This window comes from Nerophis ophidion, linkage group LG03 (assembly GCF_033978795.1).
Source record: "Nerophis ophidion isolate RoL-2023_Sa linkage group LG03, RoL_Noph_v1.0, whole genome shotgun sequence".
In the NCBI taxonomy this organism is placed as follows: Eukaryota; Metazoa; Chordata; class Actinopteri; order Syngnathiformes; family Syngnathidae; genus Nerophis; species Nerophis ophidion.
In genome coordinates this window covers 30,774,804-31,063,161 of record NC_084613.1, presented here as the reverse complement: position 1 = coordinate 31,063,161, position 288,358 = coordinate 30,774,804, and the positions used below count along the sequence as shown (strand labels likewise).

The window sequence follows — 288,358 nt, the reverse complement described above, 5'->3', positions numbered from 1 at the left end:
GGGCGTGGTTGGAGCGGGGCCGTGGTTAAGAGGGGAGGAGTATATTTACAGCTAGAATTCACTGAAAGTCAAGTATTTCTTATATATATATATATATATATACTCTTCAGCATCTACATGCTGCCGCTAGGTGACATCATACGCAAATACGGTATTAGCTTTCACTGTTATGCTGATGACACCCAACTCTACATGCCCCTAAAGCTGACCAACACGCCGGATTGTAGTCAGTTGGAGGCGTGTCTTAATGAAATTAAACAATGGATGTCCGCTAACTTTTTGCAACTCAACGCCAAAAAAACGGAAATGCTGATTATCGGTCCTGCTAGACACCGAACTCTATTTAATAATACAACTCTAACATTTGACAACCAAACAATTAAACAAGGCGACACGGTAAAGAATCTGGGTATTATCTTCGACCCAACTCTCTCCTTTGAGTCACACATTAAAAGCGTTACTAAAACGGCCTTCTTTCATCTCCGTAATATCGCTAAAATTCGCTCCATTCTGTCCACTAAAGACGCTGAGATCATTATCCATGCGTTTGTTACGTCTCGCCTCGACTACTGTAACGTATTATTTTCGGGTCTCCCCATGTCTAGCATTAAAAGATTACAGTTGGTACAAAATGCGGCTGCTAGACTTTTGACAAGAACAAGAAAGTTTGATCATATTACGCCTGTACTGGCTCACCTGCACTGGCTTCCTGTGCACTTAAGATGTGACTTTAAGGTTTTACTACTTACGTATAAAATACTACACGGTCTAGCTCCATCCTATCTTGCCGATTGTATTGTACCATATGTCCCGGCAAGAAATCTGCGTTCAAAGGACTCCGGCTTGTTAGTGATTCCCAAAGCCCAAAAAAAGTCTGCGGGCTATAGAGCGTTTTCCGTTCGGGCTCCAGTACTCTGGAATGCCCTCCCGGTAACAGTTCGAGATGCCACCTCAGTAGAAGCATTTAAGTCTCACCTTAAAACTCATTTGTATACTCTAGCCTTTAAATAGACTCCCTTTTTAGACCAGTTGATCTGCCGTTTCTTTTCTTTTTCTTCTATGTCCCACTCTCCCTTGTGGAGGGGGTCCGGTCCGATCCGGTGGCCATGTACTGCTTGCCTGTGTATCGGCTGGGGACATCTCTGCGATGCTGATCCGCCTCCGCTTGGGATGGTTTCCTGCTGGCTCCGCTGTGAACGGGACTCTCGCTGCTGTGTTGGATCCGCTTTGGACTGGACTCTCGCGACTGTGTTGGATCCATTGTGGATTCAACTTTCGCAGTATCATGTTAGACCCGCTCGACATCCATTGCTTTCCTCCTCTCTAAGGTTCTCATAGTCATCATTGTCACCGACGTCCCACTGGGTCATTATTGTCACCGATATCCCACTGGGTGTGAGTTTTCCTTGCCCTTATGTGGGCCTACCGAGGATGTCGTGGTGGTTTGTGCAGCCCTTTGAGACACTAGTGATTTAGGGCTATATAAGTAAACATTGATTGATTGATTGATATATATATATATATATATTTATGACATACTTGACTTAGAGTTCATCAAGTAATGTATTTCATACAAATATACATTTATATATAAGAAATACTTGACTTTCAGTGAATTCTAGCCATATATATATATATATATATATATATATATATATATATATACATATATATATTTATATATTTATAAGATAAATACTTGAACGTGCATTTATTTACACATATACACACACTCATCTACTCATTGTTGAGTTAAGGGTTGAATTGTCCATCCTTGTTCTTGTGTCTGTCACTATTTTTCTAACCATGCTGAACACCCTCTCTGATGATGCATGGCTGTGTGGCACGCACAACAGTGCTTTCATCAAATGCACTAGAGTCTGGAATCTTCCATCTCTCCCTAGCATGTCCCAAAACCGGTCAATCTTTGCTTCCTGAGGAAGATCTTCTCTGCCAAGCACTTGGTAGTCTACTACTTCTTCCCGGATGCTATCCAGGTCCAATCGCAGCTGCGGCTTGGAACTTACAAATGTATTTTACTCGTCGTCGGCGTCGCCATGGCTGTATCTTCCTCGTTCTTCTGCTTCGTCTCCTTGTTATTGTGTGCAATTGTGCACTGCACTCTCTAAAAGCAGTAGATGTTATTGTCACATATGCATGTACAGTAGATGGCAGTATTGTCCTGTTTAAGAGTGTCACAACATTGCTGTTCACGGCAGATGAACTGCTTTACGGTAGACGAAAACGGGACTGCTGTTGTTGTGTGTTGTTACTGCTCTGGGAGGACGTCAATGAAACTGCCTAACAATAAACCCACATAAGAAACCAAGAACTCGCCCTCAATCATTCTACAGTATAACATCATTGGGCAGGCACGCTGTTTATATTGTGCGAAAGCGGACGTGAAAACAGGCTGTCGACACGTCCCTCAGGTCCGCATGGAGCTGAAGGGGGCCACGCCCCCTCCAGCTCCATGCGGACCTGAGGGACGTGAATCTCCCGCCTGAATTTCGGGAGCTTTTCGGGAGAAAATATGGCCCGGGTGGTATTCGGGAGAGGCGTTGAATTTCAGGAGTCTCCCGGAAAATCCGTGAGGGTTGGCAAGTATGCATCAATTGTTCAGCTTGCAGCTTCTCAAGTACCTTTGAAATCACAGGCACAATTAAAACTGGTGGATAATTGCATGACTCATCTGCTGCACCAGACTTAAAATTTGGTGTCACAACAGCTGTTTTAAAACTTTGTGTGAATTCACCATTTTTAGTTGATAGATTTAGTGTATATGGGTTTTGGTAATATTGTAACATGCTTTTGTGTCACTCTTAAATTAATATTTAAAGAGGTCCATCCATCCATCTTCTTCCGCTTATCCGAGGTCGGGTCGCGGGGGCAGCAGCCTAAGCAGGGAAGCCCAGACTTCCCTCTCCCCAGCCACTTCGTCCAGCTCCTCCCGGGGGATACCGAGGTGTTCCCAGGCCAGCCTGGAGACATAGTCTTCCCAACGTGTCCTGGTTCTTCCCCGTGGCCTCCTACTGGTGGGACGTGCCCGAAACTCCACCCTAGGGAGGCGCTCGGGTGGCTTCCTAACCAGATGCTCGAACCACCTCATCTGGCTCCTCTCGATGTGGAGGAGCATATGTGTCTATCTTAAATATATTTTTTGCTTTTGAATTCTTCAGATGGCAAATAATTTCATATATCTCGTATTGATGAGCCAGTGATATGTGAAATGTTGAGGGTGAATCTGTATCGTAGCATTGTAGCGGTCTTGGGATAAAACTGGCTGCAAGGAACAGAATTAATAAAATATGAATTCAATTAATTTGCAATTTCTAACCATTCCATTAACATTTACTTTAAATATACAATTTCCTGAAGTAGATTTGCGATTGGTTAATGTATTGGTATGTTTTCAAAAGAGTGAACTATTTCCTTGAGACTCAGCAAACATCTGCATGAAGTAAAAAGACTGAGACTTTTTCAGTTCACTAACCACTGTATTTCTTAGTCCATTAACAAACAGTATATCTGTTTCTAACTTTGTCTGGTTCAAACACTGATGCCATGTATTAAACAGACAAGAAGCAAGGAATTAAACAAACACAGAATTCAATTTAGCTCACTGAGAAGAAACGTCTGGGCTGTACTCTTCGTACAGTCTTCCACCACACTCTGACGAAAGATTGTACGCCTCTTCTTTTATTTGGACTTTCCCTGATTACATGGCAACAAGTGTTTCTAAAGGAAGGGGGTCGTAAACAGCCATCGCCTTTGGTTACAAAATGGTTCAAAGAAAAGGTGCCCTGGAAGGGGGCCAGGTCCTGTTTCCTCGGGAAACTTGATCCTTGTTGATCTCGGGTCAAGACAAAATCTTCCTGTGGATTACAATACATCAAGGAAACCGACACCTTCATGTCGCTTCCCATCCTACACAGTGGAGTTTTACAAGCCTTTTGATTGGTAAGCTCAAAGACAGCTTTTGTCTGCTCGCCGGGAACTCATTGAAACACAAAGTGTTGTGATAACTTAGATACAATTATTCTGACAAACTTAGTTTTTAAAGATATTTTCAGTGCCAAGTCCCGCTTTTTCATAAGTTGAATAATGGCATTGTTTATCCAAGGCAAGCAATGTTTTTTCGAATGTTTTTCATAGAGTACAGGTGAATTTCTGAATAGCATTTGAAAACATTTCAGTTAATTCATCCCAGCATTGATCTACATTTTCATTCTGAATTACATCATCCCATTTAATGTTTTTCAATTCATTTTCAAAGTGGGGAAGTTTATGCCTTGGAATTGCCCTTTTTTTCTTTATTAACATTGGAATTAGAAAAGAAATCCGCAAACCGTTTCTTCGTCATTTTTCTTGTCAATATGGTCATATTGCGATCTGACAAACCTGTCACAAAGTTATATGTTTTAGTGACACGTTCTGGTTTGTTTGCAAAGATCAAATCTAATAATGTTTGGTTACTCCAAGTAATTCTGGTTGGATTTTTCATAAATTGACAAAGTTTATGTTTTGATACTTTATGTTTTAATTTATCTTTTTTTTATTTTTGACCATCCAATTAAAATTAAAATCTCCCAATGAAATAGTTTCATTTTTTAGGTAAAATTGTTTCAGCAATCATCAAAATCACGATAAAAGGATGTATCATGAGAGAGTGGATTATGTAAAACCATAATGTTAAATTTCATTGTGGATGATAGAACAACATTTAAAACAAGACATTCAATCCCGAATGTATCAGCTTCAATAGTAGAGCATTTGAATCCCTCCCTGACATAAATGAGAACTCCACCTCCTTTTCCATTTTGACCATCTTTTCTGTGACATGTGTAACCAGGAACATTGATTATTGAAAAGGACTGAAGAGGCAGTAAACAAGTTTAGGAATGACTTATTTGAAGCAGACTGGAATGAGGTGTATGTGGGGGAGGCAAATGCTGCATATGAGACTTTTCTTAATATATATTTATCATTGTATGAAAAGCATTGTCCGAATGTATGGAAACAAGGAGACAGCTACAATAAAAGGCCTTGGATTGTAAAGAGACTACAGAATGCTTGTAAAAGGAAAAACAAACTTTATAGAGACTTCATAAAAGTAACAAAGGATGCTGAAATGAAATATAAGGTTACACAAACAAATTGATAACAACAATAAGACAAGCTAAGAAAGAATATTATAATAATTTAGTAGAAAAAAAAACAACAATATCAAAGGAACTTGGAATATTCTGAACAAGGTAATAGGAAAAAATTGGGTCCTACAAACCCACCAAGCCATTTTCTCAAAGAGAGAAAAAAAATGATAAAAAACATAAATAAAGTGGCAAATTAATTCAATTCTTATTTTGTGAATGTTGGACCCAAATTGACAGAGAGTATTGGAGAACATAAAGATATACAAAGTGGATGGAGAGGGGGAAGCAAAGTGTTACAGTCCATGGTTCTCGGAGATGTTACTGAAAATTAAATTGTATCGGTGGTAACAAAACTGAAAAATAAGGCATCAACAGACAGTGATGTTATAGACATACTTGTGAAAACGACTATTGACTGTATCATCAAACCTCTTTGTTATGTTTTTAATCTCTCTTTTCAAACAGGGACCTTTCCAAATAGAATGAAGGTAGCAAAGGTAATTCCATTCCTTAAAACGGGAGATAAACATAGATTTAGTTATTACAGACCAGTGTCACTGCTGTTACAATTTTCAAAAATATCCATCCATTCATCCATTTTCTACCGCTTATTCCCTTTGGGGTTGCGGGGGGCGCTGGTGCCTATCTCAGCTATAATCGAGCAGAATGCGGGTACACCCTGGACAAGTCACCACCTCATCGCAGGGACAACACAGATAGACGGACAACATTCACACTCACATTCACACACTAGGGCCAATTTAGTGTTGCCAATCAACCTATCCCCAGGTGCATGATTTTTGGAAGTGGTAGGAAGCCGGATTACCCGGAGGGAACCCACGCAGTCACGAGGAGAACATGCGAACACACAGAAAGATCCAGAGCCCGGGACTGAACCCTGACTACTCAGGACCTTTGTATTGTGAGGCAGACGCACTAACCCCTTTCCCACCGTGAAGCCCATTATTTATTTAAAGGCCTACTGAAATGAGATTTTCTTATTTAAACAGGGATAGCAGGTCCATTCTATGTGTCTTACTTGATCATTTCGCGATATTGCCATATTTTTGCGGAACGATTTAGTAGAGAACATCCACGATAAAGTTTGCAACTGGAGAAAAGCCCTGCCTCTACTGGAAGTAGCAGACGATGTCACACGTGTGGGGGCTCCTCTTATACTCACATCGATTTTAATGGGAGCCTCCAACAAAAACAGCTATTCAGACCGAGAAAACGACAATTTCCCCATTAATTTGAGCGAGGATGAAATATTTGTGTTTGAGGATATTGATAGGGACGGACTAGAAAAACAAGTTAAAAAAACAAAACTCGATTGCAATCGCGTTGCATTGAGACGGATTCATATGTTTTTGGAGACATTTACTAGGATAATTCTGGGAAATCCCTCATCCTTCTATTGTGTTGCTAGTGTTTTAGTGAGTTTAACTGTACCTGACAGTCGTAAATGTACGTCCACGGCCGGGCGAGGACGCGCAGTGTCTCGGGGAAGTCGACGGCAGCTGTACGGGAGACAGAAGCTCAGCTGATATCCGGTAAGTGGCGACTTTTTAACCTCAATTTTCTCACCGAAACCTGCTGGTTGACATGTAGTCAGGATCCATGTCCGCTATGATCCATACTTAAGTTTCACCTCCGTGAATTTTAAACAAGGCATCACCGTGTGTTTGTGTGGCTAAAAGCTAAATCTTCCCAACTCTGTCTTTCTACTTTGACTTCTCCAATATTAATTGAACAAATTGCAAAAGATTCAGCAACACAGATGTCCAAAATACTGTGTAATTATGTTGTTAAAGCAGACAACTTTTAGCCGTGTGTGTGTGCAGCGCTCATACTTTCTAAAAACCTGTGACGTCACGCATACACGTCATCATTACGCGACGTTTTCAAGAAAAAAGTCCCGGGAAATTTAAAATTGCAATTTAGTAAACTAAAAAGGCCGTATTGGCATGTGTTGCAATGTTAATATTTCATCATTGATATATAAACTATCAGACTGCGTGGTGGGTAGTAGTGGGTTTCAGTAGGCCTTTAATTATTTTCAAAAATAATTTAAAATATATTTGTACAAAGAAATTGATTGTTTTATTGAAAACATGCTGTTGAGTGAGAGCCAGTCTGGATTCCGAACCAATAGATCCCCTGCTTCAGCTGTAATGAATATAATGGCAACTAATAATAAGAAATACACCATAGGGGTGTTTATCGATCTTAAAAAAGCATTTGACATGTGGTGTGAGAGGAGTAGTTTTAGACTGGCTAAAAAGATATTTAGATAATAGACAAGAGTTGATTTTGTGGGTAATACATCTGAACAAAATAAAATTGATTGTGGAATTCCACAAGGTTCGGTTTTGGGACCAAAATTATTTATTTTATATATTAATGATATATGTAAGGTATCAAAGTTATTGAATTTTGTTTTATTTTCGGACGACAACAACTTTTATAGTTCGGGACTGGACTTAAAAGCGTTATCAAACATTATTGAACAGGAAATGATTAAACTTAAGAGATGGTTTGATGTCAATAAATCATCACCGCCCGATTGTAGCTGATATAGGATCCGGCGGCCCCCCGCGACCCTGAAGGGAATAAGCAGTAGTAAATGGATGGATGGATGGATAAATGTAAAAAAAAAAAAGTTTATGATTTTTTGTAAGCGGAAAAGGGAAGAAACGATTAACCTGCCAATAGATGGAATTGATATTGAAAGGGTTTCTGAACTTAAATTTTTAGGAGTGATACTGGATGACGGTCCGACATGGAAATCTCATATTGCACATGTACGGAAAAAGATGTCTAAGAGTATTTTTATATTAAAAAAGGTAAAATGTGTTAGATTATAGGGAAATGCGTATATTATAGCGTGCACTTATATTGCCATATATCAGCTACTGTGTGGAAGTGTGGGGGAACACTTATAACAGTGGTTCTCAACCTTTTTTCAGTGATGAACCCACTGTGAACATTTTTTTTTAATTCAAGTACCCCCTAATCAGAGCAAAGCATTTTTGGTTGAAAAAAAGAGATAAAGAAGTAAATTACAGCACTATGTCATCAGTTTCACATTTTTTTAATTGTATAATAGTGCAAAATGTTGCTAATTTGTAGTGGTCTTTCTTGAACTATTTGGGAAAAAAGATATAAAAATATCTAAAAACGTGTTGAAAAATAAACAAGTGATTCAATTATGAATAAAGATTTCTACACATAGAAGTAATCATCAACTTATAGTTGTAATTGAGATCCATCTGGATTCATGAACTTAATTCTAAACATTTCTTCACAAAAAAAGAAATCTTTAACATAAATATTTATGGAACATGTCCACAAAAAATCTAGCTGTCAACAGTGACTATTGTATTTTTTTTCTTCATAGTTTATGAACTTACATTCATATTTTGTTGAAGTATTATTCAATAAATATATTTATAAAGGATTGTTGAATTGTTGCTATTTTTAGAATATTTCTAAAAAATTTCACTTACCCTTTGGCATACCTTCAAGTACCCCCAGGGGTACCCGTACACCCATTTGAGAACCACTGACTTATAAGACTAACATTAAAGCATTGTATAAACTACAGAAAAAATCCATAAGGATTATTCATAAAGCAAATTATGTAGAACAGTGGTTCTCAAATAGGGGTACGTGTACCCCTGGGGGTACTTGAAGGTATACCAAGGGGTACGCAAGATTTTTTTTTAATATTCTAAAAATAGCAACAATTCAAAAATTCCTTTATAAATGTATTTATTGAATAATATTTCAACAAAATATGAATGTAAGTTCATAAACTGTGAAAAGAAATGCAACAATGCAATATTCAGTGTTGACAGCTAGATTTTTTGTGGACATGTTCCATAAATATTGATGTTAAAAATTTATTTTTTTGTGAAGAAATGTTTAGAATTAAGTTCATGAATCCAGATGGATCTCTATTACAATCCCCAAAGAGGGCACTTTTAGTTGATGATTACTTCTATGTGTAGAAATCTTTATTTATAATTAAATTACTAGTTTATTTTTCAACAAGTTTTCAGTTATTTTCATATCTTTTTTTCCAAATAGTTCAAGAAAGACCACTACAAATGAGCAATATTTTGCACTGTTATACAATTTAATAAATCAGAAACTGATGACATAGTGCTGTATTTTACTTTCTTATCTCTTTTTTTGAACCAAAAATGCTTTGCTCGGTTTAGGGGGTACTTCACTGAAAAAAGGTTGAGAACCACTGATGTAGAACACACTAACATATTATTTATTAATTCTGGTATATTGAAACTACAGGAGCATTTTCCAATTAAAAAAATATATAAAGACAGAACAATAAGATCATATGGACGGCCATAAGTATCTAAATTTTGCTTTATAATTTATTCTTTTACTTATTTTTTGTCTGGTTTTGTATTTCTTTTGTATCATCCTGTGAGGAGTATATTATTTTTCGTTTGGTTTGTAATTCATGAAGTTTTGCACTTGTTTTTTCTTCTTTTTTTTCCATTATATTTGGATTTATTTGTTTGGTTTGTATGCTTGTGAATCTGGGCTATCCATTAAGTAAGACTACTTACTATGTTGAAGGGAGCAGGAAATATAAGCTTTTCTTCATCCTGTTCCTTCTTAGTCATAGGTGTGTAAATATGTTAAGTTGCTAAAGTTTTATTGTCTATTGATCAAAAATGCACATCAATGAAGGAGATAAAAAAAATTAAAAAATGAATGAATCATGCTGGTTGGGATATTATCATGTAACCAAGTTTCCCTCATTGCTAGAAAGTCCAAATTTGAGTTGCTCCGTAGCTGGTTAAATTCATTAAAGGCCTACTGAAACCCACTATTACCCACCACGCAGTCTGATAGTTTATATATCAATGATGAAATATTAACATTGCAACACATGCCAATACGGCCTTTTTAGTTTCCTAAATTGCAATTTTAAATTTCCCGGGAGTTTCGTCTTAAAAACGTTGTTTAATGATGACGTGTACGCAAGACGTCACAGGTTTTTAGGAAGTATGAGCACTACGCACACACACAGCTAAATGTCGTCTGCTTTAACAGCATAATTACAGTTTTTTGGCGATCTGTGTTGCTGAATCTTTTGCAATTTGTTCAATTAATATTGGAGAAGTTACAGTAGAAAGACAGAGTTGGGAAGATTTAGCCTTTAGCCACACAAACACACGGTGATTCCTTGTTTTAAATTCCTGGAAGTGAAAATCTGTCGTGTTTCACGTTTGAAACACGACAGAATGTCAACCAGCAGGTTTCAGTGAGAAATTTGTGGTTAAAAAGTCAGTTCTTACCGGAGAAAAGCTGAGCTTGTGCCGTCCATAGCTGCCGTCGACTCCCCTGAGACACTGCGCGTCAAGACATCCGTGGACACACCCTTCCGACTATCAGGTACTATTTAACTCACAAAAACACTAGCGACACAATAGAAAGATAAGGGATTTCCCAGAATTATCCTAGTAAATGTGTCTAAAAACATCGTAATCCGTCCCAATGCAATCGCATTTTTTTTTTTTTTCTAATCCGTCGCTATCAATATCCTCAAGCACGAATCTTTCAACCTCGCTCAAATTAATGGGGAAGTTGTCGTTATCTCGGTCCGAATAGCACTTTTTGTTGGAGGCTCCCATTATAAACAATGTGAATATATGAGGAGCGCCCACACTTGCGACGTCATCGTCTGCGACTTCCGGTAGAGGCAGCTGGGCTTTTGTCTTAGCACCGAAAGTTGCAAACTTTATCGTGGATGTTCTCTACTAAATCCTTTCAGCAAAAATATGGCAATATCGCGAAATGATCAAGTATGACACATAGAATGGACCTTTTATCCCCGTTTAAATAAGAAAATCTCATTTCAGTAGGCCTTTAAACTTTGACATAAGACTTTGAATGTTAAGATGGCCTCCAAATATGCCTTTTGGCTTGGCCTTTAAGTCCCATATCACCTTTGAATGATTTATAGTCTGAAAATATTTCAGTTATTTTTGCTTGTTGGTTGCATATTTTGCACTTGTTAACTTTGCTGAATGTTCATGGCATCGGATTCAGCTTCTTTGTAAAATTCTCCATCTTGCCCAGGGGCATTGGAAGTCCTCATCAGGGCAATGCCAAAAGTATCCACAAGATGGTGCTGTTGAAGATCCTTAATATGCAACTCAGCGAAATGTTTGTAGATATTTTTCATGGGACCTGGGTTTAAGTTGTACATCACCGCTCAAAAGTAAAAGGAGAAGGAATGTCCACACATATCCCTTCTTCCTATTCATATGTACTTTAGAACTAGTGCCGAAATCACGGTTGTTGTATCCATTTGTCTAGTGGTTATTCATCTTCTGCGCTAAAGACTTAAGCTCCATTCTGGCCTCTGAAAATCCATCCATCCATTTTCTACCGCTTATTCCCTTTTGGGGTCGCTGGCGCCTATCTCAGCTACAATCCTCGGGAAAAATTGTTGCACAGCAGCAAAATGAACACTTTGCTTCTTACAATCTCTGTGAACTCGATCAGTCCGGTTTCAGCGACAAATCACTTTACGGAGACAGCCCTGGCCAAAATGACTAATGATCTATTGCTAACTGTGGATGCTGATGCATCATCCATGTTGCTGCTACTTGATCTTAGCGCTCCTTTCCATACCGTCGATCATAATATTCAATTAGAGCGTATCAAAACACGTACTGGTATGTCAGACTTATCCTTTTCTTGGTTTAACTCCTATCTTACTGACAGGATTCAGCCGGTCTCCCATAGCATAGTGACCTCGGAGTATGTTAAGGTAATGTGTGGAGTTCCACAAGGTTTGGTTCTTGGCCCTGCACTTTCTAACATTTAGCTGATGAAGTATACAGTGGGGTAAAAAAGTATTTAGTCAGCCACCGATTGTGCAAGTTCTCCCACTTAAAATGATGACAGAGGTCTGTAATTTTCATCATAGGTAGACTTCAACAGTGAGACAGAATGTGAAAAAAAATCCAGGAATTCAGATCGTAGGAATTTTAAATAATTATTTGTAAATTGTGGTGGAAAATAAGTATTTGGTCAACCATTCAAAGCTCTCACTGATGGAAGGAGGTTTTGGCTCAAAATCTCACGATACATGGCCCCATTCATTCTTTCCTTAACATGGATCAATCGTCATGTCCCCTTAGCAGGAAAACAACCACAGAGCATGCTGTTTCCACCCCCATGCTTCACAGTAGGGTTGGTGTTCTTGGGATGCAACTCAGTATTCTTCTTCCTCCAAACACAACGAGTTGAGTTTATACCAAAAAGTTCTATTTTGGTTTCATCTGACCACATGACATTCTACCAATTATCTGCTATATCATCCATGTATCCATTTTGGATGTAGAGCTTCAGTGGTTCAACAGTCCAGGGTCTCCGCTGTTGTATTTTACGCTTCATAATGCGCCACACATTTTCGATGGGAGACAGGTCTGGACTGCAGGCGGGCCAGGAAAATACCGCCACTCTTTTTTTATGAAGCCATGCTGAATGTGGCTTGGCATTGTATTGCTGAAATAAGCAGGGGCGTCCATGAAAAAGACGGCGTTTAGAGCTTAGATGGCAGCATTTGTTGTTCCAAAACCCTTTATGTACTGTTCAGCATTAATGGTGCCTTCACAGATGTGTAAGTTACCCATGCCTTGGGAACTAATGCACCCCCATTCTATCACAGATGCTGGCTTTTAAACTTTGCGTCAATAACAGTCTGGATGGTTCGCTTCCCCTTTGGTCCGGATGACACGATGTTGAATATTTCCAAAAACAATTTGAAATGTGGACTCGTCAGACCACAGAACACTTTTCCACTTTGCATCAGTCCATCTAAGATGATCTCAGGCACAGAGAAGCCGGCGCCGTTTCTGGATGGTGTTGATAAATGGCTTTCGCTTTGCATAGTAGCGCTTTAACTTGCACTTACAGTTGTAGCGACAAACTGTATTTAGTAACAGTAGTTTTTTGAAGTATTCCTGAGCCCATGTGGTGATATCCTTTAGTATTTGATGTCGGTTTTTGATACAGTGCCGTCAGAGGTTTCGGAGGTTTTGGTCATTCAATGTTGGTTTCCGGCTATGCCGCATACGTGGAGTGATTTCTCTGGACTCTCTGAAACTTTTGAGGATATTATGGACCGTAGATGTTGAAATCCCTAAATTTCTTGCAATTGCACTTAAACTGTTTGACTATTTGCTCACGCAGTTGTGGACAAAGGGGTGTACCTCGCCCCATCCTTTCTTGTGAAAGACTGAGCATTTTTTAGGTAGCTGTTTTTATACCCAATCATGGCACCCACCTGTTCCCAATTAGCCTGCACACCTGTGGGATGTTCCAAATAAGTGTTTGATGAGTATTCCTCCATTTCATCAGTATTTTTTGCCACCTTTCCCAACTTCTTTGTCACGTGTTGCTGACATCAAATTCTAAAGTTAATGATTTGCAAAAAAAAAATGTTTATCAGTTTGATCATTAAATATATTGTCTTTGTAGCATATTCAACTGAATATGGGTTGAAAATGATTTGCAAATCATTGTATTCCGTTTATATTTACATCTAACACAATTTCCCAACTCATATGGAAACAGGGTTTGTACATTCACTGTAAAAACATACATACACACAGTCTGTACATACACACATACTGTTCATAATTTACTGTACAAACCTACCTATACATTCACTGTATGTACATACATACACACATTATGTGCATACATATTCACTGTACAAACATACATATACACATACTGTACATATACATTCACTGTACAAACATACTGTACATATACAAGCACATATGCATACTTACAATCACACATTTAATCACGTTGAATCAAATATATTTTAAGGTTGTTCTCCTAGGGTAAACTGGGTAACACACGGCACAGTGACAAAATTGTATCCTATTTTTACTATAACAATGTACAAGGTTAATACAGTTTGCTTCTCTTTCTTCTCCATTTATCTGCTTTCTTTTTTATTTCATGTTATCATTAAATACATGTATTGTTGCATTTGAACAATTGTATTGTTGATAATAGAGGTAATTATAAATATTCACTATCAATAGTACTATTTCTATTGGCATTAGTGTTGCTCTATTTCTGGTGCAATAATGGTCATTGTCATTTCCGTGTTATTTACTTCAATAACTGCTTCTTTGCTATGACTTTTACCATCATATTTGTACATATACTATTTGCTGATGCTGTTCTGTTGTTGTATGTCGGTCTTATCCACCTCTTCCTTTTTTTCCTCTTTCTTTCCCCTCCTGCTCCGGTCCGGCTGCGCCAAACATTAATATAAATCAATTTAATAAAGTCAAATACAAATAAGGCAAGGTTTATGGGCGGAATAGAGGGCCTTCGGTTGGCTCCACTGTAAGCAGACTTTTACATTCATTTACAAGGAAGAATGCATTAAAAATGTCATCCGTCTTCATGTCTTTTAGAATGATTGTGAACGATAGGCAAATTTCCTAAAATAAAAAGCGCAGTTCCCTTTTAAAGACATTTTTAATGTTTAATCCCAAGTTGACTACATTTACCTTGGCATTTATTTACATACATGTGAAGCATCTGAATAGTTATAAATATGTTGTCAGCAAGTTTTGAGCTGAGGTATTTTTTAACAAGTTTTTATGCACAATATTATGCTAGATCCACTGCGGTCCCCTCCAAGGTTTCTCATTGTCATCCCATTGGGTTGAGTTTTTCCTTGCCCCAATGTGAGATCTGAACCGGGTATGTTGTTGTGGCTTGTGCAGCCCTTTGAGAAACTCGTGATTTAGGGTTATATAAGTAAACTTTGATTGATTTCACTAATAACCAGTCAGCTCTTCCTGAACATCTTCATCCAAAGTGATTTTTCACAAGGATGAACAGATATGGGTTTTACCGTCTGTCATTTAAAGTTTTTGAGTCATTTTCCTACACAGTGTTCTAGTTGGAGAAATGTTTGCCTGTTGCTCTCCCACCTTTGCTGCACACCAGTCTAATGAAAGGTGCAGTGTTTTAAGCATGGCTGTGGAAGCACCACTGGTTACAGCTGATTACTGACACCTGCTTGCTTGTGCTAAAATACGTGCACGCAGCGCATGCCATCACGTGCAAGATGCTGTGCCGGATTCCAAAAACCAGCAGCCAGACCCCACAAGCAAGTCACCGCAACAACTGTACCTGTGAATTGAAACCGGTACTTGCTCACATGGTAGTAATTGTTCATTTGGTGAATAATAACATGGTGAATAATAACATCTAAAAAACAGTGAGCTGATAATAACTCTGTTGTCCAGTTGTTTTCTTATTTATGTGGTTGTTTTGGGGGCAAGCAAGTTTTCCATCTAGTTTAGATGGTGGAAAGCAAAAGACTACAGCGTCTTAGGGGTGGACTTCCCCCGGGACACTGGGTGCCTGCTGGACATGGGTATGGATACACTTAACTATCCCGGGGGGTTCTCCGGTCCCCTAACTTCCAGCCCCCCGCCCGCTTCCCCACACCACTCCTGACTACTACAGTCCATGGGCTGGCACTCCCCCCTCGCTTTAGCCAATGAGGGGGGAGTCAGATGTGTTTGCTACGCGGAGGTGCCAGCCCATGGACTCCAGCCAGCAGCTGTCTCCTATGGCCCTACCAGGAGGGGTGTGGAGAGAGGAGTACAGAGGCTTGGAGAAGCAGCAGTACAAGCAGGTGATACAGCTTTTGATGGAATTCCATGACAGTTTTGCAATGAACGAGTGAGGTGGGAAGAACCCACTTGGCAGAGCATGTAATAGACACTGGCCCTCAAGTGTCAAGCGGTCTGGAACTGCACTCAGAGAAATGCCGTTTCATGCGGTTTTAAGTAACCTTCTAAGAGCATGAGAAAATGGACAGGGCCCTGTAAAATACCAGATCCAGTTTCCCCCTCGGGGAAGAAGTTGGCCCTTCACAGGGACAGACTGGCTCCTACCGGGGGCAACGGGCATTTCTCCCCCTCGGATTGACAGGTGACCTCTACCCTGTCCACCCAGCCCCCTCCCAGTTCCCTGCTTACATCCCAAGGGGAACCGATTTTGCCACCACCTTTGTCCCCCGGCCCCTCCAGCACTTTCCCAGCCCCGTTGACTTAAAGGTAACGGACAAGGCGGCGGACAAGGCTGGAGGCTGCTTGCAAGACTTTGTTTGCTGTCATTAAGCTAAAAAGAAAAAAAGGGGGTGTTTGTGACCCTATTGTGTGCTGTAAAAGTTTGCACTGATTTAATTTACATGTTACTGTGATGTTACCAAGTTGTCGAGGGTGAGGACTTTTTGTAAGAGGGAGGTGGTGTAGCGGCTGGCTACAGGGTCCTAGCCAATGGCTTTGGCTGGGGGGTGGGACTTTTGGGGAGGGACGGGAAGTGACATGTTATTGTGGGAAGAAATGCGTCTGAGTATTGTTGAGAATAGAGAAGAGACACAAATTGGTGCACGTTGTATGTTTGTGTTGCAATAAATTGTGCAATAAATACAAGACAAAAAGAGAAGTTGTGTGAGCCTACTTTCCTGCTGTGCCACACTGTTATGCTTTCCACCACACATCTGTAGATGCTCCTAAGGATGAAGCTCTTTAGTCCAACACACCACAGCTTGCTGAGGAGGTAGAGACGCTGGTGTGCCATCTTGAGCAGAGAGGAAGTGTTGTGGCTCAAGATGAGGTCCCTGGATAGATGAACCCCAAGATACCTGAAGCTGGAGACCACTTCCAGAGATTAAGCCACTGTACTTCATTCAAAAGTTAAACTTAAGTATTAAGTTTTAAATGTATGATAGAACCCTTTAATGCTTTTACCTTTATGAAACTATGAGACACTTTCAAAGTAGAAATGCTGCTTTGGTTACATGTGCTCTTCAACAATCCTCAACAATTTGTTGGCGGAATTCAAAAGTCCCAACAAACCTGAAAACCCTCAACAAAAAATACAACAAGCATACATATTCAGAGTTATTTTATTTCATTGACGCAAAAATGTCAAAATTGTAACTTGAAATGTGAAGAACAGTCGACATTGTGTCGGTTACAGTATTTAAAGCACTGAAATGTATTAGTGTGGTTGATTATTGATTGGAAAGGAAAATCACGATTGTTACAAAAATACAAGCTCTAAGTTTGAAATGTAGCTAAATAGAACTATTCACATTGTGACAAACATGTAGGCACTAAACACTTCTTTAGAAAGTGTGGAAATAGCAGACCAAAACATTAATTTTGGAATCCTAACCAGGACATTTACAGGACAGCATGTTAACAAGCGGGAAAATACAGTGGAACACATTTAAAGCGACATTCCTCGGACTGCCTTCAACATAAGTGATTGTTGACTGAACCAGAAACTATCCATCCATCTCCTACCACTTGTCCCTCACGGGGATACGGGCGTGCTGGAGCCTATCCCAGCTGCACTCGGGCAGAATGTGGGGTACACTGTTGCTTGTTAATTTACTTGTGACTTTACCCAGAGACATATGTGACATCAAGGATTTGTTGACTTCTTTTCCTGTGTTTGTGCAAAATTCAAATGGGTGCATAGGGATTTAAACCGATATAGTACTCAATGCCAAGTTTCAGTACTTATTGTGAGTGTTCATGTGTAAATACATGTAATATAGAAAATTACAACATTAATAGGGACAGTCCGCTATGACCATGTCTGTTTGCCCACCAAGTGCTTGAGTTTGTGCAGTCTGCAACCCCATGTGCCTCACAATACGAATGTCCTGATTAGTCCTGAGTTCAATCCTGGGCTTGGGATCTTTCTCTGTGGAGTTTGCACATTCTCGCCATGACTCCGTGGGTTCCCTCCGGGTACTACGGTTTCCTCCCACCGCCAAAGATATGCACCTGGGGATAGGTTGATTGGCAACACTAAATTGGCCCTAGTGTGTGAATGTGAGTGTGAATGTTGTCTGTGTTGGCCCTGCAATGAGGTGATGACTTGTTCAAGGTGTACACCGCCTTCCGCCCGAATGCAGCTGAGATGGGCTCCAGCGCCTCCCGCAACCCCAGGGTGGACAAGCGGTGGTAAATGGATGGATGGATGGATGGGTGTATATATATATATATATATATATATATATATATATATATATATATATATATATATATATATATACACACACACTACAGTTTGGACACACCTCATTTAATGTTTTTTCTTTATTTTCATGACTATTCACATTGGATATTATCACTGAAGGCATCAAAACTATGAATGAACACGTGGAGTTATGTATTTAACACAAATGGTGAAATAACTGAAAACATGTTTTATATTCTAATTTCTTCAAAATAGCCAACCTTTGCACTGATTACTGCTTTGCACACTCTGGGCATTCGCTCAATGAGCTTCAAGAGGTAGTCACCTGAAATGGTTTTCACTTCACAGGTGTGCTGATTAGCTTTATCAATGGGGTTGGGACCATTAGTTGTGTTGTGAATGAGAAAGTGTGTCCAAACTTTTGGCCTATACTGTATATGTATACATACTGTTTATACATGTATACTGTACATATGTGTACGTATACGTACATATACATACATACATTTGCATTTTGTCCCTCCTAGCTTAGGCTTACCATAAGCACACAGCTCGAAGGGACGTGACGTTTACCTGTATAGTCCAAATTCAAAGTTTTGAAGGTAAGTGACAGTTTTTGTCGCCTCACATATCTTTCTTCCTTTGATTATATTGGTTTTCACATGACCACAAATCTGATGAAGTTCACAATGCCGACATAAACTGAGCCAATTTTTTCCAAAATTTGACCATTTTACGTTTTATGTCGACATAAGCCAGTATGTCGAGGTCTGCTGTTTTAGCACTAAGTAGGACATGAGTTGTTCCACTTGTTGACTTAAACAGCCTTCCGTGTATTTGTGCTTTCAGCCGTGTCAGAAGACAAGGCAGACATTGACAAGGTGACACAAACATGTTAGTGTTGTTAAGCAAACAGGATAAGCATCATCTTGCAAGATTTCATGATGAACTACATGGATAATATCAAAAACAATGGCGGCAAATGCATCATGAGCATGATTCATTTTTAACTTTCTTGGCACATACATTGCGAAAAGCAAACCAAACTATCTCACACACACACACACACACACACACACACACACACACACACACACACACACACACACACACACACACACACACACACACACACACTATGTATCTCATGTCACGATGCCACACACTAAGGAACTTATAAGATATAGCAATTTCAAAGTGTCCCAGATGAAGCAACATAAAGATTGATTAGCAAGTGATGCTTATGTAACTTAATAGTACCAATAAATATCTTAGGGAATGTTCAGGTTTATGTAAGGCAGGGGTGTCCAAAGTGCAGCCTGGGGGCCATTTTCAGGCCCAAAATTAAAGATTGTATTACTAATGAGATATAACACTCATTTTTGATTATGTTATAAATATTGGACTGTTTTTAGCATTTTTAATGTACAAAAAGTATCAAACTAGAAACATAGGGGGCTTGGCAGTTTGATTTCCAGTCTTCTCAATCTAATTGTATGACGTGACAGAAATATGAATATAAAAGTTATAGATTAGAACATTAAGGCTGTGGATGCCAGGTGCTGGCGTTCATTGAGTAGTTTGGATGTTTCTCATTTGAACCAGTGCTTATTATCTCATGGTGGAAGAGGCTCTGAAGTAGGAGAGAAACTTGAAGCACAGGCTCACCACAAAGTACCAGATGTTTCGAGCCATCTGAGAGCGGGCGATGAAAACGCGCCAAATGAGCACTAGCAGGGTGGTGTTGAAAGTATAACGGATGTTCCTGAGCCTACAAAAGGAGAAAAATATTGATTTTTTATTTGAAGAGTGCAGTTAAGTTCAGTTTTAGTTTATTTTGAACATGCATACAATACAATTACAATGTAATGCATCACATATTTCCTGTTTCATTACAGCAATGTCAGAAACGGAGTAAGATGAAGCAGAGCTTCCTACCCCTAATCATATCATAGCAATTTTATCCCATGTTTTTGTTCTATGTTTATAACAAAACAATGAATGAATACATTAATACACAATAAGTAAACAAATAGTGAATACATACATTAATATTAGACATACACACATATACACAATAATTAAAGTTTTAATAAATACATACATAATTTATGGTTCACCCAAGAGATTGAGATTATTTATTTTCATGTATTTTGCTATTTTATGTTGTATATTTTTTACATGAGATTTCCTGTTCATTTTATCTATTATTATACCCAAAAATGTGTTTTCTTCTACTCTTTCACTATCTACTCTATCTATTTGGATTTGTGTTTGACTTTCTCTTTTATGGTTACCGAAAAGCATTATTTTTGTTTTACTGAGGTTCAAAGATAGTCTGTCAAGCCATATTTTTAATTTATTTATTTCTTCTGTTATTTGTAGTAACTTCTGTGGGAACAAAAAGTTGTGTCAACTGCAAAAAATACTACATTTAAGTCCTTTGTAAATTTACAAAGATTGAACAATTTTGGCCCCAGTATTGATCCCTGGGGTACATACGCCACACGATATATTCAGCTTTGTAGACATTGGTTATCCTATCTTCAATTATTATTGTTTCCTGTTGTTTAAGTAGATTCTTGTCCAGTTCAAGAACAACCCTCTGATGCTAAGTGTCTCTGAAATGAGAGTACAAAAGGAGGGAAAGTGCTTACCTGTTGAGGTGCTTGCGTGCAGCAGGCAGACCTGACAGTTCTTCATTAAGCACGTACTTTTTGGTGCCCATGCAGTAACTTTCCATGTACTCTGCCCAGTGTAGCTGACGCACATCAAAATTAAATACCTGCAGCCGTGACATTAAGAAATATCAACAAAAAAAATAGCCTTCTCAGATACTGTATTTACACATGGTGCATACATCTCATTATTGAAAAAGATTGGAGAATGTGTTGAATTTTCCTGAAAAATTTACATGAAACATAATGAGCGAAATAAGTATTGTGACCACACAAACCATTTGAGTCCATGTAATACACAAATATCTCGATTTACGCATGCCTCACTCTACAAGCTTTTTGATTCACAAACCCTGTTCAATAACCATTTTAGTTCATAAATCAAGGTTCCACTGTAAATACTGCCCCTTTAAGAAAGTACCCCTAATCTCAGCTCATGTGTATAAAATAAACCTGTCACACGTTCAAACCTTTACATTACAATGGGAAAGACCAAAGAAATGTCAAAGATTGTAGACCAGCACAATACTGGAATGAACTAAAAGTTTGACGATCAACCAAGTTGATTGTCAAACTTGTCCGCCCCACCCAACAATGAGTTACAAGAACATTGTGATTTGTACACATGAGAACAACATGGACATATTTGTTATCAAGTGAATTGTACACTACTACAAGTATTACTATTACTACTATAAAAAACAACAAGTATACTACTGCACCTATAAGAAATTAGAAATACACAACAAATACTAAAACAAACTTCAAGTTGACTACTGCAAGTACTACAACTACAAGGAACTACAACAACAATTTCAAGAAACAACAATTACACTACTACATGTATTACTACTACAATAAAAATACTATTTAAATTTGTACTACTACAGAAAATTACAATAAAATATTACTAATACAAGAAAGTACCATACACTACTAAAAGTTCTACAACTACAATACACAACAAGTACAACAACTACAAGAAACAACAAAGACACAATTAGAAATGCAACTAACTAAAATGCACTACTACAACTACAAGAACATTACTACAATTTGGATATTACCAGTATTACAAATTAGAAACTACAAGTACAACAACTACTAGAAACAATGTGCTAATACAAGAGATACCTATTGTGCTATCTTTTTTTATAATAAAGCAAATAATTTGAATCAAGCTTTGGGGGCATATACTTTGAAAAATTAACGGTAGTGGGATTACTTTCCCATGTTGTTTTCTTGAAACTTGTGCTAATTACAGATTTAATTTGTATATATTCTAGGAATTTGTTGGGATTTTTTGTATATTGTGTCATTACATCTTTATAAGAGATCAAACTGTTTCCATTGAGGAGATCTCATACCATGTTGGAAAGTCCAATGATTTCTTGTTATTATTGCAAATGGCCATAAATTAGTATGGCGTGAGCGTAGACTCAGTTATTTTCAAAAATTCCCACCAAGCTTTGAAGTAGCGCGTACATTAATACTTTCAAAGCAGTTGTGTTTTTAAAGAATTTGGCTAATACAGGGCAAGTTAGAAATTGGGATCTCCTGGCTGAGTGGTTGTTAAATATTTAACCATAAATTATCTAATAAATTGGGAGTTATCCATTTTAATGTGTGTTGTAGTTTATTTGCAAGGAAGTAATGGGGAAAATTTGGGAATTTTATACCCCCATATTCCTTGGGTTTTTGACATGTTTTAAGGCTGATTCGTGCTGGTTTATTTTTCTAAAGAAACTGATTGATGTGTGTGTCTAGTGATTTAAACCAAATTTGAGAAGATTTAATGGAAATCACTGAAAAAAAGATAATTAACCCTCGGTAAGACCCTCATTTCTGTGGTAGAAACTATTCCCATAAGTGAGTTGTGCAGTGTCTTCCAACGTGCCAGATCATCCTCAATTGATTTTAAGATTGGGTGATTCAGATCTGTCAAGGTATAAGAAATATTGATATCCAGGTATTTAATGTTCCCTATAGGCAGTGGAATCGATGAGGTGCTCTGAAAGTCAAAATTAAAAGTTAACACTAGATTTGGGCCAGTTGATGGAATAATCTTAAATAGAACTGCCTTCATCATTGAGTGATATTGTGTCTTAAAGAGAAGAATGTGGATTTTATAGGAAAAGTAATACATCATCAGCATAAAGGTTTGCAGTATGGGTGTTTTTAATATTTGCATGCTGGTGAATTGCATTTGCAACAGGTTAAATAAATATAGCAAACAGTGACGGAGAAAGTGGACAACCTTGCCTAGTACCCCTCATAAAATGAAACCTTGGAGATATTTCTCTCTTAGTTCTAAATGAGGCTGTGGGAAAACTATATAGAACCTCGATCCATGCTATAAATGAGTCTCCGAATCTAAATTTATGTGGAGTACCTGGAGAAAATTCCTATTGACTCTATCAAACGCTTTTTCAGCATCTAATGAAACAACATCGGTTTTTGATTATGAATAACAGAATAGTTTATCAGATTGAGTGAACGGTGAACATTGTTGGACTATTGTCTCCCTTTGATAAAACCTGTTTGATCAGGATGCACTATATATGGAGGGACTTTTTCTAGTCTTTGAGCTAATACTTTGCAGGTAATTTTAAGATCCACATTAATCAGGGAGATTGGCCGGTCACTGGATGGAAGTGTGGGGTCTTTATCAGGTTTAGCAAGAGAATGATTATAGCAGATTTCATATTTGGAGGAAGGAATGAGTTTTCTTTAAACTCAAGCCATTTTTTGTAAATTATGGAGCAAGCAGCAACCAGAATGTTTTGTAGAACTCCACAGGAACCCATCAGGCCCTTGTGCTTCATTGTTTGGCATCATGAATTTCCGTTACTGAAATAGTGATAGCTAAATTTGATACCTACCTTGTATTTAATTTAGGTAAGTTTGTATTATTAAGAAATGTCTCAATATCTGAAAGAGATGGGTTGATCTGGGGTGTATATAAGGTTCTGTAAAAGTCTCAAAAAATATTTAGAGTTCATTTCCTCAGGAATGTGTGTAATGTTCCCAGCTGAATCCTTAATGGATGGTATAGAGCTTTTTTATTTATTTAGTTTAGGTTGGTTAGCCAAATATTTGCTTAGTTTATTGTCATGCTCAAACTTTTCCAGCCGTAACCTCTACAGCAGAGTAATTCATGTATACTACAAGTACAATAATCGACGGACCTCTGTACTGTCCATACATTTATAAAAAGGACTACCAGTATTTGGAAAACAACATGGGATTAAATACACATCAGTGTATTCTTCTCATGACTCTTACCTTCTTATCGTCGGAGCTCATGTTTCCCATTAACATGGTGACATTGTCTGTGTTCCACACCCAGGAATGACTGGTGAAATATTCCAGCACCATCATGGCTTTGTGGAGTCGAGTGATCGTCTTCATCATCCTTGGATGGGCGAGAGGATGAAGTGAGGCAAAAGCGGATAGAGTATGGATGTTTTTGTGGCACAAACACAGAGGAGGAGGTTGGGGTGCAACAGCCAAAAAAAGCGTGATGAGCAGGGAACAAGTGAAAGTTTTCATTTTATTCTTGGATTGATGACAATGATTGTAATGCTTAAATGAAATGATCATGGAAATGGAAATCAAAAAGTAGCATCATGTAAAACCAAGGTGTTAGAAAATAAATCATTTTGTAAGGAAACCAGAACGATGTCCAAGCCTTCAAAGTGACCAACATCCAGGGCTGGCCCTTGGCATACACACTTTATGTGGTTGTTTAGTGCCACAACCATCAGGCAGGGCCACATGACGGTGTCGGTTACTTCAGTAGCTGTACCTTGTTGATACATGGTTGTCGTGCTCTGTAGTTGTTTTCTTGTTCTACTTCAGTTCTTCTAAAATAGTTGGGCAGGGCCCCCTAGGGGGGCGTGGTGCAATGCCAAGAGGGGCGCATGTGACCTCGGGGAACATGCTTTTTTTTGGTGTACCAGAATATGATCAAGCATACGTAGCACTTGGCTTCACTGTAACCATGGTGGGAGATGAGAAAAGGCTGGTGTGTTGTTTTCTTTAATTTTAATAAGCTTACAATGTTATGCAGAGTCAATGTGATCTATACCGTATTTTATAGTATAAGTCGCTCGGGAGTATAAATCGCACCTGCCGAAAATGCATAATAAAGAAGGGGGAAAAAAACATAAAAAAGTCGCACTGGAGTATAAGTCACATTTTTTGGGCAAATTTATTTGATAAAACCCGAAACCAAGAATAGACATAGAAAGGCAATTTAAAATAAATAAAGAATAGTGAACAACAGGATGAATAAGTGTACGTTATATGATCCATAAATAACCAACTGAGAAGGTGCCTGGTTTGTTGACGTAACATATTATGGTAAGAGCCATTCAAATAAATATAACATATAGAACATGCTATACGTTTACCAAACAATCTGTCACTCCTAATTGCTAAATCCGATGAAATCTTATACGTCCAGTCTCTTACGTTAATGAGGTAAATAATATTATTTGATATTTTACGGTAATGTGTTAATAATTTCACACATAAGTTGCTCCTGAGTATAAGTCGCACTCCCGGGCCAAAATATGAAAAAAACTGTGACTTATTGTCCGAAAAATACGGTAGATAACAATGTTATGGACAAATTGTACTATTTATAGTCACAGTGGAGAGGTACCACCAATCCATAGTGTAGTCACACTAGGCCAATCATAATGTGCCTGAGCCCACTTCACATTTAAAGTCCTGCACATTTGGATCATGGGAACGCTCTGATCCCTGCTTAGGTTCGGTGATCCTCCCCCATTTTGGCCTGATTACATGCACATATCTGGTGATGCATCAAACGATACAGAAGCATTGACACATTTTGAAAGACAAGGAGTGATACACTCATCCCTCGCCATATTGCGCTTCAAAGTGTGCATCTTAACTCTATCACAAATTTTTTATTCAAACATATTATTGGTTTAAATGAAGGGTTTCCAAGCAAATAATTGGTTAGATGGACTAAAAATATCAACACTTAAGTATATTGGCCACTAAATGAGCTCTAACCAAGCCGAGCACACTGTTCAGGATCGTGCCACTGATTGGCTCAGCCTTAGGCAGTTTTAGTATTACTATATTGGATTAATTCACTCTCGCATGGGGCGCTAAATGATCTAGAGCCGGCCCTGCATCACTACATGCAGCCAATGTAGCCGAGCCATACACTGACTGTAATGTGATCTCCCTTGCAGGTTCTTGATAGTATCATCCAAAAGTCAGACCTACAACACGCCCGCTTACCTGTGACTAAATGTATGTGTGTAACGACGATGTGCCATATAATTAATGCTCCTCTCACAAGTACAGCTGCCATCTTGCAGAAATTTAATAATCAGAGCAACTGATCTAATTCACAAAGTCAGAAACAAATGCAGCAGAGAAGAAATCTGATGGGACAAATCAACATGTAATGTGATTGATCAGTGTGGACTACTTGAACCCAAGTCCATCACGGCAAAAATTAGCTTGTGTATATACATTTGTTCTGCTCAGGGTCGCTGGAGCCTATCCCAGCTAACTTGAGCATCAACTGACAGCGGTCAGTCACAGGCTGCACCATGGAACTTGACATTTCCTTATTGATTTGGATCATTTCCAATTAATATAGCTGAAAAGACTCAGAGTCCATCTGTCAGTTGTGATGAGGAACATGCGCCGGCCAACATGTGAAAAACAATGTGTGATGAAGGACGTGTGGTGTCGAACATGTGATGAGGAACATGTGATGAACAACACAGAGGCAAAGGTATTGCAGTGGAACTTTGATTTATGAACCCCTCCATTTTGCAAACGTTTTGGTTTAGGAACTATAAGAGCCAGGACATTTCAAATTATCGTTGTTTTAGCTTGTTGTTTAAGACAGTCGATTTGTCACATCTTTGTAATGTTTGTTTGATATAAAGTACTGAATAGCACTTTAAATTGTGTTGAAAGTGTACAAACCTTGCTTTAAATAGGCATTTTTGCTGAGGCTGCAACCCATTATTCACATTTCAGTTCAGTTCAAGTCAATTCAGTTTATGTCGAACATGCATAGAATACAATTACAAAGTAATGTATCACACATTTCCAGTTGTTTCATTACAGCACGTCCGAAAAGGAGTAGGAGGAAGCAGATCTTATTTAATCCCACCTCCTTTCATATGATAACGGTTTTATACAATGTCTTTGTTCTCTATTTGTACCAAAACAGTAAAAAATAAATAAAACGTAAATAAATATACGATAAGTAAGTAAACAACTATTAAATACATCAATATTGTCTTTTTATTTATGTTCTAGATATTTATGATAATTGTTCGTCTTTGTACTTTGTGAACACTTGTAGTTGGGACACACTCTTAAACCTAATCATATTAGTGCTTTGTTTGATTTTGTTGCTTATACCCTCTATAATTTAATTCCATATACAGTTTTGCTAAAGGTCTTATGTGTTGTATGTGCATACACGTTTTAAATTAGATTTTCCTCTAAGGTTATATTTCTCCTCTTTTGTTGAGAAGAAATGTTGTACATTCTTGGGTAGCAGGTTATAGTTTGCTTTGTACCTAATTTTAGATGTTTGCAAATTCACCAAATCGTAGAATTTCAATATTTTGTATTCAATAAATAAAGGGTTTGTATGTTCTCTATATCCAACATTATGTATTATTCTAATGTATCTTTTTTGTAACCTGGTTAGAGAATTTGTAGTTGTTACTCATATTTCTAAACAATAACTCAGATATGGTAAGACTAGTGAGCAGTAGAAAATATGGAATGCTACTTCCGTCGACAGCAGCAGCAGAGAGCACAATTTGTGTTTGCTATCACAAATCATGGCAGATGTTTTCAAAACCAATGACAACTACTTTGGAGCAAAGCCTTATCTTTTTGAGCTTTTATATTCGGTGGATGAGCTACATGTTTTAGAGGCTGAGAGGGCAAGAAGAGAGTGTGAAACATCTGATGAGTAGATGGGGACCGAGGGAGTCAAGACCGGTGCGACTTGGTCACGGTGCAAATGTAGTTCTTGGAGCCGCATAACCAAAATCAACTGGGAAAAAAAAAAGCCATCTGGACCAAACGGCAAATGTCCAACTTGTAAGTCACTATTTATCATGATACATGCAGTACGTCATGCTTGTTAGTAAAACTACATACACTGTCGAGCTAGCTATGTACAAACAAAACATGAAATAATACTTTACAGATAAAGTAACAGGATTGTTCATGTTTTTCCAATCAGTATGGATTGGTGTCCTATTGCATTGTGTTGTTCTTTACAAAATCAAAAGCAATTCAGCTGCTGACGCAGAAGCTAGTTTACGAATAATGCTGTAGCATGCCGCCGCAAGGAGAGGTCTTGGTGCACTATAATAACAGTACTTCATTGTTTGCTCTTGCAAAAACTATGTCGCTAAAGCTTGATTATGATACAGGTTATGGAACATAAATTAAGTGTTGTTGGCGTTTTTTGATGCATTTTAGAGCGATTTAAAGACATAATTAATTGCTCCCATTAGCTGCATTGCAAGCCACCTAGAACGGGCAGATTATTACAAATTGGAATGCCAAAAATCTCTAACATATGTGTTTTTGTCTCTAATAAGGATTGTGGACGATAGGAAGAAATCCCCCAAAAAGTACAGTTCCTCTTTATTTAAACTCCTGTTGGAGATTTTTTAAATCAATTTTTTGCTGGCTTTAAAATTGCAACAATGTCAGTCGTATGGTGGTTTGGCTGACTCCGCTGTCCTTTTGCTGGAGTGATCGGCAAGTGCTGAAGTGAGTCAGCAACCGGGCGTGACGTCACCGCAACCCAGGTACTCAAACATGGCACCGTTGAATTGTACGTGAATCCGTGCCTGGTAGGACCGGCGGGATACGGTCGGTGCCAACAAAGTAGCTATTTTAGTACCCATCCCTACATATAACTTTTCATAATTTACGGGCGGTGCAGCCACAGCAGCGCCAGTAGCAAAATTATCTCTCGGTAGTGGCCTGATGTTTCGTTGGCAGTTTTGGGATGTTTTTAAGAAATATGTGTAAGTGAAATACATGCATCTCCATTATCTACATTGTTAGCCATCTCGTGCTAGCCGTTTGTCACTCTCTAGAACGCATAGAAAAGGGAAACACATGTTATTGTCTCACATATAGATAGAGGATAATAGGCAAATTACAAAAAAGGCGCAGACTTACAAAAGTCATTGTGTTCATTAAGTTTTGGCAGAATGTTTTTTGTTCTGCTTTGTCTTTAGTTCAACACAAAGTGTACCAATAATGGCATTGAGTGGGTTAAATTTGAAGCCTGCAACATATGAAAGGTAGAAATACCTGACAAATAAGCAGCGGAGTACAGCTGACTACATATGTGAGGTGCGTTAAGTGAGAGCCCGGGTTGGACCACATGGACAAAGACAACCTTACTGAGGCTTTTGGCCCGAGAGAGCAGTCATATACCAGAGCTGGCTGGCAGTGTGTGGCTGACAGTTGTCCAGTACTTATTAGTAAAGGGGATGGAGCGCAAATTGACATTGGGCCTGCTCTAAGGGATTGGTCTTGAGAATTGTGTTTACATAGTTTTCTGTAGGACAATAAAAGACACAAAGAGGAGACAGATAAACAGTATGTGATCCCTCCCCTACCACTTATTAAGTGTGTCATGCCATAAACACTGCTAGCCTGTTAAAGCATCATGCCATAAATATTTTAAGACGAGGTGATTTCAAATAAAAAACAGATGGGATCCAGACATGTGAATGTAAATGTTTCAACAAATTAGCAGCTAAGCAAGGGGGTTAAAAAGCATGTCTGCCTGGGTTGGGTTTACTAAAGGCATCTTCAATTAAGCCTCTTTACTTTACTGATTCAGGCCAAACAGATGTTTTGAAAGCTAGACGAGAAAGCAGTTATTGCAAGTAGCACAAGAAAATGAATGCAGAAGCGACAGGAGTTAAGTAGCAGAGGAGGCGGCCGGTAAGCCCAGCACGGCGATGCTTTTGCAAGGTTACCTGGGTTCTTGTCCAATGAGCCTGAGGTACATGTCATACAGAAAAGCTGGAGCTTTGTGGCTCACAGCAATCCAGTACTGATTGATTAGGTGATTGGTCGTGAGATTAACATTGGGCCGACGGAATGCCTGTTCGAGAGGGTTCCTCTTGAAAGTAGATATTACATGGTATTCTAAAAAACAAAAAAACAATAATCAACAAGCTGTGTAACATTTGTTGTTACCTTTTGAGATATTCACATGTGACATACAAGATTTTCAAATTTCTACTTAAATCAATCAATTCACTGATAAACATGAGCAAAATGCCTCAATATAATTGAGGTAAATTAGGGTCAAAAGTTTTGCACTAAAAAAACATGAACTTTGTCACAGGAAAATCAAGTTGTGATGTTGAATTTTGAAAAATACATCAGTGCATTTAAAATGAAATTAAATTTAAATAAAATTTCCGGTTTAACGTTATGATAGGCTTTTATTATCAACAAAATTAGGTTAAGATACACTCTTGTAATTCCTTTGAACAACTTATTTATGTTTTTCACTTTCATAGATATTGATATTTGAGCATCCGTTTTTTTTTCAGATTTAAACCTTTTTTCCAAAATCAGACTTCTGACCTAAATTTCGCGTTGGGCGCAGTTCATTAACTGAGAGGGGCGTAGCGTCATGACAGACATCTTGGCAAAAATAATAGGGGACAAACCCAATCCTTTTTGCTGCCACGTTACCTTCAGGGAATACAGGAAAACATCAATTCAACTTAAAACGTTATGTAGGCTGGAGCACAGGTCCCTAACCACCAGAACCGCTGCCACATGTATTTTATTGTAAAAATAATATTTTTTGCATATTTATGTAGTTTTGCTACATTGTGCTTCACTAAACGTTCACTTTTCCAATTTATTTAGCCGTCATTAAAAACACCAGAGTTGTCTACGATGAGGCCATGTAAAACACTATTATAGGCAACTTTTGGCTTCTTTGGTAACATGTAGTTACATATTTGTGTCTGTGAGAATCCCCCAGCTTCCCACATTAAAAAAAAATACTGCGCTAGATATGGTCCCCCCACACTGTGCTTCCTGGTTATCACATACGAGCGGGGAGACAGAGCGTGGGAATAATTGACAACACTTTTGTTATCAACCTCAATCAGAGTAAACCAGGTGCTAATAGTAACAAGGTAACACTAAATGTGTTCATGTTGTCACCATTAAAATGAACCATAAAGAATCGTTTGACCCCCATGAGATAATTATGTATTGAAGGGACGACTTTCTAACTGGTGGACACTGGACATTATCCTGACTTTTTATGTAAAATTCGGTACACTTTGTTATTAGATCATATTTGTTTGTATTTTATAGCTTTGCATTTTATTTACAAACACTTTAGAGAAAGAAATCAAACCTAATATTGGCATCAAAGTAGGAATATACTGTACGTCATCAACCGGATTTGTATAATCTACCTGAACTGTACAATTCAGAGGAAACACAGAACTCACAGGTCTACAGGAGCCTAAAGTTGATGAACTTCTGGTAAAAAGGGCTTATTTTCAGTCCTCCACAATCTTTGTCTCCGTGTGTGTAGGCGGGAGAGCGAGTTTACACACACAGCTGCAAGGACAGAGAACCTCGCTCGAAGCAACTTGCTAGTGAGAAGCACTGCAAGTTAACACACATTTGGAGGAAAATTATTAAGTTGTAAAGACAAAAGTCTTGTGTGAGAATAATTTGGTTTCAAACAAGTAGGGACAAACAAGCAAATATGCCCAGTTCATTGGAAAAACCACCCCGCCTAGTTTTTCCAACTGGGGGAAATATTGCGCTTTAAAGAAGAACTGCACTTTTTGGGGGGAATTGTGTGTATCGTTCATGATCCTTATGAGAGACAAAATGACATAAAGGTTGTTTTTTTAATTTGTAATAATTGTCTCGTTTTAGGTGGCTAGTAATGCAGGTAATGGGAGCAATCCGTTCTGCCTTTAAATCACTTTGAAAATGCATCATCTAAAAACTACCAACAATACTTCATTTAAGTTCCGTAACCTGTATAATAACCAAGCTGTAGCAACATTGTTATTGTACGAGCGACCACTGAGGGAACTCTTTTTCTGGCGTATTAACACATTCGCCCAAAAGGTAAGCTAGCAATTGCATAAACAGCTGAATGGCTTTTGAGTTTGTAAAACAATGCAATGTGATCTGTCCAGACTGTAAAACATGAAAAATCATATTACAGTATCTAAAAAGTATTAGCCCACATCACAGGTTTTACACGGCTAGCTTGACAGTGTATGTACTGTAGATTTAAGGTAATGTGCTGCATGTGTCATGAACAATATTATAGTGACTTACTCTATGCACAGTTTTGTGTTTGGTCAAGCTGGCCAGGGACTTTTCCAGTTGATTTGGGTAAGCACTGCATTTATTTAGGCATAACTGGGCTCCAAGATCCACGTTTAGAGCGTCAAGTCATGCCGACCTCACTCTCTCAGCTTTTGCGTCTGCTCCATTGTTTGACACTCTTTTTGTGCTCGCTTCTATAATCAGCAGTTCATCCTGCGTATATTCAGGTTCAGGTTGAAAAACATAAGGTTGTAAATACTCATTTGTCAAAAAAAAGTCATCATTGTTGTCTATTACCAAGTCTGCCATGATAAAAACACACAAAAGCCTTTGTTTGCGGAAGTAGGAACACACATTTGTTGTCGAAAGTCAGTAGTGCGCTGGTATGGAAACTGATTTGAATTTGACCGTCCAGTGTGTAGTTTAGGTATTGCTTAAAATGATCCAATCACTGTAAATATTGTACATACATATCCAAACATATTTGATGTTCAAACTGATAAACTTATTTTTTTGTGCAAATAATCATTAACTTTAGAATTTGATGCCAGCAACACGTGACAAAGAAGTTGGGAAAAGTGGCAATAAATACTGATAAAGATGAGGAATGCTAATCAAACACCTATTTGGAACATCCCACAGGTGTACAGACCAATTGGGAACAGGTGGGTGCTATGATTGGGTATCAAAACAGCTTCCCAAAAAATGCTCAGTCTTTCACAAGAAAGGATGGGGTGAGGTACACCCCTTTGTCCACAACTGCGTGAGCAAATAGTCAAACAGTTTAAGAACAACGTTTCTCAAAGTGCAATTGCAAGAAAATTAGGGATTTCAACATATCATCATCAAAAGGTTCAGAGAATTAGGACAAATCATTCCATGTAAGCGGCACGGCTGAAAACCAACATTGAATGACCATGACCTTCAATCCCTCAGACAGCACTGTATCAAAAAACAACATCAATGTCTAAAAGATATCACCACTTGGGCTCAGGAACACTTCAGAAAACCACTGTCACTAAATACAGTTTGTCGCTACATCTGTAGGTGAAAGTTAAAGCTCTACTATGCAAAGCGAAAGCCATTTATCAACAACATCCAGAAACGCCGCCGGCTTCTATGGGCCTGAGATCATCTTAGATGGACTGATGCAAAGTGGAAAAGTGTTCTGGGGTCTGACGAGTCCACATTTCAAATTGTTTTTGGAAATATTCGACATCGTGTCATCCGGACCAAAAGAGAAGCGAACCATCCAGACTCTTATCGACGCAAAGTTCAATAGCCAGCATCTGTGATGGTATGGGGGTGCATGAGTACCCAAGGCATGGGTAACTTATACATCTGTGAAGGCACCATTAATGCTGAAAGGTACATACAGGTTTTGGAACAACATATGCGGCCATCTAAGCGTTGTCTTTTTCATGGACTCCCCTGCTTATTTCAGCAAGACAATGCCAAGCCACATTCAGCACGAGTTAAAACAGCGTGGCTTTGTAAAAAAAAGAGCGCAGGTACTTTCCTGGCCCGCCTACAGTCCAGACCTGCCTCCCATCGAAAATGTGTGGCGCATTATGAAGCGTAAAATACGACAGCGGAGACCCTGGACAGTTGAACGACTGAAGCTCTACATAAAACAAGAATGGGAAATAATTTCACTTTCAAAGCTTCAACAATTAGTTTGCTCAGTTCCCAAACGTTTATTGAGTGTTATTAAAAGAAAAGGTGATGTAACACAGTGGTGAACATGCCCTTTCCCAACTACTTTGGCACATGTTGCAGCCATGAAATTCAAAGTTAATTATTATCTGCAAATAAAAAATAAAGTTTATGAATTTGAACATCAAATATCTTGTCTTTGTAGTGCATTCAATTGAATATGGGTTGAAAAGGATTTGCCAATCATTGCATTATCTAACACAATTTCCCCACTAATATGGAAACGGGGTTTGTGTATATATATTTATTTTAAACGTTTATAGAGGGAGGGTCTTCAAGTTGTTTGAGAGGGCTTTGGAGGCTACACCTGTGACACCCGTTAGCCCCATCTTGCAAGTGTTTAACATCATTAAAATAAAAATAATTAAAAAAGTTTGTTCTTGTCTCTCATAATAAATGTGAATGATTGGCAAAATAAAAAAATATTAAAAAGTAAAAATTCCCTTTAAGATGTGCAATATTTATTAAGGCACAATTTTATTTTCATTGTTTGTTAACTTAAGGAATATTAGTTTTTAATTATAAGTTAAGTTATTAATTATAAGTTATTAACCTTCCATTTACAATGGTAAAAAAAATTATAATTTGTGGGACAATGTATCATCCAGCAAAATGTACTATAGGCCAGCGCCTAGACCCATGTACGACCAATACTACCTCTCTAACTATTTGGTATTGGATTGATACCCACATTTGTAGCATTTCCCAAAACTAATGTAGAGTACTGAAACATCAAAAGAAAAAGTTCTTATTTCACTTTAACAAAAGTGTAGATAGAAACATGTTATAACAGAAAGTAACCAGATATTAACAGTAAAATAATAAATAAAATCGTTATAGTTTTGAAAAATAACAACTGAAAATGACAATTTATAACGGCATAAGGCAGCAGCCAAATCAGGAGCATTTGTAAACTGTTTCGAAAATGTCTCTATTATCATTTATTCATCTTGTAATATATATCATTGTTGCAAGTGGCAGCGATATATGTAACACGATATAGATTTTAGGTCACCTCGCCCATCCTTAACTATAAGTGGATCAAATATGACTAAAATAGAAGAAATAAATAAAGTTTGTTCAGAGGAGTTAACAGAGTGAATTATAGTTATATCCAACCTGAAATTTTCAATATGTTTATGTATTGGGATGCCGTCAAGCTGAAGAAAGAGTCCTATGGGGTTCTTTTGGCTCACAGGTACCGACAAGTCAAGCGGTGTGCGGCTTCAGCGGTCGCGGAGGCAAAAACTCGGACATGGGAGGAGTTCAGGGAAGCCATGGAAAACAATTCTGGACCACCATTCGCCGCATCGGGAGGGGGAAGCAGTGCACTGTCAACACTGTGTATGGTGAGGATGGTGTTCTGCTGACTTAGACTGCAGATGTTGTGGATCGGTGGAGGGAATACTTCGGAGACCTCCTCAATCCCACCAACACGTCTTCCTATGAGGAAGCGGTGCCTGGGGAATCTGTGGTGGGCTCTCCGTTTTCTGGGGCTGAGGTTGCTGAGGTAGTTAAAAAGCTCCTCGGTGGCAAGGCCCCGGGGGTGGATGAGAGACGCCCGGAGTTCCTTAAGGCTCTGGATGCTGTGGGGCTGTCTTGGTTGACAAGACTCTGCAACATAGCGTGGATATCAGGGGCGGTACCTCTGGATTGGCAGACCGGGGTGGTGGTTCCTCTCTTTAAGAAGGGGAACCGGAGGGTGTGTTCCAACTATTGTGAGATCACACTCCTCACCGGTAAGGTTTATTCAGGTGTACTGGAGAGGAGGCTACGCCGGATAGTCGAACCTCGGATTCAGGAGGAACAGTGTGTTTTTTGTCCTGGTCGTGGAACTGTGGACCAGCTCTATCCTCTCGGCAGGGTCCTTGAGGATGCATGGGAGTTTGCCCAACCAGTCTACATGTGCTTTGTGGACTTGGAGAAAGCATTCGACCATGTCCCCTCAGGAAGTCCTGTGGGGAGTGCTCAGAGAGTATGGGGTATCGGACTGTTTGATTGTTGCGATCCGCTCCCTGTACAATCAGTGTCAGAGCTTGGTCCGCATTGTCGGCAGTAAAATGGACACGTTTCCAGTGAGGGTTGGACTCCGTCAAGGCTGCACTTTGTCACCGACTCTGTTCATAACTTTTATGGACAAAGTTTCTAGGCACAGTTAGGGCGTTGAGGGGATCCGGTTTGGTGGCTGCAGGATTAGGTCTTTCCTTTTTGCAGATGATGTGGTCCTGATGGCTTCATCTGGCCAGGATCTCCAGCTCTCACTGGATCGGTTCGCAGCAGAGTGTGAAGCGACTGGGATGAGATTCAGCACCTCCAAGTCCGAGTCCATGGTTCTCGCTCGGAAAGGGGTGGAGTGCCATCTCCGGGTTGGGGAGGAGACCCTGCTCCAAGTGGAGGAGTTCAAGTACCTAGGAGTCTTGTTCACGAGTGAGGGAAGAGTGGATCGTGAGATCGACAGGCGGATCGGTGCGGCGTCTTCAGTAATGTGGACGCCGTATCGATCCGTTGTGGTGAAGAAAGAGCTGAGCCGGAAGGCAAAGCTCTCAATTTACCGGTCGATCTACGTTCCCATCCTATCCTATGGTCATGAGCTTTGGGTTATGACTGAAAGAACAAGATCACGGGTACAAGTGGCCGAAATGAGTTTCCTCCCCCGGGTGGCGGGGCTCTCCCTTCGAGAGATAGGGTGCCACCCGAACGCCTCCCTAGGGAGTAGTTTAGGGCACGTCCAACCGGTAGGAGGCCACGGGGAAGACCGAGGACACATTGGGAAGACTATGTCTCCCGGCTGGCCTGGGAACGCCTCGGGATCCCCCGGGAAGAGCTGGACGAAGTGGCTGTGGAGAGGAAAGTCTGGGCTTGCCTGCTTAGGCTGCTGCCCCGACGACCCGACCTCGGATAAGCGGAAGTAGATGGATGGATGGATGGATTTTGATGCAGTCCTAGCTTCTAGTGGGATAGGGTGGTACATAATGAGGTGATGTAACAATGATGGCCATGGCGCTTTATCAATGCAATGAAAAGAAAAACAAAGGTTTACGACTGCAAACAAAGTTTCCTCTGCCAAATTTTTGTAGCAGGCAAAACTGTGCGCAACTGGCAGTGCAAATAAAGTGTGTGTGTGAGTGTGTGTGTGTTTGTAATGGGGGTGGATCAGTTCTTCCACCATCCTTTGAACAACATTTGGTGGTGTGTGCATGCAATTTGTGTGCATGCACATTTGTTGCATTTAGCAAAAACACTTTTTTGCTTGGCAAATTGCAGTAACATGCCTCTACATCAGAGGTCTCCAAACATTTTAACTTGGAGGCCATATTGGGCTAAAATACTGTAATATAGATTCGTAAATCAATGTAAGGAAATAATCAAAACACATTTAATATCTAAGTCACTACACTAATTTCAGAACTGTAAAAATGAAGTTACAGTTTATGTAGTTACAATTCCAAGCTGCACTCAGGCGGAAGGCTTATTCCTACAATTTTCAAATGTTGATGCAACCTGCAGGTTCCAGCAAGTTGAAACAAGGTGTTTAACTGGTTATGTCCTGGCCACAGTAAGTGAAAACTCTGTCTTGTAAGCACACTTTCAGCGCTGACAAAAAAGGGAAAAAAAGTGGGTTCCGTTGTAGATGCACTTTGGACTGTGTCTAAAATGCCCATGAATAAGTTGTAGGTGTCTTCTGGGTGAAAACATATCAAATGCCACAAGTAAATGAAGAATTGTCTCTGTGGTGATGCCCCGTACATACAGCACATGCAAAATCGTCTTTTAAATAAGGCTGTCTGCACCACTTTAGAATTATACAGTGTTAGATCACACGCAGCATGCTCACTAATAGTACACACAATTTTAGAAATTGCACACGCTGTTTAGCGCATGGTTAATAAATCAGGCATGCTTGAAAAGTTTGGAAAGTGATTGATTGACTGATTGAAACTTTTATTAGTAGATTGTACAGTACAGTACATATTCCGTACGATTGACCAATAAATGTTAACACCCTAATAAGTTTTTCAACTTGTTTAAGTCGGGGTCCATGTAAATTCATTCATAGTGTTAGTCCAGCTTAAACATTCATTCATGTTCCACCACATTTACCTCGGCACGTTAAGAGCATTTAACAGTTGAGAGCGGTCTATCCCGCTAAATTTTGTTGGTAAATGAGGGACAATGAGAGATTGTCATCACACTTCAACATATGTCATGTAAATGCTACCTATTTGCTAGGTCAGCATTGCGTATACAAAAAAAAGTTTGTAATTGTCATACCCTGGATTAATGAAGAAAAAAAATAAATGAATACATGTAAACTAGAAATGTTTATATACTACATTACCCAGAAGGCTAAGCGCTGTAGAAAGGAATAGAAGGTAAGTCAAAGCTACACGGAAAGACGACAATTTTGTAGTTTGAGCAATAAGGAGTTGGTATACTGTTACTGCTTTGTCTACACAAGAAGCAAACCAAGCAAACGCATTTTTGATTAGACGTGCGCGTTTGAGTTAACCAAAAATGGTGGCTGACCACACAGGTCAAGGCACTTTTGAAGGCCCAAAATTCTGTTTTCCACTCGGAGGACAGACAGCAATTCAGCAAGCCTCGACCTCAGGAGAAGCATCAAGGCTGCGAAAGTGGTGTATTAGAGGAAAGTGGAGGCGCACCTGGACAACAAAGACTCACGGCAGGTGTGGCAATTACAGCAATTACAGCAACATTACAGTGTCACGCTACAAAAGTAACTCATCGGCAGAAAACAACACGGAAGACTCACTAGCGAGGGAACTCAATCACTTCTTTGCCCGTTTTGAGTCACCCAGACCAGCCACACCCCAGATGCCCCTCCAAGCCTCTAGTCCTTAACTGCTCGTCCTCCAAGAACACCAGGTGAGTTGGACACGTTAATCATTGGTACTTTAACTTTAACGTTAAGCAGCTGGGCCAGATAGCATATTGGGAAAGGTGCTCTGTGACGACGCTGACCAGCTGGCAGGAGTACTGACAGGGATACTGTATTAAATTCATCCCTGGCACTCGCCAAAGTCCTTCCCTGTGTTAGAACACCCACTGTCATCGCCGTACCCAAGAGAACAGCCATAAACGACTTAAATGACTACAGACCAGTGGCACTGACGTCAGTGGTTAGGAAGTGTTTTGAAAGGCTTGTTCTCGGATATATGAAAGCCTGCGTCCTCTACATCAAAGATTATGGGGATGTAGACTTTCATATGTCCAAGAACAAGCCTTCCAGGTCAAACCGATCCACGGAGGACGCCATCGCAGCTGCTCTACACTCAGCTGATGGAGAATCTGGAACTCCCAGATACTTATGTCAGGATGTTGTTCTTCGAGCATTCCTGGGTCTACTCCCCCCTACCCTCCTCATCTGTTCCTGGCAAAAAAAAACTGTCTTACTAACAGACCTCAGGTTGTTAAGGTGGGTCAACTATGCTCCTCCAACTTGTCACTCAGCACTGGCTCCCATCAGGGTTGAGTATTGAGCACCCTACTGAACGCCCTGTATACCCATTCATCCCTCGAACACCATCAAATTCCCCAACAACACCACAGAAGTGGGCCTGATCACTGGGGTTGATTAAACAGCCAACAGAGAGGAATTACAGGTACTAGCAGGGTGGCATGCTAGGAACAACATAAGGCTGAACACCACAAAGACCAAGGAGATGGTAATTGATTTTAGGAGCCAGAGAGGGGAACATTCTCCACTTGTGGCAAGTGGAGAATTTAGGTTCCTGGGATTTTCCATCTCGGAGAACCTCACATGGACTGTCAACACTTCAGCACAGGTCAAAAAGATAGAGCACTTTATTTATGTGCTGAGGAACCAACTTAAGGAGAAACTGCAGGTATTTTTTTATTGGGCCACTACAGAGTCAGTGCTCATGTACTTTGTAATTGTGAGGTTTGCTGACTGCTTTGCTGCAGACGGGAAGGCCCTGCAGAGGGTGCCCAGGACAGCGGAGAAGATTCATAAGAGGTTTATTAGGTCTTCAAAAAATGATGCAATTTGTTATTTTTATAGCCAGACCTGTGAGTTGATTTCTGTACCTGACTGTTTCGACTACAACTGTTGCTTTCCTCAGAGGTGGTCACGGTCCAGTCATAAACACACAGGTCTGGCTATAAGAATAATTAATTGCAGTGGAGAAGATTATCGGCTGCCCTCTGCCCTCCCTATTGGACATAGTTCGATTTCGATGCCTCGACGGAGCTTTTTGTACCGGTATTTAGGTTTTTATTTTTAACATTTTATTTGTTGCTTGCATACTAGTTCAACTGCACCTATTCAACACAGTAGCCACATTTATTATTGTCATACTCTCATGCTGGATACCAATAAAGTGTTCTATATTCTTTTATTCTAGTTAGAAGCAAATTCAAATGGCGAAAATTATGTTGATTAGCCAACATGTGCGGGAAGTTGCAGGCATTGAACAAAGTTGCGAGGCTTTAAATAATTTGCTGCAATTTCTGGAGGGACTGAAACAAACATTCACAAAGGAGAAGTGTGTCTTTGTTCAATAGTAAATAAACACTATATGGATGATTTTTTTTTTATTAACTTGGAGATTGTATTGCTGTGAACCTTGACTTTTGACCAATACTCAGTATTACAATTCCTACGTTTTCATCAAATCACTTTTATTGTTAGCAATTACCATAGAATTTGTGGGAAGTCTTTAGGAATTCTTCGAACATCGATTAACACATGCATACAGCAAACATTCGTATGACCTTTTCCAAACAAAATAAATTACAAATTCTAAGATATAACATATCTGTAGCTCATTTCAAGTATGCATATATTTTAGTACTGTAATGAGTTACTTAGCTTAGCTATTGCAGTTGCTTAAAAGGGAACTGCAATTTTTTTTTTTAGAATTTTGCCCATCATTCAAAATCCTTATATAAGAAAAGAATACATGTTTTTCTTTATTTCATGCATTCCAAATAGTAAATAAATGCAATCAAAAGTCAGCTTACAACGAAGCCTATGAGAGTCGCTCTATTCTGCCGATAAAACCCTTAAAAAACATCCAAAGAACTCTATTATGATTTTATATAAATGCTGTAAATATATGTAATGTAGTAATAGGCACATTTATAATAACATGTAACATTGACATATTTTGCTCATTTAAAGCATACGCGGCACATTCATTTAAAAAAAATCTCTACACAACGTTCACTATTTTTCTTCAACATCATCACTGATTACTACTCACTGCAGACTTGATTACAGCCAACACACATAATAAAACAGTTTACTGTGCAATGTCTACTTTTACTGGGCTACCAACTGATAAAATCTTGTTACATTCCTATTTAGAGGAAAAATGACTCCTAATTCTTGCGAAGAGAAAAGCGGTGGAAACCAAGCCTCGTTTCATGTCTTTCTCACTCTACCTGGGTCTAATTTGGCTGTCAACGTGTACCAACTTGTCCGATTACATCCTCATCCAACTAATATCAAGGTGAGAGGCATGATTTATAATCTAGAAGAAACTTTTACGAGCACCGAGGCGAGGAAACAGCTCACCAGCCGATAACATCAACAAAGCCAAACAAGCTAGTGATCACAGTGCTGCTATAAAAAGTGTGACTGCGTTAGCGCTTATAATAACAATACCACCAATACTTGGTTAATATTTAAGTCACAATATGTAAATTAAGTATTGATGGCGGTTTGTGGATGGTAATTTATTGGATTTTATGGGCGGATTAGAGGACCTCCCATTGGCTCCATTATAAGCAGACTTTTATTTACGTTTATTTATGAGTTAGAATGCGTTAAAAAAAAATACATCCGTCTTGTCTTTCATAATGATTGTGAACGATAGACAAAATAAAAAAAAAAAAGGGCAGTTCCCCTTAAAAGAAAAACAGCACTTTATGAGAATATTACCCATCATCCAGAATCCCTATATGAGACAAAAACATACGTCTTTCCCTTTTTTGTGAGATCTAAATAATAAAAATCTTGTCAGTTCGAGGTGGCTAACAAGGCAGGTAATGGGAATACTAGACTCAAGAACTCCTTTGTCCCACACGCCATTAGACTGTACAACTCCTCTCTGGGACGGGGGGTGGGGGGTATTAGGATGACAGGGGATGCAAAACATTAACAGTGCAATACGTTTTCATAACATGGTCACTACTGCCTACTTTGTCTTGTTATATTCTTATTTTACTGTTATATTTTTATTCCCATTGTTGCTTTTTAGTTTTTATTCTTATTGTAATATTTCTCTATTTTGTTTCCATTTAAACCCCAATTATTTACTTTTTACTTTTATTTAAATTGATCTCAACTCTGTACACTGCTGCTGGAATTTTATTTTCCTGAAGGAACTCTCCTGAAGGAATCAATAAAGTACTATCTATCTATCTATCTATCTATTCCACCTATAGCACATTCTAAAAGCCATCAAAAAACCTCTATCAGAGTTTTATAAACATGCTGGAAATATGTACAGTATGTAATATAGTAAGAAACACATTCATGATATCGTGTGATATTTAAGGAATTTTATCATTTTAAGCAATACCGTAACTTATTTCCTGGGCACACTGATTTAAGAGAGCAATTACCGCTACTTCTGTCAACAACATAGAGAACACTCCCTGTGTTTGCCACCAATAATGGTAGATATCATGACAATGATATCATGAAGCATTATTTCATTTTTTTCCAAAAAACATAAAACAGTGAATGGTTGCCCTGCGATGCCTGCTGATGGGATGTTTTGATTTTCAGCACTGGGGAGCTGCAAAATTTAGAATAATCCTCAGTCCCCAGATAAAAAATGCTTCCTAGCGATGTTGCGATTGTCTTATGTTACGTTCCATTTTTTGAGAGCCATATAGTATCAAACTGGTAGCGTGTAGATTTCCATAATCGGCCAACTTCTCATCTTGGTGCCACAACCTTCTACTATACAGATGCAAAGAATTATTTATAATCTAGAATTACCTACTACAAACTGAAAGACAAAGCAGCTCAAGCTAGCTTCCAGCTAGTAGCTTACGACAGAGTAGTCGGAAGAGCAGTGTAGTATGAGCAAGGCGATGCCACTATGCCAGAAAAGCAGTTCCTCTGTATTAACTCTTACAATAACAATGTCACTATAGCTTGTATAATATGCAGGTCAGAGCATGTACTGTAAATGATAGAAATTAGATAAAAATAAGTGTATTCTTGTCTCACATAGGGATTGCATGTGACGGCCAAAACAAAGTGCAGCTTTCATTAAATAAACAATTCGGATTCTGGGGTAGGCAATATCTCATCTTTCTTCAACAAAGACTAGCTAAAGAAAAAGCTAAACGGGAACTACATGAATCAGATAAAGAAAAGACACCAGGTGAGGCATGTGATCAGGTGACATGCAGAATAGTTTACCCAACAAGAACTAGAACCCCCTGTTTTAGTAGGCTGTTTAGTAGGGGTGTCCAAAATTGTTTTCCGAATTAATCGTGATTTGTATTTGTAACGATTCTTTATTTAAAAAAAAAAAAAAAAAAAGATTTACAAAAAATAAGTTTGCATGTTCTCCCCGTGACTGTGTGGATTCCCTTGGGGTACTCCGGCTTCCTCCCACCTCCAAAGACATGCACCTGGGGATAGGTTGATTGGCAACACTAAATTGGCCCTCGTTTGTGAATGTGAGTGTGAATATTGCCTGTCTATCTGTGTTGGCCCTGCGATGAGGTGGCGACTTGTCCCGGGTGTACCCCGCCTTCTGCCCGAATGCAGCTAAGATTGGCTAAAGCACCCCTAGCAACCTCAAAAGGGACAGGCGGTAGAAAATGGATGGACGGATGGAGAAAAATAAATTAAAATGTTTTTTTCATTTTTTAATCTGTCTTCTCCGGCCAATCAAGGCAAATTATATTGTTATGTAGATGATTAACTTTGGAAAGCGTATTTGTATTTGACTATATTAAATGTTTAGATAGAATTGTTTTAAACAATTTAAAGTTTTCTTTTACATAAACATTTATAAGAGGGGTTTATGTAGTTTATAAAATAATGTAGTTAATCGAAGAACCGGCACCCAATGTTATTATGCAGATATTGATTTTGAATCGAGAATCATTCTGAATCGAGAATCGACCTTGAATTGAATAGTTACCCACAAGAATCAAATCGAATCGTGTGGTGCCAAAAGAGCTCTGTTTCGGTTACAATAGGAAGACATACCAACTTGTCCCCAGTGAAAAGGGTTGATGCCACCGGTTGTGCAGTTGTAAACAAGGATGGATTTGGGCCTACAACAAAGACAGCAGCTTTTAATCGCAGCAATGAGAAGGTGAATTTATAGAGCTAATATACGTTAAATATTTGATATGTGATCACACATGGTTAGCTTTCCGACCTGTTACTTCTCTGTAATCCAGAGTACCAGGCAGCAGCTAGCGTGGCATTGATGACCACATCTACAGGCACCAGATCAGCTACAGCATCATTAGATGCTCTCATTGTGCGGAGGATCCCTTTGCCAGCCTATGATGGAAAAAAGGGAACACAGTAAAATGCAGGCTGTGTGATAGAATGTCACATTCTCTTACTTAAAAACTGAAGTACTGAAGTGCAACTTGATTTAGTTTAGGTTTAAAAGGCATGCACATGCAGTACAAAGTCAATAACAAAACAAGGGAACACAGTAAAATGCAGGCTGTGTGATAGAATGTCACATTCTCTTACTTAAAAACTGAAGTACTGAAGTGCAACTTGATTTAGTTTAGGTTTAAAGGCATGCACATGCAGTACAAAGTCAATAACAAAACTAAGAATATAACCTTAAGAGGCATTTAATTTGCAAGAATGCAGATGTTATATTATCCTCAAATCCTTCTTTAAGCTGCAGATACTACTTTAGCAAGTAACATTGTACTGCAAAAATCTGTTTGACAAGACGGTATAGTTTTGGTTGTAAAGAGCAATATAATCAACACAGTGAGACTGAGTAAGAGTATCAAACTTACACCTTTCAAGTTAGGAGACGTCACCTCTATGTTATCTATATGTGTATATACAGTACATATACATATATATATATATATATATATATATATATATATATATATGTGTATATATATACATACATATATATACATATATATCTATGTATATATGTATATATATATGTATATGTATACATGTATATATATATATATATATATACATATATATATACATATATATATATATATATATATACATATATATACACATATATATATACATATATATATATACATATATATACATGTATACATATACATATATATATACATATATACATAGATATATATGTATATATATGTATGTATATATATACACATATATATATATACATATACTGTATGTCTTGATTGGATTATCCAGAGAATAGTACTCGATACCGTGGTAGAGCGTAATATGTAGGTGTGGGAAAAATCACAAGACTACTTCATCTCTACAGAACTGTTTCATGAGGGGTTCCCTCAATCATCAGATTTTAAAATCTCCTGATGATTGAGGGAACCCCTCATGAAACAGTTCTGTAGAGATGAAGTAGTCTTGTGATTTTTCCCACACCTACATATATATATACATACATATATATATATATATATATATATATACACATATATATATACATATACATACATATATATATATATATATATATATATATATATATATGAATGGTAAATAAACAAATACAATGATTTGCAAACCCTTTTCAACTTCTATTCAATTGAATAGACTGCAAAGACAAGATACTTAATGTTCGAACTGAGAAACTTAAGATGATGTACAGCATGAGTTTACTGTATATCCTAAAATCACAAAGCCAAACAGAATTACAGGACACTGTGCCACGCTTATTGATATTTTTACCAATGATTTTGATAAGAACACTACAAGTGCTCTCCTTTTAACAGAGGTAAGTGATCATCTGCCAGTTTTTACAATATATGATGGAAACTACAAGAAGAACATAGAAAACAAAAGGAGATTTCGAAAACTGTTCACAGAGAAGAGGATGATTGTTTTCAAAATTGAGCTACAAAAGCAAGATTAGGACAATGTGTACAATGAAAAAGAGGTTGATGAAGCATATGAACATTTCTTAAAAAAGTTCATAATACTTTATGACAAACATTGTCCATGAAAACAACTCAGTAGTAAGCAGAGAAAGAATAATCAACCATGGATGACAAAATGATTAAAAAATGCTTGTAAGAAGAATACACTATATAGAATAATTGATAGCACAAAATACTACAGAGGCAGAAATTAAGTACAAAAAGTATAAAAACAAGTTAACAGACTACGATCATGTACAAAATAATATTACAGTGAATTATTGGACAAGAACAAAAATAATATGAGAGCAACATGGGGCATCCTCAATAGCATTATTAAAAATGGCACTAAGAGGGATTACCCCAATACTTCATAGACGGAAATAAAAATAATTACTCAGTGGCCTAATGGTTAGAGTGTCCACCCTGCGATCGGTAGGTTGAGTTCAAACCCCGGCTGAGTCATACCAAAGACTATAAAAATGGGACCCATTACCTCCCTGCTTGGCACTCAGCATCAAGGGTTGGAATTAGGGGTTAAATCACCCAAAATTATTCCCAGGCGTGGCACCACTGCTGCCCACTGCTCCCCTCACCTCCCAGGGGTGAACAAAGGGATGGGTCAAATGCAGAGGACAAATTTCACCACACCCAGTGTACGTGTGACAATCATTGATACTTCAACTTCAATAGCATAATTAAAAAACTAAATTTTGATTCCTTTGTATGTCTTTACATCTAAAGAAATCGACAAATAAAGCTGACTTGACTTGACTTGAAAAATGGCACTAAAAGGGATTACCCCAATACTTCATAGACGGAAATAAAAATATTGAAAACATAAAGGAAGTTGTTGACAGCTTCAATAATTACTTTGTAAATATTGGACCAAAATTGAAAGAAAGAATTCCAGACCCAGTTTCAATTGAGGACTATAATGATACCATAGAGCGAAATCCCAACTCCATGTTCCTCAGTAATGTGACAAAGGAGAAAATAGTTATAATTGTAAAAAAAAATGCAAATCTAAGACTTCAACTAATTGTAACGGATTTGATATGGAAACGATAAAAAAGGCTATTGAAGAGATCTCAGGACCATTAATGTATTGTATATTAGTAACGTATCATTTCAAACAGGTAAATTTCCAGACAAAATGAAAATGGCTAGAGTTGCACCAATTTATAAGACTGGAGACAATTATCAATTTACAAATTATAGACCTGTCTCTTTACCTCCACATTTTTTTAAAATCATTGAAAAACTGTTCAACTACAGATTAGAGAGTTTCACAAATAAAAATAGAATAATCGTAGAGAACCAATATGGATACAGAGCTATTGTTTCAACTTCAATGGCTTTAATTGAAATTACCAATACAATAGATAGTAAAAAATGTGCGGCAGCAGTGTTTATGGATCTAACTAAAGCATTTGACACAACTAATCACAATATTTTAATCAAAAAACTATAACGATATGGCATCAGAGGGTTAGTCTTAAACTGGATAAGAAGTTATCTAATGAACAGGAACAATATGTGAAGCTCGGCGAACACACTTCTACAACACTAAATATATCTTGTGGTATACCTCAGGGATCAATACTAGGACCTAAATTATTCAATCTTTATATAAATGACATTTGTAAAGTTACAAAATATTTAAAGTTAGTATTATTTGCGGATGATACAACAGCGTTTTGTTCAGGAGAGAACATAAGACGCTAATACGAATAAAAACAGAAGAAATTAACAGATTAAAAAGATGGTTTGACAAAAATAGACTATCGTTGAATCTCAGTAAAACTAAAATAATGCTATTTGGTGACAGTAGAAGAGAAAGTCAAATACAAATACAAATAGACGGAATAGTAATTGAAAGAGTAAATGAAACCAAATATCTAGGTATAATGATTGATGATAAATTGAACTGGAAATCTCATGTAAAAAATATACAACATAAAGTAGCAAGAAACACATCAATAATGAATCAAGCAAAACATGTTGTAGACCAAAAATCACTTCATATTCTCTACTGCTCGCTAGTGTTACGATATCTGAGTTACTGTGTAGAAATATGGGGAAATAATTACAGGAGTACACTTCATTCACTAACTGTGTTACAAAAAAAGATCAGTTAGAAAAACACACAATTGCATATAGAGACCATACAAATCCTATATTTATTGAATCAAAAATACTGAAATTCCACAACATAGTGAATTTGCTAACAGCTAAAATTATACACAAAGCAAACTATAACCTGCAACTCAAGAATATACAACAATTCTTCTCAAAAAAAGAGGAGAAATATAATCTTAGAGAAAAATGTAATTTAAAACATTTGTACGCATGTATAACACTTAAGACCTTCAGTATATCTGTATATGGAATTAAATTATGGAATGGATTAAGCAAAGCAAACAATGTACTAATATGATCCACTTCAAGAAGCGCTTCAAACTTAGTGTTTACAAAGTACAAAGGAGATTCGAGATAAACATTCTGAATGTATTTTATCCATTCATTCTCAAAATAATCTTACTTATCTCACCAATTATTATTTATTTATTTTTATTGTGAGTACTTACGGAATATATTGTGAATAAATTGAGAACAGGAAGTGAACAAAAGTTTTAGCAACTGTGTTTCAAAAGAAAAGGGGTAGGATTAAACAAGCTCTGCTTCTTCCTATTCTTTTTCGAACATGTTGAAAAGAGAAACTGGAAATTGTGATGTGTCATGTAGTATGCTTGCATGTTCCAAATAAACTCAAACTTCCATTTTTTTTTCTTGCATATAATCATTTACTTTGAATTTAATGGCAGCAACATATTGCAAAAGAGTTGGCACGGGGGCATTTTACCACCGTTACATGGCCTTTCCTTTTAACAACAAACAGTAAACGTTTGGGAACTGAGGAGACAAATTTTTTAAGCTTTTTTTAGGTGGAATTCTTTCCCATTCTTGTTTGATGTACAGTTTAAGTTGTTCAACAGTATGGGGGTGTCCGTTGTGATATTTTAGGCTTCATAATCCGCCACACATTTTCAAAGGGAGACATGTCTGGACTACAGGCAGGCCAGTCTAGTAGTACCCACACTCTTTTACTATGAAGCCACGCTGTTGTAACACGCGGCTAAGCATTGTCTTGCTAATATAAGCAGCGTCGTCCATGATAACGTTGCTTGGATGGCAACATGTTGCTCCAAAACCTGTATGTACGTTTATGCATTAATGGTGCCTTCACAGATGTGTCAGTTACCCATGCATTGGGCACTAATACACCCCAATACCATCACAGATGCTGGCTTTTGAACTTTACGCCTGTAACAATCCCGGATGGTTCTTCTCCTCTTTGTACCAGAGGATACAATGCCCAAAGTTTCCAAAAACAATTTGAAATATTGACTCGTCAGACCATAGAACACTTTTCCTCTTTGCATCAGTCCATCTTAGATGAGCCAGCGAAGCTGGCGGCGTTTCTGGGTGTTGTTGATAAATGGCTTTCTCTTTGCATAGTAGTTTTAACTTGCACTTACAGCTGTAGCGACAAACTGCAGTTACTGAGAGTGGTTTTCTGAAGTGTTCCTGAGACCATGTGGTGATATGTGATCAGTGTTTGATGAGCATCCCTCAACTTTCTTAGTCTTATATTTTCTCACTTGTGCCAGCTTTTGTGAAACATATTGCAGGCATCAACTTCCAAATGGGCTAATATTTGCTTAGAATAACAAAGTTTACCAGTTCAAACATTAAGTATTTTGTCTTTGCAGTTTATTCAATTGAATATACGTTGAAAAGGATTTGCTAATCAGTGTATTCTGTTTTTATTTACAATTTACACAAAGTGCCAACTTCACTGCTTTTAGGTTTTTTAATACATTTGTTCATAAACCCAGTTTTGATTAATTTAATACATGGACAGCTCTCAGTATGAAACTATATTTCTTACAATACTTACTGCAATGAATATTCCACTGGGTCCATTGAAATTATCAATCCAACCCTGAAACAGTAGTCAAAAGAAAGTATGAGTGATGATTTCAGTAACTTAAAAAAGGACACTAATCGAAACACAAACTCACTGGGAAAGGTTCTTTCCAGCTGGCCCCAACAATGGAGGGTCTGACAATGGCAACATTGAGGTCCCCAGCTTCCTGTTGCACCAGATACTCTGCTAATGCTTTTGTGAAGGTGTACGTGTTGGGACGTTGCCCTATCAGTTTGGGAGTCAGTGTGGACACAAGCTCATCATCCATCCAACTGGGGACAAAAGCAATACATGAGAAAATTTACATGCACCTGGAAGAGGTAAAATCATCTGCCAAATACAGTATATCATAACTGTGTAGTATGTTTTATACTTCATGAGGCATCTTAGTACGGATTTATTCAGAATTGAAATAACAAACAGAAGTGATGGTTTTAATCTGTCCTGATCTGACACCAAATGAGTTTGAGCTGCAGATTTGAAGGGGAAGAACTGCTTTATAAACTAGCAGACTGGACAGATTTGAAAAGAACAAAAATAATGTCACAGGGTGCAAGGCTGCTTGCACAAAACACACCACCTAGGAGGTTAAACATTAAGACACTACAATACCATTGAAAGTAAGTCGAATGGAAAATCCCTAAAACAACACAAAGGAGAAGGTTCATTGTACTTCTGACTGTCTGAATAATCTCAACTAGGGATATAACAATATGAAAATGTTTTATCACAGTTGCTGTGACAAAAATATTGCTTAATATTACCACAGTGTTGTTGAAGGTGCTCAAAAATATGTATATACATTGAAATCTTTTAACCAAATCTTAAATCAATAAATAAACAACATACACAATACATATCTTCATATTTACAATTCCTATGTTTTTATGCAACTTCAGATTACAGTATGACGTTAGAAATGGGGAACAATTTATGTGCCTTGTATTCTTGCTAGCATTTACGCTTGCTTCTCCAGAAAATAAGCAGCATCACAAGTCTTTGAGTTTAGCGAATTGTAGTCAACAATCCTGGTTTTACGGTAATATTACGATAAAGAATGGTAATACAGTTGTACCTCAAATTTATCAAACAATTCGAACAAAAAACTATTTTCAATAAATGAAATCAACACACTACATATTTAAAATGCTTAAAAAACAACAACATTTTAGAGAATACTGTTAAAAAACGTTTAAAATATAATGTAGTACGAACAACTACAGTAGTTTTATGACATACATAATGTAATAATATTGTTCAGCATTTACCTTTGGGACCGAACTAATACAGACCAGATAGGGCTACATACAGTACAAGCTCATTTTTGTCGGTTGTCCCCGGGAAAAGGCAGAGTGAAAGCAGGTTAAAAATGCATTGACGGTAGTGATTCAACTCTAAAGATTTACCGTCAAAATCTATACGATAGCTGTCAACATACAGCATTTCAACCAATGGCGGAAATGCTTTTACCTCAAATTAGGCTCTTTGAGGTACCACGGTACAGTTGTACCACAATTCACAAGTAATTTTAGATTAGAGCTGTGTGTTGGTTTTGTGCGGGCATTATATAAGTTACAAGCCTCCCTGACGCCGGTTCAAGGAGTATTTGTTCGTCATTATCTTCCTCTTTATGCTCTACTTACCTTGTACAAAACTCTCTTTGAACCACATCTAAACTACTGTAATATCATCTGGTGTAACATCTTCCCTACCTACCTTCACAAATTACAATCCATCCAAAAGAAAATTATACGGGCCCTGTCATGGTCCAAGTTTAATGCCCCCACTCGTCATCTATTTCATAAATATCATCTCTTAAGACTGACAGAGTTCAATATTTATCAAAATGCTTGTTTAACCTATCAAGTCATTTACAGGCTGAATCTTAGGCTCTGTAGTTTGGTTCTTATCTACCATCACCAGCATGCCCACAACACTCGTAACTTAGATCTGATAACAGGTAAACATCGTTTACTGGCTTGTACCGCTCACAGTGTCGTATGCAGGGGACCAAAGATTTGGAACCAGCTTAATGAGAGCCTCAAGATGCTGTATCCATTCTCCAACTTCAAAAAGAAACTGAAAAATTACCTATTAACCACATATCTTTAATGCCTCATGTGGGGCAGACTACTGTTGGGTTTTGCATGGTTGAATGAATGTATGTATGTATGTGTATGCTTGCTTTAGTACTATTACCTTGTGTTTATCATAAAGCGTTGTTGTTGTTTGGGTTTTGTTTTTTGTTGTTGTGCTTGCTACTATATTTGATCTTTCCATGTATATATTGTCCTTTGGACCCCCTGTCAAAAGCTTCTCCTAGCTTATTTGGGGGACCCTTTTACGTACCAACATCTTTAAATGATGATATTCACCACTATTGTAAATGGTATATGGTATTGTGAACAAACTTGTAAACTTGTCCACAGCTTATAGCCAAAGATTGACAGAGTCCTGCCCCCCTACCACCAGAATTGAGAAAGTTAATGCGAATGACAAGAAGTGGACAACTAAATCAGTAAAACAAACCATTAAAACATCCAACCTACCAATTAGCTACGAGTCAGCTCATCCACAAAACCATCAGTCTGCTTCACTCACGCAGGAGCCAGCCTCCGTGGCATAGGGCCACAAATGAGAAACTACTTGTGCTGTTTGACGTGTTTAAGTTTGTTCTGTCTCCTGACTCAACAAACTGGACGGTCAAGCATTATCTTTGGTACAAAGACAGACATACTGAATCGCCTATTGGACACTTTGACCTGTGGTCCGTCACTCAACTCAACTCTTCCGTGTGTAATATAACCAAAAATTACACTTTCAACGGTTACATGACAGAGAAGCAGTCTGTAGAAGATATCTACAAAAGTCTCCTTCTCAAAGTAAATGATGAACAATATAATTGCATAAAAAAACTGTAGTTGTTCGTACTACTTTCTGTTGCATGGTTTTTAAAAAATGTGTCTTATCTAAAAGTTAGTTTTTATTTTTTAAAGATATATTACATGTTAAAACGATGATGTTGTGGAGGGATGGAAGGATTAAATTTAATTCAATTAATTTCAATGGACGTAGATGCTTTGAGATAGGAGTGTTTTGAGTTACAAACACTTTCGCTGAGAGAATTGAGCTCGTATGTTGAGGTACCACTGTGCTAAAAATCGGGAGCTTTATCGCAGTTTATCCTTAACATGAATCATTGCATACCTAATATCAACAAAATCTACAAACACATTCCACAACATTTGACTAGTCCAACCTAAGAGTAGAGACTAGCAGCCTTCATGGAGCCATCCTGCAACGACGGCCATACAAAATATATCACTCGCTATGGTTCTATGCACTAAATTAGTCTGTATAGTTTGTTTTTTTCTATTTTCAAAGTCCCAAGTTTCCATGCTTACCCTGTAACGCATTTATTAGTAATACGCCACATGCTTCCCATACACTGGGGGGGCGCTTATTTCATTTTAGCACGGATAAATGGGTTGCACTTTGGTTTGACCTATGACGTCACACCAGGCATTGCGGAACCTTACAACTGGTTTTCACTGATGTCCGCGGTAATATTGGCACAGATTGCAAATATTACAATATTAAATAGAAGACAGAATCAAGAAATTATCTTGGATTGCTACCAACATGACGCTACTACCAAGAATGTATTGGGCCAGACGCGGGTTAGATACAATGAAAAAGCGGTCGAAGAGTTTTTTCGAAGGAATTCTTGGATGGAGAATCATGGAAATAAAACTTCTGAATGTTTCTGAGTTCATTCAAAATGCTCTGTGTTTTGATGGAAGAAGTTTTTAATCCTAGGGGAAAGACCATTCTTGCTCAGACCAATACTGTTCCAGATAAGGGTTGCTATTTTTTTGGACTATCTTGCCGGTTGTGCAGAAAGTTAATGAGTTTGCAGTCCACAAACTCCGAACTTTGTATTTTGTTCGGGAGTCCGAATTTAGCCGGCATTTTACATTTCTTTAGCTACCTTTTTAAATAAATCTCTGTTTCTTTTTTTCTACCATCGATTGATTTCAAAATGTTATGTTCTTTTAATTTGTGAAGCAAATAAACAGTCTCCTGCTTATTACAATTGTTGCTGATGTTTTTATTGAATGGTATTTGCTTCCAGAATGTTTCCCGCGCGTTGAGACCAGCGCATGCGAAATAAGACGGGTCCTACCCGGCCACACACACCCCCTTGAGACATCCTGTTTCCAATCGCGTAATCCAGGTGTGTTTCAAAAACAGAAAACAATTGGATTGAAGTGTTTCCATGGGTTGTTGTAGACTTACTTAGAGCCAAACTATTTGATAAATTGGACTAATTTAGTGCATGAACACAGACTGACTGATTTACCAAATGACACCCATTATTCAATTTGCAAGCTGAACACTTTAAAAACATGTTCCAACATTAAAATTCCAAATCTATTTACTTCAGCGTGTCAATGAGTTTGACATAGTCTACAGTTGGAGTATAGATGACTTCCTCAATCAGCTCTCGGTCACAGTTGGCATAAGCCGTGGACACATGGATGAAGACTTCCAGATGCTTCATCTTGTGGGCCAGAGATAGCATCTTCTGGGTGGCCAACACATTCAACTGCATTGCATCTCTGAGAGCAAAGAAAAATTATCATTTGAATTAAAGTGTGACATACATATATTATTATATATCATATATATATATATGATTATTGTTTTCTGCAAAAATACAATAAACAATTTACCTTAGTTTTTACTGACAAAAAGTGTGATACAAAATTAACTATTTAGAAACCTAACAGACCATTGACAGGTGATTAAAGAGATAATGTCACTTATAATCAATACCTCACTATAGAAAAGTCACCTAACTAGGATTAACTACTAATCAAAAGGCTCTGTCTTCTATGCACAGTAGAAAGGCAGAAAGAACATTTGTAGTGATGCATATCTGTGTGTACTACAAACAACTTTGACCCGAATCATTCATGATGCAAAGCTTGTTGATGCAAAGTTTGTTGAGCAAAAATCTATACATGTATGCACTCAGAAACCGATCCTTCAAATTCATCTCAATCTAATGATGTATTGGGTGTGCGAGCGTGTATGTATATATATACACTACATCCATCCATCCATTTTCTACCGCTTATTCCCCTTTGGGATCGCGGGGGGCATTTACATGCACATAAATATATGTACAAATACATATCCATAAAGTCGTGGTCAAAAGTTTACATACACTTGTAAAAAACATAATGTCATTACTGTCTTGAGTTTCCAATAATTTCTACAACTCTTATTTTTTTGTGACAGAGTGATTATAGCACATTCTTGGTTGTCACAAAAAACATTCATGAAGTTTGGTTCTTTTATGAATTTATTATGGGTCAACTGAAAATGTGACCAAATCTGCTGGGTCAAAGTATACATACAGCAATGTTAATATTTGGTTACATGTCCCTTAGTAAGTTTAATTGCAATAAGGCACTTTTGGTAGCCATCCACAAGCTTCTGGTTGAATTTTTGACCACTCCTCTTGACAAAACTGGTGTAGTTCAGCTAAATTTGTAGGTTTTCTGACATGGACTTCTTTCTTCAGCAATGTCCACATGTTTAAGTCAGGACTTTGGGAAAGCCATTCTAAAACATTAATTCAAACCTGATTTAGCCTTTACTTTACCACTTTTGACATGTGTTTGGGGTTCATGGTCCAAATATTAACAGTGCTGTATGTATACTTTTGACCCAGCTGATTTTCAGTAGACCCAAAACGAATTCACAAAAGAACCAAATTTCATGAATGTTTTTTTGACCAACAACTGTGTGCTCCAATCACTCTATCACAAAAAAATAAAGAGTTGTAGAAATTATTGGAAACTCAAGACAGTCATTAAATTATGTTCTTTACAAGTGTATGTAAACTTTTGACCACGACTATATATATATATATATATATATATATATATATATATATATATATATATATATATATATATATAAAACGTTGTTAGATTTTAACAGTAAATGAACGAGTACATTAAAGGGGAACATTATCACAATTTCAAAAGGGTTAAAAACAATAAAAATCAGTTCCCAGTGGCTTGTTTTATTTTTCGAAGTTTTTTTCAAAATTTTACACCTCCCAGAATATCCCTAAAAAAAGCTTTAAAGTTCTTGATTTTCGCTATTTGCGATGCGACTGTCCATTTCCCTGTGACGTCATACAGTGCTGCCAATACAAACAACATGGTGGTTACCACAGCAAGATATAGCGACATTAGCTCGGATTCAGACTCAGATTTCAGCGGCTTAAGCAATTCAACAGATTACGCATGTAACAGATGGTCGGAGTATGGAGGCAGATTGCGAAAACAAAATTGAAGAAGAAACTGAAGCTATTGAGCGAATAGCTATTGACGCCATTTGGCCATAGCATGTGTGTACCTAATGAAGTGGCCCATAGCATGGCTGTCTTATTAGCATCGCCGGTAAAATGTGCGGACCAAACGATCAGGACTTTTGCATCTTGTGACACTGGAGCAACTTAAATCCGTCGATTGGTAAAGTGTTTGTTTCGCATTAAATGTGGTGATCTAGTTTCAAATGCACATACAGCTAGCGTAAATAGCATATTATCATCAATTAGCATAGCATGTTAGAATCGATTAGCTGGCAGTCATGCCGCGACCAAATATGTCTGATTAGCACATAAGACAACAACATCAACAAAACTCACCTTTGTGATTTCATTAACTTAATCGTTGCAAATGCATCTGCAGGTTATCCATACATCTCTGTGCCATGTCCGTCTTAGCATCGCCGGTAAAATGTGCAGACACTCTGGCACATTCAATGGGGGTCTGGCGGAAGATTTCTTGCCAGTGGTGCAACTTAAATCCCTCCGTTAGTGTTGTGACACCCTCCGACAACACACCGACAAGGCATGATGTCTCCAAGGTTCCAAAAATTAGTCAAAAAAACAGAAAATAACAGAGCTGAGACCCGGTGTTTGTAATGTGAAAATGAAAATGGCGGGTGTATTACCTCGGTGACGTCACGTTCTGACGTCATCGCTACAAGACCGATAAACAGAAAGGCGTTTAATTTGCCAAGATTCACCCATTTAGAATTCGGAAATCGGTTAAAAAATACATGGTCTTTTTTCTGCAACATCAAGGTATATATTGACGCTTGCATAGGTTTGGTGATAATGTTCCCCTTTATTAACTCATTTTCTACCACTTATCCTTAATACTTTTGACAAAATAATAGAATGATAAATGACACAGTATGTTGTTGAATATTTCAGCAGACTAATTAGGAGCCTTTGTTTGTTAACTTACTACTAAAAGACAAGTTGTCTGGTATGTTCACTATTTTATTTAAGGACTTAACTGCAATAAGAAACATGTTTAATGTACCCTAAGATTTTTTGTTAAAATAAAACACGCACACACGCACACACGTAACGATAAAAATATTTTGGTACCGGTACTAAAATAATTTCGATACTTTTCTAAATAAAGGGGACCGGAAAAATTTGCATTATTGGCTTTATTATGTCGAAATACAATTTGGTACCAGTACCAAAATATTGGTATCGGGACCACCCGAATACATATATAGCTAGCTAGTACAAGTAACATGAGGTTACAAGGAACATAAGGTGAATATCCCCACAAATAGGAGCAAAACACTTACTTGAGCGGTTCATTGAAGCGAATGGTGGCGGCACAGTGGAAGACAATGTGAATGCTTTCAGCCAGTAAGATCTGCTTATCCTTCCTCAGATCCAGTTCAGGCTTTGTCAGGTCACAGCTGATTGCAATGATCTTCTCTGCAAAGCAAGGCTGTTCTTCTTGTAACCTACCAAACAACTAAGAGAAGACATCAAAATTCAAATCCTCATTTTCACAGGTATTCTCTATTTGACCACATCAAAAGGCTGATAAGTGAAAATCACTATGTTTCCTTGCAAACAATATTCTGGTTTCCATTAAATATAATCAATATGGCAAAAATCTTTTTTTTGTATGTGACATACATGCACCTACCCTTCTTACTTTGTATGTAATCACCTTCTCAACTCACCTTTTGTTTTGTTTAAAAGTTCAGTAGGGAGAGGGTTTTGAGCTTGGACGTTAGGGTTGGGAGACATGAAGGATTGTTTAATGCATCGCAATTGGGACATAGACAATTCTTAATTAATGAACAAAAGTCCAAATCTTGATTATTTAAAAATGTTACATAAAGCAATATAGTTGGTTCTAAAATGTGGAATTGGCGCAAAAATAGAGAGAAAAATACAGGCAGGAGAGGAGAAGCCATGCTAACCGCTAAGTTAGCTTGAATGTGAAGTTGTGCATCAACAAAAAAATATGTTTTTGTACTCTTTAACAGAAGTGGATGCCAAACCTCCCATTAAAGAAAGAAAAACTTTGGTCACTGAAATCACCTAAAACTAGGGGTCCATAGGTACGCATTACAACTATAAACTGTTCACGACATCGAGGTTTTAATTAGTGTGATTACATAACCACAAGAGGCTGAGGGAATTTATTTCTCTGCCGTCACCGGCATTTGAGTAGACATGTTTGACAATCAGAATTGTTGAGCCTCGCGTTTATTCGTCTCTCGTTTCAAACGGGGCGGAAAACTTCTCACTCTGTGCATCGCTATCAGCACCTGAATTAACTGAACACATTGGGCCCTCTTTTTAGTCATCCACAATCTTTGTCTCATTGGGCGGAATGCAATTCTGCCAGCTTTACACACAAGAGAAGCACAGACAGGTAGCCTCGCTACTCCTCAGGGAGAAAAAAATGTATTACAAAACCAAATGTCTCATTTTGGGAATATTTCAGCTTCAAATGGAATGGGCAATGAGCCCATCAAAACGGGCTAACGAACGAGAATGCCATGATCACGTGATGGCAACAAAAAGCGTCAGACCTAATTTTTCCAACTAGGAAAATTGTACTTTCAGATATATTTAAGTTACATTTTTGCTTACAGAAATGAGAGTCAATTTAATTTTTTGTTTGTTTATTTATTTAGTATAACAAAGTTATTTACCTTCCAATTACACTAAAATGACAAACACTTATACAGTAATGAGTAATTTTCAATGGTTACTTGCCTTATATACTACATACATACACACACGTATAAATATATACAGCAATATATATATATATATATATATATATAGAAATATATACATACACGTATACACATACATATATATGTATATACAGTCAAGAAAATTAGTATTTGAACACCCTGCTATTTTGCAAGGTCTCCCACTTAGAAATCATGGAGGGGTCTGAAATTTTCACGGTAAGTGCATGTCCACTTTATGAGAGATAACCTAAAAAGAAAAATCCAGAAATCAAAATCTATGATGTTTTAACAATTTTTTTGTGTGATAAAGCTGAAAATAAGTATTCAAACACCAACATTAATATTTGGTAGAGTAGCCTTTGTTTGCAATTACAGAGGCCAAACGTTTCCTATAGTTCTTCACAAGGTTTGCATAGACTGCAGGAAGGATTTTGGCCCATTACTCCACACAGATCTTCTCTAGATCAGTTAAGTTTCTGGGCTGTCGCTGAGTAACACAGACTTACAGCTCCCTCCAAAGATTTTCAATTGGATTTAAGTCTGGAGATTGGCTAGGCCACTCCAGAACCTAGATATGGTTCTTACAAAGCCACTTCTTGGTTTTCCTAGCTGTGTGCTTTGGGTCATTGTCATGTTGGAAGATCCAGCTACAACTCATCTTCAATGATCTGACTGAGGGAAGGAGGTTTTTGGCCAAAATCTCACAATACATGGCTGCAGTCATCCTTTCCTTAATTAATACAGTCGTCCTGTCCCATGAGCAGAAACAAACCCCCAAAGCATGAAGCTACCACCTCCATGCTTCACAGTAGGGATGGTGTTCTTGGGATGGTACGCATCATTCTTCTTCCTGCAAATACGCATAGTGGAATTACAACCAAAAAGGTCAATTTTGGTCTCATCTGTCCACAAAACTTTCTACCATGACTCCTCTGGATCATCCAAATGGTCATTGGCAAACTTAAGACGGGTCTTAACATGTGCTGGTTTAAGCAGGGGAACCTTCCGTGCCATGCATGATTTCAAACCATGACGTCTTAGTGTATTACCAACAGTGACCATGGAAACAGTGGTCCCTGCTCTTTTCAGGTCATTGACCAAGTCCTGCCGTGTAGTCCTGGGCTGGTTCCACACCTTTGTTAGCATCATTGAGACCCCAGGAGGTGATATCTTGCATGGGGCTCCACTCCCATTGAGATTGGCTGTCATGTTTAGCTTCTTCCATTTTCTAATGATTGCTTCAATAGTGGACCTTTTTTCACCAAGCTGCTTAGCAATTTGTCCAGAGTCCTTTCCATCTTTGTGGAGTTGTACAATTTTGTCTCTGGTGTCTTTGGACAGCTCTTTGCTCTTAGCCATGCTGAATGTTTGGGTCTTACTGATTGTATGGGGTGGACAGGTGTCTTTATGCAGCTAACGACCTCACACAAGTGCATCTGATTCAGGATGATACAGTGGAGTGGAGGAGGACTTTTAAATGCGGACTAACAGGTCTTTGAGGGTCAGAATTCTAAGTGATAGACAGGTGTTCAAATACTTATTTTCAGGTGTATCATACAAATAAATTGTTAAAAAGTCATAGATTGTGATTTCTGGATTTTTCTTTTTAAGTTATCTCTCATACAGTGGACATGCACCTACCGTGAACATTTCAGACCCCTCCATGATTTCGAAGTGGGAGAACTTGCAAAATAGCAGGGTGTTCAAATACTTATTTTCTTGACTGTATATATATATATATATATATATATATATATATATATTCTCCAGAAAACACAGAGTGAGATGTTTACCTCTTGTGCGAAACACAAATGCATAAAATGACTTAACACATTAAAATGACTAGTAAAACATTTATAACACAACAACCAACTTCTAAAACATTAAAAACGACTCCAAAACACATAAAATGACTCCGAAGAGATGCACAGTGACAGCTAAAACGTAAATTACTCCTAAAACACATAAAGACTCCTAAAACACGTAAAAAACCCATAAAACACGTAAAAAATACTCCTAAAAACACGTAAAAAGACTCCTAAAACAATTTAAAAACAGAATGAGGTGTTTGCATCCTTTGCAAGCACATACACATGGTGGCCTTGTAGGTGAACAGTGAACGTGAATGGAAGACTTGAAGGATAAAATAATTTACGGCTGCGCATCATCAGTAGTGTTCCTCTGGGTCACTGGGTGTTTCGGCTTTTAACACTATATATCCTCTCCAGAGGCGGCCAGCTACAGGATGATCAGACCAGAGCTTGCGACCCAAGTCCAATTAGCCATGAGAGTCACCTTGTTGGCAGACATATCAGGGGACTATGCATGGCAGGGGCGTCCGTAAGGGGTGTAACGGTACACAAAAATTTCGGTTCGGTACGTACCTTGGTTTAGAGGTCACGGTTCGGTTCATTTTTGGTACAGTAAGAAAACAACAAAATATAAATTTTTTGGTTATTTACCAAATTTGTAAACAATGGCTTTATCCTTTTAACATTGGGAACACTATAATAATTCTGCCCACGTTAATCCACATTAAAATGCCTCAAATTGTTGCTTAGATTAAATAAAATGGCAAAATGTTTCTTCTACATATAAAAAGTGCAACATTGAACAGTTTCAAGTCAACTCATCATGCTTAATTTATCACAGCATTTGGGAAGCCTGTAGTTGATTTTTATTATGTAAATGTTATATTTTTATCAACATGTGACAGCAGGGACCATGCCATTCAAAACTAGGTTGCTACATTACTAATGATTGATGTAACTATAGCTGAAAAAAATAGTACAATAGCAATAGGAGAGACTATTCATCCCTGAACATCATGGAGTTCATGTAGGCTTAATGATGCAGTTACATTACTATATCAACTATCACAGAGAGAAACTCTTCATTAAACATAATATCCTTTTTTGCTGCTTCAACGCAGCTCAATAAACACTGTCCGTAACACACACGCACACGCACGCACACACACACAGCACAATGAGCTAACAAGCACACCGCAAAATGAGCTAAGATTACGCTAAAAACTAGAGGTGTAACGGTACACAAAAATTTCGGTTCGGTACGTACCTCGGTTCAGAGGTCACGGTTCGGTTCATTTTCGGTACAGTAAGAAAACAACAAAATATAAATTTTGGGGGTATTTATTTAACAAAATTGCTAAATCTTCCACCAAAAATATTTTCCTTAGTGAAAAATTTGATGTGAAGTAATCGGAAACTTGGATAGGTCAATAATTCATAATAAAATTGATTTTGATTCAGTATTATGTTTTGAGCAAAATAAAAAATAAAAAAAAACAGCTTTGTTTTACAAGTCAACGTTGCAACTTTTTCTAAATTACATTTAGCCTTTAAGCTTTTGTATTTCACTTTTATTTGTTTATGTTTATTTTAATAGTATTTTTAGAATGTGTTGTGGGCTTTTAAAACATTAGCTGTGGGCCGCAAATGGCCTCCGGGGCACACTTTTGACACCAATGCTATAGATAATAAAAAATCAAATCTGAAATCTATGGGTAAAAAGCAGTCTGGCGACGCATGCGCATTTATCATAACTCTCTCGCTCTCTCTCTCTCTCTCTCTCTCTCTCTCTCTCTCTCCCCCTCCCTCACGAATGTTGCCTGCGCACACATTTTTTTTTTTTTTTTAACACCTTCTTAACCCTGAACGTACTTTGAAAATACACGCAATCCTAACTTAAAATGTCGGACATTTGAGGCATTTAAGAAACTCCACCTGTACAGCCCCGCAAAAGCGGACATGACCGGTGAAAAGAGGAGGTATGGTCAGTTTATTGTAGCCCACGGTCGCTGCTAGCATGCCGTGTGTTGTTGTTTTTTTTGATTGATTGAAACTTTTATTAGTAGATTGCACAGTGCAGTACATATTCCGTACAGTTGACCACTAAATGGTAACACCCGAATAAGATTTTCAACTTGTTTATAAGTCGGGGTCCACGTTATTCAATTCATGGTGCCTCGGTGTACATTGTTTACACAACGTGCGGTGCGCTACTTAATATGTCCGTGTGGAACTCGTTCGATACGCCTCCGAACCGAACCGAAGCCCCCGTATCGAAATGGTTCAATACAAATACACGTACCGTTACACCCCTACTAAAAACTAATTAGCCTTCACCTCAAGCCAGGACTGCAAGTGAGCTGAGCTGCAGTTTGTTTCCAGAATACCGCTATGGTTGTAACCAATCAGATGGTTGTGTGGGTGGGACAATGCTGGGTGTTGTGTAGTAGACTGAGGCAGAAAGCAGAGCAGCTTATTAAGACTTTAGCTTAGGCGGCTTCTTCATATATTGGTGTGGAAACTAGTTCGGTACACCTCCGCACGGAACCGAAAACCCTGTACCGAAACGGGTCAATACAAATACACGTACCGTTACAGTCCTAAATATATGTATGTATGTATATATATATATATATATATATATATATATATATATATATATATATATATTTATATTAGGGCTGCGAATCTTTGGGTGTCCCACGATTCGATTCAATATCGATTTTTGGGGTCACGATTCGATAATATATCGATTTTTTTTTATTCGATTCGATTTGATTCTCGATTCGAAAACGATATTTTTACGATTCAAAACGATTCTGTATTCATTCAACACATAGGATTTCAGCAGGATCTACCCGTCTGCTGATATGCAAGCAGAGTAGTAGATGTTTAAAAAAAAAAAACTTTTTTAATTGTAAAGGACAATGTTTTATCAACTGATTGCAATAATGTAAATTCGTTTTAACTATTAAACGAACCAAAAATATGATTTATTTTATCTTTGTGAAAATATTGGACACTGTGTTGTCAAGCTTATGAGATGCGATGCAAGTGTAAGCCACTATTGTTCTTTTTTTTTATATATAAATGTCTAATGATAATCTCAATGAGGGATTTTTAATCACTGCTATGCTGAAATTTTAACTAATATTGATAATGTTGTTGATAATATACATTTTTGTTTCACTACTTTTGGTTTGTTCTGTGTCGTGTTTGTGTCTCCTATCAATTGCTCTGTTTTGCAGTTCTGAGTGTTGCTGGGTCAGGTTTGGTTTTGGAATTGGATTGCATTGTTATGGTAGTGCTCTGTAGTGGTTTGTTGGATTGATAAAAAAAAATAAAAATCGATTTTTTTAAAAATGAGAATCGATTCTGAATCGCACAACGTATTCGAATCGATTTTTTCACACACCCCTAAAGTATATATATATATATATATATATATATATATATATATATATATATATATATATATATATATATATATATACATATATACATATATACACACAAGGTCCTGCAGTCCTGGGTTCAAATCCAGGCTCTGGATCTTTCTGTGTGGAGTTTGCATGTTCTCCCTCTGAATGCGTGGGTTCCCTCCGGGTACTCCGGCTTCCTCCCACTTCCAAAGACAGGCACCTGGGGATAGGTTATGGCAACAATAAATGGGCCCTAGTGTGTGAATGTGAGTGTGAATGTTGTCTGTCTATCTGTGTTGGCCCTGCGATGAGGTGGCGACTTGTCCAGGGTGTACCCCGCCTTCCGCCCGATTGTAGCTGAGATAGGCGCCAGCGCCCCCCGCGACCCCGAAAGGGAATAAGCGGTAGAAAATGGATGGATGGATGGATATATATACACACATACATATACATACATATATACACATATATATATATATATATATATATATTAGGGGTGGGCAAATTAATGCGTTAATTACGCGTTAACTCATTAATCTATTAACGCCGACAATTATTTTATCGCACATTTGCGTATGTTGTTTACATGCTTTTATTTTTTTAACGCCTTTTCTTAAAAAGATGGCATCTCCCGGATGTACTTCGGCGTCGAGGGGCTTTTGCTAGAGATGGAACATTTGGCAAAAATACCGGACAATTCTGCAAATTTCATGGCTGGCTTACAGCGTGGTCACTCCGGGATCACTTACGACCGCCAGACAATTCTGGATGTGGATAGATCGGGCCGTTTTGGACTGAATGAGGCGTGCTTGCTAGACCGGCTAGCTAGCATGGGAATACTTTGCCGGCTACATCCAGCGGCCTGTGAAGCAGCGGAGTATATGTGTTGTCTGTCTATTCATCAATAATGCAGACCAGGAGTGTTGGATGAGTTCTTAACGTTTGCTTTCAGAGCGTGCATATCACAACATACAAGATGCCGTCATGGCGACAGAACCTATACCGGGCTACCGCGCATGCTCGTCACTCCTGTTGCATGCTGGGTAGGGTAGTTCTTTTTTTCCCTGGCTCATAACATCACAAATAGTACCATGTATATGTGTTCAGTTTATCAAAGCACCAAGCAAACAATCGGAAAATTCCCATCATATCAATTCCTAGATATGGTCATAATTATTTTAAGTGCACTACGCAGAATAAACACAACATTATAAATATTGCTACTACGGATAATTTGATCAAAAATTCCCTAAAACAGCCCACTACCTATAATATAGGTTTTTTAAACATAAGACCCTGATAAAAAAAAAAATTCTGCTGTTACCTCAGAAATTGCCTGTTCAGATGTTATGATTGTGGCTCAGAGATTTGTAAGTAGATTATATTTATTTTCCATAACAAACAGGATAACTTAAATACCCTGGCAGTGGCAATAAGCTTAAATGTTTGTATTTACATTTTTTGAGTTGATTTTCATAAAATATGCTATTTAACTGCTACTGTTTACCAAGTACTGATTTAAATTGTGTTTGCACAACAAATGTTTTGGCGATTTTGTTCATGTGGGAGAATATTCCAATAAAGGTGCATTACACACTACTTTTGAATTCATTATTGGGCTTTGCGTATACAATGCAGTTAATCGTGATTAATCGGAGAAATAGTGCGATTAACTTCGATTAAAATGTTTAATCGTTGCCCAGCCCTAACATATATATATATATATATGTTTATATATATATATATATATGTGTGTGTATATATATATATATATATATATACACATATATACATATGTATATACACATATATACATATATGTGTATATAAGGGGGACATGACAAAAAAATGTATTTTAATTAGATTCGGGCGGGTGGCGGTTGAACCATCCGGAAATATTTGATATACATGGTTCTGGGATCGGTGTCCTTTGCCATTCAAAGAGCCATATAAGACCCGTGTGACAAAGCGAAGAAGACAATAGGAGACGCTAATATTCTCTAGAATGACTGCCAGCAGTCACCCAGATAATAAGTATTAGGGCGTGCTATGAAGCCATTGACTTTGTTGCCTTCTACAGCATGTACGATCTGCTTGTTAGTCCAGCGTCATGTTGTGTGTGGCTTCCGCAGCAACACGCACACGACTGCAATGCATACTGGGTGACACAGAGTACACTAATGGTTGTGATATAAACAATTGTAACACTCTTAGTAATATGCGCCACGCTGTGAAGCCACACATAACAAGATTGACAAACACATTTCGGGAGACCATCCTCTCAGTAACACAACATAAATGCAACACAGCAAATACCCAGAATCCTTTGTATCCATGATACTTCCTGACTATTTAGGTAAGGTGGGCGGGGTTGGGGTCGCGGGGTTATAAAATATATTCAGGAAGTGTCACGGATACAAAGGATTCTGGGTATTTGTTGTGTTGCGTTTATGTTGTGTTACTGTGAGGATGTTCTCCTGAAATGTGTTTGTCAATCTTGTTTGGTGTGGCTTCACAGCGTGGCGCATATTAGTAAGTGTTAAAGTTGTTTATAACACAACCATCAGTGTACTCTGTATCACCCAGTATGCCTTTCAATCTTGTACGTGTGATTGCGGAAGCTGCACACAACATGTTGCCGGACTAACAATCGGTTTGTACATGTCAAAGGCAATGGCTTCACAGCACGCCCATATTCTTGTCATCAGGATGAACGCCAATTGGATATTTGTGAGAACGTTAGCGGCTCCAATTGTCTTCATTACTCTGTGAAACGGGTTTAAATAGCTCTGTGAGTGGTAAAGTTGGCCAACCTCTGATGTATTTCAGCAGGCGGGTGGCGGGCGGTTGCGGTTCTGATAAAATGTTGGTTCGGGTGGACGGCGGGTGGATGACGACTTTGGTGATGCGGTTGCGGATGATATAATTGCCTATCCGCGCATCTCTGATATACACATACAGTATATATATATATATATATATATATATATATATATATATTAGGGGTGTAACGGTACACGATAATTTCGGTTCGGTACGTACCTCGGTTTAGAGGTCACAGTTTGGTTGATTTTCGGTACAGAAAGAAAACAACAAAATGTAAATTTTTGTGGTAATTATTTACCAAATTTGTAAACAATGGCTTGATCCTTTTAACATTGGGAACACTATAATAATTCTGCCAACGTTAATCCACATTAAACTGCCTCAAGTTGTTGCTTAGATGAAATAAAATGACACAACTTTTCTTCTACATATAAAAAGTGTAACATTAAACAGTTTCAAGTCAACTCATCATGCTTAATTTATTACAGCATTGGGGAAGCCTGTAGTTATTTTTTATTATGTAAATGTTATATTTTTATCAACATGTGATAGCATGGACCCTGCCACTCAAAACTAGGCTGCTACATTACTAATGATTAATGTAACTATAGCTGAAAATTCATCCCTGACCACCATGGAGTTTATGTAGGCTTTATGATGCACTTAAATTATTTTATACACTATCAGAGACAGAAACTCTTAATTTAATATAATGTCCTTTTTTGCTGCTTTAACACACCTCAATCAACACACACACACACACACACACACACACACACACACACACACACACACACACACACACACACACACACACACACACACACAGCAAAATGAGTTAACGTTTCGCTAAAAGCTAACCAGCCCTCACCTAAAGCCAGGACTGCGAGTGAGCTGAGCTGCAGTTTGTTTCTAGAAGCTCCACAGGCTCATAGTGATGTTTAGAAAGTATTTGACTTGGAATATAATTTGGGGAGAGTGAGTTGCTCCCCTGCTAAAGACCTATCTGCTCGACATCGACACTGAAGCCCTGACGACATGCGTTCTGAATACGCATTGCTGATTGGCTTTGTATGTAACCAATCAGATGGTTGTGTGAGCGGGACAATGCAGGGTGCTGTGTACAGACAGAGAGGCAGAACGGAGCGGAGCAGCTTGTTAAGACTTTAGCATAGGCGGCTACTTCATATGTCCGTGTTGAACTCGTTCGGTATTCCTCCGCACCGAACCGAAACCCCCGTACCGAAACGATTCAATACAAATAAGTCCGGTTATTTCTTCAGTTAAAGAGCGTGATGTAGACAAACACTATGAGTCAGTCTATATAGAGCCCAAAATTTTTCTAAGTCAATTACTGTGTATTGTTCTAATGTTTGGAACCTTGACACAGGAAAATGTTTATTGACAATCAAGTAATATGTCTTCCTTTAAACATTATTTTTGCAGTTTTATGCATTTAATGTATCAAATAAAAAACTGAGGAAAAATTGCAATTGCGTTTTTTTCTCCAAATCCCGCAACCCTACTGTGGATCGCGTTTTTTTGCAGTTCCTTTTGCACAATGTGTGTGTTTGTGTATGTGTGTGTGTACCTGCATACACATTAATGTGAAGGACAGGAAGACAGAAGTGAGGAAGCCATGCTGCTCGTGGAAGTACGTTTTTTGATGATGTATATACAGTCGTGGTTAAAAGTATACAAACACTTGTGAAGAACATAATGTCATGGCTGTCTTGAGTTTCCAATAATTTTTAAAACCCTTATTTTTTTGGGATCGAGTGATTGGAGCACATACTTGTTGGTCACAAGAAACATTCATGAAGTTTGTTTTTTTATGAATTTAATATGGGTCTACTGAAAATGTGACCAAATCTGTTGGGTCATGAGTATACATACAGCAACATACATGATCAATTTTGGTGATGTAGAAAAGTTACAATCAAATCAAATTAGCTCCATGGCATTGCCTCTTAACTTCATGTGAGTGATTATGATCGACGACACCTGTTGACTTCTCTGAACCCGTTTATAGGGCTCATGTGATGCAGTCATTAGATTGTTACAAAAGCGACAATGGGCAAGTCAAAGAAACTCAGTACGGATCTGAAAAAACAAATCATTGACTTGAACAAGTCAGGAAAGTCACTTAGAGCCATTTCAAAACAGCTTAAGGTCCCAAAAGCAACTGTGCAGACAATTGTTCGTAAATATAAAGTACATAGCACAGTTTTGTCACTGCCACGATCAGAAAGAAAACGGAAGCTATCACCTGCTGCTGAGAGAAAATTGGTCAGGATGATCAAGAGTCCTGACCAAAGAATTGGAAGCTGCTGGAACACAGGTGTCAGTGTCCATAGTCAAGGGTGTTTTGCATTGCCATCGACTGAGAGGATACCATGCAAGAAGGAAGCCCTTGCTCCAGGAGTGACACCTTAAGGCTTGGCTAAATGTTGCTGCTGATTACATGGACAAAGATAAGACCATTTGGAGGTAAATTCTGAAGGTAGATTAAACATAAATTGAGCTGTTTGGCCACAATACCCATCAATATGTTTGGAGGAGAAAAGGTGAAGCGTTTAATCCCAAGAACACCAATCCTACCGTCAAGCATGGTGTTAGTAGTATTATGCTCTGGGCCTGTTTTGCTGCCAATGGAACTGGTGCTTTACAGAGAGTAAATGGGACAGTGAAAAAGGAGGATTACCTCCAAATTCTTGAGGACAACCTAAAATCATCAGCCCGGAGGTTGGGTCTTGGGCTCAGTTGGTTGTTCCAACAGGACAATGACCCCCAAACTCACGTCAAAAGTGGTAAAGGAATGGCTAGATCATGCTGGAATTAAGGTTTTAGAATGGCCTTCCCAAAGTCATGAACATGTGGACAATGCAGAAGAAACAAGTCCATGTCAGAAAACCAACACATTTAGATAAACTGCACCAATTTTGTCAAGAGGAGTGGTCAAAAAAATCGACCAGAAGCTTGCCAGAAGCTTGTCGATGGCCACCAAAAGCGCCGTATTGCAGTGAAACTTGCCAGGGGACATGCAACCAAATATTAACATTGCTGTATATATACTTTTAAACCCAGCAGATTTGGTCAAATGTTCAGTAGACCCATAATAAATTCATAAAAGAACCAAACTTCATGAATGTTTTGTGTGACAACCAAGTATGTGCTCCCATCACTCGATCACAAAAAATAAGAGTTGTAGAAATTATTGGACACTCAAAACAGCCATGACATTATGTGCTGTACAAGTGTATGTCAACTTTTGACCACAACTGTATATTTTGGGCATGGAAACAGTAGTGTTTAACTATAATCTTTATGGCTGTTCCGATCTTGCAGCTGCCAATTAAGATCATATACGAGTGATATTGGCAGATACATGTAAATGTTTTACGGTGAGTGCAATTTGACAGCGTGACAATATCAACGAATTACTGGTGAATTAAAATAATTCCTTAAAATCTTTTATTACACACACATTTACACATAATAACTAAACCTAAGTAAAAATTATTATTTATATTTTAAATCATGAAATGTTTTCCTTTGAAAGACCAATGTGTAAACATTGACCTTGTCCTCCAGTGATAATAAACTTGTAACAAATAGCATTTATAGGCCTCAATGTAGGATTATTAAATTAGGGGAGCGGCGCCACACTGTGTATGGACACAAAGAGTTAGCTGGTAGCTGGGGGACCACAAACAAATAAAGTTTCAGCCAGAGAGGATCGGTTTTTGTAATTGGCACTGAAAGGCATTCATCGGCATCATACTTTTTTACGGGACTCGGCCGATACAGATCTGTAGCCGATCGGCACATCCTTAGTTAACATGACCATTAGGATAATGATTTCCTTGGACTAGTTCAGGTTTCAAAACGGTTTTCCGACACAAACAGAAATGGAACAAACCTTGATGAATACAATTGACTTTACCTGCAGTAATATGTATACAACGCTGCAATTTGATTGTGTTATTCTTCCAACTATAGTGTCTTCAGGGGGTAATAGTGCTATTCAACCCGTACCTTATTTATTTACTCTTACCTTGCTACTGATCATGTCAGTAACACGGGCCTGAGGATTCTGTCCTGCTTTGGACCTGACCATCACATAGACCGCATTAACTCCTGGGCATGACCTTAGCAGTTTCTCCAGCAAGACCTTCAGTAGTAAAAAAAAGGAAAGAGTTATTGTTATTGTCTGCTGAAGAGGGTCCAGGAGCACAGGGACCCAAAAGTTGTGCTAGCAATCCACAAAATGTTGTATAAGTCCTAGCAACAACAGTGATTAAAGGTTTATATGCAAACTTTTGGCTACAAGTATTGTGTATTTAAAGTACAATTACTGAGTGTGTCGTTATAGTGATGCTTGTTTTTGTCTTTTTCTCAGTTTTTAGCTGCAGCCCCAACAATGATCTGGATGCCACAGTCGCCGTTGCTCACCGCTGCACAGGAAGTTAACTCTCTAGTCAATGACAGCTGTGTGGTTGCTCCCTTTCAAGAATACACTGCCCCTAGTTTTTTGGCTAACATCTTTAAATCACACACAAAATAGCATAAATAATAACAATAATAATAATTAAGCCTTCGGTCTTGGGTTCTAGCGTGAAATACCTAATTAGTGGCTTTAGTTATGTTTTGCACTTGTGATATTTTTACTTAGGGGCAAACATGTGGGTTCCAGTGTGAGACTATTTGAGAAGCTCTTATTTCAACGGTGCATCTTAAAAAAAATTATCCAATGAAACTAGTGGGCTAAAGCTAATGAGAGCTGCAATCTAAATATATCGCAAACTAGCAGGAATCAAACATACTTTAATCTTTTTGTAGAGTGGAATGTTATAAAATAGTTTAATCAAGTAAACAAACAGAATAATGGTAGTTATGAAAAACAATAACCTATGTAACCACTGAATATTTAAATATGATATGGATGTGCTGTTGTGCTCCTGGTCAAATTGTTTATTGAACTTGTGCGGTCTCACGGGCCAAATTAAATAGGCCGGCAGGCTGCATTTGGCCTGCAGGCCTTAGTTTGGACACCACTGAGTTAGCGAGACCAATTACTGTTATTTTATGTCCTGGTGAGATTCAGATTTTTAATGGATTAAGCCATTACATTTATTTCATGAGGCCTCAGAATATTTTTGACTTTACTGCTCCACCTTACAGAGCTCTTTATAAGGCCAACATTGTTCCACTGTTGTCCAGAATTCAGGGAGATTTTGATCGCTGGTCTTTACCTAATTTATCCACAGTGGCTCATGCCAACTCTGTTCAAATGAATGTACTTCCGCGATTTTCCTATTTTTTTCAGTGTGTCCAATTTTTCTCCCTCAGTCCTTCTTTCGTAAATTAGGTAGTCATTTTTCAGATTTGATTTGGAATAAAAAGATTCTCAGGTTACATAAACAATATTTGCAGAGACCCAAATTGCTGAATTAGCGCTACTAAACTTTAGATTTTACCACTGGGCCACCAACATTAGAAATCTTAAATATTGTTTGCGATATGAAGCATTGATCCCCCTCTGTTATGGCTGGTTATGGAGGCGAACTCAATTAAACTAGTATCTCCTAAGGTCCTGGTTCACTCTCCTATCCACTCTTCCACTTAAATGAAAAATCTAATCGTGAAAACCTCATTCAGAATTTGGGTTCAGTTTAATCTCTATTTTGGCTTACAGACTATTTCTAGTTACACCCATCACTGCTAACCATGCCATCCCTCCCTCTCTTGTCAATAGTGCATTTTTAAGATCAAGCCTGGGTATCAGCAGCATTAAAGATTTATACGTTGACAACATTTTTGCCACTTTCCAACAACTTTGTGATAAATTGACATTCCCTAATCAACATTTTTTGGATATCTACCGATCTGCAGCTTTGTTTGTAAAACTTTTCCTTAGTTTCCAGATTTACGACTGATACAGTTTTAGATATGTTTCTGACACCGCTTCCAACCATACAAGTATCAATAACACATATTTACAACCAATTTTTTCTTTCACGCCCTGAGTCTCTAGATTCAATTAGGTCACTGGGACGTACCCTGTCTGGGGAGAGATGGATAGATTTAACACTCGTTGTGTTAAATTGAGTTGAGTGGTATTTTTTTTGGCTACACGTGGTAGCCTCAATAATTCATAAAGTCAAGTCATGAAGTCAAGCTCATGATGCAGTAAGTTAAACTAAACTTAACTAAGCGGACACATTTGTTACTGGAAACTTTCTAAAACGCTTTTGCCTTGGAGACATTGTATGTGTAAGTAATTTGCAAGTAATTATTCGATACTTGTTTATATTGACGACTGTGTTATTTTAGACTGCTATAGTGTTCAATGAAGGACACTTATTAGATATGTCTCGCTTGTGTGCTATTTTGTGCTTAGCTGTTGTGTAGCTGTTAGCTACTAGTAGCCAATAGCATACCATGTTTATCTTTTGTAATTAACTAAAATATAAGAAAACACCTACACTGTGTACTTATTGGAGGACATTTAGATGTTAAGTGTCTGTCCAACTTTGCACAGGTAAACACACTGCAAAACTGCTTGTATCAAAACAATAATATCGGAAGGTTTAGATGCAATAAAATATAATCCCACTTTTTTTTGCTGATATCTAGCATTTATGTACACATTTTACAGTAAAGAATTCTTGAAGTTTTTGATATCCATTATCATTATTGAATTATTTGTGTACCATTAAGAGTTGAGTTTGTTCGCCTTTTCGCTATTCGAACAAAGTTCACATTCATTCTTAACCATTGTTTGTAAATGTAAATTTCAAATCACCCGGATAATAATGCACACGCTGTATGTGCCATGGCCTGAAAAAGCAGCTATCCATCCAACCATTTTCTACCGCTTGTGCAGCTGAAAAAGCATATTGCGTGTAAAATACAATCATTGCCTGGTAGCACACATTGGTTGAGTTTCACCTCGTGACTAATGGTAACAGCTGTACCTTTCCCATGAAGCCAGTTGCTCCAGTGATCAGCACATTTTTCCCTGCATAGTATTCTGGTATGTTCATCATGTCTGTTTGGGTTTGGTTGACTCCTCAACACCACTTCTCCTGTACAATTTGGATAAAAAACAACAAATGATTATATTGTGCACTACATACTGTAATCTTCTTGAGCTATATCTCTTCACCTGCTTGGATAAACATTTCCTGATGAAGTGAATTATATTTATATAGCCATTCTTCTCTAGAGACTCAAAGCACTTTACATAGTGAAACCCCTGACCTACATATTTAAACTACATTTAAACCAGTGTGGGTGGCACTGGGAGCAGGTGGGTTAAGTGTCTTGCCAAAGGACAAAACGGCAGTGAAGGACGCCGAAAGGGGGGATTGAATATGGAACCCTCAAGTTGCTGGCACGGCCGCTCTAACAACCGAGCCACGGCGCCCCTAATGTTTGAATTCTGCTTAATCACTGAAACTTTTTAAAGCAGTCAAGTTCATCAATAGCAGTTCAACAATGTTGTCTGTTAGATTGAAAAACCCTTGAATATTGATTGATTTAAACTTTTATTAGTAGATTGCACAGTACAGTACATATTCTGTACAATTGACCACTAAAGGGTAACGCCAGAATACGTTTTTCAACTTGTTTAAGTCGGGGTCCACATTAATCAATTCATTTTAATATATAAATGACAACTGCCCAAGAACTCGCTGGGGCTAAAATCTTACATTTCCAGCTCAAAATAACTATAGCCAGTTATGCATTAAAAAAGTCAATCACTCCTGTTATTGATAAAGAACATGTTTTACATAGGCTCTCAATAATACGCTCTGTATGTTAGGGGTAGAACAGTTTTCGGTTAAGTTGTAGAGTACTTAAAATCCCAGTATACCATACATTCCAGTAGTAAAACATTATCATGTATAACTTGTGGTACAAAAATATCTTTAAAAACTTTAGAATGGATTAAAGCTCTGAGCCTTGAATTAGATAGATAGATAGATAGATAGATAGATAGATAGATAGATAGATAGATAGATATCTGATAGATAGATAGATAGATAGATAGATAGATAGATAGATAGATAGATAGATAGATAGATAGTACTTTATTTATTCCGTCAGGAGAGTTCCTTCAGGAAAATTACAATTTTCAGCACAATCCCATTCAAGATCAGACAAACATTACAGGGAGACAGAACAGGATCGCTGACGGGTCTGCCGGCTTCCAGCGCCCCTTACAAAAAAGATGACATACAGGTAAACAGGGGGGGGTATACAAAAAAAATAGAAGATTAAAATAAAAGAAGAAAAAAAATCGGTCTTAGCCTAGGCCCTGGAGTGGGGGTGCAGACTGAGGCCAAGGGAAAAAAACAACAACTCATAGAACACGTATCAAAGAACACAGAGGACATTAAAGCAGCAGATACAACCAGACACTTCTACATACAGCTATGAATAAAAAATAAAATAAACATATACACTGTGGTGGCCTCTGTGGTGTTCCACGCCATCATCTGCTGGGGAGGAGGGAGCATGGCCAGAGACAGAAGTAGACCCAGCAAAGCAACCAAGACAGCCGACTCCACTCTCGGCCAATGTCCAGTCCGCATGGATGAGCGAGGATACGTCCAAGGTGACTGAGGTGTCCGACACCTGCTCACCCAGTCAAGACACCGCCATGCCTCTCCGTCCCAGCGCTCAGTGCTAGCTCCACAGTCCTGTCCCCTCATCCGCATCTCCTCCAGTACATCCAAACAGACTCTGGTGTAGCAGAGACCCAGCAGCTGGTCTCCATGGCCAAAAGGCTCCCGGGAGGCAGATCCAGAAGTCCACAAAAAAAGCACCACCCCTTGTCACACAGTCCCAGAGGGTCCCGGACCAGAAGGCAAAAAAATATAATAACACATGAAAACAAGAGGGAAACACAAAAGGATGACACAAGAGCACAGAGCTCCTGCCTACAGCAGCCATTACAGCAGCGCCATCTTGGAAAAAAAAATTTGTGTAAGTCCCGGAGAAATAGCACCCAACCCTAACGCTACGTGTCGCACGGTGCTTGGACACAGTTGCAGTTTTGGCCGCCGTTGTCATAGCTAACACTAAATCACTTTACCGCTCACATGGCTATATACGTAGCTTTTTCACTTGTCGAACCAAAATGAAAACAAATAGTTGCACAGAACATTTTTGGTAGCACAGAAAACAAATAGCAATACAAAATGTCTTAAATATCACAATTTCATTGTTAAAACTCAATGCACGCATGTGCACTCAGACATAAACGTAATGCGATCATAAGGCCTACTGTAATGCTCAACTAAACAGAGCATATCCCTACTCTGTGTTATTACTGTCGCTAAAACAATACATTTTTGCCCATAAATGCAAATATCCATTGACGTAACTTAATATCTCCACCATGCCTTGATTTAAAATTTTCGGGACTGATGGGGATCCATCCAGCACGTAGGAACAGTAGTTTTTGCATACAAGGATCCCAACTTGAGGTGTTTTGAAATAAGAACAGTGGAAAAGCCTTGAAAACAATTTAAGAAAAGTCAAACAATCTCCAATTTTCTTTAAAAAACATTTAGCTTTGTTCAATTCTTCAGCTAAGAAAAACACAAAAGAACAAAATGTGAAATAAAGTGCCCTGGCTTAAGAAGTCATGTTTAAACGTCAGCAGCAACATGAAAATAATTTACCTTTAACAATGGTGTTTTTTAGGTAAACATTATTAAAGGAAATACACACAAATATCTTAGCGAGGAACACCAACCTGCTAACCCGACTCTCGTTTGATCTTTGTCGTTTGCTGAGCTCCACACATTGATCTGGGAGTTCTCAATAGATGTATTTCAGAAATTATTGTAAATGATTGGATAAACCACTTGTATGTCATCTTGAATGACGTGCTACTTCAACCACTCACATCGTAATCAACCCGTGACGCTGATGAGTGCGGCGTTTGGAAATCCAAACCCGGTTGGAAGAAGAGCCAAAACATCCTTGCCATCTTTTAAATAATCAATATTCAATCTATGTCGCAAAACAGTTGCAATAGCAGAATCAATGTCAGCACACGACTCCTCGCTCCGTGCCGCCATTGTTGTTTGAATCAAACAGTCAGTTTGGTGCTACGTTGCATCTATGAAATCGCGCCAGGCGATCCTGTTTGGTTCATTATTTTTTGCTAACTGGAAAGAGTTTGCAATGCCTTGGAGCCCAGATCCTTGTGTGGAGCTCAGTGAACTACAAGGGTCTGGCGAGAGTTGGTTTACCAACCTGCCAACTGCTTCATGAGGCTGTGTTCTGAAAATTACTTTTAAAAAAGCTAGCAGCAGCAGTTTGTCGGCAGCTTTTTTTCATCTTTTACTGGTTTGTGTTACCTCTTCTTAATAAATAGATTGAATGTACTTTCACGGCTGTATGTTCTTGTCAACAAATGGGTATTGTTTGGATGCAAGTTTGTCACTTCAATCATTGAGTTTCATTCTCTCTGACCCTCATAGTTACTAGTGCGCAGTGCAGTTTGTGTCAAGTGGTGGTAGAATACAAATTTTTGTCTTTTACTGACCAGTTCCTTTAACTAAGATTAAGTTTCATCCGTGTTTGAACACTGAGTCTGTGAGCTAAGAGGAGCAACCCCACTACCCTTTGTGAATGGTGCAGGATGGGTGAGGGGTCAGATGGGTGTGGGGGGGGGATAGACACACACCTCTCAGCGCGAGTTATCAATCATTTGTCAGTTTGGTTATGCTTTATATGTATTTCCAACATGCTATACAATTGGGCAAATAGTTTGTTTATTTTTATCAAATATGGATGGTTTTATTATTAAAAGCGTTGAAATCCCTTTTCACCCATGTGAAAGTTTGTTTCGTTTTTTAATCACACAGCCTATTTTTAGGCGCATTTGCTAGTAAATCTGTCACACTGTACAGCACTGTAAACACCAGTAGTCTCCAAATTACTGATAAAAGAAATATCAGACACAGAAAATCATCTAAAAAACTGTAAAATTCTCCACATCAACATAACCAACGGAATAAAAATTAAAAAATGATATGGCATGCTATTTCATTTTAAATTCGTTGGTTCACTAATTTTTCTGTAGAGCAAAAAGGTATTCATCCTTAGACAATTCATTCAATCATCATGCGGAAGCCAAGCGTCCTGGCCAACCGAGGCCACATTCACTTGTAATTCACTTCTAGAGGGCGTTTTATTTCCGTGGGCGAGACAAAGCCAACAATTTATCCAATGACCGTCTAGTTTGGCTCCAGTGGAACAAACCACCTTATGCTCCAAATGAATGAGACGAGAGTTGCGTCAGCTGTTGCTGATAGAGACACGAAAGCATGTGGGAAAAGAAAAGGTGGGGGACTCATCATATATGTTAACAACTGCTGGTGTAACTCAGGACACATCTCTGTGAAGAAAGTCTTGTGTTGCCAAGACCTGGAGCTACTAGCTGTTAGCCTCCGGCCATAGTATCTGCCGAGGGAGTTCAGTCACGTGATCTCCCTCTGTGTTTACATTCCCCCGAGGGCAGAAGCTGCCAATGCATGTGAGATGATCCACGTCATCACATCAAGGCTACAGACAAAACATCCTGAGGCTTTTTTCATCATTTCTGGGGACTTCAATCATGCTACTTTGGACTCAACGTTAGCTGCTTTTTACCAGGCTGTGGATTGTCCCACGAGAAACAACAGGACAATTGACCTACTGTATTCTAATTTCAGGGATGCATACAAGGTCACACCCCTCCCCCCACTAGGGAAGTCTGACCACAATCGTGTTCATTTGCGGCCAAAATACACCCCCATGGTCCAAAGACAGCCTGTTAACACTTACTTTGTGAGAAAGTGGTCCCCTGAATTGGAAGATGCCCTCAGAGACTGCTACAACACCACAGACTGGGACGTGCTGCTTCCACAGGGTGAGGACATTGATGGGCTGACTCACTGTCTCACAGATTACCTCAACTTCTGCGTGGACGTGGTCTGCCCTGCTAAGACTGTTCGGTGCTACCCTAATAACAAACCCTGGGTAACACAAGAAGTTAAAGCTGTCCTCAACAATAAGAAAGCTACCTTCAGGAGTGGAGACAGGGAGGCGATGAAAGCAGCACAGCGGGAGGTGAAACAACGCGTGAGGGAGGCTAAGGACAGCTACAGGAAGAAGCTGGAGCAGAAGCTGCAGCAGAACAACATGAGGGAGGTCTGGGAAGGTGTGAAAACCATCACAGGCCACAAGACAAAGACCAGAGCTGTTGTGGGGACAATAGAGAGGGCCAATGAGATGAATAACTTCTTCAACCGGTTCAACCAGCCATGTCCTCTCCACCCCCCACTCCCCATCACAGCCACCACCACTTCAGCTCCCCTCAACGGACCTCCCCCCGAGCCATGGCAGCACCCCCACACCCCCCCACACACCACCACCTCTACGCAGACAGTCATCTCTGCGGACCAGGTCAGAGGTCAACTGAGGAAGCTACAGGCAAGGAAAGCAGCAGGCCCAGATAAGCTGTGCCCCCGACTCCTGAAGACCTGTGCTGCAGACCTGGGTGAACCACTTCAAAGGATCTTCAACCTCAGCCTGCAGCTGGGAAGAGTGCCCACCCTCTGGAAGACATCATGCATCGTTCCAGTTCCCAAAAAGAACTGCCCCAGTGAGCTGAACGACTACAGACCAGTGGCGCTCACCTCTCATCTAATGAAGACATTGGAGCGGCTCTTTCTCAGCCTCCTCAGACCACAGGTGCACCATGCCCAGGACAGCCTGCAGTTTGCGTACAAGGCAGGCGTTGGTGTGGAGGATGCTATCCTTTACCTGCGGAACCGAGCCCACTCACACCTGGATAAGGGAAATGGCACTGTGGGGATCCTGTTCCTGGACTTCTCGAGTGCCTTTAATACCATCCAGCCCCGCCTCCTCCAGGACAAAATGTACAAAATGCGAGTATACCCCTGCCTGGTTGCCTGGATTTCAAACTACCTCACCGACAGGCCACAGTACGTCAGACTGAAGGACATAACATCTGACACTGTGATCAGCAGCACCGGAGCACCGCAGGGAACGGTGCTGGCCCCTCTTCTCTTCACCCTGTACACCGCTGACTTCTGCTACAACTCAGAGCTGTGTCACATCCAGAAGTACGCGGATGACAGCCACCGTCGGATGCATCAGGGACGGCAGAGAGGAGGAGTTTTGGAACCTGGTGAGGGACTTTGTTGTCTGGTGCCACACAAACCTCTTGCAGCTCAATCTGTCAAAGACCAAGGAGCTGGTCATTGAATTTGGGAGGTCGAGTCCACGGTCACAACCTACTGTGATCGAGGGAGTTGAGGTACAGACCGTGGACTCATTCAAGTACCTTAGGAGTTTGGGTGGACAATAAGCTGGACTGGACTGTTAACACGGACCACCAGTACAAGAAAGGACAGAGCAGGCTGTACTTCCTCAGGAGACAGCACTCCTTCAACATTTGTAGAAAACTCTCCGGGAGAGGGGTTAGTGCGTCTGCCTCACAATACGAAGTTCCTGCAGTCCTGGGTTCAAATCCAGGCTCGGGATCTTTCTGTGTGGAGTTTGCATGTTCTCCCCGTGAATGCGTGGGTTCCCTCCGGGTACTCCGGCTTCCTCCCACTTCCAAAAACATGCACCTGGGGATAGGTTAATTGGCAACACTAAATTGGCCCTAGTGTGTGAATGTGAGTGTGAATGTTGTCTGTCTATCTGTGTTGGCCCTGCGATGAGGTGGCGACTTGTCCAGGGTGTACCCTGCCTTCCGCCCGATTGTAGCTGAGATAGGCGCCAGCGCCCCCCGCGACCCCGAAAGGGAATAAGCGGTAGAAAATGGATGGATGGATGGATCTTGTGGATGTACTACCAGTCTGTGGTTGCCAGTGTTCTGTTCTACATGGTAGTGTGCTGGGGGGGCAGTACATCTCAGAAGAACAGCTACAGACTTGAGAAACTGATCAGGCGGGCCGGTTCTACAATCGGAATGAAAATGGACTTACTGGTGACGGTGGCAGAGAAGAGGACTGTTGACAAACTAGTGAGCATCCTGGATGATGCCAGTCACCCTCTGCATAGCGTTATCAGCAGCCAGAGGAGCCTGTTCAGTGCTAGACTGCTTCATCCCAAGTGCAGGACTAATAGAATCAAAAACTCCTTTCTCCCACACGCCATTAGACTGTACAACTCCTCTCTGGGGCGGGGGGCGAAGGTATAAGGATGACAGGGGATGCAAAACAATAACAGTGCAATACGTTTTCATAACATGGTCGCTACTGCCTACTTTCTCTTGTTAATTTCTTATTTTACTGTTATATTTGTATTCCCATTGTTGCTTTTATTTTTTATTCTTATTGTAATATTTCTCTATTTTGTTTCCATTTAAACCCCCATTATTTACTTTTTACTTTTTTTAAATTGATCTCAACTCTGTACACTGCTGCAGGAATTTTAATTTTCCTGAACGAACTCTCCTGAAGGAATCAATAAAGTACTATCTATCTATCTATCTATCTAGTGTTGCTGATTCTGAACAAAAGTTGAACACATTCTAGCGCGTATTTAGTCAATGAGATGAATGTAAAAACACGAGTACATATTTGGCTGCTTTTATTTTTTATATATTTTTTAAGGGAAGCTGTCTTTGTAGTCTTAGAGCAATCGCCCGCCACCGTGCCATACCCGCAGCAAGTCTCCAAGGTAAATGGCCCCTGGCATGTTAGAACAAAGCGGGGCATGTTAGAACAAGGCGGGTTAGGAAAGTCGGCAAGTCAGATTGGCTCTAAAGGCTGGGTCTAAAGCCGCCCCACCCTGAGCAAAGGTGCGGGTGAAGTGACCACGCAGGCGGTGCCTCAGTCTTACTGCCGAGGCTCCAGACAATCACGTGCGTCTTTCTGACAGTCTATCAACGTTTTTCAGTGGCTGAATTTTCAGTGCCTCACTAGTTAAATTAGCCATGTATTTCCATTCATACAATGTTAAATTTGTTTTCATGTAAAATATCCAGATTTTTAGGCGTTATTTAAAAGGTGTGGCGGCTTTAATATTGCCGTGGCTCTGTGCCAGGATCAATTAAGTACCTGTCGAGGAAACCCTGTGCATATGTTTAATGTAAAGCCTATAAATTGTTTTTTTTGACAGTTAAAATCAAGTTATCACGCTCCCCTGCGCTAGCACATGCACAAAAACACCCACCAAACAGCCCATCTCAGGGCTTCACTAACATGATGGATAGTACTTTATTTATTCCTTCAGGAGAGTTCCTTAAGGAAAATTAACATTTTCAGCACAATCCCATTCAAGATCAGACAAACATTACAGGGAGACAGAACAGGATCGCTGACGGGTCTGCCGACTTCCGGCGCCCCTTACAAAAAAGGTGAAATACAGGCAAACAAGAGGGGGGAATGAGAGAAAAAAAATTAAAGATGAAATTAAAAGAAAAGAAAATTTAAAAAAATCGGTCTAAGCCTGGGCCTCTGGAGAGGGGGTCCAGACTGCGGCCAAGGGAAAAAAAAACAACTCATAGCCATAGTACACATCCCTCTTACATGTGAGTAAGAGAGAAACATCAAACAGCACAGATAAAGGACATGAAAGACAATAAAGCTGGGAGACAACAAAGAGAGCCGACTCCACTCTCAGCCGCTAACAAACTCTCGGCCAATGTCCAGTCCGCATAAAAGTGTATTGCCGCACACATGGAGAAGGCAAATGAAGCTTCACCACAGACATCTGGAGCTCAGACCATTGTCCGCTGTCGAGCCTTACTGCGCACTGGGTGGACACTGACTTCAAACTGCAGAGTGCAGTGTTACATGCACGAGAATTCAGGGGATTGCACACAGCTGATGCAACCACGCACGCCATGGAGGAGATGCTGCATGACTGGAAGATTGAGAAAAATAAGGTCCATGTTGATTTAAGAGACAATGCTGCCAACGTGAAAAAGGCAACGGATCAGCTAGGTGTATCAATCTTAGGATGTTTTGCTCACATTCTTCAGCTTGTAGTCCATGAAGGGGTCTTGTCACAGCAAGCTGTAAGTGATGCACTAGCCAACGGAGGAAAAATAGTGGGCCACTTCAAACATTCCCCCAAGGCTTACTCAAGCCTTGAAGACCTGCAAATAGAACTGAATGTCACACCAAAACGTCTCCAGAAGGATGTCCAGAAACGATGGAGCAGAACAAAGTTCATGATTGACAGTCTCATTCATCAAAAACGGTCACTGCATGCCTACTCATCTGAAGAAAACTACACTCTGCCAGCCACTCTAACAGCAAACCAGTGGGGGCTGTTAGAGAAGACCTCAAAGGTTCTCACCCCTTTTGAAAAGCTAACAACTCTAGTCAGTACCGCGTCTGCTACCACAGCCAATGTCATCCCCTATGTCCATGCACTGGTACAGTTTCTCAGTAAGGAGAGTGAAGATGATTATGGGATCATAACTATGAAAGCCACCCTGTGACATTGTTATCACCAGGAAGGATGAGATCACCTACCTAGGTTCCATTCTAGAGGCTAATCTTTCCTGTGATAAAATGGCAACCAAGGTGATCAAAAAGGTCAACCAAAGAACGAGATTCCTCTACAGAATCTCCTCTCTGGTCAACAAATACACCTTGAGGATTCTAGCGGGAACTCTCATTCAACCCTTCTTTGATTACGCTTGCACCTCCTGGTACCCCAGCACCTCCAAAACCCTCAAATCTAGACTCCAAACATCCCAGAAAAAGCTAATCCGGTTACTTTTAGACCTCCACCCCAGATCACACCTCAATCCAACCCACTTCTCCAAAGTGGGCTGGCTCAGGGTGGAGGACAGAGTAAAACAACTTGCACTGAGCCTAGTCTATAAAATCCGCTACATCTCCTTGATACCGAAGTACATGTCAAACTATTTCCTTAACGTAAATGACCGCCATAAGCACAACACCAGGGGGAGCTCCACAAACCACGTTAAACCCAGATTTCGATCTAACAAAGGTCTTAACTCATTCTCTTTCTATGCCACATCAATGTGGAATGCACTCCCAACAGGTATAAAAGTAAGTGCATCTCTATATTCCTTCAAAACCGCTCTAAAACAACACCTCCAGGCAACTTCAACACTTTACTAATACCCTCCTCCATTCAAATCCCATCTCCCCGGATTATAAACAACTCAAATGTACTTCTAATGTATATACTTGTTCTTATGCTATCTGAACTCACTATGTTCTCTGCTGGCTGTACATATCCTACTGTAAGACCTACACTGTTTCAATGTCCACATTTCTCTGTTGATGCAATTGTTGATGACTGAAGTTCTGATATCAACCAAAGCTCCCCACCCACCCCCCGGATTGTAAATAATGTAAATAATTCAATGTACATACTATGATGATTAACTTGTGTGATGACTGTATTATGTTGATAGTATATATTTGTACCATGAATTGATTAACGTGGACCCCGACTTAAACAAGTTGAAAAACTTATTCGGGTGTTACCATTTAGTGGTCAATTGTACGGAATATGTACTGTACTGTGCAATCTACTAATAAAAGTATCAATCAATCAATCAATCAATCTGGATGCAGTCCACAGACGTTTCAGGCATGTGGAATCGGAGCCCCTCTACACCGTGGCAACCGTGCTGGATCCACGTTATAAAGACAAGTAAGGAAATTTGAGTTAAATTCTTGCATTTATTTAGCCTAATCTGATGTATATGAGAAAAACTGTACTGTTTACAGTGAGTTGGTTGTAGCCTATGTGACTGTGTTTTGACTGCATAAAATAAGATTACGGGTTATATTACTAAAATATGCATGTTACATTATTTTGTATATTTTATATTTATGCCAGGTACTTTAGAAACCAAGAAAACCTGGGACATGCAAAAGCAGCGTTAAAGGCAGCGGTATGTAAAGTAGAAGAGGAGCTGAAGACCAGTGGACAAGACTCCACGGATGGCAGGTGCAAGCAGCAGCCTTGGCAGCATCTTTGACGAAATACTGGAGGAGAGCAGCACAGCAGCAGGTCCGTCTGACCAGATCACCACAGGGGCAATCTGTGAAATGGAGAGCTACTTCTGTGAGGCTCCGATTGAACGGAAGAGCAACCCTTTACACTACTGGAGCCTAAACCAAGCTCGACCCCCCAACATGGCAGCAACAGCAGCTAAATTCCTCTGTGCTCCCTGCACGAGTGTGGAGAGTGAAAGGCTCTTCAGCACAGTGTCAATTATCATTGAGGAGCACAGGAGCAGGTTGACAGCACAGCATGCCGAAATGCTTATCTTCTTAAAAAAAATCTCCACATTAGGCTTGGACTGCAGAAAGTGGAGGAGGAGGAGTAGTAAGGGTAGTCAGCACTGACTGATTCTTATTTGTTTTATGCTCTTATTAGAGTGATATGTTTATTGTGTTTACACTATTCTTCAGTGAAGATTAAGAGTAATTAATACATTGTTTTGGGCGCAGTCAGTCAGTCAAACTGGAGCTGTGAACTCTTAAAGGGGAACATTATCACCAGACCAATGTAAGCGTCAATATATACCTTGATGGTGCAGAAAAAAAGACCATATATTTTTTTAACCGATTTCCAAACTCTAAATGGGTGAAATTTGGCGAATTAAACGCCTTTCTGTTTATCGCTCTGGAGGCGATGACGTCAGAATGTGACGTTGCCGAGGTAACACAGCCGCCATTTTCATTTTCAACACATTGTAAACATTGGGTCTCAGCTCTGTTATTTTCAATTTTTTTTGACTATTTTTTGGAACCTTGGAGACATCATGCCTCGTCGGTGTGTTGTCGGGGGGTGTAACAACACTAAGAGGGAGGGATTCAAGTTGCACCATTGGCCCGAAGATGCGAAAGTGTCTGCCGCCAGACCCCCATTGAATGTACCAAAGTGTCTCCACATTTTACCGGCGATGACAGACATGGCACGTAGATGTATGGATAACCTGCAGATGCATTTGCAACAATAAAGTAAACTAAATCACAAAGGTGAGTTTGTTGATGTTGACTTATGTGCTAATCAGATATATTTGGTCGCGGCGTGACTGCTAGCTAATCGGTGCTAACATGCTCCGCTAATCGATGCTAACATGCTATTTACCGGCGGTGCTAAAGCAGACATGGCACAGATATGTATGGATAACCTGCAAATGCATTTGCAACGATAGTCAACAAAATCACAAAGGTGAGTTTTGTTGATGTTGACTGCCAGCTAATCGATGCTAACATGCTACGCTAATCGATACTAACATGCTAATTACCGGCGGTGCTAAAGCAGACATGGCACAGAGATGTATGGATAACCTGCAGATGCATTTGCAACTATATTACATTTCCTTCCACCCACATTTAATGCGAAAAAAACACTTACCAATCGACGGATTTAAGTTGCTCCAGTGTCACAAGATGCGAAAGTCCTGATCGTTTGGTCCGCACATTTTACCGGCGATGCTAACGCAGCTATTCGGCCATGCTATGGCTATGAATAGCGTCAATAGCTAATCGCTCAATAGCTTCAGTTTCTTCTTCAATACTTTCATACGCCAACCATCTGTTTCAATACATACGTAATCTGTTGAATCGCTTAAGATGCTGAAATCCGAGTCTGAATCCGAGCTAATGTCACTATATCTTGCTGTGGTATTCCCATTGTTTGTTTACATTGGCAGCACTGTATGACGTCACAGGGAAATGGCTAGTGGTTTCGAAGATAACGAAAATAAGGCACTTTAAAGCTTTATTTAGGGATATTCCGAGACCGGTAAAATTTAGAAAAAAACAACAAGCCACTGGTAACTCATTTTTATTTTTTTTTAACCCTTTTGAAATTGTGATAATGTTCCCCTTTAACTTAGAGCAGTTGGACAGTGGACAATATTGTGTTGTTTTTGTTGTTTTTTTGTCCCTGCCCACAGTTGTTTCCAACATATGCTGACAGTAAGAAAAACAACTGAAGTGAACTTGAATTGTTTGCACTTTAAAACTTTTTTTTTTTAATTGGATTTATTTAGGTTATTTTTAAGGGTCTTCTGATTTATTTTTAATTTATTCTGTTCAATTGTATAATTATGTTGGTATTAGTGGTTATTTTGTACTTTAAATATAACATTTTGTTTTTATTGGATTTGTTGAGGTAACACTCATATGTTGAAGGTTAAAATGTATGTAACCAATTGGTTAATAATAAATGGGTCAGTTTTTCCTATACTTACTCTTGCTGACTATTGTTTTCTGTTTTAACACTACATCAGTAACAGTAACATCACTTTATCAAGCCTTTTCTAACATTCCACACAACAAAATAAGGAATAAATATATGTATGATTTGTGCCTATATCGTATTGATATCGGTATCGGCCAATACTCAAGGCTACAATATCGGAATCATATCGGAAGACAAAAATTTGTATCGGGACATCCCTAATTTGGAGTGCAGATGCATTACTCCAGTGACGTTAATCTTTGGAAATAGCCGAAGGAACTCGGAGCTGAATATTCAAAATGGTTGACTTAATCTGTAACATTTTGTGATTTTTAAACAGTGTTTTAGCGGATTGTAAATACAATTGGATATGGTTTAATGGATACAATGAAACATTGTTAAGCTATGTGCATATGTATGTGTATATATACATGTATATGTGTGTGCGTATATATATATATATATATATATATATATATATATATATATATATATATATAGGTCACAGTGTGTATTTTAATTATGTTTTAAACGTTATATTTTAGTCTGTCCTTTGCCTGTATTTTTTTGTGGTGTACAATCCTTTGTTTTTCAACAGTGGTTGTTTTTAAAGGGCTTCATAAATAAAGTTGGTATGGTATGGTAAGCATATGAGGTCAACTTGTTTTTAATGAAACAACACATGTACTGATAATGTGTTACTGCTATAGTAAAGTCCTTAAACAGAAGTAGAGTCTCTGAACACAGTACATTTTCTATAATAAAATCAGAAGAAGATGCTAGATTTTAAAAACAACTAGCAACACTGAAAAAAATCCCAACAAAGTCCATTGTACAAAAATCAGCAACAATTAAGAATATGGCAAAACGCTAAAAAATGTTAAGACTGAATAATAACAGATTTGTTTTAAATCTATGTATACATTTTTTTAACCTTTTTACAGATACGTGTGGACTGCATGATGACACTAGCAAGCAACCCCAAAACTTTGTTTTATTGAGAATATAGAATATTAAACACAGCATTCAAAAATCTTTCACAATGTTTTAGAGCGACTCTGGTATCTACGCACCGCTTGATACTTTGTCAGCACATTACGGCTACCGTAGTTGTACATCAACATACGGGTATTATTATGGTGTGTATAAGGACCCAAAAATGGCATCTTTTAGGAGATATTATCTGGCACTTTGTTTGAAAACTACGGTAACATCCAGTCATTCTTCTTCTCTGGCTGCCTTAGTCCAGGTGAGAGGAATTACCGTGTAGGCAACAAGGAGCTGCTTGCCATTGTTCTGGCTCTTCAAGAGTAGAGGCACTAGCTGGAGGGCGCTGCCGTACCATTCATTGTTATCACCGACCACAAAAACTTGGCCAACATCCACTCGGCCCTAAGATTAACTTCCCATCAAAAGTAAAAAGTTTTTTGCTTTGATCATTAAATTACGATAATGGTGTGCCAGGGCATACATGCATAGGACAAATTTAATTGATTATTCGCGCCTGTATGTAGATCTTCAGTCGTTTAAAAAGCTCCACATTTACACTTTCATGGCAAATAATGCCAACAAACTTAGAATTTTGCAAGTTAGTTTCAATGTCATTTAAAACAGTGGCACTCAATGCCTCTAGCATTTCATCTCTTGCTTTGTGATGGCCATAAACTGTGTGTGCTGCTTTAAGAATGGCAATATGTGGGGTGAGTGACGTGTGTGAGTGGGCAAGTTAGGAAAGATAGCGTAAGCATGAACAGATGTCAGGTTGGTTTTGTGGAAAACATAAATAAAGAGTTGTAACAAATTATAAAATATGTTACAACTTCCATCCATCAAGTTTTTACCGATTATTCCATTAGAGGTGGGGGGCGCTGGAGCCTATGTCAGCTGTAATTGGGCAGAAGGCGGTGTACACCCTCGACAAGTGGCCACCTCATTGGAGGGCCAACACAGATAGACAGACAACATTCACACTTACCCAATCAACCTATCCACAGATGCATGTCTTGTATGTGTTTAAAAGTCAACAGCTGCATCATAGACATCATGGTAATATTAGATCCACTGTGACCTTTGATGGGGTTCATTGTAGAGCATACAGTTGGGACAGACATGCAGCGAGATGATCCTAATACATTTTTACACGCAGCAAGATAATCATGGTGCATTCTACCCTCAATATTTGATCGGACATTTAGCTAATCAGTAGCAGAAAGTGGTGTACTGAGAATAGCTGTTCCTTGCCATGTTTTACAGTCTGCTAATCAACACATTCAAATCTGCTTAGACAAAACAAGAATAAATCACTGAGATTTGTCAGGCTATGGTGCTAAAGAAGTGAATTAAGTCATTGTGTACATTGCTTGGTTTTTCAGCTATGTGACCACGGGTTTAACTTTGTGGGCATAGCATAGGGCTACTGTTTTTTTACCTTTAGCTATGAGTCAAATATACAAGGCAGATATCGTGAAAAAAATATGTGATTGAGGCAAAATGGATCCATCCAATCTTAAGGATAAATACTTTTCACAAGATTTAACATTACCAAAGTGGACTTTTCAAATGATCGGGTCGACCACAATTACAAAAGTATGAAGTAAATCATTGATGTACATTAATTAATATTAATGATGAAAGACAATTTTGGATTATTTTGCGCATCGGGATAGGCTCCAGCGCCCCCCTTGACCCCGAAGGGAATAAGCGGTAGAAAATGGATGGATGGATGGCATTTTAAATCAAACCTTTGCCTCTGGTTTATCATTAATTGCTCTCTATCTGTTTTTCCTGTATGTATTTAAGCACCATGTTTGCCACAGAACTTTCCTCCAGGTGTTATTTTTGTCCATGTGATGTCAGATGAAACAAAAATTGAGCTGTTTAGCCAGAATACCCAGCAATATATTTGGAGGAGAAAAAGTGAAGCCTTTAATCCAGGGGTAGGGAACCTATGGCTCTAGAGCCAGATGTGTCTCCTTTAATGACTGCATCTGGCTCTCAGATAAATCTTAGCTGATATTGCTTAACACGATAAGTAATGAATAATTCCACTGGTAATCGCAGTGTTAAAAATAACGTTCAAATTATAAAACATTCTAATGTATTTTAATTCCACCATCCATTTTCTATCGCACCTGTTGAAGAAGTATTATATTTATTATTGGTTAGCTTTAGAATAACAATGTTATTAAAAAGAATAAGATACTTATTATACTCTAAAAATGTTGGTCTTAATAATGCATGTTGTAAGTGTTAAAAAAATATTATATGGCGCTCACGGAAATACATTTTTAAATATTTGGCTTTCATGGCTCTCTCAGCCAAAAAGGTTCCCGACCCCTGCTTTAATCCCAGGAACACCAACCTACCGTCAAGCATGGTGGTGGTAGTATTATGCTCTGGCCCTGTTTTGCTGCCAATGGAACTGGTGCTTTACAGAGAGTAAATGGGACAATGAAATAGGAGGATTTCCTCCAAATTCTTCAGGACAACCTAAAAACATCAGCCCGGAGGTTGGGTCTTGGGCGCAGTTGGTTGTTCCAACAGGACAAATACCCCAAACACATGTCAAAAGTGGTAAAGGAATGGCTAAAACAGGCTAGAATTAAGGTTTGAGAATGGTCTTCCCAAAGTCCTGACTTAAATGTGTGGACAATGCTGAAAAAACAATCCAGTTAGCTGAACTGCACCAATTTTATCAAGAGAAGTGGTCAAAAAATCCACCAGAAGCTTGTGGATGGATACAAAAGCGCCTTATTGCAGTGAAACTTGCCAAGGGACATGTAACCAAATATTAACATTGCTGTATGTATACTTTTTACCATATATCCATCCATCCATTTTCTACCGCTTATTCCCTTTTGGGGTCACGGGGGACGCTGGCGCCTATCTCAGCTACAATCGGGCCATATATATAAAAGTCGGTCCATCCATTTCCTACCGTTTTTTATTCACGCGCACGCACGCACGCACACACAGTTTGTGTGGTTTGGATTTGATGTCAGTTTTTCACATGGTCCCAAACCCAGCGTTCGTGCCTGAAAGGTGATTGGCGGAGAATGAGGGAGTCCTGTTGTGTGTCCAGGGAAGCGCAGACTCACGAAACAAAAGTGTTTTCACAGGAGGTAAAACCTGTAGGAATTGTGCTGTTTGTAATCATAAGATTAGTAATAAAAGTTAAAAATAGCGTCTAAGACTTTGAGATTTCTTCAGGCAGCCACAAAATATTATTTTACTTTAATTTTTGTCAAGTAAAAAAAAAAATTCTTATTTTCAAGGTGTGGCGGTAATCAAAATGCTGTGGCAACGCTCCATATTCAATTACATTAGGGGAAACCCTGCACTAGATAGCAGTAGTGTATAAGCTATTGAACGCTATACAGAGTAGTTTGGGAAGTTATTCATTAAATTGACACATTGGAAGTGTCGGCAAAGTATGCATTAAAACCAACAAAACTAAAGACAAGTTATTGCTCTTGAGTTTATCTAACAAGATATCACAGTTTCTCTTCTCAATTGTCAGTCACAGCAGTGAATCCACAGCAGGACAGAAAGACGGTGCAACCACACTAGTGTTATGAGAGTAGCGTATGTGTGTGCTTCTTTATGAATGGCAATGTGTCAGGTGAGTAACGTCAGTAAGCGAATATTTTATCGAATATTTTATCGAACGCAATTTTATATTGATTGTCTATAGCAATATGTATTGATATCGTAATGTCGGCCCAGCCCTACCAGTAACTATTATTAATTACTTTTTTGAAGTTATTTTTAGAACACTGGTAGTAACAGTAATGTGATCCTATTTGGGATCCTCTGTAAGTCCAGAACATGTGAAGTCAAACCATGAAGGTATGCACGCATGCTAACATCCTCTGCGGTTGTCATTTGTAAAACAAGAAAATATAGTTTTAAATTATATCCGTCAGTAGACTTGATATGAAAACGCAAAAAATTACAACATGGCTGACTGGTGGGAGATGCAGTCGAAGGGGTCTTGGCCCGTAGGAGGGCTGCCACATGTAATTTAAGTCCGCCCACAAAACGGCAAGCTCTAATGAGGCAATCAGAAAGCAGTTTGAAGAAGGTCTGTAAAACAAAATCCATGCAACATTTGACCAAAGCACCAACATTAAATGTTATGTAGACCAGTGGTCCCCAACCACCGGGGATTGGTACTGGGACGCAGAATATTTTTTTATTATTATTATTATTTTTTTTTTTTTTTGATTAAATTAACATACAAAAAACAAGATACACTTACAATTAGTGCACCAACCCAAAAAAACTCACTTTTCATGACAAAAACCTCCCTTTTTCATGACAAAAAAAAACAAAAAAAAGAAAGACCACGGCCCACACAGAAAGTGACATCAGAAAGAATGCACCACAGCCAAACTCGGCGGCAACCACTAGAAAGATGGAGGCGAGTCATCCAGACATGCACGTGTTTCTCCTTCTTGTACATGTACAGGCGCTTGTGGAAATCACACATCAATACCTTAAAGGCCTACTGAATGAAACCCAATACTACCGACCACGCAGTCTGATAGTTTATATATCAATGATGAAATATTAACGTTGCAACACATGCCAATATGGCCGGTTTAGTTTACTAAATTGCAATTTGAAATTTTCCGTGGCGTTTCTTGTTGAAAACGTCACGGAATGATGACGTGTGCGCGTGACGTCACGGACTGTCACGAAATATTAGCGCAGCACTATTTGCAGCTAAAAGTCGTCTCTTTTCATCGCGCAATTAACAGTATTCTGGACATCTGTGTTGCTGAATCTTTTGCAATTTGTTCAATTAATAATGGAGTAGTCAAAGTAGAAAGATGAAGTGTGGAAGCTTTGGCCTTTAGCCACACAAACACACGGTGATTCCTTGTTTAAGCTTTACTATGGATCGGAGCGGTCAAGCGAACATGGATCACGACTACATGTCAACTGGCAGGTTTCGGTGAGAAAATTGTGTTAAAAAGTAGCCTCTTACCGGAGATCTGTGGAGTTTGCGCCGTCCTTGTATCTGCCCTCGACTTCCCTCAGACACTGGCCTCAAGACACCCGTGGACACACCCCTCCGACTATCAGGTACTATTTAATCTCACTAAAACACTAGCAACACAATAGAAAGATAAGGGATTTCCCAGAATTATCCTAGTAAATGTGTCTAAAAACATCTGAATCCGTCCCAATGAAAACGCATTTTCTTTTTTCTTTTTTTTTTTCTAGTCCTTCGCTATCAATATCATCATCCACGTATCTTTTATCCTCGCTCAAATTAATGGGGAAATTGTCGTTTTCTCGGTCCGAATATCTCTTGCTGCTAGAGGCTCCCACTAAAAACAATGTGAGGACGTGAGGAGCCTTCACCCTTGTGACGTCATCGTCTGCGACTTTTGGTAGAGACAAGGCTTTTTTATCAGCACCAAAAGTTGCGGAATTTATCGTCGATGTTCTCTACTAAATCCTTTCAGCAAAAATATGGCAATATTACGAAATGATCAAGTATGACACATAGAATGGACCTGCTATCCCCGTTTGAATAAGAAAATCTCATTTCAGTAGGCCTTTAAGAGAAGGAAACCGGCGATTGCAGCTATTTGGGATACAACACATCTCTGACGGCAACATAGCAATGTTGAGCGACCGTTTTGGATAAGCCCTGGAAGAACGGCAGCCTGGTGAGATATGTGTGTCACCAAATGTGTTGTGTCAGAGGAACGGCAAGAGAACTTTCAGGTCCAGGTCAGCTGTGATTCTAGTTTGTGAAAAACTTTGTACATTTGTCAAGGGAGAGACAACGAAAATGCGGGCTCCCGTGGACAAGGGAAGACCACGAAAAATAGCAAATGCATTTTGACTGGCAAAGCAGACTGTCAGTTATTGTCTGCAATGCATGTCGATGTCAAGCAATTACTCAATGTCTAGTTTTGTTCTCCATAACTATTGTGAAGCCATGAAGTGGTTGCGGCCGTCAAGTACAACCGCCAATTTCAGCCTACAAGCACAGTGTCTTGTTGTTGTAAAATGTTCTTTATCACATTGTTTACTTTCACACGCCCATTAAAGATAGGATTCATGTATGATGGCATAGGTGTGTTTCACTACGATAGTCTAAAGAGCTGCTGATGACAAGCCAAGCAAGGTTTACCGTTAAAAGAAATGTGGCAATAGTTTACATTGAAACATATTGCATGATCTCGCAATACTTTTTGCAAGATCTCGCAATACTTTTTGCGAGATCTAGAAAAAGTATATTTTCCTATGTCAGCGAACTGGAAGTAAAACCGACACAGCTAGTGTGAACCGGAAGTGAAACAGACAAAGCGATGGAAAAGCCTACCATAATCCGTGGGAGAAGTTTATGGATTTCTATTTTCGTTTTGGCCTAACATATAAAGACATCAAATCGTACTATGGTGCCAAAGCAGAGCATAGATGATGGGTAGGCTACCGCATGCTCCCGCTAATCCATTGCTGTGTGTCTGTTTCACTTTTGGTCCACCATCACTGTGTCTGTTTTACTCCCGGTTCACTGACATAGGAAAACAACTTTTTGCGCAAAAGTACTCAGGGTTTCCCGCAGCGCTTTGTTGTTAATGCGGCTGCCTTAACAACAAAGCGCCACCGCCTACACTAAAGTCTTAACAAGCTGCTCTGTTTAGTTCTGACTCTTCCTCTGTCAGTATGTCTTTACAGCCCCCAGCATTTTCTCACCCACGGAACCATCTGATTGGTTACACGCAAAGCGGTAACAGCTAGTGGTGCAACGGATCAACATTGATCCGTTATCCTTTCAGATAAATATCTTCGGTTCGGCACACACGTGATCAGCGGTTTGATTTTTGAAAAAAAAAAAGTTGTTACCACGTTCAGTCCACACACAGTTTAGTCATGGCGAGCGGAGTAACGGAGGAGCTTGAACGCCCCGCGCCATTTAATTTGTGTGTTTATAGGTGCAGACTCGTTTGTGCAAAACAAGGGTTTTAAACACATGCTGAAAGTGCTTAAGCCACGTTAAGACATCTAGTCACTAACCCACTTCAGCAATAAAATTGTGCCAGATCTTTTTGAGCAGGAGAATAAAAAAGTTAAGGATGAACTATCCCGAGCATCATCTGCTGCGCTCACGACAGAAAGGTGGACGTCCAGGAGAACTATGTGACGATAAGCGCTCAGTTCATCACAGCAGACTGGGAGATGAGAAGACACGCCCCCTCTACGAGAGTCACCTTGCGCAGGTGCTGACACAAGCAGTGGAGGAATGGAAGATAAAGAGGCCCAGTATTAAGATCCCAGTCACAAATGATAATACCAAAAATAAAATAAATGCAGTGAATGAGGCAGGACTGGGACCACATATAGCCAATAGGATGGAGCATTTCCTTGGGAGGATCAGGAAGGTGGTTTCCTACTTCCACCCAAGCACAACAGCTGCTCAAAGCAAGAAATGCTAAAGCTGCCAACTCATAAGCTCATACATGATGTCTCAAAAAGGTGGAACTCCACTTATATGTTGGAGCAGCAGGCAGCTATTTAGTCTGCAATGACCCACAAGACCCTGAAGAAAAATGTCAGACATCATCATCCTCCTGTCTGATGATGACGTGAGAGTGGCAGAGGAGGTTCTCCTGGTGCTTAAACCCCTCAAAACTGTTACATTTCTACTGAGCACTGAAACTTCACCATCTGTGTCAATGATCCTGCCACTAAAAACAAGGATTCTACAATCCATGGCTCCAAGTGTGGAAGACAGCAGCATCACTCCAGATGTCAGGCTTTATGTCACTACCTATGTTTCAAGGAAGATGATGTGCCTTATGTTGCACATTAAGTTGTTTTTTCATTAATGGTCATTGGGTACCAGTTTAAAGGAGTGGTGTGGTGATCCGCTCCACACAGTGCAATAACAGTCAGCGCATTTAATGAATCTTACCTCACTAAATACCACTGATTTTCATGCGTTTTTTTGTCATACGTGTAGCTATGATAAAGGACACATGTTTTATTATTCATAGATTGCTTAACAGTAATAGAATATTCTCATATGCTAAAAGTGACCTGACGTCAGACATCAAAACTGGGAAAATAATCCCAGAGAAGGGGGAAAAAAACGGTCAGCTATTTTAAAATTCAAGAAACAATATGATTAGGTTATATATACATTCATATATCGTACATAAACAATGTACGAATACATTAGATATGTATATATCTTACGGACCTGTAGACTGTATCTCTGTTGCTGCAGGAGCAGAGAGTTTATTCTGTCTTGACATTACATTCTTCCCTAAAATGATCATGTTTACAGTAGGGCTGGGTGATATATTGATATACGCGATATATCGCGGGTTTGTCCTGTGCGATATGGAAAATGTCTATATCATGATATTAGAGTATATGTTCTCATGCAGTTGCTTTTAGCTGTGGGCATTAACCTGCTTGCTCTTCCCACTCCTTCTTGTGTCTCCTTCTCAAAGACAGTAAGCGCAACCTTCTTACACACGTCACATACTGTCACGTAATACGTCACATACCATCAAAATGCCAATGCAAACATTTCCAGATCAACACCGTATGAAATAAACAGTCAACAACAAAAGGAGATAATGTCCGCAGTAAACTACCACATTGCAAAGGACATATACTATTTGATTTCCTATTATGCAGCTCATTTTTAATTGACAGTTATTAAAATATCTTGTGTGACATCATGCACAAAAGTGCACTTTATTTGTTTTAAACTACTGTAGTGGCGTTCTGTACAAAAAGTGCACTTTAATTTAGTGTTTTGGTATGTCATCTTAGTGACATCATGCACAAAAGTGCACTAATAGCTTGTTTTGAAATGTCTGAAAATATTGCATTTTCAGTTTTGGAAATGACATGAATGTTTGTGCCACTGCTTAATAACTGTTTAATAAGTACAGTTTTGGTCAATTGACTTAGTTGTGATTTCCTTCTCTAAATGAAAGTTTAAAATGAGTATATATTAATGCAGTATGAACAACAATGTTTAAAGTAGACAGATAGAATCATCATATTGCTGTGATTATATGTATCAAGTGTTCATTCAACGTTAAGGCAAAATATCGAGCTATATACCGTGTATCGCGATATGGCCTAAAAATATTGAGATATTAAAAAAAGGCCATATCGCCCAGACCTAGATTACAGTGATTGTTTTATATGTATATTTTATGTATGTCGCTTTGGATAAAAGCGTCTGCCAAATACTTAAACATAAACATATATAAACACCTAAAAGTCCTTATTTCAGCTAAAACCACCAATCTATCTCACTGGATTCAGAATAAAACTAAATTCCGTCTTACCCAACAATGTTAGTATTTGAATATTGTTACTTGAAGACTTATTCCTGGTTACAATTATACTGTTAAGAAAGCTTTGTCTTATACTTTGCCTAAAATGAGAATGAATCATAATCAGTGGCGGCTGGTGATATTTTTTTTTAGGTGGATCTGAAAGTTTGTAAACCAAACCCCTGTAGAGGGGGTCATCCTCCCCCAGAAAATTTCTTTGTGATTTTCACATACAAATTAAGCATTCTGACAAAATAATGGAGACAAAATAGAACATTTCATAGGTTTGCAGAGAACTATATACAATATGCACACTGAAGGCATGATGCCACCCGAGGTTTCAACTTTACGTTATTCAATTATGACATTTATAAATTTAATTAATTTCATTGACAAGCAATTCTATTAAGGTCATACTCTTGTTTGCTAGCGGCTATGATTTTTAGTGCTATTGAAGATCTTTGCTCCTTCTCAACTCTGTGGTTATATTTTTTCACAAAATACAACCAATAGTATGTTAATGTTAAATCTTACTCGTGAAAAGTAATCCCCCTATTCATATTTTCAACAGTGCGCTCATTTAAGCAGGAAAACGCTGAACACCATATTTGCTTTCTACCTGTCAACTGTCAGTGTAGGCTGCTTGCTGGCTCCTCATCACCACTTCAAGATGGCGGCCGAATTTTTCGCATCACAGCAGCCAATGCTGCATCTACTTATTAGATGTATATAGAGTCAGTGCTCCTTCGGTGGACTGAGCAGAAAGGTAAGCAAAAGGTAGCGGACTCTCCCCAAATTATAATAAAGACTTCCAAGTCAACTACTAGTAACATCACTATGAGCCCGTTGACATTCTAGAGACATAAGCGTTGGCTCAGCTCGCTCACAGTCCTTGAGGTGAAGGCTAATTAGCTTTTAGCGTAATGTTAGGTCACTGTGCGGTGTGTGTGTGCGCAAGTGTGCGTGCGTGCGTGAAAGCGTGTGCGTGTGTGTGTGCATGTGTGTGTGTGTGTGTTGAAGCAGCAAAAAAGGACATTATGTTAAATGAAGAGTTTCCTGAAGCTGTCTTTAATAGTTGATATAGTAATGTAACTGCATCATAAAGCCTATATGAACTCCATGGTGTTCAGGAATGAATAGTCTCTCCTATTGCTATTGTACTATTTTTTTCAGCTATAGTTACATTAATCATTAGTAATGTAGCAGCATAGTTTTGAATGGCAGGGTCCCTGCTATCACATGTTGATAAAAATCTAACATTTACATAATAAAAATCAACTACAGGCTTCCTAAATGCTGTAATAAATTAATCATGATGAGTTGAGCATATGTCAGCATGTGGCCCCACTTTTAACTATTTTGTTCAACTCTTATTGCAAACGCCTACTTACAGTAAGTCATTAATTTGACTTTGTAAGTCATCATTTTAGTATCTCAGGTAACTAGGACTGTTTTGTTTTTACTTTACGGAAAAAATATCGAGATATATATCGTATATCGCCATTCAGCAAATGGAGCGGAAAACAACCAAAGTTGTAGGCATCTTCAAGGTGTAAATCTCGCGCCAGGCCGTACCCATATCCGCAGCAGGTCTCCAAGGTGAACAGCCTCTGGCATGGTAGAATAAGACTCCACCACAGTCTGGAGTCTATTGCTCCCCCCAGGCTGTGGTGGCAGCGACGAGGCGGAGACAGTCCGAGTTACACTGATCCTTACACCCACCCACCTCCTTCTCCGGTCCCTTCCCCTTAGAGCAAGGGTGCCCACACTTCTTCTGCAGGCGAGCTACTTTTCAATTGACCAAGTCGAGGGGATCTACGTCATTCATTCATTTATATGTTTTTATTTATGAAACTTATGTTTTTGTTAACATATGAAAGGTTTTTAATGATAATGCAATAATGTTTAACTCATATAGAGTAATTTTTTTCATGAAGACAAGAATATAAGTTGGAGTATTACCTGATTCGGATGACTTGCATTGATTGGACAGAAGTGCGGATAACGTCAGCATTTTCAAATGGAGGAGAACAAAAGTCCTCCTTTCTGTCCAATACCACATGAAAGTGGTTGGTTTTTGGCATCTTATTTGTCCAGCTTCCATACTCGTTTTTATACACTTTACAAGAAATCCATTAGCTCCATAGCTTGCTAGCTTGTGCATTCCAGCTGTCTGAGACTCTTATTTTGTTAGCACAGGCAAGAGGAAGCACCGCTTTTATTGCTAAGATAGGAACTGGTGCAGTCGGTCTTCAGAGTTTTGACAGCAGGTACGGCGCGAATGTGTTGAAATAAAAAGTGTTTCTCTGCTTCCGGTCTATCACTTTTTCTTAATAATGAGCTCGCAGCAGCCAGTGTCATCTCAGAAGACCCTCAGGTGTCGTGAATGTCAATAAAGTGACAAAAGTGACGTCTTGGTGAAGACTGATGATTGCTAATTTTTAGGTCTATTTTTTTTAAATGCCTGGCTGGCGATCGACTGACACATCCTCCGCGATCGACCGGTAGCTCGCGATCGACGTAATGGGCACCACTGCCTAAGAGAGTCACCACCTTAACTAACAAATTTTCTGGGGGAAACGCTGGTATTGTGAGATCTCGCAAAACATCCATTTTGATGTGACATTTTTTTGCGTATGCGTCTTAGGTCGCGTTTTTACCATGAATTGATTAACGTAGACCTCGACTTAAAGAGGTTGAAAAACCTATTCGGGTGTTACCATTTAGTCGTCAATTGTACAAAATATGTACTGTACTGCGCAATCTACTAATAAAAGTTTCAATCAATCAATCAATGCGCCGGCGGACGGAGGGGGAGAGGGAGAGGGGGTCCTAAAGGCCTACTGAAATGAGATTTTCTTATTTAAACGGGGATAGCAGGTCCATTCTATGTGTCATACTTGATCATTTCACGATATTGCCATATTTTTGCTGAAAGGATTTAGTGGAGAACATCCACGATAAAGTTTGAAACTTTTGCTTGTTAATAGAAAAGCCCTGCCACTACCGGAAGTCGCAGACGATGACGTCACATGTTGATGGCTCCTCACATCTTCACATTGTTTTTAATGGGAGCTTCCAACAGAAAGTGCTATTCAAAACCGAGAAAACGACAATTTCCCCATTAATTTGAGCGAGGATGAAAGATTTGTGTTTGAGGATATTGAAAGCTACGGACTAGAAAAAAAAAAAAAGAAAAAAAAAGTTCCATCCATTTTCTACCGCTTATTCCCTTTTGGGGTTGCGGGGGGCACTGGCGCCTATCTCAGCTACAATCGGGCGGAAGGCGGGGTACACCCTGGACAAGTTGCCACCTCATCGCAGGGCCAACGCAGATAGACAGACAAAAAAAACAAGTTAAAAAAAAATACGCGATTGCATTGGGACGGATTCAGATGTTTTTGGACACATTTACTAGGATAATTCAGGGAAATCCTTTATCTTTCTATTGTGTTGCTAGTGTTTTAGTGAGTTAAACAGTACCTGATAGTCGGAGGTGTGTGTCCACGGGTGTGTTGACGCGCAGTGTCTCAGGGAAGTCGACGGCAGCTTAATGGGTGGCACAAGCTCAGCTGATCTCCGGTAAGAAGCAACTTTTTACCACAATTTTCTCACCGAAACCTGCTGGTTGACATTCGGTCGAGATCCATGTTCACTGTGATCCATAGTAAAATTTCACCTCCGTGAATTTTGAACAAGGAATCACCGTGAGTTTGTGTAGCTAAAGGCTAAAGCTTCCCAACTCCATCTTTCTACAATATTAATTGAACAAATTGCAAAGGATTCAGCAACACAGATCTCCAAAATACTGTGTAATTATGCGGTTAAAGCAGACGACTTTTAGCTCTGTGTGTGCGCAGCGCTCATATTTCCTAACAGTCCGTGACGTCAAGCGTGCACGTCATCATTACGCGGCGTTTTCAAGAATAAACTCCCGGGAAATTAAAAATTGCTATTTAGTAAACTAAAAAGGCCGTATTGGCATGTGTTGCAATGTTGATATTTCATCATTGATATATAAACTACCAGACTGCGTGGTGGGTAGTAGTGGGTTTTAGTAGGCCTTTAAATAAGTTGAAAAACTTATTCAGGTGTTACCATTTAGTGGTCAATTGTACGGAATATGTACTGTACTGCGCAATCTACTAATAAAAGTTTCAATCAATCAATCAATCAATCAATGCGCCGGTGGACGGAGGTGGAGAGGGGGTCTTAAACGGTGGCATTGTAATGTGTGAACACGGATAAGGTTATGTGGGATTTACCCTGGATAACCTTAGTGTAGAAGGGGCCTATATTGTGAAACCTTAATTGATGTGTCAAAATAGACATAAACTTGGACTTCAAGGTTGTTACATTGCAACAAAGACCAGCCAGACGGCCATTTTCAACCATCATGTACAAAATATAAGGAATTGTTGTAATAATGAGATATATTATCGGATGTTACACTATTATGCTTTGTCAGCGACAACACAAAACTAAGAAGTTTATGTTATGTTCTGATAGTTTATTGTATTGACCTACTGGCTTGCTTTTACCACCTTTAAGTACAAAATGTGTCAATTATGTATTTGTCGCTGGACATGCATAAGTTAGGCTAATAAAAACAATGAGTCATCAAAAATATGCATTGAACAAACATAATAAAAATTATACAATACAAATATCACAGACACCATGTTGTGTGAGATTAATGTGAGTAAATTAGCCGCCATTACTATCGTGCGATATCGCTGTGCTGATAAGGAATACAACCGCAGTGATAGTCAATATCGTCCTTATCACATTGTTACTTTTCCACAATGGACGTATCTCAGGAAAACAATCAGATAAAAGGATTTCATCCACACTTCTACACTACATATGAAACAAATACATATATGGAACGCAGATTTTTTTTTAAATCTTTTAGCCGCTGATTCGTAACAACGCAGATGAGGTTATATAACAAAAGCTTAACAGTCTTGCAAGTAATGTAAGTTGAAGAGCATTAAAATGTTTGTTTTAATGTTTGAGCATCTCCTTCCGCCCGAAGAGAAGTTGTCGCTGAGAAAACAGCAGGCGTCGAACATTTGCCGTTTTAGCAACACACAGCCGTCAAAGTGAAGCTTGCACGTACCTGCAGACGAAGGCTGCTGTGTAAAAGAAGTTTAAAAAGGTGTAAAAATGACTATATATAAATTGTGTAAGAGAGGATGCCGCAGAAAAAGTACACAGTGGACACTCACGAGGAAGAGGCTCGTTGGGCGGGTCACGTGGTGACGTCACAAGAACGGCGTGCCTCCGCAGCAGAGATAGGAGCAGCGAGAAGACGTCTCACTATCGGCAATGTGTACTGGACCGTGCCATTTTGCTACGGTGGCCGATAGCGGAGGGACGCATAATAAAACAATTTTCATTAAGACAGTTTCCAACAGTGACATGCAGTGAACTAAACACCTGGTGAGCTATATATATATATATTTTTTTTTTATTTACTTAAAGGCCTACTGAAATGAGATTTTCTTATTGAAACGGGGATAGCAGGTCCATTATATGTGTCATACTTGATCATTTCGCGATATTGCCATATTTTTGCTGAAACGATTTAGTAGAGAACATCCACGATAAAGTTCGCAGCTGGAGAAAAGCCCTGCCTCTACCGGAAGTCGCAGACGATGACGTCACATGTTGAGGGCTCTGTCACGCCAAATTTCTTCTCCCTACAAAAACCTCCCCCCCCCCCCCATTTACTTCCGGGGTCATGATTAATACAGACATTTTGTTAACGCTATATTATAAAAATATAACGCTATATTATAAAAATATAACGCTATATTATAAAAATACAGACGTTTTGTTAACGCTATATTATAAAAAAAATTAAAAAACAATTTACAAACACAAGCTATGGAATGATATAAGAGGAAACGTGACCCCGGAAGTAAATGCGTCATCCCATAGCTTGTTTGTAAATTTTTTTTTAAAAATTTTCTATAATATAGTGTTAACAAAACGTCTGTATTTTTATAATATAGCGTTTATTTTTATAATATAGCGTTAACAAAACGTCTATATTAATCATGACCACGGAAGTAAATGGGGGGGGTTTGAAGGGGGGAAGAAATTTGGCGTGACAGTTCCATATATTCACATTGGTTTTAATGGGAGCCTCCAACAAAAACAGCTATTCAGACCGAGAAAACGACAATTTCCCTATTAATTTGAGCGAGGATGAAATATTTGTGTTTGAGGATATTGATAGAGACGGACTAGAAAAAAAAATAAATAAATAAATAAAAAAATGCGATTGCAATTGCGTTGCATTGAGACAGATTCATATGTTTTTAGAGACATTTACTAGGATAATTCTGGGAAATCCCTTATTCTTCTATTGTGTTGCTAGTGTTTTAGTGAGTTTAATTGTACCTGATAGTCGGAAGTGTACGTCCACGGCCGGGTGTTGATGCGCAGTGTCTCGGGGAAGTCGGCGGCAGCTGTATGGACGGCACAAGCTCAGCTAATATCCGGTAAGTGGCGACTTTTTACCACAATTTTCTCACCGAAACCTGCTGGTTTACATGTAGTCGGGATCCATGTCCGCTGTGATCCATACTAAAGTTTCACCTCCATGATTTTTAAACAAGGAATCACCGTGTGTTTGTGTGGCTAAAGTCTAAAGCTTCCCAACTCCGTCTTTCTACTTTGACTTCTCCAATATTAATTGAACAAATTGCAAAAGATTCAGCAACACAGATGTCCAAAATACTGTGTAACTATGCGGTTAAAGCAGACGACTTTTAGCTGTGTTTGTGCGCAGCGCTTATATTCATGACAGCCCGTGACGTCAAGCGTACACGTCATCATTACGCGACGTTTTCAAGAAAAAAGTCCCGGGAAATTTAAAATTGCAATTTAGTAAACTAAAAAGGCCGTATTGGCATGTGTTGCAATGTTAATATGTCATCATTGATATATAAACTATCAGACTGCGTGGTGGGTAGTAGTGGGTTTCAGTTGGCCTTTAAATTCATATGTGCAGCTAGTCATTTTTGATATAGGTTGCACATTAGAATTACAGAAAAAAAAGGGAGTTATTTGCTTTCATAAAAACGTTATCATAATGATATTATGATATGATAAATGTGTCCAAAAATCTATTTGATAAAGTTGTTATTAAATACTTTTTGGTCCCATTTGCTTTTAAAGGAGAACATTATCACCAGACCTATGTAAGCGTCAATATATACCTTGATGTTGCAGAAAAAAGACCATATATTTTTTTAACCGATTTCCAAACTCTAAATGGGTGAATATTGGCGAATTAAACGCCTTTCTGTTTATCCCTCTCTGAGCGACGACGTCAGAACGCGACGTCACATCGGTACTCAACGCCATTTTTCCCTACCACATCACACGCATCGAGTCAAATCAGCTGTTATTTTCCGTTTTTTCGACTATTTTCCGGTACCTTGGAGACATCATGCCTTGTCGGTGTGTTGTCGGAGAGTGTAACAACACGATCAGGGACGGATTCAAGTTGATTTACGTAGAATGCGCATCAATTAGCACGGCATGCTAATCGATGCTAACATGCTATTTAGGCTAGCTGTGTACATATTGCAGCATTATGCCTCATTTGTAGCTATATTTACATCTAGCCTTTCCCTCCACCCACATTTAATGCCAAACAAACACTTAGCAATCGACGGATTTAAGTTGCTCCAGTGTCAAGAGATGTGAAAGTCCCTCGTTTGGTTTTTACCGGCGATGCTACGACAGAGATGGCACAGAGATGACAAGAATGTCTGGATATCCTGCGACACTCAAAGCAGATGCATTCCAAACGATAAAGTCAAAGAAATCACAAAGGTGAGTTTTGTTGATGTTATTGACTTATGTGCTAATCAGACATATTTGGTCGCGGTATGACTGCCAGCTAATCGATGCTAACATGCTATTTAGGCTACTTGTATGCACATATGAAACTATATTTACATCCAGCGTTTCCTTCCACCCACATTTAATGCGAAACAAACACTTACCAATCGACGGATTTAAGTTGATCCAGTGTCAATGCGAAAGTCCTGATCGGTTGGTCTGCACATTTTACCGGCGATGCTAAGGCAGACATGCATGGCCGAATAGCGTCAATAGCTATTCACTCAATAGCTTCAGTTTCTTCTTCAATTTCGTTTTCGCTATCTGCCTCCATACTCCAGCCATCTGTTTCAATACATGCGTAATCTGTTGAATCGCTTAAACCCCTGAAATCCGAGTCTGAATCCGAGCTAATGTCGCTATATCTTGCTGTGCTATTCGCAATTTTTTGTACTGGAATCGCTATGTGACGTCACAGGAAAATGGACAGTGGCTTAAGCAAATAGCAAAAATCAAGCACTTTAAAGCTTTTTTTATGGATATTCCGGTACGGGTAAAATTTTGAAAAAAACTTCAAAAAATAAAATAAGCCACTGGGAACTGATTTTTTTTTGGGTTTTAACCCTTCTGAAATTGCGATAATTTTTCCCTTTACCAAAATAAATCAAGTATTGTGAGTGTATCTTACCTTTCTGCATTTGTATCTGAAGCAGCAATAGCTAACCTCCATGAAAACGTAATTTGTATGATCGCATTCATTTTGTCGTAAAGTCCAGTTTAGAGAAGTATTTCATCTTGGATACAGTAATCCTCCATATTGGCAAAAACATTAATTTAATTCAATTTCATTCCAAGAAATTAAACAATATTTTTGCATCTGACAAAAAACACCCACAAACGCTGGCTTATTCTAATAAATATGCCATGTTTGTTATAATTACAATAAAAAAAAAATAAAATAAAAAAATTGCTGGCTTCCGCTGGAGAGACCTGTGTCTGCTAGCTTGAGCGCCCCCACTTCTCCCAGTGTGGCGAGTCACAATATTGCTGAGGCATTAAACTGCAAGTTGACAATATATCGCCCCCTACTTTGAGGCAGAGGTACGTGCTGCTTCAAGACCTGCCTTTTCCACGTGGCAACGAGCATGCGCGCCCTCGCACGCACGCCCAATACACACTGTGTGTAGCCATGGAGGCACCGCCTGTGTCTGCCTCACTTCTCATCTGCTGCATTGTTTTGATCAGGAAACATGGAATTTCCGCGATTTTATCCATGAAAATTATCAAAATATACAGGAACCACACCAAAATCACATAGAAAGCATAAACCAAAAGAGAAATATTAAAACGTATTTTATTTTATTACTTCGTTTTGGAACATCTCATGGTTAAGCCACCTGGTTGCAGGTGAGGCACTGCCTCACTTGCCTCCCCTGACAGCACGTCACTGGTTTTCAATGAAGATCAATTGTAGTCTTTTGACAAAATTGTATTTTAGCTTTCGTCTAGTTTTCGTCGACCAAAATATCAAGTATTAAAGGTAACTCCTCTTTGAAGTTTATTTCAAAGCACCTTTGCTTTTAAACTACCTTAAAACCTCTTAAGGCCCAAGCTGTTTGTTTACATGCTTTTTTTTTTATTTCTCTTTGCTATTTGGGCTTATTGGACTACCACACAGGGTAATGCGCCAAGGTTGGCCTTAGGCTAAATGCCAAGAAAACTGAGGTCATGACCTACAACATTCCACCAGAACATCAACCTCTGATAAAAGCAGGAGGCACTGTGCTGAAAGAAGTTGAGGACTTCAAATACCTGAGCGCATGGGTCAACTCAACTGAGCAAGATCTAAAAGTGAGGAAGGCACCTGCATGGAGGGCCCTGAACGGCATGACCAGTGTATTGAACTCCAACCTCCCCCGCCAAATCAAACTCAGCTTCTTCTCTTCGACAGTTGAGTCTGTTCTCCTCTATGGCAGCGAATGCTGGACCATGAAGCCAACCCAGGAGAAGTCGCTGGATGGATGTTACACCAGGATGCTGCGTGCAGTGCTTAACATCAACAAGAGTGCACACGTAACCAACAGAATCCTCTACAAGGGAATACCAAGGGTGAGCGAGAAGATTGCTGTAAGGAGAATGAGACTACCAGGACACAAGGAAATGCCAGCCAGCAAATTGGTGCTGTGGGAACCAACACATGGGCATCGGTAAAGAGAACGTTCCACCCTAACATACGTGGACATACTCAAGAAGAATGCAGGAGCTCAGAGTACCAAGGAACTGGCCAAGTGTATGGAGAATCGGGATGACTGGAAGCAACGATGGAAGGCTCGTCTGAGGACGACCGAGAGCAGGGGTCGGCAACCCAACATGTTGAAAGAGCCAAATTGGACCGACAATAACAAAAACAAATCTGTCTGGAACCGAAAATGTTAAAAGCCTCATATAAGTGTTATAATGAAGGCAAGTGTTTCAGAGGGTTAGATAACTCCTGGAAGTTACTGGCTTAAAACTGCTAAAAGTATAGATTTGTGTGTGCCCAAGTTAGAGGAAAGGACAGGCTGTCTCCTTCTAATGAATTCATCACAATCTTTGCAAGCTGGGTAACATTTGCTGTGGTCTGGAACAACATGGTAATGTTTGCTGTGGTCTGGAACAACACGGCATACAATCAGAACTGCAGGCAATATTACGTACAGATAATAAGACATGCAAACATCAATTAAATTGTATTTATTTTTTATCATGTTCTGTTTGTGTTGTGTTGTGTTTGCTCGGGTCTCATTTTTAACCTGCCCATTGTACAGCAATTTGGCTACCCCTGTGGTAAATTTTAAATGTGCTGTATAAATAAAGTTGATTTGATTTGATTAAATACACAGAGGACATAAGTAAAGGAAATTAAATGAACTCAAATATACCTACAAACGAGGCATAATGATGGAATATTTACATACAGCTAGCCTAAATAGCATGTTAGCATCGATTAGCTTGCAGTCATGAATTGACAAAATATGCCTGGTATTAGCACTCCAGCAAATCAATAAAATCAACAAAGCTCACCTGCGTGCATTCACGCACAGTTTAAAATGTTTGGTGGACAAAATGAGACAAAGAAGGAGTGGCATAAAACACGTCTTTCTGTGGCAGCATCGGAAAAAGTTGTACTTGTGAACAAACTACGATGAGTTCAAGGATCGCTGAAATAAGTAGGACAAAACGGTGCTTGCCAAATACTCCCATCAATGTATAACATAAACAGTGGGATTTCTAACAATTAGGAAGGTTTGTGTCATGTTTGTTCTCCTACATAAAAATATATTAAAACAAAAAAAATTGTTCAATTTCACACATCTCTCTAAGATGTCCAGGGAGCCACTAAGGCTATCCTCACTCAGGTCCGGCTGGAAATCAGGAGAAATTCGGGAGAATGGTTGTCCCGGGATATTTTCGGGAGAGGCACTGAAATTCGGGAGGTTTGTCAAGAATGTGTGTGAGGCACCCAGAGTGTCTACCGTGTAGTTAAAATGAGGAGGTCAGCCATTTCCGCCGACCTCCAGTCACTATTGATGTGTGTACTGTAGCGTGAAGACAGACTAAAAATGCGATTAAAATTGGGGGAGATCAAGGCCATGGTGGCTCCCTACTATTCCGAGCCCCACAAACCTTAAGTGTCTAACCTGCAGTTAAAATTGAGAGATGGACGACCTGGGGACAAGTCAGGAGTACTAGAGCCCCATGGAGGCATCCTAATCCCCGCGCCATGACTCCCCACAGGACAATCCCTTGAAGTCTTATATTTGTGTGGGTGTGCTATAAGTAGGAGGAGCAGGAGCAGGACCACACCAGCAACCCCACGCAAAAAACTGCACAGCCCCTGTGCTCAACGCGAACACTGCATCTAAGAACCCACACAGCAATGCGCCCACACGAGTCCTGGCCAGGGAACAAAGCCTCTCAACGGCGAAAGAAGTCAACGCCTCTAGCCCACACGTCAGCTATCAAGGCAGTCAACCAAACACCCCGCCGCCACAGCCGCAGACCACGTCGGGGACTTCCAACCAAGGACAAACAGCACGACGTTGCCCCGGGTAAGGAAGGAAATTAACTGCGATTGTAGCAGGCTCCACTCCACCAACCCCTTTTGAAAAACAAAAGTATTATTATGCTCCTCGACATAAAACTGTAAAATGTTAGCTGTTTTATAAATATACAATAAACTAATAACCAAATGTCAGAATAGTATTTTCGACTTATAACTGAAATTACAATTTTTTTCCCTTAACTCCCAGAGATAAATAAACATATTTATTCTGCAACACATCACTGATAAAAGAGTAAACTTAGTATTTTCCCAAGATTGTGAAGTGTATTTAAAAACACATTTGATAACACTACTTCACAATTAGTCCAATAACACAATAGTCACTTACAATTAACACCAGCTAATTGATTCATTTTGCGTTAAAAAAAGCCAACACTTTGTCACTTTGGGGTGGTGTGGCTCGTTTGGTAGAGCAGCCATGCCATCAACTTGAGGGTTCTGGGTTAGAGCCCTGTTTCTGCCATTCTAGTCACTGCTGTTGTGTCCTTGGGTAAGACACTTCACCCACGCTAGTTTAAATGGAACTTAGATAAAGCGCTATATAAATACAATTTACGTCACATGTTCCAGTTGTGGCACAAATGCTGCATTTTCCTTCTTTTTTTTTTTAAAAATCCATGGATAAAGATCTTTGCTGGGCCATCTCGTACTTCCCTCTTTTGTTCCCAACTCTGCACACGTAGACGTCGTAGCCGGCGTCCTCCTCCTCCTCCATCACTCTGTCCTGCCGCCTCACCACTCGCTCTCCCAGGCTGTATTGAGCCCGCATTGCGGTGACCGCCTTCACGCTGGGCCAGCTCTTCTTCCGCAGACTGCTGCTGGAGTCCCGCAGAGGAGGCAAAGATCTTTGGAGCTCCAAAGATCCGCGACCCTGACCGCCTTTGATGGAGTTGAGCGAGGCCTGAGAGCCGCAGTGATGTTCACGAATACAGCGCGAGGCCGACGAGGACCTTCTGAGAGCCTGCAGAGACTGGAGCTCCTCTGAGAGCTCTCCAAGGTCCCCCGACAGTTTCTAAAAGAAATAAAGATCCATAGGAGTGGAAAAAATGTTTGTTAAAATTGCTGCCTTTTGGTGGGAAAGACAACAGGAAGCTATGTCAAGGATGTTGATAACAACTTTTACACTTGATATCCTTAATGTGGACACATTTTGGGTGCATTTTGAGGTGTATTAAATGTATTTAAAAGTTTAATTTTTTATTTCTCTTTTTTTTTTTTGGTGTTCAATTTGTCAAAATACTACAGGTCCAAATATTGATATTCTCTCAACTCAATTTATCCAAAAACCAACATGCCACAGAGCAACAACATCGTCATTCCCAGTGTGGAGAGTTCTGGGTATTGTTTTTTTTTTTTTCATTAATCCGAAGACAAAACAATCACATTTTTAAGTATACAGGTACAAGAAACGCGATGGCGAGAATTCCATTCAATTGTTATTTTTGTAAATGTTATGTAACATTGTATTTACAACAAAAAAAATCTCTTTATTTTCACGATTGTTACACATTAAAAAAAAAAAAATGGTGACCAGGATGTCTAAAGTAGTTCCAAAAATTTTAAGAATTGTCTAATGAAATTAGTGTGATTAATGATTTTCAAAATGCCATGAAGAATATAGCAAATATTTGTCCCTAAGCTCATTTAACACAATTCTCTAATCTTGAGTTACACCTTTGGTCATTTCTAGCTAAAGTATATCAAAAACATTGTCACTTCCACTTTTACTCATGTTAAATTGGTACCTTTCTATCTGTGCAGAAGTCATAACCGATGTGAGTTTCCCAACACTACGAAATACATATTTAAAGCATGAATCTTATCCTAAGTAGGGATGTACAGTATATAACCACGACATTATCGATACCAATATCGACATTCCTTATCAACACCAATATTACTCTCTACTTTTATTGGTACTACCGTATTTTTCGGATTATAAATCACAGTTTTTTTCATAGTTTGGTCGGGGGTGCGACATATACTCTGGAGCGACTTATGTGTGAAATTATTAACACATTATCGTAAAAATATTAAATATCATTTATCTCATTCGCGGAAGAGACGGAGAAAATTTCAGCAATCGTAACACACATCAGCAACACACTTCAACCAACAAGAATTTGGCGGGAGAGGGTAATGGCAGAAGTGCATTGTGGGTCATGGGATGCTAACTGCTATATGCTACTGCTGTAACTATTAAGATGGATCATTTCAACGTTGGCGGTAACTTATAAAAACTGAGAAGGGCTGAACAGAAATGGCACCGAAAAGGAAATCATGTACTGCAGATTACAAGCTGGACGTAGTGAAATATGCAGCAGAAAACGACAAGAAGAAGTGACGCATACCTTTGGAGTTGGCAGAGTTGTTGAGAAGCGACATCGAGGAAGAAGATTTCATCGGATTTATCGATTAAATTCCCTTTATTTCGAAAATTCTCGAAAAAATTGTTGCAGAGCAGCTAAATGAACACTTATGTGAAACCTTTCAATCCGGTTTCAGGGCAAATCACTCTACTGAGACAGCCCTCGCAAAAATGACTTATGATCTATTGCTAACGATGGATTCTGATGTGTCATCTATGTTGCTGCTCCTCGATCTTAGCGGTGCTTTCGATACCGTCGATCATAATATTTTATTAGAGCGTATCAAAACACGAATTGGTATGTCAGACTTAGCCCTGTCTTGGTTTAACTCTTATCTTACTGACAGGGTGCAGTGCTTCTCTCATAACAGTATGACCTCGGACTATGTTAAGGTAACGTGTGGAGTTCCCCAGGGTTCGGTCCTTGGCCCTGCACTCTTCAGCATCTACATGCTGCCGCTGAGTGACGTCATACGCAAATACGGTATTAGCTTTCACTGTTATGCTGATGACACCCAACTCTACATGCCCCTAAAGCTGACCATCACGCCGGCTGTAGTCAGTTGGAAGCGTGTCTTAATGAAATTAAACAATGGATGTCCACTAATTTTTTGCAACCTAACGCCAAAAATACGGAAATGCTGATTATCGGTCCTGCTAGCCACCGACCTCTATTTAATAATACAACTTTAACATTTGACAACCAAATAATAAAACAAGGTGACTCGGTAAAGAATCTGGGTATTATCTTCGACCCAACTCTCTCGTTTGAGTCACACATTAAAAGCGTTACTAAAACGGCCTTCTTTCATCTGCGTAATATCGCTAAAATTCGCACCATTTTGTCCACTAAAGACGCCGAGATCATTATCCATGCGTTTGTTACGTCTCGTCTTGATTACTGTAATGTATTATTTTCGGGTCTCCCCATGTCTAGCATTAAAAGATTACAGTTGGTACAAAATGCGGCTGCTAGACTTTTGACAAGAACAAGAAAGTTTGATCACATTACGCCTACACTGGCGCACCTGCACTGGCTTCCTGTGCACTTAAGATGTGACTTTAAGGTTTTACTACTTACGTATAAAATACTACACAGTTTAGCTCCATCCTATCTTGCTGATTGTATTGTACCATATGTCCCGTCAAGAAATCTGCGTTCATAAGACTTATTAGTGATTCCTAAAGCCCCAAAAAAGTCTGCGGGCTATAGAGCGTTTTCCGTTCGGGCTCCAGTACTCTGGAATGCCCTCCCGGTAACAGTTCGAGATGCTACCTCAGAAGCATTTAAGTCTCACCTTAAAACTCATCTGTATACTCTAGCCTTTAAATAGACCTCCTTTTTAGACCAGTTGATCTGCCACTTCTTTTCTTTTTTCTCCTATGTCCCCCCATCCCTTGTGGAGGGGGTCCGGTCCGATGAACATGGATGAAGTACTGGCTGTCCAGAGTCGAGACCCAGGATGGACCGCTCGTCGGGACCCAGGATGGACCGCTCGCCTGTGTATCGATTGGGGACATCTCTACACTGCTGATCCGCCTCCGCTTGGGATGGTTTCCTGTGGACGGGACTCTCGCTGCTGTCTTGGATCCGAATTGAACTGAACTCTCGCGGCTGTGTTGGAGCCACTACGGATTTAACTTTCACAGTATCATGTTAGACCCGCTCGACATCCATTGCTTTCGGTCCCCTAGAGGGGGGGTTGCCTACATCTGAGGTCCTCTCCAAGGTTTCTCATAGTCAGCATTGTCACTGGCGTCCCACTGGATGTGAATTCTCCCTGCCCACTGGGTGTGAGTTTTCCTTGCCCTTTTGTGGGTTCTTCCGAGGATGTCGTAGTCGTAATGGTTTGTACAGTCCTTTGAGACTTTTGTGATTTAGGGCTATATAAATAAACATTGATTGATTGATTGATTGATTGATTGATTAGGAGTGACAGATTGTTTGGTAAACGTATAGCATGTTCTATATGTTATAGTAACTTGAATGACTCTTACCATAATATGTTACGTTAACATACCAAGCACCTTCTCTGTTGGTTATTTATGCGTCATATAACGTACATTTATTCAGCCTGTTGTTCACTATTCTTTATTTATTTTAAATTGCCTTTCAAATGTCTATTCTTGGTGTTGGATTTTATTAAATAAATTTCCCCTCAAAATGCGACTTGTACTCCAATGCGACGTATATGTTTTTTTCCTTCTTTATTATGCATTTTCGGCCTGTGCGACGTATTCTCCGGAGCGATTTATAATTCGAAAAATACGGTATATGGAATTGGTGTAAATAAAAATGTGAAAAAAAAATGTTTCATTACCATTTTATTAGCACAAGAGGTTGTACTCCAGCAACATTATGTAACATCTCACAGCAGCTTTTATTAACACCTGTTTTTTAAGTCTTATCAAGTCAACTATGTTTGCAATGCAGTTGTGTCGTCATCTTGTGAAGACGGATGTGTTTCTAATATTTAGGTATGACATTCATGTGCAGAACACAGACATTTTTACATGATATATCAAATATAAATCAATAAAATCAACAAGTATCAATAAAATCAACAAGTATGTTAGGTGGGTGTATTATATCACTTCAATTGTTCACTTTTTTGAATAGATGAATATTGGCCTGTGGATTACTGGATGGTAGGAAGTGGTGTAGCGGCAGTTGTCAAAAAAAAAAGCATGTTCACTTCAAACAGACCCTGAAATAGTTTTGGGTTACAAACTTTTGTCTTGTGTTACTTCCTTATTTGTCAATATTCCAAACTAATGATCCAAACTCAGTGAAAAGGACTATGACACCTCTGGACTATCGTAATGTTGAGCGACATCCAGCGACTAGAGGAGGGATAAGACAAGAGAGACCACATCCATCCAACCATTTTCTACCGCTTATTCCCTCTTGGGGTCGCGGGGGGCGCTGGCGCCTATCTCAGCTACAATCGGGCGGAAGGCGGCGTACACCCTGGACAAGTCGCCACCTCATCGCAGGGCCAACACAGATAGACAGACAACATTCACACTCACATTCACACACTAGGGCCAATTTAGTGTTGCCAATCAACCTATCCCCAGGTGCATGTCTTTGGAAGTGGGAGGAAGCCGGAGTACCCGGAGTGAACCCACGCATTCACGGGGAGAACATGCAAAATCCACACAGAAAGATCCCGAGACTGAGATCGAACCCAGGACCACAGTAAACAGTAAAACTGCTTACGGGTAAACCTGTTATAAGCCCCGCCCACAGGCACCCCCTCCTCTGGCTAAAACACTGCCCTACACAAAAACAATAAAATTGTACAAAAATATGAATCTTGGCATTGAAAACGTGCACCAAAAATATTGTATTTTTTCAATGTTTGTATTTATTTGTTGCCAAAACTTGTTTCGTTGCCAATATAACTTTTTCTACACTGTCAATTTTTGGGGGGATACCAAATCTTACTAGCAGTGTTCTGGCTCCATAATATTAATATTATTACAATAATATTCCCCGTGGTTTTTTTATGCGTAACAGTGGCACCCAAAGTGAGCGTGCCTAATAAACTGACCTTTTCTCTGAGAGTGAGGAGCTCATAATGTGGAGGTTCCAGCACCTCCTGGAAGTCTCTGCGGTGGAACAAGTTATTCTTACGCACCAACACCTGACAAATAAAACATGAGTCACATGAGCGTTTTTGTTGCATGAAAAGGACAAGCGGAAGGAAATGGATGGAAAGCCGATTGTGTCTCCAGGAGCACCTTTTTGCGCGGCTGCTTGATTTGCACCAGGATGGAGATGATGAGCAGCAGCAGCACCACTCCAGTGGACACGCAGATGACAGTGCCATGAGTCTTTGTGATGTGGTGGAAAATACCTTTTTGCTTCTTCTCTAGATCAGTAGCACAAAAGACCATGTGAACGTATTTAAATTGAACATAGGGCTCAAAAGGCCACATGCTTTGGACACACCTTCTCATTCAATGCCTTTTCTTTATGTTCATGACTATTTACAGTATACTCAGGGGTCTCAAACTCAATTTACCAGGGGGCCACTGGACGCAGAGTCTGGATGAGGCTGGGCCGCGAGAAAATATTTCTTAAAAAAATGTTGCCTACTCCTCATCATGTCTAGTTGTATAATGACGTTTCAAATTGTATTCCTTGTGCACCGTCGGGGTGCCCCTGTGCTCAACAAAGAAATATTGCATCTCCCACTTTTCCGGGAATTGTCTTTGCACATCACGAACCTTTCTCTTCACTGCAGGCTTTGAAAAAGACATGTTTGGGGTTGTGGAATATATTTGCATTAAAGTTAAGGTTAAAGTACCAATGATTGTCACACATACTGTACTAGATGTGGCGAAATTATTCTCTGCATTTGACCCATTACCGTTGATCACCTCCTGGGAGGTGAGGGGAGCAGTGGGCAGCAGCGCTGCCACGCCCAGGAATCATTCATGGTGATTAAACCCCCAATTCCAACCCTTGATGCTGAGTGCCAAGCAGGGAGGTAATGGGTCCCATTTTTATAGTATTTGGTATGACTCGGCCGGGATTTGAACTCACAACCTACCGATCTCAGGGCGGACACTCTAACCACTAGGCCACTGAGTAGGTTTTAAGCAGGTATTAAGCCGACGCACAGAGAATAATGTTGTTTCTGCAATGTGTGTCGTTCCGCTTTTCCTCCCTACAGCAACACGGCGGTCGGCGGATAATAAGTACCGGGATAGCGTGGGCAAAAAAGTGACGACTCCCAGAGTGTTATCCGGCGTCATATAGAAATATATGTAGTGTTCATCGTGTGAGGCAATTCAAATTGAACAATAGAAAAAACAAACAACGGTTTGAATTGGTCCAGGTTGTTACTGACGGACAGGTGTGGCGGTGTGACTGCAGCCAGGCACATAAGAAAACCCTCGTCTCCATGGCAACGTCTCTGTTGCTTTCACTCATTTGCCGCTTTTCCACAGGGGTAGGCAACCCAGAACGTTGAAAGAGCCATTTTGGACCCAAATAACACAACGCTGTCAAGCGCCACTTAAATATAAATCGCGGGCCGCACTAACATTAAACTTTCATATCACGGTGGGGGCCGCAAAATAAGGTTCTTTTGGGATAAAGGCTTTGTTTAAAAAGGGTAAGCCAGCGAGAAACTGGATTAAAATAGATAAGGAGTGTCAAACTGGTTTTATTTTTATTTGGCCTGTGTGATGAGTTTGCCAAGTATAAAAATTAGCTGTTTTTTTTTTCTTTCTGGATGTCACAATGGCAATTATGTGAGGCAAGCAAACGGTTTATACTTGGGCCGAGGACAAAGTCCATGCTCATTGTGTTTTCCTCAGAATTTTCAACAAACTTGAAATGTTTTGTCCAGGGAATTATTTGTGATGTGTACGTTTTCATAATTTGCTTGTTCTATTTTTGGCCAAAGTAAAAAAAAAAAAAACAACCTGGAGTTAAAGTTAAAGTACCACTGATAGTCACACACACACTAGGTGTGGTGAAATGATCCTCTGCATTCCACCCATCCCCTTGTTCCACCCCCTGGGAGGTGAGGGGAGCAGTAAGCAGGAGCTGTGGCCGCTCTCGAGAATCATTTTGGTGATTTAACCCCCAATTCCAACCCTTGATGCTGATTGTCTTTATTTTTATGTTATCATGCCATGATTTACCATTACAGCCCCATAATTGCCAACCTTGCGACCTCCGAATTCGGGAGATTGGTGGGGGTTGAGGTGGGCGGGGTTTGGTGATAGCATGGGTGTATATTTTAGCGTCCCGTAAGAGTTAATGCTGCAAGGGGTTCTGGGTGTTTATTCTGTTGTGTTTATGTTGTGATACAGTGCGAATGTTCTCCCGAAATGTGTTTAGCATTCTTGTTTGGTGTGGGTTCACAGTGTGGCGCATATTTGTAACAGTGTTAAAGTTGTTTATACGGCCACCCTCAGTGTGACCTGTATGGCTGTTGACCAAGTATGCTTGCATTCACTTATGTGTGTCTGTAAAAGCCGCATATATCTTGTGACTGGGTCGACACGCTCTTTGTATGGAGGACAAGCGGACGTGAAGACAGGTTGTAGAGGACGCTAAGGGCAGTGCTTTTAAGGCACGCCCCCACCCGGGAGAAATTCTGTAGAATGTTTGCCCCGGGAGATTTTCGGGAGGGGCACTGAAATTCATGAGTCTCCCGGAAACCTCGGGAGGCTTGGCAAGTATGTACAGCCCATTTGGGAATAGATTTTCCTCCATGTGGCCCCTGAGCTAAAACTAGTTTGACACCCGTGAAATGAAAAAAAAAAAAAAAACTAGACAAGGGACCGTACGGAGACAAACTGTAACCTAGTCCAAAAGTCCCCTACCTGAAAAAAAGAATAAAAAACTCTGGAATTGATTTTTATGAGATATGAGCATGTTCAATGGACGAGAAATAGTAAAAGGGCCACCAAATGTGTCTATATTTATGTAGTCCATGCAGTCGGTTGTAATGCCCGAGAAGAATTTCAGAATGCAAAGTTGTTTAAATTGTGCCTAATCTCAGCTTTCATGTGTCTGAGATGATCAAGGTCCTCTTTTATAAGCAGGGTTTTCTAAAAAAAAAAAAAAAAACAAGCCCATTGTTACTTTTAAATACTCTGATCACTGCGCTACATCTCCGAAAATAACACTAATTTATTTTTGTGCATACCCTTGGCTAAAAGTATTTTTGACTGTACGTTGTTTGTAGCTTTGCCGCTGCGACTTAACAGCTAACAATTGTCAGGTGTAAGAGCATAAAACATGTACGTGAAAACACCAACATGTACCATGAATTGATTAACATGGACCCCGACTTAAACAAGTTGAAAAACATATTAGGGTGTTACCATTTAGTGCTCAATTGTACGGAATATGTACCGTGCTGTGCAATCTACTAATAAAAGTTTTAATCAATCAATCAATTAATCAAAGGGGATGGCGTGAAATGTTTGTCGATTTCTTCGGCTGATATATTACAGGCATCAGTTTCTTTGCTCACTAACCGACTTCCTTGGCTTCGCTGTCGCACTGAAAATGAGGCCAAATCTCACTAATACCTGTTTTCCCCCCCTGAATTATTCATTGTGGCAGTAATACATCATTCTCACACTCGATTACCCCATCACATGATGCTTTGCGGGCGGCCATTTTGAGAGGCAAGCTTTCATTGTTTACTCGCTTCGCTGCATTCCACTGCACAAAACCGGTTCTAATATCAGTAATCTTACAAAACCAACGCAAATGCCCAGTAAAACACCAAAGAAGCGGTACAGAGATGGTATGGATAAACAAACGAGACAAAGATACGCCAGCAAGACAGAATGCATTGGTATCTATCCATACGAAGTTTGTAAAACTAAAATGACTGCTGACCACAAATGCCTTCCTGCTATAACATACATAGACATTCTAAATTATCTGGTTTGTTCCAAAAGTGCTTATACTATGGAAGAGTTAAAGGCTTTCAAATCACTCGAGGCTTCATCATCATCATTTATTTTTATTCCTTTCGTGAAAATGCATATTTACAAGCCACGTACAATTGACACTGTCATTGTTTTTTTTGTTTTTCTTTCTTATACATTTCCATGATCAGAAACAACCAGTTCGTGAATGGTTGGGTGAAAGATGTGTACAGCATGAGGAAAAATGGGAAAGTTTTGGTGACAGGCAGGGTATGTAAATCTGTACCGTATTTATTTTAACTAGTAAAAAAGGCAATTTATACTCATTACTGTATTTCAAATTCTTTCCTAGTACTGTGTATACAGTTACTAAGTAACAATACATCTAGGGCCTAATTCAATTTTCTTCCATGAACAATTGGCATGATGTCGTTTTAACTAATGGCTTTACAAAAATGTAGCTTAAACATTTCGAAGCTTTACTTTAGTTTGTGTATGAATGTCTAAGTTTGATTTAGTTCGTCCTGGCACATGCATATGATATTGATAATGTTAACCATGTTTAGTTATAATTAGTACTGTGTATTAGCCTAAATGCTAAACAAGGTAAGCCTGAAGGTAACCTTGTTTATTAATGAACATGTTACTAACCTGACAGGCGGATCGGTGCGGCGTCTTCAGTAATGCGGACGTTGTACCGGTCCGTTGTGGTGAAGAAGGAGCTGAGCCGGAAGGCAAAGCTCTCAATTTACCGGTCGATCTACGTTCCCATCCTCACCTATGGTCATGAGCTTTGGGTCATGACCGAAAGGATAAGATCACGGGTACAAGCGGCCGAAATGAGTTTCCTCCGCCGTGTGGCGGGTCTCTCCCTTAGAGATAGGGTAAGAAGCTCTGTCATCCGGGAAGAACTCAAAGTAAAGCCGCTGCTCCTTCAAATCGAGAGGAGCCAGATGAGGTGGTTCGGGCATCTGGTCAGGATGCCACCCGAACGCCTCCCTAGGGAGGTGTTTAGGGCACGTCCAACCGGTAGGAGGCCACGGGGAAGACCCAGGACACGTTGGGAAGACTATGTCTCCCGGCTGGCCTGGGAACGCCTCGGGATCCCCCGGGAAGAGCTAGACGAAGTGGCTGGGGAGAGGGAAGTCTGGGTTTCCCTGCTTACCTGCTTAGGCTGTTGCCCCCACGACCCGACCTCGGATAAGCGGAAGATGATGATGGATGGATGTTACTAACCATAACATTTAAAACGAAACTACCATATTGTGTGCTTTTGGCTGTGAATAGAAACTATTGAAAATCAAACTGCGTGACGATTGTTTGCCTTTCAAAATGGCGCACGACCCTTCGTGACCCGGATGAATGACATCACATGAAAAGGGTGTATTGAGGTTCGCGACATATATTTAATTTTGTCTTGTGGATGGGTGGGACAAGTTGGGAGTGTATCCAATCACAGCTCTATAATTAGTGAAAGAGGGGCGGAGTTATGTATGAAGCCAATTAAATGCTTTTCCTATTCAGATGAACATGTTTTAACATTGTTCCACATAGTAATATGTGTACAACTGGGATAAACTCATTGGATTTTTACTCCCATGATGCCATCAGCAGGCAAGTCATCGATCGTGACATCACAACTGTAAGTTCAATCCAGTATTCCATTATTTTGCAGGAATCAATTTATGGCAGAGGGCCCCGTGTTAAAATGTAATGGCCCCCCTTAAATATTTTTCTGTAGTCGGGTCTGAGACCCATGATGCATTGCGTCTCCACGGTAAGCCCTATTAAGCGTAAACAAAGTCCCACCTTTGCAGTTGCTTTCGTCCCAGGGAAAGACACAGTTTTGTACTCCGTTGCACACCAGAGAGTTGTTGATGCACATGTTGCTGTGGCAGAAGAAGGCACTGCCCATGCAAGGAGCTGCAACACATGAGATATGCAGTGTTGCCACTAGAGGGTACTGTTACACGTCGCAATAACAGGGCAATGTTTAAAAAAAGAGGAGCTTACGGTCTGCGAAAGACGTGAAGAGCATCCGAAAGCGGCTGAGGCGGCTGGTCTCGTCCGCCCACATCCTCACCACGCCCACGCCCGTGTCCAGCATGATGTCATTGGCCACGGTGCTACAAAACTTGGCCTGTGGCCAACAAAATGATGGAGTTTTCTCTCAGTTGAGATACAATGTAAGACCTGAATGCATTCTTTAAAAAAAATGACATTAACGACAAAATAGAGGAAAACACAAATAAGCCATGTGAGCTCAAGAAAATCTTCAACAACCAGCTTCCTGTCTGCAGCCAGAAACTTAACACCAAACTCACCAACATCAACATCAAGGAGGGTGACTCCCTCATTACAGAAAAAATGGAGGTAGGAAGCAGACTTAACACCTTTTTCACCAGCATAGCCATAACTCTACTTAACAAGCTGTCCCAACACTCTGGTCGTTTTGGTTTAGAACACATTAAAGGCCTACTGAAACCCACTACTGCCCACCACGTAGTCTGATAGTTTATATATCAATGATGAAATATTAACATCGCAACACATACCAATACGGCCGGTTTAGTTTACTAAATTACAATTTTAAATTTCCCGTGGAGTTTCTTGTTGAAAACGTCGCGGAATGATGACGTGTATGATGACGCGTATGATGATGCGTGCGCGTGATGTCTCGAGTTGGAGGGGACATATTAGCACGGCACCATTAGCGGCTAAAAGTCGTCTCTTCTCATCGCGCAATTACACAGTATTTTGGACATATGTGTGCTGAATCTTTTGAAATTTGTTCAATTAATAATGGAGAAGTCAAAGTAGAAAGATGGAGGTGGGGAGCTTTAGCCTTCAGCCACACAAACACACGGTGTTTCCTTGTTTAAAATTCCCGTAGGTGAAGCTTTACTATAGATCCAAGCGGTCAAGCGAACATGGATCCCGACCACTAGTCAACCGGCAGGTTTCGGTGAGAAAATTGTGATAAAAAAGTAGCCTCCTACCGGAGATCATATGTCGTGCTGCTGCTGCCGTGACTAATTCCCTCAGAGACTGGCGTCAAGACACCCGTATGACACACACTGGCAACACAATAAATTGACAAGGGATTTCCGAGAATTATCCTAGTAAATGTGTCTAAAAACATCTGAATCGCTCACAATGCAATCGCCTTTTTTTTTTAACTTTAGTTTTTATTTTTATTTTTTTCTAGTCCTTCGCAATCAATATCTTCAGCCACAAATCTTTCATCCTTGCTCAAGTTAATTTGGAAATTGTCGTTTTCTCGGTCCGAATAGCTCTTTTTGTTGGACGCTCCCATTATAAACAATGTGAAGATGCGAGGAGCCCTCACACGGGTGACGTCATCGTCTGCGACTTCCGGTATAGGCAAGGCTTTTTTATTAGCGACCAAAAGTTGCAAACTGTATCGTCGATGTTCTCTACTAAATCCTTTCAGCAAAAATATGGCAATATCGCGAAATGATCAAGTATGACACATAGAATGGACCTGCTATCCCCGTTTGAATAAGAAAATCTAATTTCAGTAGGCCTTTAAAGCCTACTACAGAAAGCTAGGAGTATCCAACAACGATTTCAAAATTAGAAATGGTCTCAGCTGACGAGGTGCTTAAAAAATTGAGCACGCTCCACCTAAACAAGGCCATCGGCCTTGACAATATCCCCTCCAGATTCCCCAGGGACTCTGCCAACACCATTGCCCCAATCATCACACACATAATAAACCTCTCAATTGAACAAGGCCAAGTACCAAAAGATTTCAAGATAGCAAGAGTAACTCCGCTTTTTTAAAAAAGGAAGCAAATTTGAACCTGGTAACTACCGACCTGTTTCCATTGTTTGTGAACAGGTCGATAGATACCTTGCCACTAAAAAACTCATGTACTAATTCCAATCCAGCTTCAGAACTAACCACTCCACTGACATATGCCTTCTCTATCTGACCGACCACATCAAACATTAAGTGTACGCGGGCATATACTGCGGCATGGTCGTGCTGGACCTTCAGAAAGCCTTTGACACCGTTTACCACGCTACACTGTTGGATACGCTCAGAGCAATCGGATTTGATAAACCGCAACGAGCTGGATGCAATCTTACTTGGAGGGGAGGAAACAGGTGTTAGAGGTGACCGGCACCTCTACCCCCTCTCAGTATGCTGTGGAGTCCCCCAAGGCAGTATATTAGGACATTTTACTGTTTTTAATATATGTAAACAACATGTCATCAGCATCCGGCAAGGACAAATCACAGGTGGAAAAAATCCTCAGTGCTGAACTCTGTAGAATTTGCACCTGGCTCGCTAACAATAAGCTATCCATACACTTAGGTAAAATGGAATCCATCCTATTTGGGTCCCAAATCAACCTTAAGGAAGTCAGTGACTTCACTATTAAAGTGGGTGACATTGTTATCACCAGAAAAGACGAGGTCACCTACGTAGGTTCCATTCTAGAGGCTAATCTTTCCTGCGATAAAATGGCAACCAAGGTAATCAAAAAGGTCAACCAACGAACAAGATTTCTCTACAGAATCTCCTCTCTGTTCAACAAAAGCACCATGAAGATTTTAGCGGGAACTCTCATTCAACCTTTTTTCGATTACGCATGCGCCACCTGGTACCCCAGCACCTCCAAAACCCTAAAATCTAAACTCCAAACATCCCAGAACAAGCTAGTCAGGTTACTTCTAGACCTCCAACCCAGATCACACCTCACTCCGATCCACTTCTCCAAAGTGGGCTGGCTCAGGGTGGAGGACAGAGTGAAACAACTTGCACTGAGTCTATAAAGTAGCACTAGTCTATAAAATCCGCTACACCTCCCTGATACCGAAGTACATGTCAAACTACTTCCATAACGCAAATGACCGCCATAACCACAACACTAGGGGGAGCTCCACAAACCACGTTAAACCCAGATTCCGATCCAACAAATGTCTTAACTCATTCTCCTTCTATGCCACATAAATATGAAATGCACTCCCAATAGGTGTAAAAGAAAGTGCATCTCTATCCTCCTTCAAAACCGCACTAAAAGAACACCTCCAGGCAACTTCAACCCTAGACTAACACCCTCCACCCTCCACATCCCACCTCCCCGGAATGTAAATACTCAAAATGTAAATAATCGAATGTATATAATTGTTCTTATGCTTTCTGAACTCACTATGTTCACTGCTCGCTGTACATATCCTACGAAGTCAGACCTACACTGAGTCAATGTCCCTTTCTCAGATGATGCAATTGTTGATGACTGAAGCGCTGACATCAACCAACCCCCCCCCCCCCCCCCCCTCTCCCGGATTGTAAATAATGTAAATAATTCAATGTATATACACTGATGATTAACTTGTGTGATGACTGTATCATGCTGACAGTATATATTTATACCATGAATTGATTTACGTGGACCACGACTTAAACCAGTTGAAAAACGTATTCAGGTGGTCAATTTTACGGAATATGTACTGTACTGTGCAATCTACAAATAAAAGTTTGAAATCAATCAATCAAAGGAATTATTACCTTCAGATCCTCGATGGCATTGCTGCCATCATAAACAGCCACAAAGTTCTTCTTGCATTCATTGGAGTTCTCCATCTGGTATTCTAAGAACCGCAGGTAAATCTGCAAAAAACAATATGAAGTTGCAGGAATGTAGGTCTGCTCAGATGTAATAAATGAAGATTATGGATGGACTGTACAGCCTGCAATCTAAGGTCCAGTGGCGATTGCTCTAAGACTGCAAGGGAAGCTCAGCTTCCCCTAAAATGTACAAAAATAAGTGATTAAATATATAGCATTGTGTGTACATGTTATTGACTAAATACAATGCACTCTTTTGTTCAGAATCAGCTTCTTATCACTGGTAACGACACGAATTTCCTCTCTCTCATTCCCGCAGCTTCACTGTGCTTTAAACAGTATAGGCGCTCGCCGACCTCAGAGTTAGATGAGGAAGCCAAACAAGACGAGTCATTGGATAAATGCTGGGCTTTGTTCCGCCCATCGGACTCTCAGCATCTCTGGGAGTCTTTGGGGCAGTGGTGTTTGCAGCGAAACAAGACGAGTCGGATAAATGCTGGGCTTTGTCCCGTCCATCGGACGCTCAGCGTCTCTGGGGTCTATGGGGCTGTGAGCTAGCCTCGGCTGGCCCGGACGCTCAACTTCTGCATGATGATTGGATGATCTGTCTAAGGCCGATTCCCTTTTTGATTAACAGCGAAATGCGCAAATCAGCGATCTTGTGCTGTAAACTTCTGTGGAAGCTTCTGCTGAACCCCTCCTCCGTCTCAAAGCACTCACAGGCGGACACATTTCGCACTAGCCTCGCTCCAGTCCCTATTGAACAACAAAACATACATTTGTAATGCACACAAATGCAAACAAGTGTACAGACTATTGACATTAGCGGCAACAATTGGAGCTACATCTGCAGGTGTAGAGAGGAGCTTCTTCTGTTTAAAGTGGCTCAAGTCTTACACCCACAACACCATGGGCCAAGGCTGTTCAAGCAGCCCAGCTCTGCTGGCCATTGAGAGGACACTTGTCAAATCCCTGGAAAGGAGGCCTTCTTGGTACGACAGGGTCACAGATCACTTTCTTAAAAAGGAACAGAGGGTAAAATTTACAGATAAATAAACCAAATACATTTTATGATTTAAGCTAAAAATTGAGCTTCCCTTCCTTGAGAGACCAGCATCTGCCACTGCTTAGGTCTGATGTGTCCATATTTGCCAACCTTGAGACCTCTAAATTCGGGAAATGGGGGGTTGGGGGAGGGGCGGGGGGGGGGGGGGGAGTGGTTAGGGTAAGCGGGATTTTGTGGTACCGGGGGGTGTATATTGTAGCGTCCTAGAAGAGGTAGTGCTGCAGGGGGTTCTATTGTGTTTATGTTGTGTTACGGTGCAGATGTTTTCCTGAAATGTGTTTGTCATTCTTGTTTGGTGTGGGTTCACAGTGTGGCGCATATTTGTAACAGTGTTAAAGTTATTTAAAAGGCCACCCTCAAGGTGACCTGTATGGCTGTTGATCAAGTATGCCTTGCATTTACTTATGTGTGTGTAAAAGCTGCATATATTATGCTGTTGGATGGAGGAAAAGCGGAGGTTAAAGGCAGTGGCTTTAGGGAACGCCCCCAATATTGTTGTCCGGGTGGAAATCGTTAGAAATTCGAGAGAATGGTTGCCCCGGGAGGTTTTTGAGAGGGGCACTGAAAATTGGCAGTCTCCCGGGGAAATCGGGAAGGTTGGCAAGTATGTATTTGTATGTATTTGTCTTTGCCTCCTCGTGGAACGTTTTCAGAACATTTGGTGCAAATGGAATGTGAAAAGTCTTCTGTGAGAGAGTCGAGCCATGATTGTTGACACTGAGCTCAGTGGAAGTTTACCACAAGCAGGAAAAAAGGAGTGCTTGATTTGCTCATTTTACCATGAATTGATTAACGTGGACCCCGACTTAAACAAGTTGAAAAACTTATTCGGGTGTTACCATTTAGTGGTCAATTGTACGGAATATGTACTGTACTGTGCAATCTACTAATAAAAGTATCAATCAATCAATCAACCAATCAATCAATCAATCAATCAATCAATCAATCAACTCACCCTCACCCAGCCACATCCAAGCATTTTTTGTAATCAGTTATCGCAGCTATTTTTATTGTTATTGGCTTTATCAGTGGGCCGTCATCATTTCTCATATTTTCACCCCTAAAAACAACTGAGACTACTGTCCTGTTCATGGGTGGCCTTGTGACTTTGTAACGTAGCTGTTACGTTGGGAACACATGGTGATACACGGATTGTTCTTCCAAGCGATGCAGCAGGAACTCCGGAGACAAGGGTACAGGTAGGAAATGATTTATTTCTATAAATCATTCAAAAGAAATACAGAAAACAAACAAAACAAGCGTGGCTATAGCACAGGAAAACAAAGCATCTGCACAAGAAAAGGCAAAGCTTAGTTCAGGAATCCAGAGTAACACACGTAACCGTTTGCAAGAGAGCAAACAAAAACATCGGACTGAGTGAGGCGACAAGGAGGACTAAATACAGGTGAGCGTCCCGAACACGAATCAGAGGCAGGTGAAAACATTCAGCACCCATGACAACCAAGAAACACAAAGCAGGGGTGCTGAAACAGAACTTAAACCAGAAATGAATTAAAACCTAAAAAAAATGCAAACAAACTATAATCCGGGCAAGGGATCATAACAGTAGCCTTCTTTCTCCAGAAATAAGATGACGCTTCATGTATAGATTCGGGTTCATCATTGATCTCAAACACAATTACATCCTGATACATCACATACTTCCAGTGTCTCATTACTACATGTTCGAAACGGAGTGGGAAGAAGCAGAGTTTGTTTAAATTTACCCCATTTCCATTTCCATTTCTAACATATTTATTTACTTCCTTTTCTCAATTTGTGCATAATTTAAATCCAAAAATAGTGCATCAAAAAGTTATCCATAAATAGTTAAATATATTTAAGGTCACTGTAGTTTACTAATGAAGCCTTAGCTTGACGCTCCTCTACTTTCTCCTGCTCCCCGCTTGCTGCGGCAACAACAAACAAAACTCCAAATGCTCCTCTTTATATTGTATTGTTTACTTGTGAACTTAATTAGTCAAAAACGTCAAACAATAACGATGTGGGGAAAATGAATGGCAAAATGAAGCGAGCAGGAAAAAGTAAGAAAAAGAAAGAGTAAGGTAAAAAAAACTGTGTGGTTCGATTCCATATACCTGACTGCCATAACCATAATACATTGTGTCCAAACCTAATTACCACACAGATCCTTCCGCCATAAATGCAATTAAACAGTTACATATTCTTCACTGTATTAAAGCAGTATAAAATAGTACCTTATCAAATTATTCACACAAATGTAATGATTACAAATAAAGTGTACCTTTTAATTATTATAAGCGTGCAATATATACATTTTCGTATTATTCAACTGAAGTAAATAGTCCCCTCTTGGCTGAATAAACATAAAGCACTTTCCATAAAATGTATAATAACTTGAACAGCATTTATGCTCCTACAGTCACATGCAGAGATGTATATTATGATCTCATATTTTAACAAAGTATACATTGTTTTTTAGGATACTAATTCTTTGTGCTTTGCATATACTTTGAGTTTGAAAAGTTGACTAAATTGGAACATATTAGTACTTTGTTTGACTTATTTGTTAAATCCATTCCATTATTTAATTCCACATACTAAAGATTTTAAGTGTTGTACGTGCATACAAATGTTTGAAGTTACGTTTTTTACCTAATGTTATATTTCTCCTCATTTGTTGAGAATAATTTTTGTACATTCTTAGCAGGTGATAGTTTGTTTCCTTTCCTTCTGCTTGGTGAGAAGTGGAAAGGAATTCTTATAGCTTGACACCAAGATCCATACAGCGTTTTGTGTATTTATTAGAAAACATTACTTTGTATTTCATAGGGCAGTAAGGATAACGTTGCGTATGCGGAGCTTATTTTAAGCATATTACAAAGTGTATATTAAAGTATGTATTAAAGAGCATTTTAAAGCGCATATTAAAGCGTGTATTCAAGTGTCCAACAAAAGTATGACAATTCAATCCTGTCCTCTCTCCTATTTCCTCCTTTGCCCAGGTGAATGCTCGTCTTATAAATACTTCCTGTATATGGATTGACAAAGCCATTTCCATGCCCAAGTGTCCAGCACCTCCTTTCAACTCTGCACAAACACCCCCCAACACACAGGTCCCCAAAACCTGCACATCATTTTAGCACCAAGTCATTGAATTTCAATATTTGTGATTCAATAAAAAAAAGTGTTAGTATGTTCTCTGTATCTAACCTTATGTATTTTTCTAATTGCTCTTTTTTGTGACGCCGTAAGTGAATAAAGCGTACTATTGTATTTATTTCCCCATATTTCTACACAGTAACTCAGATGTGGTAACACTAGTGAGCAGTAAAGGATATGAAGTGTTTTTTTTGTTCAGAACATTTCTTGCTATCCTCATTTTATTCTTGCCACCTAACGTTGTGTATTTTTTATGAGATTTCAAATTCATTTTGTCATCCACTATTACACCCAAAATGTGTAATTATTTTACTAATATCTACTTTGTCTATTCGTGTTTCTGTTTGACTTTCTCTTCTACTGTTACTGAATATCATTATTTTAGTTTTACTGATAATCAAAGATAGTCTGTTTTTGTTAAACCATCTTTTCTCATTGATAACGTTTGTATTAGCTTCTGTGTGTTCTCTCCTGAACAAAATGGTAAATGGGTTGTACTTGTATAACGCTTTTATACCTTTTTTTTTAAGGGACTCAAAGCGCTTTCACACTATTCTCCACATTCACCCATTCACACACACATTCACAGACTGATGGCGGGAGCTGCCATGTAATACGCTAACTAGGACCCATCAGGAGCAAGGGTGAAGTGACTTGCTCAAGGACACAACGGACGTGACTAGAATGGTAGAAGGTGGGGATTGAACCAGGAACCCTCAGATTGCTGACACGGCCGCTCTCCCAACTTCGCCACGCCGTCCCCCAAAATGCAGTTGTATCATCTGCAAATAATACTAACTTGAAGTCCTTTGTAACTTTACAAATGTTGTTTGTATAGAGATGAAACCATAAGCAGAGGTGTGTTCTCCTAGCTTCTCAGGCCAGCAAGATGGACAGCACCGCCAACGGTTATATCAGGAAGTGGCTGGGCCTCCCCCGCTGTTTCTCGGACACAGGTCTTTTTGGCAAGAACATTCTGCAACTTCCTCTAAAGTCCATCAATCTGGGTTACAGGCAGGAGAAGACTCGCCTTGTACTGGAGATGAGGGAATCAAGAGACGAAGCTGTGAAGAGTGCAGCGGTGACTGTCCGCACTGGACAAAAGTGGAGGGCCCAGGTAGAAGTGGACCAAGCTGTCTCGAGGCTGAAATATAAGGAGATCCTGGGAAGAGTCCAAGACAGCCGGGCAGGACTGGGATGGGGGAAACCAGTCCAGTTCTGGTCCAAAGCCACGAGACAGCAGAGGAAGGCCATGGTGGTGGAAGAGGTCACACAAGTGGCACAAGACCAGTATCGGGTCAAGGCCGTATCACAGGGAAAACAGGGGGCATGGACTCGCTGGGAGGATACCATTCAAAGAGTCATAACCTGGGCCGACATCTGGCGAACTCCTCAATCTCGGCTAAGCTTCCTTGTGAGGGCAGCGTATGACACCCTGCCATGCCCTCGAAACCTCGCCCAGTGGTTCGGAAGCGATAGCAAGTGCTCCCTGTGCAGCAAAGACAATGCAGGACTCAAGCACATCCTTTCAGGTTGCAACGTCGCGCTGACGCAGGGGCGCTTCCGGTGGCGACACAATCAGGTGCTGAGGAAGTTGGCAGAGCTGTTAGAGAGATGCAGAGTCGGGGCAAACAACGCCACAGATCCCCATTGGCCAAACATCACTTTTATCAAACCAGGTGAGGTAGGACAGAAGACAGAGAAGGGAAGATCATCACTTCTGCTTACCCCTGGTAAGGGCTGGGAGATGCGCGTAGACCTGGACAAGCAGCTAGTCTTCCCAACTGAGGTAATACAGACAACGCTAAGACCAGACGTTGTGATGTGGTCCTCAGCTGCTAAGAAAGTCCTCATCATTGAACTAACCATGCCATGGGAGGAGGGAATACCAGTAGCACATGAGTTCAAAAGGTCAAAGTACAGCAACCTAGCAGAGGACTGCAAGGGGGGAGGCTGGTCTGCGTCCATTCACCCCGTGGAGATTGGATGCAGGGGCTTCGTAGGAGGTTCTACAACCCGGCTCCTGCGTGCGGCGGGGATGACCGGTTCCAGCCTGAGGCAGGCCATCAAGGAGTTGGCAGAGGAGGCAGAGAAGGCAAGTTTCTGGATGTGGTTAAGAAGGAGGGACAACACTTGGGGCTCAACACCCCAGTGAGGTCAGTTGCAGGGAGTGGCGCGGGGAGACGTCCCCGCGTAGCCACTGCCCCCCCACCGCGAGGTGTCCTGGCTTGGGGGAGAAACATCAGTGAACGGTGGCACCAGCTGACGACCCTGCAGCTGACCTCGAAGTGCACTGGAGGAGGTGCGACAGGCAGAGATGCCTAGCAGTTAGGTCTGTACATATTAATTGCATATTGCTTCTTGTTGGTCAAGTAGCTTGTTACCCAGTTCAAGACCAACCCTCTGATACCATAATGTTCTAATTTTATTATTAAAATTTGGTGAACTTTTGTTAGATCCATACACGCTGCAGCTGCACATTGCTTACCATCTATTGCATTTGTAATCTCCCTAGTCATTTTGATTAATGCCATTGGGGTTGAGATGTTGCTCTGTATCTGTATTCCGCTTTTATTCATGAATTTGTCCAATCTGTTGTCTAATAGTTTTGTGAATTATTTTAGGAACTTGCGGAAGTTGGTAAACAGGGCAAACGTTTATAAACTGGTGTTTGTCTCCATTCTTATAAATCTGTACAGCTTTTGTCTCGGAATGTACCTGTCACACCGCGGTGAGGGATGTCTTGTCTTGGGTTTTTCTGTCTTATGGTTTGCATGTTTTAAATTGAAAAGTAATTCTCCTCTCGTTTCAGGTCACTTGCCCTTCCTTTTGTGTCATCAGTCTGACATCATCCCTGTTCTCTAATTGTTTCCAGCTGTTCCCTATTACCTTCATGTGTTTTATAAGCTCACTCCTATGGGGCGGCATAGCTCGGTTGGTAGAGCGGCCGTGCTAGCAACTTGAGGGTTGCAGGTTCGATTCCCGCTTCCGCCATCCTAGTCACTGCCGTTGTGTCCTTGGGCAAGACACTTTAGCCACCTGCTCCCAGTGCCACCCACACTGGTTTAAATGTAACTTAGATATTGGGTTTCACTATGTAAAGCGCTTTGAGTCTCTAGAGAAAAGTGCTATATAAATATAATTCACTTCACTTAATTCACTTCACTCCTTCCTTTGTTCTGTGCCACATTGTCTTGTTTATTCGTGCTCTCTAGCATCCATGTCCTTGTCCATGCCTTGCCTTGTCTCGTGTTTATGTCCCTTGAGCCTGAACCCCTTTGTGAATATTTTGAGTTTTCCTTTCTTCCTCCTCAGCAGAGTGATTTTGATTATTCCGTTATTCGGCCGCAGTGGTAAGTTTCAGTTAAAACATTTTCATTCATTCCTCAACTTTTTGAGTGACTATTTTTGTTAAAACTTTATTAGATTAGGTAGTGTAGAAATTTTCATAGATGTTGTTTTGGTCCTCTGTTGGAGCGTTTTTTGTTAAATACTTTTTATAGCATATACGGCGTCAATTATAGTTCGTCTTTACTTTTGTGTTTTCTCCGTTTGGAGTGATTTTCGGTTGTTCTTTCTTTTTCTGGAACCTTTTCGCCGAGTAGTTTTTTTGTGATTATAGATATTGTTATTTCTTGACTTTGGAGGTAAAAGGAAGTTGTCAAAATAAAAGCCTGTCTAAAGTCCCAACTCTACATCTGAGTCCAATCCTTTTACCAAGCGTGACAGTACCTCTTTGAAACCATAGGTTGCTGATTCAGGTTAAAGGTTTCTTTGTTTCCATATCAAATTCAGTTACAATCAGTTGAGGTCTTGGGTTTACGAATATTCACAATTTTGATAATTTCCTCCTTAGGAGTTGGGATTTCTGTCATTAGTATCATTGAAGTTCTCAATTGGCATGAGATTGGTAATCCGACCTTTCTTCCAGATTTGGTCCAATATTCACAAAGTCGTTTTTCAATTTTTCAACAGTAATTTGTAAGCTTAAGCCACAGTGCTCAATACATATACGTTTGTACACAAAGATAGATAGATAGATGGATAGTGCTTTATTGATTCCTTCAGGAGAGTTTCCTCAGGAAAATGTACACTGGGGTGTGCCAAAGTAATTTGGGGTAGCAGCTTGAGAAAAATATAGAGAAATGATGTAGGCCTGCTAAGCTTTGAGTTAAGTGCAAACTGTATTCTAAAAAATAATAAAATTGGCCCCAGAAAATCAGCGTGTCACTGAAAATGAGAGGCCCATAATTTAGGTATAAGTGAAATTAAGTCCTACTTTTGTAATTTTTTTGGAAATATGAGTTGATTTTTATTCAAATGTATCTATTTCTGCTCAATAATTTGACTTTGAATAAAGCAACAAACGATGTAACGTGTGAGATACCTTGTTTTTTGAGAGAGTGCGTATGGTCCAGATGCAGTCCACAGCCTGGTCTGGCTTCACCTTATACTCTTCTTCAACCTGACTGGACCGGATCATGCCGTCAGCCCCCGTCAACTCAAACTGACAATCTGAAGAAGGGAATTGCTAAGTCATCAGGTTTGGATGTAAAAAGTAGCTGCGTTCTTTCACTACCTGGGATTGGGTTTAAGAGTCCTCCCACATGCAGATGGAACTCTGGGTCTTTGGATGGAGATGTTTACGTGTGATTTCACCATCATTGCAAACAATTAAGGCTACCAGAGGAACAAATGTCATCACCTGCCGTGAAGCTGTAGCGGACTTGGAAGCCGATGCCCTCCAGCTCCTCGTCACTGAAGAAGCGGATCCACATGAAGCGGCCGCTGGACAGGACCAGTCCCGGAGAGGGGGCACCACAGAAGCGATTGATGAGCGGCGAGAAGCTGAAGGGGCCGTCACGCACCTCGATGTGGTCGAAACGACACTCAAAGGACGCCTCGATGTAGAAGGCCTTGTCGAACAACAGCTCGATCCTCTGCCTGGGAAGGGCTGGGGGGAGGTAGCGTTAGTGCCAGCGAGATGAATGAAAAAACATCTTCGTCCTTGTACTGCGGTACCTCAAGCTAAGAGTAATTTACCCCGACTGTCAGGCTTTAAGTTGTGAGCATAATTTAAGTTATGATGTTACCCGTCGCCGGTTAAGGTAGTGACTATGCACAAATCCACAATCTTGCCCTCAAACCTTCAGATCTGTGAAAGTTAGGGCAAAGGAGAAGAAGCGGATGCCCGAATCAGAAAAAAACAACCATTAAAAACATGCGAGCGACACAGCGAGTCGGGCCCAGCCGCGGCACTCAAAGCCTTAGCCAATCTCAACGGCATGCAGCTAACAACAGACATGTATGCATGAAAATATAGAGAAGCTGCCCAGTTTTAATACGTTCTGTCTCTAAATTGGACAATCAAAATTTTGGTACACAGACACAGCTCGCGGTCAACTTTGAACTGTAACTTAAAGGCCTACTGAAACCCACTACTACCCACCACGCAGTTTGATAGTTTATATATCAATGATGAAATATTAACATTGCAACACATGCCAATATGGCCTTTTTAGTTAACTAAATTGTAATTTTAAATTTCCTGGGAGTTTCGTCTTGAAAACATTGTGTAATGATGACGTGTACGCAAGACGTCTTTAGGAAGTGTGAGCGCTACGCACACACACAGCTAAATGTCGTCTGCTTTAACGGCATAATTACACAGTATATTGAAGAACTGTGTTGCTGAATCTTTTGCAATTTGTTCAATTAATATTGGAGAAATCAAAGTAGCAAGATGGAGTTGGGAAGCTTTAGCCTTTAGCCACACAAACACACGGTGATTCCTTGTTTAAAATTCCTGGAGGTGAAAATTTACTATGGATCACAGCGCGGTCAAGCGAACATGAAACAGGACGGAATGTCAACCAGCATGTTTCGGTGAGAAAATTGTGGATAAAAAGTCGCTTCTTACCGGAGAAAAGCTGAGCTTGTGTCGTCCATAGCTGCCGTCGACTCCCCTGAGACACTGCGCGTCAACACACCCGTGGACGTACACCTCCGACTATCAGGTACTATTTAACTCACTGAAACACTAACAACAGAATAGAAAGATAAGGGATTTCCCAGAATTATCCTACTAAATGTGTCTAAAAACATCGGAATCCGTCCCAATGCAAACGCATTTTTAATTTTTTTGTTTTTTTTTCTAGTCCGTCGCTATCAATATCCTCAAACACGAATCTTTCATCCTTGCTCAAATTAATGGGGAAATTGTCGTTTTCTCGGTCCGAATAGCACTTTTTGTTGGAGGCTCCCATTATAAACAATGTGAATATGTGAGGAGCCCCCACACTTGCGACGTCATCGTCTGCGACTTCTGGTAGAGGCAGGGCTTTTGTCTTAGCACCGAAAGTTGCGAACTTTATCGTGGATGTTCTCTACTAAATCCTTTCGCGAAATGATCAAGTATGACACATAGAATGGACCTGCTATCCCCGTTTGAATAAGAAAATCTCATTTCAGTAGGCCTTTAAAGGCGTCTATGTGCATAATAATTCCTATTGTTACAAGTTCAGAAGAAACACCTAAAGAAGTCTGCTCCCCAAATGAAATGCTGAGCATTAATACATTATTTCATAAAACTACTGTAGTTGTCCGTTTGTCTTTTATTGTATTGTTTTTCCTACAATATTTCTTATCCTAAAATTGTGTTTTTCTTTACAAAAGGTATGTTTCGTATCAACATTGTTAAATAAATATCCTCGCTCATCCATGCGGACTGGACACTGGCCGAGAGTTGGTGGGCGGCCGAGTGTCTTGGTTTCTTTGTTGGGTCTGCTCCTGTTTCTGGCCATTCTCACCCCACCCCGGGAACACTGCAGAAGCCACCACAGTGTATATGTTTTTTTGTTCTTTGTTGTTGTTGTTCTCGTTTTACTTTTGTAGCTGTGTGTAGAAATGACTGATTGCATCAGCTCCGCTCTTTGTGTTCTTTGATGTTTGATGTTTCCCTCTTACTAAGGCTTAGCTATGGCTATGAGGTTCCTTGGCCTCAGTCTGGACCCCCTCTCCAGGGGCGCAGCGTTAGACTGACTTTTTTCTCTTCCCTCCCCCACCCAATGCAAACGCAATGCATTTACCAGTTTCTCACCTTTTTGTAAGGGTCGCTGGAAGTTGGCGGAACCGTTAGCGATCGTTTTCTGTCTCCCTGTAATGTTTGTCTGATCTTGAATGGGAATGTGCTGAAAATCGTAATTTCCCCCCGGGGATTATTAAAGTATTTCTAATACTGACCCCAAAAGGGACAAGCGGTAGAAAATTGGATGGATAGATGGATTCTGATTCTGAAAAGTGGGGGTTTTTTAGGAGGGCCAAGCATGGATCCCATTGATTTCAATTCATTTTAATGGGCGAGTTACAAGCTCGTCGTGGAACCAATTGAGCTTGTAAGTTGAGGTACTTTTATGAACGTAAGACATTGTAAAAAACATTTGTTTCAAAGATCAATCAATGGCACACATCCTTGGAAAGAGTAATGCCGCAATGAGGTTGTCATAGCAATCTGGCATCGCCTCTTTCAGTGGTGTTACAAAATTAGACACTTTCAGTGGTTCCTAAACATTCCTTTATGCTTGTAACCATTACATATGAACTGCCACAAAAATATTTGGTGCTTCCTTTTAAAAATTATTTATGTTTATACACGTTTATGCAGAGGCTCTTACTTTGTAACGTTTTATTTTGAAAGTATCACTTTAGTTTTCACATTACTTATGTTACGATTGGTACCTTTCTGTCTGTGCAGAAGTCATTACCAATCTGAGTTTTCCAACAATGTGAAATACACATTTGAAGCCTGAATGTATTATCCTAAGTAGGGACATCTATTGCTACGACATTATCGATACCAATATCGATATTACTTCTCAATACCTGTATTCATTGATACTCTTATCGGTACTATATATAATTTGTATTAATAAAGTTGTGGAAAAAAATCATTTATTTTTAGCACAAGAGGTTGTTGTTATCTTTTATTGATGCCTGCTTTTTAAGTCTTAAACAAGTCAGCTATGTTTGCAGTGCAGTTGTTATGTCATCATCTTGTGAAGACCACACAGATCCCTCACTGTGTTTCTATTCATCACTCAGTTATAAATAATATATGTGTTGCATTCATGTGCAACACATAAAGTATTATGACAACCATATAATACTAATCAATACAATCAATTAGCATGTTAGGTGGGAGTGCATTCAAGCAAGGTGTGTTTTAATGGAGTGACATCAGACGGCGACTAGAGACCTGTCAGCCGATGCAACTCATTGGATAATTATATTACTTCAATGTTTCTTTTTTTGTTGTTGAGTGAATTAATTTTGGCCTGTGGATTATTGGATCACTAGGAGGACGGTTGATGAATCGTAGTGGAGGCAGCAGTGACTTGTGTGTAAACTGATACTTATGAGCAGACATATTGTTATTAGAAGACATATTGTTGTGTTACATATTTTCTGTGGGCTTGCTTTCTTATTTGTCGTTATTCCAAGCTGATAATCAGATTTTACTTGTGTCTTTTGCTATGCACAGCAGCAGCACCTGAAGTGAATGTGACAGCCTGTCATAATTCCGACGATCAGATGGATTAAAAAATACTGATAGCCGTCTTATTTTTCCAGAATCTTAACGGTCTTCCCGGACCGACCCAATTAGACCATTACCAAAAAATACCTGTACTAAGTGCACATCCCTAATACAAAATGTGTGTGCCATTTTATTGATCAAAACATCAAACTCCACTAAACTGCATTTATTTAAAAAGCACCTGTAATATATTGGGTTGGAGTCAATAACGTCTCTTTACTGTGGGCAACAGAAAAGACTCACTCACTTGCTGGCAGGTGCCCAACACCACGTAAATCGTTGGCCAATCAAAAAGCAACCCCATTATGCTATAGCCAACATTCACCAGGAGATGGCAACAGACAACATAGATCACTCTATTACATTCCTTCCCTTTTCAAAGGTAAAAGTTACAAAAAAAAAACAACCCAACCAAAAAATGCAGCAGGCTAATTTAAAAAACTGTACTTAAGCCATATTCTTTTTCTTTAGGACTGAACACTTAACCCTCATTTGTGAACAATAACATACATATTATACAAACAGTATTGTACACCTAACACAGCTTTTTATATTGTCTTTAGAGATTCAGTTTGTTTGGTGGTGCTCGAACCCTTTCTGGATACCTGCGGATCACTGGTGGGGTTTTTGTTGTGGGTGATCTGAGTTCTGATGGCAACTCAGCAGGACTTGAATCTGGTTCCGTGATGAGACTAGTTTGTGTCTGACTCACTAATGGTCCTGATGATGGAACTGAAACAGCACTGTCCAGTTGTACTGAAGGCACATTTTCCGCTACTGGTGGAGACAAAATAACTGGCAGTCTCTCCATGTTTTCTCGCTATGGTTACATGTGATCCGCATGCCCTGTGCGCTGTGTCTGTCCCTCTTGGATCAGGTAAGTGACAGTTCCCAGTCTTTTCAGTATTTTTGCCTGAATCCATTTTCCCACTCCACCCCTGAAATTTCTGATGCGAACCACCTCTCCTTCCAGGAAAAAGCAAACAGAGGAAGCCCCTTTTGTCATGATGAAGCTTCTGCGCTGCTTGTTTTCCTTCAATCCGGCATGAGAAAACTGAAACGAGTTCTCAACTGGCGTTTCAGGAATAACTCAGCTGGAGTACTTCCCGTCACTGTGTGGGGTTTGCTGCGGTAATGGAGAAGGAAATTTGCAAGTCTGTGACTGAGTGGCAAGGAAGATTTGCTGTCTGCTTCCAGCACATTATTCCTCAGAGCCCGTTTCAGGATTTGTACTGATCTCTCTGCTGCTCCATTTGATGCTGGGTGGTAGGCTGGTACAGCAGTGTGTTTTACTCCATTACTCTCCAGGAACTGAGTAAACTCTTTTGCCACCAGCTGTGGGCCATTGTCTGAAACTAGCTCTTCTGGCAGTCCATATGATGCAAAAAGACCGCGCAGCACTTTAATGGTGTTGTGAGAAGTGGTGTGGGACATGGGGAAAACCTTTTAACCACTTTGAATGGCGATTAATGACAACCAAAAAATACTGTTTATCTTTCTCTGCAAAATCGATGTGAATTCTTTGCCACACTCTTTCTGGCCACCGCCAAGGATGTAACGGTGCCACAGCTGGCATTTTCTGTACTGCTTGGCAGACTGAGCACTTGTTCACCAGTTCTTGAATTTCACCATCACAGCCTGGCCACCAAAGGTAACTGCGGGCAAGAGCCTTCATACGGCAGATACCTGGATGTTCATGATGGAGATCCTCCAGTAATATCTGTCGATAACCTGGGGGTATGATGACTTGCTGTCCCCAGATAATGCAGCCTTGATTTGCTGACAACTCCTGTCTGCGTACAAAGTAAGGCCTCAATGCTACATCTTGCACATAATTTGGCCAGCCACTTAATGTGTTGTTCCAGACCTTACTAAGTACAGGATCTTTAAGAGTAGCACTCTCAATGTCTTTTACACACACAGGAAGTTCCTACAAGTGTGAAAAATAGAAGATACTTCCCTCCTCTGCTGTGTTGTTCATCCCTACTCGGGTAGGCGTGACAAAGCATCCGCATTAGCATGATCAGCTAACTTCTTATACTCAATCTCATAATTGTAGGCCATGAGAATAAGTGCCCAGCGTTACATTCTTAATGCTGCCAACGTTGGAACTGCTGATTTTGGCCCCAGAATGGCCAACAGTGGCTTATGATCAGTGATAAGTGTGAATTTCCCTCCGTAAAGATATTTAAGAAATTTCTTTACTCCAAAAATGATAGCAAGTGCCTCCTTTTCAATTTGGGCGTACTTCCTTTCTGGTTCCGTGAGTGTCCTTGAGGCAAATGCAACAGGTCACTCTTCTCCATTTTCTGTTACATGTGAATTTACAGCCCCAACTCCATAAGGCGAAGCATCACATGCGATTCGCAGTTGCAGGCGGGTAGTGTAGTGTACCAGCACCTTATTCTGCAGTAGAAGTTGCTTTGCGTTTTCAAATGCTTTTGCACATTCACCAGTCCAAACCCACTTTGAGTCCTTTTTAAAGGGGAACATTATCACAATTTCAAAAGGGTTAAAAACAATAAAAATCAGTTCCCAGTGGCTTGTTGTATTTTTTAAAACATTTTTCAAAATATTACCATTCTCGGAATATCCCTAAAAAAAGCTTTAAAGTGCTTGATTTTCGCTATTTGCGATGCAACTATCCATTTCCCTGTGACGTCATATAGTGCTGCCAATGTAAACAAACAATTGCGAATACCACAGCAAGATATAGCGACATTAGCTCGGATTCTGACTCGGATTTGAGCGGCGTAAACGATTCAACAGATTACGCATGTATTGAAACGGATGGTTGGGAGTATGAAAGTATTGAAGAAGAAACTGAAGCTATTGAGCGAATAGCTATTGACGCTATTCATAGCCATAGCATGGCCAAATAGCTGCGTTAGCATCGCCGTTAAAATGTGCGGACCAAACGATTAGGACTTTCGCATCTGGCGACACTGGAGCAACTTAAATCTGTCGATTGGTAAGTGTTTTTTTCGCATTAAATGTGGGTGGAAGGAAACGTAATATAGTTGCAAATGCATCTGTAGGTTATCCATACATCTCTGTGCCATGTCTGCTTTAGCACCGCCGGTAAATAGCATGTTAAAATGGATTAGCATAGCATGTTAGCATTGATTAGCTGGCAGTCAACATCAACAAAACTCACCTTTGTGATTTTGTTGACTTTATCGCAGCAAATGCATCTGCAGGTTATCCATATATCTCTATGTCATGTCTGCTTTAGCACCGCCGGTAAATAGCATGTTAGCGTCGATTAGCGTAGCATGTTAGCTTCGATTAGCTGGCAGTCACGCTGCGACCAAATATGTCTGATTAGCACATAAGTCAACATCAACAAAACTCACCTTTGTGATTTCGTTGACTTTATCGTTGCAAATGCATCTGCAGGTTATCCATACATCTCTGTGCCATGTCTGTCATTGCTGGTAAAATGTGGAGACACTCCCGCACATTCAATGGGGGTCTGGTGGCAGACACTTTCGCATCTTCAAGCCAGTGGTGCAACTTGAATCCCTCCCTGTTAGTGTTGTTACACTCTCCGACAACACACCGACGAGCATGTCTTCAAGGTTCCAAAAAATAGTCAAAAAAACGTAAAATAACCGAGCTGAGACCCAATGTTTACAATGTGTTGAAAATTAAAATGCCGGCTGTATTACCTCGGCGATGACACATTTTGACGTCATCGCCTCCAGAGCGATAAACAGAAAGGCGTTTAATTCGCCAAAATTCACCCATTTAGAGTTCAGAGATCGGTTAAAAAAATATATGGTCTTTTTTCTGCACCATCAAGGTATGTATTGACGCTTACATAGGTCTGGTGATAATGTTCCCCTTTAAGTAGGCTGTGCACAGGCTGGAGCACAGTAGAGGGGTTTTGCAGGAATCTGCTGTAATAGTTCAGAAGGCCCAAGAAAGTCACCTTTTCTTCTGTGGGATGTAACACAGTCTTATCAATGCGATGTCCCAGATACTCGACACTGCTCTGGAAAAACTGACATTTTGATAGCTTCACACTGATGCCATGCTTTTCCAACCGTGTGAGAATATTATCCAGTCATGTCAAATGCTCCTCCTCCGAGGAAGCAGTAATGAGAATGTTGTCCAAAAACATGTCACATGGTTCATCCCTTGCAGAATCTGGTCCATAACAGACTGAAATATTGCAGGAGCCCTCGAAACTCCATAACTGAGGCGATGATACTTGTACAGACCCTTGTATGTGTTTATGGTCGGATACTTTTCTGACTCTTCATCCAACTGTAGTGGTTGGTAGGCATGTGAAAGATCCAGTTTAATGAAAGATGTTCCTCCTGCTAATGTAGCGAATAGATCTTCAGTATTCGGTAGTGGATATGTCTGCTCTTCAGTGCATTGATTAACACTGACTTTGTAGTCACCACAAATCCTGATAGTTTTGTCGACCTTAGGTACTGTGACTATTGGAGCTGCCCACTCACTTTTGTCAATCTTTGAAATCACTTTTTCACCCTCCAACCTCTCCAGCTCTCTGTCTACAACTTCCTTTAGTGCATAAGGAACTGGGTGAGCCTTGCAGAAAATTGGTGTGGTATCAGGCTTGGTGCGGATTTTAGCTTTGAACCCTGTGATACAGCTTTGGCCCTCTGAGAACACTGCCTGGCGTCTCTGTGTCACCTCTTGTACTCCTGTGTTACCATGCCTCCTTGTCTGCACCTTTTGTATTGTGAAAATATGTTTCCAGTTCAGCCGTAGCTTTTTTAGCCAGTTGCGGCTAATCAGTGCAGGTCTGCTTCCCTGTACAATGACCAGTGGAAGTGTCACTTGCTGGTCCTCGTACTGTACTGGCAACATGATGTACCCTCGAACAGCAATACTTTGGCCTAAGTATGATTTCAACTTCAACTTGAAAACTGGTTTCAAGGGAAATTGAGTGAGGTTTGCCTGGTAAAAGTTGTCAGAAACCACTGACACTGCTGAACCCGTGTCCAGTAACATTGTGGTGCTCTTGTTTCCCAGTACAATATCCACTGTATAACCTTTTTCACAGTTTGAGGTGGAGTCAACTGCGTACAATCCAAAAAGTTCTGCCTCATCACCACTTATAGAAGCACTCCCTTCAGTTTCAACATACTGAGTTGAAGATTGGCCTTTAGTCTTCCTGCATGCACGGGAAATGTGTACAATTTTGGAGCAAGCATGACACTTCATTTTTAAATCTGCAGTCATGTGCTGAGTGCTTTCCACCACATCTGTAGCATGTTTGCTGCCCCCCTGTGTCTCTTTTGCCTCCATTGTGTTCCTTTGCTTTGTTATTATTTTTTCCATCTGAACTGTCCATTCCTCCCATTCTCAGAAAAATGAGTAACACTTGACAGGGCATTTACATGGTGAGGTCCGCTGTGTCCAGAGAACTCCATTGTATTTTTGGAAGCAAGCTCCATAGAGACTGCAATTTCACAGGCACGGGGAAACGTCAGGTCCTTTTCAGACAACAGCCTGCGTTGCACTGCGTCAGAACGTAATCCACTCACAAAACGATCTCTCATGGCATCGTCCAAATATTGTCTAAAATTGCAGGTGGCTGACAAATGCCTCAAAGCCACAATGTAATCAGAAAAGCCTCCTTCTCTTTCTGATTACGTTTCTGAAAGCGAAAACGCTCCGCTATCACAACAGGTGCGGGCTTGTAATGTCCACATAGCGCCCTCTTCAGTACATCATATCCTAAAGTTCTTGGCAATGCCGGAGACGTGAGGTTTTTCAGCAGCTTATAAGTGTCTGCTCCAATAACAGAAAGGAAAACACACACCTTCTTGTCCCCTTCAATCTCGTTAGCCAGCATCCACTGCTCCAAACGCTCCAGATATGAATCAAAATCCTCCTTTGAATCGTTGTATTCATCGATGCGACCCACTGTCAGAGCCATGTTAGCATCCGGTGCTACTGCTAATCTGACACGTGCCCAGTTCCTCCACAAACTAGGCTACTCGTCAGCTTTACCTACGACCAGTGCAAAGCCCTCCAATAAAGTCCCCTCACGCAGTGGGCTTCTTTTTAAATCCTCGTCGCCATTTGTAATATATTCGGTTGGACTCAATAACCAGGCGAGGTGATAAAGTTACGTCTCCTACTTTTGGCTCCAGAACAGACTCACTCACTTGCCGTCAGGTGCGCAACACCACGTAAATCGTTGGCCAATCAAAAAGCAACCCCATAACGCTATAGCCAACATTCACCGGGAGATGGCAACAGACAACATAGATAACTCTATTACAGCACCTGACTGCTAAACGATTTAGCTATGATTGCTAACCTGCACAGGCTGGTTTAAATTATTGGTAGAGTGGAAAAACAAGTTGACTTTATATGCTTATTTGTTTTTCATTGTATCCATTAAACCAATGCGGTGCCCGCGGGCATTTTTTTTCTTTCTCCTATGTCCCCCCCTCCCTTGTGGAGGGGGTCCGGTCCGATGACCATGGATGAAGTACTGACTGTCCAGAGTCGAGACCCAGGATGGACCGCTCGTCGGGACCCAGGATGGACCGCTCGCCTGTATCGGTTGGGGACATCTCTACGCTGCTGATCCGCTTGAGATGGTTTCCTGTGGACGGGACTCTCACTGCTGTCTTGGAGCCACTATGGATTGAACTTTCACAGTATCATGTTAGACCCGCTCGACATCCATTGCTTTCGGTCCCCTAGAGGGGGGGGGTTGCCCACATCTGAGGTCCTCTCCAAGGTTTCTCATAGTCAGCATTGTCACTGGCGTCCCACTGAATGTGAATTCTCCCTGCCCACTGGGTGTGAGTTTTCCTTGCCCTTTTGTGGGTTCTTCCGAGGATGTTGTAGTCGTAATGATTTGTGCAGTCCTTTGAGACATTTGTGATTTGGGGCTATATAAATAAACATTGATTGATGATTGATTGATTTGTTTATTAAATGTAAATTGAGCAAATTGGCTATTTCTGGCAATTTATTTAAGTGTGTATCAACTGGTAGCTCTTCGCATCAATCAGTACCCAAGAAATAGCTCTTGGTTTCAAAAATGTTGGTGACCCCTGCATTAAACCATATCTGATTGTATTTACAATCCGCAAAGTATGTGAAAACACCGTGTAAACGTCACAAAATGCCACAAATCCATTTTGAATACTGTGCTCTGAATACCTTCGGCTACTTTCGGAGATTGACATCACAGTAGTAACACTTCTGCACTCTGACATTGTTATCAGATCAGTCTTACTGGAAATATACACACATCAGAAATAGCTGTGCTGATTATCATTCACAATTCTTTTGTAAGGCAAGAACACATATGCTCGGCTTTTTTTATGCATTCAAAATGGTAAATAAATAGCCAACAATTGAGTCAACAGATCGAGGTTCCTCCATTGCGCTCATTATTTTCGCTCTAAAAATATCCAGAAACCACAAACAATACTCCATTTCCATGTCATGACCTGAAAATTAACCAAATATGAGTGATATGGTGGGGCGGCATAGCTCCGTTGGTAGAGTGGCCGTGCCAGCAACTTGAGTTCCAGGTTCGATCCCCGCTTCCGCCATCCTAGTCACTGCTGTTGTGCCCTTGGGCAAGACACTTTACCCACCTGCTCCCAGTGCCACTCACACTGGTTTAAATGTAACTTAGATATTGGGTTTTACTATGTAAAGCGCTTTGAGTCACTAGAGAAAAGCGCTATATAAATATAATTCACTTCACTTGATATTGTTGTTATAAGCGCCAATGCAAATAGACCATTTTAGCAATGCATTGTTAGCAGTGAGCTAATGCTAGCTTACACTGCTATTATTGACACACTATAAACCTGTGGCTTCTTCTGTTGGTCTCAAACTTGCTAAAAGTAAATTCTAGATTATAATTTATGAAGCTCTCACCTGCTAGTAGACAAATGTGTCCATGGTATAACAGGCTGGTCGACTTTGTCATCTCCTAAGATGGCGAAATACATAGAGCCCACAAGACGCTTCCTGCAGGGAACTTTTTTATAACCCTTAGTGAAGATTGCGATTGAATCTTTATCCGAATGAAATTACATAAGCGTCCTGTCGGTCGGCATCCCAGCGAGAGTGGAAATATTACAGTAAGAGTTTGTTTTATGATGGTTAGTTTGTATGTTTAGCACCTCGCAATGCTGCTAGTGTCACAATGAAACTGTATCCGTCAAGCGGCTTCTAAAACTTATTGCTCATCCTCTTTGTGTTCGGGTTAAAAAATATAAGGTCCTGGATCATAACTGCTTGATTAGTTAAGGTACCAATGAGTGTCACACACACACTAGGTGTAGTGAAATGTGTCCTCTGCATTTGACCCATCCCCTTGATCACCCCCTGGGAAGTGGTTGGCTACCGCGCCCGGGAATCATTTATGGGGATTTAACCCCCAATTCCAACCCTTTATGCTGAGTGCCAAACAGGGACGCAATGGGTCCCATTTTTTTTTTTACAGTCTTTGGTATGACTCGGCTGGGGTTTGAACTCACAACCTACCTATCTCAGGGCGGACACTCTAACCACTACGCCACTGAGTAAGGTAGCATTGTTGTTGATGGGCAAGGTATATTTGGGTCCTAGCACGACGTCACGCGATCACATGACTAGCTTCCTCATCACCTCTCAAAATGGCTTGGGAATTTCCGTGAGACTGATACTATTTATTCGCAAACTTTGGAAGTCTTTTGGTATCACAAGGCAGACATATATCATCATATTTTCAATATGGAGGCAACTTGTTTTTCCACTGTACCGGTACTTTAAGACGACATACGCAATTATATAAACTGCCAATGTTTGTGTCAAAGTGAAATGCAGACATTGAGTCTATTTAATTAGATGACACAGTAATAAAATATTGTACTTGTGTATTTCAGATACCAAGCTAAGTCACACACACCCTATAGTCAAAAATGAAAATTGATGAGTTCATCTGAAGACATTGCACTCTCTGTTCAGAAGCCAAGAGTGCTCAATACCGTTAAAGGGGAACATTATCACCAGACCTATGTAAGCGTCAATATACACCTTGATGGTGCAGAAAAAATACCTTTTTTTTTTTAATCGATTCCCGAAATCTAAATGGGTGAATTTTGGCGAATTAAACACCTTTCTATTTATCGCTCTCGGAGGGATAACGTCAGATCATGACGTCACCTAGGTAATAAAGCCGCCATTTTTTCAAACACATTACAAACACCGCGTCTCAGCTCGGTTATTTTCCGTTTTTTCGACTATTTTCTGGATCCTTGGAGACATCATGCCTCGTCGGTGTGTTGTCGAAGGGTGTAACAACACTAAAAGGGAGGGATATAAGTTGCACCACTGGCCCAAAGATGCGAAAGTGGCAAGAAATTGGACGAAATTTGTTCAAAATACGAGGATGTGGGGAAAGCCGACGAAATGTTCAGTTGTTTGTTCCGCACACTTTACCGACGAAAGCTATGCTACTACAGAGATGGCAAGATTGTGTGGATATCCTGCGACACTCAAAGCAGATGCATTTCCAACGATAAAGTCAAAGAAATCTGCCGCCAGACCCACATTGAATGTGCCGGAGTGTCTGCACATTTTAGGCAGACATGGCACAGAGATGTATGGATAACCTGCAGATGCATTTCCAACGATAAAGTCAAGTAAATCACAAAGGTGAGTTTTGTTGATGTTATTGACTTATGTGCTAATCAGACATATTTGGTTGCGGCATGACTGCCAGCTAATCGATGCTAACATGCCATTTAGGCTAGCTGCATGTCCATTTGAAACTATATTTACATCCAGCGTTTCCCTCCACCCACATTTAATACCAAACAAACACTTACCAATCGATGGATTTAAGTTGATCCAGTGTCACAAGATGCAAAACTTCCGATCGTTGGTCTGCACATTTTACCAGCGATGCAAAGGCAAACATGGCAGAATAGCGTCAATAGCTATTCGCTCAATAGCTTCAGTTTCTGCTTCAATTTTGTTTTTGCTATCTGCCTCCATACGCCAACTATCCGTTTCAAAACATGCGTAATCTGTTGAATCGCTTAAGTCGCTGAAATCTGAGTCTGAATCCGAGCTAATGTCGCTATATCTTGCTGTGCTATCCGTACTGGCATCACTGGATGACGTCACAGGAAAATGGACGATGGCTTCACAGATAGCAAAAATTAGGCACTTTAAAGCTTTTTTTAGGGATATTCCGGGATGGGTAAAATTTTGAAAAAAAACTAAAAAACTAAAATAAGCCACTGGGAACTGATTTTTATTGGTTTTAACCCTTCTGAAATTGTGATAATGTTCCCCTTTAAAGTAATGCCTTACTACTAACAATGAAATGCAATTGGCATTTACCTTCCAGCACATAAAGACACTCCTTGTTGGGAGGGTACGTGTTTGGGTAGTTGGGAGAGCTGAAAGTGCCGCCATCTGCGTGCCGTATCCAATTTCCACAGTGACGGGAACGTGGCGGCCTCTGTGAAGGCGAAGCTTTCACCACTTTGGACACCGCACCTTGCTCTGCACAGCACAAAGCACAACATACAATACAGACGATATGCGATATGAATGACATCAATAGAGTTGATACACGTTGTATTGTAATAATGCATGTTGACGACACATTCGGGCCGAGTCCCACAAATTTGACAGCAACAAGCGAGCGAACGCATTTGGGATGCATTCCCGTCACGTAAATGATCAGTATATGATGCCTTCCGCCCGAATGCAGCTGAGATAGGCTCCAGCACCCCCCGCGACCCCGAACGGGACAAGCGGTAGAAAAGAGATGGATGGTCAGTAGGCCTATTTTATCCATGAATTCAAATTTTTTTGTTGCAGACGATTTTGTAAATTTTAAAATCAATAATTTTTACTCATGCTCCGGCATATTTTTTTGCCCCCTTGGGCTCCCATAGTCCTCACCCGCCCCTTTAGTTCCTTAGCGGAGATCCACAAGGCTAACGTGTCATGTCTGTTGATCATCTTTTTGTTTGGCTATGTGCTGTTTATTTTTTGGACTCTTTTTAGTTCCTGGTTGTGCAACCTTGGTTGTTTTGTTTCCATGACTACTTATTGGTTTCACCTGTCTCACGTTTTGCACTCGTGCACCTGTCACTAATCAGGTCGGTATTATTTAAGCTTGCAGTTGCCAGGCAGTCCGCCTGGCGACATTACCTCCTGGACACCCATGCTCTCTGATATCCTTACTACTCATGCCATTGTCATGCTGCCCTAGTTTTCTTGCTGCTTGTTTCTTGCCACGTGAGTTTTGTGTATTCTTGTCACAGTAAGTGTTTATTTGTTTCATGTCCATAGTTTTTTGCCCAAGAGCTAGTTTTTGTTTCATTAGTGGAGTTTGTTCTCCGCCTTTGTGTGCGCCTTTAGTTTTTTACCTTTTGTTAGAGTTAAAATAAAATCATGTATTTACCTCCAAGCCATGTCCAATCCAATTGACTTGCATCTCGGGAAAACAAACGCCCCAAAGTACACGCACTGACATAACGAGAGCGAGATGTTTGTTCCACTGCGTTGCCAGTGGTTTGGATTTGCGGCAACGGACATAGAACAAATGCTGCAAAGTTTCTTTCAAAAAGGCGGCAGCACAACAATCTTATTTCAGCATAGGAAACAGCATTGAGCCGAGTGGGGGAAATGCAACTCTTTACAAAGCGAACAGGACTGCAACATGAACTCCGCATAAGAAGCAGCTTACTGTGGGACAAAGTCGCATGTCCAGCATGAAGAAGAATGCACAAACCGATCACTAAATAAGTCGATCTGCACGTCCCAACCAGACAGCTCGGATGCGCTGCTGCAAAACTCTTGTGGAATTATAACAAATTGAATGATCATTGTGTGAAAGCTCCAAAGGATTTACACATAGCATTGGTGGTATAGTGGTTAGCATAGCTGCCTTCCAAGCAGTTGACCTGGGTTCGATTCCCAGCCAATGCATGGTTTGTGTTATTTTACCATGAATTGATTAACGTGGACCCCAACTTAAACAAGTTGAAAAACTAATTCGTGTGTTACCATTTAGTGGTCAATTGTACGGAATATGTACTGAACTGTGCAATCTACTAATAAAAGTATCAATCAATCAAACAAAAACGGTTTTCCTCACCAACATTCATCTATTTATTATTATTCCTCTACTTCTTCTTCTCCAGATTTTGGCGTGCTCTACCTTCAAACCGTTACAACTTCAAACTGTTAAGCCTATTCGAGAATCGCGGGCATTCCCTTGACAAATTCCAAAAATTCCCACATTTACCAGAATACCAGGTTTTCCGGTACATTTTTTCCATTCAAAATTAATTGGCCGTTTTTCAAACTTTCACCATTTCCACATTTTTCAACCTATTCAAACCATTCCACCTTCAACAAATTCCACCATTCTGGAGATTCAATCTATTTTTTTTCCAAGTTCAAAAAGATTCCAGGATTTTCCAGAATTCCTGCATTACCAAAGCCCTATCTCCACCCTTTTTTCCGGCGACTATTCCTTCCACATTTTTCTACACATTTCAACCATTCCATCGTCAAAACATTTATCCTAATCAGAACAAAAAACTAAGTTGTTTTTTAAACTGGAAGAATTCGCGAAATTCCAGGAATTCCGTAATACCATTTCTCAATTCAACATGTTACTACTTCAACATTTCTCGACCCATTTGAAAAATTTCAACACCAACCATTTCAACTCCAACCATCCATCCATTTTCTACCACTTTTCATTTTTGGGGTCATGGGGTCGTCGCTGGAGCCTATCTCGGTTGCATTCGGGTGGAAGGCGGGGTACACCCTGTACAAGTTACCAACTTATCGCAGGGCCACCATTTCAACTCATTGATACCATTCAAGTTTGTTTTTTTTAATCGCGCTTTTCCTGAAATTCCCAATTTTTTCAGGAAAAACAAATTCCCGGACTTCCCATAATTCTTTGTTGTTTTTTAATTTTCCCCATTCAAATTGAATTGGCTATTTTTCAAACTTCCGCAATTCCCACATTCTTCAACCGATTCAAACCATTCCACCTTCAACAGATTCAATTCATCCTGGACATTGAAATACCATTTTCTACAGTGAAAACATTTCCAGGAATACCCGTTTTTTGGTAACCTATTTCCAACTTTCTTAAGTTCAACTACTCCGTTCATATTTTTCAACCCATTTCAACCATTACACCGTCAAAACACACCTCATATTTGGGACATAAACTAAGTTGGTTAAGGAACCTCAAAAATTTGCGATTTTGCAGAAATTCCAGGAATTACTCAATTAAAAACTGTTACTAATTCAACATTTCTTGACCCATTTAATCAATTCCAACACCAACTGTCACGTCTATGGGATCATGTTTTGTTTTTGTCATGTTTGGTTTTATTTTTTTGACAATCAGTTCCTGTTCCTGCACTTCCTTGTTTGTCTAATTACCAGAGCAACCCATTAGTTTTCACCTTGTCCTTATGTCACGCCCCTGTCCTCATGTCTCACACCTGTTTGCACTTATCATAGCTAATATTTAAACCTGTAGTTGCCAGGTGGTCAGCCTGCGATTTTACACATACTTCCTTCATGCCATGCTGTTTAATCCCTCCTGCCCATGTCACGTAAGTTTTTGATATTTTTTAGTTCTGCCTTTGTGCTTTGTTTGTTTTCATAGTTTAGTTTTGTACCGCCATTGTGCGAGCCTTTTGTTTGCCTTTTTTTGCAGTTTGTTAGAGTATAAATAAAAATGTACCTTCATTCACGCCTTGCTCGTACTAATTTTCCTTCGCGTCGGAAAAACAAACCATCCCATAGTCCAAGTCTTGACACCAACAAATTCAGCTCATTCAAAAATCCTGCTTTTCTCAAAATTCCCAAATTTCCAGGAAGTTCCCATTGAAATGAATGGGACATTTTTCTATGTTGCACAATTCCCACACTTTTGAACCTGCTCAAACCATTCCAACATCAACACAAGCCACTCATCCTGGACATTCAAACTAACACTTTCCCAAGTTCCAAACCAAATTCTGGTTACCCTGGAAATTCTAACTTTTCCAAATTCAAACCATTCCAACATTCAAACTATTTCAGCGTTTAAACGTTTTGAACATTCAAACCATTTCTCCTTTTACCTTACATTCCATTAGCATTTCAGTTCAGCGTCAGCTTCTCAACATTCAAACTATTCTTACATTCATACTACATTCTGTCAGCATTTCAGTTCAACTTCAGCATTGGAGCATTCACACACAATGTCATCAGAAATTGCCTATTCTAGTAATAGTTTAATATTGCAATGAAGTGTACATTGTCTTATAAATAAATAAATGGGTTGTACTCAGGGGCGTCACTAGACCTAATACTGTACTGGGGCACACCTGGGGCACAAATAATTCATGTGAGCGTGCAAAGCGTGCAAGCAAAAACATTTTTAGCACTTATTTATCATACAAAATACATAAATAGTGCTTTTAACTATGAAATCATATCAGATTATGTTGTATGGATCTTTGATTAACCACCTGAAATTAACTAATGCATTTGACCTACTTGTGCACTTTTTTACTCCAGACTTCTGAACTGCTACTGGTAAAATCAAAAAGCTAGAGCAATCATTCTTTTTGAAATATATTTTGCAGTAATCATCTGCAAATTTAACATCTACAAAAGTAAAACAAAAAATAAAGCACCCCTACATCTCTGGGTTCTTTTATATTATTTAATTTCCATTTCTGGCAATGTGGCTAATGCTATTTCAGATACACAAAACTGTAAAATATACACAAAACAATAAAGCCACAGTAGTAGAATAAATGAACAACTGTTGTGTGTCTGTTCAGGGAATCATTTTCTGGGAAGTAAACTGGAACGTCTCGTTTTCATTTTTCAAAGTGGTCAATCACTCTGGACAGACATGGAAATATTACAGTAACTGTTATACAGTTGACCAGTGATTTCCAACTGGTGGGTCGTGACACAAAAGTGGATTGTGTGTCATTTTCAGTCAGATGTGTGCATGGAAAAAAAAAAAGTTTAGGGAAAAAAAAATCAAATTGTGGCAGCAAAACCAGATTATTTCAGCCTTTTTTCTAGTGACTATTAGTGAGTATTGTAGCGTTGGACGGGATTCTTTAAAAGTCTCTACTCAAAGACATCAAGAAATGCTGACACGTTGTACGATCATTACCAGCTTTAATGATCATGTTAATTTTGAACACACACACACAAGTGAAAGCAATGCGTACTTAGTCAACAGCCCCACAGGTCACACTTATGGTGGCCGCATAAACAACACCAAAACTGTCACAAACATGCACCCCACTGTGAATCACACCAAACAAGAACAACAAATGCATTTCGGGAGAACATCAGCACCGCAAAGCAACAGAAACACAACAACACAAATACCCAGAACCCCTTGCGACACCAACTCTTCCGGGACGCTACACAGCCCCCACCTAGCTGGGTTCGTTGTCCCCAACAGCCCATGCGTTCATCACAAAGTCCCGTAGGTGCTGAGGTAACTGGCGTCGTCGACGCCCCCCTGTTGGCGGCTGGCTGCCACCAGTGTCTGCAGGTAAGTCAGAAGGGGGGGTTATTTCAGCATCCTCATTCCTCCCTGGGGGTATCTCCCTCTCCGGCAGGGTACTTGAGTCCAAGTGCCCCCGGCTCTGGTCCAATGACTGGTATGGGGCCAAGCGGTCCCGGTGCAGCACCACCAGCCGGTTCCGAGGTGCCAGTCGTATCCGACAGACCACGTCGGACAACCTCTGGAGGACCTTGCAGGGTCCCACCCAGTGGCTAGTGAGCTTTGGGGAGAGTCCTTTCTTTCTCACCGGGTTGTAGACCCAGACATGTGCGCCGGGTTCAAAGGCCTGGCCTCGACTGCGGAGGTCATATGCTCGCTTCTGTTGGACCCCAGCCTCCATTAGACTGGTCCGGGCAAACTCGTGGGCCTCCCGCAGCCGCTCCACAAGGTGGTAGTAGTAGTCCAGGCCCGGTGCTCCGGTCACTTCTGGTTCTGGGGCTGGGCCAAAAACCAAATCAACAGGCGTACGCAATTCGTGACCAAACATTAATGATGCAGGGGTGCAGCGTGTTGACTCCTGCACCGCTGTCCTGTAGGCCCAAAGAATGAGTGGGAGGTGTAAGTCACAGTCTCTCTGCCGCTTGTCAGTGAGAATGGCAAGTTGTGTGGCCAAAGTCCTATTAAAACGCTCCACCAACCCGTCGCTCTGGGGATGCAGCGGTGTGGTGCGAGTCTTTTTCACACCCAGGCGACGGCACACCTCCTGGAATACCTGGGACTCGAAGTTCCGTCCCTGGTCGCTGTGCAGCTCCCCTGGAGCTCCGAATCGGCAGAACATCTCCGAAACCAATCTCTCTGCAGTTGTCGCAGCGCTCTGGTCGGGTACCGCATACGCTTCGGGCCACTTTGTGAAATAGTCCATGGCCACTAAGATGTAGCGGTTTCCGCTATCAGTGACCGGGAACGGGCCGAGAATGTCCACACCCACTCGTTCCATAGGGGCCCCCACCTGGAACTGCTGTAAGGGAGCATGGGAGCGGCGCGTGGGACCTTTCTTTGCGGTGCATGCATCACAGCGATGGACATGCATCTCTACGTCACGGCGACAGCCTGGCCAGTAAAAACGCTGCCTCAGTCGGAGCAAGGTCTTGGTCACTCCAAAATGGCCAGTCCCTGGGAAGCCATGCATCACTTCGAGGACCTGAGGCCGCAGCACACGGGGTACCACGAGTTGGAGGGCAGCATGTTGTCCTGTCGGGGCTTCCCAGCGACGATACAGCAGGTCGCGAGACAACAGGAGGCTGTCCCACTGGGAGTACAGTGCTTTGGTCTCAGTGTCCAAGTGCACCACTGTGGCCCATTCCGGCCGCCGCTGTGCCCCCACCCAGCTGCGAGCTCTCTCAAGCACTGGGTCTTGCCTTTGATGGTCGATCAATTGTTGGGGGGTGAAACAGTCCAGGCCGACCGTGATGTCATGTTGCCTGACTGCAGCTACTGACGGGTCTGGCATGCACCGCTCCTCCGCCCGCCGGCAGAAACGACACGCCTCCTCACAGGGACGTCTGGACAACGCGTCAGCGTTGCCATGCAGGCGGCCTAGTCGATGAGAAATCGTGAAGTCATATTCCTGCAAGATCTCAACCCACCTGGCAAGCTGCCCCTCGGGTTCCTTGAAGTTCAGCAACCAGGTGAGGGAGGCGTGATCAGTCCGCAACACAAACCTTTGACCATAAAGGTAGGGACGGAAATGGCGAAGGCCAAGGACAATGGCCAACAATTCCCGACGAGTGACGCAGTAGTTCCGCTCTGGCTTGCTCAACCCCCGACTGTAAAAGGCCACCACCTGCTCGCCGTGATTCCCTTCCTGTGACAGCACAACCCCCACACCGACATCACTGGCATCTGTATCAACCACGAAAGGTCGGCTGGGGTCTGGGTAGGCCAACACCGGGGCTCGGACCAAGGCCTCTCGCAGCTGTGTAAAGGCCTCAGTGCAGCTGTCAGTCCATTCAAATAACTGTCCCTTGTGTGTGAGCTGGTGCAAAGGGCCAGCGATGGTTGCAAAGTCCTTGATGAATCTCCGGTAATAGGAGGCCAGTCCTAGGAAACTCCGCAGCTCTTTAACATCTCTTGGCGTTGGCCAGTCACGGACAGTAGCAACCTTGGCTGGATCAGTGGCAACACCTTGCCCACTAACGACATGCCCCAGGAAGGAAACTTCACGCCGAAGCAAATGGCACTTTTTGGGGTTCAATTGCAGCCCAGCCTGATGAATGGCTTGGAGCACATGCTGGAGGTTCTGTAGAGCCCCCTTAAATCCTGCAGCATGCACCAGGAGGTCATCCAGGTATACCACACAGCGATCACGGGGGATGGATGCCAGCACTCTCTCCATCAACCGCTCAAAAGTGGCGGGTGCGTTGCAAAGCCCAAATGGCATCACCTTGAACTGCCAGAGTCCTTGACCTATCGTGAATGCTGTCTTTGGTCGAGCTTCGGCAGCCAACTCCACCTGCCAATAGCCGCTGCGGAGATCCAGGGAGCTGAACCAGGAGGAGCCAGTTATGTAGTCCAACGCATCATCTATGCGCGGCAACGGGTAGGAATCCTTGCGGGTTACATCGTTGAGCCGTCTGTAGTCGACACAGAACCGCCACGAGCCGTCCTTCTTCTTGACCAGAACTGCGGGTGCTGCCCATGGACTACTGGAGGGCTCGATGACCCCCGCATGGCGCATCTCCTCAATTTTCTCCTGGGCAGCCACTCATTTGGCAAGGGGCAGACGGCGTGGGTGAAGCCGGATTGGTCGTGCGTCTCCTGTGTCGATGTCGTGGAGTACGAGACTGGTGTGCGTGCAGTCTTCATCTTTCGCTGCAAAAATGTCCTGGAAGGCATTTAGTAAGCTTTTCAGTCGGTCCTGTTGATTGGTATCCAGGCCTTGACTGCTTCGCTCTAACAGTTCTGCAATAGCTTGCTGAGTCTCTTTAGTAGGCGGCCTATTAGTAGAAGGGTTAGGCTGAGACTTCTCCTGGTCCACCATGAAGGCCGTAGCAGGGGATTCGGTCCTGTTGATTGGTATCCAGGCCTTGACTGCTTCGCTCTAACAGTTCTGCAATAGCTTGCTGAGTCTCTTTAGTAGGCGGCCTATTAGTAGAAGGGTTAGGCTGAGACTTCTCCTGGTCCACCATGAAGGCCGTAGCAGGGGATGGCTCTGTGGGGGCTGTCACTCTGCAGGCGCCGGGCTCATCAGTCCCCTGAAGGGCAATTGTTTTCTCACCAAGATGAAGCATGGCCCTAGATACATCGACCACGGCTCCCCACATCTCCAACAGGTCAAGTCCAACAATGCAGGGGTCCTGAATGTCAGCCAGCCAGAATGGGTGTCGTCTCTCTTGGTCCGCCACCTTAATGCACACTGTCCCTTGGCCCAGCATGGCGGCCTTGCTTCCTGTGACTGTTGTAATTTGGGTGTTGGTGATTGTCCAGCCTGGTGGCAAGCTGTGCTGCAAGTGGGGAAGGACACCCGGCCGGATGATGGAGATAGTGGACCCCGTGTCAACCAGCGCTCTGCAGACCGTTCCATCAAGCTCACATTCCAGGTATAGCCCCCGGGCCCTGCCCAGGCGGCCCAGGCGTTGTGCGTCACCCTCGGGTACAGTAGAAACCATCCCGGGTGTCAGTTCCCCGACACTGACACCCCTCTCTAGTTTGACGACACCTCCGCAGCAACATCAATGGGGGAAGGGGCTGGACAGTGACTGGCAATGTGGCCAGGGACACCGCAGCGGTAACAGTTCACTTCGGTCTGCCTCCTCCGGGAGGAGCGTAGCCGTGGCGTTGCAGTCACTTGGTCGGCTCCCTCTCGTTCTGTCTCGTGATATCCAGCCTGGCGGACTCGCGGAACATCACGGCGGCCATCTGGACACAGGACGTGCTCCACACGTTCGGCTTCAGTCAATGCGGCAGAGAGAGAGTGTTTAGCAAACAGTCTGAGGTGTTCTCGAAGTCGTTCAGGCTGTAGACCACGGACAAAAGCTTGCACGGTGAGCTCTTCTTGTAATACTTCTGGAAACGCTGGGTGGCCCCTTCGCACCAGACGGCGAAGGTCCGCAGCATAAGCTCCGAGACTTTCTCCCAAAAGGCGTCGCCGCTTGTACAGCTGCTCTCGTACTTCGTCTGCATGGATTGGTCGCCCGTAACGTCGTTGAAGAGCTTCGCGCATGGCATGCCAATCAGCCAATTCCTCCTCTTGTAAATCGACCAAACACTGTAGGGCTGGGCCTTCCAGGGACAGCGCCACATGCCCTGCGGTTGCCACATCAGACCAGCCATTTAAACGTGCTGCTAGCTGGACCTGAAGGAGGAAGGATTCAATAGAGCCTTCTCTACTATAGTGAGGAAGCTTTGGTGTGGCGATGCTTGGCCTGTAGTCATCTCGCAGGGAATTTGTGTCCACCATCAGCACAGGAGAGGCACTTCTTCGCCTGGCACTCCTTCCCACACGAGGCGCACTTCCTCCATCCGGTTACACTTCCACTCTCGTCCCATCAGATTGAGCTTCCATTCTTCCTCCAAGTAGATGGGCCTCCAGTCCACCAGCGCGGCGCAAGTGCCTCTCCCTTGCTTGGCGCTGAGGTAGTGGAGCCTCCAATCCACCAGGGCGGCGCTTGTTCCTTCCCTCTTCCTTGTGATGAGGTAGTTGATCTTCATTCGGAAGTGCATTCTCCAGGCATTTGATGAGATCCTCAAGTTTCTCTGAGAAAGCCATCCCACTTCTGACACCAATGTAGCATTGGACGATTTTCTTTAAAAGTCTCTACTCAAAGACATCAAGAAATGCTGACACGTTGTACGATCGTTACCAGCTTTAATGATCATGTTAATTTTGAACACACACACACAAGTGAAAGCAATGTGTACTTAGTCAACAGCCCCACAGGTCACACTTATGGTGGCCGCATAAACAACACCAAAACTGTCACAAACATGCACCCCACTGTGAATCACACCAAACAAGAACAACAAATGCATTTCGGGAGAACATCAGCACCGCAAAGCAACAGAAACACAACAACACAAATACCCAGAACCCCTTGCGACACCAACTCTTCCGGGACGCTACAATATTTTAGCAAAAGGCAAACCGACTAACAAGTTGGAGGAGGACTCAGGACAGACATGGAAATATATTTTAAAAACATCTAAATGGGGCAACAAAACCCAATATTTTTAGCCATCTTTCTGAAAACAAATACAGAAATGTTACTATTTGTTCTGGAAACAAAACCAGATGCTTTAGCTGTAGCTATTTTTCTGGTGACAAAACAAGATTATTTTAGTCAAAGTCGCACCGATTAACAAGACAAGTCTTCTGTGCTATTTTTCTGTGAAATAAACCTGAATGATTTAAAAATTGGCTCACGACTTGATGATATGGAAAAATGTTTTTCTTCCTGAAGATAAACCATTTGAGAAGCACTCAACTCACACATGCTTACCCCAAATCATCATTTATGCAGAACCAGCAGACAATAACCAAGATTATGTTTCATGTTCATTGGAAATTCCCCCGACAGTTCGTACAGCAAATGAATATGTTTGTCTTGATACAAGGAATAACGTTAGCTAACTTAGCATCAACTTAAGAGAATGCTGTTGCCTAGCTAGCTAGGACTTCACTTACATCTCTCATTCCTCGCTTCTTCTTCATTGCTGCGTGCGAATAACTTTCTGATATCCATCTATGAGTTACAGTTTGAGTCAAATCAAAATCAAAATAATGTAATTAACAAATTGTTGTTGGCTAACGTTACGTACCTCGGCAGTGATTCGCATCCTCTCTCTCTCTCTCTCTCTCTCTCTCTCTCCCTCTCTCTCTTTCTCTCTCAACCGAAGTCTCGATCCACACGTGAATAAATTACCATATTAATTAGCCATGTGCTCATTGTTAGTGGAGTGAATACAGTAGCAATCAATTACCATACTAAGTAGTATGTGCGTTGTTGTCTATGTTATGTGGACTTAAAACTCTGAAGCGTTTTTTTTTTTATTGGGGAAATTTTTACTGGGGGACTGCAGATCAACAGTGGGTCTGGCGACGCCCCTGGTTGTACTTGTATAGCGCTTTTCTACCTTTAGGGTACTCAAAGTGCTTTGACACTACTTCCACATTTACCCATTCACACACACATTCACACACTGGTGGAGGGAGCTGCCATGCAAGGCGCTAACCAGCACCCATCAGGAGCAAGGGTGAAGTGTCTTGCTCAGGACCCAAAGGACGTGACAAGGTTGGGACTAGGTGGGGATTAAACCAGGGACCCTCGGGTTGCGCACGGCCACTCTCACACTGCGCCACATCAGTTCACATTAGCAAGGACCACTGATCTACTAAACGTTGTGTTAAGTGAAGCTGTACTGCACTTTTTGGGGAATTTGGCCTACCTGTAACACAGACAAGAAGACAGGAGGTTGTGTGTTTAGTTTTTTTTGCATTCTAACATGTAAAAATTGTCTCGTTCTTGGTGGCTGTCAATGTGGATAGTGGTTGCAATGCAAATGCATTCAAAACCCGTCAAGAATACTTCATTTATGTTCTGTAACCTGTATAATAATCAAGCTGTAGCAACATTGTTATTGTAAGAGCGAACACTGAGGAACTATTTTTCTATCGTAATAACACAGCGGCATGCTTCGGTATTCGCCGTACAAGTACCATGATAAACATTCTGAATTAATTTCATCCATCCATTCTTTCATTCTCAAAATAATCTTAGTTATCTCATCATATGAAATGTGACTTACTTCACCAATTATGGTTAATTTATTTATTTTTATTGTGATTACTTATGGAGTAATCATTGTATTTTGGTTTCATCTGACCACATGACATTCTCCCAATCCTCTGCTGTATCATCCATGTATCCATTTTGGTATAAACTCAACTCGTCGTGTTTGGAGGAAGAAGAATACTGAGTTGCATCCCAAGAACACCACACCTACTGTGAAACATGCGGGTGGAAACATCATGCTTTGGGGCTGTTTTTCTGCTAAGGGGACATGACGATTGATTCGTGTTAAGGAAAGAATGAATGGGGCCATGTATCGTGAGAGTTTGAGCCAAAACCTCCTTCCATCAGTGAGAGCTTTGAATGGTTGACCAAATACTTATTTTCCACCATAATTTACAAATAAATTCTTTGAAATTCCTACAATGTGAATTCCTGGATTTTTTTTCACATTCTGTCTCTCACAGTTGAAGTGTACCTTTGATGAAAATTACAGACCTCTGTCATCATTTTAAGTGGGAGAACTTGCACAATCGGTGGCTGACTAAATACTTTTTGCCCCACTGTAGAACCATGTTACAATAAAAAGTAACCACCTATTACCAGTAGATTAATAGGTAGATAAAAAATAGTTTTGACACAATAATACAACCAAAAATGATCCAATATGTTAACGCAAACGTCAGCGGCCAAATTAGGAGCCTTTGTAACACAATTTGAAATACTTCTATTGTAATTTATACAACACCGAGCTTCTTCCCCAATGATGGCCTGCCGCCACAGCAAAATAAAAGCCGCCACACCTTAAAATGTTTTTTTTAACATAAAAACAAATTAAAGTATTAAAATTGTATGAATAGACATATATTCCCTATTATTTGCGCACTATTGACGAGTGCTGCAGTGAAAATTTGGCCGCCAAATAAAGACTGCACTGGCAAAACAGGTTGGGGATGTGTGATGATTAAATAAGCTCTGCTTCTTCCTATTCCTTTTCGAACATGTTGAATAGTAGAAACTGGAAATTGTGATGTATCATTTTGTATTAATTCATGTTCAAAATTGTCGGGACATAGACATGGATTTGGTTTACTCCTTCAACGCAGAGGGATTACAGGACGAGCCAGGCGAGAATTCAGGTACATAATGTTTTAATAATACTCAAAATTCAAAAAGGCAAAACAAAAAGCACGCTCGATGGCGGATAATATTCTATGCTAAAACTTATAACAAAAACAGCACAATGGCAATACAATCTACAAAACAAACAAAAGATACTATCAAAAACATAATTACAAACAAAAACTTACTGTGACAAAAACGGGGGGCATAAACAGCAAGGTGCGTGGCAGGGGATCAATGGCATGGAGCAATGAGCAGCAAAGGTCATAGAATACAATGAAAGTTAATGTTCCCAGACTGATGGACAGAAAGAAAATGACTTAAGTAGTGGCTGTGATAATTAGGAACAGGTGCGGGACTGAGGGCAGGGCGTGACTAGAAGGGCAAGGTGAAAATCAATGAGTTGTCATGGTAACAAAAACAAACCAGGAAGTGAAAAAACGGAACACGAGTCCAGAAAACAAAACAAAACATGATCAAACATAAAACCAGATTTACAGGCGTGACAAAAATAAACTCAAACTCATCTCAACTCAACAATATCCTAATACATTTCTTAAATCATAAGCAGAACCTGAAAATTGATCCTGGAACACGCGGGGAGCAAATGCAGAGATTTTAAAACTGGTGCAATGTGAGTGTGTGTGTGTGTATATATATATATATATATATATATATATATATATATATATATATATATATATATATATATATATATATATATATATATTAGGGGTGTGGGAAAAAATAGATTCGAATTTGAATCGCGATTCTCACGTTGTGCGATTCAGAATCGATTCTCATTTTTTAAAAATAAATTTTTTTATATATATATACCGGTGTATATATATATATATATATATATATATATATATATATGTCTTGATTGGATTATCCGGAGAATAGTGCTCGATACCGTGGTAGAGCGCAATATGTAGGTGTGGGAAAGAATCACAAGACTACTTCATCTCTACAGATCTGTTTCATGAGGGTTTCCCTCAATCCCTCAATTGAGGGAACCCCTCATGAAACAGATCTGTAGAGATGAAGTAGTCTTGTGATTTTTTCCCACACCTACATATATATATATATATATATATATATATATATTTTTTTTTTTTTTTTTTTTTTAATCAATCCAACAATACCATAACAATGCAATCCAATTCCAAAACCAAACCTGACCCAGCAACACTCAGAACTGCAGTAAACAGAGATAATGAGAGGAGACACAAACACGACACAGAACAAACCAGAAGTAGTGAAAAAAAAATTTATATTATCAACAACAGTATCAATATTAGTTATAATTTCAGCATAGCAGTGATTAAAAATCCCTCATTGACATTATCATTAGACATTTATAAAAATGAAAAAAAAGAACAATAGTGTCACAGTGGCTTACACTTGCATTGCATCTCATAAGCTTGACAACACACTCCGTCCAATATTTTCACAGAGATAAAATAAGTAATATTTTTGGTTTGTTTAATAGTTAAAACAAATTTACATTATTGCAATCAGTTGATAAAATATTTTCCTTTACAATTATGAAAGCTTTTTACAAAAATCTACTACTCTGCTTGCATGTCAGCACACTGGAGTAGATCCTGCTGAAATCCTATATATTGAATGAATAGAGGATCCTTTCAAATCGGGAAAAAATCGTTTTTGAATCGAGAATTGTGTTGAATTGAAAAAAAATCGATTTTGAATCAAATCGTGACCCCAAGAATAGATATTGAATCGAATCGTGGGACACCAAAAGATTCGCAGCCCTAATATATATATATATATATATATATATATATATATATATATATATATATATATATATCTCGATGGGCTTCAAGGGGTGGTCACCTGAAATGTTTTCCACCTCACAGGCGTGCTTCAAGCTCATCGAGAGAATGCCAAGAGTGTGCGGAAAAGTAATCAGAGCAAAGAGGGCCTATTTTGAAGAAACTAGAATACAAAACATCTTTTCAGTTATTTCACCTTTTTTTTCTCAAGTACATAACTCCACATGTGTTCATTCATAGTTTTGATGCCTTCAGAGACAATCTACAATGTAGAATGAAAATAGAGAAAACACATTGAATGAGAAGGTGTGTTCAAACCTTTGGCCTGTACTGTACATATATATATATATATATATATATATATATATATATATATATATATATATTTTTTTTTTTTTTTATATATATCTTCACAGGTTTTGTTAGTATTTAATGCTGTATTCCTACTCATGGTTCCTACTATTTTAAAGGTTTTATTATTTTTACTTTCCAGTGTTCCCCAGAGGGAGCCATCTGCATCAAGGGTTATCGGCCATGCTGTGGGGGCACTTTGTGTAAACGTCTTGGTGGCCACGGTCCGATGGTCTCCTCGTGATAGTGTTTACTCACATGTCTGCTCTGTAATCTGCCAATACATTAATTTGTTTATATATGTGCGAATACGTGTTTGTTTGGTATTGTGCGCGTGTGTGAGTTGATGTGGGTCACAGGGGTATTGTTTTCAAGTTTGTAAACTACCGTATTTTCTTGAATTGCTGCAGGGCATATAGTATGCACCTGCCTTGAATTACTGCCTGGTCAAACTCGCTTCCCAAAATAATTAACGCATGCTTAGTATTACCGCCTGGTCAAACTCGTGACTTCACGAGTGACACTTCCCCTGTCACCATTTTCAAAATGGAGAAGGCTGATTTCATTACCGGTAATTTGAAATCGCATAAAGGGAAGAAGATTAAGAGCTATTCAATAGGATTTAAGGTCCAAGCTTACATCACACTCAATTTTTTTACTGCATACCTTTGGTAAATGCAGGAGTGAGAAGAGGTTTTAAAATAATTAGCGCATGCTTACTTTTACAGTATGCCTTTGGTAAGCGCAGGAGTGAAAAGAGGTTTTAAATTAATTAGCGCCCCGGCGGCAATTCAAGGAAATACGGTACTTTGTGTTGCATTCATTTTATGTATGAAAATAGCTTCATAGATGAGTTTAATTTGATTTCAAGAGGCTGCAATAAACAATATCCATCCATCCATCCATTTTCTACCGCTTATTCCCTTTTGGGGTCGCGGGGGGCGCTGGCGCCTATCTCAGCTACAATCGGGCGGAAGGCGGGGTACACCTTGGACAAGTCGCCACCTCATCGCAGGCAATAAAAAATATATGGTAGTATAGATTTCAGGCTGTATATCGCCCATTCCTAAACTGATGTGATATGTCGCAGAGCTCATTAAGGTTTTACTTTACATTTAAGACCAAAATACCAGTTTTGTATTGCGTATGGAGACATGTAATAAAAATGTAAAAAAGAACGTAACATGTGTGATGTTTTGTCTCCCTTTTCAACAAAGCAAGGGGAGACACCAATCATACCTGCAGTCTTTTGAGCCCGAGCAAATCCCTCCTCAATGAAAAGGAGAAGTATCCAGACTGTAAAGAAAAGTGACAGACAGCGAGCGTCAAAGAAAGAGTCAGACAGAGATTAGTGGGATTTGAGTGTCTATAACGTGTCGTTTCTGGCCCTGAATGTATACTGTATGCCAGGCTGGGATCCGGAAGGAGGGATAAACACACAACACTTCTGCCATCTGCTTGATGAAATTTCACTCCCACTTCCTCCCACCCCCGCCACCATATAGGAGCATCAGTGTGTCACAAAATTATGCAAAGACAGCAAAAACATCAAGCATGTTGGAGTCAAGCCATCACTTGTGTGCATTACGTTAAAAAAAATGACCCAAATAGAGCAGTGGAGCCTGAAGGGCGCTGAAGTATGTCGTAAATTTTCCCCAAAGTGGTGTGTGCGTGTGTGCTACCTCACAAAATACATTACAACTTTTCAAGAACGTCGCTGTGATGTTGTTCCCTGTCAACATGTGTCGACTCCAAATCTATTCGAAAAGGGAATGAATGGTCTTCCACATTTTATACAGTCTGTGGTCAAAGCCTGCACTCTCTAAACAGATTCAATGCAAGTCTGTGCGTAAATCAAACACCGGTGGCATCGCAGAACTGCACAGAACACTAATAATAATGCAAATAACAATGAGAGCTGTTTAGAGTATTTTTGAATTCTGTTGACCTAATATAGTTCCAAAATACTGGTACTGAGGCAAACTACAGCCACAACTAATGAATGTCCCTACAATCGAAAATGGCATTACATTATTATCTTATATTCCAGTTCTTTATTGAAGTCTATGTATGTTTAGCTGACCTTGTGGTCTGGTACTCTATTAAAAGAACATTTCATGAATTAGTAGGAAACTGAAGAGACAAAAGTGACACCACATTGCAATCATACAGATCATTAATAACACTACTTCCCATACATTTGCTTATGAAATTAACAAAGAAATAACTCTGAGAAAAAGACCATCAAGCTGCTTAAGTACTGTAATTTATTACGTAATAGGTAATGTTTTGTTAAGTTGGAAGTAATTAGCTTATTTTTAGCAAAATGATCAAATTAAATGGGGCACGTGCATTCTAATTAGCACATCAAATGATGTAGATTATACCTGGAAACTGATGCAAAAACATGAACTAAAAAAAACACAACAACAATAGCGTTGTACTTACCTACGTTCATCATCATCATTAATGGGCGCTGATTGAGGAAGACAACTTTCATCCCAGTTCTTTTCGTGTTGAAACCAACGAAGGAGAGATCATCACTCACGCTGTCATGGAGGAGACATAAACAAATGGTGACGGTGAAGAAGTAGTCGGAGAAGGGATGGAGATCAGGAGGAGGAGGGTGGATTTAAGACTGGACCTAAGTGACGTTGGGGGGGGAGCTAAGTGCACATCACCACTTTTTAAACTATATCACTGCTTAGTCGTTCACAATGTAATTACGGTTGTGTATGACCCAAAGTGTCTGATAAATTGAACATATGAAGATAATGCACCCATAAAATATAGTATCAACAAACAAATAATTGATCTAAAGGCATTATGAATAAAAACACACAGAAATAATACTAATGCTCACACACATGTATTTACAATATTATACTTGCATAATGCTAAAGTGCCAAATATTTGCAATGACAATGTGTTAGTTTGGTGCCTTCTTTTTTTTTTTTAAATCCGATTGACATATATATATATATATATATATATATATATATATATATATATATATATATATATATATATATATATATAAAATGTCACATACTATGATTAACATGATTTTACTTCAATAATGTACAATTGCCTTCACAATGACCTTTCCATGTAAATCACACACTTTAAATGTTTATTTATTGTTTTAAAGTTAATGCACTTTAAACCCTTAGGTCCAAAAATAGTGCATCTCATATAAGGTATTAAAAAGGTCTAAAGATATAATAATTTGTTTACTTCACCGCATTAAATATTTTATAAAACATATAGACCATAAATATAGTTATTTGTTTGTTTTCATGCCCTTTTGTCAAAAGACACTTTATTTTTCAATGGAAAAAGAACAAATGAGGTGCAAAGTGGATTAACAGGATGGTGGTTAGGAGTTGTGGGCGTTACGTTTAACAGAAGTGGAAGGAGACGACACCACGAGGAAGATCAGATGTACAGGTTTTTTGCAACCTTTGATGAGTGTGTGGAATGTGTATGCTACTCAATGTGTTTGGTGCAGGGCAATGTGTAAATTAAACAGTAATATTACCAAGAGTTGTTGTGAGTGCGTGTTGGATGGATCCTTCGTCAGTCCAGAAGGGCGAGCAAAGAGGGTATCCGTGGGCAAGCAAGCGGTCGGGGGCTGGAGAGAAGCAACGAGGTCCGTGTCCAAGCGAGGATCGAGGATCGGGGAACGCAGTCCAAAGTCCGGAGGGAGGTTGAGATACACAAGTCTAACACACACGGAACAGGGAGGGTACTGTGGGAAGAATCAATCAATCAATGTTTACTTATATAGCCCTAAATCACTAGTGTCTCAAAGGGCTGCACAAACCCCAACACAAACCACTACGACATCCTCGGTAGGCCCACATAAGGGCAAGGAAAACTCACACCCTGTGGGACGTCGGTGACAATGATGACTATGAGAACCTTGGAGAGGACGAAAGCAATAGATGTCGAGCGGATCTAACATGATACTGTGAAAGTTCAATCTATAATGGATCCAACACAGCCGCGAGAGTTCAGTCCAAAGCGGATCCAACACAGCAGCGAGAGTCCCGTTCACAGTGGAGCCAGCAGGAAAAAATCCTAAGCGAAGGCGGATCAATAGCGCAGGGATGTCCCAATCCGATACACAGGCAAGCGGTACATGGCCACCGGATCGGACCGGACCCCCTCTACAAGGGAGAGTGGGACATAGGAGAAAAAGAAAATAAACGGCAGATCAACTGGTCTAAAAAGGGAGTCTATTTAAAGGTTAGAGTATACAAATTAGTTTTAAGGTGAGACTTAAATGCTTCTACTGAGGTGGCATCTCGAACTGTTACCGGGAGGGCATTCCAGAGTACTGGAGCCCGAATGGAAAACGCTCTATAGCCCGCAGACTTTTTTTGGGCTTTGGGACCTCATGGTAAACTACCGACCGGTGTCTCACCTTCCTTTTATTTAAAAAATGCTAGAAAAAATTGTTGCGGAGCAGTTAAATGAACACTTAGTGTCTAACAATCTATGTGAAACCTTTTAATCCGGTTTCAGGGCAAATCACTCTACGGAGACAGCCCTCGCAAAAATGCCTAATGATCTATTGCTAACGATGGACTCTGATGCGTCATCTATGTTGCTGCTCCTCGATCTTAGCGCTGCTTTCGATACCGTCGATCATAATATTTTATTAGAACTAATCAAAACACGAATTGGTATGTCGGACTTAGCCCTGTCTTTGTTTAACTCTTATCTTACTGACAGGATGCAGTGCGTCTCCCATAACAGTATGACCTCGGACTATATTAAGGTAATGTGTGGAGTTCCCCAGGGTTCGGTCCTTGGCCCTGCACTCTTCAGCATCTACATGCTGCCGCTAGGTGATATCATACGCAAATACGGTGTTAGCTTTCACTGTTATGCTGATGACACCCAACTCTACATGCCCCTAAAGCTGACCATCACGCCGGACTGTAGTCAGCTGGAGGCGTGTCTTAATGAAATTAAACAATGGATGTCCGCTAACTTTTTGCAACTCAACGCCAAAAAAACGGAAATGCTGATTATCGGTCCTGCTAGACACCGACCTCTATTTAATAATACAACTTTAACATTTGACAACCAAACAATTAAACAAGGCGACTCGGTAAAGAATCTGGGTATTATCTTCGACCCAACTCTCTCCTTTGAGTCACACATTAAAAGCGTTACTAAAACGGCTTTCTTTCATCACCGTAATATCGCTAAAATTCGCTCCCTTTTTTCCACTAACGACGCTGAGATCATTATCCATGCGTTTGTTACGTCTCGCCTCGATTATTTTAACGTATTATTTTCGGGTCTCCCCATGTCTAGCATTAAAAGATTACAGTTGGTACAAATTGCGGCTGCTAGACTTTTGACAAGAACAAGAAAGTTTGATCACATTACGCCTATACTGGCTCACCTGCACTGGCTTCCTGTGCACTTAAGATGTGAGAAGCGGGAAAACAAGGAGGACAGGAAGAGCAAGTACACGGGGGAAGCCAAAGACGGAATGGTTACTGCGAAGAGTTAACGACGTTCCGGCGTAGGCTCCGAGGGTCCACTGGTCTTTATGCTGTTGTCTTGATTAGACTAGGTGTGCTGATTACAGATTTCCTGCAGCTTTGTTGTTGCGTGGGCGTGACGCACCCAGCGCGAGCATGGGCGTGTCCTGGCATGCTGCCAGCCTTGGAGTTGGAAGAACTGGCTGCTGATGAAGTGCTGGCTGTCCAAAAATGGGACCCGGGGTGGACCGCTCGCCTGTGCATCGGTTGGGGATGTCTCTGCGCTGCTGACCTGTCTCTGCTCAGGATGGTCTCCTGCTGGCCCTACTATGGACTGGACTCTCATTATCATGTTGGATCCACTATGGACTGGACTCTCACAATATTATGTTAGATCCACTCGAGGTCCATTGCACCGGTCGCCCTCGGGGGTGCCCCACATCTGCGGTCCTCTCCAAGGTTTCTCATTGTCATCCCATTGGGTTGAGTTTTTCTTTGCCCTGATGTGGGATCTCAAACCGAGGATGTCGTGTCGTGTGCAGCCCTTTGAGACACTTGTGATTTAGGGCTATACAAATATACATTGATTGATTGATTGATGGATCAAAAGCAGGTTCGAGACCGCGTAGTGAGAGTGGGGTTTTGTCACACCAGAAAACCTGATTTTCCTTTACTTTAAGGGTAGATTTTTTTGGTATGAAAGGGAAGAACAATATAATGTGTCAGGATTTCAGATAATTATGTTATTATGTGATAATCTGAGTCAATTGGTCCAAATGAGTCTAAACAATTTACGATTGTAGGCATCTAGATTTGTGTTTGGTATAGTTCTCCTATGTTTAAGTCTGTTTCTGTTTCAGCTCTCTTTCCATTGTTTACATTTCGGTTGCTAGGTGCGCTGATCATACACACCTGTTTCTGTTTAGTGATTAGTGACCTCAACTGCTGCCGCCACTAATCACGCTATTTATATACCGATGTCACCCTGCCTTAGGTTGCAGGTTCATTGTTTACCTTATGCCACAGTTTTTGCTTTTCTTGTTAGCCTCACACTATTGCTTATGTTGTGTTCTTTTTGTATACAGTGAAATCATGATTTACGAACGCCTCTATTTGCGACCTTTTCGGTTTACGAACGTTTACATCAAGCCAAGTCTCTGTCTGCGGACTATGTCTCAGCATATGATTGATTCATTTTGCATGGTGCTTGAAGCCATTGGGGGCTAACACACGCGGGCAGGGCCATTTCGAAGAGGCAAGGCCTCCAATGTCACATCCTGTTTACATCCTGTACACAACAGTATGGTCATTTTGTAAAGCTTACAGTTCAGCAGCACTTCTGATGACTTTATGTCCACAATTGTTGTACCTTGCACAGCTGTGTTAACCTGTCCTAGTGATCCCTTTGTGTGATCAGAAAAGCTTTATATGTGTCCAAACTCTCACAGCCTTGCTGTATAGCTTTGGATTGCTAGACAACCGCTGAGTTAGCATCTTAACTAGTTAGCCCCTGGCTTGTGGCACCTTCAGTTCTAGGATTTTATTGTTTATATTATTGTTATTGTTCCGGAGCAAGTCTTTAATTGTGATAAGACCAAAAAAGATGCCACAGCAAACTTTTATTACAGCGAAGGAGAAGGCACTGCCGAGACACAAGCCGATGAAGGATCTCCTCACACTACTAGTTTGTGCCGATGTGAGAGGCGACACTGCTTGTTTGTCACTACAAAACTCCCAGAGTGTTCAACAATTCCTCAAATATAAACATATACATAAGGTGAAATAATTTTCTTTTTTTTGTTTTTTAGTTTTTGAGCGCACAAACAAGACGTGTGTGTGTGTGTGTGTGTGTGTGTGTGTGTGTGTGTGTGTGTGTGTGTGTGTGTGTGTGTGTGTGTGTGTGAGTGTGTGTGTGTGTGTGTGTGTGTGTGTGTGTGTGTGTGTGTGTGTGTGTGTGTGTGTGTGTGTGTGTGCATGTGTGTGTGTGTTAGGGGTGTGGGAAAAAATCGATTCGAATTTGAATTGCGATTCTCACGTTGTGTGATTCAGAATCGATTCTCGTTTTTAAAAAAATCAATGTTTTGTTTTGTTTTGCTTTTTTTATCAATCCAACAAAACAATACACAGCAATACCATAACAATGCAATCTAATTCCAAAACGATACCTGACCCTGCAACACTCAGAACTGCAGTAAACAGAGATATTGAGAGAAAACACAAACACGACACAGAACAAACCAAAAGTTGTGGAACAAAAATGAATATTGTCAACAACAGTATCAATATTAGTTATAATTTCAGCCTATCAGTGATTAAAAATCCGTCATTGACATTATCATTAGACATTTATAAAAAATTAAAAAAAGAACAATAGTGTCACAGTGGTTTACCCTCTCATCGCATCTCATAAGCTGTGGCAATAAATAATGATAAAGTTGAGGAATGCTCATCAAACACTTATTTGGAATATCCCCCAGGTGTGCATGCTAATTGGGAACAGGTGGGTGCCATGATTGGGTATAAAAACAGCTTCCCAAAAAAATGCTGAGTCTTTCACAAGAAAGGATGGGGCGAGGTACACCACTTTATCCACAACTGTGTGAGCAAATAGTCAAACAGTTTAAGCACAACGTTTTTCAAAGTGCAATTGCAAAAAATGTAGGGATTTCAACATCTACGGTCCATAAAATCATCAAAAGGTTCAGAGAATCTGGAATAATCACTCCACGTAAGCGGCATGGCCGGAAACCAACATTGAATGACCGTGACCTTCGATCCCTCAGACGGCACTGTATCAAAATCTGACATCAATCTCTAAAGGATATCACCACATGGGCTCAGGAACACTTCAAAAAACCACTGTTACTAAATACGGTTGGTCGCTACATCTGTAAGTGCAAGTTAAAGCTCTACTATGCAAAGCGAAAGCCATTTATCAACAACATCCAGAAACGCCGCCGGCTTCTCTAGGCCTGAGATTATCTAAGATGGACTGATGCAAAGTGGAAAAGTGTTCTATAGTCTGACGAGTCCACATTTCAAATTCTTTTTGGAAACATTCGACATCATGTCATCTGGACCAAAGGGGAAGTCAATCCATCAATCCATTTTTATTTGTATAGCCCTAAATCACCAGTGTCTCAAAGGGCTGCACAAACCACAACGACATCCTCAGTAGAGCCCACATAAGGGCAAGGAAAACTCACCCTAGTGGGACGTCGGTAACAGTGACAATGATGACTATGAGAAACCTTGGAAAGGACCACATATGTGGGCAACCCCCCTCCCCTTATAGGGGACCGAAAGTAATTGATGTTGAGCGGGTCTAACATGATATTGTGAAAGTCCAATTCATAGTGGATCTAACATAACCGTGAGAGTCCAATCCAAAGTGGATCCAATATAATAACGAGAGTCCCGTCCATAGTGGAGCCAACAGGAAACCATCCCAAGCTGAGGCGGATCAGCAGCGCAGAGATGTCCCCAGCCGACGCGGATTAGCAGCGCAGAGATGTCCCCAGCCGACGCGGATTAGCAGCGCAGAGATGTCCCCAGCCGACACACAGGCAAGCGGTCCATCCTGGGTCCCGACTCTGGACGAGTGGTCCAGAGGGGTCCGAACTGTGGACAACCGGTACTTCATCCATGGCCACCGGACCGGACCCCCTCCACAAGGGAGAGGGGAACAGAGGAGAAAAAGAAAAGAAACGGCAGATCAACTGGTCCAAAAAGGGGGTCTATTTAAAGGCTAGAGTATACAAATTAGTTTTAAGATGAGACTTAAATGCTTCTACTGAGGTAGCATCTCGAACTGTTACCGGGAGGGCATTCCAGAGTACTGGAGCGCGAATGGAAAACGCTCCATAGCCCGCAGATTTTTTTTGGGCTCTGGGAATCACTAATAAGCCAGAGTCCTTTGAACGCAGATTTCTTGCCGGGACATATGGTACAATACAATCGGCAAGATAGGCTGGAGGTAGACCGTGTAGTATTTTATACGTAAGTAGTAAAACCTTAAAGTCACATCTTAAGTGCACAGGAAGCCAGTGCAGGTGAGCCAGTATAGGCGTAATATGATCAAACTTTCTTGTTCTTGCCAAAAGTCTAGCTGCCGCATTTTGTACCAACTTTAATCTTTTAATGCTAGACATGGGGAGACCCGAAAATAATACGTCCCAGTAATCCAGCCAAGATGTAACAAGCGCATGGATAATGATCTCAGCGTCGTTAGTGGAAAAAAGGGAGCGAATTTTAGCGATATTACGGTGATGAAAGAAGGCCGTTTTAGTAACGCTTTTTATGTGTGAGTCAAACGAGAGAGTTGGGTCGAAGATAATACCCAGATTCTTTACAGAGTCGCCGTGTTTAATTGTTTGGTTGTCAAATGTTAAAGTTGTATTATTAAATAGAGGTCGGTGTCTAGCAGGACCGATAATCAGCATTTCCGTTTTTTTGGCGTTGAGTTGCAAAAAGTTAGCGGACATTCATTGTTTAATTTCATTAAGACACGCCTCCAGCTGACTACAATCCGGCTTGTTGGTCAGCTTTAGGGGCATGTAGAGTTGGGTGAGTTGGGTGTCATCAGCATAACAGTGAAAGCTAACACCGTATTTGCGTATGACGTCACCTAGAGGCATCATATAGATGCTGAAGAGTGCAGGGCCAAGGACTGAACCCTGGGGAACTCCACACGTTACCTTAACATAGTCCGAGGTCACGTTGTTATGGGGGACGCACTGCATCCTGTCAGTAAGATAAGAGTTAAACCAAGACAGGGCTAAGTCTGACATACCAATTCGTGTTTTGATACGCTCTGATAAAATATTACGATCGACGGTATCAAAAGCAGCGCAAAGATCGAGGAGCAGCAACATAGATGACGCATCAGAATCCATCGTTAGCAATAGATCATTAGTCATTTTTGCGAGGGCTATCTCTGTATAGTGATTTGCCCTGAAACCGGATTGAAAGGTTTCACATAGATTGTTAGACGCTAAGTGTTCATTTAGCTGCTCTGCAACAATTTTTTCTAGGCTTTTCGAAATAAAGGGAAGGTGAGACACCGGTCGGTAGTTTACTATAAGGTCAGGATTGAGGTTAGATCTTTTAAGGAGAGGATGAATAACCGCTTTTTTGAATGCTAGGGGAACAGTGCCAGAGTAAAGTGATACGTTTATAATATATAGCACTGATGGACCTAATAATACAAAGAGCTCCTTGATAAGTTTCCCAGGAAGTGGGTCAAGTAAACATGTTGTTTATTTTATTCCATTTACACGTAACAATTATTCTAATGTTATTTAATTAAAACGAGAGAAACTATTTTGGAGGGCAGTATCCGCCGTATATACAGTCGTATCTGTGTTAATAGAAAACCAGTTATAGCTGGGCAGAATTGTCTTTAATCTCCTTGCTAATGAGTTCAATTTTCTTATTAAAGAAATTCATAAAGTAATCTGCCGAGTGGGTGGAGCTAATGGAAGGAGTACCTTGTTGGGTTAGCGATGCTACTGTACTAAACAAAAATTTAGGGTCGTTTTTATTAAGGCGGATGAGATTTGAGTAGTATTTAGCTTTAGCTAAGGTAAGCATGTGTTTATAAGTTATTAAACTATCACTCCATGCTTGATGGTGCACCTCAAGTTTAGTTGTGCGCCATTTTTGTTCCAGCTTTCTACATAATAATTTATGAGCTCTAGTTTCTTCTGTAAACCATGGGTTATGCCTTTTTGGAGCCTTTTTTACCTTCAGCGGTGCAATACTATCAATGGTTTCGCGCAGGGCGTGGTTAAAGTTGTTGGTGAGGTTATCGATACAGCCCACATAATTTGGGAATGGTGCCATTACCGAGGGCAGTAGGCCAGCAAGAGTAGTCGTTGTGGCAGCATTAATGTTGCGGCTGCTATAGCAGTTATTATTATTAGCTTGCCGAATATGAGTCTGAACTTCAAATTTTATAAGGTAATGATTGGACATTACTTTAGTATACGGGAGTATCATAACTTTGGAAACGGTGATAGCCCTGCCGAGCAATAGGTCTATCGTATTACCGTTGCGTTGTGTGGGTTCATTTATTATTTGTGTAAGACCACAGCTATCAATTATAGTCTGGAGCGCCACGCATGGTGGGTACGATGGGGTATTCATATGGATATTAAAGTCCCCCATTATAATTATATTATCGGCGTGTGTCACTAGATCAGCAACGAATTCTGAGAATTCACTGATAAAGTCCGAATAGGGCCCTGGGGGCGGTAGATAACAGCCAGGTATAGAGGCAGTGGTGTGACAGACCTCATAGTACGCAGCCCAAACGATTTGTATTTATCATTTAGGTTAGGACGAAGGTTAAAGTTTTCGTTGTATATTAGTGCAACCCCTCCGCCCCTTTTAAAGGGACGGGCAATATGCGTATTCGTATAGTTAGGACAAGATGCCTCATTTAGCCCAAAAAAGTCGTCTGGTTTAAGCCAGGTTTCGCCGACGTTAAGATTGTTGTCTCTAATGACCTCATGAACTAATAACGTTTTGGGAGACAATGATCTAATGTTTAAAAAGCCCATATTATAGGTAGTGGGCTGTTGTAAGGAGTTTTTAATCAAATTATCCGTAGTAGCAATATTAACAATGTTGCGTTTATTATGCGTAGTGCACTTAAAATAATTACGACCATATCTAGGAATTGATATGACGGGAATTTTCAGATTGTTTGCTTGGTGCTGCGATAAACTGAACACATCATAATTTGCCCCCTCAGTAGAACGCATGTCCGACTCTGACACAGTCATAGCAGAAAAAACTTGTTCTAACTTAACTGACTCCTCACCCAGACTAGCAGGCTCGCGTCTTCCATTTAAATCCAGCTTCAGGTCGTCCAGTTTGATGGAAGGAAGCGGCGTTCTGTGGGGATTAGGGTTTCTGCTTTCGATCACACCGCTTACGTGTCTTCCGTTGACGGTCTCCGCTGGTACTATTCTCCGCTGCATCAAAGGCCGCTGGATGTAGCCGGCGAAGTATTCCCATGCTCGCGGGGTGGTCTAACATACACGCATCTGTCAGTCCAAAATGGCCCGATCTATGAACCATCCAGACTGTTATCGAAGCAAAGTTCAAAAGCCAGCATCTGTGATGGTAAGGGGGTGCATTAGTGCCCAAGGCATGGGTAACTTACACATTTGTGAAGGCACCATTAATGCTGAAAGGTACATACAGGTTTTGGAACGACATATGCTGCCATCTAAGCGCCGTCTTTTTCATGGACGCCCATGCTTATTTCAGCAAGACAATGCCAAGCCACATTCAGCACGTGTTACAACAGCCAGGCTTCGTAAAAAAAGAGTGCGGGTACTTTCCTGGCCTGCCTGCAGTCCAGACCTGTCTCCCATCGAAATTGTGTGGCGCATTATGAAGCGTAAAATACGACAGCGGAGACCCCGGACTGTTGAACGACTGAAGCTCTACATAAAACAAGAATGGGAAAGAATTCCACTTTCAAAGCTTAAACAATTAGTTTCCTCAGTTCCCAAACATTTATTGAGTGTTGCTAAAAGAAAAGGTGATGTAACACAGTGGTGAACATGCCCTTTCCCTACTACTTTGGCACGTGTTGCTGCCATGAAATTCTAAGTTAATTATTATTTGCAAAATAAAATAAGGTTTATGAGTTTGTCTGTCTATCTGTGTTGGCCCTGCGATGAGGTGGCGACTTGTCCAGGGTGTACCCCGCCTTCCACCCGATTGTAGCTGAGATAGGCGCCAGCACCCCCCGCAACCCCAAAAGGGAATAAGCGGTACAAAATGGATGGATGGATGGAGTTTGAACATCAAATATCTTGTCTTTGTAGTGCATTCAATTGAATATGGGTTGAAAAGGATTTGCAAATCATTGTATTTTGTTTATATTTACATCTAACACAATTTCCCAACTCATTTGGAAACGGGGTTTGTATCAAGATAAAAAAAATTACATCAAAATCAAATTACAGTATGTTATTTATGTAGTTTGAGCTTTTTCCTTGACTGATGTATTGACATGTGGTTTATTTTATACATATGTAGCATCATCTACAAAGATACAAAGAATTGCTATTGCGACATCCAGTGGACACATTCAGAACAGCTGTTTCATTCATTAAAAAATGTCAGGTTCATTTTTATACTCAGCAAACTCATCTTGCGGGTCGGATAAAACCTGTTCACGGGCCTGATCCAGCACTCGGGCCGTACATTTGACACCCCTGATGTAAATAGTCATGAAAACAAAGAAAACGCATTGAATGAGATGGTCTGTCCAAACTTTTGGTCGTTACTGTATATATTCATACATACATACACACACACACACAAATATATATATATATATATTTTTTTTTTTTTCAAATATATGTATATTTTTTTTTTTTTTTTTTTTTAATTCATGCTGACATTGATTCTTATGGAGAACTGTGCTTCACTATACAAACTTTCCAGTTGGCAAACCATGTTAAAGAACCAATTCAGTTTGTAAATCGAGGTTCCACTGTATTTTCCCTAAGCTAAGTGTTGCCTTGGGCTTCCCGTGTGCCTCCCAGCGGCACGTCTCTTTTTGTGTTTTTTGCCTTATTGGGAAGGAAAAGACTCCTACCTGCAAGCTGCTTCCGGGGCTACTCGTCTTTCACATCCTGGGAACACGACAGGCGCTCAAACCCAGGAACGCGACACTTCTGTCAATGGAGGACATTTTGGAATGAGAAACAAGAAAAATGTTGGCTTCAATACTTACTTTTTTTTTTTGGTAACTTCATTTTTTGATACAGCTGTTGCATTCGCTCTTACTAAGAATTTAGAGGTCGGTAATGGTGCCTGATTATTTAAGTCGCAGAGACTTGTGAGTTTCTATGAACGACAGCTGTTTCACTCCAGCTGCCACAGTGGATGATCCACTCTTCTTTTTTTTCTTTTTTTTTTTCTTTTAACTGGACTAGAATGTAAAAGCATCTTAAAAAAACACCTCGCCAAGAAGCATTAAAATCTGCAGCACAGTTGTCATGGTTACCCTGCCTCATGTGATGTCATCAGGTGCCTGGAAAGCAGGAAGGCTTGGTGGATTGAGGGATCAAAGGAAAAAGCAATCATTCTTCTTGCTGCCTCACTTCCTGCGTGGTGTTATTGTCACCTAAAGAGACAGGAAATATGAGTTTTGTTTTGTTTGAACCTCCACAATTTTAGAAAGCTTCTGTTTTTAAAGCTTACAATGTTATTCTAAAATTCTTAAATTAGGCTCCAGCAAAAAGGGACCTTTGCTCATGCAGGTCAAAAGGGCTGGTGCTTCAGCAGTGGTTGTTACTATCTACTTCAATCATTATTATTTTTTTAAATACTAAATACTGCTATCATATATGTTTATATAGTGTCTGCTGATACCATGTAGTTCTGTTGTATTTGTAAGAAAAAAAGGCCGATACCGCTAAAAAAAATAAAATGCCAATACCGATGAATGTGAAAATGCCAAATTTCAGTGGCGATAATTGGCCTAGCCGATAGTGGGTCAATCTCTAGTCATTTAATGTTCGCTTCATGAATGGAAATTGAAAAACGACTGGATTATTTGCATATCATCTTACATAAACAAAAAGCATTTTTTTCCCTTTTTTTTAGTGTCAAAGAGCAAGAATAAAAACATTTTTAGGTTGATTGGCAACACTAAATTGGCCCTAGTGTGTGAATGTTGTCTATCTGTGTTGGCCCTGCAATGAGGTGGCGACTTGTCCAGGGTGTACGCCGCCTTCCGCCCGAATGCAGCTGAGATAGGCGCCAGCCGCCCCCGCGACCCCAAAAGGGAATAAGCGGTAGAAAATGGATGGATGGATGGATGGATTCATTTTCATTTTATATACTGTAAATCCTTGGTAAACAGAAATGGGAAAAATAGACCAAAACAGATGTTTCAAAGTAAAAGCGGGCATAACCTCGACGCAGCTAAATAGAGTCTTTGGAGCCCCACACAGAAATGACATGAACAGAAATCTCTACACACGTGTCAGTGGAGGCAAAAAAGGATTGGATCACACTTGATACAACCTATAGTACAGTATTTTTTTTAAAGGCATGTCCACAGTCGTGTCTTAAAATTGTTACTTACGGTTTTGTTTTTACGTTTCTGAATATGTGGGTAAAGATATTACTGTATATATTATCCTCGGTCCTTGTACCTTCCGTTTATTCTATTTCCAATTCTGCAAAAAGAAAAAAAAAATAGGACAGTTTTTTTATTATACATGGCAGATTTTAAAACAAACAAAAAAGGGTTGATTTTTATTAAAATGTTGCCATAAAATTCGATTTTGTGCTGTTTTCCTTTTATGGATTGTTTTTTTTCCAGATAAACACAAAATTCAAAAATATGTTCATCCAAAATGCAAAAATGCGTGGTTATCTGTGTGATGACGAATTAAATCAGAAGCAGTCTTTTAGATTTTTCTTCGCGTTTAGCATGTTTTTACCATAACGATAACATCTTTGTTCAGCAGAAGTCCTATTGTTGTTTTTAAAAAAGTATCATTCAATAGCTGTCCGACTTTTGTTTCAGAAATTAAAATAGAAAAAATGGCCCACAATGTGTTTTTTGATTTGCATTTTGTCACACCACGGTAAGGGATCTCTTGTTTTGTTTTTTTCTGTCTTGTGAATTGCATGTTTTAGTTTGAAAAGTAACTCTCCTCTCGTTTCAGGTAACTTGCCCTTTCTTTTGTGTCATCAGTCTGACGTCATCCCTGATCCCTGATTGTTTCCACCTGTGCCCCCATTACCCTCATGTGTCTTATAAGCCCCCGCTCCCCTTTGCTCTGTGCCAGATTGTCTTGTTTGTTCGTGCCTCTCTAGCATCCTGTCCAAGCCTTGCCTCGTCCCTTGTTTGAATATCTTGATCCTGAATTCCCTTGTTGCTATTTTGAGTCGTCTTTTTCTCCTCCTCAGCAGAGTGATTTTGGTTATTTAGTTTTGCAGCCGAAGTGGTGAGTTTTAAATCTTTTCTCACAATTCTTCCTTTTCTTCAATTTTTTTGAGTGATACCTTTTGTTAACCTTTTTTTTTAGATAAGAGACAGTGTAGAAGTTATAGAGACATTTTTTCTCCCTCCTTTTGGAATGTTTTTTTTTGTTTATGATAAATTTCATAGATTATATCCTGCGCCAAGTATAGTTCGTTATTGTTTTTGTGTTTCCTCCTTTCTGGGTGATTTTCAGTTTTTCCTTTTTGTGGAACCTTTTTTCACCCACTAGTCAGGTTATAGCATATGTTGATTTGCCCTGACTCTGGAGGTGAAAAGAAACTTTAAAAAATAAAAGCCTGCTGGATTGTTCTCTACTCTGCACCTGAGTCCCATTTTTGACCAAGTCTGACACATTTAAGAATTTGAAATAGAATGAACGGAAGGACTCCTGCTGAACAAAGATGTTACCCATCCATCCATCCATCCATTTTCTACCGCTTATTCCCTTTTTGGGGTCGCGGGGGGCGCTGGCGCCTATCTCAGCTACAATCGGGCGGAAGGCGGGGTACACCCTGGACAAGACGCAACCTTATCGTGTTACTGTTATGCTAAAAACATGCTAAACGTGAATGAAAAGCTAAAATACTGTTTCCGGTTCAATTTGTCATCACACAAATGTATGCATTTTGGATGAACATATACTAAATGGTCCCTTGTGTGTGAAAGTGAGTGTGAAGTTTATCTGTGTTGGCCCTGCGATGAGGTGGCGACTTTTCCAGGGTGTACCTCGCCTTCCGCCCGAATGCAGCTGAGATAGGCTCCAGCGACCCCGAAATGGACAAGCGGTAGGGAATGGATGGATGGCGATGGATAGTACTTTGATTCCTTCAGGAAAATTAAACTAAATTATAAAAATATATTTAATGTTTGTGTTTATCGGGAAAAATAAAAATCCATAAAAGAAAAACAGCACAAAATCCAATTTTATGGAGATATTGTTATGAGAATCAACCGTTTTTTGTTTGGTTTAAAATCAGCCATATATAATAAAAATCAAAAAAGGCCCTAATTTTGTTTCTTGATTTGCCTTTCAGAATTAGAAATAGAATGAACACAAGGTACACGAACCAATGCACTGACCAATTAGCCTACTTAGTTTTTCTTCCTGGTCACATGTTTGCAGCCACTTGTTGCTAGGCAGAGTTCAATTGGCTCAATCTCATCTCCACCATTGGCGATTTAAAAAGAAAAAAAAAAAAACATGTCAGTCTAGTGTTTTGGAAAATAAAATGAGGACAGTGTATTAAGTACTATGATACACCGCTTATTAGTGGAATTACTGCTCTGTATTAAATATAAATAAATGTAGCATTATTCTAAGTTGAGTAACTATGTGTTGCTGTTAAAAAGAGCAAAGTCTATACAAGGTAAAGGTTAGGCCAAAGCAGCTGATCACATGCTACATGGAGGTTAAAAGGTCTCAAGGAGCTGTTCAATTTTGACCTGAATGACTCCCCTTTGAATCCATGCCAAAGTGAAACAGATTGTTCAATCAGCCTGCGAGGGAAAGTTATTAGGACGCCACCAACACCAGAAGGAAATCCCTGCAGGCTTTTGGCCGATTCGTGCTGAAGAGGCTTTATTATTCTTATTCATCTGGACATTTTTTTTTTTCAAATTAGACAGCCGCTTATTTTTATGCACTAAATCCTATGTATGGAGAGAAGACATCAACCTAGCTTCCCATGTGCCCCTTGCACATCTGAATATGGCGGATCGAACCTTGGTAAAAAATAGGATGCAATCACATCGCTAAAGTAATAAGAAGATGGAACACTACCAGGAGATGATCAAACAAAGTGATTCTTTTTCACATTTAAATTTACCTGATATGGCTTTATTCTCTGGAAAGATCATGGAATTTTGTGACTTTCAAGTTGGAAAGACCAGTAACTAAAATACCTCAATTATAAACAGTAGAGTAAATAAGAAATACAAATGACAACAAATTCACATAGGTATTGCAGCGAAACAGAAAAAAGAGAATGTGCAAAAAACGATTTGTTTTTGTGGAAATAATGATACTCATAATAAAGTTATTGTTTTTTGTGGGTGCGATGCGGCAATAGCGTTGAACGAGCGTGTCAGACTGTGTGTTTGTGTCTGGACGCTAAATGACTTACAAGATGTTACTTGCAAAATATCACTGCTCAGAACTTGTTGCAATCAGTAAGTGCCGAAATGATCGTATTATTACAGCCGCTTTCCTTGGCATTATGTTGGATTTCGGCACTCATCCCTAATTGTCACTTTTTTCTTACAATATTGCAATTTTTGAGGGCTTATAGTATTTCCATGTACAGTGGGGCAAAAACGTATTTAGTCAGCCACCGATTGTGCAAGTTCTCCCACTTAAAATGATGACAGAGGTCTGTAATTTTCATCATAGGTACACTTCAACTGTGAGAGACAGAATGTGAAAAAAAATCCAGAAATTCACATTGTAGGAATTTTTAAGAATTTATTTGTAAATTATGGTGGAAAATAAGTATTTGGTCAACCATTCAAAGCTCTTACTGATAGAAGGAGGTTTTGGCTCAAAATCTCACGATACATGGCCCCATTCATTCTATTTTGGTTTCACCTGACCACATGACATTCTCCCAATCCTCTGCTGTATCATCCAGGTATCCATTTTGGTATAAACTCAACTCGTCGTGTTTGGAGGAAGAAGAATACTGAGTTTCATCCCAAGAACACCATACCTACTGTGAAGCATGGGGGTAGAAACATCATGCTTTGGGGCTGTTTTTCTGCTAAGGGGACATGACGATTGATCCGTGTTAAGGAAAGAATGAATAGGGCCATGTATCGTGAGATTTTTAGCCAAAACCTCCTTCCATCAGTGAGCGCTTTGAATGGTTGACCAAATACTTATTTTCCACCATAATTTACAAATAAATTCTTTAAAATTCCTACAATGTGAATTCCTGGATTTTTTTTCACATTCTGTCTCTCACAGTTAAAGTGTACCTATGATGAAAATTACAGACCTCTGTCATCATTTTAAGTGGGAATACTTGCACAATCGGTGGCTGACTGAATACTTTTTTGCCCCACTGTATGTCCAGGGTGAACCTCGCCTACCGCCCAAATGTAGCTGAGATGGGTTTCAGCGACCCCGAAAGGGACAAGCGGTAGAAAACGGATGTATGGATTTTTTTTTTGGGGGGGGGGGATTTAGACTCGTACTTCTTTTATTGTCCTCCAAATTTGAACTTTTCTTGCCCTGATGTGGGATCTGAGCCCAGGATGTTGTTGTTGCTTGTGCAGCCCTTTGAGACACTCATGATTTAGGGCTATATATCAAATCGAATCTAATCCACTTTATTTATATAGCACATTTAAACAAAAATAATGTTTCCAAAGTGCTGCACAGCCATGTTAAAAACAATATTAAAAACGATAATATACTCCACCAATGACTGAATAAAAACAAAACATAAATAAATATAAAACCAATGTAAAAACAATATAAAAATAAATACGATTAAAACAATTTTAAAGGGTAAAAGCAATTAAAACAGTAAAATATAAATCGAAATGTATTAAAAAAACAAAACACAGAGGACAACAGAGGACAGAGGACCACACAACTCACGTAGTGTTAAAAGCTAAAGAATAAAAGTGGGTCTCAAGACGAGACTTAAAACACTCCACTGTGGAAGCAGTTTGAACATGGAGGGGCAGAGTGTTCCAGAGCTTAGGGCCGACCACAGAGAAGGCCCTGTCTCCCCTGGTCTTAAGTCTGGTCTTGGGCACCACGAGCTGGAACTGGCTCTCGGACCTCCGAGTGCACGCAGGAAAGTAAATTTGGATGAGGTCCAAGATATACTGAGGTGCCAGTCCATGTAAAGATTTAAAAACAAACAACAATGTTTTAAAATCAATTCTAAAATGAACAGGGAGCCAGTGCAAACTCTGAAGAATTGGGGTTATATGCTGGTGTTTCCTGGCCCCTGTTAAAAGTCGTGCTGCCGCGTTCTGGACTAACTGCAACCGGGAGAGAGTTTTTTGGCCAATGCCAGCATAAAATGCATTGCAGTAGTCCAGGCGACTTGAAATAAAAGCATGCACGACTTGTTCAAAAAGGTTAAAAGAAAAAAACGGTTTTACCTTTACTAAAAGACGAAGATGATAAAAACACGATTTTAAAACGCCATTGACTTGTTTGTCAAGTTTAAAATCGCTGTCTATAGTGACGCCAAGGCTGGTGACTTTGGGAGGCACATCATTATTTCGCAATGGTCCCAATTCAGTGAGGGCCAGACCAAAAACTAAAATTTCCGTTTTTCCCTCATTCATTATTAAAAAATTCTGGGCTAACCAAGCCTTGACGTCACATAGACAGTTGAGAAGGGGTATTAGGGGGCCGTGGCCTTTTGAAATTGGCATATAAATTTGACAGTCATCTGCATAAAAGTGATAGAACACCACTCCATGTTTCCTAAAAATCTCTCCAAGAGGGAAATATATATAAGGAAAAGAGAATGGGGCCTAAAATAGATCCCTGGGGGACACCACAGTAAAGCGGGGCAGAAGAAGACAAGAATATAAGTAAACATTGATTGATTGATTGATTGATTGAACTTTGCAGTAAAGATAAAAACGAAATTTCAATGCATTAGCTGGTGGTTGTGCAGGATACAAGAGCAATATGGTGCAGAGTTGTTGCATTTACAAAATAAGGTGCAGATATAAGTAGATTACTGTACAGATAAATATATTGCACTTTTCCATATGCATCCACATTTACAGCTTTATGTTATATTGTCTTTATATTCCAGCGAGTTAATCCGTTTTGGGGGGGAATTGAGGGGATTATTATGATGCGTTCAAGAGTCACAATTAGTGCACATTTACTGTCTTAATCTTCAAAATTAATAACATTTTCTCATAATATTGCATTCCTAAATATTAAAGACACCTCCTCTGGATGTTTACTCAATTTTTCTGTCATCATCCCCGAAATGCCTTACATAAGAGTGGGCTTAACAGTCCCACGAGTCCCATAAGAGTAAACAAATAGATGAAGACATATGTCATGTCATGGAGCTGCAGCAGGAAGATGCTAAAATTCAGTCTGACCCAAATAGAGACTGATGAGGGAAAGAATACTTTGAAGTCAACAATGGTCCTGCATATCGTAGAGAGTCACATACTAGTATGTGTGTCACTTCCAGCCTACAAACTAGTTTTTAAGGCTTTTCTCTCTTCTCTGCGTTAAATCTATAAAATCAGATCATGTCAATCCAATAGAAAATTGTATTTCCTGTAGTGTGAGAAATATGGCTGATACACTGGAAATAACCCCAGAGAATTACATTTGGTGCTTTGACTAAAGCCAAATGGGAAATGACTTCCTCCTTTCCTCGGATGTCAAGACTTTTCTAGATTTTTTGTTTATTGCTTCACCAGGAAGCAAAACTGCAAATGTTCCCCCCACAAGAGTTTCTCCTGGGAGACTCCTCCTTTGATTTGAAAACCCTATTTCTGTCTGCCTAGCACCATATGGCCAATCACCAGTGTTTGCGGGCCAGATGTCCAAGGGTAGAGACCCTTAATCAAAAGCGGACTTAAGCCCGAGAAGACAACCATGAAGATTAGTTTGCTTGTTGCCGGTTTTGCAAAAAGCTGGCAATGGAGCACCTGGAAGCAGTCGATGTTTAAATGAAGTGAAAACTATCCTTGTCAGACCCTTTCGGTTCAAGCCTCTGGTTCAACTAAGGTCACACGTACAGACTATGGAAATGTGCATTTTGGAGATTATACCAATAAGAACTCAAACTACTGTACCAACGTCACTAGATTTAGACTTTTTTTCTATCATGTTTGACCCACAAATTGAAAACTAGGGAGGAAAGGAGGGGGGATTGGGGGTGGGGGAGGGGTGAGGGGAGGGGGGGAGTGACAAGCTTTTCCATAGTGGAATAAACAGAAATCTTCTTAGTCTCGCAGAGCCTGATCTGTAGATGTGGCAGCAAGCCTGGAGGAGGATGAGCAGTCCTGCAACGCTTTCAATTTAGGTTCTTTAAAGTTCTGCAACAGTTGTGTATCATTCAAAATATATTTGGAGCATAAAGACACTAATTATTATTAGTCTTATGTAAAATTTGTTAATCATTCACGGGTGTTTGATGTCAAAAAGAGGTTGTAAGACAGGGATATTCAACTAAATTTTTTCGTGGGCCACATTTCCAGAAAGCTAAGGACCGGGGCGCTTTACTATTAGTCATATTTTGATATATTCTGAAATAAAAAAGTTTTTGGAACTAAGCTCGTGGGCCACCAGTTGAATAGCATAAATGATGAAAAAGAGGATCTAAAATGGAACATTCAGGAACACCACTATTATATTAAAGAAGTACAAACATTACAAACTGCCAAAAAAAAAGATGACTTATTAAAGGGCTGCCTTGAGGAATGCCTCAGTTAAGTAAATCACAGGTTTGGACACCAGTGTTCTCTATGTTTATGAATTTCCTCTTTCATCAGGTCATTGTCATCTCAGAGCGTTCAAATATCGCAACTGGACTGTTTTGTCTTATCCTCTCATCCGAGTAGGCTTCATCAGTTCATGCTCATAGACTTAGATTGGTCAGACCTAATCTTAAACTTAGATTGGTCAGATGGAGATCTAATCTTAGATTTAGATTGGTCAGATCTAGTCTTGGACTTAGATTAGACAGTTTTAATCTTAGACTTAGATTGGTCAGCTCTAGTCTTAGACTTAGATTGGTCAGATATAGTCGTAGACTTAGTTTGGTCACCTCTAGTCTTAGACTTAACTTGGTCAGCTCTAGTCTTAGACTTAAATTGGTCAGATCGAGTCTTAGACTTAGATTGGTTAGATCGGGTCTGAACTGACCTACTGATGAAGCCTACTGAGGTATTGTCACCAGTCGCTAGACTAGATCCGACCAATCTTAGTCTATGAACATGAACTGATGAAGCCTACTCCGTTGAGAGGCAAAACGTCTTCTAAGACCAACCAAACAGTCCAGTTGCAATTGATTGAATGCTTTGAGATGTCAGTGTTCTATATGTTTGCTAGCAAGGTTAAAATATCTAGGCAAGGGTGTTACACTTGTGTGGCATTGTGATGCCGGAGATCGTCTTTTCACGGTGCAGAGGGATGTCAGGAAGCGGCTTGCAGGTGAGAATAAATTATTTATTCTTATCGCATATCAAAATGTGCTGCACGGTGCCCACGGCACGGGATACAAAATGGTAGCCAAAAGATGCTAATGTCAAAAATGCAGACTTAGAGCGTAACCAAGAGCGTAACTGTTGCACGAGGGCAAACAAGACCAACAGGCCGAGTGAGGCCAGCGCATAAACTAAATAGCTCTCTGATCAGTGCCCGGACAACAGGTGTGCGTCCCGAACACCAACCAGAGGCAGGTGACCACAATCTGCCGTCATGGCAACTGAGAGACACAAGTGGACTGAAAAAACATAAACAGACTATGATCAGGGCGGGGGATCATAACAAAGGGTCTTCCAATATATTTACAGTGGTCCAAGTTCCTTTGTGCTACAGCATTATTAGGCATTTTCTGCAAAAATGTTTTGTAAATTAACTCAGGGGCCGACATGGTGTCAGACTCGGGCCCCCAGTTGAATAGCCCTGGTGTAAGGTCAGGTGACGTCATTTACGGCGACACCAACTTGGTTATTAGAATCTTTTCAACATTGGTTACACCCACCTTGAGAGCATTATAGAGAAAGGACTCAGTTGGTTCTTACCCAGCCTTTTTTTTTTTAAATTCCCTCACTCTTTTAATTTAGTCCAATACACAAAGCTGGTCTTTGCAATCAAGGCACAAGTAAGCACTTGTATGTAGCAAGGGGCTTTGGCGGCGTAATTAAAAGGCCTGAATGAGAGCCGGCGGGGCTTTGGGTACAAAGTCACAGTTTGAAATTCAAATTTAACATCTGCTATTGATAGGACAGAGAAGACAAATTAAAAACACCCAAAAAACCTTATATATACATATATATATATACACTGTATGTATATATATATATACTGTATATATATATATATATACGTATATATATACTGTATATATATATATAAATATATATACAGTATGTATATATATATATATATATATATATATATATATATATATATATACAGTATATATATATACGTATATATATATATATATATATATACATACACACACATATACTCATAAGTGTGTCGGCTTGAATAGCATTAATGGGCATTAAAATGTAAACATCTAATAAAAATTACCACATACAAAACAGCTTTTGGTGAATTTGGATTCTCGACTGTCAATAAAAGCAAAATAATGTGCACATGGAAGTAAAACTTTCAGTCAATTTTAAAAGTAACGGAGGGCCATGTGTGTGAGAGATGTGTGACTTAGGCTGTTCAGACTTTCCTAGTTTCTCAGTATTAATTGCAACACGCACGCAGCGATTGCAACACCCAGATTAAACCCAGCAACAACCAACTCTGGTTATATTGTGTTTGTGAATGTGTCGTCTCTAAAAAAATAAAAAATACAAATAAAAATCAGTTTGAGAAACCGAAATTAAGCTACATTCATAATTAGGCCAAACGATATCAAAACAAATGGATATTCTAATTATTGGTGGAAAGCTGAATATTTTTACTTCATTTTTTAATGTCTGCACCACCATAATGAAAGAGGCTAATGTATCATTTTTCTGCTTTGCAGTATTTGTCCGCTAAAGGGCGCTAAGGAGCTCTGAAGTCCAGTCAACCCCAATCACGTGACTTACTTTTGTTCCGTCATATCCGCCGTAAAAACATGGATTATTGTTGACAAAACGGAACAAATTTTTTAACACAAAAACAGTAACCGAAGCACTAAAAACAACAAATAAAGCCACGGAATCACCATAGGAGACCAAATGTCGGACAAACGCCGGGCTTTGCCGCCGTGGATGTCAAAAGAGGACGCGGGGTTGAAAGAGAAGCAGCCTCGAGAGAACACCAAGAAGAAAGCCGCACGGTAGCTTTGAGTTAGACTATTCTGCTTATCTGCTTGTTTATTTTTGGAGTATTAATTAGAACATTATTTTTTTTCCAGGGCTATTTTATACTGTATGAACGAAAAAGAGATGGTGGAAGCTGCTGTCGCATATCTGGGACACCAGAATGTGATTCTCCGGTCTGGCCAGCAGGTGACGTAGTTTTTCCTTTTCTGTGTTTTGTTGCCTGAAGTTGTGGCTTTGTTTATATTGAGTTAAACCGGTGATGACAAAATCTGGCCATTTACGGCCTGCAGCTAATGTATTAACGACCTGCGGCACATTAAAAAATACTATTAAAGATACTTTTAAATAATATGATAAAAGAGAATACAGGTGAAATGAAACAAGAAAATGTTGCAATATTGACTTATAACACAAAGCTGTTATGCAGGCAGTTTTTTCTTTAAAGCTTATCAGTACTCAAAATATTATCGATTAAAAAACAATGTTATTATGAATAATTCACATATTTAAGGCCCAATTACTTCATTTTTAAATATTTTTGGGGGGAAAATATTGCATACCGTGTGCGTTTGCCATAAAGAAAAGTTTCCTTTGACAAAACGAAAAAAAACGTCCATCCATCTTCTTCCGCTTATCCGAGGTCGGATGACGGGGGCAACAGCCTAAGCAGGGAAGCCCAGACTTCCCTCTCCCCAGCCACTTCGTCCAGCTCATCCCTGGGGATCCCGAGGCGTTCCCAGGCCAGCCGGGGGACATAGTCTTCCCAGCGTGTCCTGGGTCTTCCCCGTGCCCTCCTCCTACCAGTCGGACATGCCCGAAACACCTCCCCAGGGAGGCGTTCAGGTGGCATCCTGACCAGATGCCAGAACCACCTCATCTGCCTCCTCTTGATGAGAAATAAACAAAAAAACTTGAAAAATAATAAAGAGTTATAATCACTGTATGGATGTAAAGTTGATCTAAAGATTTAGGGGTTTGAAGTAAATCAATTAAAAATAGTGTATGTTATAACGTATTTATGTTTAACACTTTTATGAGTAAGATCCTTTTGGATTCCTAAACATCTTAATGGGATTTTTTAAATTGTCGTTGCCCAAAAAATAATATTTTATAATATTAATTCTAAAAATACTATTAAAAAATTTTCAAAAATTGTAATAAAAGGACATACAGGTGAAATTTAACGATAAAAAGTTGCAATGTTGACTTATAAGACAGAGCTGCCATGCAGGCAGTTTTTTTTCTTTAAAACTGTTATTACTTGAAAAATGATAATGAATCAAAATCAATATTGTCATAAACTGACTTATTTATAATCAAATATTCCACTTGGATATTTTTGGGAAGGGAAATGTTGCATTTTTTGTGTTTTTATATGAACAGATAGACCTGAAGTTAATGTAGAGATTAAAGCATTGAGTGAAAAAATTTACAAAAATCAATACGACCTATTTATAAAACTTTTATGACTGAGAACATTTCAGTCCCCAGGACCAAACTTTAGGGGACCCCTAAAGTTTTAAAATATCTATATATTGTATGGGTTTTGAAAATTAAATAAATGGCCCCTGTTTGCTTTAATCTTTCAGTGTGCAGCCCTCAGAGAAAACATTTTTGAACACCATAAAATTAAAGTGTGTCTATTTTGTCAAAACAGTAAATGTATTAGATATATTGTTTTTTATGAATGAAAATAGAAATGTAATCATAATGGGCTGAAATATGTTACCGTATATGCAAATTAAATGTAAAATACAATAAAGACATTAAACAATGTGGATATTATGGTGGTTGTGGTTTGCTAGTTACTATCTGCACCTCTCAGTATGATGCACACACAACCTCAAAAATAAAAAGTATATAATAATAATTCATTCATTTACTACCGCTTGTTTGTGAATAACACTTCACTGGCCGTGCCACACAGGTTGAAAGTAAAATGGAGGATGCAGCTGGTAAGAGGTACAGGAAAACGGCTTCTTCGTTAAAGAGAGACAAGCCAGCCACAGAAGCAATAGAGGAGGCATGTGAGAATGTGTCCTACGTGTCGGAGACAGACCTGGACATAAGCGAGATGGACACATTGCCGTATGCCACCGATAACCAGGAGCAGAAGGCGGATTGTGAGGATCTGGTGTCACCAGCTGCAGTCGCTTGTCTCAGGAAGGACAGCCTGCAGATAGAAAAGAAACATTTAACCAACAGCCAAGACAAGGACGATGCCATGCGTCTTGTGCGAGAAATATTTTTCAGTAGATAATGGACTCAGACATAATAGTAAAGTTTTTACAGCAGAGTATGTATTGCTTTCTTACAAACAAAAAACAACTTTCGCTGTCCGGCCATTGTAAATCTTGTTTTTTTTCTCATGTTTTACAAGCATCAACATGCAGCCCACATACATACACAAACTGTGAAACTTCATGGCCATATATGCCTGTTTGCTGCGGTTACACAGTTAGAGGCTGGTAACTTTCCAACATTATCCCGCCCTCTCCCTGCTCCAACTAAGCAAAATACGCCCTACATAATACACATGTGCATAGGAAAATGACGTTATGCTACAAATGCAGTATGATTGAAAACATTAATGACTTTATTGGAATATAACAACCTTTGCATCAGTTTTAAATCATTTTTGTCAAAAAATGAAAAAAGTTTTGAACTCATGCTTTTCACCAAAAGAAAATCCAAGGGCCACTGCTAACACTGCTGGTGTACGCGGATGGAGAAAAAACATGTCCAAAACTATCCATCCATTTCTACCGCTTATTCCCTTTTGGGGTGGCGGGGGGCGCTGGTGCATATCTCAGCTACAATCGGGCGGAAGTGGGGTACACCCTGGACAAGTCGCCACCTCATTGCAGGGCCAACACAGATAGACAGACAAAACTAAGTCAAATTTAAACAAAAATTTAGTTATTTTATCAAGAGAGCAACTTACAATATGTTCTTCCCATTCAAGTTAAAAAAAAAACATTTGCCCACCCAGTTGGACTGGTCCTGTACCGACAGCCGATAATTGCCCAAATGTGCCTAAATCAGGGGTGCCCATTACGTCAATCGTCAGCTAGGCATTAAAAAATAGACCTAAAAAATAAATAAAGAAATCTTCAGTATGACGTCACTTTCGTCTCAATTGACATTCAGGGAACCTAAGCGTCTTGTCTATTATTAAAAAAAAATGACCGACAGGAAGGCGAGAAACACTTCATTTCAACAGACTCGCGTACCATACCTGCTGTCAAAACTCTATAAAGACCGTCCGCCCAGTTCCTGTCTTCACAATGAAAGCGCTGCTTCATCCGGCCTGCGCTAACAAAATAAAAGAGACTCAATGCAAGTCATCAGAATCAGGTAATACACCAACTTATATTCTTGTCTTCATGAAATAAAATAATCTTTGTGTATTACACATGCTTGTATTATCATTAAACACCTTTAACTCGTTAACAAAAATGTATTTGCTAAATAAATAAATATAAAATATATATATATATGAGGTAGATCCCCTCCACTTGGTCAATTGAAAAGTAGCTCGTTTTCAGAAAAAGTGTGGGCCAACCTGGCCCAAATGAAACAAAAATCACAAATAATGAGAACACACTTAAACTAGATCCATATGAAATTAAGTTCATCAATGCAAAACAATCCAAACACGAAATAAGTAAATAGCTCCAACACTTTTCATTCTCAAATATACACGAGCGTGTGAACACCAGTCATCTTATTTCTTACAAATTTTCATTTATAATTCTTAAAAAAAATAAAAATACAAATCTATTCTTTCAAACCACTATTCTTGCTGATGGTGGTGTTCTTATTCATTTATGTTTTGTTTAAACATGTTTATTGTTGAGGCGGTGACATACAGCAGCTTTAAAGCACATATCTCCAGTCTCACTGGTGTTGACCAGGGGTCTCAAACTCAATTGTCCTGGGGGCCACTGGGTGCAGAGTCTGGGTGAGGCTGCGCCGCAAGAAAAGATTTCTTCAAAACATTTTTGCATACACCTCAGCATGTCTAGTAGTATAATGACATTTCAAATTGTATCCCTTGTGCACGCAACTTTGGGCAAATAGGACTCATTATGGTGCCCCTGTGCTCAACAAAGAAATATTGCATCTCCCACTTTTCCTGGAATTGTCTTTGCTCATCACTAATCTTTCTCTTCACTGCAGGCTTTGAAAAAGACATGTCTGGGGTCGTGGAATATATTTTTTAATTAGCCAACGCATGGAGAATGTTATTTCCGTAATGTGTGTCGTTCCGCTTTTCCTCCCTACCGCAACATGGCGGTCTTCGGATAATACCGGGATAGCGAGCGCAATAAAGTCACGGCTCCAGGAGTGTTATCCGGCGTCATATATGTAGTGTTCATCGTGTGAGGCAATGCAAATTAAACAATAAAAAAACAAATAATGGTTTGAATTGGTCTAGGTTATCGGGGATGGTTATTACTGACGGACAGGTGTCCCGATGTGACTGCAACCAGGCACGTAACTCCTGGTCTCCATGGCAACGTCTCTGTCGCTTTCACTCATTTGCCGCTTTTCCACTAATGCAGGGGTAGGCAACCCAGAACGTTGAAAGAGCCCTTTTGGAGCCAAATAACACAACACTGTCAAGCGGCATTCATATAAAACTTGTGGGCCGCGCTAACATTAAACTTTCATATTAAGGTGGGGGCCGCAAAATAGCGTCTCGTAGGCCGCGTGTTTGAGACCCCCTGTGTTGACGATGTAGAGCTAAGACAAGGCTATTAAGGCCTACTTCGCTAGTAGTAGTAGTACTGAAATGCTGTAGCTGAACATTAATGGAGGATCTTTTTTTTCTCTTACTCTCACTTTTACTTTGTTAGATATTTTGGATGTTGCCAGACGTCGTCGTCACATCAACACCTGTAAAAGCTGAGTGACTGACTAAACTATCTAGTAGATACAACCATGGCACTACTACAACACACCCGAAACCGTTATCAATACTATTTATTACTTACCCATCCATTTAATCCACTATATGACCCTCCCTAGTGTGCCTTTGATTGGCTCGCCAGTTTCTGACCATGTCTGTGACCTAAACCGCTCTGGCTGCATTGCCCTCTGCTGGTTGTTCAGGGGAGTTTGTAACTCCACATTTATTTGTGCATCTGGTTTGTGGGAGGAATGTCTCATCGACACAAAAACGAAAAAGTGATCCATCCATTTTCTACCGCTTGTCCCTTTTGGGGTCACTGGGGGTGCTGGAGCCTATCTCAGCTGCATTCGGGCAGAAGGCGGTGTACACCATTGACAAGTCACCACCTCATTGCAGGGCCAACATAGATAGACAGACAACATTCACACTCATATTCACACACTAGGGCCAATTTAGTGTTGCCAATCAACCTATCCCCAGGTGCATGTCTTTGGAGGTGGGAGGAAGCCGGAGTATCCAGAGGGAACCCACGCAGTCACGGGGAGAACATGCAAACTCCACACAGAAAGATCCCGAGCCCGGGATTGAACTCAGGACGACTCAGGACCTTTGTATTGTGAGGCACATGCACTAACCCCAGTTCCACCGATCCACATATGCAAATTCAATACAAATACAAATACAAAATCAAGCATATTTATATTCAAATCTCAAAAATACAATGAGAAATACATGTTTATTTATACAAATTGTTGATGTATTTGTATGTCACATTTTTATATTCATACATTTTATTTGTATCTGTTTTCAAATCTCAATATATCTACAAATACGTATTTAATTATTTATTTTTATATCACATTTGTATTTGTATATTTATTAATATATGCATTTGTATTAAAATCCTATTGAGATATATCCGTCCATTTTCTACCGCTTATTCCCTTTTGGGGTCGCGGGGGCGGCTGGCGCCTATCTCAGCTGCATTCGGGCGGAAGGCGGCGTACACCCTGGACAAGTCGCCACCTCATTGCAGGGCCAACACAGATAGACAACATTCACACACTAGGGCCAATTTAGTGTTGCCAATCAACCTATCCCCAGGTGCATGTCTTTGGAGGTGGGAGGAAGCCGGAGTACCCGGAAGGAACCCACGCATTCACGTATATATATAGTATGATACACAGTAGAGACCCTTTCCGGCAGTATCTGTGAACATGGTAGCATCGGCATATGCAAAGACCGAGTTGCCTTGAACGCAGCACTCGGTCGTTAAAAAAAGTCAGCTGATCTGTGTTTACCTTCTGCTTGATTAACTTCAATAACAGCATACTGACTTAAGATAATATCAAAAACAAATATTTACAAAAAAATCTTTCAACTTGGGCAAATACTGAAGCAGATCCAACAGGACTTCAGTCCTCGGGAGCGCGCGCGTCTGCAGCAATGAGCCAGGCGCGCCACCGAGGAGGGTGCGCTCTTCTTTTTCGGGACGGACGCGCGCGACACAGAGTTCGTGCCTTCATCTCCATCGTCGGGGCTGCCAGCGTCCTTCAAGGTGGGTCACACACGACGCCGACTGGCTCCCTTTATGTGACATGACGTCATGTCACCACGTTGCAGGGCTATTTTTTTTTTAAAATAGATGTGAAGTGAACAAACTTTTTTTTTTAAAGTTTGAAGAAGGGGCGGGGCCGTGCGAACAAAGCTCTTTGTTCGTTTGTCTTTTTATGAACGCACTTGTAATGTCTTTCATCAATTACTGATAACCTGTTATGTTATGATACATGTTTTGTTGAGTTATAGAGGAGGGATGCATGCAAAGATACGGCACGCCAAGCAAAAAAGGTGTGGTTATTAATTGTGTAGGGACATAATAATTCAGGACTTTGGAAATACTTTTTGCAAGGGTATGTATGCGTTTGATGGCCTATCTATTAATTACTAGTATTATTTATGAACTATTAAGTTTTGACAAGAACTCCTGTAGGTGATGATGCATGATAATATCTATTTTAAGAAGGGGAATAGGAGGGTGTGTTCCAAATAGGGCTGGGCGATATTGTCTTTTTTTAATATTGCGATATTTTTAGGCCATATCGCAATATACGATATACATTACGATATTTTCCCTTAGCCTTGAATGAACACTTGATGCATATAATCACAGCAGTATGATGATTCTATTTGTCTACATTGAAACATTCTTCTTCATACTGCATTAATGTATGCTACTTTTAAACTTTCATGCAGAGAGGGAAATCACAACTAAGTCAATTGACCAAAACTGTATTTATTAAAGTTATTAAGCAATGGCACAAACATTCAAGTCATTTCTAAAACATAAATTGCAAGATTGTCAGAGACATTTTAAGTGTCAAATAAAAATGAGCTGTATAATAGGAAATCAAATTGTATTCGTACTTTACTATGTGTTACTAAGGTTATGAAATTCTCTTCATTCTCTAGCGAGTGACTTTTCAAATGATGCTACATATTAGCAGTAATGCTACTTTTTATAGCAACGCTTTTTCCCCCCACATTTGACAAATTACGGTTGTCTGTTCGACATATTCCCACTTGAAGCCGAACCATCGACAGACGATGGAAACCCTGCTGTTTTTATTGGGAATTGAGTCTTCATTTGTTACCAGAGCCGCACCATCGTTCTCTCGTGCTGCTATGTTAGCAGCTAATGTTAGCCACGCTGCTACTTCTCTTCCGGTGTGAGAGCGTATACGTGACGTGAGATTTTTGTGACGTATGTAAGAATGTGCGCCAGCTTGTCTGTGAGGAGACACAGGAAAGAGCGAGAAGAGCCTGAAGTGTACACCCGCAGCTAAAAGTCCTGCGTGAGAACGTTTACTCGAATATTACGATATATTCATTTTCTATATATCGTACAGAGACAAACCCACGATATATCGTATATATCGATATATTGCCCAGCCCTAGTTCCAACTATCGTGGGATCACACTCCTCAGCCTTCCCGGTAAGTTTTATTCAGGTGTACTGGAGAGGAGGCTACGCTGGATAGTCGAACATCGGATTCAGAAGGAACAGTGTGGTTTTCGTCCTGGTTGTGGAACTGTGGACCAGCTCTATCATCTCGGCAGGGTCCTTGAGGGTGCATGGGAGTTTGCCCAACCAGTCTACATGTGCTTTGTGGACTTGGAGAAGGTATTCGACCGTGTCCCTCGGGAAGTCCTGTGGGGAGTGCTCAGAGAGTATGGGGTATTGGACTGTCTGATTGTGGCGGTCCGCTCCCTGTACGATCAGTGTCAGAGCTTGGTCCGCATTGCTGGTAGTAAGTCGGACATGTTTCCAGTGAGGTTTGGACCCCGCCAAGGCTGCCCTTTTGTCACCGATTCTGTTTATAACTTTTACGGACAGAATTTCTAGGCGCAGTCAAGGCGTTGAGGGGTTCCGGTTTGGTGGCCGCAGGATTAGGTCTCTGCTTTTTGCAGATGATGTGGTCCTGATGACTTCATCTGGCCGGGGTCTTCAGCTCTCACTGGATTGGTTCGCAGCCGAGTGTGAAGCGACTGGGATGAGAATCAGCACCTCCAAGTCTGAGTCCATGGTTCTCGTCCGGAAAAGGGTGCAGTGCCATCTCCGGGTTGGGGAGCAGACCCTGCCCCAAGTGGCGGAATTCAAGTACCTAGGAGTCTTGTTCACGAGTGAAGGAAGAGTGGATCGCGAGATCTACAGGCAGATCGGTGCGGCGTCTTCAGTAATGCGGACGTTGTGGTAAAGAAAGAGCTGAGCCGGAAGGCAAAGCTCTTAATTTACCGGTCGATCTACGTTCCCATCCTCACCTATGGTCATGAGCTTTGGGTTATGACCAAAAAGACAAGATCACGGGTACAAGCGGCCAAAATGAGTTTCCTCCGCCGGGTGGCGGCTCTCTCCCTTAGAGATAGGGTGAGAAGCTCTGCCATCCGGGAAGAGCTCAAAGTTTAGCCGCTGCTCCTCCACAGAGAGGAGCCAGATGAGGTGGTTAGGGCATCTGGTCAGGATGCCACACGAACGCCTCCCTAGGGAGGTGTTCAGGGCATGTCCAACCGGCAGAGGGCCGCGAGGAAGACCCAGGACCCGTTGGGAAGACTATGTCTCCCGGCTGGCCTGGGAACACCTCTGGATCCCCCGGAAAGAGCTGGACGAAGTGGCTGGGGAGAGGGAAGTCTGGGCTTTCCTGCTTAGGCTGCTGCCCCAGTGACACAACCTCGGATAAGCGGAAGATGATGGATGGATGGATATTAATTTAATGTGTAAAAGTGAAGCTTTGCAATGTGTTTGAAAGGTATAGGAACGCTCATTTCCTTTCTTCACATTTGTTTTTCCATTTCTGGATGGAAATGATTATTAGTTGTGGCTGACAGCCTACCAATTAATGCTCATGGCATCCAATGTTGTGCACGGGGCAGTTAAAAATAAAAGAGATGTTTCAGGAAATAATTGCAGAGCAATTCAGACGCGCCACGCTCCACTTAGTTATGGTTCAAAGCCGAGCTACAGTTTTGGAAAGACAGTGGCTCTTGGTGAGGCCAGTAAAAAGTGAACTAGAACATTTTGATGGGCCTGCTACCTGTGTCGTTGGAAGCCGCCGTGCTTTTAAGATGTTAAAGATTTTGAAATAAAAATAAACTTTGATTTGAGATGCTGCCGAGTGTCTGAATGTGATAGTTTTAGGTGTAACTGTACAAAATGAGTTATGCAGCTAACCTAAAACGTTAGCATGCTTACATTAAAATGCTAATGTTTAGCATGTGCGCACACATTAGCATGATAACAGTTAGCATCAGAGATGTCCGTTAATATCGGCATGCCGATATTATCGGCCGATAAATGCTTTAAAATGTAATATCGCAAATTATCGGTATCGGTTTCAAAAAGTAAAATTAATGACTTTAAAATGCCGCTGTACATATCCGATAAAACAAGGAAGTAGGTCTGGTATACTCTAGACTGAAGCTGTGTGCCTTCCTTGTTGTTTGTAGTTGTTGTTTTGAGACATGTTTAAAAATATATATATATATTGCACTTTGTGAAAGTCAAAGTATAGTATTTCCCATGGTTGTAATGGGTATCAGGATTATCTCAGGGATAGCATGTCCCAAATTCCAAGCTGTTTTAAGGCATGTAAAAAAAAAAAATGCACTTTGTGACTTCAATAATAAATATGGCAACTGGAGTTGAAGTTGTTCTCTTATTTTGGAAAGCCTTGTTTTTCATTGATTGATTGAAACTTTTATTCGTAGATTTTACAGTACAGTACATATTCCGTACAATTGACCACTAAATGCTAACACCCGAATAAGTTTTTCAACTTGTTTAAGTCGGGGTCCACGTTAATCAATTCATGGTAAAATTACATTGTTTAATGCATCCAGCGGGGCATCACAACAAAATTAGTAATAATGTGTTAATTCCACGACTGTATATATCGGTGTCGGTTGATATCGGAATCTGTAATTAAGAGTTGGACAATATCGGAATATCGGCAAAAAAGCCATTATCGGACATCTCTAGTTAGCATGTTTCGTATATCCCCAAGTTATTACTCAAAGGTGTATGGCTGCGAATATAGAGAAAAAGCTGTAAAATTAAATGAAAAACTTAACGTGCTTAATTTATCTTGCCGGCATGCTAACAGTTAACAAATGTCACATATGAAGTTATATGACTACGGTGTAAATGGTTGCAAATCCAAAACAAAAAGTTAGCATGCTAATGTTAGCATGTTAGCTTGTAAAAGGTGAATAAGTTAGTAGTCCTTAATTATATTATACACACAGGCAGGGCACAGATCACTTCAATAAAGGCTATACGACCAAGAACACCACATTAAACGACGGCAATGATCTTATATGTTTTGCATTCACACATGCTGGCTGTCGATCGACCTGCAGTCAAAAAAAAAGACAACAGTCACTTACTTTATCCAAATCCACTTGGGGAAGAAAGGACAGGGAGCGGTAGGAGCACACATCTGACAATCTGAAAATTAAGAATAGTACAAAGGGTATACTTAAACGTTGCAGAACGAGAGTCTTTGTATACTTCCACTGTAATTAACTTAACATTTCAGCTGTGATGTTAGAAGATTTTAGTTGGAGCCTTATTGTAATTACGTGTAAAACCACAACAGCATAGTTTTAACTTTATTGTAATTAACTCTTAACACCACAACTGAAGTTACAGTTGCAAATGTATTTTAGTTACCTGCAAAATTGCAACTGTAAAGTTACAGCATGTGCAGTACAGGCCAAAAGTTTGGACACACTTCTCATTCAATGCGTTTTCTTTATCCATCCATTTTCTACCGCTTATTCCCTTTTGGGGTCGCGGGGGGCGCTGGCGCCTATCTCAGCTACAATCGGGCGGAAGGCGGGGTACACCCTGGACAAGTCGCCACCTCATCGCAGGGCCAACACAGATAGACAACATTCACACTCACATTCACGCACTAGGGCCAATTTAGTGTTGCCGATCAACCTATCCCCAGGTGCATGTCTTTGGAAGTGGGAGGAAGCCGGAGTACCCGGAGGGAACCCACGCATTCACGGGGAGAACATGCAAACTCCACACAGAAATATCCCGAGCCTGGATTTGAACCCAGGATTGCAGGACCTTCGTATTGTGAGGCAGACGCACTAACCCCTCTGCCACCGTGAAGCCTGCGTTTTCTTTATTTTCATGACTATTTACGTTGTAGATTGTCACTGAAGGCATCAAAACCATGAATGAACACATCTGGCGTTATGTACGTACCTAACAAAAAAAGGGGAAATAACTGAAAACATGAGATAGGCTCCAGCACCCCGCGACCCAAAAAGGGACAAGCGGTAGAAAATGGATAGATGCATGTTTTATATTCTACTTTCTTCAAAATAGCCACCCTTTGCTCTGATTATTGCTTTGCACACTCAAGAGGTAGTCACCGGAAATTGTTTTTCACTGCACAGGTGTGATTGAAGCTCATCGAGAGATTGCCAAGAGTGTGCAAAGTAGTAATCAGAGCAAAGGGTGGCTATTGTGAAGAAACTAGAATATAAAACATGTTTTCAGTTATTTTAACTTTTTTTGGTTAAGTACATAACTCCACATGTGTTGATTCATAGTTTTGATGCCTTCAGTGACAATCTACAATGTAAATAGTCATGAAAATAAAGAAAACCCATTGAATGAAGAGAAGGTGTGTCCAAAACTTTGGCCTGTACTGTTGCTCCAATTTGATTGCAATTAACTGTAAAATCACAACTGAAATTACAGTTGTAACTTTACTATCATTAACTGTAAAATTACAACTGAAATTACAGTTGTAACTTTACTATCATTAACTGTAAAATCACAACTGGGAATTTACAGCATACCCAGCAGGCACAAGACATTGATATAAAGTTGATTTCCATACTGTTTATGTTTTTATAAACTGACTTCTTCTAAACAACTTTGCAAAGTAGTTGTGTTTGTAAATTCAGACAACGTTGATGTCTAACGTTGGATCCACGTTATTTGTTGGGAAGTGACCAAATTTCAATGGTCAAATCAACGTCACACAACTTGACATTGAATAAATGTCATTAAAAAGCATGTTGTTTCAACATTTTATTTGTGTTGTAGAATATTGGTGGGAAAATGACAAGAATTCGATGGGCAAATCAATGTGAGAAGCCAACACTGATTAAACATTGTCAAAAAGCATGTTGTTCCAATATTAAGTTTGAGTTGCTCAACGTCAGGATCTAATTCAACAAGTTCTCAACTTTGTTTTAATGTCTTGTGCCTGCTGGGTACAATTGCAACTTTATTTTGCTGTAAAATCACAACTGAAGTTAGTTGTAACTTAATTATCATGAACTGTGAAATCACAACTGTGAGGTCACAGCATATACCTCTAATTTCATTGTAATTATCTGTAAAATCACAAATGTCAGGTTTCAGTTGAATCCTTATTATCATTGACTGTAAACATTGCAATTAACTGTAAATTCACACGGTAAAGTTACATCATATAGTTGCAACTTTACTGCAATTACCTAATATCATAACTGAATTTACAATATATCAGTTGCAATTTTACTAATTGACTGTCAAGTCCCAACTGTGTAGTTACATCATTTTGTTGCAACTTTATTGTCATTAACTGTAAAAAACAGAAATCACAACTGTGAAGTTACGTCATATAGTTGCAACATTATTGCAACTACCTAACATCATAACTGAATTTACAACATATAGTTGCAATGTTACTAATTGACTGTCAAGTTCCAACTGTAAAGTTACATCATTTTGTTGGAACTTTATTGTCATTAACTGTAAAAAATCACAACTGTGAAGTTACAACATAACTTTGTTGTAATCAACTGTGTTATCACAACTGTGAAGTAACGTTATAGTTGTAACAAATAGTTGTATAGTCGTAACAAACTCTACAATTACATTTGTGAAGTTAGGGCATATATTTGGAAATGTATTGTTATAAACTGTAAAGTCACGGTGGCAGAGGGGTTAGTGCGTCTGCCTCACAATACGAAGTTCCTGCAGTCCTGGGTTCAAATCCAGCCTCGGGATCTTTCTGTGTGGAGTTTGCATGTTCTCCCCGTGAATGCGTGGGTTCCCTCCGGGTACTCCGGCTTCCTCCCACTTCCAAAGACATGCACCTGGGGATAGGTTGATTGGCAACACTAAATTGGCCCTAGTGTGTGAATGTGAGTGTGAATGTTGTCTGTCTATCTTTGTTGGCCCTGCGATGAGGTGGCGACTTGTCCAGGGTGTACCCTGCCTTCCGCCCGATTGTAGCTGAGATAGGCGCCAGCGCCCCCCGTGACCCCAAAAGGGAATAAGCGGTAGAAAATGGATGGATGGAGACTGAGGGCAGTGACAAAAAGGTGGAGATTGTGGACCTATGGCACAGGCAAATGAATATAACAGATAAATGAGTTAGCTGGTTTTGACGATGTAAAAATGTCAAAAGTGGATAAAGTCTTATGGAGCCGAGTAGGCACTGTGCAGTGGAAATATGGCAAGTTGCTGTATTTGTACTGATTGGTCTGAAGATGCCCTGAATTAGCCTTTCCTTTTCTGTTCTCGTCTCCCCAGGTGCATCATGGGAAACAAAATAATCCGGAAGCGAGAGTCTCCAGTCGGCAGTGCTGCTAGCCCAGAGCAGAGACCGACAAAGGACCAAACAGTGGCTCCTGATGGCACACCGGCTCAGAAGACGGTGGCAAGGGAGAATCTGGACGTGGTGGTAGGGGAGGAAGTAGCAAAGGTGTCATGTCTGCCCGGTGAACAGTGCGTGTCCAAGCTTGAAACCGCCCCAGAAGCTGATCCCAAACCCAATCCGGAGGCGTGTGCAGTTGAGCCCGCGCCAGAGCCGACACCGGCCGTAGACACAGAGAATGGCCTATCATACATGTCTTCAGCCCCTTCAGTTGAGATGAGTACGCCTGACGGCACCTCGCAACCTTACCAGACTCCCACAGAGGTCCTGTTGAGCGAGAGAGCTGGGGACGACGCAGCAGCGGCTCTTCAGAGTTGTTCTTTTGATCCGGAAACACCTGAAGAGGAACCAGAACCGGCTGAAAAGCCAGCAGAAGTGGAGGCTGCTGGAGATACGAAGCAAAGGGAGGAAAGCGTCAACGAATCCCTGAAAGAGTTGAACCTAAATGCAGGAATTGAGTCAGACCTTCTGGACGACACAAGCACCAACACAGCTCAGGTCATGTGACCCTTCTGCCTTTACAAGAATCCTTCAGAATGTTGTCACGCCAAAAGTAAATAGTGATGCTGATGTTGGATGGTGCATAGTTGGACAGAAGACATTTTTACTTACAGCAAATTCAGTCCATTTCTAATGATTGTACAAAAAGGGGGAGGCGTAAACCACTACAGATGGACAATGTAACCAAGTCTTCCATGAATACACTTCTGAAAAGTCTTCCAATTAAAATAAAGTTATTAAATACTCACTATGAGACTAGAGTGCGTGTGGATGACTTCGGCGTGCACGGTGGAGCGTGAGGAGCGCACATGTGGAAATGAAATTCCAGCGCAGATTGTTTAAGAGGCAGTGCCTTCTCACAGTCACAGGGGATGGGGTGGGGGGCAGGGAGCGAGTGGGCCACATTCTTTCCAGAGAAAGGAGGGTTTTTAGGGGAGCTGTGGGTCAAAAGTCCTAAAGTTTGATTGCTTCTCCAACCATTTTGACAAATTAGTGAAAGGCCCGCCGAAGTATTAGCGGTCACCACCGTCTTAGATTGACAGAAAAGGCTGACATCACTTTTTTTGTTCCACGTGTCCACCCAAGAAAACCGGCGCCTATATCCCCAGTAACACCCGCAGCTAACAACGTCGCCCAGTCTCCACAGACCGGGAAGAGACTTAATTGTGGAAAGCTCATTCCATCCAGCATAAATTTTAAAACTGAGCTGTGTTCTTTGGAGATGCTGACCAAGAACTCACAAGCTGTGTGATTAATGCTTTCCAAGTTGTGATTCCTGCCATAGCAGAGTTCCATAAACAACCTCTGGACTTTTGCCCTTAATGTCCTGTTGATTTCCTGTAGCTTGTCTGTGGCCAAAGAGAAAACATCACGCACATCGACAAAACATGTAAATGCACTTTCATTTCAGTACCATACGCATAACGGTATACAGCGGTGCCTCCATTTAGAACTGTTTTTAAATAAGAGCTGTCTGTTTGCCAGCAAAACATTTTGTTACAATCATCCCTGCCATTAACGAGCGTAGAACATTTCACGGTAAAAACCCTGGAAGAGCCGACCCAAACAAGCCTTATTCATTAACAGTAGCTAATAGCTAGAGATCGACATTACTTGGTTTTCCGACGACAGGAAGGAAGTGGATGTGAACGACAGTACCAAGCAGAACTGGATGATAAACATTTACACTGTAATTGACACAAAAAAAATCCAGCAAACTTGGGAATGCAATCTGAGCCTATCACTGCCAGTTTGCACCATACTGACGCATAATGAGTAAAGCTAGACAAGATCATTGACATAACATCCAAACGGATGGATTAAGCAAAGAAGTCAAACAATGTTCTAACTTGATGTAGTTTAAGAGGTTGTTCAAACAAAAGTGTTTACAATGTACAAATCCCAAAACCAGTGAAGTTGGCACATTGTGTAGAAGGTAAATAAAAACAGAATACAATGATTTTAAAATCCTTTTCAACCTATATTCAATTGAAGAGACTGCAAAGACAAGATACTTAACGTTCAAACTGGAAAGCTGTTATTTTTTGCAAATATTAGTTCATTTGGAATTTGATGCCTGCAACATGTTTCAAAAAAGCTGGCACAAGTGGCAACAAAGACTGAAAAAGTTGATAAATGCTCATCAGCACTCACAGGTGAATAGACTTAACTGGGAACAGGTGGGTGCCATGATTGGGTATAAAAGCAGCTTCCATGAAATGCTCAGTCATTCACAAACAAAGATGGGGCGAGGGTCACCACTTTGTGAACAAAAGCGTGAGCAAATTGTTGAACAGTTTAAGAACATTTCACAACAAGCTATTGCAAGTAATTTAGGGATTTCACCATATACGGTTGGTAATATCATCAAAAGGTTCAGAGACTGCTCGTAACCGATAATATTACGGCCCTTCGATCCCTCAGGCGGTACTGCATCAAAAAGCGACATCAGTGTGTAAAGGATATCACCACATGGGCTCAGGAACACTTCCGAAAACCACTGTCAGTAACTAAAGTTTGTCGCTACATCCGTAAGTTAAAATTCTATGCAAAGCATAAGCCATTTATCAACAACACCCAGAAACACTGCCTGATTCGCCGGGAATTATGCAAAGTGGAAAAGTGTTCAAAGAGGAAAAGAACCATCCGGATTATTAAAGGCGCAAAGTTCAAAAGCCAGTATCTGTGATGGTATTGGGGTGTATTAGTGCCCAAGGCATGGGTAACCTACACATCTTTGAAGGTACCATTAATGCTGAAAGGTACATACAGGTTTTGGAGCAACATATGTTGCCATCCAAGCAACATTATCATGGACGCTCCTGCTTACTTCAGCAAGACAATGCCAAGCCACATATTACAAAAGCGTGGCTTCATATAGCAAAAGAGTGCGGGTACTAGACTGTTCTGCCTGTAGTCCAGGCCTGTCTCCCAATGAAAATTGTGTGGCGCAATATGAAACCTACAATACCACAACAGAGACCCCAGGCTGTTGAACAACTTAAGCTGTACATCAAGCAAGAATGGGAAAGAATTCCACCTGAAAAGCATCAAAAATTGGTCTCCTCAGTTCCCAAACGTTTACTGAGTGTTGTTAAAAGGAAAGGCCATGTAACAAAGTGGTAAAAATGCCCCTGTGCCAACTTCTTTGCAATGTGTTGCTGCCATTAGGTTCTAAGTTAAAGATTATTTGCAAAAAAAAAAATCTGTTTCTCAGTTCAAACATTAAATATCTTGTTTTTGCAGTCTATTCAATTGAATATAAATTGAAAAGGATTTGCAAATCATTATAGTCTGTTTTTATTTATGAATTACTCAATATGCCAACTTCACTGGTTTTGGGTTTTGTATAAGGAAAAAGAACAATTAGATTTTTTGAAAATAAGATATGATTAATCTCTTTATTGTGAATTGTAACTGAATCAACTGTTTATGAACTGTTTTATTTAAAAAACATTGATATAACCATGCTACAAATTGAAAACAATAAGTGAACATATATGTGCAAGAAACTATTATTAAGTAGAAAAGGGGTAGAATTAAATAAGCTCTGCTTCTTTCTACTCCTTCTCAAGCATGTTGTAAAGAGAAACGGAAAACGTGATCTATCATGTTAAAAATGCATTCATGTTTGAAATCAATTCAAACCAACCAAACGGCGGACATTTAACCATGAAAATACAGTAAAGCTGCTGATGGTGTGTTTGACGGAGGAGCAGCTCGAAGGAGATACCGTCAAAGTCCACTCTCCAAGGTAAATATTGTACATTACTTTATAAAACTACTGTAGTTGTTAGTAGCACAATCTACTGTTTTGTTTTTCATACAATATATCTTATCTAAATGTATAAGTAAATAAATTACTAGTTTATAAAACGACTGTAGTTGTTGTTAGCCCATTCCACTGTTTTAATATTCATACAATAAATCCTATTTATAAGTCAAATATTTGATTTTAATTCATTTCAATAAGAGACATTGATTTGTTGTTTTGAGTAAAGAGACACCTCACAACAAATTAAGCTCACAAATTGAGGAACTAATGTATATTGTAAGGAATTAAATGTGTATATATACTTTAGAGCAGTGGTTCTCAAACTTTTTTCAGTGATGTACCCCCTGTGAACATTTTTTTAAATCAAGTACCCCATAATCAGAGAAAAGCATTTTTGGTTGAAAAAAAGAGAAGTAAAATACAGCACTATGTCATCAGTTTCTGATTTACTTAATTGTATAACACTGCAAAATATTGCTCATTTATTGTGGTCTTGCTTGAACTATTTGGAAAAAAAATCTTTAAAAATAACTAAAAACTTGTTGAAAAATAAACAAGTGTTTCAATTATAAATAAAGATTTCTACACATAGAAATAATCATCAACTTAAAGTGCCCACTTTGGGGATTGTAATAGAGATCCATCTGGATTCATGAAATTAATTCTAAACATTTCTTCACGAAAAAAGAAATCTTTAACATCAATATTTATGGAACATGTCCACATCAATAGCTGTCTCTGATTGATTGATTGATTGATACTTTTATTAGTAGATTGCACAGTTCAGTACATATTCCGTACAATTGACCACTAAATGGTAACACCCCAATAAGTTTTTCAACTTGTTTAAGTCAGGGTCCACGTTAATCAATTCATGGTATGTCAACACTGAATATTGCATTGCTGTATTTCTTTTCACAGTTACTGAACTTACATTCATATTTTGTTGAAGTTTTATTCAATAAATAGATAAAGGATTTTTTAATTGTTGCTATTTTAGAATATTTTTTAAAAATCCCACGTACCCCTTGCCATAACTTCAAGTAACCCCAGGGGTACGCGTACCCCCATTTGAGAGCCACTGCTTTAGAGTAATCTGTGTACAACTAGTATAGCAGTAGAGATTTCATGCCATCCATTTCCCACCCCTTGTCCCTTTCGGGGTCGCGGGTGGGAGGGTTGTGGGCATGCAGGGGAGGCCTGCACTCAGGCGGAAAGCGGGGTACACTTTGGACAACAGACAACATTCACGCTCACATTCACACATTACGGACCATTTAGTGTTGTCAATTAAGTATGTTAACACACATCTAGTATTCTATGAGTGATTGTCAGTGGGTAGCAAGCTGTACACTGACTGATTGATTGAGACTTTTATCAGTAGATTGCACAGTACAGTACATATTCCATACAATTGGCTACTAAATGGTAACACCCGAATAAGTTGTTCAACTTGTTTAAGTCGGGGTCCACGTCAATCAATTCATGGTAAATGGACTACTCTAAAGAACGATATGTTCAAGTTTCACTTATTAGCATTGTCTCTTGAACTTACTGTAATACAAATGGTAGCTGAAATGTGACAGGTACATACATTTTGGTATTACACTGCGGTTTTGTTTGCGCAAAAAAATGACTAAAGTGACACCGCATTTATTTGTACGCCATCATACAAGTGAAGTAAATTATATAATTTTTGTCTGGAGACTCAAGGCATTTCATATTGTGAAACTGCATCTCCATCTTTTTAGCTACATTTAAACCATTGTGGAAGGCACTGGGAGCAGGTGGATAAAGTGTCATGCCCAAAGACACAACGGCAATGGCGGAAGCTGAAACTGAACCTGGAACCCCAAGTTGCTGGCACGACCCACCACTGTACCACCTAAGCCACGTCGCCCCATACAACACTACATTGCTTGTAACAAATTGGTCCGTTTGCCCCAGTATCATTCCGCACACTGCAGTGCCTGAAAAATCCTATGTGTTGGTCGAGAATAAACAGCCATTTATTCAGTGATTCTTTAATCGTGTATGTGTTTTTTGTTCACAAAACGCACACGGAACGATGAACAAGTCGGTCTTTTTTTCTTTGTGCTCTCTGTGCTGAGTTTTGGGCTTCTGTACAGTTTTGCTGCTTTTTTTGTTTTGAACTCGACTACAAAATAAGCCACCATGGGGCCATAAAATTTGTGTGCCAGCAGTTTGATAAAGAAGGTGAGAAACACTAATGAATCCAAAAAAGAACTTGCAGCAAAGTACGAAGCTGGCTTCCGTGTGAATCTCTATACCTTCCATGTCTACGGTCATCACCAACAAGAGACTTCGATAAAGGTAAAAGTAAGGATGTATACCAAGTACCGGTATTTTTTGGTTCTGGTTACTAATTCGGTCGGTTAAGATTCTGGGCAAATGTCAAATCTGTATTTTTTAATCCAGCTAACTGTCGTAATTGTGACACACTGTTACATTCACTTCAGGTGTTGCTGCTATGCATAAAATAAGACAAAGGTAGAATCTGATAAAATCAGCTTGGAACAATCACATATAAGGAAGCAACACCACACAAAAGTTTGTAACACAACAATATTTCCTTTTCAAAAGTCCCCCAAAGTCACGCACGCTAATAAGAGTTGGTGTAAGTTTGACGTGAACGTGCTTTACTCACGACCGCAGCTACCGTCCTACTACCAATCCAATAATCAGCAGGCCAATATTATTCACTGAAAAAGTGGAAAACTGAAGTGATATATCGTATTTTCCGTACCAGAGGGCGGACAGGATTATAAGACGCACTGCCGATGAATGGTCTATTTTCAATTTTTTTTCATATATAAGGCACACTGGATTATAGGGCGTATTAAAGGAGTTTTTTTTTTTTTCTAAATTGAAAACACTTCCTTGTGGTGTACACAACATGTAATGGTGGTTCTTTGGTTAAAATGTTGCATAGACGATGTTTTACAGATCATCTTCAAGCCGCTTTCTGACAGTCGCTTCCGGATGCGCCGTTTTGTGGGCGGTCTCATTTACGTGACTCACCTTCATCAGCGTCTTTTCTCCGTCATCTTTGTTGAACGAGTGTAGCGTGCAAGGACGGGAGTGAAAAAAGTGTCAAAAGATGGAGCTAACTTTTAATGACATTCAGACTTTACTTAAATCAAAACCGGAGCAGCATCTCCTCATCCGGAAACAACAACAAGGTCTGTCCAGTGAAAAAACATCCAACTGGAACTCTAATAATTAAAGTGTCATGATTTGTGGGTTTTTACGCAGCTTGCTGCGAGATTTGTTCTCCCATGATGCAAAACGGACATGGCTTGAAGGTAAAAACAGGATTTAATCTTGACTATAACTCAACGGAATACAAAACAAAAAGCGCTCACAAGGCAAAGGCACAAACTTGGCGCAGGGAACCAAAGCTAAGATTTAGCATAAACTATGAACATAAAACAAACAACACTTCCTGCTCTTTTCAAGCCACAGTTAGTGTTGTTTGTTTACCTTCAAGCCATGTCCGGTCTAGTCCCTTTGTATCCCGGGAGAACAAATCTCGCAGCAAGCTGCGTAAAAATCCACAGATCATGACATATATAAAGTTCCTTGGGTGAATGATGTAAACTCACTACAAAAGTATGTTTTAGCGCTTTCATGGCGAGTTTACTGACAGATATAAGTACGGTAAGAACCTTACACTACATTATATTAGAAATGGCAACTGGGAGGATGAATGTCCCATAACAAGAAGATAGAGAAGAAGAAGAATCTTATCTACTATGGAGTCCCACGGACTACAAAGGCGCAAAATTTTTGAGGATTTATGTAGATCCCAAATTCAGATCAGCACTTACCAGAAGGTAAGAAAAGTTGCTTTTGCATAATATTGCGAAACAAAACGGCAGATAATATGTCTTACCTTATACACACACCATAATAATACTTGTATGTTTAATGCGCCGACAATCCATCAAGCGGTGCGGCTTAATAGCTTACCAAAGTCAGACTGAAACATTTTGATAAGATTTTTGAAAGCGGTGTCTAATGTTCTATATTTTCAATGCAACATATAAAATGTAGGCGTTGTTTACTTTAGTCATATTGCCATCATATTGCAGTCTACATGTATCTCTTATGTTTGACTGCCATCTACTGGTCACACTTATCACTACACTATGTACATAATAAAATTGCTTCCAGGTCGGTAAGTAAAACCATAATTATTCTGTATATCAGGCGCACCAGGTTATAAGGCTCACTGTCGAGTTTTGAGGAAAAAAAGGATTTTAAGTGTGCCTTATAGTCCGGAAATTACGGTAGTAATCAGGCCCTGCAATGAGGTGGTGACTTGCCTAGGGTGTACCCTGCCTTTCGCTCAAGTGCAACTGGAATAGGCAAATTTTTTTCACATCATTATATACATCAATTACATATAGTATTGATAAGGGATACCAATGAATATCGGTATCGAAAAGGAATATCAATGATGGTATTGGTTTTGATAAAATCCCAACACTATACATCCCTTTGTAAAAGTGATGTTAAATGATTTTTCCGTTGTTCTTAAGTATTTTGTAGTGTTTTTTTTTGCATGGAACAATATAATATTTATATTGGACATGTGTTTTGTGTTCATATTTGTGGTTGTATGAAATATCCATGTTTCTACCACTTGTCCATTTCAGGGTCACGGAGAAACTGAAGCCTATCCCTGCTGTCCTCGGCTGGAAGGAAGAGTACGCCCTGGACAATTCGCCACCTCTTTGAAGGGCTAATATAAACAGACAGACGACCATTTACACTAACATTAACACACTACGGCCAATTAGATCAACTGAATTTGCATTATTAAAAACATTGTCGTTTTTGTACTTTTGGCCTTCGTCTGATGTTTTGGAACAGACCACTAACTGTATTAGCAAAAGTCATATTATCAGATCTAACCAAAATGTGGTATTGTTCGTCCTCGAAACATTTAGGGAAATAAATAAACTGCATTAATACTGCATATCACATCACATTAATAAATGTGTGTACCTATGACTATTAGGTTTTGAACTTGACAATATGAGGTAGACAAAGCTCACATAATATGTGTTTTAATAATATTGAAAAAAAAACACTCTCAACAATGACTGCACATGAATAAAAGGTGCTGCAGAACATGTTTTTATCCAACAAAAAAAGTACTAAAACCTGTAGAAAAACAATTCTTATACATTACAGAACATGATATTTGGTCCAGGATTGCAGAGCCAGCAACATCCAATGGCTTCACTTTTCTAAAGGCAGAAAAAAATAAAGAAAAGAGTCAGCTGCTTATCTATTCATGCAGTCATTCTAAAATATTTGCATAATCAAATACTTGCATATATTATGTGGTTAGATTGTTACAAGTTACCAAGACTTGACCATGGTGTGTTCAAGGACACACGGACGTGTTCATAGTATAACATTGATAACCCTATATGGATGGTGCTTTACTAGTATAACTACATGTAAAACATTTTTTATGACATGTGCTTGAGTTTTACAGTCCTGCTTGAGTTGATTGGAAAAAAGGGAGGCTTTCATGGAGCAGCAAGTGGACGAACGGGAACTGGTTTGATGGGAACTGATATTTAAAATCTCCTTAAACTTGTTTTGCCTACTGGATGAGCTGCAGCATGGCCGTCGTGATCTCATCAAGTACACAACGTACTCAATTGCTCTCTCCCCCCTTTTGTAGGTAAGAAAGTAAGAAACTGTCGTGCATTGATCATTTGGCTACTCAGTGAAAACATATGCAGAAGGCAAGTAAATGCACCCATTAAAGTGACATCAGCTGTAGGAATAAGATGCAAAGTGATGGTGTGAGAAGAATAAAGCAGGCGATAGAAAAGGAAACAAATGGGAAAAAACATTGTTGCTTGGCAGAGAAGTGTAGAACGTAGGGTACACCCAACTAATCGGAAAATACAAGTAACAATAAATCTCAGCATGACTAAGCACGGAAAAGGAAGGATTTATCAAGCATGATTTGTGGTTTGAATCAGCACAACTGGTACAGTAAGTGGTGTTTAAGCAAAAATAAACACCTACTATATACACAATATGAGACAAGATGGCAGTGAAACAGAACTTTGCAGCTCTGAACCAGCCCTGGCCTGCATTGTGACAACACTGGCTGCAATTCAAACATTCTTTCTTGCTATTTCGTTTTTAGTTTGTCTGTTCCCAGCAAATACACACACACACGTGCATGCACGCACACACACACACACACACACACACACACACACCCACACACACACACACACACACACACACACACACACACACACACACACAGTATGCAATGGGAATATGCACGTACTGTCCACCCAGAGGCATTTTAAGGAAAGCCAAGCTTAGACATGGGAGTGGAGTGGATTTGGAAATGTTGAATGCTCATCAAGTTGTACAATACTATATGGTTCTATCATTTTGGTAGGCAAGTGTACATTGGATGCACTGGAGTATTATTGTGTCTGGCAAATCACACCTTTTAAGGAAATCTGGGAGATTGTAACATATTTTCATTTTCATCACAAATAAATACATTTAAAGAATAAACAAAAAAGACTGAAACCCATGTGCTGTGTATCTTTGTGGGATGAAAAAAAAAAAATTCTCTCCTACCACAACATATTGTCATTAACCACTGAGTTATGCACCCTGACATGTTAAGGGCGGTTAGTCTGCCTGATATCATACATTAATATAAGTAGTGTTGTCAAATTATACATTTTTTGAATCAATTTAATCACACTTTTGAATTTGGATTCATCATGATTGATCAGTTTATTATTAGCTTGCATGATTTAAAAGAACTAAAAAAATACCCCACTATTTGTACACAAATGCAATTTAATTGTCAGAATGTCATAAAGAAAATTGCTTTCTGTTTTACTTGAATGCATGTCATTTACAAAACCCAAAACCAGTGAAGTTGGCACGTTGAAAGTGTATTCAAGTGAATATAAGTTGAAAAGGATTTGCAAATCGATGTATTCTGTTTTTATTTACCATCTACACCAGTGGTCCCCAACCTTTTTGTATCCGCCGACCGGTCAACGCTTAATAATTTGTCCCGCGGCCCGGGGGTGGTCCTTTTTTTTTTTTTTTTTTTTCTTTGTCATGAAAAAGGGACGTTTTTGTCATGAAAAAGGGAGGTTTTTGTGGTTGGTGCACTAATTGTAAGTGTATATTGTGTTTTTATGTTTATTTAATAAAAAATAAAAAATAAAATAAAATTGTAGCTGAGATAGGCGCCAGCGCCCCCGCGACCTCGAAAGGGAATCAGCGGTAGAAAATGGATGGATGGATATATATATATATATTTTTAAAAAAAAAAATAAAAACGTGCCAACTTCACTAGTTTTGGGTTTTTAATAAAAACGTGCCAAAAACGTGCCCACTTCACTGGTTTTGGGTTTTGTATTTGCAATAAGCTTGCAAATATGTTTATCTATAGTCCCATTTGACAGTATTTTGAAGTGAAATTTTCCAGCGAGCACACCTCACTCATCTTTGAACTGAAGTATACATTGACCTGATCACTGACATCATAACTGTTAACATGTTTCTCCATATACTGGGTTAACGCATGCGCAGTGTTTGTGGTCGGGAAGTGGAGATTCAGTGTTTCCGGGGTTTTTTTTGTGTGTCATGACGCTGAGTCGAACCCACGTTTCCCCGGCGGCTCAAGCTGCGGCCGCCTCTGCTGACAGCGCGCCAAGACGCACCTCCGTTGACAGCGCATTCAGACACATCCCCGCTCATGCTGAGCGCAGCACGCCCATGCAGCAACGAGCCTGTAGTCAATCAATAATCAACACACCTGACCTTAATGAAAGGGAGCGGCATAAAGACCAGCAGACCCGAGGAACCTTTGCCAAAACGTCGCTAACCTTCCCCTAAGCATCACATCTGGCATTCCCTTCTCTGTGATTTTCTCGCCTTTGCTTTGCTCTCTCTCAGTGTATCCCTGGTTCATGTCCCTTTGTGTATTCACAGTGACCCCCCTGCCTTCTGTGATTGAGCCTTGTCCTTCGACATTCAACCGGATTCCTGACTGCCCTCCTCGATCCACGACCTCCCTGCTCGGACCCAGACCACACTGCCTCGCTCCTCCCAACGACTCTTGACTGTCCACGAACTGCCTCTTCCTTTTGCCCCCCTTACAACCAACACTCACAGACAACAACCCTTCGTAACATTTACAGTATTAATATTACACATAGTCATACTCATTCACTTAGAGTAGCATACACATGTCACGTATTCATCAAAAGTTTAAAATAAACCTAGAAAATCCGCAGTTCTGTCCTGGTTGTCGCCTGCTTCCCTTGTCTGAACATAACACTGTGCAGTAGATGATTAAAAGTTGTGAACCAAAATGAAAGTTGTGTTTATTCACCTCCACTTAACATTGGTAGCAGAGGATGGTTGAGGATGGCTGCAAAGTATATAAAATACCGCGGAGGTTTGACGAGTCCAGGCCATACTACTGCTGGAAAAATGAAGTTATTATTTGGACGTGGCTTACAGAACTCGATAAGAAAAAGCAAGCACTGGCTGTGGCTTTTTGGACTTGAAGGAAGAGCCAGATAAATCGCAATGGAGATATCTGTGGAGGAGTTGGACAATGACAACAGTATGACGACATTATTTGCAAAACTGGATGACGTTTTTCTGAAAGAGGAATAGGATCGCGCATACAAAGCATACACGTACTTCGACCGCATGACCAAAAATAGTTCAATTTCAATGGTGGACTACAAACCCTGTTTCCATATGAGTTGGGAAATTGTGTTTGATGTAAATATAAACGGAATACATTGATTTGCAAATCCTTTTCAACCCATATTCTGTTGAATATGCTACAAAGACAACATATTTGATGTTCAAACTGATAAACACTTTTTTTTTTTGCAAATAATCATTAACTTTAGAATTTGATGCCAGCAACATGTGACAAATAAGTTGGGAAAGGTGGAAATAAATACTGATAAAGTTGAGGAATTCTCATCAAATACTTATTTGGAACATCCCACAGGTGTGTAGGCTAATTAGGAACAGGTGGGGTCCATGATTGGGTATAAAAGCAGCTTCTGTGAAATGCTCAGTTATTCACAAACAAGGATTGGGAAACGGTCACCACTTTGTGAACAAATGCGTGAGCAAATTGTCAAACAGTTTAAGAACAACATTTCTCAACGGGCTATTGCAAGAAATTTAGGAATTTCACCATCTACAGTCCATATTACCATCAAAAGGTTCAGAGAATCTGGAGAAATCACTGCCCGTAAGCGATGATATAACGGACCTTCGTTTCCTCAGGCGGTACGGCATCAAAAAGCGACATCCGTGTGTAAAGGATATCACCACCTGTGCTTAGGAACACTTCAGAAAACCACTGTCAGTAACTGCAGTTTGTCGCTACATCTGTAAGTGCAAGTTAAAACCACTATGCAAAGCCAAAGCCATTTATCAACGACGCTGCCGGCTTCGCTGGGCCTGAGCTCAGCTAAGATGGACTGATGTAAAGTGGAAAAGTGTTCTGTGGTCTGACGAGTCCACATTTCAAATTTTTTTGGGGAAACAGTGAACGTCGTGTCCTCTGGACCAAAGAGGAAAAGAACCATCAGGACTGTTCTAGGTGCAAAATTGAAAAGCCAGCATGTGTGATGGTATGGGGGTGTATTAGTGCCCAAGGCATGGGTAACTTACACATCTGTGAAGGCACCATTAATGCTGAAAGGTACATACAGGTTTTGGAGCTACATATGTTGCCATCCAAGCAACGTTATCATGGACGCTCTTGCTTATTTCAGCAAGACAATGCCAAGTCACTTCTTACAACAGCGTGGCTTCATAGTATAAGAGTGCGGGTACTAGACTGGCTTGCCTGTAGTCCAGACCTGTCTCCCATTGAAAATGTGTGGCACATTATGAAGGCTAAAATACCACAAATAAAACAAGAATGGGAAAGAATTCCACTTGATAATCTTTAAAAATGTGTCTCATTAGTTCCCAAAGGTTTATTGAGTGTTGTTAAAAGAAAAGGTGATGAAACACAGTGGCAAACATGCCCTTTCCTAACTACTTTGGCGCATGTTGCAGCCATGAAATTCTAAGGTTAATTATTATTTGCAAAAAAAAATAAAGTTTATGAGTTTGAACATCAAATATGTTGTCTTTGTAGTGCATTCAACTGAATATGGGTTGAAAAGGATTTGCAAATCATTGTATTCCGTTTATATTTACATCTAACACAATTTCCCAACTCATATGGAAACGGGGTTTTTTATATTATTGACTTTGAACAGCGCTACAACTGGATGAAAAGGTACAAAATGATGCTCCCGGATGCGGTGTTAACCTTTAAACTTCTTTGACGCAGCCTGCCTTGATGAGAGAGACAAGCAGCTAGCACTGACGGCTAACACAGAGCTAAGTTTCTCGTCAATGAAGTTAGCCCTCAAACGGATATTCGTAGGTAAAACAATGGGCTCATCATGTGAGATATCACTGAACCAGGACGCAGCTTTCCTCACAGAACAGCCACAATGGAGAGGAAGACGGAACATACCTTTTCGACGTGGACGACAAAGATCGGTGATGCCGTTACCGGGTACAAACATACTGGATAAGTACGGTAAACAATCACGATGTGGTAGACACCACCTGCACTGGCACAGTGTGTTGAGAAAAGTGGCTCGAAAGTTATGTAGATAATCTCAATAAAAAGCAGGTAAATAAGCTCAGAAGCTCAGAAAGGTCTAGCAACAGACAGTTTTGTTTTGGAGATGGAAATATGATTCATTCCACCAGAAAAGTGCATCTACCTGCTAAAATGGGATGGACAAAATGTAACATTGAGACAGAAGTTGTCAAAGTCGATATTCCACTCCTGCTGAGTAAAACATCATTAAAAAGGCAGGAACTACATTAGACATGGAAAACGACAGGGCAGTGATGTTGAAGCAGCAGATACCTCTTCAGTTTACCAGCTCAGGAGGCTATTGCATTGACATAAGAGACAATGATGACATGGAATGTTGGATTCAAGATTTATTTGCTGAAGAAGAAGTCCTGATCGTAACAGAAATTTTGTCCTCAATCGAGAAAAACAAGGTCCTCCTCAAACTTCACAAACAATTTGGCCATGCATCAGCAAATCGCCTGCATAAGCTAATTCAAGGTTCAGGGAACAAAAACTGGGACTGTCTCACTATTTTGCAACAAATAGTGGATGAATGTGACACGTGCCAAAGATATAGCAAGACAAAGCCAAAGCCAGCTGTTGGGTTTGCCTCTAGCTTTGGAAAATAATGAAACGGTGGCGGTGGACCTGCAACAGCTGGAGTCAGGCATTTGGTATTTACATATAATGACCATTTCACACGCTTCAGCACTGGAAATATTGTGAAAACCAAGAAATCTTCCGTAATTGTCAACTCCTTCATCCACACATGGATAAGTGTCCATGGTCCTCCCAAAAAGCTCTTCAGTGACAACGGAGGAGAATTAAACAATGAAGAGTTCAGGGACATGGCAGAAAACTTCAATATCAAGATCAAGACAACAGTAGGATACATGGAGCAACAGACTGTTGGAACGTCATAATCAGTCACTCACAAACATCATCCAGACAGTAAAACGGGAAAAAGATTGTGACTGGTGCACTGCCTTGGACTGAGCCTTAATGGCTAAGAACTGCATGCACAGTTTACATGGTTATAGTCCACATCAACTGGTATTTAGTCAAAATCCTAACCTTCGCAATGTATTGGTATATGAGCTGCCTGCACAAGAGGGCACTAGTGAGCACAAGAGTAGGAGAACACATATCAGCTTTGCATGCCTCAAGGAAGGCTTTCATTGAAGTTGAATGTTCAGAGAGGATAAGAAGGGCATTAACAAAACAGCTTAGATACAAGGATGAAAAATATGAGACAGGAGAAAAGGTTTACTATAAACGAGGAGAGTGGAAGAGTGGAAGGGACCAGGAGTGGTGATTGGTCAAGACGGAGCCGTTGTGTTTGTAAGACATGGAGGTATCCTAGTTAGAATTAATCACTAATGACTTAGTAAGGTGCACACACAGATTAAAGACAGGAAAATTACCCAAAGTAATGTTCAATCTGAAACAGGATGTGAAAAACATGAAGAGAACATAACCATGACACTGATGCTTTACACAGATCATCATGTAGCTCAGATAATGAACAAAACACAGACGGTAAAATGAACATGACAGTGATGGAGAGGGACACACGAGTGAAGGTGTAATTCAAAGTGATGCACCTCAAATGAATCACAGTGGCTGTGATAATCCTGTCCCTTCTTTTAATGTGAAGCTAAAAACAGGACAGATTGTAACTTTCATGAAAAGAGATACAAGTTTAACTTGTAAGGTTAAAGTACTCAGTAGACAGGGATGGGAATGAAGATTTACTAAATCAGCTGAAAATGTTTTAATCCTAAAACAACGATTTGCGAAGGGCCGTACTGCGGCCGCACCCGAGTGCACTCAGTGCACTCGCCTGCTAGGCGGGTCTGGGGGCATGCCCCCCCATAAAAATGTTTAAATCTATGTTAGTTTAGGATACATTTCCTGCTATTTTGAGTCAAAATCTAACAATATTCTCCTGACCAAAATTTCACATTTATTAGCAAATATTTTCATAAAAATGTATCATGTGATGAAATTTATGTATACAAGTTTACACATATATCAAATTCTTTCACACTTTTGGATTATTTGGAATTCTTTGCCTCTTACAGAGTAGAGATGTGCGGTTTGCGGTCTCATCTGCGGACGCGGGTCGGGAGGGTGACATGACGAAAAAATAGATTTTAAAATAGATTCGGGCTGGTGGCGCTTGAACCGTTCGGAAATATATATACATAGTTAAATGTTATGTTGAAGAGGTTCATTTAGCCTACTGACGTCTATTTATAAATGGTTAATTTATATAGGCTAGTAGGTAAAGTGTTGTACCTGACAACTCTTGATGGTACAATCCATATAACACGTCACAGACAACGTCACGCTAACATCACGTGACACCTCTGATGAAGACTGCAGAAGCAAGGTAGCAGAAACTTGTCAGGTACAACACTTTACCTTACTAGCCCATATAAATCAACCTTTTATAAATAGTTAAATGTTGTTACCCACATACGAAAAACGAACAGCACTCTTTGAAACGGTATGTGGGCATACTTTTATTTTGAAGTGTCTCATTTTGCCTGTCGACGGATGTAAGAAAGCTACTTCCGGGCATGGCCAACAGGTATTTGTTTGTCATTTGTTGGTATTTTACTTGGTAAAATGTTTGATCCACATGCTGCGCATGTTATCATTTTTACGTTTGTAACGTGCTTTATTTATTACAGTTTTCACGTTGAATTTGAAGGGAAAGGAAGCCTTCAAATAAATCAGTTCAAGAAAGCCATTGTGTCTGTGCTATTTGGAGGGAGTTACACTTTCTAACCTCACTAATGCCTTGCATCGTCTATATTAGATATATAACAACGGGCGGGCGGCGGGCGGTTGTGGCTTTGATAAAATGTTGGTTTGGGTGGATAGCGGTTGGATTACGACTTTAGTGATGCAGTTGCAGATTATATAATTGCTTATCCGCTAGGGGTGTAACGGTACACAAAAATTTCGGTTCAGTACGTATCTCGGTTCAGAGGTCACGGTTCGGTTCAACGAAATATAAATTTTTTGATAATTTATTTAACAAATTTGCTAAATCTTCCACCAAAAACATTTTTCTTAGTGGAATATTTTATGTGATGTAATCGGAAACTTGGATAGGTCAATAATTCACAATAACATTGATTTTGATTCAATATTATGTTTTGAGCAAGGACAGTTTGAAAGAAAAAGAAAACAGCTTTGTTTTATTAGTCAACGTTGCAACTTTTTCTAAATTACATTTAGCCTTTAAGCTTTTTTATTTCACTTTTGTTTATGTCTTTGTTTATTTTAATAGTATTTTTAGAACGTGTCGTGGGCCTTTAAAACATTAGCTGTGGGCCGCAAATGGCCTCCGGGGCACAGTTTTGACACCACTGCTATAGATAATAAAAAATTAAATCTGATAAATCTATGGTTAAAAAGCAGAGCCTGGCGAGGCATGCGCATTTATCATAACTCTCTGGCTCTCTCTGTCTTCCCCTCCCTCACGAATGTTGCTGCCGTGCAGCACTTTTTTTTCGTTTTTAACCCCTTCTTAACCCTGAACTTACATTGAAAATACACGCAACCCTTAACTTAAAATGCCGGACATTTGAGGCATTTAAGAAACTCCACCTGGACAGCTCCGCAAAGAGGACATATCCCGTGAAAAGAGGAGGTGTGGTCAGTCTATCATATATCTTGATCGCTGCTAGCATCCCGTGTGTTGTTGTTTTTTTGATTGATTGAAACTTTTATTAGTAGATTACACAGTACAGTACATATTCCGTACAATTGACAACTAAATGGTAACACCCCAATAAGTTTTTCAACTGATTTAAGTCGTGGTCTACGTTAATTTCTTCATGGTGCCTCGGTGTGCATTGTTAACACAACGTGCGGTGCGCTACTTAATATCTCCATGACGTTCGGTTCACCTCCGAACCGAAACCCCCGTACCGAAACGGTTCAAAACAAATACACGTACCGTATGTTACACCCCTACTATCAGCGCATCTCTAACGCAGAGACAAAAACAACCCTGGTGATGCCAAAATCGGCGGAATTCCGCGGATCCGCGGAAAATTCCCATCCCTGAGTAGATCACGTAAAGCCACGGGAACCTATGAAAACTAGTATAATGTGCGGCATATTGAGCCTGATGGCAGTACTGGACTGAAAGAGAAAGTTGACTTGTCATGTGTACACTATCTTAACACTGAGTCAGCTGTCAAGGAGGCTGATGTACTCATAACAAAAGCCATATCATTTGATGCAGCCAAACAGGCAGAGATAGAAAGCTGGAAAAACAATAATGTTTTTGAAGAGACTGAAAATACAGGCCAAATGTGTATCTCCACTATGTGGGTCTGTAGTCTCAAAGAAAGTGACACTGATATTGTACCCAAAGACAGACTTGTAGCAAGGGGTTTTGAAGAACTTAATTTAAAACATCTACAAAAGGATTCACCAACATGTGCTTCTGAATCTCTTAGGCCATTGCTCAGTGTAATTTGTCAAAATAATTGGAAAGTTCATTCTATCGATATCAAGTCTGCCTTTTTACAGGGTCTGGAGTTGTCGAGAGACAATTATGTCAATCCTCCCCCAGAAGCTGACTGTAAGGGGGTTCTTTGGAAACTGAAGAAATGTGTGTGTGGCTTTGCTGATGCATCTCTCTATTGGTACAACAAGGTGAAGGAAATCATGCTGAGTACAGGTGGTAAAGTGTCACAGGTAGACCCAGCAGTATTTTATTGGCGGAATGATGAAAACACAGTAACGGGTGGACTCGCATGTCATGTAGATCAGCGGTCCCCAAATCCCGGGCCACGGCCCGGTACCTGTCTGTGGATCGATTGGTACTGGGCCGCACAATAAATAATTACCTATTTCTGTTTTATTTATTATCTGAGCCCGAACGATATTTTATTTTGAAAAGTCTTTTATTTTGAAAAATGACCGGATTCTCTCGGTTAAATCTTGGTCAATTAAGCGCCAAAATTTAACCCAGCTAGACGTATTTGGAAAGTTTCTTTGTGAAGGGGAAAGGGCACAGTGAAGAGAGAGAAGAACAGCCTACGACTTCCAACAAAAAGAAAGCTTTTAACAGACAATACCAGGAGTCCTACTTGAAATATGGATTTATCACAACAGGTGATTCCCACGCACCAAGCCTGCTCTGCATAATATGCGGCGACCGGCTCTCAAACATTAGCGGGGATTTTGTGTGAGACTGACCCTACGCCTTCATTCCCCAAGCTGTGTTTTTAAAAGAGTTCGAGCGCTACTTCCCAACTTAAGAGGACCCACGAACTGCCAAGGAATGGATCTGTGACCCATTTGTCAACCAAACAGGTGAATCCAGCATGTCTGTGCAAGAAGAAGATCAACTGCAGGAGATTGCAAATGACGGTGGCCTTAAAAGTGTGTTTGAGACAATGTTCTGGAGTCATGGCAGAATACCCCGAGATCGCCACCACAGCACTGAAAACCCTGTTGCCCTTTCCGACATCCGATCCGTGTGAAGTGGGATTTTCTGCAGTGACAGCCACCAAAACAAAACAACGGAGGAGACTGGACATAAGCAACACACTGTGGGTGTCTTTGTCTCCCATTACCCCCAGTAAGGACTGTCTCCTTGCAGAGAAACAAGATCAGATCCCATTGATTTAGCATTACGGTGAGTTAAAGATTTCTTGCACTTTATATTATTTTTAAATGTTGTAACTGAAGAGGGAATTACCCTTGATGCTTTTGAAAGCATTGAGTGAAGGAAATCGGTTCTTACCTGAGTAGATTTTATTGTTTCAGATGTTTAAAAAGACATGTATTTGTTTTCAAGAAACATGTGCCATTTGATGTTTTTTTATTTTTAAATGATAGGGAGATTGTTAACATGTTTCTGCATATACTGGGTTAACGCATGCAAAGCGTTTGTGGGCGAGAAGTGGAGATTTACTTTTTCCGTTTTTTCCTCTGTGCAGTAGTTGATTAAAAGTTGTGAATTAAAATAAACGTGGCTTTTATTTACCTACACATAACAATAACAACATCTGCTGCCTTTCAGGTAAAAGTGCATGTACCTTCAAAATAAATTGATTGATGAATCTGTATCTGTACATGGTTAATGTGATATATTTTTGAGATTAACAACATGAGTTGACTAACTATTTTTGACAGCCATAGATATAAGCTATATGATATAAGGTATCCACTTAAAAAAAATTGTTATATTGCATAAGAAAATATAATCAAGCTGGCTCACAATTCTTTCTGTGACCAGCTCCTTGGTCTTCTTTAGGTAAAGATAATATGTCTTCTATTTGTTAAAATATTTGCAAAAATGTCTTCTTTGTGGTTTTTCAGTGCATTCATCTCTCTCATGTTGTTAAATTGAGTATCTCATGGAACATACTACTCGCCACCCTGCTGTCACGGGTGAGTGTTGACACACCCTTTTTAGTTAGGCTTCATACTTATAATGTTAAACTCTTCCTAGGTATCTGTTTATATTTTTAATTATTGCTATTACTACAACCATTATTCTCTCAATGTTGTTTTTGTTTAGTTATTATTACAACCATTATTCTCTCAATGTTGTTTTTATTTAGTTATTAATACATGACTTATATATTTATTTTTACGATACCATACCGTACCAACTTTATTTATAAAGCCCTTTAAAAACAACCACAGTTGTAAAACAAAGGGCTGTACACCACAAACAAGTAAACACACAGAAAAATACAGGCAATGGACAGGCTAAAATATATAATTTAAAACTGTGATAAAATACACACACAAATTATCTTAAGAGCAATTTGTCAGATAAAAGGCAGTTTAAAAAGTTAAAAACAGTTTAAACAGTTCAATGTCTCATACTGGGTTGAAAGCCAGTGAGTAAAAATTGGTTTTAAGAAGTGTCTCAAAAGTAGCCAAAGAAGGGGGCTGTCTCACATGAATAACATTCTATAATATATGTTTTATTTATATTCTATTTTTACATATATGTTAGAATATAATTTATACTATTTTTTTTAGAGGGGGTTAAATTTAGTTATTCTCCAATGTGGAGTTTTTTTCCCCTCTGAGTCCTTAGTGCCATGTGCCATGTTTTATTACTGTCAATAGAGGTGTGTGTGTTTTTTCTCTTTGTCTTTTCTTGGTGTAAATCACTTTGTGTTGTCACTTGGTTAGGAGTGAAAAGTGCTACGTATAAAAAAGTTTGATTGATTGATAATCCATCACATATTCAGTAGATTAGTTTACCCATACAGTAATCTAACTATCTATTTATGCGAGCTGTATTGATATATATATATATATATATATATATATATATATATAAACATATATATATATATATATATATATATATATATATATATATATACAGTATATAAAACAATATATATAGAAAATGTATACATATGAACATTTATATATAAAGATATACATATATATATACATACATATATATGTATATATGTATATATATATATATATATATATATATATATATATACATACATATATATATATATATATATATACATATATATACATATATATTTATGTTGTTGTGTAAAATATTAATTTCATTTATCTTTTTGTTTGTTTGTTTATATCTATTGTTTTTTTGTTTTAAAACAACCATCCATTTTCTACCGCGTATCCCTTTCGGGGTTGCGGGGGGTGCTGCAGCCTATCTCAGCTACAATCAGGCGGAAGGCGGGGTACACTTTAAACATGTTCAAAATAAGTATGTTCAATACAATAAAATACAGTGTTGCTGAGGCTTGAGCTAAAGGGACCCAATGAAGATTTTTTTAGAGCAAAAAATGAAGGACAAAAAAAGGGTAAATACATACCAGTCTTGCTCAAAGTTCTTCACATTGGCATCAAAGTAATCCCTACAGTACAAGGGGAACATTCAGTACCCACAAATTAGAAATTTGCACAATATCGGATGACATTAGTGACTAATGGTTTCAACAGTACACACTTGCAGTGTAATTCTTACCATTATACCTCTGGCGTTTCCATCTTGGCAGCGAGTACTTAGCTCCTTTGTAGGTGGGAGTCAGTCTAACGTCTTGTTATAAGGGGAAAACACGAGAATCAATAAGACTAAGTTTGTCAGCAGGACCATGCAAAAACTACTCAACAGAAAACAGTATATTTTGGTGCTGATGTGGGTAAATAAGCAAGGAATAAATACTGCAGGAGGATTTACTTTTAGAAAGGTTTAAACATGGAATCTTCCTTGGTCCCCTGGCTTCCTGACTCTCCTGCAACACTGACATTCTCTCCGATTGTTGTTCAGTCGCTTCCATTATGTCATCCTTGTTGTTGTCTCCCTCAGACAGCACGACGTGGTGATGGGCCCTAAAGCGTTCTGTGGCATTGAGTAGAACCCCGTGCATGTCACAGTTCTGATGGCAGGACGACAGGATTGACGCGAAAGTGCGACTGGTCACTCTCTCAAAAGGTAGCACACAAGCTGACAAAGAGATGCAAATATTTACTCTGCATCTTGGGTTTACATTAAAAGACTTACTGTACAAAATAGATGCTTTGATTGTTTTACCTGTACATCTTTCAATACAACGGGACTGTTCCTCCTCTGGTATTTCCTTTATTTGCATAGCATTGTCCTGTGACTCTGAAATTGCAAACATAACATTTGATAAATATTACAGTTAGCACATCTACCTCCAACCTCAAGAGTGTCTTACTTTTCCAATCACTGAATAAAAATGATTCTCCCACATTTTGTTCTTGAGGCTCTGGAGGTTTCAATGGGTGACTAAAACAAAAGAAGACAACAAACTGAATGAATGTCACTTTCTGTCAGTGTAAATCTAACAATAGCTTGTTGAGGTAAATGATGTGTCCAGACTCATAACCTGTCTGTGTCTGCATCTCTGTCTCCCGCAAGAGGAAGTATGATGGATCCGGTGCCTTTGCACACTAGGCACTGAACTTTCCCTTTGCTTGTTCCCGCCTTTTCTTTGTGACTCCTTTCACCTAACTGTGCACTCTTCATTTGAATGTCTTCTTCCTCTTCGGTCTTGATAGCATTATTGGCGTCCAGCATTTTAGAAAAAGTGGGGACCATCCGTGTAGAATAGTCGACTTCCGCCAAACGTGAGGCCAGAGGAAGAGAAAGATGGCCAATCGCTTCTTTTGTGTCATCTCCCTGCTTTAGTCTCTCAGCAGACATTCCCAAGGACATGGCTTCATGGATAGACAAACAGAGTCACAGATTTATTAATAACAATATGACTATTGGACTATAACTATGACAACTCTTAACTTACTGGCCTGTTTGCAGGTTTCCAGTATAAATGTTGCAGCCTTCCTTTCCGCCTCACTGGTTGCTTCAGCGAGTAGCGTGATAATGAGTGGCAGGCCTCCACACTGCACCAGCTGACACTGGTGCTCCTCTGTGAACAAGCCAAGAAGAACACAAAATAATGCTTTTTGTACTACACTTGAAAAGGCGGTGAAAACTATAGAAGATGCTTCATCAACTTAAAAGGGATTAATTTAGCCTTTTCTAACTTACAAATGTGAGAAACCCATGTCAAACAATGCAAAAAGAGTTAACACATCATGCCTCTGTTCACGGAGCATTGCATACTGGCTACGTTATGACATCACAGTGGAAATTGTTTTGACATTAAGTAAAGCACTCAGCTTTACTTTTTCAGGCTAAGAGACACACACAAAAAAATAGGATTAAGTATTATTTTATATAATCTTGACATGCACATTATAACGCAGACTTGCAACATCCAGTGACATTAATGCTGCTAAAAGCAGCTTTATTAATGCAGAGGCTGAATCGATCGGAGAGTATGCAGGTGTACCTAATGTTGTGACCGGGTAAATCTACCTGTAAATATTATTGAATTATTAATCTGACTCTTGATTTTAATCGTATGTATTAATCATACCTAACCTAATTAAAGTCCATAAAAGGGACAAGCGGTAGAAAATGGATGGATGGATGGAACCTTGTCAAATGATATGAAACTATGAGTTAATCACAAAGATCATTATTTATTTAACACATAAACTTTAGGCTTAGGTCTCGCTGATTAGAAAAATAAGTATTAATCAAATATAATACATAATAAGAGATTTATAAATAACTTTTTTTTTTACATACAATTATGTTGCACTTAAATAAATAAATACAATTAATAAAGAATAGGTTTCTTCACTAAACATAGAATAAGGTGGAAGGAAACAAACGTCGACATCAATGAACATCCGACAGAATTTGTTGAAAGGACTAGTTGGTACAATTCCTGGGAACTCTGAATGGCAGGGGCGTCCTCCTCCCTGAGCCAGACTTGCACCTGACCGCATACCTAAAAGAGGTGAGTTGACACTGCTGGGAGGCTTTTCCACCAATAGGACACATCTTCAGTTGTGTGCCCCAGCGTCACGGGGTGTTTTGGCCCGGCTTACCACAAGACACCCTCTGCCGAGGAAGGGCCCACCCCAGGGTGATCAAATCCCTGGGTGTGTGCGTCCCATTAGGTGTTAGCCTTTCACAGCCCAGCTGGTGTCACTCCTCCTCAACCACAACCAATGGCTCGTCCTCTCTGCTGTGTTGGCTAGCTCTTTAATGGCTTGTCTGTAAGCCTTCCACCTGACTCCAACCTCCCTAAGAAACTTTGCTGTTGTGCTAGCTACAAAGCCCCTACACCCCACCTCCACTGGGCGCACCCTTACCCTCCAGCCTCTGTCCTCTGCCTCAGCTGCAAGGTTGGAGTACCGCAGCTTCTTGCGTTCATACGCTTCTTCTATGGCATCCTCCCACGGAACTGTCAGTTCAATGATATAGACAGTCTGGCAGGTTTCAGACCATAGAACAAGGTCTGGATGGAGGGTGGTCGTTGCGATCGCCGGGGGGAAAATGAGCCCCTGATCTAAGTCGACTCGCATCTGCCAGTCCCTGGCTGCATTCAATGGGCTTAAATCAAGATTTGAAGGTCTCGTCTTCAGCTTTTCCCCCTCCCGAACAAACGCTAGTAGGTGCTGGCACACATCTTGGTTGTTGATGGGTTGGGTGTTGATGGATGTCCTCCTGCACTCAAGTTTGTCAGCTAGACATCTGAGGACCTGGTTATGTCTCCATGTATATCTGCCTTGAGTGAGGCTGGTTCTACAGCCAACCATTATGTGCTTGAGTGTTGCTGGGGTTGTACACAAGGGACAGGATGGATCATTTCCAAACCATTGTTGGAGGTTTATGGGAGATGGTAGCACACCATATGTTGCTCGAACGATGAAAGTCAGCCTGTTGGATTCCATGCCCCAAAGTTCGCTCCACGTGAGTTTCTTCTTTTCAACACCCTCCCACCTTGTCCAGCGGCTCTGTTTGGCTTGTGTTGCGGCTTTGGAACGTCTGGCTGTTTCCTCCTGACGACGCACTTCCTCTACAACCATAGTTCGACGTTCGGTTGCAGATGCCATTTGCCAGAGAGGAGTTACGGTTCCAAGGCCAAAGCCTCCTCTGCCTTGTTGGACATGGCCTACTACGTTGCGATGGAGCAAAGCTGATTTGGCCTGTAGCACAGCTGTGACTGGGGTCCACTTCCGCCCTGTTACGAGGCAAGGAGCGGCGGCTCTCACTACAGGGTCCCGGGAGTCAGTGAGGGACATCTCCAGCCTCACCTTGGCACACTTGAACTCTTCGACCAGACTAGAGATTGGCAGCGACAGGGCTCCGTCGCTGTAGAGTCCAACGCTGCTGAAGCACTTTGGAAGTCCGAGCCACTTCCTTACATGAGAGTTAACTAGCCTTTCCAAGCGTGCCCAAGAGTAGCATGGCTTATTGAGACCTCATACATAGTTAATGGCTACCGGAGTCTGGGTAGCAACCCAAACTGGAGGCACCAGAGCTTCAGTTTCCCTGGTAGTGCAGTGCTACTAATCTGCCTGAGGCCGTTAGCCGTGTCCTGTCGCAGTTGTTCAAGTTGCTGGGTGTCGCTGAGATCTGCATTATACCATCTTCCGAGGCTCTTGATGAGCTTCTCTAGGAGTGTTGGAATTGGTTTCTCGCTGATGTGGAAAAGCTCACCTGTCAGTTGGCCTTTTATGATGGAGATGCTGCGTGACTTGCTTGGCTTGAACTCCATCCGTGCCCATTGAATGTTTTCCTGGAGTTTCTGCAGCAAGCGTCTGGTGCATGGTTTTGTTGTTGAAATGACGGTCATGTCATCCATAAAGGCTCTAATTGGCGGAAGACTTAGGCCACTCTTGGTCCTCTCACCTCCCACTATCCACTGGGATTACCGAATGACCAGCTCCATTGCCATGACAAATGCCAGAGGGGAAACTATGCAGCCCGCCATGATGCCAATTTTCAGATGCTTCCAGGAGGTGGTGTTGCCCTCAACTGTTATGCAGAACTGGAGATCCTGAAAGTAACTCTTGACCAGTTCAGTGACTTGGTTAGGTACACCAAAGAAATTGAAGGCCGTCCACAAGATCGTATGAAGGACTGAGCCAAAAGCGTTGCCATAAGGTGTTAGCCTTTCGCACCCCAGCTCGTGTCACTCCTCCTCAACCACAACCAATGGCTCGTCCTCTCTGCTGTGTTGGCTAGCTCTTTAATGGCTTGTCTGTAAGCCTGCCCCCTGACTCCAACCTCCCTAAGAAACTTTGCTGTTGTGCTAGGTACAAAGCCCTTACACCCCACCTCTACTGGGTGCACCCTTACTCTCCAGCCTCTGTCCTCTGCCTCAGCAGCAAGGTTGGAGTACCGCAGCTTCTTGCGTTCATACTCTTCTTCTATGGCATCCCCCCACGGAACTGTCAGTTCAATGATATAGACAGTCTGGCAGGCTTCAGACCATAGGACGAGGTCTGGATGGAGGGTGGAAAATGAGCCTCTGATCTAAGTCGACTCGCATCTGCCAGTCCCTGGCTGCATTCAATGGGCTTAAATCAGGATTTGAAGGTCTCGTCTTCAGCTTTTCCCCCTCCCGAACAACCGCTGGTAGGTGTCGGCACACATCTTGGTTGTTGATGGGATGGGCGTTGATGGATGTCCTCCTGCACTCAAGTTTGTCAGCTAGACATCTGAGGACTTGGTTATGTCTCAAGGTATATCTGCTTTGAGTGAGGCTGGTTCTACAGCCAACCACTATGTGCTTGAGTGTTGCTGGGGTTGTACACAAGGGACAGGATGGATCCTTTCCAAAACAAGAGAGCGCGCAAGTTGAGGAAACGGAGGAAAATTGGAGTGTCAAATGTAAAATCTACATCAAATTAAAGACATCAAAGAACTGGACAAATACTGAAGATGACATCATTTCAACTCCAAGGACATAGAAAACATAACTCAAACAGACTTGCTGCAGCTGCATTTCATTTACTGACCATCACCAGTAAGCTATTACTTCTATTACTATCTATATCCATGAATTAATTAGGAACAGTACGGACATGAATTAAATAAGGCTACAGACTGGAGTTGAGGTATTTAAAACAGTAGCGGTAGGAAACACAGCACAGTCACTTTCAACATGAAAGATGGTACTTTTGGTTTGTTTATTCGGTTTCTCAGTCATTATTTACTATTTTGGTTTGGTCCTTGATGCCACTGAACACTAGATTGCTGATTCCTTCTTGTTTGCTGAGAGGAACGACCAGGTACTCCTCTCACATATTTCTATAAACAGTTCTGTCAGCTGTTTACTACACTGTTCACTCCTTGAGGGTTCGCTCGAGTTTGTGTCACCCCCTTGTTTATTTAGCTCTTTGCGCTGCTCTATTGTATTTTTTTTTTTTTTTGTATCTTGCTACTTTTGATGATTTATTATGTAAGACTTGATTGATCGTACGCACATGTCATTAATAAAATTAATTGGTTATCGCCATTTAGGGTCTGTAGCCCTAAAGGGAATATAAAGGTAATGGGACCATTCGGTAGTGGTGCAGCAAACACATTGCTGGAGAAGCATTATAAGCACAAACAAAAGAAAACGGAAGAAAATATGTATGCTTTTCCATCCCCTGAAGGCTGGTAACATTCTGTAAACCTTAAAATACATTTTCTTCTGTCACAAACCCCACACATGCAGATTAAACAAATCAGGACTTGAACAATTTTGATCTTTATATGTATGTTGTGCACCCCTTCAGGCTAAATTGGGGCCCAAAGCAGACTTTCATTTGGATTACAATTTGTTCACTTTTAATTTTTCTGTAAAACAATTGTTATACTTTTTCAAGCAACAATTTTTTTTGTACTGAAACAAAATCATGGGGAAATAAATTGTTCAATTATTACTTTTTATAACACCATTAAAATATAAATATTTAAAGATAATGATGCCACTATTTAGTCCTGGATTTGAACCCAGTATCTCTGAAAAAGGATCAATGCTCTGCACCACAAGAAGAACAGTAATTCTAAGGAGAAATCTGTCATTACATTCTAATCTGTGACAAAGCAGAACGTGGACAGGAATATGTTGGCGGGAAAAAGCGCGCTCTGTCTTTTATTGACATTTCAAATGCGCTTCTTCATGTAAAACAGGGCACTCTACAGATCGAGGTGTGTTTCCATGACCTATTCTTTATAGCATTAAAGAGGGCCTCTCATGCAAAACCAACTTTTTTTACCTTTTGGTATTTGGGAGCAGCATAAGTCCCCAATATTTGAACTCAAACCATGTAGCTAGTGTAGCTGTACCATGTATTTGGGAGCAGTATAAGTCCCCAATATTTGAACTCAAACCATGTAGCTAGTGTAGCTGTACCATGTGTACATGGTATCACGCTTGTTTCGCATGCCGGCGACCTATGTTCGAGCCCCAGAAGGAAGAGAAATAGTTGGGTCTGAATCACGTGGGTTACAGAGGCATTGTGGCGATATTTAAAAAACAATGTTGCCTTCATTAATACTTTCTCCAAATGAGCCATTTTCAATTTGCCCTAATTTTTAAGTTTTTCCCAATTGTGACATCAAAGCATATCTCCATATATGGTAGAGATTTAACCAAAGATCCTTGCGCCAGTTCGCCATTGTAATCCTAAACTGTAGCCAATAAGCTTGTTTCCCCCTCTATCCTCTTGTTGTGGGGCAGATTGGCTCGTACATGCACATGCATTCTGCGCTGTTGCCATTTCCATTATAAAGTAGCGTATAGTACAAACTTATATCCGTCAGTAGACTCCATATTGAATCGCTAAAAACAGCAACTTGGCTGAGGGGAAAAAACGCTGTTGAAATGGAGGCACGTAAGTAAGATTGCCACAGAACTGCTTATCCAGACGAGACGGTCAGAAAGCGGCTTGTAGATGGTCTGTCAAACATAATCTTTGAAAATGTTGACAAAAGAACCACCATTATATGTTATGCAGAACACAAAGAAGTGTTTTAAATCTAGAAAATATTCATAACAACGAAAAAATATTTGGAGAAAATAAAAAGTATAAATGGAATCACTCTCCTATCGCTCATATACTGACATTAGCCTTGGTGTTGGCGCCACCAATTTATGGATCGATCCAACTTCTCATCTTGTACTCTTAGCTGTGACAATGGTGTAAACACCAACAGCCGCTAGTAATAGTCTAGACCAGGGGTGGGCAAACTTTTTGGCTCAGGGGCCACATTGGCTTTTAAAATTTGACAAACGGGCTGAATAGAGCACATGATGCATATCAAACTGTTGGAACTAAGAGCAGACTTCTCAAACATGGGCTATCCAACTATAATACATATTTTGTCAACAATATTATATTAGATCAGCGTGGCTGGGATGGTAGAGCGGCTGTGCCAGAAAACTGAGGGTTGCAAGTTCGATTTCAACTTTCGCCATCCTAATTATGGCCTTTGTGCCTTGGACAAGACACTTTACCCACTTTTCTCCCTGTGGTACTGGTGTATGAATGTGCAGGACTATGTTGAAAAAGAGATTCGTAATCTCAATGGGACATTCCTGGTTTTACATAAAGGTTTAAAAAATTAAAAATGATATGAAAAGAACATCAAAGAAACCTAAAAATTGTTTTACAGGGTTAACACTTAGATTTTCTATTAGTGGCAGCATTGTTGATGATCACCACATTTTGCGAGTGCGTCAAAGTCTAGTGTCAGTTCTGATTTTAGAACCGATTTTTGCTTAGTTCGGTTCTAATATTTGGCGGGCCGGAGTAAAAAGCCCGATACTGGCCCACAGGCTGTAGTTTGCCCATCCCTGGTCTAGACTCTTAATAATGTACTTGTTAATTTCCTTTTAATAGATGCTTACTTTCTGCTGGAGCGCGGTTCTATCTGCACTTCTTTTAAGTTTACCAAGCAATTTAGTTTACTAAGCAATTATTTGTACTGTTGTTTCTAGCTATCTTAAATAATAGCATGCCTGTTCCAATGTGTATCATGTTAAACCTCGTCTCTTGATAATGATACTTAAGATATAATGAAATACAGTTTATTTGCCGTAATTGAGGTCATTATTATTAACTTAGGGGAGTGGCTCCACACTGTTTAAGGAGCTACACAATCAGATGCAAGCTTAACTGAAAAAAAAAGATATATATATATATATATTTATATATAGATAGATAGACAGATAGATGGAAGGATAGATAGATAGACAGATAGATAGATAGATAGATAGATAGATAGATAGATAGATAGATAGATAGATAGATAGATAGATAGATAGATAGATAGATAGATAGATAGATAGTACTTTATTGATTTCTTCAGGAACATTTTAATATATTATATATCTATAATAATATAGATATAAAATAATTTATTAAAGTTTGGATAATATATGTCCGTCATATATAATATATATATATAAAAATATATATATATATATATATATATAAAAATATATATATATTTATACATACCGTATTTTTCAGACTATAAGTCTCAGTTTTTTTCATAGTTTGGCCAGGGTTGCCCCCCGTGACCCCAAAGGGAATAAGAGGTAAAAAATGGATGGATGGATGGATGGATGGCTAGGGTTGTGATTTATACTCAGGAGCGACTTAAGTTTGAAATTATTAAAACATTACCATAAAAGATAAAATATTATTATTTAGCTCATTCACGTAACAGATTTAGCGATTAGAAGTGACAGATTGTTTGGTAAACGTATAGCATGTTCTATATGTTATAGTTATTTGAATGACTCCTACCATAAAATGTTACGTGAACATACCAAGCAGGTTATTTATGCGTCATATAACATACACTTATTCAGCCTGTTGTTCACTGTTCTTTTTTTATTTTAAATTGCCTTTCAAATTTCTATTCTTGGTGTTGGGTTTTATCAAATAAATGTGTGTATGTATATATATATATATATATATATATATAGTCTATATATAGTACGGACCAAAATTTTGGACACACCTTGTCATTCACAACACAACTGATGGTCCAACCCCATTGATAAAGCAGGATATTTCACTAATGTACCCTGATAAGGCACACCTGTGAAATGAAAACCATTTCAGGTGACTACCTCTTGAAGCTCATCGAGAGAATGCCAAGAGTGTTCAAAACAGTAATTAGAGCAAAGGGTGGCTATTTTGAAGAAACTAGAATATAAAACATGTTTTCAGTTATTTCACCTTTTTTGTTAAGTACATAACACCACATGTGTTCATTCATAGTTTTGATGCCTTCAGTGACAATCTACAATGTAAATAGTCATGAATATAAAGAAAACGCATTGAGTGAGAAGGTGTGTCCAAACTCTTGAGCTGTACTGTATATATACATGTATAACATATACCGTATATGTATATTTATTTATTTATTTTCCTAAATACAATTATTTACTAAATACAGAGTGGTTTGGCGTTTGGCATTAATCGGCAATGGCGATCATCTACTTTTTCAAGAAAATCGGCCGATATATTGGCACATCTCTACTTATAAGACGTAAAATGTCCCTTATATATGTACCCCGCATTACACGCCTACGTCAGTGAACATATATGTCAGATTTTCCAACCAGAGGCCTGCGTGCAGTGGCCCATCATGATGAGCACTGTAAGCCCGTCCTCGCTGTCCAAGTTTGGGTTAGCCAGCAGGGAGAAGAGATGACACACTACACCGTACTTTGCCAACTCTGAAGCCAGTGCTGCTGCAAGGAAAAAATGACCATTGAGACACTTTTATTGAAAAAAGTTGTGTGTGTGTGTGTGTGTGTGTGTGTGTGTGTGTGTGTGTGTGTGTGCAAAAGATAAATCCTTACAGTTATCAGCAACACAAGCTGACAAGGTCTTGGTTATCGTTACTGAACGGTGGAAAGACGAAGCGCTTGTTTCGGATTCAGAGGTCAGGCGTATCAGTGTACAAATGAGAGTTTCCAAAACTCCAGAAGCAGCAAAATGCTCCTGAACAAATACTGTAAATACAGAGGACACACTACGTGTTAAATAGGGCTTTTATTTGAGCGCTACCATAAAATAACCTTTTTTACTTACTATTGTTGGCAACTGTCATTGCAATGAAAGAGCAAAGGTGTTGAAAGACTTCACCGCTAGGCAGGGGAACCTGATGAAGCCACTTTTTTATTTCGGGAAAGGACGCCACGCAAATACGCTGACCCGCCTCTGGAATTTGTGTGAAATGCAAAACAAAGTAAAAAACTGTAACTCCACATTGGAAATAAGAGCGCTTTTCAGTTAAGCATTACGACAATATTTATGTTCTAGGAGTGTAGCCGTACATTTATTCCGTTGATAAAGTCTATTGTTATAAACACTTCGCTTCACAGTAAAATACTTAAAGGCCTACTGAAACCCACTACTACCCACCACGCAGTCTGATAGTTTATACATCAATGATGAAATATTAACATTGCAACACATGCCAATACAGCCTTTTTAGTTTACTAAATTACAATTTTGAATTTACCGGGAGTTTCGTCTTGGAAACGTTGTGTAATGATGACGTGTACGCAGGACGTCACGCGTTTTTAGGAAATATGAGCGCTACGCACACACACAGCTAAATGTCGTCTGCTTTAACGCATAATTACACAGTACTTAGGAGATCTGTGTTGCTGAATCTTTTGCAATTTGTTCAATTAATATTGGAGAAGTCACAGTAGAAAGATGGAGTTGGGAAGCTTTAGCCTTTAGCCACACAAACGCACGGTGATTCCTTGTTTAAAATTCCCTGAGCTGAAACTTTACTATGGATCAGAGCGGTCAAGCTGACATGGATCCCAACCGAATATCAACCATCAGGTTTCGGTGAGAAAATTGTGGTTAAAAAGTCGCCACTTACCGGATATCAGCTGAGCTTGTGTCGTCCATACAGCTGCCGTCGACACCCGTGAGACACTACGCGTCAAGACACCCGTGGACAAACCCCTCCGATTATCAGGTAATATTAAACTCACTAAAACACTAGCAACACAATAGAAAGATAAGGGATTTCCCAGAATTAGCCTAGTAAATGTGTTTAAAAACATCGGAATACGTCCCACTGCTATCGCGTTTTTTTTTTTAACTCGTTTTTTTTCTTCTAGTCCGTCGCTATCAATATCCTCAAGCACGAATCTTTCATCCTCGCTCAAATTAATGGGGAAATTGTCGTTTTCTCGGTCCGAATAACTGTTTTTGTTGGAGGCTCCCATAAAAATGAATGTGAATATGTGAGGAGCCCCCACACTTGCGACGTCATCATCTCCGACTTCCGGTAAAAGCGAGGCTTTTTCAGGAAGTACCAAAAGTGGCAAACTTTATTGTCGATTTTCTCTACTAAATCCTTTCAGCAAAAATATGGCAATATCGCGAAATGATCAAGTATGACACATAGAATGGACCTGCTATTCCTGTTTGAAAAATAAAATCTCATTTCAGTAGGTCTTTAAAAGGACAAATAAATACAAGTGGATATAATGAAAGTAGTGTGCCGACTGGCGTTGTTCAGTTAAAGGCCTACTGAAATGAGATTTTCTTATTTAAACGAGGATAGCAGGTCCGTTCTATGTGTCATACTTGATCATTTCGCGATATTGCCATATTTTTGCTGAAAGGATTTAGTAGAGAACATCCACAATAAAGTTTGCAACTTTTGGTCACTAATAAAAAAGCCTTGCCTGTACCGGAAGTAGCAGACGATGTGCTTATGACGTCACAGGTTGTAGGGCTCCTCACATCCTCACATTGTTTGCAATCATAGCCACCAGCAGCGAGAGCGATTCGGACCGAGAAAGTGACGATTTCCCCATTCATTTGAGCGAGAACGAAAGTTTCGTGGATGAGGATAGTGAGAGTGAAAGACTAGGAAATTTAAAAAAAAATAATAAAAAAAAAAGGCGAGGGCAGTGGGAGCGATTCAGATGTTATTAGACACATTTACTAGGATAATTCTGGAAAATCCCTTACTTGCTTATTGTGTTACTAGTGTTTTAGTGAGATTATATGGTACCCGAAAGTCGGAGGGGTGTGGCCATGGGTGTGGTGACCGCCAGTGTCTCTGGTGGGAGGAGGTAAGAGAGTCCGCAGCTGCAGGAGGACGCAAACTCCGCTCATTACTACGGTAAGAACCGACTTATTACCACAATTTTCTCACCGAAACCTGTCGGTTGACATGTGGTTGGGAACCATGTTCGCTTGACCGCTCTGTTCCATAGTAAAGCTTCACTTTCGGGAACGTAAACAAGGAAACACCGGCTGTGTTTGTGTTGCTAAAGGCGGCCACAATACACCGCTTCCCAACTACATCTTTCTTCTTTGACTTATCCATTATTAATTGAACAAATTGCAAAAAATTCAGCAACACAGATGTCCAGAATACTGTGTAATTATGCGATTAAAGCGGACGACTTTTAGCCGTGAGCGGTGCTGGAAGAACATGTCCGTTATAACCGGTGACGTCACGGGTCATCATTCCGCGATGTTTTCAACAGGATACTTCGCGGGAAATTTAAAATTGCAATTTAGTAAACTAAACCGGCCGTATTGGCATGTTAGATTAGATAGTACTTTATTTATTTTATGTGTTGCAATGTTAAGATTTCATCATTGATATATAAACTATCAGACTGCGTGGTTGGTAGTAGTGGGTTTCAGTAGGCCTTTAAGATTGAGAACAACGCTACACTGGCACTTTAGTAAATAAGGAGCTTTAATTTACTAAAAATTAAATAGTAATTCACCCTATTTAGACTGATGCTGCTGCATTTGCACTTTCCTCAAAAGAAATGTTTTAAACTAGGAGAGTACAACGTGCGTCCGGAGGTCCATTTTTATCCTGTTGCTCGTTCAGGGAAATTGTGCTATTCTCCAAAATTTGGAAAACATCCCTTTTGCGTAACAGTAGCAAGTCTTACGTCATTGCTCAACCAATTCGAACCATTCCTAAGAAACAGTGCTTTACTCATTTTGGAAAATTTAGCACTCCTGATAGGCTATTACTTAGTGCCGTCACGGTAGGTACTAGCATACGAACTGTTAGCATTTTAGTCATTTTTCTTGATGTAAGCCTATATTTCGTGGAATAAAAACACTGTATAACTGTCATAGTACTTTGGATACTTGGACATGTTACATTAGCATGTAAGCAATTTAGCAAATGTTTTTTGTTTGCGCCAAAAAATATGGCTCTCCTCCCTTGCCGCTATCTTGCTAACTCGTTTATATTAGTGCTAAATCTAATTTTGCACGTATGAATCTAAAAATTATTGATTTAGTTACTAGGGGCCACCTTAGCATGCCAAAGTTAGCATTTTAGTTTTTTAACTAATTTTGCAGCTATAGACTTAAAAGTCATATATTTTTTTATGTGACACTATTTCGCTATCACGCTAACTGTTAACATGATAGCAAATTAACATTGGCATAAAAGCTTGTTGGCCAATGTTTACAGGTACACACCAAAATGACTATATAGTATTTTGTTACTTGATGCTGTCTTGTTAAGTCACTAATAGTAAGCATGTTAGCATTTAACATTTAATGGTAGCATTTATTCTGATTCTGATTTAGTCATGTTCCTTGATATAAACCTATGTGGCATGGATTAAAAGCACCAAAAGAACTGCCTTAACACTTTTAGATACTAAACACATCTTTGCAAAGTGCTGAAATACTAACCATTAGCATGTTAGCAATTTAACTAATTTTGTATGTTTAAACTTAAAAATATGTAATTTGTCACACTATTCTCATCTTAGCATGCCAATAAAAGCATGCTAACCCTTGTATATGAGAATTTAAGGTAATTTTATAAGTATGAACCAAAAAATCCTTTATTTTGTTAATGGACATCACCTTTTTAGTTTTCAGCTTTTCAACTAATTTTACAGCTATACATTTAAGACGCATATATTTTGTTCTCGTTATCTGATTAGCATGCTAAATACCAGTATGAAGGCACGATAACATTCATATGATTGCATTTTAACCATGCTTTACTACTTATTTCAACATTTATTTTACATTTCACTAGCATTTCCCTCAAGCATTTTACCATTAAAACACAATTTCTACTGAAATTGCTTCATCTAGTCATATCTATATTATCTTTTTTATTTTTCTATTTTAACGATAGAGATTCTTACGGTATCTGCTGAGAAAAATGTCAGTCTTGGACAAATGTAATTGGGAACCACTAATTTAGAAGTTCACAAGAATTTGACTTTGTTAGACGTTCCACGGTATTTTGCTGGCATTACCATTCTGAGGGTTGATGACACATCCACAGAGGGCACTTGACACCGACACCCATAAACGTGGGTTGTCTGCAGTTTTGGCGTCACTGAAAGAATCTTCGTTTGAAACAGGGAATGTGGTTCTGCACGGATGTAAAGTATAACACTTAGATCTGTGTACTTCAGCAAAACAATGTGGTACCAGTGGTAAATACCTGAAGAGGTCCAGCAGGATATCTACACAGCCAGTCGTTTGTGCTAAAGTCTGTCCTGCTTCTGCAACAACACCGTCTGCTATAAGGAGCTGAATGATGTGACATGAAATAGTGAGTGTGCAACTTTGCTCTTACTGTTGCTAGCCACCAACACGGACAGCAGAAAGATAGACACACTCTTCTGCCTTATTGAAGTGCTTTCTTCCCTTATGTAGCCACCGAGGTCCATGAACATCTCCTTTCGACACAGAAAATTCTTGCAGGGCACTTCCGGATTAAGAAGATGACAAATGACACCATTACAGGGGAAAAAAGCACTTAGGAAGACCCAGTGGTCGTGGGAAAAGTAAAATAAAACAAACTACACAGGAAACTGAAGAACATAACCAGAAACACGGTGGAAAAAACATTTACATTGGAGATAATTTAAATGTTTGGCGATAAACAATAAACATAGTCAAATCCCCCATCACCTGGTTAAAGGGGAACTGCATTTTGGGGGGGAGTTTTGTCCATCACTCACAACTGTTATGTAAGACAAAAACATGTTTTTATGTTTTTATGCATTGTAATTCGTAAATAAATACTAGCAAAAGTCAGCTAACAATGGAGATGATAGGAATTACTCTACTCTACCTACAACGTGCTTTAAAAGTAATCCAAAAGCCTCCATCATTGTTTATATATCCACTATAAGTACTGTATATACAGTTGTGGTCAAAAGTTTACATACACTTGTGGAGGACATAATGTCATGGGCCAACTGTCTTGAGTTTCCAATAATTTCTACAACTCTGGTTTTTTTGTGATAGAGTGAGTGGAGCACATACTTGTTGGTCACAAAAAACATTCATAAGTTTGGTTCTTTTATGAATTTATCATGGGTCTCCTGAATATGTGACCAAATCTGCTGGGTCAAAAGTATACATACAGCAACATACCTTATCAATTTTAGTGATGTAGAAGAGTTACAATCAAGTCAAATTAGCTTCATGGCATGGCCTCTTAACTTCATGCGAGTGATTATGATTGACGACACCTGTTGACTTCACTTTGCCCATTTAAATAGGGCTCATGTGATGCAGTCATTAGACTTGGTTACAAACGCGAAAATGAGAAAGTCAAAGGAACTCAGCACAGATCTGAAAAAAACTAATCATTGACTTGAACAAGTCAGGAAAGACACTTGGAGCCATTTAAAAGCAGCTTAAGGTCCCAAAAGCAACTGTGCAGACAATTGTTTGTAAGTATAAAGTCCATGGCACAGTTTTGACACTGCCACAATCAGAAAGAAAACGCAAGCTATCACCTGCTGCTGTGAAAAAATTGGTCAGGATGATCAAGAGTCAAATGAATTGATAGGCTGCTGGAACACAGGTGTCAGTGTCCACAGTCAACCGTGTTTTGCATCCCCATGGACTAAGAGGCTACCATGCAAGAAGGAAACCCTTGCTCCAAAAGCGACACCTTGAGGCTGGACAAAGATAAGACCTTTTGGGGGAAAGTAATGTGGTCAGTTGAAACAAAAATTGAGCTGTTTGGCCACAATACCCAGCAATATGTTTGGAAGAGAAAAGGTGAGGTCTGTAATCCCAGGATCACCCCACCGTCAAGCATGGTGGTGGTAGTATTATGCTCTGGGCTTGTTTTGCTGCCAATAGAACTGGTGCTTTACAGAGAGTAAATGGGACAATGAAAAAGGAGGGTTACCTCCAAATTCTTTAGGACAACCTAAAATGATCAGGCCTGAGGTTGGGTCTTGGGCGCAGTTGGGTGTTCCAACAGGACAATGACCCCAAACACATGTCAAAACTGGTAAAGGAATGGCTAAATCAGGCTAGAATTAAGGTTTTAGAATGGCCTTCCCAAAGTCCTGATTTAGACCTCATTGAGAGTATGTGGACAATGCTGAAGAAACAAGTCCATGTCAGAAAACCAACAAATTTAGCTGAACTGCACCAATTTTGTCAAGAGGAGTGGTCAAAAATTCAACCAGAAGCTTGCCAGAAGCGTGTGGATGGCTACCAAAAGCTCCTTATTGCAGCGAAACTCGCCAAGGGACATACAACCAAATATCAACATTGCTGTATGTATACTTTTGACCCAGCAGACTTGATCACATTTTCAGTAGACCCATAATAAATTCATAAAAGAACCAAACTTCATGAATGTTTTTTTTGTGACAAACAAGTATGTGCTCCAATCACTCTATCACAAAAAATAAGAATTGTAGAAATTATTGGAAACTCAAGACAGCCATGACATTATGTTCTTTACAAGTGTATGTAAACTTTTGACCACGACTGTAAGTATGTCATGTAGTAACAGGCACATTCATAATAACATGTAATATTAACGTATTGTGCTCATTTTAAGCATACAATGCCATATGAATTGCACAGATTTATCACAACATTCACTTTTCCCTTCAACAATAAGCATCAAGTAGCACTGTTGCTAAGTGCTAAAGAAGACAAAAAAAATTGGAGCATAATAAAACAATCCCTTAATGTACTATGTCTGCTCTCACTGGGATGCCAGCTGATGGGATGTTCATATATTCCTGTTAAAGTGAAGAATCAATTATAATCCTCACAAAGGGTTAAACTGTGGCGCAGTGGTAGAGTGGCCGTGCGCAACCCGAGAGTCCCTGGTTCAATCCCCACCTAGTAACAACCTCGTCACGTCCGTTGTGTCCTGAGCAAGACACTTCACCCTTGCTCCTGATGGGTGCTGGTTAGCGCCTTGCATGGCAGCTCCCTCCATCAGTGTGTGAATGTGTGTGTGAATGGGTAAATGTGGAAGTAGTGTCAAAGCGCTTTGAGTACCTTGAAGGTAGAAAAGCGCTATACAAGTACAACCCATTTATCATTTAACTGTTAAAAATAGTTTGTCTGCGTTAGCTTTTATAATTTTTTAAGAAATCGCTAATACTTGGTTACCATTAAGGTCATGACATGCAATTGGAGTATTTTTGGCGGTTTTTGGATGTTTTTTTGGAGGGTTTTATGGACACAATCGATTACTCTCATTAGCTGCATTGTTAGCCAACTCGTCCTGGCCGTATTTTACGAGTTTGAATGCATAAAAAAAGAAAAACTTGTTTTTTTGCCTTACATAGGATTGTGAATGATAGGCAAAACTAAAAAGAAAATAGCAAATCCCCTTTGAGGTTGAAGCATGGAGTACGCACCATTAGCCTCTGCTAGCGTACCCAGTGCAAACAGCGTCGTCACCTTTACATCTGGATGAACAACACCAGATTTAGAGAGGTTGTACAAAAATGCAACCCCTCCAATTTCTCTCAGCAGGTCCACATTGTCCTCTGAAATCAGACAAAGTATTAAATGAAAAGCAATGATTGATCGAAAAAGATGATTGAGGACCAATAAGTAGGTATGTGTGCATCTGCGCAGTGGTCACTCAGAGCATTTCATACTCGGTTGCGCTATCGTGAGTATGTTCCAGACTACTGCTTCCAGAGTTCAACTGCGTTTGTGTTGCTTTCATCACCACTATACACTAATGATGATGACCTAGAACACATCCTAGTTTGTCCAGAATATTTATATTTTCATAAGTACTCGCGCCACATAGCTGCAACAAAATTTGGCAACTTTACACTCCACAAAACTCCCCTGTAGAAAATTGCTGGTGGTTAAATTGTTCATTGGAGTACAAATGAAAACATAAGTTATACATTTATCTGTGAGTTTGCCAAACTCTTTAAATTGATTTGTTTTGTTACTAACAAGTGTATGACGGGCCATGTTTACTCATTACAAAAGCTCATTTCGTAAATGTAATTAGGGCTGGGCGATATATCGATATACACGATATAGAAATGACTATATCTTGATATTCGAGTATACGGTCTCACGCAGTTGCTTTAAGCTGCAGCCATTACACTACAGGTTCTTCCCAAGCCTTTTTGTGTCTCCTTCTCACAGACAGTAAGCGCACCTTCCTACACATGTCACATACTGTCACGTCATACGTCACTCACGTCTACGCCCTCGCAGAGCAGAGAGATAACGGCATGGGTAACGTTAGCTGTGATGCTAGCGAAGCCGTGCGAGTTGTAATAATATATAAAAGAAGGTGCGAATCTGGTAACAAATGAAGGAAGAATTCATTCCCAAGAAAAACAGCAGGCAGTCCATCGTCTGGCGGTGGTTCGGCTTCAAGCGGGAATATGTCGAGTAGACAACTTTAATTTGTCAAGTGTGGGGCACAAGCGTTGTTATCAAAAGTAGCATTACAGCTAATATGTAGCATCATTTGAAAAGTCACCTGCTAGAGAATGAAGAGTGATAACTCCGCATGTCAACATCTCCATACACGCCCACACCATCAAAATGCAGAGGCAAACAATTCCAGATCAACACCGTATGAAAAAAACAGTCAACAACAAAAGGAGATAATGTCAGCAGTAAACTACCACATTGCAAAGGACATACACTATTTGATTTCTTATTATGCAGCTCATTTTTTATTTGACACTTATTAAAAAATCTTGTGTGACATCGTACACCAACCGTGCACTTTGTTTTAAACTATTGTAGTGGCGTTCTGTACAAAAAGTGCACTTTAATTTAGTGTTGTTTTGATATGTCATCTTAGTGACATCATGCACAAAAGTGCACTAATAGCTTGTTTTAAAATGTCTCTGACAATCTTGCACTTTCAATTTTGGAAATGACATGAATGTATGTGCCACTGCTTATGAACTGTTTAATAAATATAGTTTTGGTCAATTGACTAAGTTGTGATTTCCTTCTCTGCATGAAAGTTTGAAATTAGTATATATTAATGCAGTATGAACAAGAATGTTTTAATGTAGACACGTAGAACCATCATACTGGTATGAATATATGTATCAAGTGTTAATTCAAGCCTAAGGCAAAATATCGAGGTATGTATTGTGTATCGCGATATGGCCTAAAAATATCGAGATATCAAAAAAAGGCCCCATCGCCCAGCCCTAAATGTAATTATTTAAAATTACACGGTAACTGTGAAATCTTTTTTTTCTGTTTCTTTATTGAGCAAGCTTTCCAATGACAGCACCCTTTTAAAATGGGGTACATTTTTAGAAAGTTCAAACATTTTTAACAAAATTATCTCACATAAAATATTGAGCTCCACTGACTTTGCATCGGAAAATGTTGACCATAAATTTGTGCATTTTCACTGGTTTTAAAAGTCCATACATTTCCTAATATTCTTGACAGAGAAATTATACTTATATCACTGCACGTCTTTACAAGACCTGCCTGATATGTTTTAAACTTTTACACACATACCTACCTACATGATGCTTTATTCTTACCTCTCTTCTCACATATGGAATTAATGGTGACGAGGGCTTGCTTCTGCAGAGCAGGACAGTTCATCTGGAACTTGACACACTCCAGAAGCAAAGTGAGATCTGTTTTTGTAGCTTAAATTAAAAGTGTGAAATCAAGAAGGCAGACCCTCATTACAAGACATAATACAGCAACTTACTGTATGAATTGTTACTCACCACTACGGTTGTTGGTGAAAATCATTAAATCGCTCATTTCTTCCGGTAGTTTGAACTGACAAGTTTTGTTGTTTTTGCCAAGAGTCGATGCGAGTCAATTAAGCAATGTGGAGAAAAAAAGCTACCATAGCAAAACTAGATTAGCTGATTTACCAAGGGTATAATAAACCCCCATTTCGATATGTTTGCGACCCACAATTTGCTACTTACAATAAAAGAAAGAATTTGAGGTATATGAACACTTCAATATTACTGTAATATCAAAAGTAAGACAAATGACAAGGCTAACGTCAATAGCTTAGCATAGCTAGGTAAACTCGAGGACTATACAATATAAATTGGTGACTATGTGACCCACAAATTTCCTAAATGTTTACTTCAAACCACTCTCCCTAAATGTTAAATTTGACAGTCTCTATGTTTTAGTATTCCAGAAGGCCACGTTGTAGACGTAATTAAGAGTCTTATACTGGAGTCTAGTGTGGAAGCACCACTCCCAGAAGAAAATAAAAATAAATGGCGTGCTTTTAATTTGACAATATCGCTCTGGTAAATAATACATGTAAATGCTTCATATTCTTGTTTGCTTGATTTCATCTGTATTGACAATGCAACTCTTAATTTTTCAAACTTTTCTATCCACTTATTAAATATATTCAAACCGGAAGAACAATAGCCTTGTTATAATTTTACACAAAACTCCAACAAAGATCGTCTATTTCAACACGTCACTGGCAAAAAAAAACGAATTAGAAGGTCACGTCCATCCATCCATCCATTTCTTACCGCTTGTCCCTTTTGTAGACGTAATTAAGAATATTATACGGGAGTCTCGTGTCGTCGCACCACGGACGAAAAAAACAGGTGTGCGTTTAATTTGACAGCCATTGCGCTAATAAATAAATGCAAATGGTTTACTTTGCTGTTTGCTTGATTTCGTTTGTATCTGACAATGCAACTCTTAATATTTCAAACTTTTGTATCCACTTATTAAGTATATTCAAACTGCGAAGAACAATACTTGTTATAATTTTACGCAAAACTCCAACAAAGATCGTCTATTTCAGCACGTCACTGGCAGAAAATGAAGTCGGGCACGTTGTAGACGTAATTAAGAATCTTATACTGGAGTCTGGTGTGGTAGCACCACGGCCAGAAGGGGGAAAAAAAATACATTTTGTGCTTTTAATTTGACAGCATGAATTGATCAACGTCGTGTCGTTGCACCACGGACAAAAAAAAGGTGTGCTTTTAATGTGACAGTCATTGCGCTTGTAAATAAATGCAAATGGTTTTCTTTGCTGTTTGCTTGATTTTGTTTGTATTTGACAATGCAACTCTTAATATTTCAAACCTTTCTATCCACTTATTAAGTATATTCAAACCTGAAGAACAATACTTGTTATAATTTTACACAAAACTCCAACAAAGATCGTCTATTTCAGCACGTCACTGACAGAAAATGAAGTAGGGCACGTTGTAGACGTAATTAAGGGGAACAAAATACATTTTATGCTTTTAATTTGACAGCATGACTTGATCAACGTGGACCCCGACTTAAACAAGTTGGGGTGTTACCATTTAGTGGTCAATTGTACGGAATATGTACTGTACTGTGCAATCTACTAATAAACGTTTCAATCAATCAATCAACGCCACTGCGCTAGTAAATACATGGTTTATTTAGTTGTTTGCGTGATTTTGTTTGTACTGACAATGCAACTCTAAATATTTCAAACGTTTCTATTCACTTATTGAGTACATTCAACCCGAAGAACAATAGCCTTGTTATAATTTTACACCATCATTCCAAACAAAGATCGTCTATTTCAGCAGGTCACTGGCGGAAAATGCAACGACGCTCCCACCTGATTGCATACGTCACCGATGATGTCGCCGACACGCGTCCCTCTCTGACTTGAGTCCATTCAATACTCTTCTAAGGTAACATCAAAGACTTATCTAATAGTTGTCTTTTTATTTCCGTACACACGACGCAAGTGCCAATATTGCGGCGTGTCGTGTTGTTTCACCCCTGTCGTGTTTTGAAGAAACACATTTCACGCTCACATCGAAGCTAGCCAGCTAGCATGCTAAGGCTACAGAGTGAACGTTCTGTCAACTTTAAACGTCATTTAACCTTTCGTCTATTTACGCAATGTAAGGGACAAGTGTTAGGAAATGGATGGATGGGATGATTGAATACACGCCATGATGGTAACCTAATTCCTGTCATTGTTTTGATTCTCTGTGCACAGGTCTCCAAGTAGATACATTTCTCCCCAAATAGTTTGAAGTGACCTAAAATGTGGAGGCGTGTGTACGCCAGCACCCTTCTACGAGCGTCAAGAGGCACCGAATTCCCCAATCCGACACAGGTTTTTGGTCCATTTTTGACCTCTTTCAAGTGTCATAGTTAAGTAAGTCGTAGTTTCTGTTTTTTTAAGGGTTTCCCCTTTGAAGAATTCCTGTATGGCCGGTGGTGTCACTCTTCCTCCCGGGTTGGAGAGCACAAGTTGTGTATATGTGACAGGAGGGGATGCCAACCTGCACGCCACCTCTCCACACGCCAGCATTTTCACTTCCAACTCAGCAGGGTTCAGATCAACATTATTCTGCGATCACAGGAGCAGGTAAGTCCACTGTCTATGCACGCATTATCAACAAAACGTGTGATCAACATTATTCAACCCCCACACAATGTTGGTGTTTTAGCAAGTTGGACATTTATTCTGTATTTTGTTTATAGTCATATAAAATAAAGATGTGTCAAATAGACAAATGCAACTTAAATTGTAACACTGTATTTTACAAAATACCAAAAAAGGACATTTTTCCTAATATCTCTTTGACAAAATGATTCAACCCCCTGGTTACATGCATCCTTAGTACTTAGTAGAACACCCTTTGGCAGTAATTACATCCTTCAAACGTGATACATAACCGGACACAAGCTTCTTGCAACGATCTACAGGTATTTTAGCCCATTCCTCTTGGGGAAAGGCCTCCAGTTCATTCATATTCTTGGGCTTGCGTGCTGCAACTGCCTTCTTCAAGTCCCACCACAGGTTTTCTATAGGATTTAGGTCTGGCGACTGTGAAGGCCACTCCAGAGTCTTCCAGCCCTTCTTCTGCAACCACTCTGATGTTGATTTGGAGGTAAGCTTGGGATCGTTGTCCTGTTGGAAGGTCCAACGTCTCCCAAGCCTCAGCTTTGTCACTGACTTCATGACATTTGCAGCTAATATATCCTGGTAGGAAATAGAATTCATAATTCCTCGAACGTGCTGGAGATTCCCGGTAACTGAGGCAGAGAAACAGCCCCAGAGCATGATTGACCCCCACCATGCTTAACAGTAGGAAAGGTGTTCTTCTCTTTGTAAGCTTCATTTTTTCTCCTCCAGACATAATGTTGATTCATAGGCCCAAAGAGTTCCACTTTTGTCTCATCACTCCATAGAACAGTTTCCCAAAACCTTAGGGGTTTGTCCAGATGATTTTTGGCATACTGGAGTCTATTTTTCTTGTGCCTGGTAGTCAAAAGTGGGGTGCGCCTGGGAGTTCTGGCATGGAGGCCTTCATCTCGTAGTGCGCACCTTATTGTCTGGGACGAAACCTGCGTTCCCCCCTCTGCAATGTCCTGTTGTAGTTCCTCAGCTGTTACCCGGGGGTTTTTCACCACTGTACGCTTCAAATACCGGACAGCAGTTGCACACAGCATCCTCGTTCTACCACGCTCAGGTAGTGTTTCCACTGTGCCTTTAGCTTTAAACTTGTGAATTATGCTCCCAACTGTGTCTCTTGGAATGTGTAGTGTCTTTGCTATTTTCTTATATCCATATCCTTTCTTATGAAGAGAAATTACCTTCTCTCTTGACTTCTTTGACTACTCCCTGGACTTCACCATGTTGCAAATACACCATTGACCATCTACAAGAAGCTGAGCGTCACAGTCTTTTTCAATCAGTTTAATTGTTGCTCGTTATGGTTCTATTCACATCTACAGGTGTTTTCACCATCTGATTGAAAATACCTTATTCAAATTATGTTCTTAAGGGTTATGATCTTCAAGGGGTTGAATAATTTTGTCAATGAGTTAAGAGAAATGACACTGTTTGGTATGTTACAAAATATACTGTTGTAATTCAAGTTGCATTTGTCAATTTAATGCATCTTTATTTGATATGACTATAAACAAAATACAGAATAAATGTCCAGCTTGCTAAAACACCAAAATTCTGTGGGGGTTGAATAATTTTGATCACAACTATACTTGCCAACCTTCCCGATTTTCCCGGGAGACTCCTGAATTTCAGTGCCCCTCCCGAAAAAACTCCCGGGGCAACCATTCTCCCGGATTTCTCCCGATTTCCACTCGGTAGAGATGGGTCCGGCAACACCGATGCATTGGCGCATGTGTCGAGCTCGTAGAGCGAAACCCTTTGTCGCTGAAATCTGACAGTCTTCCTTCCTCCCACGCCACTTTAGTCTCCTCAGCATAACGGAAGTGTTCAGGATTCTTGACCGCACCTTTAGAAAGTCACGTGACCGATCATGAGCTGTTTTGGTCACGTGACCGATACGCGAACTGTGTCGCACTGACACCTGCGCGCCAACCTGTGTTTATAAGGAAGTGCATTTGTCAACGAGATGCTGCAGCGCTGCCAACAGAATCGCCACACTTCTGTCGTTTAATGTCCAAAAACATAACAGAAATGAAGCAAAAGAACTAAGAAGAGACATGGCAACAAGGAGTAAGAAGAAGTAGGCTTGCAAGTTCCAAAATGATTGGGAAAAAAATTATTTCAGTTCATCCAGGACAGCTCGAAGGGGAAGGGGTATGCTGCCTGCAAATTTTGTGGATCAGACTTCTCCATTGAACACAGTGGCCGAATGGATATACTCATTCATGAACGGATTATTTATATTTATACTCCGTACATCTATCTCTCTCTATATATACAGTGAAGAAAATAAGTATTTGAACACCAAAAATAATATTTGGTAGAGTAGCCTTTGTTTACAATTACAGAGGTCAAACCTTTTCTGTAGTTCTTCACAAGGTTTGCACAGACTGCAGGAGGGATTTTGGCCCACTCCCCCACACAGATCAGTCAGGTTTCTGGGCTGTCGCTGAGTAACAGACTTTCAGCTCCCTCCAAAGATTTTCCATTGGATTTAGGTCTGGAGACGGGCTAGGCCACTCCAGAACCTTGATATGGTTCTTACAAGGCAACTTCTTGATTTTCCTAGCTGTGTGCTTTGGGTCATTGTCATGTTGGAAGATCCAGCCATGACTCATCTTCAATGATCTGACTAAGGGAAGGAGGTTTTTGGCCAAAATCTCACAATACATGGCTGCAGTCATCCTCTCCTTAACACAGTACAGTCGTCCTGTCCTATGAGCAGAAAAACAACCCTAAAGCATGATGCTACCACCCCCATGCTTCACAGTAGGAATGGTGTTCTTGGGATGGTACGCATCATTCTTCTTCCTCCAAACACGCATAGTGGAATTATGACCAAAAAGGTCAATTTTGGTCTCATCTGTCCTGAAAAAAATGGTCATTTGCAAAGTTAAGACGGGCCTTAACATGTGCTGGTTTAAGCAGGGGTACCTTCCGTGCCATGCATGATTTCAAACCATGATGTCTTAGTGTATTACCAACAGTGACCATGGAAACAGTGGTCCCAGCTCTTTTCAGGTCATTGACCAAGTCCTGCCGTGTAGTCCTGGGTTGATTCCTCACCTTTCTTAGCATCATTGAGACCCCACAAGGTGATATCTTGCATGGGGCTCCACTCCCATTGAGATTTGAAATAAATAAAGAGTAGTGAACAACAGGCTGAATAAGTGTACGTTATATGACGCATAAATAAGCAACTGAGAAGGTGCCTGGTATGTTAACGTAACATATTATGGTAAGAGTCATTCAAATAACTATAACATATAGAAAATGCTATAAGTTTACCAAACAATCTGTCACTCCTAATTGCTAAATCCGATGAAATCTTATACGTCTAGTCTCTTACGTGAATGAGCTAAATAATATTATTTAATATTTTACGGTAATGTGTTAATAATTTCACACATAAGTCGGCCACTCTATGAAAAAACTGTGACTTAATAGTCCGTAAAATACAGTATGTAGGTAGCTCATTTTCCTTGGCTGGTGCACTAACGTGGTTTATTTTTTAAATTTTTTTTACATATGTAGCATAATCTACAAAGATACAAATATTTGCAATTGCGACATCTAGTAGACACATTTAAAGCAGCAATTTCTTTTATTCAAAAATTTCGGCTCAGTTTTATACTTACCAAACTCATCCCACGGGCTGGATGAAACCAGCCTGATGCGGCCCATGGGCCGTACTTTGGTCATCCCTGCTGTAGAATATAACTAAAATAGTCAATGCTTTATAACCATAATAGTGTATTGTTGTGTTGTCCCGATATCAAAATATTGGTACTCGTATCAAAATGTATTTAGATACATGAACAAGGATTGTTTATAAAAACCTGGATAGTAAAATGGTGTGTACCTGACAAGTTTCAGCTACATGTCAGGTACAAACAATTGTGCTATTCAGGCTTTTATAGACATCCATCTATTTTCTACCGCTTGTCCCTTTTGAGGTCGCGGGGGTGCTGGAGACTATCTCAGCTGCATTCGGGCGGTAGGCAGGGTACACCCTGGACAAGTCGCCACCTCATCGCAGGGCCAACACCGATAGACAGACCTTTTATAGACAAACCTTGTTTGTATACATTTATTATCAGTAATCCAAATGAACCTCTTCACTGTATTTTGCTTCTTTGATACTTTTTAAAATAAAGGGCACCACAAAAAATGGCATTATTGGATTTGTTTTACCATAAAATATTATGATGCATTTAAACCCGGGGTGTCAAACGTACGGACCGAGGGCCGAATCAGGCAAGCGAACAGGTTTTATCCGGCCAGCGGGATGAGTTTGCTAAGTATAAACATTAACCTGAAATTTTTGAATGAAAGAAACAGCTGTTTTAAATGTGTCAACTGTATGTCGCAATAGCAATTATTTGTATCTTTGTAGATGATAATAAATATGTACATAAAATTGTTAGTACATCAGTTGAGGAAAATGATCAGACCACATAAATATCATCCTATAATTTATCGTGATAAATATGAAAATGAACACAAATGAGTTGACCGATGAACATTATCACATAATTTATTCTGAAAATGTTAATAACGACAGAATACTATTAACCACAACATGTAAGTGCAACAAAAATACAAAATCATGATTTGTACATTTTCAGAATGTGCTTGTTCTATTTTTAAACAAAGATCAGAAGTTGTCTTTATTTTTAAGTTATCGTGCCGTGATTTTACCAGTCTGACCCACTTGGGAGTAGATTTTTCTCCACGTGGCCCCCGATCTAAAATTAATTTGACACCCCTGCCATAAACCTGTTTGTTGTTGCAATTAATGAACAATTTTGACATTAGCAATTCCTCGTTATTTGTCGCCATGGCAGCGAAGATTTGTGAATTAAAAGTAGCTAAAACACTGGAGGCACAGTAGACGCTACCAAGGACTCTGCAGTGCACTGCTTCACATTTATTGTTAGTTTTGAAGCCAAAATATGTGCTTTTTTTGTATTCTGTCTCAACATTGTTTCTGCTTGTAATTGTGTGTGTGTGTGTGTGTGTGTGTGTGTGTGTGTGTGTGTGTGTGTGTGTGTGTGTGTGTGTGTGTGTGTGTGTGTGTGTGTGTGTGTGTGTGTGTGTGTGTGTGTGTGTTGACTCACATAAAGCGCCTCAGCGCATGTTACCACCAATGTCACCACGAAAAAAACTTCCGATATTTTTCAAATACAGTATGATACCCTTTTTACTTAATTAGTTGCATGGTACATTATTAGTAGCGGTATACAGTACAACCCTAGTATATAGTTGATTTGTCGCTAATACAGTGTTTGGCTTCTACTCAGAGTGTGAGCATACCAGACTTTGATGGAAGTGGCGTCAGGCTGGTGAGAAAATTTGAGAGCAACCAGTTAGCCGCCAACACCCCCAATGAGGATAGACGCAGCGCAGCCACCTGTTTGCAGGTATGTTCCATCTATGCCAATTCTCATTTTCCTGTCATCCGCTCACTTGAAATGCGTCTTTTTTTTTTAGGCAAAGGGCATGCTCTTTGGCGTGTTTGACGGCCACGGCGGCTGGGCGTGCGCGCAGGCAATCAGCGAACGCTTGCTATATTACATCACCATCGCAATGATGCCAAAAAGGAGCCTGGAGGAGCTGGAGGTGTGCATGGAGCATGGCAGGCCCCTACCATCCATATTGCAGTGGTATAAGCACCATGCAGATTTCAACTACATGGATCAGCTCAGAGTCTTCTGGCAGGAGTTGCTGGACAGCCATGAACACGGGGAAGGCATGTGGTATGTGGTCTCCTGAAAGCTGAGACGTTTATGTAGCAGTCACCCACTAGATCCAGCAGGTGGAGCTATAGTGGAAACTAACTCTACAACACTGGTAGCCATTTTAGTTATTTTTTTGATATACCGTAGCTCTACTAAATTGCCAAGGTGTCCTTATTGAAGTCTCTTTTATCTCTGCCCAGCCCTTCAGACGCCATGCATTATGCTTTCAAACGTCTTGATGCAGACATCTCTTTAGAAGCTCAAGTTCCTCAATCCTGTGACCTGATGAGAAGCACGGCCATCCAGGTATCATAAACATTTTTTTTTTTTTAAATGTATCCCAAATTTAAGTACCGTCGCTCCGGAGTATAAGTCGTACCTGCCAAAAATGCATAATGAAGGAAAAAAAAAAAAACATATATAAGTCGCACTGGAGTATAAGTCGCATTTTTGGGGGAAATTTATTTGATAAAACCCAACACCAAGAATAGACATTTGAAAGGCAATTTAAATAAATAAAGAATAGTGAAAAACAGGCTGAATAAGTGTACGTTATATGACGCATAAATAACCAACTAAGAACGTGCCTGGTATGTTAACGTAACATATTATGGTAAGAATCATTCAAATAACTATAACATATAGAACATGCTATATGTTTACCAAACAATGTGTCACTCCTAATCGATAAATCCCATGAAATCTTATACGTCTAGTCTCTTACGTGAATGAGTTAAATAATATTATTTGATATTTTACGGTAACGTGTTAATAATTTCACACATAAGTCGCTCCTGAGTATAAGTCGCATCCCCAAAACTATGAAAAAAACTGCGACTTATAGTCCGAAAAATACGGTACACATTTTGGCAACTGTTTTATTGCGCTTTCTCTATGGACAATACTAAATAAATCATGTGTGTAGTCAGCTTGTATAGCAGTTTATATTTACTGAAATGTACTGAAAAGTACAGCCATTATTATCTTAATAGCTGCTATTGTCATCATCTTGGTGTGTTCATTTTCGGGGCCACAGATTTCCTCTCAATGAACCACAGCTCTCCAGTGCCGACAGCACTCGCGTAGCCACAGACCTTTACGCTACCCTTACCATACTTTACTGCCTTGTACTACTTACTTGTGTTGCCACTTGTCAGAATTTGAGACAATTCTGTGCTTGTTTATTTTTTTTTATCAGTGGAAAGTAAATCTACACTCCTGTCCAGTAACTACTCTAAAATATTATCTGACTGCAAAAATTGTATCCATCCATCCATTTTCTACCGCTTATTCCCTTTCGGGGTCGCGGGGGGCGCTGGCGCCTATCTCAGCTACAATCGGGCGGAAGGCAGGGTACACCCTGGACAAGTCGCCACCTCATCACAGGGCCAACACAGATAGACGGACAACATTCACACTCACATTCACACACTAGGGCCAATTTAGTGTTGCCAATCAACCTATCCCCAGGTGCATGTCTTTGGAAGTGGGAGGAAGCCGGAGTACCCGGAGGGAACCCACGCATTCACGGGGAGAACATGCAAACTCCACACAGAAAGATCCCGAGCCTGGATTTGAACCCAGGACTGCAGGAACTTCGTATTGTGAGGCAGACGCACTAACCCCTCTGCCATTGTAATTGCCACAAAATATATTCAGCACTCTACTGCTTTCGGGGAACAGAAGTAGATGTGCACCGACCCAATTTGTCACGTTTCAGGTTTCCGGTAAACCGTGACCAATGGGGCTACTCCGTGATTGGCATATGCTGTTTTAAGCCTTTTGATGCCGATCCCACACGTTGATTCCCTCCGGCTGACATCGTATTTATTTTTAGCCACAAGTGGCTAGCAGCTAATTGTGTATCTCCTCCATACACAGTGTGGAGCTGCTGTGTTACCTTTATTACAGCACACACACTGCATTTATTAGTATGTTAACGTATCTTAACATGTTACACCTCCAGCGCTAGTTAGTGCTGAGTAAACTTTAAGAAGTGTGGCAGAAAGTAAGGAAATTAACAAGTAGATTTGTAAGAGTCTTTAGGGGGGTTGGTGTGTAATTTTTACAGCCAGAAGTACGTGACACGTAAAAGGTGGGCAGATTATCCATGGATGGCTGGTGTTGATACCAAGGGTAGTATCAATATATGATCGATAATGGAATGAGTAGGTAAATTTTCTCCAATGTTTTTGTTGGTTTTGGTAATGTTTAAGTTTTCCCTGTACATTGGAAGACTTTGAGGGTAAAACCCAAGCGATTTAAAATAGTAGTTTTTGCTTTTGTTGAGTTATTGCATAGTATTGACCTTGTTTTGTAAATCAATTGTATGTGTTAAAAGAAAATACAGAAAAATACTATAAATATTATGTTGGAATTGTTACACTGACAATAGCACTTATTACAAATACATTTTAAAAATATACTGTAAATACATGTTATCCGTATTGGTCAAGCTTACTCATGGATGATCGGAATCGGCAGCACTACACCGTGATGTAACATCCCTCCTCTAAAGTATATTTAAGTTTATTTTCTACATAACTGTCCCTAATGAAGATTATAAAAATGCTTTTTCAAATGTGCCATTTTTGTCTCCAGGTTGCGTTTGCCGGCTCCACAGCCTGTGTGGCTCACGTGGGCCCTGATGGGATCCACGTGGCCAACGCCGGGGACTCCAGGGCTGTGTTAGGGGTTCAGGAGGCTGATGGCTCGTGGAGCGCCGTGCCACTTTCTCAGGACCACAATTGTCAAAACCGCGCTGAAGTGGAGCGGATTATGTCCCAACATCCATCCTCGGAGAGGAACACAGTGGTTACAGATGAGAGACTTCTTGGGGTGAGAGGACGCCCCAGCAGCACGTCCAGTGTGTATACTGTATGTCAACATTGTTTTGTGTCTTTAGGTGTTGATGCCCTCGCGTGCGTTTGGTGACGTAAGGTTCAAGTGGAGCCCCCAGTTGCAAAAGAACATCCTAGAAAGCCTGGAATCAGGAGTGGACCTGGACTCTCTCAATTTATACAACTACACTCTGCCCAACTACGGGACACCGCCTTATCTCGATGCAGCACCGGAGGTCACCTGTCACAAAGTGAGACCACAAGACCGCTTCCTTATCCTCGGGACGGACGGCCTCTGGGATGAACTGACAAACGAGGACGCGGTGAGACTCGTTGGTGAGCACCTAAGCGGCATTCATCTGCAGGTGAGTTTCCAGCGTCTCATCAAATGATAAAAAATATTAATCCCACCAGCATGCCAGCAGGAGATGAACAGGTCGCTAGGAATAGCATTGGGACCCTGACTCTAATCCACTAGTTTTGGTTGTAAAATGTACAACTTAAAAAAAAAATGTTTGAACTTCACCACAGCCGGTTGGCGGCAGAATAGTAGTCGTTGCTTAAAAATAACAACATATCTTTATCGAGAATAATGTTTGTCCATTCAAATCCAACAAGTTCTGCCGTTTTTTCCTCCCAGGCTCCGGTCTCCAAGTCGGAGCGGCGGCTCAAACTAGGTCAGATGCACGAACTCCTGCTCAAACGTCAGGCCCGCGCCTCGCCCGCCGCGGACGACAACGCCGCCACGCACCTTATCAGACACGCTTTGGGCACAGGTGAGTACGGTGAGCTGTGCCAAGAGAGGTTGGCTTCCATGCTGGCTTTGCCAGAGGACCTGGCCCGCATGTACCGGGACGATATCACGGCCACCGTGGTGTATCTGAACGGCGATCTGACCGGATCTCATCGCAGTTAGCAACATCTACTGCTTACATTTTTTAAAAGTATAAATGTCTCCGTTTACTGGCGTGTGTTTTGTAGAAGTCTGCTCCTTTACAGTCAGATGTGTCAGGTCAAATGAAAAAGCACATTGCTTTGTCTAGTTTTAGCACTTTTCCCCAGGGCCGTAGCAGCCCCAGAATAACGCACACATTCTGTTCTTGTCTTATCTCCTGTTCAATATGTGGTGTTAACCATTCATGTGGGGCACTTTTTTGCCCCTTTTACCTGTTTCTGAATTTAATGTTTGACGTACTCATTTTTATGTTTCAGTACATATTTTTAACAAGAACTAAATGAATGGAAGATTAGAACATATTTAATATATAGATGACACGTATTGAGTTGGTTTCTGTTGAATAAAAGCACAATTTTTCCCAATAAAGTGGGTCAATCTGCTCTTGCTTTGTTTAATGTTGTGTAAATTCTATTTGCATTAGCTTGCAGGATATATTTTTTTTCTTAAATAATTGTAAAATAGTTTATGGAAAAAGTTGCTTATTAATGGTGTTGCCGGGGAAAGAAAGTGATGCACCTGTGAATCCAGCAGAGGGCACTGTCCTGCAAGTCAATGACTTATATTTCCATAGCTAGTATAGTAGACATTTCCCCTGAATATTTAAGACAAAAGGCAAAATTTCTAGTGGTATTCAAAAGACAACCTTATATAATACATTTTTATTTTTATTTTAAATAATTGACAATGTAGTAAAAAGGTATTTAAAAAATGTATTCTAGAGTATGAATGTTGTCTGACTCTACCATGAGGGGGGACTTGTCCAGGGTGTACTCCACCTTTCGCCCGATTGCAGCTGAGATAGGCTCCAGCGACCCCGAAGGGGATAAGGGGTAGAAAATGGATGGGTGGAATAATTCTAGATTAACTTCAGGCTGAAATAAAAAATACTTGATACAATAAAAATAATTAAATAATTGTAATATAGTAATTACATTTCTATAACACTTTTCTATCGATTAACTACGGTTACAGAGAAGTGAGAACCCATCATTCATTCACACCTGGTGGTGGTAAGCTACATCAGTAGCCACAGCTGCCCTGGGGTAGACTGACGAGAGGCTGCCAGTTTGCGACTACGGCCCCTCCGACCACCACCAATCATTCATTCATCATTCATTCACCAGTGTGAACAGCGCCGGGGGCAAGGGTGAAGTGTTTTGCCCAAGGACATAACGGCAGTGACGTAGATCATGGCCAGAGACGGTGATTGAACCTGGAACCCTGAAGTTGCTGGCACGCCGACATTCAATATGTGACATACAATAGTTGAAGACAATCTTTAATCAAGGCTCTTATTTAAATACTGTACAAACATATTGGAAATCTGTTCCGTGTTCTCTGTTGGGTGCATTTTCGTGTAACTGATGAACTGCCGCCGGAATTTGCGCAGCTTGGCCATGTTGACACTCCTGGTCAGCACAATGTTTAAACATGTTAAGGACTTTTTTTTTTTCCTGTGTTCCCTGTGCAGAACTAAAAGTACAAGCGAGTCACGTTGTGCTTGCTACACTGTGATCAGACAAGAACATCAAAAGTGTTTGTTCCTGATGTGGAGCTGCTGCCAATAAAAATCCACTCCTGTGTAATTTGCCATCACTCCTATTTTACAAGGTAGAACCCCTAATGGCGTTCTTTAAAAGCACTCATTCAGCCTTCAAACTGAGCCATGCACTAAATACACCTAAGTGTGACAGCTCAATAGGAACTGACACGGGTGACAATGTCAAATCTCACACATTTATGCCAGTACTTCCAGTTGCTGAAACAAAGGATATTTTTTCTGTGGCTCCAGGAACTGAAACAAAATCCCCAGGAACACTTGTCTTCTGTGCATTAAAAATTGCCTAAAAGAAAGCCAAAAGCACACATCATACTACATCCAGTTACTAATACTTGTAGACAGATAACACACTTATGGATCACATATGGCAGTAAATACAATGGCATTACAATATTTACGTCAATCAGACGACATAAATTAGGTCAGCATATTATCAGTCATTACAATTAGTAGGTAGATCATTACAAAAAGTGAAAAAAGTTGCTTCCTTCAAAGACAATGCTCCTTTATGTGGCACCTACACAGAGTTAATAACTGACATTATCCAAGCACAATTAGTCGATGCTTTTGCCAAAATGTGTTACTCAGGTCCACATCAATAGTCATCATTGAGTCTTTGTTGTGAAACACTCACAATCAGTCAGCTAGTAATAATCCTGCAACAAAGGATCTTGAACGTAACTTCAACATTTACAACTTTTTTGTACTAGAGCTGCAGTTATTGGTTATTTTAATTTTCTATTGATTAGTATGTTTAATTATTTGAGGAATCGGATAAAACACTTTATAGCAATGCGTAGTTTAAGCAAAAGTTGCAATAGTTGAAATACATGTTTCTGTTTGCTATAACTTTCATTCATTTTTAAAAAAAAACGCATAACGTGTGCATTTATAAAAAAAATATTTTGGAATAATAATGTTTGCCGCCACCCCCGCTCTAATGTGGAAACTATGTTTGCGTATTTACATTTTTGGGCATTGCATGTGGTTCAGATTTTAATAAATTATTATTGGTTACACTCAAACAATTAATCAAAGCAACATAATATGAACCAAATATTTTCTATAGCCAAATTAACCAATTTAATAAGTTAAAAGCTGCAGCCTTAATTTGTATTTAAATAGTTATGTAGTTATTCACTACAAAATACCTGGTTGGCCTATTATATATTGTTGTTTTTTTTGTTATAAGATTATAATTATACTAAAAATATTAATGGAATTATCGAATACATTTGGCAGTAAAAATTAACGAGTCCTCAAGGGATTAACCACAAAAATAAATCGCATTAATCATGTATACGCATGTATATGCACAGGCCCTGCGATGAGATGGTGACTTGTCCAGGGTGTACCCCACCTTCCCCCCCATTGTAGCTGAGATAGTCGCAAGCGCCCCCCGCGACCCCAAAAGGGAATAAGCGGTAGAAAATGGATGGATAGATGGATGTATACGCACAGATTTATCATGCAATTTATTTTCACCGTACATGCTCCTTTATAGTTACCTGAAAAACGGTTTGTCATTATTGTGATTGGTCAATGTATAACAATTTTAAAATAAAAAAAATATAATAAATAATGAATGAGAAAACATACCATTAAGACGTCCTGCGTGATCTTGTCTAACTCGTACAGGAAGTTTGCAGATGACAGTGGTTGCTGCAGGGACACAAACATTGTGGCCGAGCTCACATAAAAAGTACTTGAGTAGAGTTCATGGTCCCGCTCATTCTTACACTTTGTGTGGACTGATTCGGCGGCGGCGCCTTTCTTTTGAAAATAGCGTCAGCTACGGCTTCAAATTGAAGCGTGTCATCTTGGAGGACGGTGAAAAGTGGACTGTCCCACCGGTTTCTGGAGTCTGGCGCTTCAAATCTCAGAACCAATGCCTTTAAGCTGCAAAAGACAAGAGCAATGTCTTGGTTGTAAGAAGGTTTTCTTTCTACTATATTTTGTGTTGACTCACATTTCATGTGTGTACTGCACCTCTGCATCTCTGCTGGCATTCCACTCTGAGCTCACGTCCTCTGACGTCAAACAATACACCTTTACAGAATGACCACAATGGTTGATTTGTACTTGTCAAAAAACTGATCTTTTTCAATAACACTTACCAGACAGTGTGGGGTCTGTGCATGTTTTGTGAGACAGAAAAGTTCATAGCGGTAGCCTGTTAGCCAAAATGTAAAAAAATCATTAGCAGTAGCATGTGAGCCAAAATGTAAATAAATCACAAGACGTTTATAAGGTACAGTGCTACATTATCACGGTGAATAAATTACCTTTGATGTAGTTTAATGAATCCAATATCACAATGTCATCCTTGTTGACTTTCCTAAAAACAACAAATTATGACAGGTGAATTGAGAAGATTGACATGATAATATTCATACATCACAGGTACCTTTCTACTTCAGCTTTCAGCACAGCACGGACCTGTTTTTCCTTCTGGGAATCTGCAAAATGTACAGCAACACTTACTTACTGCAGTTTCTGCCATTGGTTTTCCTTTTACGAACCCCATTTCCATATCAGTTGGGAAATTGTGTTAGATGTAATATAAATGGAATACAATGATTTGCAAATAATTTTCAACCCATATTCAGTTGAATATGCTACAAAGACAACATATTTGATGTTCAAACTGATGAACTTTTTTTTTTTGCAAATAAACATTAACTTTAGAATTTGATGCCAGCAACACGTGACAAAGAAGTTGGGAAAGGTGGCAATATATACTGATTAAGTTGAGGAATGCTCATCAAACACTTATTTGGAACATCCCACAGGTGTGCAGGCTAATTGGGAACAGTTGGGTGCCATGATTGGGTAAAAAAGCAGCTTCCATGAAATGCTAAGTAATTCACAAACAAGGATGGGGCGAGGGTCACCAATTTGTAAGCAAATTGTCGAACAGTTTTAGAACAACATTTCTCAACGAGCTATTGCAAGGAATTTAGGGATTTTACCATCTACGGTACATAAAATCATCAAAAGGTTCAGAGAATCTGGAGAAATCACTGCACGTAAGCGATGATATTACGGACATTTGATCCCTCAGGCGGTACTGCATCAAAAACCGACATCAGTGTGTAAAGGATATCACCACATGGGCTCAGGAACACTTCATAAAACCACTGTCAGTAACTACAGTTGGTCGCTACATCTGTAAGTGCAAGTTAAAACTCTACAATGCAAAGCCAAACCCATTTACCAACAACACCATGAAACGCCGCCGGCTTGGCTCCGCCCGAGCTCATCTAAGATGGACTGATGCAAAGTGGAAAAGTGTTCTGTGGTCTTGACGAGTCCACATTTCAAATTATATTTGAAAACTGTGGACGTGGTGTCCTCCGGAACAAAGAGGAAAATAACCATCCGGATTGTTATCGGCGCAAAGTTCAAAAGCCAGCATCTGTGATGGTATGAGGGTGTATTAGTGCCCAAGGCATTGGTAAATTACACATCTGTAAAGGCACCATTAAAGCTGAATGGTCCTTACAGGTTTTGGAGCAACATATGTTGTCATCCAAGCAACGTTACCATGGACGCCCCTGCTTATTTCAGCAAAACAATGCAGAACCACGTGTTACAACAGCGTGGCATCAAAGTAAAAGAGTGCGGGTACTTTTCTGGCCTGCCTGCAGTCCAGACATGTCTCCCTTCGAAAATGTGTGGCGCATTATGAAGCGTAAAATACGACAACAAGACCCCGGACTGTTGAACAACTTAAGCTGTACATCAAGCAAGAATGGTAAAGAATTCCACTTTCAAAGCTTCAACAATTAAGTTTCCTCAGTTCCCAAATGTTCATTGAGTGCTGTTAAAAGAAAATGTGATGTAACACAGTGGTGAACATGCCTTTTCTCAACTACTTCGGCACGTGTTGCAGCCATGAAATTCTAAGTTAATTATTATTTGCAAAACAATTTTTTTTATGAGTTTGAACATCAAATATTTTGTCTTTGTAGTGCATTTAATTGAATATGGGTTGAAAAGGATTTGCAAGTCATTGTATTCCATTTATATTTACATCTAACACAATCTCCCAACTCATATTGAAACGGGGTTTGTACAAGTGTTGTCTGTTGAGGGAAAAAAACATATTTCCCCTAAATTCACACCTTAGACCAGGGCTATTCAACAGTTCAAAACTTGTGAGACAAATGTTTTTGCAGTAAATTCCTAAAAACACTAGAGTTTCCTTTTGTATAGAGAAACTTGGACCACTGTTAACATATTGGCCCCGTTTACTCTGCACACCAAATCTGATTTTTTTACCCTCAAGTGACACAGATCTGACTTTTTTGCCAGTCTAAATGCTGCCAAGTGCTGAAAATCTGATTTTTTTCACATCTGATTCAGGCCATATCATTAGGTAGTCCAAATCCAATTGGAATCTGATCTTTTCAAATGTGACTGCAGTCTAAACGCAGCAACATGAATGCCAAATTTCCCTCATCTGTGGGCAAGCTACATCACTTGTGAACGCAGGAAAAGACGCGACCCGCCAGCATAAGTAGATACATCATCACAACATCTGCAAAGTATATTATATTATATTATATATCTATATCTATATATATATGTATCTATATATATATATATATATATATATATATATGTAAATATATTAGGGCTGGGCGATGGCCTTTTATTAATATCTCGATATTTTTAAGCCATTACACGATACACGATGTATATTTCGATATTTTGCCTTAACCTTGAATTAAGACCTGATGCATATAATAACAGCAGTATGATGATTCTATGTGTCAATATTAAAACATTCTTGATCATGTGCTCATTTTAAACTTTCATGCAGAGAGGGAAACCCCAATAAGGTAAATTTATCAACACTAAATTAAAGCGCACTTTTTGTAGAGAACAAAATCTACAATAGTTTAAAACAAATAATGTTCACTTTTGGTCATTTTTATTTGATGGCTGTTGAAATATTTTGTGTGAAAAAACACAAGATAAACTATTGCAGTTGGGTTCTGTACAAAAAGTGCACTTTAATTTAGTGTTGTTTTGATATGTCATCTTCGTGACATCATGCACCAAAGCGCACTAATAGCCTATTTTAAAATATCTCTGACAAGCTTGAACTTTCTGTTGTGAAATGACATGAATGTTTGTGCCACTGCTTAATAACATCCATCCATCCATTTTCTACCGCTTATTCCCTTTTGGGGTCGCGGGGGGCGCTGGCGCCTATCTCAGCTACAATCGGGCGGAAGGCAGGGTACACCCAGGACAAGTCGCCTGAGTTTGCATGTTCTCCCCGTGAATGCTTAATAACAGTTTAATAAATACAGTATTGGTAAATTGACTTAGTTGTGATTTCCCTCTCTGCATGAAAGTTTAAAATGAGCATATATTAATGCAGTATGAACAAGACTGTTTGTGATGAGGTGGCGACTTGTCCAGGGTGTAAGCGCGCCTTCCGCCTGAATGCAGCTGAGATAGGCTTCAGCGACCCCAAAAGGGACAAGCGGTAGAAAATAGATGGATGTATGGAGCAAGAATGTTTTAATGTAGACACGTAGAATCATCATACTGCTTTGATTATATGCATGAGGTGTTAATTCAAGGCTAAGGCAAAATATCGAGATATATATCGTGTATCTTGATACGGCCTAAAAATATAGAGATATTTAAAAAATCTAATAAAATCAACTTTATTTATAAAGCACATTTTAAATTTACCACAGGGGTAGCCAAAGTGCTGTACAATGGGCAGGTTAAAAGATAATACGAGAACCGAGCAAACAACACAACACAAACAGAACATGATAAAAAAAAAAATGGTTCACAGCAGGTGTACAATGGGGCGCCATTGCAGGATGGATATCACTCAGTGTTAAAAGCCAAGGATTAAAAGTATGTTTTTAAGAGTGATTTAAAAACAGGAAGAGAGGAGGCTTGTCTAACACTCAGAGGTAGGTCGTTCCAGAGCTTGGGAGCAGCAGCGGCGAATGCTCTGTCACCTCTAAGCTTCAGCCTTGTGTCAGGGACCGTCAGTAGCAGCTGATCGGCTGATCTTATGGATCGGGTGGGGGAGTAAGGCTGCAGGAGGTCGGAAAGATATGTTAGCGCGAGGTTGTTTAGACATTTAAAAACAAATATAAGTTTAAAATTGATTCGACAACGCACAGGGAGCCAGTGAAGGGACGCTAATATAGGGGTGATGTGCTCACGTCTGTGGGTCTGTGTTAGCAGACGAGCAGCAGAGTTCTGCACGAGCTGCAGGCGGGCAAGGGAGGCCTGGCTAATGCCCACATTCAGGGCATTGCAGTAGTCTAAACGATTCGAGATAAAGGCGTGAATTAATTTCTCGAGTTCATGTCCTGACAGAAGCGGTTTCACTTTCGCTATTTGGCGTAATTGATAAAAGCTTTTTTGAACGACGCTGCTGATTTGTTATTCGAATTTAAAATCTGAGTCGAACTTTACCCCAGGTTTGTGACACAGTCGGTGAGATACGGGGTCGGAGTGCCGAGATCAACATTGTGGGAGGTAGAGCGACTTGGACTAGGGTTGTCCCGATCCGATATTTGGATCCGATCGGCCGCCGATATTTGACAAAAAATGCGTATCGGCAAGGCATGGGAAAATGCCGATCCAGATCCAGTTTTTTTTTAAAATCCGGTCCGTATTTTCCAACGCACCAATTTTAATAATACATTCCACTCTTATGCTGCTCTCTACCTTCCGTTCCGCATTTTCCAGCACACCTTCAACACATCTAAAGGTCTGTGTTCTAACTGTTAAGACGGCAGTGTGAATTAAAAGCTAGGGCAAAAACGGCAGCTGTGTGGGATTATTTTACCCTACAAAACGAAAAAGATGAAGAGGTGGAGTGCAAAACAATGCCACAATAAAGTCAAGCGTGGTGGTAAAGTTGTAAGACATTTTAATGACTTTTAAGAGTGAGAGGCTTTTTAGCACTCATAGATGAACACAGGAGCAGGTTGACACCTGAGCTTCTTGAAGTGCTCGTCTTTGTTAGAAAGAATCTCCCCATCATGCTTGGACTTCCATTGTTTGCCCCCCCTGACTGGGGCAAACATTTGAAAAAGTGTGTTGATAATTTTTTTGTATTTTTTTTTAAGTTTACACTTGTTCAAGAGCAAGTATTGATGCTGAGTTATAGACATTTTATCCCACTCAGGCTTTTTAAAATAATTTTTACAGCATTATTTGCACTTTATAGATGTAAATATAACTTTTTTACTGTTAAATGATGCCATTTCTGTTTGACGTGTATAATTTTTTCTATTTTGTTATCCATCCATCCATCCATCCATCCATACATTCCATCCATCATCTTCCGCTTATCCGAGGTCGGGTCGCGGGGGCAGCAGCCTAAGCAGGGAAGCCCAGACTTCCCTATCTCCAGCCACTTCGTCTAGCTCTTCCCGGGGGATCCCGAGGCGTTCCCAGGCCAGCCGGGAGACATAGTCTTTCCAACGTGTCCTGGGTCTTCCCCGTGGCCTCCTACCAGCTGGACGTGCCCTAAACACATCCCTAGGGAGGCGTTCGGGTGGCATCCTGACCAGATGCCCGAACCACCTCATCTGGCTCCTCTCGATGTGGAGGAGCAGCGGCTTTACGTTGAGCTCCTCCCGGATGGCAGAGCTTCTCACCCTATCTCTAAGGGAGAGCCCCGCCACCCGGCGGAGGAAACTCATTTCGGCCGCTTGTACCCGTGATCTTATCCTTTCGGTCATGACCCAAAGCTCATGACCATAGGTGAGGATGGGAACGTAGATCGACCGGTAAATTGAGAGCTTTGCCTTCCGGCTCAGCTCCTTCTTCACCACAACGGATCGATACAACGGCCGCATTACTGAAGACGCCGCACCGATCCGCCTGTCGATCTCACGATCCACTCTTCCCCCACTCGTGAACAAGACTCCTAGGTACTTGAACTCCTCCACTTGGGGCAGGGTCTCCTCCCCAACCCGGAGATGGCACTCCACCCTTTTCCGGGCGAGAACCATGGACTCGGACTTGGAGGTGCTGATTCTCATTCCGGTCGCTTCACACTCGGCTGCGAACCGATCCAGTGAGAGCTGAAGATCCCGGCCAGATGAAGCCATCAGGACTACATCATCTGCAAAAAGCAGAGACCTAATCCCGTGGCCACCAAACCGGAACCCCTCAACGCCTTGACTGCGCCTAGAAATTCTGTCCATAAAAGTTATGAACAGAATCGGTGACAAAGGACAGCCTTGGCGGAGTCCAACCTTCACTGGAAACGTGTCCGACTTACTGCCAGCAATGCGGACCAATTTTGTTATCCTTGAATACCAAATATTGTGTATTATTCAAACTCACCTAATTCAGCTGGCTAGCTGTTATCAAGAGTACTAAAACCCTTTTCAACATGAATCTGACAACTAATTAGGCTAAATAACTTTAAACTTTAATACATGCTCGGATAGGCCAGTATCGGTATCGAATCGGAAGTTCAAAAACAATATCGGTATCGGATCGGAAGTGCAAAAACCTGGATCGGGACATCCTTAACTTGGACCGAACAACATAACTTCTGTTTTGTCTTCATTTAGGCTCAGGAAGTTAGCTGAAAGCCAGGCTTTGATGTCGTGCAGGTAGTCAATGAGACGTTGAACCGGGTTATTTTGTGCCATGGGAATATAGATCTGGCAATCATCGGCATACAAATTAAATGCAATACCATACTTCCTAAAAATAGAACCAAGGGGGAGAAGGTAAAGCGCAAATAGTGTGTGAATGTGAGTGTGAATGTTGTCTGTCTATCTGTGTTGGCCCTGCGATGAGGTGGCGACTTGTCCAGGGTGTACCCCGCCTTCCGCCCGATTGTAGCTGAGATAGGCGCCAGCGCCCCCCCCGCGACCCCAAAAAAGGGAATAAGCGGTAGAAAATGGATGGAAGATTGGGGCAAGGATTGAGCCCTGGGGGACCCCGTGTGGTAGAGGAGCTGTGGAAGACATAAAACTGTCTAAAAAACGCCATATCGCCCAGCCCTAATTCAAAAAAACAATCAAATTCGACACTACAATGGCAAGTCTTGTTGCACACACGTCATTGAGACTCCACACAGTTCCAAACAAAACCCTACTTACCAAACAGCTTCATCAATTACCGAAACAAAGTCAATATATTCCGTGCACTTTTTTGACTGATGTTTTTTTCTGGGTCGCCAAGCTTCGCTGCATAGGTGTAATTCTAAATAACACGCATTTGGACAAGCCTTTTAGTATTAAAAAAAAGCCTGTGTATATTATAATACCTAAATAAATAACTTAATAAAGAAGTTGTAGGTAAATCGGAATCCTCCATGAGGTGACATGAGTTTAGCCGCGGCTAGCTTAACTTGCCCGCATACACGGCGTTCTTCTCCACCGCCAGAGCTGAATCTCCCACAACGTGAATCTTTTTGTCGGTGTGTTGTTCAAAATAAGCTTTTAATTCTTCTGTCCGTCTCGTTTTTCCACTACAGGGAAAGCCACACATTATTATTACAGGCATGGCCACGTAGTTAGAGGTAAGCGCTAAAAACAAGGTATTGTAGCATGTTTCAACTATGACCCGGATGTAGTGATGTGCGCAGGCTTGAGTACTGCAGGGGGCGTTACCGGAGTAGCGCGTATCTCCGCTCGCTTCATTTAGGGGAGGAGCCAGAATGCTGTGTGGAGCCTCGTTGCCGAATTGTACCACGTGACCATTCACCTAAACCGAGGGTCGACAACCCGCGGCTCGGTAAGCGCATGCGCCCTCGTGGCTCTCTGGAGCTTTTTTCAAAAAGGGGGGAAAAAAACATATTTTTTGTTTTAATATGGTTTCTGTCGGAGGAAAAACACGACATAAGCCTCCCTAATTGCTATAAAGCACACTGTTTGTATTAAACATGCTTCACTGATTCGAGTATTTGGCGAGAGCCGTTTTGTCCTACTAATTTTGGCGGTCCTTGAATTCACCGTAGTTTATTTACATCAGGGGTCACCAACACGGTGCCTGCGGGCACAAGGTCGCCCGTAAGGACCAGATGAGTCGCCCGCTGGCCTGTTCAAAAAATAGCTCAAATAGCAGCACTTACCAGTGAGCTGCCTCTATTTTTTAAATTGTATTTATTTACAAGCAAGCTGGTCTCGCTTTGCTCGACATTTTTGATTCTAAGAGAGACAAAACTCCAATAGAATTTGAAAATCCAAGAAAATATTTTAAAGACTTGGTTTTCACTAGTTTAAATGAATTCATTTATTTTTTTACTTTACGTCTGATAATTTTCAGAAAGACAATTTTAGAGGAAAAATACAACCTTAAAAATGATTTTAGGATTTTTAAACACATATACATTTTTACCTTCTAAATTTCTTCATCTTCTTTCCTGACAATTTAAATCAATGTTCAAGTACATTTATTTTTTTTGTTGTAAAAAATAATAAATACATTTTAATTTAATTCTTCTTTTTAGCTTCTGTTTTTTCGCCGAAAAATATTTGTGAAATGTTTCTTCAAACTCATTATGATTAAAATTTAAAAAAATGATTCCGGCAAATCTAGAAAATCTGTAGAAACAAATTTAAATCTTATTTCAAAGTCTTTTGAATTTATTTCAAAAATTTTGTTCCAGAAAATTTAGAAGAAATAATGATTTGTCTTTGTTAGAAATATAGCTTGGTCTAATTTGTTATATTATAACAAAGTGCAGATTGGATTTTAACCTATTTAAAACCTGTCATCAAAATTCTAAAATTAATCTTAATCAGGAAAAATTACTAATGATGATCCATAAATTATTTTTTTCAAAAAGATTTGAATTAGCTAATTTTTCTCTTTATTTTTTTTGGTTGAATTTTGAATTTTAAAGAGTCAAAATTGAAGATAAACTATGTTTCAAAATTTAATTTTAATTTTTTCCGTGTTTTCTCCTCTTTCAAACAGTTCAATTAAGTGTTTTTTTCAGAATTCATTCTCTACAAAAAAACCTTCTGTAAAAGGAAAAAAAAATGTACGACGGAATGACAGACAGAAATACCCATTTTTTTACATATATAGATTTATTTATTAAAGGTAAATTGAGTAAATTGGCTATTTCTGGCAATTTATTTAAGTGTGTATCAAACTGGTAGCCCTTCGCATTAATCAGTACCCAAGAAGTAGCTCTTGGTTTCAAAAAGGTTGGTGACTCCTAATTTACATGTATAACTTTCTCCGACTTTGTGTTTTATGCCACTTCTTTTTCTGTCTACAATTTATCCACCAAACTTTTAGAGGCCTACTGAAAGGAGATTGTCTTATTTAAACGAGAATAGCAGGTCCATTTTATGTGTCATAATAATTTCGCGATATTGCCATATTTTTGCTGAAAGGATTTAGTAGAGAACATCGACGATATAATTCGCAACTTTTGGTCGCTAATAAAAAAAGCCCTGCATTTACCGGAAGTATGTGCGCATGACGTCACGAGTTGCAGGGCTCCACACATATTCACATTGTTTTTAATGGGAGCCACCAACAGTAAGAGCAATTCGGACCGAGAAAGCGACAATTTTGCCATTAATTTGAGCAAGGATGAAAAATTTGTGAATTAGGATATTGTAAGTGAAGGACTAGAAAAAAAAAAAAGGAAAAAAAAGCGACGGCTCCGGGCGGCGGCAAAGTGAGAGTTTCAGATGTAATTAGACACATTTACTAGGATATATCTGGAAGATCTCTCATCTGCTTATTTTTTTAATAGTGTTTTAGTGAGATTGTAAAGATTGTAAAATATTTTAAAGACATACCTCGAGGTCAGATGGCTGCGGTGAACACGCAGTGTCTCAGAGAGAAGCCGAGGAGCTAAGCTCACAGCTGCCGCTGCTGCAGGATGACGAATGATCCAATAATTTCTCCGGTAAGTTATATATCACAATTTCCCCATCCAAAAACATGCTGGTTGATGTCGAGAAAACATGTTCGCTTGACCGCTCCGCTTCACAACAAACAAAGAAACATCGGCTGTGTCTCGGTGCTAAAGACAGCTGCAATTCACCGCTTTCCACCAACAGCATTGTTTTTATAGTCTCCATTATTAATTGAACAAATTGCAAAATATTCAGCAACACAGATGTCCAAAATACTGTGTAATTATGTGGTTAAAGCAGACGACTTTTAGCCGCGACTGGTGCAGCTGCTAATATTTCCTGACAGTCCGTGACGTCACGCGTACGCGTCATCTTTCCGCGACGTTTTCAACAAGAAACCCGCGGGAAATTTAAAATTGCTATTTAGTAAACTAAAAAGGTCGTATTGGCATATGTTGCAATGTTAATATTTCATCATTGATATATAAGCTATCTGACTGCGTGGTCGGTAGTAGTGGGTTTCAGTAGGCCTTTAACGTTGTGCATGAATGCACAAAGGTGAGTTTTGTTGATGTTATTGACTTATGTGGAGTGCTAATCAGACATATTTGGTCACTGCATGACTGAAAGCTTATGGATGCTATCATGCTATTTAGGCTAGCTGTATGTACATATTGCATCATTATGCCTCATTTGTAGCTATATTTGAGCTCATTCAATTTCCTTTTAGTCCTCATAATTCAATTTATAGCTCATGACACACTATCTGTATGTAATATGGCTTTTAATTTTTTGCGGCTTCAGATGGATTTGTTTTTGTATTTTTTGTCCAATATGGCTCTTTCAACCTTTTGGGTTGCCGACCCCTGCCCTAAGCGGTTCCACCCCTTTTAACATGTGACAGCTTCGGGACGCAGTTCAGGTTTGTCAGGAGATTCGACAACTCATAAACCGCCCAAGCGCTATTGAAAATGTGAGCTTTTGCGACTTGTGGTAAGTTAAAACAAAAGACTGACGTCATCAGAACTTTGGTAGTTTAATGGTTCGAGGGGCCGTCTTTTGTTGTCGAAATCACAAGGCGAATCAAACGACATTATTCTGTACTAAATCATATTTTTATTCAACTATGTGCAGTTAGGTGTTCGGCGTCTTCAGTTATGAACCTGTTTATTGCAATAATGACAATAAAACTCTATTCTATTCTATTCTATTATGCGGACGCTGTATCGATCCGTTGTGGTGAAGAAGGAGCTGAGCCGGAAAGCAAAGCTCTCAATTTACCGGTCAATCTACATTCCCATCCTCACCTATGGTCATGAGTTTGGGTTATGACCGAAAGGATAAGATCACGGGTACAAGCAGCCGAAAGAGCTTCCTCCGCCTGGTGACGGGGCTCTCCCTTAAAGATAGGGTGAGAAGCTCTATCATCCGGGAGGAGCTCAAAGTAAAGCCGCTGCTCCTCCACATCGAGAGGAGCCAGGTGAGGTGTTTCGGGCACGTCCGACCAGTAGGAGGCCACAGGGAAGACCCAGGACACGTTGGGAAGACTATGTCTCCCGGACTGATCTTGGAACGTCATCGGGATCTCCCGGGAAGAGCTGGATGAAGTGGCTGAGGAGAGGGAAGTCTGGGCTTCCCTGCTTAGGATGCTGAAACCGCGACCTGACCTCGGATAAGCGGAAGAAGATGGATGGATGGATAGATGGATGTAAAGTTAGGTCCAGAAATATTTGGACATTGACACAATTTTGTACAACACCACAATGGATTTGAAATGAAACAAAATATGGGCTTTAAGTGCAGACTTTGAGCTTTAATTTGAGGGTATTTACTGTACATCCAAATCAGGTAAACGATGTAGGAATTACCACGCATTTTATATGTGACTTCCACCTCTTAAGGGACCACGAGTAATTGAACAAACTAACAATCATAAATCAAATTGTCACTTTTTAATACTTTGCTGCAAACCCTTTGCAGTCAATGACAGCCTGGCACATCACCATGCAGGTGCTGGGTTTGGTCCCTGGTGATGCTCTGCCAGGCCTCTGCTGCAGCTGTCTTTGGTTCCTCCTTGTTCTTTGGGAATTTTCCCTCCAGTTTTGTCTTCAGCAAAGGGATTCAGGTCAGGGGATTGACTTGACCATTGCAGAACATTCCACTTCTTTGCCTTAAAAAACTCTTTGGTTGCTTTTGCAGTATACTTCGGGTCATTGTCCGTCTGCATTGTGAAGCGCCGTCCAATGAGTTTTAAAGAATTTGGCTGAATATGAGCCGATAATATTGCCCGAAACACTTCAGAATTCATTTTGCTGCTTTTGTCAGCTGTCACATTATCAATAAATATAAGGGATCCAGCTCCACTGGTAGCCATGCATGCCCACGCCATGACACTACCACCACCATGCTTTACTGATGAGACGACTTCGAATTCCTTTTTATTGTCATTGAAATTTGAACGTTACAGTATAATAAGAATGAAATTTCATTGCATTTTCGCGTTGTAGTGCAGGATAAAGGAGCAATAAGGTGCAGATATGAATAAATAGATTACTGTACAGATAAATACAAACCCCGTTTCCATATGAGTTGGGAAATTGTGTTAGATGTAAATATTAACAAAATACAATGATTTGTAAAACCTTTTCAACCCATATTCAATTGAATGCACTACAAAGACAACATATTTGATGTGCAAACTCATAAACTTTATTTTTTTTTTTGCAAATGATAATTAACTTAGAAATTCATGGCTGCAACACGTGCCAAAGTAGTTGGGAAAGGGCATGTTCACCACTGTGTTACATCACATTTTCTTTTAACAACACTCAATAAAGGTTTGGGAACTAAGACTAATAATTGAAGCTTTGAAAGTGGAATTTGTTCCCATTCTTGTTTTACGTAGAGCTTCAGTCGTTCAACAGTCCGGGATCTCCGCTGTCGTATTTTACGCTTCATAATGCTCAACACATTTTCGATAAGAGACAGGTCTGGCCTGCAGGCGGGCCAGGAAAGTACCCGCACTCTTTTACCACGAAGCCACGCTGTTGTAACACGTAGCTTGGCATTGTTTTGCTGAAACACAGTACAAACCCTGTTTCCATTTGAGTTGGGAAATTGTGTTAGAAGTAAATATAAACGGAATACAATGATTTGCAATTCATCTTCCACCCAGTTGAATATGCTACAAAGACAACATATTTGATGTTAAAACTGATAAACATTTTTTTTTTGCAAATAATCATTAACTTTAGAATTTTATGCCAGCAACACGTGACAAAGAAGTTAGGAAATGTGGCAATATCATCAATCAATCAATGTTAACTTATATAGCCCTAAATCACTAGTGTCTCAAAGGGCTGCACAAACCACTACGACATCCTCGGTAGGCCCACATAAGGGCAAGGAAAACTCACACCCAGTGGGACGTTGGTGACAATAATGACTATGAGAACCTTGGAGAGGAGGAAAGCAATGGATGTCGAGCGGGTCTAACATGATACTGTGAAAGTTCAATCCATAATGGATCCAACACAGTCGCGAGAGTCCAGTCCAAAGCGGATCCAACACAGCAGCGAGAGTCCCGTTCACAGCGGAGCCAGCAGGAAACCATCCCAAGCGGAGGCGGATCAGCAGCGCAGAGATGTCCCCAGCCAATACACATGCAAGCAGTACATGGCCACCGGATCGGACCGGACCCCCTCCACAAGGGAGAGTGGGACATAGGAGAAAAAGAAAAGAAACGGCAGATCAACTGGTCTAAAAAGGGAGTCTATTTAAAGGCGAGAGTATACAAATGAGTTTTAAGGTGAGACTTAAATGCTTATACTGAGGTGGCATCTCGAACTGTTACCGGGAGGGCATTCCAGAGTACTGGAGCCCAATAAATACTGATAAAGTTGAGGAATGCTCATCAAACACTTATTTGGAACATCCCACAGGTGTACAGGCTAATTGGGAACAAGTGGGTGCCATGATTGGGTATAAAAGCAGCTTCCATGAAATGCTAAGTAACTCACAAACAAGGATGGGGCGTGGGTCACCAATTTGTAAGCAAATTGTCGAACAGTTTTAGAACAACATTTCTCAACGAGCTATTGCAAGGAGTTTAGGGATTTTACCATCTACGGTCAGTAAAATCATCAAAAGGTTCAGAGAATCTGGAGAAATCACTGCACGTAAGCGATGATATTAAGGACCTTTGATCCCTCAGGCCGTACTGCATCAAAAACCGACATCAGTGTGTAAAGGATATCACCACATGGGCTCAGGAACACTTCATAAAACCACTGTCAGTAACTACAGTTGGTCGCTACATCTGTAAGTGCTTGTTAAAACTTTACTATGCAAAGTGAAAGCCATTTATCAACAACACCTTGGGCACTAATACACCCCCATACCATCACAGGTGCTGGCTTTTGAACTTTGTGCCTATAACAATCCGAATGGTTATTTTCCTGTTTGTTCTGGAGGACACCACATCCTCTGTTTCCAAATATAATTTGAAATGTGGACTCGTCAGACCACAGACCACTTTTCCACTTTGCATCAGTCCATCTTAGATAAGCTCGGGCCCAGCCAAGCCGGCGGCGTTTCATGGTGTTGTTGGTAAATGGGTTTGGCTTTGCATGGTAGAGTTTTAACTTGCACTTACAGATGTAGCGACCAACTGTAGTTACTGACAGTGGTTTTATGAAGTGTTCCTGAGCCCATGTGGTGATATCCTTTACACACTGATGTCGGTTTTTGATGCAGTACCGTCTGAGAGATCAAAGGTCCGTAATATCATCGCTTAGGTGGAGTGATTTCTCCGGATTTTCTGAACCTTTTGATGATTTTACGGACCGTAGATGGTAAAATCCCTAAATTCCTTGCAATAGCTCGTTGAGAAATGTTGTTCCAAAACTGTTCGACAATTTGCTTACAAAATGGTGACCCTCACCCCATCCTTGTTTGTGAATTACTTAGCATTTCATGAAAGCTGCTTTTATACCCAATCATGGCACCCACCTGCACACCTGTGGGATGTTCCAAATAAGTGTTTGATGAGCATTCCTCAACTTTATCAGTATTTATTGCCACCTTTCCCACCTTTCCCAACTTCTTTGTCACGTGTTGCTGGCATCAAATTCTAAAGTCAATGATTATTTGCAAAAAAAAAAATGTTTATCAGTTTGAACAGCAAATATGTTGTCTTTGTAGCATATTCAACTGAATATGGGTTGAAAATGATTTGCAAATCATTGTATTCCATTTATATTTAAAATATAACACAGTTTCACAACTCATATGGAAACGGGGTTTGTATATTGCACTTGTGCATATGCATCCACGTTTATAGATGTATGTTATATTGTCTTTATATTCCAGCGAGTTAATCCATTTTTGGGGGGGAATTGACAGGATTATTATGATGCATTCAAGAGTTTTACAGCCTGAGGGAAGAAGCTGTTACAAGAATCTGGAGGTTCTGCTATGGAGGCTGTGGAACCTCTTTCTAGAGTCCAGCAGTGAAAACAGTCCTTGGTGGGGGTGGGAGGAGTCTCTGCAGATTTTCTGAGCCCTGGTCAAGCAGTGGCTTTTTGCCATCTCCTGGATAGGAGGAAGAGGAGTCTGATGATCTTTTCCGCCATCCTCACCACTCTCTGCAGAGACTTCCAGTCCGAGGCACTGCAGGCTCCAGTCCAGACAGAGATTCAGTTGGTCAGTATGATAAGGTGCTATATTTTGGATCTTATCAGTTCCTTCCCTTCTGCATACTCTTCTCTTTCCATCATTATGGTACAAATGTATCTTTGTCTCATCTGTCCATGAGATGTTGTTCCAGAACTGCACAGATGTTTCCTGGGAAACTCCAATTTGGCCTTTCTGTTTTTGAGGCTCACCAATGGTTTACACCAGAGGTGTCAAACTCAAATACAGAGTGGGCCGAAATTTAAAACTGAACAAAGCCGCGGGCCAAGGTTGAACAAATTAACCTTTTAATAGGGACCCAAACAAGTTTTGCATTGAATATCGAACAAGCAAGGCTTATACAACTTTAGTGACATGCAAAATCCAGTTTCAAATAATAATAATAATAATAAAAAAATATCAATGGTATATCAAATAAAATTTCAATAAAAATTGAATGACTCTTTTCTATTTGCAGCCTTCTGAGGTAAATATCAAAATAAACTTTTTCCACAGGCTAATAATACATTTGAAAATAAAATAATAATGAATTAATCAAACATTCAAGCCTTGAAGTAGCAAGAGAAAGTGCATTTTTTTATATATAGCGCTTTTCTCTAGTGACTCAAAGCGCTTTACATAGTGAAACCCAATATCTAAGTTACATTTTAACCAGTGTGGGTGGCACTGGGAGCAGGTGGGTAAAGTGCCTTGCCCAAGGGTACAACGTCAGGGACTAGGATGGCGGAAGCGGGAATCTAACCTGCAACCCTCAAGTTGCTGGCACGGCCACTCTACCAACCGAGCTATGCCGCCGCATGAATAAATTGTTAATTATTGCTCAGTTTGCTCCACTGATTTGCTTTACCACTGAATATGGAACAAGCAATAATGATATAGCTTAAAAGTGCAAAATCAACTTAAAAAAAAAAAAACCCGAAAAAACATCAATGGTAAAATTAATAAAATTAATAAAATTTAAATAAAACATTTAATGCCTCTTTTCTATTTGCAGCCTTTTGAGGTAACTATCAACATTACATTTTTCCACAGGCTAATAAATCTTAAAATAAAATAACAATGAGATGGGTGGGGTTGGGGGTGGGGGGCGGGGTTAGGTTGTAGCGGGGGTGCATATTGTAGTGTCCCGGAAGAGTTAGTGCTGCAATGGGTTGTGGGTAGTATTTGTTCTGTTGTGTCTATGTTGTGTTACGGTGCGGATGTTCTCCTGAAATGTGTTTGTCATTCTTGTTTGGTGTGGGTTCACAGTGCGGCGCATATTTGTAACAGTGTTAAAGTTGTTTATACGGCCACCCTCAGTCTGACCTGTATGGCTGTTGAGCAAGTATGCTGGCATTCACTTAAGTGTGTGTATAAGTCGCATTTATTATGTGACTTGGCCGGCACGCTGTTTGTATGGAGGAAAAGCGGACGTGACAACATATTGTTGACAAAGCTAAAGGCACGCCCCCAATATTGGAAATCTGGAGAAATTCGGGAGAATGGTTGGAAAATCGGGAGAGTTGGCAAGTATGAGTATTAGCGGCGAATGCAGTGTTACAGCGGCTCTGCTGCTGTATAGTACCGGCGGGCCAGCTCTAATGTTGATTTGATATTGCCTCATGGGCCAAATGAAATTGCACAGCGGGCCAAATTTGGCCCGCGGGCCAGAGTTTGACACCCATGGTTTACGCCATGTGACGAAACCTCTGTAGTATAAGAGTCTGGTGAAGTATTTTCTTAATTGTTGACTTGGACACAGATACACGTACTTTGTACCTCCTGGAGAAGTTTCTTCATCCGGCCAACTGTTGTAAAGGGTTTTTTCTTGACAAGGGAAATGATTTGTCTGTCATCCACTACACTTGTTTGCTGTGGTCTTCCAGACCTTTTGGTGTTGCTGAGCTCACCAGTGGGTTCTCTCTTTTTAAGAATGCACCAAACAGTTGAGTTGGCCACACCTCATGTTTTTGCTATTTCTGTAATGAGTTTGTTTGGATTCTTCAGCCTAATGATGGCTTGCTGCACTGATAGGGACGGACAGCTCTTTGGACTTCATATTGAGAAATGACCTCCCCAGATTCCAAATGAATATACCACACTTGAAATGAGGTCTTGGCCTTTTATCTGCTCCTTGTAAATGAAATAACAAGGGAATGACACACACCTGGCCATGGAACAGCCGAGTAGCCAATTGTCCAATTACTTTTGGTCCCTTAAAAGATGGAAGGCCAATATAAAATGTGTTGTAATTCCTACACCGTTCACCTGATTTTGATGTAAATATCTCTCAAATTAAAGCTCAAAGTCTGCACTTAAAGCACATCTTGTTTCATTTCAAACCGATTGTGGTGTTGCACAGAGCTGCAATACTGAAAATTGTGTCAATGTCCAAATATTTATGGACCTAACTGTATGTAATGTCTCCAAACAACATACGAGAAAAACTTGATGTTTTATGCATGATTATGAGTGTTTCATTTCAATCACCAGTCATATCCTTAACATACAAATAAATACTTACGTCCTCTACACCAGTGGTTCTCAAAGTTTTTTCAGCGATGCACCCCCCGTGAACATTTTTTTAATTCAAGTACCCCCTTATCAGAGCAAAGCATTTTTGGTTGAAAAATAGAGATGAAGTAAAATACAGCACTATGTCATCAGTTTCTGATTTATTAAATTGTATAACAGTGCAAAATATTGCTCATTTGTAGTGGTCTTTCTTGAACTATTTGGAAAAAAAAGATATAAAAATAACTAAAAACTTGTTGAAAAATAAACAAGTGATTCAATTATAAATAAGGATTTCTACACATAGAAGTAATCATCAACTTAAAGTGCCCTCTTTGGGGATTGTAATAGAGATCCATCTGGATTCATGAACCTAACTCTAAACATTTCTTCACAAAAAATTACATCTTTAACATCAATATTTATGGAACATGTCCACAAAAAATCTAGCTGTCAACACTGAATATTGCATTGTTGCATTTCTTTTCACAGTTTATGAACTTACATTCATATTTTTCAATGAATATCAATAAATATATTTATAAAGGATTTTTGAATTGTTGCTATTTTTAGAATATTTAAAAAAATGTCACATACCCCTTGGCATACCTTCAAGTACCCCCAGGGGTACGCGTACCCCATTTGAGAACCACTACTGTATTTTGATGTTGTCATTATGGTGGCACTTAATGAATACTTAGGTCTACTACACTACTGCATTTTTATGTAGTCAGTATTGTGGTACTTAATGAATACTTAGGTCTACTACACTACTGCATTTTTATGTACCGGTAGTCATTATTGTGGTACTTAATGAACACTTAGGTCTATTACACTACTGTATTTTAGTGTTGTAATTATGGTGGTACTTGGAGAGTCAAGGTGAAAAAAGTGTGAGGTCCACTGTATTGGAGTATAAATATCTGGTATGGGTGGTATCATTACATCAGTATCGATCCGCACATCAATAGTGAACAAAAAGAACACGCAATCAGTTGAGATAATTGATTTAATTTGCACATTACATAACATTTGAATTGAAGTCCTACAAATTATAATCCCATATAAATTTTAGTTACACAAACCGGGTGTATCTCCCTTAAAAGCAAAAGTGAAAATAATCAGTCATAATGTGTATGGCAATAATCATCATATCTGCCGGACATGTCCTTTGTCCATGTGTCCTTTTCCTGGCTTATTTTGGGCCCGTTCCTCAAGAGAGACTGCAGATTTGTCATCCCGTGCACAGCATCACCCGCCGCTCTAACTTCAGAAGACTCCAGAAGTGAAGTGTCCGCCACACTTTTTTTGCCCATGAAATGACCTGAATGAATACAACACCCCTCGTTGGGAAATGTCCAAACAGCATGGCACAACATGACTTTGCTTACCAGTAGCCCACAGCATTCCTCCCGGAAACAGCCTGCCTTTTATCTCGGTGATGTCAAAAGGCTTGGAAGTTGTCACGGCAACGCATGACACAAGGATGACAGAGGACAGCAATCCTGCTCTCAAAACGCAGAAGCGCTTCATTTCGCTTAAGGTTGTTTGATTAAACTAACTGAAGGTCAATTGAGAGGTGTCTGCTCCTCAGTTGCAAGGTTGGGACAGTTATAGTGAGAAAGGGTGGTCTTAATATTCTAATGTGATGAAGTCATCACTGTGGGGGTTCCTTCCTATTGGGTGCTGTTTCTATAATTGTTCAATCAATGTTGCATGTGTGTATTACATCCCGAAAGACAAGTACGATTAAATGCACCATTTTATTTGTATGGACTTGACGTAAACATAATAAACATAACAGCAAGGCACATGGGCCACTGCATGCTCGATGGATGTCATAACTTCAGGTATACAGGTTGTCACTGTACAGGCTATCAAAAGTTAAAAAAAAAAAAAATCCTTCACAACAAGAACAATAGACCCAAATCATGCACATCGGCCACTTAATGAGGATGTAAAGTAGAAAATGGAGATATATCGCATAAAAAAAAAAAAAAGATCACTTGCCAGTTCAGTCAATATGACTTCCTGGCGTCAATATTGTTCCCAAATGTAATTTATAAAATTCAATAAATGTGGGAAAATGCACAGTCTGTACATTGAACAATCACTGCCGTGTTACCAAGGAGGTAGTTACTGTCACGCTTTGAACCCCCCCCAAAAAAGCAAGTGCAGCTTTACAAATCAGTCTCTTATATTTGCTTCCTTCGTATAAAACATCCATATCAAAATCCCAGCATGCTTTTTCGTGGAACAACAATGTACGACATAACAGAACTAACTTGCCTTAAAAAAAAAATAGTACTAGTTTGAGGTATTTTCAATACTGCCAATCCGCTTTTTTAACGAGCTGCTGACTCCCGTTATGACACAGGTGTCAAACTCAAGACCCGGGGGCCAGTTCTGGTCTGCCACATAATTTTATGTGGGCTGTGAAAAGCCTGGAAAAAATGGGTTTCAATAAAATCCTTTTTTTTTTTTTTTTTTTACTAATACATTCGTTCAATTTTTACAGAAAATAATGCATATTTTAAACTTTAATATCTGATCATGCCAATTATATTATACACTGTATTGCAAAACTATTTTTGAGAGATAAAAACAAGTAGTTAAATATCTGCTGGTCACCATTATCATTTTAAAGCAACTTATACATAAAAAAAAATCTAATAATCAAATGCATATGCATTTTAATTAATCATAGGTTATCACCCGCATGCATAATGTAAATTAATTAAAAAACAAACGGCCCTGTGAAACAGTTATCGCTGCGATGTAGCCTTTAATGAAACCCAGTTTTGACACCCCTGCCTTATGACCATTAAGAGAAAGCATACAATGCTCATATGGTGAACTCAAGCCTAACTTTAGTAGGCTTTATCATTGTTAAATTACTGTTTTTAAGAAAAAATATGTTAAAGTAGCCAGAATCCCATTATGGGACATTGCATGACATGAATACTATCAAAGTCACTGAATTGCTGTGGATCATAAATGGGAACAAAAGCTCCACCGTATTCCTGGGGTTAATATGTACCTACAAAATTGCATTTCCCTCCTGTCAAGGTGGATGAAATTGATGTTAAAACAAGACTAAAATAATATAGGTGCCATACTCCAAGAGGCACAATGAATATAATATCTAACATGCAATGTTAAATTAAATATGAAAACGTATACTGTTTTTGGTTAAACCAATAAGTCATGTGCATGCAGAGCATTGAGCAGCGTGTTAGTTCCAAGAGAAAAGCAGCAATGAGTGAATCTCACTGCCGTCATGTCTGAGAGGGATTTAAATCCTCCGTGCTGTCGCAGTTAAGATGGTCCTCTTCGGTCTGCTTGTGGGCTTCAGGCCGACTATTCCGCTCCTCGTCTTGCTCAAGGTCTTTGACCTTGTGAACGATGAACAGGTGTCTGCTGAGGGACAACGGCGAGGTGAAACACAGGCCGCAGTGAAGGCACTGAGGAGTGCTGTCGTCGCTTTTATGCCGAGCTATGTGCGCCTGGAACTTGGTGTCGTCGCCCGTGGCAAAGCCGCACTTGGAGCACCGGAATGTTGTTTTCACACGCTTGGCTGAAGGAGCCTCCAAGGAAGCTGGCGAGTCCTCACCCTCCTCTTGAACACTGGCTAATGACACGCCACGGTCCTGTCATCAAAATAAAATTCAATATGAGGACTATGTCAAATTCACACAGACAATGTCTAAATATTTGTGCTAAAAATATTTCCCTACCTTGCTCACAACATTCCTGCGGGCCTGGGTGGTGGTTTTGGGCATTTGGCCAAGGTCAGGATTTTTGATTCCATGCATTAGACTGATGTGGTTCTTCAACATCACACTGTTGGTAAATGTCTTTCTGTCCGTGCATAACCTTGGAGGTGCAAGCCGATAAAGATGGTTGGTAAAGAATTGTTCTTTTTTATCTTGATGACTGTTTTTATTTTAATATTCTCACAACAGTATAGTTCGAGTGTCTATTTAGTTATTCACAATAAAAATCCACTCACAATGCGTCATAGAAATGGAATTTGTTCATTAACCAGGAACGGTATCTATTCATGCTACTTGTTACCCTCACTCATAAACACATTATAATGGGACTGTCTTTGAATGTAGCTTGTTGTATAAAATCCATACAGTAGCTGGTGGTAGGCTTGTTAACAAGTCACACGAAGCTGGGGTATCATGTGACTGGAGTTGCTCCTAAAAATAAATGTATGTTCAAATACAGAAAAGTACGACCCCCCGGTAATAATTCCGATGAATTGAGGTGCCCGAATACAGCTGAGATAAGCTCCAGCACCCCCGTAACCCGATAGGGACAAGCGATAGAAAATGGATGGATGAAATGTACACACGCACAAATCCAAGCACATTTATTTGTTAAACTGCAACCAACGTGGATTTGATCTCAGGATCTGGCTTGATATGCCACAACCAGACCACGCCCACATTATGCCCCCTTTTAAATAGGCAAATCATACCCCGCCTTCTGCCCGATTGTAGCTGAGATAGGCGCCAGCGCCCCCCGCGACCCCACAAGGTAATAAGCGGTAGAAAATGGATGGATATTGAAAGTAGCCATGTGCTTAAGCGCTGCAAGTTGTGGCCAATCACAAGTCAGAAGGAGGGGCTTCTTTCTCACTTTCGGAGCAATCACCAGCAGCTTCAAATTGCGGGAACAACACACCGCAGTTTCAACCCGTTAAGAATTGGTGCGGCATGAGGAAGAAGTTGGATGTACATGGCCAAAACAGAACAGTGTTTAAACTGATAGTCGCTGCAACTGGTGGTTCAAAGCTATGTTTGTTGACGGTAGAAGTCACAGCTCAGTCAGCACCTGCAGTGAGCAAACTTGTCCAAAAAATTGCGCCTTAGCACAAATAATAACACTCCTTTCTGTTTATGTTAGCTTATGTGCATGTCAAAATTAAGTATTCCGATTTAAGGTGTGATGCATGGAAATGCATGTTATAATCAGATCATTTTTTTCAGGGTCCATGTACACATTACCATTTTACTCCAAATGATGATCAGATTAAACAATTGTTGTCCATGTACATGTGGCTATTGAAGCATGTATAGCTAAGCCTGGGCGATAAAACAATATCAATATATATATCACAATAGACACAAAATCGAACTCAATTAAAAAATGTGTTTGATAAAACCTTCTATAATTTTTTCTTCTATGTCGGAAGAAACCATAAATTGTGAAGCAAGGTTGGTTGCATTAACAAAGGTACTCCTCTCTGTTAACTGAGCATCGCAGGAAGTGATCACTGATTAGTGGGAGAGACACACTAGCAGCCAATCAGATAACAGTATTAAGGATGAAAATTGGTTGCACCATTTTGTTGTCTTGCAGTTGATGCTTTGCATGGAGTGAGAAGAGACACTAAAAAATGAGTACTGAGTAAAGGAACTTGACGATAAAACAGGAGAAGTCAAGTTCCAAAAGGTCCAACTCCAGTGAAGCTAAAATGTCTCTGGGTGAGTATCTAGATGTCCATCAATATTTGACAACCAGTGCTTCAAGGAGTTAATGAGGCAGGGGAACCGCTTTCTGTTCACGCTTAGTTCATTTCAGCCAATTTAACCTCAAGACCAGGGGTCGGGAACCTTTTTGGCTAGGAGAGCCATACAAGCCAAATATTTTAAAAAGTATTTCCGTTAGAGACATATAATACTTTTTTAAAGACTGAATAAAACTAAATGAGTGCATTTTTAAGTAAGACAAACATTTTTAGAGTATAATAAGTCTCTTATTCTTTTTAATAACATTGTTATTCTGAAACTAACCAACAATAAAAAAAATACTTCTTACCATTAATGGGACTTCTTGAACAGGTGCGGTAGAAACCGGATGGATGGATTAAAAGGCATGAGAATGTTTTATATTTTTAACGTTATTTTTGACACTGTGATTACCAGCAAAGTTATTCATTACTTATCATGTTAAGTAATGTCAGCTAAAATTTATCTGAGAGCCAGGTGCAGTCATCAAAAGAGCCACATCTGGCTCTAGAGCCATAGGTTCCCTACCCCTGCTCAAGACCCTCCCAAGCGTAGTCTCTTTAGAGCGGTCTGAAGCTCACGACTTTTGCCACCTCGAGAGTATGGAAGTTTTTTTGATTTTTTTTAAACAGATGCTAGTCTGACCAAAGTGGTCTGTAAATTATGTAAGGCGCTCATCCCCACTAAGAACTAGAGGGGGGAATCTTTGGCACCTCATGATTCGATTACGATTCAGGAGTTACGATTCGATTACAAATCGATTATTGATGCATCTTTAATTTTTGTATATTGATGCAGTTTTACATTAATTTTTGTATCACTAAATACAGGTTTATCACTTGCAACAAAAAAAACCCCTATTCATTTAGATAAAAATAAACCGTTAAATTAATCCCCACGTCTTAAATTAATGAAAATGGGAGCAAAACTGGACCATAAGTGCCCAATAATAAAGGAGCTGGTCGGATTTCTTAGGGAGGTGGCTCGCTGCATTCAGCCAAATATTAGAACGGTCTGCAGGCCACACATTTTAATTTTTTAGGAACAAGGCAAATGTTCCCTTAAAGAAGGGCTCATATCTTAGGGCACCAAAGCAAACATCATTTTCTTTGGAGGCTGGGGTTCCAAACAATTTTCCCTCCAATTTTTCTTATGTATGAGCAAACGCCAAAACTCCTTGAGCATTCAGTGGCGCACATGTGAGCGATGGCAGACGTGCACACTGTTATGCGCTTATCTTTTTATTCGATTTTGTGCGCGGCCTAGATTTGCCGTGTGCAGAGGACGCGTGAGCAGTATGCAATTGCACGGGCTCGTACCTTAGAGGGAATGTTGGTTCCAAAGCATGTACTTTTTGTCCATACAGATAAAAATAGTGTTCATGTATGAGATCTAAGGCTGCCAATTATGGCCAAATCAATAATTAAGATTATTTTTATCAATATTGAAATCATGATTACTGATTGTTAAGTAGAGCAATGTTGGGGTGTGAACGTAATACCATCATGTCTTTTGTAATGTTTAATAAAAAGGCTATGGATAAATGTTATCCATATATCTAAAGACAAATATTGGTTTATTTTATTCATTAATAATATCAACCGGTCAGCTTTTTGTCATTACATGATGCCTTTATCTCTATTTTTACATTTTGATAAGAGGGAGGTATTAAAAAAAACATTCAGTTATGTACATGTAGATGCTGTATCGGCACAGATCCATTAAGAGTTTGAGCAGAAATATGTCGTATAGGAATTAACTACACACAATAACACATTAACAACGTTCTATTTTCACATTCTACCATGAATTGATTAACGTGGACCCCGACTTAAACAAGTTGAAAAACTTATTCGGGTGTTACCATTTAGTGGTCAATTGTACGGAATATATACTGAACTGTGCAATCTACTAATAAAAGTATCAATCAAAAATGAATGGTTTTTGAAGTAATACCTTGGTGACATGAAAAAATCAAGTAATGGAAAAAAAAAACATGGTTCTTAGATTTGATATCAATATAAAACTCAAAGCAGTTTGGCTAATGAAAATGAAGTCTAATAAACAAGCATTGTTCTTCCCCAATGCCTCCTATTGCTTCAGTACAACAGTTTGGCCAACAAAAATAAAGAGTGATACCTTTCACATCGAATATACAATCAACACAACCTTCGTTCAGCTTGATGAGATGACAAATATTTCAGCAAGTATTTATGTTATTTGAACACTTATACAGTTTGCAGGAGTGAGCGTCCTAGTAAACAAATTAAAGACTTATAAACAAGTTGTGACAGCGTTCACGACCCATCACCTGCTGCATGTTTCCTGAACTCATTAACGCTCAGTCACAGCAGCTGATGGACGTTATACCAAAAAAAAAAGCAACATCAAATAGTTTTCTCATTTGCTGTACACTTTGCGTACATCAAATGTCTCCAATATTATCCATACCTGTGTCCGGGTAAACATAGCAGTGTGCTCTTAAACGCACACCGAGAAACGAGGGAAAATTACGTTAAACCAAGTGGTTGGCACCGTTTACTCCGAGGGGAAATCTCTGGCGCAAAATCCATGTAGTTTGTCTGCCATGATAATCAAGCCAAACAACGCTAGTGCGCATGCGCCTGACTTTGTGTTGCCTAAAATGCATTAATAAATTACGTTTTTCCTGTAATAAAAAATCAGACGGTATTCCTAAAGGTCGGGAATTTTATCGCAAATTATCATTATACCGTAAACCATTACATCCCTAGTCCATTAACAAGTAAAACATCAAGGGCGGTCACGACATGTTCTTGCCACTGATGCTGGTCAATGTATTAGGGCAGAAAA

The 288,358-nt window shown here is 40.1% G+C and overlaps 8 protein-coding genes, 1 long non-coding RNA gene and 1 other non-coding gene across 17 annotated transcripts in view; 4 read left to right on the top strand and 6 right to left on the bottom strand.

Annotated features, from left to right (window-relative positions):
- Positions 1–17,144: 17,144 nt before the first annotated feature.
- Positions 17,145–103,203, bottom strand: far1 (fatty acyl CoA reductase 1). Of its 3 annotated transcripts, XM_061894898.1 has the most exons (14): positions 102,988–103,099; positions 101,349–101,486; positions 74,283–74,393; positions 71,360–71,476; positions 57,822–57,997; positions 54,569–54,748; positions 50,221–50,398; positions 50,097–50,141; positions 44,434–44,561; positions 44,259–44,326; positions 29,965–30,136; positions 24,212–24,341; positions 20,906–21,033; positions 17,145–20,019 (listed from the first exon to the last, which is right to left on the bottom strand). In XM_061894898.1, exons 3-14 carry the CDS (start codon positions 74,352–74,354, stop codon positions 19,860–19,862), a joined length of 1,554 nt encoding a protein of 517 aa, XP_061750882.1. In that variant the 5' UTR covers positions 74,355–74,393; positions 101,349–101,486; positions 102,988–103,099; the 3' UTR covers positions 17,145–19,859. The 3 variants fall into 3 exon arrangements, with proteins under 3 accessions (XP_061750882.1, XP_061750881.1, XP_061750880.1); XM_061894897.1 differs by lacking the exon at positions 101,349–101,486 and having other exon boundaries at positions 103,097–103,203; XM_061894896.1 differs by lacking the exon at positions 101,349–101,486 and having other exon boundaries at positions 102,988–103,139.
- Positions 103,204–108,827: 5,624 nt separating this feature from the next.
- On the bottom strand, positions 108,828–178,008 carry neto2b (neuropilin (NRP) and tolloid (TLL)-like 2b). 3 transcript variants are annotated; one of them, XM_061894890.1, is made up of 14 exons: positions 177,733–178,008; positions 167,147–167,356; positions 166,054–166,154; positions 164,845–164,901; positions 148,373–148,537; positions 134,132–134,380; positions 134,006–134,053; positions 133,814–133,941; positions 125,157–125,258; positions 121,628–121,754; positions 121,424–121,537; positions 115,949–116,079; positions 115,759–115,851; positions 108,828–110,845 (listed from the first exon to the last, which is right to left on the bottom strand). In XM_061894890.1, exons 3-14 carry the CDS (start codon positions 166,103–166,105, stop codon positions 110,441–110,443), a joined length of 1,671 nt encoding a protein of 556 aa, XP_061750874.1. In that variant the 5' UTR covers positions 166,106–166,154; positions 167,147–167,356; positions 177,733–178,008; the 3' UTR covers positions 108,828–110,440. The 3 variants fall into 3 exon arrangements, with proteins under 3 accessions (XP_061750874.1, XP_061750873.1, XP_061750872.1); XM_061894889.1 differs by lacking the exon at positions 167,147–167,356; XM_061894888.1 differs by lacking the exons at positions 167,147–167,356; positions 177,733–178,008 and having other exon boundaries at positions 166,054–166,221.
- trnag-ucc (transfer RNA glycine (anticodon UCC)) lies at positions 149,903–149,974 on the top strand. Its single transcript has one exon. It is a non-coding gene; the product is annotated as a tRNA-Gly (tRNA).
- Positions 178,009–188,901: 10,893 nt separating the features above from the next.
- On the top strand, positions 188,902–191,762 carry si:ch211-127m7.2 (uncharacterized). The gene is made up of 3 exons (XM_061894839.1): positions 188,902–189,152; positions 189,231–189,324; positions 191,066–191,762. The coding sequence occupies exons 1-3, from the start codon at positions 189,052–189,054 to the stop codon at positions 191,396–191,398; spliced, it is 528 nt and encodes a 175-aa protein (XP_061750823.1). The 5' UTR covers positions 188,902–189,051; the 3' UTR covers positions 191,399–191,762.
- A 3,694-nt stretch (positions 191,763–195,456) lies between these two features.
- LOC133549440 (cell surface glycoprotein 1-like) lies at positions 195,457–204,040 on the top strand. Its single transcript, XM_061894838.1, has 2 exons — positions 195,457–195,614; positions 203,163–204,040. Exon 2 carries the CDS (start codon positions 203,170–203,172, stop codon positions 203,791–203,793), a length of 624 nt encoding a protein of 207 aa, XP_061750822.1. The 5' UTR covers positions 195,457–195,614; positions 203,163–203,169; the 3' UTR covers positions 203,794–204,040.
- An 8,117-nt stretch (positions 204,041–212,157) lies between these two features.
- Positions 212,158–248,319, bottom strand: terb1 (telomere repeat binding bouquet formation protein 1). 2 transcript variants are annotated; one of them, XM_061894831.1, is made up of 17 exons: positions 246,191–248,319; positions 245,996–246,106; positions 243,857–243,988; positions 240,799–240,930; positions 240,664–240,724; positions 240,473–240,591; positions 236,268–236,396; positions 236,036–236,188; positions 235,793–235,924; positions 227,102–227,227; positions 226,688–227,018; positions 226,517–226,587; positions 226,369–226,443; positions 226,015–226,281; positions 225,802–225,873; positions 225,650–225,691; positions 212,158–212,340 (listed from the first exon to the last, which is right to left on the bottom strand). In XM_061894831.1, the coding sequence occupies exons 1-16, from the start codon at positions 246,225–246,227 to the stop codon at positions 225,669–225,671; spliced, it is 1,971 nt and encodes a 656-aa protein (XP_061750815.1). In that variant the 5' UTR covers positions 246,228–248,319; the 3' UTR covers positions 212,158–212,340; positions 225,650–225,668. The 2 variants fall into 2 exon arrangements, with proteins under 2 accessions (XP_061750815.1, XP_061750816.1); XM_061894832.1 differs by having other exon boundaries at positions 235,793–235,921.
- Positions 247,993–258,793, top strand: pdp2 (putative pyruvate dehydrogenase phosphatase isoenzyme 2). Of its 2 annotated transcripts, none has more exons than XM_061894833.1 (9): positions 247,993–248,134; positions 248,449–248,568; positions 248,638–248,823; positions 254,178–254,297; positions 254,368–254,633; positions 254,816–254,921; positions 257,217–257,453; positions 257,521–257,820; positions 258,096–258,793. In XM_061894833.1, exons 2-9 carry the CDS (start codon positions 248,497–248,499, stop codon positions 258,369–258,371), a joined length of 1,563 nt encoding a protein of 520 aa, XP_061750817.1. In that variant the 5' UTR covers positions 247,993–248,134; positions 248,449–248,496; the 3' UTR covers positions 258,372–258,793. The 2 variants fall into 2 exon arrangements, with proteins under 2 accessions (XP_061750817.1, XP_061750818.1); XM_061894834.1 differs by lacking the exon at positions 247,993–248,134 and adding an exon at positions 248,160–248,350.
- Positions 258,794–259,676: 883 nt separating this feature from the next.
- Positions 259,677–269,585, bottom strand: kti12 (KTI12 chromatin associated homolog). Of its 2 annotated transcripts, none has more exons than XM_061894835.1 (9): positions 269,349–269,585; positions 262,382–262,433; positions 262,260–262,312; positions 262,092–262,147; positions 261,944–262,023; positions 261,714–261,873; positions 261,574–261,636; positions 260,189–260,257; positions 259,677–259,836 (listed from the first exon to the last, which is right to left on the bottom strand). In XM_061894835.1, exons 1-9 carry the CDS (start codon positions 269,497–269,499, stop codon positions 259,693–259,695), a joined length of 828 nt encoding a protein of 275 aa, XP_061750819.1. In that variant the 5' UTR covers positions 269,500–269,585; the 3' UTR covers positions 259,677–259,692. The 2 variants fall into 2 exon arrangements, with proteins under 2 accessions (XP_061750819.1, XP_061750821.1); XM_061894837.1 differs by lacking the exon at positions 269,349–269,585 and adding an exon at positions 269,094–269,342.
- LOC133549439 (uncharacterized) lies at positions 262,566–269,087 on the bottom strand. Its single transcript, XR_009806085.1, has 2 exons — positions 268,275–269,087; positions 262,566–267,258 (listed from the first exon to the last, which is right to left on the bottom strand). It is a non-coding gene; the product is annotated as an uncharacterized LOC133549439 (long non-coding RNA).
- Positions 269,586–281,753: 12,168 nt separating the features above from the next.
- znf592 (zinc finger protein 592) overlaps positions 281,754–288,358 on the bottom strand; it is a 23,388-nt gene continuing 16,783 nt past the window's right edge. Inside the window, exons 8-9 of the mRNA XM_061894830.1 lie at positions 283,742–283,880; positions 281,754–283,654 (exon numbers count right to left, since the gene is read on the bottom strand). Coding sequence (XP_061750814.1) covers positions 283,283–283,654; positions 283,742–283,880 — 511 coding nt within the window. The 3' untranslated portion in view covers positions 281,754–283,282. The remainder of the gene's footprint in view (positions 283,655–283,741; positions 283,881–288,358) is intronic.

Bases quoted from the DNA above. Each gene is read 5' to 3' on its own strand.
- neto2b (XM_061894890.1), bottom strand. From the start codon at position 166,105: ATGAAAGTTGTCTTCCTCAATCAGCGCCCATTAATGATGATGATGAAC. The intron at 134,381-148,372 runs GTAAATGCCAAT...ACCTCCCCCCAG, and splicing joins GTGTCTTTATGTGCTGGAAG to CCCTTCCCAGGCAGAGGATC. The intron at 121,538-121,627 runs GTAAGCTCCTCT...CATGTGTTGCAG, and splicing joins CTTCACGTCTTTCGCAGACC to CTCCTTGCATGGGCAGTGCC.
- pdp2 (XM_061894833.1), top strand. From the start codon at position 248,497: ATGTGGAGGCGTGTGTACGCCAGCACCCTTCTACGAGCGTCAAGAGGC. The intron at 248,569-248,637 runs GTTTTTGGTCCA...TGTTTTTTTAAG, and splicing joins AATTCCCCAATCCGACACAG to GGTTTCCCCTTTGAAGAATT. The intron at 257,821-258,095 runs GTGAGTTTCCAG...TTTTCCTCCCAG, and splicing joins TAAGCGGCATTCATCTGCAG to GCTCCGGTCTCCAAGTCGGA.
- far1 (XM_061894897.1), bottom strand. From the start codon at position 74,354: ATGATGAACATACCAGAATACTATGCAGGGAAAAATGTGCTGATCACT. The intron at 30,137-44,258 runs GTATGTCTTCCT...TTTGTTTTTTAG, and splicing joins TTTTCACTGGGGACAAGTTG to AATACCATGTAATATCTACT. The intron at 21,034-24,211 runs GTAAGAGTCATG...TCACGGCTGCAG, and splicing joins TGAGCTCCGACGATAAGAAG to GTATTTAATTTTGATGTGCG.
- LOC133549440 (XM_061894838.1), top strand. From the start codon at position 203,170: ATGGGAAACAAAATAATCCGGAAGCGAGAGTCTCCAGTCGGCAGTGCT.
- kti12 (XM_061894835.1), bottom strand. From the start codon at position 269,499: ATGCCTGTAATAATAATGTGTGGCTTTCCCTGTAGTGGAAAAACGAGA. The intron at 262,148-262,259 runs GTAATTTATTCA...TTTGGCTAACAG, and splicing joins TTCATTAAACTACATCAAAG to GCTACCGCTATGAACTTTTC. The intron at 261,874-261,943 runs GTGAGTCAACAC...TGTCTTTTGCAG, and splicing joins GTGCAGTACACACATGAAAT to CTTAAAGGCATTGGTTCTGA.
- terb1 (XM_061894831.1), bottom strand. From the start codon at position 246,227: ATGAGCGATTTAATGATTTTCACCAACAACCGTAGTG. The intron at 225,874-226,014 runs GTAAATCCTCCT...CCTTATAACAAG, and splicing joins ATGTTTAAACCTTTCTAAAA to ACGTTAGACTGACTCCCACC. The intron at 225,692-225,801 runs GTAAGAATTACA...CTTGTACTGTAG, and splicing joins GAAACGCCAGAGGTATAATG to GGATTACTTTGATGCCAATG.
- si:ch211-127m7.2 (XM_061894839.1), top strand. From the start codon at position 189,052: ATGTCGGACAAACGCCGGGCTTTGCCGCCGTGGATGTCAAAAGAGGAC. The intron at 189,153-189,230 runs GTAGCTTTGAGT...TTTTTTTTCCAG, and splicing joins ACCAAGAAGAAAGCCGCACG to GGCTATTTTATACTGTATGA. The intron at 189,325-191,065 runs GTGACGTAGTTT...CGTGCCACACAG, and splicing joins TTCTCCGGTCTGGCCAGCAG to GTTGAAAGTAAAATGGAGGA.